The 288,358-nt window shown below is 40.7% G+C and overlaps 1 protein-coding gene and 1 long non-coding RNA gene across 4 annotated transcripts; one reads left to right on the top strand and one right to left on the bottom strand.

Annotated features, from left to right (window-relative positions):
* The first annotated feature begins 118,334 nt into the window (after positions 1–118,334).
* LOC134808120 (uncharacterized) lies at positions 118,335–122,551 on the top strand. The gene is made up of 3 exons (XR_010150424.1): positions 118,335–120,129; positions 121,619–121,820; positions 122,355–122,551. It is a non-coding gene; the product is annotated as an uncharacterized LOC134808120 (long non-coding RNA).
* Positions 122,552–161,599: 39,048 nt separating this feature from the next.
* Positions 161,600–287,146, bottom strand: B3GLCT (beta 3-glucosyltransferase). 3 transcript variants are annotated; one of them, XM_509616.9, is made up of 15 exons: positions 286,803–287,146; positions 271,910–271,959; positions 264,116–264,155; positions 257,812–257,921; positions 240,023–240,099; positions 239,155–239,266; positions 226,060–226,196; positions 217,841–217,904; positions 212,485–212,604; positions 210,337–210,406; positions 202,343–202,456; positions 200,297–200,396; positions 175,469–175,588; positions 169,257–169,401; positions 161,600–163,657 (listed from the first exon to the last, which is right to left on the bottom strand). In XM_509616.9, the coding sequence occupies exons 1-15, from the start codon at positions 287,017–287,019 to the stop codon at positions 163,490–163,492; spliced, it is 1,644 nt and encodes a 547-aa protein (XP_509616.5). In that variant the 5' UTR covers positions 287,020–287,146; the 3' UTR covers positions 161,600–163,489. The 3 variants fall into 3 exon arrangements, with proteins under 3 accessions (XP_509616.5, XP_054521145.1, XP_054521147.1); XM_054665170.2 differs by lacking the exons at positions 264,116–264,155; positions 271,910–271,959 and having other exon boundaries at positions 286,803–287,111; XM_054665172.2 differs by lacking the exons at positions 264,116–264,155; positions 271,910–271,959; positions 286,803–287,146 and adding an exon at positions 263,280–263,367.
* Between the last annotated feature and the right edge of the window lie 1,212 nt (positions 287,147–288,358).

Here is a 288,358-nt window from a genome sequence, read left to right as displayed (position 1 = left end):
ATAATAAATATTTTAGGCATCATGGGCCACAGACACTCTCTGACACTTGTACTTCTTTGTTTTTGTTTTAACAGACCTTTAAAAATGTAAAATCCATTCTTATCTCAGACTCCATACAAAAATGGACTGAGGTAGTTTCCAATCATTGACCTATCCTACCATGATTGATAAAACACTGAAGGAGAATTTGTATACAGAAAACTGAAGGTGGAAGAGATCAGGCTTCATGCTGGTGACATAAGTGTGTAGACAGTAATGACAGTCATTAGAGAAGAGATTCTCAAAGAGACTGGTTGAAGTGATATGCCTCTCCTGCCTCTCCCAACGTATGTCAGTGCCATCATGAATTTAGTTTGCTCTTCTTTTTTGGTTTCTTAGGGGGTAAAGTTAGATTACTGATTTGAGCTCTTTCTTCTTTTTAACATAGATATTTACAGCTATAAATTTCTCTCTACGCACTGTTTTTACTGCCTCTCATACGTTTTGATATGTTATGTTTCATTTTCATCAGACTCACAACATTTTCTAAGCTCCCTTGTAATATGCTTTTTGACCCATTGGTTGTATATGGCTGTGTTGTTTTATTCCCACATATTTGTAAGTTGTCCAGTTTTCCTCCTATTATTAATTTCTAGTGTTATTCCATTTTGGTTAAAGAAGATACTTTGTATGATTTCAATTCTTTTAAATCTACTGAGACATTTTATGGCCTGCTATATGGTCCATCTTAGAGCATGTTCCACGTGCACTGGAGAAGAATGTGTATTCTGCTGTTATTGAGTCAAGATTCTATATACATTTGTTAGGTCTAATTGATTTATCGTCTTCTTCTATTTTCTTGTTGATCTTCTGTATAGATGTTCTATATGTTGTTGAAGTCTCCAACTATTATTGTAGAACTGTTTACTTCTCCCTCAACTTTGTCAATGTTTGCTTCATGTATTTTGGGGCCTGTGTGTTGTTATGTGTATGTGTGTTTATAATTGTTATTTCTTCTTAAAGAATTGCCTCTTTTATCAATATATAATATCTTTTTGTGTTTCTTGTAACCATTTTGACTGAAATTCTTTTTTGTGTAATGTTAATATAGCCTCCTGTCTTAGTCTATTTGTGCTGCTATAACAGAATACCATAGGAGGTAATTTGTAAAGAACAGAAATTTATTTTCTCAAAGGTTTTGAGTCTAAGAAGTCAAAGATCAAGTCACCAGCAGGTTCAGTTGTCTGGTGATGGCTACTCTCTTCTTCTAAGATTGTGCCTTGATGCTTTATCCTTTGAAGAAGAGGAATGATGTATCCTCACATGGCAGAAGACAGAAGGGCAAGAGAGATAAACTCCCGCTATCAAGTCCTTTTATAAGGGCACCTAGTCCCATTAATGAGGGCTGACCCCTCATGACTTAATCACCTCTAAAAGGCCACACCTCCCAATACTATTTAACTGGGAATTAAGTTTCAACATAAGTTTTGGAGGGAACAAAAACATTGAAAGCATATCACCATGCCTGCTCTCCTTTGGTTACCATTTCCATGGAATATTGTTATCCTTTCACTTACATCTTTTTCTGTCTTTGGATATAAAGTGAGTCTCTTGTCAACAGCATAGAGTTGGATCATGTATTTTTTTCAACACATTCTGCCAATACATTTACATTTAATCCATTTACATTTAAAATAATTACTGATAAAAGGACTCACTTCTGCCATTTTGCTATTTGTTTTCTCTGTGTTTTATACCATTTATATTTCTTACTTCCTCCATCTCTGCCTTCTTTTGTGTTTTGTTTTGTTTCTTTATAGTGTATCTTTTCGGTTCCCTTCTCATTTCCTTTTCGTGTATATTTTTATACATATTTTCTTAGTGGATATCATGCAGATAACAATTAAAATCCCAAATTTATAGCAATTTCGTTTGAATTGACACCAACTTAGCTTAAATTGCTTTTAAATAACCTCTACTCCTATACAGCTCCATTCCCCTTGATTTTGTTATTGTGACAAATTACATTTTATGTATTATATGGCCATTAACATGGTTTTATAATTACTTGTTTACATATTTATCTTTTAAATCAAATAGGTAGTAAAAAGAGGAGTTACAAACCAAAAATACAATAATGCTAGCTTTTATATTTATCTACATTGCTACCTTCAGCAATTCATTCTGTTTTCATTTCCTTTTTTTTTTGAGACACAGTCTTGCTCTGTCACCCAGGCTGGAGTACAGTGGTGTGATCTCAGCTCATAGCAACCTCCACGTTCTGGGTTCAACCAGTTCTCCTGCCTCAGCCTCCTGAGTAGCTGGGGTTACAGGTGTGCACCCCTATGACCAGTTAATTTTTGTATTTTTAGTAGAGATGGGGTTTCACCATGTTGGCCAGGCTGGTCTTGAACTCCTAATCTCGGGTGATCTGCCTCCCTTGGCCTCCCGAAGTGCTGAGATTACAGGCGTGAGCCACACCTTGCCCAGCCTCTTTCATTTCTGACTCAAGGATCTCTTTCTGCACTTTTTGTAGGGAAGGTCTACTAATAATAAATTTCCTTAGCTTTTGTTTATTGGGAATGCCTTAATTCCTCCTTTCTTTTTTCTTTCTGTTTTTTTTTTTTTTCTTCAGAAATGGTATATTACTATATTGCCCAGGCTGGAGTGCAATGGCTATTCACAGGCATGATCACAGCACCATACGGCCTGAAACTCCTGGCTTCAAGTGATCTTCCTATCTCAGCCTCTTGAGTAGCTGGGATTACAGGCATATGCCACTGCACTCAGCTCTGCTTCATTTTTGAATGTCAGTTTTGACAGATATAGAATTCTCAGTTGACAAGATTTTTTTCTTTTGGCACTTTAAAAATGTCATCCCACTGTCTTCTGGCCTTCATGATTTTTGATGAAAAATCTGCTAGATCAATGCTCTCTTGTATGTCATGAGTTGTTTTGTCATGCATTTTTGAAGATTATCTCTTTGTCTTTGTCTTTCAACAATTTCATTATGTGTCTCTGTGTGGTTCTGTTTACAGTTATCCTTCTGGAATTTTCTGAGATTCTCAAATATGTGGTTTTATGTCTTTTATCAAATTTGGGAAGTTTTCAGCCATTATTTCTTCTCTGCCACTTTCTCTTCTCTCCTGGGATATTCATTATGAGTATATGAAAATGCTTGATGGTGTGCTACAGGCTTCTTAGGTATTATTTTTCTTAATTTTTTTTCCTTTTTGCTTCTCAGACTGGGTAGTTTAAGTTGATCTATCTTCAAATTTCCTGGTTCATTCTTCTGCCTGCTCAGCTATGCTACTGAAACACTCTAGTGGGTTTTTCACATCAGTTATTGTATTTTTCAGCTCCAGAATTCTGTTTGGTTCCTTTTTATAATATCTATTTCTTTTCTTTACTGATTTTTATTTTTTCATACATGGTTCTTCTGGATTTATTTAGCTCATTGTTGACAGTTTTCTTTAGTTTTTCTAGTATATTTAAGACAGTTGACTTAAAGTCTTTTTCTACTAAGTACAGCGTCTGTGCTTCCTCAGGGACCCACTTTCTACTGAGCAGATTTTAGCTATGGTTCTCTCTCAGATTTTCTTGTCTCTCCAGATTTCCAGGTGGCAGTTTTCCCTGTCACCTCAATCCTCTCTTGAGTCCAAGAAAAGTAACTGATTTTCAGTGTGCTTAGTTTTTCTATTGTAAGAATGAAAATGGTAACTTCTAGGTTCCTTATGGGGCTGAAGTTGGATTTTTTTCCTTTTTTTTTTGTTTCTTTGTTTTAATTTCCTTGTCTTCCTGTTATTTAAAAATACTGTGAATTTCATTTTCATTTATTAAATTATTTGGGGTGCATCCTTTTATATCACCTTTTCTAGTTGTTTCTCTAATTATTACATTATATATACACAACATGATGATATGGTTTCGCTGTGTCACCACCCAAATCTCAACTTGAATCATATCTCCCAGAATTCCCACGTGTTGTGGGAGGGACCTAGGGGTAGGTAATTGAATCATGCAGGATGGTCTTTTGCATGCTATTCTCATGTTAGTGAATAAGTCTCATGAGATCTGATGGGTTTATCAGGGGTTTCCACCTTTGCTTCTTCCTCATTTCTCTTGTCGTCACCATGTAAGAAGTGCCTTTTACCTCCCACCATGATTCTGAGGCCTCCCCCGTCATGTGGAGCTGTAAGTCTAATTAAACCTCTTTTTGTTCCCAATTTTGGGTATGTCTTTATTTTGGGCAGTATGAAAACAAACCAATAAAGATGGTATATGTAATATATAATATATATAATCTATCTTACACACACACACACACACACACACACCAAGTTTTCTAATATTTTGTATTTGATACTTTGGCATCTTATTCCTGGATGGACTGCTCCTCTTAGGACTAATAAATTCCAAGAAATAGAAAAATGACTGGTCTGTGAATGCACCTTTCATATACAAACTAACCAATCTAAAGCTCAAATTCCCAGTGATCTCCTTTATCTAGTACTTACATCTGGGCTACTATCCATCTGCCATAATCACTTCAGGGCCAGGTACCAGACAAATCACGGCACTACACCCTAAAGCCCACTGAAATTATTCAAACTAGCCAACCCTAACCCTGTTTATCCTGTCTTGCCTTGACTTTCCAACAAAGAAAACACAAGAGTCTCTTGCCCACATTTTCCCCTTGCTCCCTCTGCCTCCTGTCCAACACTGGTGCTTCCCTGTATGGCCTCCCTGTGTCATGTCATGCCTCCTGTTTCTAGGAATCTATGAGTATAAAACTTTTGCCTTCATAAAAGTCATTTTCATGTCTGTGTGTCTTGCCACACCTGATTAAAACAAATCCCAGTACCACAAAAACAGTCTACTAGTGTGACTTCACCATATAGTATGAAGTTAGAAAACCTACCTCTCTTTTACATCCCATTCCTATTTATATTCTCATTGTCTTGAGTATTTCATCTGCACACATTTAGTGACATCCAGACATTATTATAACTTTTGCTTCAACCATCAAACATAATTTAGAAAACTTAATAGGAGAAGGAAAATGTTTTGAAATTACCCTTACATTTACTCTATTATTATTTCTTTCTGATATGCCAAAAAAATGTTCTTCTATTGTTATTTCTTTCTATTTGGAGAACTCCCTTCAGCCAATATTTCAGGGTAGTTCTTTTGGCAACAAATCCTACTAGTTTTTCTTTATCTAATACTATCTTAATTTCCCCTTCATTCCCAAATGATATTTTTGCTGGATGTAGGATTTTGGGTTGGCAGCTCTTTCAGCACTTGAGAAATGTGCCACTTCCTTCTGTCTCATAATTTTTAGTAAGAAATCTGCAGTCATTCAAATTCTTTTTCTTCTATAGATAGGCAGTCATTTATTTCTTGCTGCTTTCAAGATTTTTGTCTTTAGTTTTCAGAAAATTGGCTATGTCTTGGTTTATGATTATTTGGGTTTATACTGTTTTATATTTATTCAGCTTGTTGAATCTATAGTTTATGTCTTTTGCTGAATCTGGGGAGTTTCCATTCACCATTTCCTCAGGTGCTTTTGCGGTCTTGCCCTCTTTCCCCTCTCCTTCTAGGAGTCCTATGACACAAACGTTTGAGCTTTTGTTATAATCTTACAGGAGTAAGACTCTAATCATTCTTCTTCCAGCCTACTTTATCTCTCTTGTTAAAAGTGGATAATTTCTATTGTTCTACCTTGAAGTTCACAGATTCTTTCTTGTTTCCTTCATTCTGACTTTGAGCCTGTTTATTAAGTTTTACATTTTAGTTGTATTTTTCAGTGCTTAATTTCCCATTTGGTTCTTTTTCATATGTTTTATTTCTTTAGTAAGATGTTCGATTTTTTCATTTGTTTCAAGCATGCTCATAATTGCTCATGGAAGCAATTTTTTTTATTATACTTTAAGTTCTGGGGTACATGTGCAGAACATGCAGGTTTGTTACATAGGTATACATGTGCCATGGTGGTTTGCTGCACCCATCAATCTGTCATCTACATTAGGTATTTCTCCTAATGCTATCCCTCCCCCAGCCCCCAACCCCATGACAGGCCCTGGTGTGTGATGTTCCCCTCCCTGAGTCCATGTGTTCCCATTGTTCAACTCCCACTTATGAATGAGAACATGTGGTGTTTGGTTTTCTGTTCTTGTGTTAGTTTGCTGAGAATGATGGTTTCTAGCTTCATCCATGGACCTGCAAATGACATGAACTCACCCTTTTTTCTGATTGCATAGTATTCTGTGGTGTATATGTGCCACATTTTCTTTATCCAGTCTATCATTGATGGGTATTTGGGTTGGTTCCAGGTCTTTGCTATTGTGAACAGTGCCACAATAAACATACATGTGCATGTGTCTTTATAGTAAAATGATTTATAATCCTTTGGGTATATATCCAGTGATGAGATTGCTGGATCAAATGGTGTTTCTAGTTCTAGATCCTTGAGGAATTGCCACACTGACTATGGAAGCATTTTTATAATGGCTGCTGTAAAGGTTTGTGTAAGATCATTCCAATATTTCTGTTACCTTGACTTTTATGTGTATTTTCTTTTTTATTCAAGTTTAGATTCCCTTGTTCTTTGTATGATGTACTAGTGATGCTTCTATTTAAATCTGGACATTTTGAGTATTATGTCATGAGATTTTGAATTTTTATAAGACTTCTGTTTTAGGTGATCATCTCTGACGCTATATTGGAAAGAGAAGAGGAGAAGGATAGTCCTGCTGCACTACTTCTAGGCAGAGTAGAAGTCCAGTTTCCCCACTGGGACTCTATTAACACCCAAAGGGGTGAGGGTCTCCCTCATTACTGCTGGCAAGAGGTGGGAGCTCCCACTCCCTGAAAGGTCTCTGCTGATATTACCCTGACTGGGAAAGCTGGGAGTGCCTTGTTCCTGCCCTCTACTGACACCACTTGGGTGGGGTGGGCAGGGGTGAACCTTCTCAGTCTCTACTAGGTCTCCTTTGACACTACCTCTATGTGTAGGGGAAGATAGCATCATTACTGCTAGGTAGAGATAGAACTCAGTCTCCTCACTGATGCTGTGAGTATGGGATGTCTTCATCAACATCCAATAGGAATAAAGTCCCAGTTTTCTACTTAGCTTGCTCTAACACCACCCTACAGCAGGAGCTTAGAGCACCTCGCTACAGCATGACAAGGGTGGAAGTCTAGGCTCCCCGCTCTGCCTTTTCTGGTGTAGGCGGAAGTGGGGCCACTGTTCTTTCTGTGGTTTTTGGCTGGAGTACAGCAGTTATTGCCTAAAAGGTTTTGGTAATGTGAGGCTGCTTTTTCCTTTTCCTTTGGCTTGAGAGAGCAGGCTTTTGGGGGACCTTTTCTTGTCTGCATTCATTGGTGCTTCTGAGTTGCCATCTTCTTTAGATCCAAGTCTGGGATATGTGATACAAAAAAAAAAAAAAATCCATGAAACTTACCTCTGTTTTATTCCTTTAGTCACCAAGTTTCTAGGTGTCTGCCTCTTCTCTCTACTTCTCAGAGTCTTACATTTGGTTTTATCTATAATATGGAGGGTTTTTAGCTGTACTTAAGCGGAGGAATAGGGAAAAGTACATATTCTATTTCCCCAAAGCAAAAGTAATTATCTCATTTTTTACATGTAAATCACTTACTCTTTAGAATTCATCCTTCTAAGTAGACAATATGAGTCCAACTTTAGTTTATTCCAGATGGCCACCTAGTTATACAGAATTCACTTATGAGAAGTTTGTATTTTCCTCATTGGTTCAAGATACTTTTTAATACTTACAGATTTCTATATTTGAATGTATTTCTGGACTTTCTATTCATTTTCATTGAGATGTCTATTCATGCACTGGTACCATACTTTTAAATATTGGGTAATTATAATATTTATAATGTGTTTTGAATCTTATAGACAGCCTTCTTAATTTCTTGAATCAATTTCAGTAGCTCCAGAAAAACACTATTCGCTGTCTTTGGATACATTAATTTAAGAAGATTTGAAATATTTTGATGATGAATCTTCTTTCTTTCTCTTTTATCACTTTTAATAAGTGTATTTTCTTTCCAAAATTTGCTTTCTCAACTGACATTACCTGCCTCAGCCATAATCTATTCTAGTTTTGTGTCCTGGTATCAAATATTTTGCTTTTCCATTTTGTTCACTCTGAGGACAGTGCTGACCTTACAGGTATAGCTTTAGAAGGTTGGGTCTGTTTTCTCTGTTATATAAGTGTACTTTTAAATTTAAAATTCAGAGTTTATTTTTCAAATAAATGTTTATTCTTCCCATTAAATGTAAAGAGACTTCTCTCCTTGAAAGCCTAGCTTGTGTTTTATAAATTTAGTTTGAAATCTTAGAGAAGTATTTGTCATTCAAATAGCTATTAATCAATCGAGAAATAATTTTTTGAAAGCAGAGGCTGTGTGTTATTCACTGTTTTCTCTCTACCAGGGACAGTACCCAGAAATTCCATAAATATTTTAGGAAATGAGTTGAATATTAATATATGTACAAAGTAAATGATGAATTCATATAGATAATAAACACAAGCAGAGATAAAGAAGAGAGAGGCCATTTCAAGCAGCAATTTTTGTGGTGAAATTTTACCAACAAGGTGGAATTTGAGCTCTGCTTTAAAGAATGAGTTAAAGTTATAGAGGCAAAGACGAAGAGGAAGATAACTTTATTTAGATGTAGTGTGAGTAAAGGTACAAACACAGAAATGTACTAGACATTTTGAAACCATTAGTAGTCAGAAATAGGCTTATGAAGACAAATAATTGAAAATAAAGCCATGAATTCATGTTGCAGCAAACCAGAGAGTTGTACTTTATTCTGTGTGCAATGGGGATCTACTGTAGGCTTTTAGTGTCTGCTTCTTTAATGCATAGACACTATAGGAACTTTATTCTTTGTATGTTTAAAGGTACTTTATTCTAAAAAGATTGTAACAAACATAAAAAATAAATTTCAAATTGGCAGTTACATTTGGCACCAGCTTTTATTTCATTGCTGCGCTAGTATTTAAAAAAAAATGTAGTTTTTTGGTCTTATTGGATTCTCTTATGGATAATGTCCTGTGGAAACAAAATAAACAAAAAAAGCAATGTAAAATTTAAAAAGACCACCCTCATGAATATGTATACGCAAACATATTAAAGGCTGAACAAAGTCTGTTCAATATTCTTTCCTAAAGTTAATATATTATTACTATTATTTAATCACATAGAGATTTATTTTTCTCATATAACAAGAAATCTGGAGAAAGATAGTGGAAAACCAGAATGGATTTCTACAATGCTGTCAGGGACCCAAAAGCTTTCTATCTTTCTGCTGTGCCAATATTAGTAGAAATCTTTCTGTCCTTCTATATCCATTCTCTTCTTCCACTAGTAGTATAATTTTTCAGTGGTAAGTTTAATATTTTATATATATATATTTAATTTCAGTAGCTTTAGAGTATAAGTGGTTTTTGATTACATGGATGAATTATATAGTGGTGAAGTCTGGGGTTTGATTGTACCCATCACCTGAATAGTGTACACTGTACTCAACAGGTAATTCTTCATCCCTCACCTCCCTCCCGTCCTCCTCCCTTCTGAGACCTCAATGTCCATTATACCAGTATTTCTTTGCATACCCATAGCTCACTTCCCACTTAAAAGTGAGAAGAATATGCAGTATTTGGTTTTCTGTTTCTAAGTTACCTCACTTAGAACAATGGCCTCCAGTTCCATCCAAGTTGCTGCAGAAGACATTATTTTGTTCTTTTTTATGACTGAGTAGTATTCAATGGTATACATATATATCACATTTTCCTTTTTTTTTTTTTTTTTTTTTTTGAGACAGAGTCTCACTCTGTCACCCAGGCTGGAGTGCAGTGGCGCAATCTCGGCTCACTGCAACCTCTGCCTCTGGTTTCAAGCAATTCTCCTGTCTAAGCTTCCCGAGTAGCTGGGACTACAGGTGCATGCCACAACACCTGGCTAATTTTTGTATTTTAATAGAGACAGGGTTTCACCATGTTGGCCAGGATGATCTCGAACTCCTGACCTCAGGTGATCCACCCACCTTGGCCTCCCAAAGTGCTAGGATTACAGGCGTCAGCCACCATGCCCGGCCATATATCACATTTTCTTTATCCACTCAGTGGTTGATGGGCATTTAGTATGGAACCAACATACTAAAGGTGATGTATTATTAAAGAAGTAATAACCTTTTTAATTATTTGAAAATTAACCAAGCTCTCCACTCTACTTAGAACAATTTTTGAGAGACAGCATAAATTGGTGGTTAGAATCTTGGACTATTTCTCTGACTGGGTCCAAACCCCATCTCTGCCATGTATTAGCCGTACAATCATGAATAAAGTATTTAAATTGTTTAACAGCAACTATTCATCCAAGAAAATGGCATTAGTAATTGTGTTAGTTTTATATTACTGAACAATACATAAATTATCACAAACTAGTAGCTTAATGCAATACATATTTATTATCTTACAAATTTTGTGGATCATGGGCCTGGCCAAGATTTAGCTGGGTGCCCATCTTATGGCTTCAAAAGCCTGCAGTCAAGGTGTAGGTCAGAGCTGCAGCCTTATCTGAGGCTCAACTGGGAAGTCATCTATGTTTGTTAGCAGAATTCAGTTTCTTGTAGTTGTAAAGCTAAGGACTGCGGTTTTTGTTTTGTTTTGTTTTTGCTTTTGCTGCCTATCACAAGATCACCCTCAGTTCCTTACCCAAAATAGGCAGCTCAAAACAAGGTACCTTACTTCTTCAAAGCCAGGAAAAGAGTGAGAGAAAAATCCACCAGGGTAGACACTAAAGTCTTATATGACATAATTGTGTACACAAAATTACATATATCTCATCAATTTTGTCTTAGTTCATTGGTTAGAAGCAAGTCCCAGATCCTACCTACACTCCAAGAGAAGGAATCACACAAGGCAAGAGTGGTGGGGGGCACCTACAGGAGCCTTTCTGCCACACCAGTGATAGCTACTGGGTTTTTAGGAAAGGAAAATATCATCAGTACTTCCATCTCCCTGCATGTATTCTAAGCCAGTTTCTTTTTCTTTTTGAGACGGAGTCTTACTCTGTTGCCCAGGCTGGAGTGCAGTGGCACAATCTCAGCTCATAGCAACCTCCACCTCCCGGGTTCAAGCAATTCTCTTGCCTCAGCCTCCCGAGTAGCTGGGATTACAGGCATCCGCCACCACGCCTGGCTAATTTTGTATTTTTAGTAGAGATGGGGTTTCGCCACGTTGGCCACGCTGGTCTCGAACTCCCGACCTCAGGTGAGCCACCCACCTCGGCCTTTCAAAGTGTTGGGATTACAGGCGTGAGCCACTGCGCAAGCCCAGTTTCTTATTTCCACAAGATATAATAGTTAGAAGTGCTGCGAGTAAAATATCATCTTAGTTAAGGATAAGCTTCAAGACTTAACTCTTCAGCCAAAGGGTTTTTCAATATTCCTTTACCACCCCACCGCCCCACCATCACCATAAGTAAATTTTCCCAGAAACAGAACTGGATATGAGCAGGTCATCATGGCAGTCACTAGTCACTTAAAGTGAGGCAGAGCAAGAAAATATGGATTTTGGCGTTTTTACCCATCAGGTGTTTTGATGTTTCAACCCATTAGCATTGTGGCATTTCAACCCATCAGGCTTACCCATCAGGCCTAAAGTTAATAGTGGTTGTGGCTATCTCCTCAAGAGCAAGATCAGTCATTTTTCAGGAACTTCTGCTAACATCTTCATGAATTTTGTTCCCTCATACCAACCATTGCTTTTTTGTATATCTTCCTGGGACCACTTGCAGGCAGTTCAGCTTTTGTCTTAAATTGGGTCAACTCTAAGGCCATTCTATAATCTAAACTAAAAATACATTCATTTTCATTTTCCAACTAAAATTTTGCCCATATATATAATGTGTTTAAATGACAGAATAAAGATACTACAATAATACAAGGTCAATAATTTTTGTAAAGCCTCAAGATTGCATAATACAGGTTCCTTTATATTATTTTATTTCTGGAGAAATAAAGTAAAAAAAAGTTATGTTCCTATTTTTCCTATAAGCTAAAGTTAAAGGCCCAAATTCTTTAATACAAAGAAATTAAAAGGCTGTAGGTCTTTCTTCCTCAATCCCTTATTTTGCATAGTGTTTGCCAATTGTTTAAAAATCAGTCTCCTAGATAGTTTAGAGGTTCATTGGGCTCCTTTAGCATGAGTTGTTGCTAGAAGAAATAAATGTAAGTTATTTGGGGAAAGTAGAAAATTGAAGAAATAATATTTGAAAACTTGCTAAGGTTGGTAAACTTTCCGTACCCACAAATCAATGAGTCCCAAGCAAAAGAAACTTAAAGAAAAGCACACAAAGATGCATTATAATAAAACTGCTAAAATCCATTATAAAGAGAAAATATTAAAAGTAGTTGAAGAACACATTACATTTAAAGGCACAAAGATAAGAATGATAGCAGACTTTTGAGATTAGGCAGGTCAGAAGACAATGGAATGGCATCTTCAAAGTACTGAAAGAAAAAGAAAAATCTGTCAGGCTGTAAATCTATGCCTAGCAAACATATATTTCAAAAATGAAAGAGAAAATAAAAATTTCATTAACAAGCAAAATTGAGAAAATTCATTATCAGAGGAATAAACTTCAAAAAATTAAAGAAATGTTCCAAGAAGAAAGAAAATAACCATATGGAAATTTATACTACACAAAAATTTAAAGCTGATTAGAAATAGTAAATATATCAGGTAAATTATTTTCTCATTTGCTAATCTCCTTAAAAAATAACAACTGGTTTTAAAAAATAATGACGTATTAAGGAGTACATAATATAGATAGATAGATAGATAGATACAAATGTGTGAAAACAATAGTGCAAAGACAGAAGGAAAAAGTATTTTATGCTCTACACAAAGTTGTGCAATATTATTTGAAAATAGACAATGATGGCCAGGAGCAGTGGCTCAAGCCTGTAATCCCAGCACTTTGGGAGGAGGAGGTGGGTGAATCACCTGAGGTCAGGCGGTTGAGACCAGGCTGACCAACATGGTGAAATCCCGCCTCTACTAAAAATACAAAAAAATTAGCTGGACATGGTGGCAAGCGCCTTAATCCCAGCTACTCGGGAGGCTGAGGCAGGAGAATAGCTTGAACCCAGGAGGCAGAGGTTGCAGTGAGCCAAGATCCGCGTCATTGCATGCCAGCCTGGGCAACAGAGTGAGACTCCATCTCAAAAAAAAAGAAAATAGACAATGATAAGTTAAAGCTGTTTATTGTAAACCCTAAAGCAACAGTACAAAACTAAACAAAACAAAGAGGTATAGCCAATAAGCCAATACTGGGGATAAATTGAATCATAAAAAAAAATTAACACTCAACTAACAAAAAGTAAATCAATAAAAGAGAGAGAGAGAGGAACAAACAATAATTTAAATTAAAAGAAACTAGAAAGATGATAAATTTAATCTAATTAATGATAATTAAACATAAGTTGTCTAAACCTCTCCTACCCAATATGATAACCACTAGATACATGTGATTATTGAATATCTCATAAACGATTGGTCTAAATTACTGAATTTTGAAGACTTCACACAAAAAATAATGCAAAATATCTAATCAATGATTTTATATTGATTACTTATTGAAATATTTTATATGTATTGGGTTAAATAAAATATATACTTCAAATTCAATTTACCTTGCTTTTTACTTTTTTAAAGTGAATGCTCAGAATTTTAAATGTGCATATGTGGCTCACATTATATATATTTGTGACAGCTCTGGTTTAAATATTCCAGTTCAATTGCAGCTGCCAGATGGGATGGAAAGCAATATCCAGCTATATGCTGTGTACAAAAAGCCAGCTTTGAATGTAAAGACATGGGGTAAAAGAGAAGATGTTTTTAAAGTTATGCTGTTAGGTTGGTGCAAAAGTAACTGCTGATGCAAAAGTAATTGCAGATTTTGTCATCAAAAGTAATTACTTTTTCATCAACCTAAGAGTAGACATAGCCTTAATCCAAGATGTGAACCCCAAAATTATATGTACTGTTTCTTTCCAGATATCTTTAGACCCTTCATGGTTTTAGATGTCTGAAATACAAAGTAACTTCCAAGTGTAAACATTACACTAAAGGTCAGCAAATACAATACAACACACCAAGAGTCAGGAAAGTTTTGTAGTCGGCAAACTTTATTCTTTGGTGTCTTCCCAATTCCCTGTTGCTGTCTTCACGGGAATGATATTGAGGATGCTTTTCATTTCATGAACTCTCTACTGTCAGCTTTTCTCTCTTCCTGCTCTCCTGTAATTGTGAACTAAATCCAGATAAAAGAAAGGTTTGAATTATTACCCACAGCCAATGACATATTTTACTAAGGAAATTTAAAATGTGTGTAGAAAAAATAAACTTCGGTATCAAGTGAATAAATCCAATCTTTCAATCACTAGAGGTTGAAGTACAGACTCCCTGAAAGGCCATATTTGGGAACAAGAGGGCTCCCCATGCCATTCAAACAAGGCCATAGAGTTTAACTGATGAGAAAGTTAATGCCATGTCACTGTCATCTACAAATGCTTACCACTCAGTTCATAAAAGATTATTTTACTAGATTCCGTTCTCTGGACTGGTCACAACACATCTATAGTAGCTTTTTGAAGGACATTGAAAAACAGAAGTATGTCCAGAGGAAGGCCATCAGGAATGTAGTGGGACAGAAAGTGATTTCCATCAAGGAATACGGAAAAAGTTGGGAATGGTTAGCCTGGAAAAGTCTCAGGAGGAAAATAATACTCCTCAAAAATGTAATGGATAATCACAGAAATGAGAAAAGATTTATGCTGTTGTTTCAGAAAAGGCTGATGAGAATAAGATGTTGAAGAGGCAGCTTTGAGTTGTCCATCAATGCAGTGAGGGAATGGAATGGGATCTGCCTCACCGAAGCATTCAGATAGCAGTGAATGAAGGAGAACCTGTCAGGGATGATAAAGAAGTAACGTGTGACTTGGGGAAATGTGTAACAAGATGCCTTCTAAGATTTCCTTCAACAGTTATAATGCTGTGAGTTCATGTCCTGTATGTTAATTTTGCCCCTAGAAGCAGCCACATTTTATTGAGAAAAAATGCATTTTTCACATTTATGCAAAACAAATTACTTTATTTTCAAATGTTACATGATACAGTTCTGCATCACTTAACAACGGGGATACATTCTGAGAAATATGCCATTAGGTGATTTTGTCATTGTGTAGACATCATACATAGAGTGTACTTACACAAACCTAGGTGGTATAGCCCACTATGGGCAATGGGGAATAGCCTGCTGCTCCTAGACTGCAAACCTGTTCAGGCTGTTACTGCATTGAATACTGTGAGCAACTGTAAGGCAATGGTAAATATTTGTGTATCTAAACATACTCAAACATAGAAAAGGGGCAGTGAAAATATGACATTATAATCTTATGGGACCACTATCACATATGTGGTCCATAGACCAAAACATCATTATGAGGCACATGACTGTATATAGAATGCATTTCTCCTATTTGTGTTTTAACATACTCTTCCTCTTTACAGGGTAGTCAACTGGACTTCTGCATAAGAATAAAAGATATTGTAATAAGTACTAAGACTTGTAGTCCATGCTTTCGTTGGGTGTGATCTTCAAGTTATGCAAATAGTATTATCTCAACATTTTAAAATAGAAGTAATGCTTATAATTCTAATTCTTTAATAATCTCTTTTATGAGGAGGAAATAGGTCCCTTACTCTTCTGTGAATTAGCATATGCAGGCCATTGTAATACCAACTTCACTCCTGCCAGAAATATAGAAAACATCAGAGAGATATCAAAATAATAGGAGTTAAGGCCACAGACAATTTTGACAACTTGTATCAGACAATATATTCGGTATCATATCTATTAGTGAACTGCTATATAACCTAATTATAAGATAAAGTAGACAAAATCAGGTTAAGTTATTGATTACTGATTTGACATTAATAAAGAAAATGCTGGCTATCACCATGGATGGTGGCTTTCCTCAGTAGTCTAGCAAACATTGTATATTTGACTGAATAGTGTTAGGACAGGAAGACTTTCCCTTGATTTTTTTAATACAATGTTTTCCATATAAAAATGTTTTCTTGGGCTGGGCATGGTGGCTCACATCTGTAATCCCAACACTTTGGGAGGCCAGGAAAGCGTATTACTTGAGCCAGCCTGGGCAACATGGCAAAACTCTGTCTCCACAAAAAAAAAAAAAAAAAGAAAGAAAGAAAAGAAAAATTAGCTGGGCATGGTGGTGTGCACCTGTAGTCCCAGCTACTCGGGAGGCTGAGTGGGAGGATCACCTGATCCTGGGGAGGTTGAGGCTGCAGTGAGCCATGATAGCGCCACTGCACTCCAGCCTGGGTGACAGAGCAAGAACCTGTCTCAAATTAAAATAATTAAAAATGTTTTCTTGGTTTGTGTAGACCTTGAGGTAAAAGTCTCCGAAGGAATCTAAGTGTTTAAATAAATAGTATTCATATTATTTAAAAATAGGTCTTCCAAGTATGTAGCAAGTTGTTATATTTTAATTGCTTGCATTGTTCTTGCACCCAGAAGAATAAATAAGCTTTCCTCTATCTGGCAAGAAAAACATTGTATTGAAATAAAATGCAAATACAGAGTTCTGATTTCATCATGACGTTATAATCTCATTATGTCTGTGTGAATACATATTTACTCATCTGTCAATTTCACAATCTCTAGAAGCTGTTAGTAAAACTTGCTCTCTTAGCTGTGGGCTGAGTCTTATCTTTTTAGCTGAGAGATAAGACACGTTATAAAAATCTGTGAATACATACTGTTCATGGCAGACTGCTAACAGTTCCTTAAAATTTGATCTTCCTTTCTTCCATATTAATTCAGTTTAAGCTGAGCCATGGCCACCAAGCTAGAGACTGTGTTTCCCAGCTTCCCATAAGTGAATAACTCCCATAGGGCTGGCTTCTCACGGATGAATTCTTTAAGCAGGCTGTTTTCTGATGCCTGGCAATGAAGTAAAGAGGACTCTGAGGAAATGACGTTTCTGTGTCCTTCTCTTGCTTGATAGATCTAGAGTATGTATTTAGTCTCTTTTAAACTAGTGCTGTGAGATTATATGCTCAATTTTCCTAAACAATATTTTAGATTGCAGGACATGAATGAAAGTGATATATGCTTTTCTGTGTCACTTGCTTTAAAAAAAAAAAAAAATCATTGGCCCTCCACACACCACGGGCTAACACAGGAAAAAGGCAGTGACTCAACTCCCCCACACAGATGAAATGATATCCTTGGGATGGTGAAGCAATAAAATGGAAGCAACGACCTAGGTCTCTGAGTGACCATGTGGAACAAAGTCACCCCAGTAGCAAGGATCTCTGATGAGCACTAGGGTTTAATATTTGCCAATCCTTTGCCTTTTCAAACAATAGAGTAGGCAGGAGCTTCATGTCCGCACAATGGCTACTATCAATAGAAGATAGAGAAACAGTTCTCTTGTTTGGTCAACTATCAGTACAACTCTCAGCCATGTGCTGAATGTAACCATAGTAGTTTACTTCAGCATTACCACTGAAATTAGAGCTACTCGTGTGAATGATTTAGAATGTTAAGGTGCAGTCATTCTTCATTCAGCAGACTACTTGCAGAATCCAAAGACTTAGGGGAAAACAAGTGGCTTCATTTGATATATCATTATCTCCCACAAAGGCATATATTTTTAAAAACTGCTATTCAAAAACTTATAATAAAACGAATGTTGAAGTCGGAAATCAGAATCCCTGAATAAAATATCCCATTTTTACTAGTTGGTCAACTATGGACATATCTACTCGTCTTTATGAGCTCTAAAGTCCTCATGGGAATATGCTGACCCCTATCTCTTCGCAGACTTGAAATGCTCACCTGAAATAATTTGACCACAAATATATTTCCCTAGAAGATAAAGCAACTTACTGCAGTACATACACAAAGAACAGAGTGGGGTAGGGGGCAGTTTTTCATCCATTAGGGAGGAATATTTTATCACTGACATTGTTTAGAATTGCTAATGCATTGTGATAATAAAAAGCAAACTGCCTTTTAATCGGTTTTATTATTGTTTTTAAATTCTCTGCAGTTGATTATCTCCCTACTGCCTGTACCAGGGAGTTTCACTCCCAACAATCCACCTATCCCATGCCACTGACACACCTGATTGGATTTTGCACAACTGTTTTTCAGAATAGCTCAAACCTCTGAAAAGCCAGGATTCAACTTTTAGTGGCATTTGATAAAGCAAATTAAATGAAACATCATTAATAAATACTAATAAAATAAATTATTCTCTGCAGATCCCTTTAGCAGACACTGTCAGTGGCACGCCAATATATCCCTAGCCATTTACCATTTCCATGCATACCAGGCCAATTTTCAATTGCCCTTTATTCTCCCAGCCCCAGAAGTGGTAGATGATTCCTGCTGTTACTATTTTTGCATTACCTTTTTAGTCCTCTAATATCTGTTTAATCAATTCTCCATGTTAAATTATTTTTCTTAAGATAACTGGTGCCATCTCTGTTTTCCTGAGTGGACCTTGATTGATACAGCATCAAAACTGTGAATCAAAAAAATTCAAGTCATTTAAAAGACAGACTTTTATATTCATGGTTAAAAGGAATTAGGAAAGATGTATCATTGTCTCTCACAAATGCATAACTTTTTTAAAAATTATTTTTCAAAAACTTATAAAGAATATTGAACTCAGATATCCGACTTCTTGAATAAAATATCTCAATTTTACTAGTTGGTCAACCATGGATATATCAACTAGCCCTTCTGGGCTCTGCAGTCCTCATGGGGATATAAGGACCCCTACCTCTTCACAGACTTGAGATGCTCACCTGAGATAACAGATGTTAAATTGCTTTGTAAACTATAATTTGTTTTGACACAGAAGTTTTTCATTATTTGCTAATAGTTACACCTCTGAGAATTAAGAATATTCAAGTCACAGCATGCAGAACAGTCCAGCAATGATAGATCTGAAGATTGTAAAGAATTTAAAGACCTCCACTGTTCCAAGGATTCTATCCTAGCTGAGGAAGAACCTGAGTTCCCTTCTACTTCTATCTCTGCAGTTCCGTCTGACTTAGCTGACTTGAGAAGCTGTGATGGCCAAGCTTTGCCCTCCCAGGACGCCGAGGTTGCTTTATCTCTCAGTTGTGGCCATTCCAGAGGACTCTTTAGTCATATGCAGAAACATGACATTTTAGATACCCTGTGTAGGACCATCTGGCAAAGGAAACCAAGCTGCTTCTTGACATTAGGTGTGGCATGTCTAGTTTTAAGTCCCTCACTCCCCACCCCCATGCTGTTTGTACAAGTTTTGCTTACTTATTTTTGTGCTTCAGTTTGTCCAGTGCTCTCTGCTTGAATGGCAAGATAGATTTATAGGCTTAATTCTTGGTCAGGCAGAACTCCAGATGAAAAAAACTTGCATCTTCAGTACACTTCCTAAAGGACAATCAGATAATGGATATGTTTTATGTAATTAAGAGTTCACTGTAGTGGCTTTCATTTAATATGGCTGTCTGGGAAGAACAGGGTTCCCTAGCCCTGTACAATGTAATTTAAACTTACAACATTTTTACTGTGTATAATATGGTGTCCTCTGTGCCAGTTTTGTACCTCATAGAGGCAGATTGCTTCCTATCGCTATGGTTCTTATTATCAAAATTAAGTTTACTTGTATACGGAACAACCACAAGAAATTTGATTCTGTAAAGAATCCTCTTTAGCTGTGGCCTGGCAGTTTGTAAATGGTGCTTTATTTAACAGACTACCTGTGGAGGAAATATGGTTAAAATATATATATATATAAAACTGAAATTTTAAAGAATATTTTATTTTAAAGTTTTATATTAATTTTATGTAAATAATTGATTTTTGAAGGCTCTTTAGACATAGCAAAACACTTATTTCCTTATCATTTTCTTTTTTATTTGTACAGAGGACTCTGTCAATTCACCCTCAATGAGATTTTTGCTTCTGTATGTTTACTAGAGGTGAGTGGATAGTTGCTTTGAGCCACTGAAAGCAAATCAATTCTGATTAAACACTTGACTAGAAAATAAAAGGATATGAAAATAATGTTTTTGACTGGTTTATTTTCCTCTTGTCAATGATATTTTTGGTGATTTTTCTACCATTGAAAAATGTATTATGTTAGGTTGTTAAATCCTATAACTAACCACTTTAATGTGCTTCATTTCTAAAAATAAGGACTTCTATGAGTCATACCTATGATTGCAGAAGAAAACTGCATCTTGGGATTAAAAATATAAAAAATAACCAATGGGCATTATCACATGGATGCCTCACCAGCTCAAACTCAGCATGTTTCCAAAACTCCTCGTTATTTCTCCCCCCATAAACAATCAAGATAATGCTATTTCTGTCTCCCAATCATTCACATTGCAAATTCAAAACCACCCAAGTCTCTATCATCCCTGGGAACTTTAGCTGCAGTCAGTTGCTAAACTCAATTGCTTCTCATTTTTCAACATCTGCCTCATATACTTCTCCTTCCTTCCTTTACATTTCCACAGCCCAACCCCTGCCCTGGCCTGGACCTCCTTGACTACTACAGTCAACTTCCTCAACTCCTAACTTGATTCTATGCTCCTTGGCTGGTCTCCTCTCCTCTCCTCTCCTCTCCTGTGCTCTCCTCTCCTCCCCTCCCCTGTCCTCCCCTCCCCCCTCCCTTCTTTCTTTCTTTCTCTTTCTTTCTTTCCTTTTGTTCTTTCTTTCTTTCTTTCCTTTTGTTCTTTCTTTCTTTCTTCCTTTCTTCATTTCTTTTTTCTTTCTTTCTTTCTCTCTTTCTTTCTTTTATACAGGGTCTCACTCTGTCACCCAGGCTGGAATTCAGTGGCACGATCATGACTCAGTACAACCTCCGCCTCCCAGGCTCAACTGATCCTCCCACCTCAGCCTCCCAAATAGCTGGGACTACAAGCACATGCCAACACATCTGGCTAATTTTTGTATTTTTTATAGAGATGGGGTTTCACCATGTTGCCCAGGTTGGTCTTGAACTCCTGAGCTCAAGTGATTCGCCTGCCTTGGCCTCCCAAAGTGCTAGGAATATACGCATGAGCCATGGCACCCAGCCAGTCTTTCTACTCTCTGATATAATCTATACAGTCACGGTGTTTTCTCCATATTACTGAGGTCCTCAAGAAAAAGTTGTATAATCATATGGCTAAGATTTCCTAGAGAAAATACAGACAGTACAGCCATCCTAAAACTGAGATTCTATGATCCCGTAAGTCTAAACCCACATCCTTTCACATCTCCATATAGGTATCTCTTTATTTTCCTTCTTTCTGACTCTTTCTAAGCTCTTTAAGCTCTATCCTATGGCACTATTTACTAAGAAGTGGAAGAGCTTCTGAAATGTATTCAAGCTTGCTTTGATTTCTTCTTAAAATTCTGGAGCATGAGTCTTTGTCTAAGTCTTCTCTAAAGAGGAAGATATTTAAGTTAGTCCTTTCAGTTGTGTGACATGCTAAAACTGGACTTTGCAGAACTTCTCAATGAAGATAAAACTTTCCTTAGTTTTCCCTATATTTAGGCAGGTTCATATGTTGAGGACTTAGCTGTATTTATTCCATTATATTATTATGTAGCTTTCATTCAAGGCTTTGAAATAAATTAAACTTTGCTGACACTACTTGATATGGTTTGGCTTTGTGTCCCCACCCCAATCTCATCTTGAATTGTACTCCCATAATTCCCACATGTTGTGGGAAGGACCTGGTGGGAGATAATTGAATCATGGGGGCACTTTCTCCCATACTGTTCTTGTGGTAGTGAATAAGTCTCACAAGATCTGGTAGTTTTATAAGAGGAAACCCCTTTTGCTTGACTTTCATTCTGTCTTGCTGCCACCATGTAAGAAGTGCCTTTCACCTTCTGCCATGATTGTGAGACCTCCCCAGCTACGTGGAACTGTGAGTCCATTAAACCTTTTTCTTCCCAGTCTTGGGTATGTCTTTATCAGCAGCGTGAAAACTGACTAATACAGTAAATTGGTATCAGTAGAGTGGGGCACTCTTGAAAAGATACCTGAAAATGTGGAAGCGACTTTGGAACTGGGTAACAGGCAGAAGTTGGAAAAATTTGGAGGGCTCAGAAGACAGAAAAATGTGGGAAAGTTTGGAACTCCATAGAGACTTGTTGAATGGCTTTGACAAAAATGCTGATAATGATATGGACAATGAAATCCAAGCTGAGGTGTTTCAGATAGAGATGAGGAACTTGTTGGGAACTGGAGCAAAGGTGACTATGTTTTAGCAAAGAGGCTGATGGCACTTTGCCTCTGCCCTAGAGATTTGTGGAACTTTGAAGTTGAGAGAGATGATTTAGGATATCTGGTGGAGGAAATTTCTAAGCAGCAAAGCATTCAAGAGGTGACTTGGGTGCTGTTAAAGGCATTCAGTTTTTTTTTTCTTTTCTTTTTTTTTTTTTTGAGATGCAGTCTTGCTCTGTCACCCAGGCTGGAGTGCAGTGGTGTGATCTCGGCTCACTGCAACCTCCACCTCCCAAGAAGCTGGGACTACAGGGGTGCATCACCACATCTGGCTAATTTTTGTATTTTTAGTAGAGACAGGGTTTCACCATGTTGGCCAGGTTGGTCTCGAACTCCTGACCTGAGGTGATCTGCCTGCCTCAGCCTCCCAAAGTGCTGGGATTACAGGAGCCCAGCCTGTATTCAGTTTTAATGGGAAAACAGAGCACAAAAAATTCAGAAAATTTGCAGCCTGACAATGTGATAGAAAATGAAATCCCATTTTCTGAGGAGAAATTTAAGCCACCTGCAGAAACTTGCATAAGTAACAAGAAGCCAAAAGTTAATCACCAAGACAATGGGGAAAATGTCTCCAAGGTATGTCAGGGACCTTGTGGCAGCCCCTCCCATCACAAACCCGGAGGACTAAGAAGAAATAATGGTTTTGTGGGCCAGGCCTACGGTCCCTCTGCCGTGTGCAGTCTAGGGACTTGGTGCCCTGCATCCCAGCTGCTCCAGCCATGGCAAAAGGGGGTCAAGGTACAGCTCATGCCATGGCTTCAGAGGGTGCAAGTCCCAAGCCTTGGCAGCTTCCATGTGATGTTGAGCCTGCAGAAGCACAGAAGTCAAGAATTGAGGTTTGGGAACCTCCACCTAGATTTCAGAGATGTATGGAAACACTCAGATGTCTAGGCAGAAGTTTACTGCAGGGATGGGGCGCTCATAGAAAACCTCTGCTAGGGCAGTGCGGAAGGGAAATGTGGGGTCGGCATCCCCACACAGAGTCCCCACTGGGGCGCTGCCTAATGGAGCTGTGGGAAGAGGGCACCATCCTCCAGACCCCAGAATGGTAGCCACCAACAGCTTGCACCATATGCCTGGAAAAGCTGCAGACACTCAGTGCCAGCCATAAAAGCAGCCAGGAGTGGGGGCTGTACCCTGGAAAGCCACAAGAGTGGAGCTGCCCAAGACCATGGGGACCCACCTCTTGCATCAGCATGACCTGGATGTGAGACATGGAGTCAAAGGAGATCATTCTTGAGTTCTAAAATTTGACTGCCCTGCTGGATTTTGGACTTGCCAGGGGCCTGTAGCCCCTTTGTTTTGGCCAATGTCTCCCATTTGGAATGGCTATATTTACCCAATGCCTATACCCCCTCTTGTACCTAGGAAGTAACTAACTTGCTTTTGATTTTACAGGCTCATAGGCAGAAGAGACAGGCAGAAGAGACTTGCCTTGTCTTAGATGAGACTTTGGACTTTTGAGTTAATGCTGAAATGAGTTAAGACTTTGGGGGACTATTGGGAAAGCATGATTTGGTTTTGAAATGTGAGGACATGAGATTAGTAGGGGCCAGGGGCAGAATGATGTAGTTTGGCTCTGTGTCTCCACCCAAATCTCACCTTGACTTGTACTCCCATAACTCCTATGTGTTGTGGGAGGGACCTGGTGGGAGATAATTGAATCATGGGGGCGGTTTCTCCCATAGTGTTCTCCTGGTAGTGAATAAGTCCATGAGATCTGATGGTTTTATAACGGGAAAACCCTTTTGCTTGACTTTCATTCTGTCTTACTGCTGCCAAGTAAGAAGTGCCTTTCACCTTCCACCATGATTGTGAGGCCTCTCCAGCCACATGGAACTGAGTCTATTAAACTTATTTTTCTTCCCAGTCTCGGGTATGCCTTTATCAGCAGTGTGAAAACTGATTAATACACTACTAATAATAAAGACTTTGGAATTCCCAAAGTCTGTGACCAATCACTTAATTCCCAGTGTTTTCGAAGATCACTTGAGAAACTAATGCTTTTGAGACACCACATGTTTTGTATAAAATGTAACCGCAAACAGAACTTTGGAATTTCTGCTTGCTTTTCTTTTTGTCTAGCTGGAATAAGTTAAACGACTCATCCTTATGAAAACATAAAATTTTCAAATTTTACATTTATTTTGGTGATCTCACCCCCCTTGCCCTGTAATGCTGCAGTCCTCCCGCACTGTGATGCTGAGTTTAGCCATGTGACTTGTTTTCACTAATGAGACAGTTGCAAACTCAATGCAAGCAGAAATGTATAAAGGTGCTTTCATGTGTGTCCTTGCTCTCTTGGACACATTATCCTCCTATGAGCACAAGCTTAAGCTAGCTTAGTAGGAAATGAGAGGCTGTGGAGAACAGGTAAGGTGCTCTAGCTAGCAGCCACTCAACTTTCGGAATCAGAGTCACTTAACTGACCTCAGGTTGACCACCAATGCATGAGGGAGTCCAACAAAAACTCAAAGAACCATCCAACTGAGTCCAGCCTAAACTGTTGTTTCACAGAATCATAAACTAAATATCGTCATTATATGAAACCAGTAAGTTTGGAGTGGTTTGTTATGCAGAAATTGCTAACTGGTACACCACACCAAATAAGCATTCACCTCCTTCTTTTAGGAAAGGAGAAGAAAAATCATAGTGTCAATAAAGAGATGCTGTGGTTCAAAAGAATCACAAAGGCTAACTCCTTTTGAAAGACATTTAACAAAGGAAGGTGAAAAATCTTAGAAAACATTTCAGATTTTTTCATCTATCAAGTTAAAATAATTAGTCATAAATAAAGAATAATCCACAACAATTAAAAGAACATGGAAAACACAATTTTAAAAAAGGAGTTTAAGACATGAATAACAGATTTGATACTGAAAAAAATTAACTTTGAATGAGGAAGCATCCTTCCAGAAATAGAGTAAAAGTAGAAAAAGATAGAAAAGGCAGCTCAATTTAAGATCTCCAAATGACAGATCTTAAGACTCTCAAAGGTAACAAATACGAAATTTAGAAACAACAACCCCCCAAAATAGAAGGATGCTTTCCTGATCTAAATAAATAAAACGTAAATCTAAAAATTGAGACTGTACTTCATGTTATGAGAAAAAACAATTTCAAAAAAGACATATTTTGCTAGAATTTTGGGAGATTAAAAGACTCTAAAAGCAATTAGAAGAAAATGTTCGGTCTACCACAGAGAAACACATCAAGTTGGCCCCAAAGTGTTTCTTAAAATCAGTAAATGGTAGAAGACAATACTGCAATACCCAAAGCTCCCAGTAGAAAAAAACAAACAAAAAAAACCCACGTGACTGAAGTTTATACGTGAAGACCAAAAAAAGTCACAAACAGATGTTCAATGGCAGAAAAAACAAATTTAAAGAACAATGAAAGAGCTTGAGAGTGAAAAAAAAAAAGTGACTAGAATGGATTAGCAGAGAAATTTGAAACCAGGTGGAGATACAGAGGTAGATATAGCAGTTGTTTTAAATACTCACATAATTGATTTCACATAATTTGCTTTAAATTTGAAGGGGTTACCTACATTTTAAAGTTAGTAGGGTGTTTATTATCTCAGATAATAAGGCTCAGTAAGGGTGAACGGGGAAGAAAAGGGAAGTTATTTGCTACAAAAAGTATTCAAATATATTTATATTATAAATATATACATATATATGTATATATATATATAAGAAGAAATTGGCTCATGCAATATGGAGGTGGAGAAGTCCCAAGATCCGCGGTCGGGGAGTGGGAAAGCCACGGAGCTGATGCTGTGAATTCCAGTGAGTCTGAAAGCATGAGAAGTAGGCAGAATTATCAGTTTCTGGTGTTATCTTGAGCAGCTGAATCAGCTCTGGGCTACTCGCCCCTTGACTTTTATAAAGTGAAAAAAAAAATGCCTTCTTCCTAGTACAGATTTCTACTTAAGTTGAATGCAATGCAAACTGATATTCTACAACAATTACATTTATGTACTATTGATGTAAGAAAAGACATCAACAGTACATAATTGGGCAGAAGGAGAATCCTAGTACAGATTTCTACTTAAGTTGAATGCAGTGCAAACTGATATTCTACAACAATTCTACAACAATTACATTTATGTACTATTGATGTAAGAAAAGACATCAATAGGGCATCTATTGAGCAGAAGGAGAATCCAGAAATGTAACTTGTTATATAACCTAATATAATAAAAAGCAAAGTATGATAAATTACTCAGAGGCAGATGAATTACATAAATTATTTCCTGTAATTAAAAATAGAGCTTTCCATAACACACATTAAATTCCAGGTGGATCAAGAGATATATAAAATATAAAACTATAAACAAAAATATATTTTTCAAGCAAATGCATTTTATTTTTTTAATATTAAATATATTTAAAATATATTTTTAGATCTTAATCTAACTTCAAAATGGAGAAAGAACTTTCCAAGTATAAAATCATTGAAAGAAATCCTAACAAAAACAATGGATTCATTTGATTTCATGGACATAAATAAATATCTTACATGCGCACACAAACATAAGTTTAAAAGTCAATCAAGATATTGAGAAAATATTTACCTCAAATGTGATAAGCAAAGGCTACTTTCCTTAGCATATGAATATTTACACATTAGAAATAAAAATGACAAAGAAAAATGAGCAGATGGCATTTCCAGGGCAATTCACGGGAGAAAAAAATGCAAATGGCTGGGTCAGGAGCAGGGGCTTGTAATCCCAGCACTTTGGGAGGCTGAGGCGGGTGGATCACTTGAGGTCAGGAGTTCGAGACGAGCCTGGTCAACATGGTAAAACCCCATCTCTACTAAAAATACAAAATTTAACTGGGTGTGATGGTGCACACTTGTGGTCCCAGCTACTCGGGAGGCTAAGGCAGGAGAATTGCTTGAACCTGGGAGGCGGAGGTTGCAGTGAACTGAGATCATGCCACTGCACTCCAGCCTGGGTGATAGAGTGAGACTCTGTCTAAAAAAAAAAATGCAAATGGCCAATAAGTATAAAACGTATTTGACCTCACTAATAATCAAAGACATTTAAGATAAAACAAAATATCTCAATATTTTGAGTTTAGGTTATCAAAGAATGTACCATAAGAAAATAATCATAAATAGGAATCATAATTTATGTACATATATGTTCATCAGATTGCTACCTCAGCTGAGTTATTTATACTGGCATAGTATAAGCAGTTGCATTTAACATAAATTTGAATCACAAATTATTGCTTCTAATGATTTAAAATTATTCTAGATGCATACTTCAAACAAAAATTATTTTGTCTGCAGAAGATTGCCTGTCGTGCATTTGGTCAATCACACACAGGCAATGGCATTAAATGCGGTAGAAATTGATCTCAGTCTTCCAATTTTCAAAGCTAGGAGAGGTGGCATGACCAATTCAAGAGTAGTGAAGGACTTTTACTCAGGCCTCAAATCTATTTTCAGAAGCTCCGGCTGATGACCAAGAGAAAGTAGGTATTCCAGATAAGAAAAAACTTGGAATAAGTTTAACGACATAGGAAATGCAGAAAAACCCTGATTTTTTTCAGTATACATCAAAATTATATTTTCTTTTCTACAGGAAATGAAGAAGTGATGATCACAGGCCTTGATTATGAAAAGCATCACATACATCACTCTACTGGTGGTGATAGCTATTGATGACTCAAAGCAATTTATGACATTATCTGGACTAAATAAAATAGAAGATTTAAAATAATGCATTATGTGTTGTATTTTAAAAACTTGTTTTCAGTAAAATGTTATTAAGTTAATAATGTATCTTAAAATTGAAAGCTTCCAAGGTCAAGGCAATATGATACACACACACATAGGTTCCTGGAAGCATGTACGACAAAACACTAAATATAGTTACCCCTGGATTATGGAATTATGACTACTTTGGGTTTTCTTTTTACTACTTTTTTATCTTTCTCAGTTTTCCATAATGAGCTTTATTCTTTTATAAAACCAGGATTAAGAAAAATATTTTTACAGTGATTGAATGTCCTCTTTCACCTAGTCTGAGTGTAGAAAAATTCCCCGTTGACATGTAGTGTAGTTTTGGACCCTATTTATTTTTCAAGGTTGAGTCTACCTCTAAAAGGATGGGAAACCTAAACTGTTTTTCCTACTGTCACATAGTCAACAATGAATACTTCACCTCCGGTCACCAAAATGTGTGGGGAGTTCTCCCCACCAGCAACCAATCAATTCTGCAGTGGACGCCAGCTAGGTATCCTCTAACTCAACTCACTTCTGTCACTATCTACCTGGAGATAGCATCAGATACCAAGTAGTAGGTTGTCACGTATACTCCTGACTGACCAATTATAAATTGGGAGTTCTCACGATGGACCCCCTCCTTGGGCTTGATTAATTTGCTAGAGTGGCTCACAGAACTCAGGGAAACACTTTACTTTCACGTACCATTTATTATAAAGGATACTACAAAAGATACAGACGAGCAGCTGGATGAAGAGATGCACAGGTAGTTGACGTGGAGCTTCCATGTCCTCCCTGGGCACGCAGCCCTCCAGAAACCACCTTGTGTTCAGCTCTCTGGAAGGTCCCAGAATCCAGTCCCTTTTAGGTTTTGATGGAGGCTTCATTACACAGGCATGACTGACTCTTTACTTCATTGGCCATTGGTAATCAACTTTACCTTCAGCCCTTCTCCCCTCCCTGGAGATTGGGGGCTGGAGCTTGATAAAAGAAAAACTTCAGCTGAATTAAATTTAAAGGAGTTTAATTGTGCAATGAACAATTGGTGAATCGGTTCATTTCTAGTTCAGGGCTGTTATGAATAAAGCTGCAATAAATATTTCCAAGTTAGCCTACTTGCTGCTGTTGAATTTCTAATGTTCTCAACATAACAACTGCTTTCGTTCAGCTCTAAAGGATTCTTTGTCTTCAAAAGATGTGATAAAGGTGTTCAAAATAGCTTAGCGTTGGCCTTAATTTTTAAATGTTGCTACTATAAATTTCGAAAGTAAAGCTTAGTGACTATTAACAGTGGAAAATGTATCCACAGAAAAGAGTATTATTTACTCAATAAGCATTATCAATAACAATCTGAAGGGAAGTCTTCATGGTAGATTATATTGTATATATATTTATATTTGTGTATAGTATATTATATATTTATGTATATTATATATTTATAATTAAATTAAATATATATTATATATAAAACATATTATACCATAAAGACTTCCCTTCAGATTGTTTTTTAATAATGCTTATTGAGTAAATATACACATATATAATATACATAAATATAAATGTATATTATATATACATAAATCTGCTCTTTATCTTGCTCTTTATCCATCATTGTGGGAATAAAACAAAGCATTCTGTGTATCATCTCTATAAATACACAAAGCTGTAGATAAAGGTGCAAATAGCTAATATAGTAGGTAACAGTATCAAATCGGCAACAATATGTATAATAGGAGAAAATTTGCCAGAGTTTGTAGAAGTGATTCCAGAATCAGGGAAAAACTGAAACTTAATCAGTAGTTCCCCAATTAGACCACACATTGAAATGACCTAGTAGGAGATATAACCAGAAGGAAATAGAGGAATGTGATGAAAATAATGTTTTTTAAAATTAGAAATTATTATGCCCCTCTATAATCATGGGTATTATGATTCAGTAGATTAAGGTGGGGCTAAGAATTAACAATTTTAAGATGTCTCTCTGGAAATTCTGACACATTTGTTTGGATGAGAATTTAAGACCTAATTTAGAATAAGGATTGGATGAGCTCCAAAACCTTTCTGAGCTGAAGATACTATATTCCTACTAATAGTTTAAATGCCTTCTGATATCCTTGAATTACACTGAAGCCAGATGCCTTCTTAGCAATGCCAAAAGGAATTTACTATGATATGATAATACTTCTCTCAAAAGACAAGGGAAACACCATAAAGAGCACAGGTAAAGATGGGGAGGACGAGAGGAGACGCAAGGATAGAGGAATTAAAACCAAGAAGGGATGATGACAAAATAATTCTCAGGAGTCTGGCTTCTGATTTTATAAATTCTCAAAGTTTCTAGATGCTTAAAATGTGAATGAATTTTATGTCATTATCTGAAAAATGGACTGGCATTTCTCTTGTGTTAAATGGATGTAAATGGAGTGAAGTATAGATTCTGCACCAGCAGTCTAAGCTATAAAAATATAATTGCTCCCAAGTTGAGATGCATTATCAATTTTTAGTTTAATATTGGTTCAGAATTAAAGGGCATCAATCAGCATGTTTGGCACAGGCAGAAGTGTAGAGCAATAGCGATACGTTTTTAAATACAGAGAATCAAAACATTAGTTATTATTTTTTAAATTACCCGCTATGGGATGGGTTTTGTGCTAGGTATTTTACTTACCTTGTCCCTGTTCTTTATATTAGTCCTGCAGATTAGGTGTGGAGTATGGTATCTCAATAGACAGAGACATGTACTAGAAAGAAACCTGGGAATAGGATTTTAGTCCTAGCTGTGCCACTAACTGGGTGATCTCTGTCTTGTAACTACTTAACTCTCTCAATTTAAGATCTGCAAAATGAAGAGTAACTTTGAGCTTTTTAACAGTGTATTAGTGAGGATCCCCTGTACCACACAGCTGTAACAAACAGTCCCATTAACTCAGTGCCTTACACAGTAACAGGTTTTTGGCATGCAAAGTCCACTGTAGACCTGGCTGACTTTCCAGATCAGATTTCCTCCATGTGGTGATTCAGTCAACTACGCAGCTTAGAGCCCCTGGTTTCATCATTTCACAGGAGGAGAGAACTCAACAATCTCCAAGGTTTTTCACTGCCTTAAAAATGACACCTCATGTCTTCTCAATTTGTCATTGAGCAGAACAAGTCACAGGACCCCATATGTTTGGAAAATAAAGACTCCTATATGTCTAAGAAGGAAAGAAAAAGTGGATTTTGGAAAGCCCTAGCAGGGTCTACCATAAATCGTCCCTTCTCTTTAAGTGCGTAAGTACCGATAGCCTTCAGGATACTTGGTTAAGACGGTTGGATTCAACGTTTTGCAAATGCGTAGGGAAAAATAACCTCAATAATTACCCAGGCTCTTGCTATTAATCACCTCCAATGAGGGTTTATTTTGTGGATTAGTATTATTACAACGAGCAACCTTTAGATATTATGATGAGACATTAAAAATCTTAACTGAAATAATAATAATAATAACGGCAACATATATGGGAGGTTGTGTTGTCTAGGCATTGGGACTAAGTGCTAAGTGCTTTAACGAACTAAACTACTTCAATCTCACAGTTCTATGACATACGTATTTTTCTAATCCTCATTTCACAGCTTCAAAACTAAAATAAAAGAAAACCTTTTTTTAAAGCTTAGGTTAAATTACTTATCCATATTTAAATCATTAGTAAATGCCAGAGCGTGACTTGAACTATCTATGCCTGACCTTGAAGCTCATGTTCATAACCAAGTCATATTTCACCTTGTTTTGTTAACAAATAAGGAAGCCAAAGCTCAGAGAAATGCATGGCCTGATTAGTGTCATCTTGAAGGCTGAAGTATCAACCTCATCTTGAAGGCTGTGAACTACAAAGCATGTATCCTCTGGAGTTAGAATATTTACTCTGCATTTCTTCCATGGCTCAATTGCTTATGATAAAACAAGGTGACTCAGAGAATAGCCCCAAATGCAGAAGTTTGTCTGTTACATTCACTTACATTCAACACCCTGGCCATGCCTCTTAGACCTCCAGTCTTTCCAGGATTTCTTTTCTTCAGGTTTATTTTCCTTGGCCATGTCTATTGTGTTGAAGGACATTCAGAGTCCATTCAAGGGCACATCACTTTTGACTACAGCACAGAAGAATCTTGGTGTACAAATCTCCTATTTTAAAAAAATATTTTAAAAACTCTTCTCCTGTTCAAATCATTTCTCCTTGAGAAGCAATTGTATCACCAGCCAATAAATATTGGTTGAAATAAATGAATTGAACTATTAAATCAGAATTCAGTTAAATGCATTAATAAAGAACTTCTTCTGTGTCAGGAGTGAGACATTGTTAAGAAGTTATTCTATGTACCTATTCTTCCATTATTCAAGAATAGCTGCAGTTAAACAAAAGAGATGGTGAGTGACTTAAATTACTATTTAAGCAATTTAGGATTGGATGAGCACTAAGGCCCTTTAGAGCTCATCCAATTGCCATAAGAGTTGTGCTCTAAGAAGAGACAGTCCCTTTTGTTTCTGTCCTTTAGAACATCTTTTCTTTCAATAAAATCTCATGTTTCCCTTTGCTTATCTTAAGAAACTAAAAATGTTCCTAGGGTCTCTTGAATACAGTATCAGAATAAGATTTATAAGAAAAACTAAGTTATATTTAAAACTATAAGGATATATGTTTATCTCTTTTCCTTCCTTTCTCTTTCCTCCTCCTGCTTTTACTACTCCCCTTCTTTTCTATTTATCTTTCTCCTTCCACCTTTCTTCCTGAAATCTATGCTTATCCTTGTATTAACTACTAAATGAAGTATGGGAGTTACCCATTTGTCTTGGGTGATAGATGGGGAAAATCCAACACAGTAACACAAAATATGAATATTTTATTGTATCTAGAATGTTTAATTTATTGTATCTAGAATGTTTATTGTATCTAGAATGTTTCTGAAGGGTAAAATAGCTTCCAGCAGTGACTTAAAAGCTAATTGAGATGTTAATTAACATGTTAATTTTAAACACTTGGAAAAGAAGGAAAATTAAAAATAAAATAAAATGAAAAATAAATTAAAAATAAAATTAAAAATAAAAATAGAGAAAAAATAGGAGAATAAAAAGAAAGAAAATATGAAAAGAAAAAAATCTAACCAGAAAGAGGAAACAGGATGTAAGAAGCAATGGAAAGCATGATCAATTTATGAGTAGCTATAAATAAACTCTAAGAATAATTATAAAAATGACAAATATCTGTTATAAGCAAGACAGGATTAAAATACAGAGCATCAGTAATGTGAGAAAATATCTGAGTTAAAATGGTCAGAGTTTCTTATATTGCTAAGGAGAAGCCAGAGATGTTGATTAACTGAGACTATGTCAAGTAAGTGGGAATTACTAAAAGACTAGAAGTAAAATGTGGTAGAAATTAAAAAGAACGAAGAAAACTCCATCAATTCAACAGAAGCCAAAGAGGAGGAAAAGAAGCATAATAAATAAAAAGAACAAAATAAGACTGATAAAATAAATCCATGTATCCTGACAATCACTGTTATTTAATGAAACTCCTTGTAGAAGATGGAGACTCTCCAATTAGATTATTTTCAATAAAGCAATTTGCTGTTTATAAAAATTATACTGAAAATATAATGACAAAAAAAAGGTCGAAAGCAATGGATTAAACACGGTGACTTCAATATACAAGTTTGCCTCGTTTTCCTACAGCACCACTTTTAAACAAGAGAGAACTTTTCGAAGTTGTAGACAGGAAAAAAGACGACAGCAATAAAATTTTGCTGACTGTAAGACAGATGAATAGTAATTGATCTTACAGATTGGAACATTTTGAAACCTAACACAGCACTGTTGAGAAATCCTAGTGAAGGCCAGAAGCAAAACGAGTCGTTTTGCAGAACCCCAGATACAGAGGAAGTAGAAGTGATACAGGAGTTAAAAAGAAATTATTTAGGCAGTTAGGGTAAGAGAGTCTTCGATAAGGCTTTCCTTGTGACAAAAAGCAGCCCCCAAATCATTTCTTTTCTAACAAAGAGCAGCCAGTAAAATCAGGCTGCAGACATAAATAAGCAAGCTGGAAGCTTGCATAGTTTAATGTCGGCAGCTCTCCCAAAAGGAAAAGGCTACCCGAGGGCCGGGCATATTCAACATGGAAGTTCCCCCTTCCCTTTTCTTTGACACCATATGTGCAGTAAAAAAGCAGGCAACAAGGCGCCAGCCAGGTAGAGACCCCATCTGCATAATAAAATATTAGGGTGGGAGATGGCCAGCCTCTTCAACGCTATGTAAATGGCACACCTGGCCCGACCAATCCTCTGGGACCTATGTAAATCAGACACTGCCTCTTCAAGCTCATATATAAAAACCCGTGCATTTCACCTCAGAACCAAAGACCCACTCAGCAGCCCCTTTCTCTCTGCAGGAGAGAGAACTATTCTCTTTCTTTCTTCCATTAAACCTCTGGCCTTAAACTCACTTCTTGTGTGTCTTTGTCCTCGATTTCCTTGGCATGAGATGATGAACCTCAGGTATTTACCCCAGACAAGGACACCACTTCAGAAGCACAAGTCACCTCTGAAAATGGGCACAGAAGAAGCTAAAAACAGAAAATTGATTGAAAATCTGTAACAGAAGCAGTTAAACCCCTAGATCCCTCCTCAGTCCCCCTGAACTAGGTAATTACCCTGCCCCAGCCTGGCAGAAGGCTGGAGGAGACTGCGTGGGAGGTGCACTAGTCCTAGGGACCCTTTCATACAAAAAAGGAAACCCTTAACTCCCTCACTCGCAGCCCCACTCCCAGGCAGAAAATTAAAGAGCGACTTTCCGGTGAAATTTACCAAGAAAAGAGATCTACTAATAACTGATACTTCAGGCACTGGACCCAAGCTTCCCCAAGGGAGCCTTTCAGCCCGTCACTCTCAATGAGCCCTGCCCATAACAAGGGACTTCTAATCAATGTTTTAGAGTGATAGTCTTGAAATCGAATGGGTGACTAACAGCATCAGACATTTGTAAAACACCATTAATATGGAAGACAGAGACCAAACAGAACAAATTGGAAGGAAAGAAGGAAGGAAGGAAGGGAGAAGGAAGGAACGAAGGAAGGAAGGAAGGAAGGAAGGAAGGCTGGCTCACATCCATAATCCCAACACTTTGGAAGGCTGAGGTGGGAGGATTGCTTGAGACCAAGAGTCTGAGGCCAGCCTGGACAACATAGCAAGACTCAGTGTCTATGAAAAAAAAAAAAATCAGCCAGTCCTGGTGGTGAGTGTCTGTAGTCCCAGATACTTGGGAGGCTGAGGCATGAGGATCAGCCAGGAGTTCAAAGCTATAGTGAGCTATGATCGTGTCCCTGCACTCCAGCCTGGGCAAGAGAACAAGACCCTGAGAAAGAAAAGAAAAGAGGAGAGGAGAGGAGAGGAGAGGAGGAATCTTTGAGGAAACATACAATGTAAATTTAAAAAAAAAGAAGAAACTTTGACAAGAGATCTTGGACATTACAGCTATGTAATATTTTCCTAGGGCTGCCATAACAAATTACCACAAATTGGGAGGCTTAAAGCAACCAAAATTTATTTTCTCATAGTTTTGGAAGCTAGAATTGGAATATGAAGGTGTCAGCTGGGCTATGCTCCCTCTGAGACTCTGAGCAGAACCTTCCCTACCTCTTCCTTGCTCCTGGTGGTGGCTGTCAGTCTTCAGCATTTATTAGCTTGCGGCTGCATCGATGCAATCTCTGCCTCTGCCATTACATGTTGTTCTCCCTGTTTGTCTCTGTATTCTTCCTATAAGGACACCAGTCATATTGGATTAGACCCCACCCTACTACCTCATCTTAACTCGATTCTATCTACAAAGACCCTGTTCACAAATAAAGTCACCTTCTGAGGCATTGGGGGTAAGGACTTCAACATACATTTTTAGGGGACATAATGCAACTCATAACAATGTATGACAGCAGGAAAAAGTCAGTAGAAGGTTTGAACTGTAAAGATTTCCTGGGAAGAAAATCTCCCAGAAAGTGGAACAAAAGTGGAACAAAGGGCAAAGAGATGAAAATTAGGAGAAAAAATAGAATAAATTTAGAGGACAAGTCCAGACCATCTAAAATTTAAATAGTAGGAGTTCTGAGGAGAAAAAAAAACACACACACACACACACACACGGAAGGGAATTACTAAAAGAATAATTCACTGAATGACCAACACACAAAATGAAACATAGTTGTGGACTGTTACAATATAGGTGATCAATACATAATCCTGAAGGGGGTAAAACAGGTAATATACAAGGATTGTCACAAAGAATGGCATAGGAATTCTCAATGGTGACACTGGAATCTAAAAGACAAAACAAACCTTAGAATTTTGAAGGAAACTGATTTCGAAAGTACTGTACTCAACCAATCTCTCAGGTCAGTCAGGTGTTAACATATTGTAAAGACAGCTCAGACATGGTAGGCCTCAAAGTGTCTCTCCCATAGACCATTTTCCAGCCTTTCAGCCATGTTCTGGAGGATGTAAATCAACTGCAAGAATTAAGGGGTTTCCCAGATGAGAACCCCAGGAAAGAGATGTACAAAAGTGCAGAGAATAATGTGTATATATCAGTGCAAGAGAACTGAGGGCTCAAGTACGGGTGTCTCTAAGAAAATGAATCTGAGGATTATGCTATATGTTTGGCTATTTGGGGAAACAGTTAAACTTGTGGTAGAGAGTCCAGGATCAATTCGTGATGAGATTTAGTCACCTGAGCAGAGAAAAATGAGGCAATGATTGACCCAAGCAAAAGAAAATTGTCCCATGTAAAAAGAAATATATCATAGTGCACTACTTGGTTCCACTGAGAGTATTTTTATATACTGATAATAAGGCTAACAGTTAAACTGATTTCATTTGGTCAGTCATAAGTTAATTTACTGAACACTTACAGCAACTAACACTTACATCAGATTGGCATCAGGTGCCCATCTAGGCACCAAGCATACATCAATGAGACAACTAACTTAACTAATGAGATGAATGTATTTTTACTACCAAAATTTAAAAAAAGATAGTAAAAACAAGGATTGTCACAAAGAATGGCATAGGAATTCGCAGTGGCGACATAGGAATCTAAAAGGAAATCCTATCAGCTGTTTTTAAAATATATGCTGGATCTAACCAATTTCCACAAGCTTCCCTGTTATCACTGTTAGGGGAGAAAGTCGGCTGTGGGCTCTGAGCCTTCCTGCATGCTGCTGCATGTGCCAAACTGCAAGGATTAGTCTTTCCTTAAATGTGAGCAGTTTCTATAGCTGGTAAAGGAGGCAACTAATACATGGAGGCAACCGTAGCTTGATTGCCGTGTGACTTCTTGCTCCCCAGGAGACATGGACTGACTTGTTTGCTATTTGCTACGAAGGGTTCTGGGCCTTAAACCTGGGTCCCTCTACCGCTGTGCAACCCCCTGCAGGCCGAGCATCTATCTAGGCTCTTTATGTGACTTGAGGACGAGGCAAACGGGCACAATTACGCTGCTGCTGTTTTCTGTGCCGTAAGTAACTGTCTTAAGGCTTGTTGTCTGCTTTCCAGGAGCACTCATGGAGCTGTGGCACCCTTCCTGCTTGCCATTCTCTATGAAGTTGAGGTTCTGTATACATCGCTGGTAAAAAGGTAAAAATCAGGGAGTGGCTTTGGAAAGCGGTTTGACAGTTTCTTAAAATGTTCAACATAAACTTTCCATATGACCCAGCAATTTTACTCCTAGATATCTACTTAAAACAAATGAAAACTTAAGTCCACTCAACATAAGTTGTTCGTACAGCATTATTCATAACAGCCAAATACTGAAAACAACTCAAATACCCATCAACTGATGAATGAATAAACAAAATGTAGTATATCCACACAATGGAATACTATTAAGCAATAAAAACAAAATCAACTACTAATACTTGCCACAAAATGGATTAATCTCAAAAACATGCTAGTGAAAGAAACCTGGTGCAAAAGACTGCAATACAAATCTGTATAGATAGAAAGCAGATTAGTTGTTGACTGAGGATGAGCATGAGAATGGAAATTGACTGTAAATGGAAGTTGACTATAAATGGGCACAAGGACCTTCTTGAGGTGATGGACATATTATGCAACTAGATTGTAGTGGTGGCTGAACAACTCTAAATTTACCAAAGATCACTGAATTGCACACTTACATAGGGTGAAAGTTATAATATATAAATTGTACCTCAGTAAAGCTGTTTAAAGAATATATTCCATTCATTAAAGAAGAAAAGGATACTATAAAATAGAAATCATAAAAATAAAAAATAACTCTTGAAAAGTAAACGTGATTTTGAAATATCTTTAAATGTAATAGAAGTTTGGAAGGTTAAAGTGAAGGAAATCTCCTAGAATACGAAACTGAAATACTCAAGCATGAAAGATAAGAGAACCTAATCCAGGAATTTTAAGAGAATACAGAGATCCAAGAAGAAGTAATGAAACATTTAAAAACCCTCTAAATATATTGCCATGAAATTTCAAAATGCTAAGGGGAAGGAGAAGCCCTAAAACTTCCACATTGCAAAATACAGAAAATGAGACTCAGCCAGGAATTTAATGTCTCATCAATAACACTAAATGGACACAGGAATCAGGGCATTGGACCATGGAGAATGAAATGCAATCCTAGCACTTTATTTTACGTGGCAACAAACAAAATGCAAATCGCTATTCTTATGTAAATACTATTTATTACTTTTCAACTTTTAGAGAAGGTAGTTACAAAACAGAATATAAACATCATCAGATGCCTTGATATTTCAGTTCTGAGGAAAAATGGTTTTAAACCTAGACTACTATGGCCACCCAATTTTTCAATGAGAGTTAAGACAAACAAAAGCATTTTTGGAAAAGAGCTCAGAATATACCCACCATACATTTTTTCCCTCTACGGAGAATAACAGGGGTAAAGAGAAAGGAAATCATGGGCTGTAAGAAATAATGAACTTTACTGAGGAGCTCAGTGAAAATGTTGCCAGCATGACAGTTATGCAGAATATCTAGTAAACAACTGGTTCAAATTAAAAATAAGAAGCCCGCCAGGCGCAGTGGCTCAGGCCTGTAATCCCAGCACTTTGGGAGGCCAACGCGGGCAGATCACGAGGTCAAGAGATCGAGATCATCCTGGCCAACATGGTGAAATGCTATCTCTACTAAAAATACAAAAATTAGCCAGGCATGGTGGCGTGCACCTGTAGTTCCAGATACTGGGGAGCCTGAGGCAGGGGAATCACTTGAACCTGGGAAGCAGAGGTTGCAATAAGCCAAGATCACACCATTGTGCTCCAGCCTGGCGACAGAGCGAGACTCCATCTCAAAAAATAAAATAAAATAAAAAAAAGAAGAAGCCACTGGATTCTAAGAATAAAAGGGAATAGGATGGATTCCAAGCAATATACTAAGACTACAGAACTATCTTATATTAGTAAAAAGTGGTAAAAATAAAAACAAAAACATGTTTCTACTCACAACAAGAGGGGGAGGAGTTAATTAGAACAGTTAAGAAAGCTGTAAAACTGTATAAGAAAGGCACGTCCAAATACATTGCAAAGTGAACTATGGCATGATTTCGAACAATAGAGGGAGTCTAAGAAAAGAAAATCCACTTAGGTTCCATGCTGTGAATTGTCGCCTTCAAATGACACAGGAGTTAGGGCATTGCACCCATGGAGAATGAAATGCAATCCTATTTTACTTGGCAAGAAATGAAAAGCAAATAATTTACTTACATATATTTATTTATTTATTATCAACTATGAGATAACTCATTGAATTAATCCTCAACCTTAAATGTAGTTACAAAACAGAATATAAACATCAACCTTGATGATATAAAATGAGAAGAGTGTAGAAAAGAAGTAAATAATAATATCCTCATCTAATATAATAGAAAGTCAAGATATAATAGCTTAAGTTGGTGAAGTAAGAAATAGAAGTTTAAATATGACATATAAAGTTACAAAGGCAAGCAACAAAACTAAAATAATCACTGCCAAAAATCCAAATGGAGAGATAAAAAAAAAAAACTTGGATAAGTAATGGAAGTAAATCCTCATCTTTCATAGTGGAGAGTTAGTAGAAATATGTTAAATGTATAAATAAAGAAATAGCGACATATGCATATTCTCACAAATATGTGGGAGCTAAAAAATTGACCTCATGGAGGTAGAGAGTAGAATGGAGAACCTCTCCTCTTAGTGGAAATACTTTGAAGCTTCTCCTCATTTATGTAGTTCCATAATGTACAACTTTAATTCTAGCTGAATTAGCCAGGCATGGTGGTGCACACCTGTAATCCCGGCTACTCAGGAGGCTGAGGCATGAGAATTGCTTGGACCCAGGAGGCAGAGGTTGCAGTGATCGAAGATTGGCCACTATACTCCAGCATGGGCGACAGAATGAGACCCTGTCTCAAATAAATAAATAAATAAATAAATAATTCTAGCTGAAGTTCCACTGAAATTGTCTTTGTACCAAACGGAACCATACTTCTCATTACTTCTCACTTTCATTGTTCACTTAGCACTTGCAATGAATCAATTATTTCTGGAATACAGAGAAGCCTAAATCAAGAGAGAAAAGTTTTATAGCCTAGAATGGATTGAGTATTTATTGATTATTTTTACCATTATTTACATTCAAAAATAATTTAAAGGATTTTACAATTCTGAAATGGGATTGTTAAAAAGGATAAAGAGGGAAAGGGAGTGGAAATCATTTTCTAGAAGACGCATTTCTTAAAATACCAGTAGACTATAACCCTGCTATGCTTGTTTGTGCAGTGCAAACTCTTGATAAGTCACAGGTCACACTAAGCTTTTTATAAACTATTGCTACTTGCAGACAGGATCCAGGCAGCATGCTTTACCTATACAGCCAGGAAATGCAGACAGGAAAACATCTTCACTGGTGTGCACTGACAAAGAAGCTTGGGGAAGCCTTCCATAATAAAAAAAGATGGGGCCGGGCGCGGTGGCTCACGCCTGTAATCCCAGCACTTTGGGAGGCCGAGACGGGGGGATCACGAGGTCAGGAGACCGAGACCATCCTGGCTAACGCGGTGAAACCCCGTCTCTACTAAAAATACAAAAAAATTAGTCGGGCGTGGTGGCAGATGCCTGTAGTCCCAGCTACTCGGGAGGCTGAGACAGGAGAATGGTGTGAACCTGGGAGGCGGAGCTTGCAGTGAGCCAAGATCGCTCCACTGCGCTCCAGCCTGGGCAACAGAGTGAGACTCTGTCTCAAAAAAAAAAAAAAAGAAAAAGAAAAAGAAAAAAAGATGGGTAGGATCCTCCATAGGTCTCCTTGTGTCCCATCCTTCTGAATTCCTTCCATTTGTATATAGGAAAGTTCCAAACAGGACATGAGGTATCATAACAATAAAGAGTTCTGTACAACAGAATTTCTCCTCTACAGCACTTAATGCACTGAAACCTATCTGAATGTAGTCTGTTTATGCCCTTTTTCTCAGCTGTTTCCTTGGGAGAACTGAACTGCAGTTTAGACTCTCATGGCTTTTGCTTTGCTATAAACATAACCTCCAACCCAATCTCCGCTGTACCTCTCCTCTGCAAGCCATCACTCATTGAAAAAAACAGACCTTTCTCCCAAATTCACACAACTGACACTCCTTCCCAATGTAATGGGCACTCAGTGTTAGACTTTATTCTTCTCTTGTTCTTGGTGTGTTTAGAGAGCAAATATAAAGTTCTATTTGTAGGATATTCAAAATAATATAAAAGTCGAAGTCCAAAAGAGAACTTTGTGTAGAGTTAGGGGCTTGAATTGATAGTAAAGAAATAAGAAGAGTTTATACAATGAAGTTATATTACACCATTTATTTCAACCATTTTGGAGCAAACATTCTACCCTGTTACATATCCAGTGCAGGGGAATCTACAGTTACCATATGGAAAAAATAGCCTAAATTAAAATCAAATAATTAGATGAATATCTGAGCCATTAATAGAAACCAACTAGCTCCCATTTTAATAAGCAGGATTTTTCAAGAAGGCCTCCTGCTGTAAAGTCAAGAGTGTGGAAAGTGAATATGACTGCCTTGTGATAAATGCAAATAGTTATTCCTATTGGTAGAATAGGTTAAGAAACTTAACACAAGCTTTATGCTGAAGATAGTTCACAGGGAAAAGGGAGCTGGTGGAGAGCCTTGGCTGACACCAAGCTGCCTCCGATTGCATTTCTGCTCCTCCCTTTGCCTCCTGTGCACTTAAACTTCACTTTCCTGCCATGTAACATGGGGAATAATTATTACATCTCACACAAGGTGGCTGTGAGGAAAAGATGAGTAGCATTCATTAAACATTAACTGTAGTGATGATTATTACTACTTTTTCCTCACTTAAGACATAAGATAATGAGCTCAGAAGAGATTGTTACAGCCACTTCGTTCTAACTGGGTGGCCACAGTAAATCTTATTTTGTTAGCAGTCATAGACTAGGTAAGCAAGTATTTTTAAAAATTGATGTGTTGCTGTGTGTTCCCTGCATTCATGGTATCCAAACCCAGAACACCACTAAGATATAACGATGGAAGGACTTATATGAGAGTTAGGAGTAATCTTCACTTTGTCACATTGGAAATGGCTGGTTTGCTATTTTATTATGTTATTTTACAATAATCTATTATATGACCTCAGAGTCTGAGGTATGTGCAGGAGTGTGCTGAAGCCAGCCTGTATCAAGACCCAATTGTTCAATATTCAAGAATTTTGGAAGCTGGATGCTAAATTATTGATGGCTTGAAATAAACCACAGTGGGAGTATTTACACCACAGAAATTGGCAGCTGCTACAGATTGGAGTCTTTACCAGCACACCCCTCAGTGTGTATGTCCTGGATAACAGGTGGAAGGAAGTGAGGACACTCAAAAGTAGTGGCTTGTTCTTTCCAAAGTCTGTTTCCATCCTATCCAAATAATCTTTACTCCAATTCGATGACAGTGACAGGGTATTATTTATTCTTCCTATTTTACATATTAGGAAACTAAAACAATGATGCAAAGTAACACCAGAATTAACCCAAAGTAATGCCTATCAGGGCAGAGCCAGGACTAAAACTCAAGTGATCAGAATTACCACAACACTTATTCTATTCTTGTTTTGAGATGTAGCATCATAAGATTTTATCTGTAGTAATTTGGGACTCCCAATTAATTTTAAGAGGTGCTACAACATTTTCTAAATAAAACAAAATAAAGAAGGGAAGGAAAGAACCAAGTCATCTAAATTAAATACCATCCATATATCATTTTGTTGGGAGGGTAGAGGATGAGGAGACAGTTGACAACATGGTAAAGATTTCCTGTAGAAGTAAATATTTAATTTGTCAGCATGACGTGAAGTGTGTGCTTGTTGCTTTTGGGTATGTACTATTATTTGAATATGGTTTGGGTTTGTCCCCATCAAATTCATGTTGCAATTTTATGCTCAATGTGGTGATGTTGGAGGTGGGGCCTAGTGGAAGGTGTTGGGGTCATGGAGGCAGATAACGCACAAATGGTGTGGCATGGTGCTCCCAGCAGTGAGTTCTCACTCTGGCAGGCATTCATTAGTTCTCTTGAGAACATTCCTCGAACATGGTTTGTTTTCTTTTCTTTTAGTAAAAATTTTCTTTCTTTCTAAATTATACTTGAAGTTCTGGGATACATGTGCAGAATGTGCAGGTTTGTTACATAGGTGTACACTTGCCATGGTGGTTTGCTGCACCCATCAATATCATCTACATCAGTTACATCAGGTATTTCTCCTAATGCTATCCTCCCCTAGCCCCCCACCCCACAACAGGCCGTGGTGAGTGATGTTCCCCTCCCTGTGTCCATGTGTTCTCCTTGTTCAACACCCACTTATGAGAACATGTGCTGTTTGGGTTTCTGTTCCCGTGTTAGTTTGCTGAGAATGATGTTTTCCAGTTTCATCCATGTACCTGCAAAGGACACGAACTCATGCTTTTTTATGACTGCATAGTATTCCATAGTGTATATGTGCCACATTTTCTTTATCCAGTCTACCATTGAAGGGCATTTGGGTTGGTTCCAAGTCTTTGCTATTGTGAATAGTGCCACAGTAAACATGCATGTGCATGTGTCTTTATAGTAGAATGATTTATAATCCTTTGGGTATATACCCAGTAATGGGATCACTGGGTCAAATGGTGTTTCTTGTTCTAGATCCTTGAGGAATTGCCACACTGTCTTCCACAATGGTTGAACTAATTTACACTCCCACCAACAGTGTAAAAGCGTTCTTATTTCTCCACATACTCTCCAATATCTGTTGTTTCCTCACTTTTTAATGATTGCCATTCTAACTGGAGTGAGATGGTATCTTATTGTGGTTTTGATTTGCATTTCTCTAATGACCAGTGATAATGAGCTTTTTTTCATATGTTTGTTGGCCGCATAAATGTCTTCTTTTGAGAAGTGTCTGTTCATATCCTTCACCCACTTTTTGATGGAGTTGTTTTTTTCTTGTAAATTTGTTTAAGTTCCTTGTAGATTCTGGATATTAGCCCTTTGTCAGATGGATAGACTGCAAACATTTTCTCCCATCCTCTAGCTCGCCTGTTCACTCTGACGATAGTTTCTTTTGCTGTGCCGAAGCTCTTTAGTTTAATTAGATTCGCTCTGAAAACTGGCACAAGACAAGGATGCCCTCTCTCACCACTCCTATTCAACATAGTATTGGAATTCTGACCTCAGCAATCAGGCAAGAGAAAGAAATAAAGTGTATTCAAATAGGAAGACAGAAAGTCAAATTGTCTCTGTTTGCAGATGACGTGATTGTATATTTAGAAAACCCCATCGTCTCAGTTCATAATCTCCTTAAGCTGATAAGCAACTTCAGCAAAGTCTCAGGATACAAAATCAATGTGCAAAAATCACAAGCATTCCTATACACCAATAATAAACAGAGAGCCAAATCATGAGTGAACTGCCATTCACAAATGCTTCAAAGACAATAAAATACCTAGGAATACAACTTACAAGGGACGTAGTTTGTCTAAAAGACAGGATGAGGATGCCCTTGAGTTTTCCTTCTTCACACATGTGCACTTCCCCTTGGACTTTCTCTACCGTGTAGCATGCAAGCACGTGGTGGTCACCAGAAGTTCAACAGATTCAGTGTCATGCTTCTCATAGGTCCAGGCCTACAGAATCATGGGCTAATAAACCTCTTTTCTTTATAAATTACCCAGTACTAAGTATTCTGTTATAGCAACACAAAAGGGACTAAAACATTGTGGAAAGAGGATATTAAAGAAATGGAACACGTACATTTTTCCCCGAGGAAGATTTCATTATCATTAGGAATCCTGAACAGACATGAAATGCTTAAAAATGTTTACAAAAAAATAAGCAATTTTTGTTTGGGAGCTTATATGTTGAGAGGGGGACCAAAGGAGTCTTTCTGGAGGGAGGGAATTTTGAGGTGTGTCTAGCAGGTGTCTTTTAAATCCGAATTGCTGAAGAGGAGATGCAAAGATATTGACAGCCAAAATGCTAACACAGCTAATCAATGACTTCCTTCCCCCAAATACCTCCAGCCTTCTGAATATTGTTGTATATAATGGAAACTCCTCTAGGGATAGGGCGAGGAAGCTTCAACCAGACAATGTCATTAACCCTTTTCCAGTCCGTTAAAAAGACCGAGGTTGAAAATTAATCACAAAATAGATTGAAGCATGGGATTTTTGTTTTCCTTTCCACCAATTTCCTTAGTCTATTGTGACATTCTGGTGGACAAGTCACAGTATCAGGCATGGAAATATCTGTCTGCGACAATTTTCCTGTTGTTCTCTCTGAAGCTACACGGCATATTGTTGCACCCCAACTCACGAAAACCTAACAGGCAGATATTCAGACTCTTAACTAAATTGATTGGTGTACGGTTCTTTATATCACAAAAAGAGCTCTTATAAAAGGATTTATCATTGTTTTATAAAGTCATGTTTTTAAGAGACATTTAAGTGCTGTCTGTATTTCAGGCACTGTAGACACAAAGCTGTATAAAACAGGATTCACTGCCCTCTCAGATCTCCGAGTATGCTGGAGGAGACCACGCTGTTCTGGCATAATTATAATCAAACCCATTTGTTATAATAGAAAGACATGCAAATGCTTTAGGATTAAGGTTAGGACAGTTAACTGCTGCAGGTATTGGACAAGTCTACCCCAAAAAAGGTGATACTTCAAGTGGAAATGAACAAGTTCACCAGATAAAAAGGGATAGCTTCCCTCAAGGATGACAAAACAGAACAGTAAGAGAGTGCTAAAAAAAAAAAAAATCAATGTGTTGCCATGGTTTCCTCTGCCTTCATGGTATTTCAATCTAGAAGACTACTTAGATATAATTACCAAAGGACTCATGTGTGATTAGCAGTAATTCTTAATTTATGTCACCAGACCAAGAAGTTTGTTGTTGTTACTGTTATAATTGGAGCAGGAAAATTGAAGTTTCTGGAGACAAGAGATTAAGGGTAAGCAATAGGAAACCACTGAACATTCTTAGCAAGAGAATAGTCACATGCTCTGATTTGTAGGGCTTAAAAAAAACAAAACAAGATTATTTTAGACGTGATATAGGGAGTAGATTAAAGGGTAGAATTCCTTAAATAGGATCTCTCTTGTTACATTTAAAATATAAGTTTATTTACAAAATTTCTTCCTGCACGGAGCAAACCCTTATCCACAGCTGCTTAACAAGCTGGCAGATGTGGCCTGTAGCAACAGGGACACACCTCTAATATGGGAGGTGATGTGTGATAAAGCCCAGCTTGTCTGTCATAGTGTTTTAATGCCTTGTTTCTTTATTTTTCAGAGGCACACAGCATTTTTGCTTAAAGCAACTATGCCAACTTTAAACCTGATAACCTATGATTGACTTTGCATCACCTACACTAAAAAAGTTTTCAAAGTATCAAAACAATGGCTCTAAATAATTTAGATATATAAGTTGTCTGTCATTTTTCTTCCATTTCCCCACCAAAAATCTCCACAAGTTCTTTGAAACCTACAGTGACATGCATTTTACCTCTGGACTGTCTGCAAAGTTGGGATGGGATTTAATTCATTCTTTAAGATAAACAAGGAAAGCCTGTAAGGAAATTTCTCAAAATGAGGTCTACAATACATACTCCTAGTATTTTTTTTTCCAAGGAATTTCTAAATTGAGTTTAAAGTTTGCTTCTGATGGCTAGTATCCTGCTGAGTTAATAATTTTCAAATTTAGAAGACATAAAATAATAAAACTAAGTTGAAAAAAGCCACGATAGTCCAGGTTAGTGCTTTGGAACTTCTGGCGATATGGTCAGGGATCTTGGCAGGCAGTTGGCTTTATTCTTGGGTTTTAAATAATATTAATGTGGAAATCTTTGGCCACTTATGACTCTAATTCTACTCTGATGGCATAGTGTAGGCATCGTTGGGCACTATTTTTCATTTTTTACTTTTAAAATAAGTGAGAGACTTTAGAAAACTCAATCTCAAACTTCTCAGAACAAAGGATCCAGGAAAATGAAGCTCTGCCTGCCATTTGCAAATAACCAGAAGGATCATATTGTAAGTCAGAGAGCTTGAAAAGCAGTTCACCCTGCTTCCTTTTTCTCTTACTTTCGTTGACAGACTTTGTGTTTGCCAAGCCAAGGAGGAGGAGAAAAGAGATTAATAATGGCAAATTACCTAGGATTGATTCAGACTGGTGATTGATGAAAAATTTTTCAGCCATTGGCTAAAAAAGAAAAATCTAAGTGTAAGGTTGTTTGTATTCATAATGTCATTTCCATCCGAGGTTTATTTATCACAGTCCAATGGACTTTAGGCCGTGAGTCATTCCTTTAAGACCCAAAAGCTTAGCCTTTGTTGTATAGGAACTCAAGAGTCTCTGCCCAAAATGTTAGGTAGGTGGCTTTGAAAACTGTTAGTCAGTGCCATTGAGGGTGGTGATGGGAAAGCAGTTGCCTGTTGTGCAGAACTGCTTGAATAATCTTCTTAAAACACCACTTTGATCCTTCTTATCAGGTCAAGACTAAATTCTCTAGTCATGGATCCAATTCCTTCAACACACAGCTTCACTGGCTATCTCTGAGCCTCTCTCTTACTCTCCCCTGGTGCCACCTACTCATCAATTTGTACCTTACACTTGGTTACTCCTCTTTTTTTTTTTTTTTTTTTTTGAGACAGAGTCTCATTCTGTCACCAGGCTGAAGTGCGGTGGCTGGATCTCGGCTCACTGCAACCTCTGCCTCCCCGGTTCAAGCCATTCTTTTGCCTCAGCCTCCCAAGTAGCTGGGATTACAGGCATGCGCCACCACATCCAGCTAACTTAATTTTTGTATTTTTAGTAGAGACGGGGTTTCACCATGTTGGCCAGGATGGTCTCGATCTCTTGACCTCGTGATATGCCCGCCTTGGCCTCCCAAAGTGCTGGGATTACAGGCGTGAGCCACCACGCCCAGCCTTACTCCTTTATTTTCATGGCCCATATTTTATATCTTTGCCTTTGGTGCACATGCTCAACCTAGGATACTTTCTTAAATATTCTCCCTTAAACAAAACCTTCAAATTCATTCCGGAGTTTAGAATCTCACTTTACCAGACTTACCCCACCTGTGAAAGATATTTTGGTACCCCGTGAAGGAAGGCGAGGTACTACCTGGTAATACTTTAAACCCTTTGTCATGCATTATTAGCCCTTTCATTCACAGGTTATAGGACCTTAGAACTGAAGGGATCCTAGGGATCACTTACAGAGGGATTATTGAGGCTTTTCCAATGACAGAGAGAGTAAATGATTTTCCCAATGAGACAAAACAGTGCAGTGAAAACTGATGTTTCTGTAGACAGTCTTGATGCTCAATGATATCAGGAGATGATTCACAGTCCTCAAGGGCAGTTCACTTATGTTCCTGACAGTTCAGAGTTAAATCTGAATCTCATAAACCATGTATTCCATGTAACTCTTGTGTGATATCTCCCAGTTCAGAAGGATAGACATACTTCAGAGCATCACATTGTCTACCCACTCCAAGAGCAGCGAGCAAGTGCTGCATTTTGGAAAGCTTTCTTGGTTGTTTGATGTAAATTAAGGCTTCTACTTCCACTTTCTTATAGTAACCATTTACTTTCTCAGAGCAAACCTTTACCTTTTTATATGTGAATTTGCCTGTGATTATATTATTATATATTGCTATTATTATTTTAATAATAATTTAATTATTATATTATAATTGGACTGTAAAAATCATGAGGGCAATGGCTGGGATTCCTTTATGTATCTTTGTATCCTAGTGTCTAGCACATGCTTTGAACATAGCAGGTACTCAAGAAATATTGAATGAATAAATGTATGTTTGTGTCTTTTTTTTCTAGTTTAAGTGTAAAGTCTATAGGAGAGGGACTTAGTGCTTGTTAGCTTAAAGTAGGTCACTTAATGCCAAATCAGGGTTTTTAAAGAAAATTCACTAGAAAGGGGGTCAAAAATGTAAACTCCTATAGATGCAAGCAAGGAACATGAATGAGAAAAACCAGGCTGCGTGTGAGAATTACAAGCCAGGGACTCCTGGCTGGCGATGCCCCTCCCAGGCCTTGCTTGGCCACATTAGCATGCCTCAGCTCACCTGTGTTCAGTGGTTCCTGAGCTCTTGCACTGCGCCCATGAAGAATGAGGATACGTGGGACATTGAAGGATGAGGAGGATGGAGAAGATTTTTATCGAATGATGAAAATGGCTTTCAGCAGAGACGGGAACACAGTTGCTGGGGATGCAGGGATTGTTCCCCTACCCAAAGGCTAGAAAGATCCCCCTGGTGGCCAGGTCTGGGGCCTTTTATGGACTCAGAATGGGGAGTGTGTGCTGATTGGTTTGTGAGTATGCAAATAAAGTTAAAGCAAAGGCACCACTCAAAGGTGGGCACAACAAAGTAGAAAAACTAATTAGGAACATCAGTTTTCACTGCACTGTTTTGTCTCATTGGGAAAATCCTTTACTCTCTCTGTCATTGGAAAAGCCTCAATAATCCCCCCTGTAAGTGATCCCTAGGATCCCTTCAGTTCTAAGGTCCTATAACCTGTGAATGAAAGGGCTAATAACGCATGACAAAGCATTTAAAGTATCACCAGGTAGTACCTTGCCTTCCTTCATGGGGTACCAAAATATCTTTCAGAGGTGGGGTAAGTCTGCCTTTGGTGCACGTGCTCAACCTAGGATACTTTCTTAAATCTTCTCCCTTAAACAAAACGTTCAAATTCATTCTGGAGTTTAGATTCTCACCTTACCAGACTTATGTATATGTAAAATAGGTGAAGGATGGGGACCAATTAGAGGAAAGCTTGCCAAACAGGAAGACAAGATCTCAATCTGGGTCCAAAGATTTAACTTGTAGGTTGGCTTTCAGTCTTTAAACTGTCTTCATCTTGGAGGTGGGGTTTCACTGAGGACCCACTTCTGTCTGCCTAGAATTTCTCTGCCTCCTACCTCTATTACAAGCACCATGATTAGTAAATGATACCCAGAACCAGGGAGGCAATAGAGAGTGGAGAGCAATGTGGCAAAGGAAAGAGCATAGGCCTCAACTAAATGGTCAGGATGTTACTAGGTAGAAATGGAAATCCAGTGTAACCAGGTCTGATTTTTCTAGAGAGTGAAAATCTAGCTTTTGATATAAAATATCACAATATTAAAATATTGATAATTCACTCATTTTAAAAAGAAAAACACTGTAGGCAAAACAAATCTTTCTATGGGAAGCCCAAAGGCTATAAGTTACCAGACTCCTGTTCTAAAATCCAAGGAATGTGACCAGGCAGCTCTATAAGGGTAATTGAACCCAGTCTTCCCCATCTTTCCTGCATACCATGGGACTGCCTCTGGTAGGTGGTGTCACGATCCAAATGTTGGGTCACCTGAGGGCCAGAAGGACCAAACCTTTTATTCTAATCCAGGACCTACCAAGGCCAAAAAGAGATGGCACAGATGTGCCCTGCTGGCAGGCTGTGCAATTTGAGTCAGTGAATTCTCCCCATCACTCTACCCTGAGTCTTCATTTTTCATCTGAATTAGTGCAACAACCTCCACATTGGTCTTTCTGCTCCTAGGCTGACTCCTTGCCAATCTGTCCTTCACATGGCCACTCCAGTTCTCTTTCTAAGAGGCCAAGTTGGTCATGTCACAGCCCTGCTTAAAACCCTGCAATGACTTTCCATTCTCTTTAGAAGAAAAATCAAGCTCCCTACCTGCTTTCAAAGCCTTCCAGACTCTGACAGTTGCCCAGCTCTCCTGCCCCCATTTTCTCCTGTTTGTCTTCTTATACATAAGGCCAAATCCCCTCTTGCTTCTAAGCCTTTCCACATGCTGTTCCCTCAACTTGTAATGCCACATTTTCTCTTCAATCAAGACTGACACCTCCCTGTGGTTAGGCAAAATCCTATTCAACCATCAAGTCCAACTTACATTTTACTTCCTCAAGGGGATCTTGCTGAACCCCTAAATGGGTAAGAGCACCCTCTACTTTCCTTGTGATAGTAAATTTTGTGCATTGTTGTGCAGTGTCTGCCCTCCCCACTAGTCTATAAGCTCCATGAAGAGGGGACTCACTTTATATAGCACTATCCCCCAAAACCAAGCACAATAAGGAGCATATTCTAGAATCTCAACAACACGTACTGATAGAGAAAGTGATCAAGTTAATATTTCATACCAGTTTTTCCCCCAAGCTGCCTGTTGGGTGCTATGATATCCACTTCTTTATTCAGGGCTTGTATTTGTAATCAGACATAGTTCTTAACTTTGGCTTATGTTTGATAGTCCCTAAGTACCGACTTTATCCACTAATTTCCATTGATAGCCATACTCCATATTTTTCACTTTCCAAAAGCACCATGAAATATTAGCAGTCAGTTGCAAAACAAGAAGCTAGATATATGTCTACTCACATTAAAAATCTCTAGATATTTTAGTGAGTAGAGCAAGTTTTAAAAAAATACACAGAAGAATGTTACATAGTTCTACAAGATTATTTTAAGAAATTTGTAAGCTCTAGGAAATCTTAAATTTTGAAGACACTACTCCACCTAATTTGAGACCTTTTTCCTAAATTAAATATAAATTTTTTGTTGTAAAAAATATTAGGAAAGATTTTTCTAATTTTGCTTTTGAAAAGATTTAGTTACAAGTAACTTATTTGTTTTGTAATTAGTTATAATGTTTCAGTAATTATCATTTGCACTTGGGAACATTTGTGAAGTAAGGAAAATCTAACCTACCCATTGTTTTCAAATGTAATGACTTGTTTATAAATGCTATATTTGTTAATATTAAATTTGGTAGAGTTTTAAGCATTATTTTGAAATTTTGTAACTTTCTATACTTTAGAGGCAATAAAGAATGTTAGTACTTAAATATATTCATGGCTTCTGTAAAGCGGGTAAGCATTAGTCATTATGCCAATAGTGTCCAACCAAATGGTTACATGGCTATAAATATAAATACAGACATAGATGAAAATGCATAGAAGAAATAAAAGATCTGGAATCATATACAAAGAACTGATAACACTGGTTAACTCTAGGAAGAGAGCCAGTACTGAAAGTGGAGGGCTGAGAAACACTAGCTTAATCCATAATGTCTAAGTTTTTCACAAAGACAATGTAGTCCTATATTACTTTAAAATACTTGAGTGGGAGATCTCATAGATACTAACGATTTTCAAGTAGATATGTGTGTTTATTAATGATGGAAAGATTTCTAAGCCTGTTTTTGCTAGACTGTAACATATTTAAATAGATGAAATAGTTAGTGTTGATTTTATACAAAACAAACAAGCAAACAAAAAAATCTCCAAGATAATTGTACAAAAATTTCACTGAAGTATCTGACTATTTCAGGTCTCTTAGAATAGATAATTCAATATATAACTTTTGTAATAAATCTTCCCCAATGCTAATATCTGATTTTATAGCTTCTGGGTGCTTGGAATCAAAAAAGAAATTGATTTGAAAATTCCAGTATTAAAATAATGATACTCCAGAGGAAAAAGTAAGCAGACCGTGTCTCATTAATGTTGTTACTTTGCAGCAGTTTGGTTTCATCTCAGCATTTATTCCAAGGCTTTGTTAGTTGCTATAAGGCAAAGCATTTTCTAAAGACTCTAAATCAAAAGAATTTTCTAAAGACTTTGAGATGTCATCACAGAGGAAGATATTGGAATTTCATGTAACATGACCCTCATTCTTTCAACGTATATTTTAATAATTACTTTTGAGAACATTTGCAAGCAGATATTTATCTATGAGCATAAGAAGTACAAGTCTGTTCAAATGCATCCAAGAGCATTTGTGCTTCCTTCCATTCAGAAAAGACAGTATTCTTATAAGTGTCAGAGTTTTATATAGTCTGTCGGTAAAAATAGTATTTCTCAATAATCTAGTTACCACATGATGTTCTCCTGCATTACTTAATTAATTCTAAAAAGTAATTCTTTATATTCTTTTCTTAATAGCCTTCTTTTGTCCATTAATTTTCTCTCAACAGACCCAGAAACTGAATTGACCAGGATGAGCACAAGGACCATCTTCTGTTCTATTTTTTAGCATGGAAGAATGTATTTATCTTTTTATTTCCAAGATGAGATCTAGAGAAAATGTTAATTGATTCTTTTTGGCAATACGTGAGAAGTGGTAAAAGTACCATTCTAAAAACATGAGATAGCAAACAGTGCTAAAAAGAAGAATTAGAAAACATTAAAGTCCAATTTTCCAAAATGACATATTATGAAAGGGACAAGAAACAGGAACAAAGAAATCCATCAACCTGATGAGAAAGATTTCATTAAATGTCATAATATTCAAATGAAGCAAGCAGTAAGAATTTAAGGCATCACTGAAAAAAACTAAGCATCATGGATGTAAAATGGAGTTGTGAAGAGGAAAATGGAAGATATTAAGAAAATTAACAAATTGCTGTTTTTAGTGGGTTGCAGCACTTAGATAAGGAAAAGTAACATGGAAAAGAAATCTGTTTTTAGATCTTGATTGTATGAATTTTGTAACCTGAGTCAGGTGCTATGAAGGATCAGTCAGCTAAAACTCTTAAGGGGAAAATTACCTTCTTCCCTATAGGAAGCCTTGGTCATCCAATTGGAGAATTTGGTTCTATTTTGACATTGTATTGGTATTTGGGGTAATGCCGAAAAACAGACAAATTCTGAGAACAAAATCTGAACCATTCCAGACACAGATTGTTCCGAGCCTGGGCTTGGCCCAAAGCATCTCATTGTTGCTCTGTTTGGGTTTCGCACAGCCAGGCGTTTTAAGACCTCTGACCTATTTCTCTGAACACAAACGCTTATGATTTCCAATTTCCCTCCTTTATTTTAGACTGACTGCAATGGCCATGCCTCATTTTGAGTGGGTCTTAACTTACATTTAAAACTCTTGGAGAGAAACATAAAACTGAACCTAAACATTGAAGCCACATGTGCAGACCACCCAGCACCCCTCAACCCCGTTCCCATGAGCCTGCGTCCACCCTAGCAATCCATGAGCATTCCAGTTCTTCCTGGGCAGGGAGGCAATATTCATTCAAAATTCCGGAAGGTGATTTAGCTAGGCATGGTGGCGCACACCTGTAGTCCCAGCTACTGAGGAGGCTGAGGTGCAAGGATCACTTGAGCTCAGGAAGTCCAGGCTATGGTGAGCCATGATTGTGCCACTGCACTCTTAGCCTGAAAGACAAAGCAAGACTCTGTCTCAAAAAAAGAAAAAAGAAAAATCCACAACAACATTCAAAAATGAATCTCAACACTATCTGGTTTCTGCTGAAATAAGGTGGCTGCTCATGAGAGCTGTTTTAACTCACAAGAGTTTCAGCACATACAAACAATTATTGCTATGACACCGAGGTTGAGAAAAACGAAGCTGGCTGTTAACGTTTTTCTCTAAATCCATCCCAATGATGTTAAAGGTTCCTTTTTTTTTCCTGTGCCCCCCCAGATGATCTTGACTTGATAGACATGATCCGAACAGCACTTAGCTATGTGCACAAGTCTTTTATCTCTGTTACAGCCTTCTCATTTTAATCATCAAAAGAGGCCATCAACCAACATTCTGCTTGTGGTTATAAACATGAGACAAATAAAATAAAAAGTGCTTGGCATGTCATCATCTCGCTTTTGTATTACTGAATGCACTTTAAACTATGTCTTTGTGGAGGACAGTGTGGCAATTCCTCAAAGATGTAAACCAGAAATACCATTTGACCCAGCAATCCCATTACACCCAAAGGAATATAAATCTTTCTATTATAAAGGTACATGTACAAGTATGTTTATTGCAGCACTATTCACAATAGCAAAGACATGGAATCAATCCAAATGCCCATCAATGATAGACTGGAGAAAGAAGATGTTGTACTTATACACCGTAGAATACTAGCCAGCCATAAAAAGGAGTGAGATCATGTCCTTTGCAGGGACATGGATGGAGCTGGAAGCCATCATCCTCAGCAAACTAACACAGGAAGAGAAAACCAACACCACGTGTTCTCACTTACAAGTGGAAGCCAAACAATGAGAACACATAGACACAGGGAGGGGAACATCACACCCTGGGGTCTTTCAGGGGGACGGGGTAGAGAGAGCATCAGGATTGATAGCTAATGTATGCAGGGCTTAATAACTAGGTGATGGGTTGATAGGCGCAGCAAACCACCATGGCACACGTTTACCTAAATAATAAACCTGCACATCCTGCACATGTATCCCAGAACTAAATAAAAATAAAGTAAAATAAAATGAATATCTCTTGAGCACAATGTCCACGGGCCCTTTCTGATCAGGAAGGAATCACTCTTAAGCTTTTCTCTTGTCCAATGACTTGCACAGCATCTACCCTGCTCTGGGCTCCACTCATCTTAGACTTTCCAGAAGAGTGTCTGTTTTAAATACCATGTCCTTCCATTGCCTTAAGACGTTGGATGTAAAATGTCCCCACCCTTCCCAGGATGCTCTTGGACCAAACTATCTATACATGGGTTAGGGAAATGTTTGGTGTAGGCACTATTTTCTCACAAGTCTTCATAATTAGCTTTCCTATCTATCACTATAGTGATCTAGGGCATCCCAGGATATCTGGTATCCCAGGGAATCAAGCTTTCAGCCAAGGTTTTACCCTTGAAAAAATGGGCATCACTCAACCATTTCAACAGTGAACTCAAGGATAGCCCATTACCAGAAGAATCCCATCACACTCACCCTCATCGCCAATCACAAATATTCTCAGAGTACAGAGGCTGGTATAAAATATCTTTTCACTGGGTCACTTCTCAGACATGCAGAGGCCTTCTCAGATGAGCATCCATAAGTTCCTCTCCCTTGGTTTCCTTTCTTCCTTTCTTTTTCTACTCTCTGTCCACCCCTAGAACCTCCTTTGTTGCTGGTCCTGTGTCTGAGCCCTTGGAAACCCATTCCTAGTTTCATTCAAGGAGGAGATGGTGAGTTCTTACCTTCTTTAAAGCAGAACACTTTCAAGACAAACAAATCTCTCTCGTGCATAACATGGATGCATTATTCTGCTGCAAAAATCCCTCCTGGGCAAGGTGAAGAAACATCAAAATATAGGTGGTCCAGGGGAAAGAAAAGCCCATTCTATCACAGTTCAATAACAAGAATTTAAAGAGACAAAAATTTAAGATATAAAAATATTTTGTTTTGCTAGGAGTGGTGGCTCATGCCTGTAATCCCAGCACTTTTGGAGGCCAAGGCAGGCAGATCACCTGAGGTCAGGAGTTCGAGACCAGCCTGGCCAAACATGCTGAAACCTCATCGCTACTAAAAATACAAAAATAAGCTGGGCGTGTTGGCGTGCACTTATAATCCCAGCTACTCAGGAGGTTGAGGCAGGAGAATCACTTGAACCCATGAGGCAGAGGTTGCAGTGAGCCGATATCATACCATTGTACTCCAGCCTGGGCAACAAGAGCGAAATACCATCTCAAAAAAAACAAAAAACTTAAAATATTTTGTTTCTAAGAAACTACTCTCTCTCTATATATATATACATACATACACACATATACATATACATATATTATATGTGTGTATATATACGTATGCATATATGTCATGATGCTTAAAGTTGAGACAGTGTCTATTAAGATAAGCAGAGTTAATATCATTGAGTGCTCTCTTTGTGCCAGATTCTAAGTGTTTTATTTCTATTATATTATTTAATCCTCAAAACGACCCAAAGTAGTAGATGTTATGGTTGCCATTTTGCAGCTGGAGAAACAAACTGGAAAGTTCAAGTTGCTTGATTACAGTCAGACCACGCCTTCTGATTTGGGTTCAGAAGATGATGGGCACTGTCTGCATTATAGTTCTTTGAGTGTGACAGTTAATCCTTGATTAAATCGAAAGCATCTGGAAGTCGAAAAGCTTCATACCACCTCTCCCCGCTGCTCCACTAGAACTTAGAACAATGACCCGCATACATGAGGAACTGACAAACATTTGTGAAATGCATCAAGCCACAGCAGAATTCTGCATAAGTTAAAAATTAAATTTTGCAGAAATAGTATCATATTTTTGCAGTTATATCCAAGTGTTCACACTTTGAGGTCACACATATAGTAATAAGTGAGATATAGTGATGACAGGAACATAGTTCAAAAGGGAACAAAAAACTTGAGCCAGAATCAACAAAATAAATGTCTTCCTGCACCAGAAATGGAACAGAGATGCAAAGTGGTGAGGTGGCTGAGACCAGGAGCCCAGGAGGCCCTGAGTCTGGAAGCAGGCAGTGGCTACCAAGAGATAATGTTCTGTTGGGTAAAGAGGACTAGGAGTTCTCCATCAAACACAGGGCAAGGGCCAGGCTCGCAGTTTGAAGGCAGGAGCTGAGGAGGGGCTCTCCCTAATCATGAAAAGAAACTAAAGAAGGAAAAACTAGCACGACAAATGTCCCCTAGAGAGATGGTTTTGGAGAGCAGCTCTTAGTTTCATCAGAATGCGATAGTAAACCATGTTGCCAGCTGGCCAAGTGAGAGGATCTTCCATCTCCAACATCACAGTGGAACAGGCATCTGAAACTATCATCTGAAACAACAGCTAGGGAAAATGCTCTGAATCCTCTTAATCCCAGAGGCTCAGAGGGCCAGGAGGAAGCAATTGCAAATCTGCTAGTCTGAGAGAGAGAGACAGATGCATTATGCAATCTAATACAAAAAGAGACAGCCAAGAAAATCAACCATCAAAATATGAATTTACTCCAGACTTAATTTTTAGAATTTTTTGGCAAAACCTTCAAATATGTAGGCTAAATGTGTTCAAAAAGATAAATGAGGCATAACTTCTTTTAACAAGAAAAAGACTGCATAAAACACAAACAAGGAGAAATGAAACAAGTACAAGTAGCACCAAAAAAGAACCTACTATAAATGCGGAAATGAAAGATATAATAATAAAAATTAAAATAAAGTACACTCGATAAATTAGTACAGAATTGAAGAAAGGTGAATGACTTGGCCAGTATTTAGAAGGATCAAGCCTGCTTTTCAGTTCACATCAGGAAGAAAACACCAAATAGGTCTTGCTTTCTTTTTTTCCAAAAACAGTCTACTACAAGTGAGGGGGTGCTTTGGGGCTGCTTAAGCTCCCACAACCTTCGTTCAGCAACCATCCTTGATTAAGAAAATTAAAGAATAAATGCGTCCTGTGTTCTGTGCAGTAAGTATTGGCTATTCAGTTGCTGTAAAAGTACAAGTAGCCCCTCTTTGCTATAAGAGTTTTAAACCAGTGAGAAGAAGTGACTTTCCCATTTCACTCTTCTCACACCCATTTTGGGGATCAGAGACAGGAGACAGGGGCAGAGCCTCTGGGCTGGGGGCTGCCTCCCTGAGCAAGTCACTCCTGTGTTCCAGTGGGAGCGTATGGTGTGAGGGGCCCAACCTGGACATCTCTTCAATCCCAAGATAGATAAAAACAAATCTCTCAGTGAAGGATCATTCATGCCTATTGCCAGGAGTTACAGAGGAATAAGCGTGAGATTTAAAAGAGGTTTTTATTACCTTGTCTGAAGAGAGAGCTGGTGCTGCTGGGTTTTCTGCATTCCAACCTCTGAAAGAAGGGTTGTGTGTGCGACTCTGTGAGGTGGCCCCATTCCTGAGAGAGTCTCTAGGTACATGGGAAATAAGATGCATTGGAAATGGCACTCATCTGGGACACTCTAGAGCTGTTGTCTCTGCTGAAGGAGCCACCCTCCTCCTGACTGGGAGGGCTCCTAGCTAGGGATGGTGTATCACACCTGCGACAGTTCCCCTTAAAGACGGTCTCCACTCAGACGCAGGAGGCAGGCTGAGGAACTGAGGGGCACTAGGAGACTTGGGGTTGCAGAATGGAACATGTACATTGGATTTTCTTTCAATTTATTTAGTCTTAAAAAAAAAAACAAACTATGCCATGGACAGTTTGCTTGGTATTTGAAAGCTTGATGCTCGCCATCACTGAGGATTTGAGCAAAGTGAATATTCCCTGAAGTCTTTTAATGAATAGGCATTAAAAAAAAAAAGCTATATAAGAAACAAGGGAGCCATGAAAGCAGATTGAGGCAGATGAGCCATTTTATTTGGAGGATCCTCTGAGCAGTGATTGCCTTGAATAGTTTTGCCTGTACCTTGACCTCAGCTGGTCTCACGGTGAACCGTGAGCCCCCACTTCCTCCTAGCTTCTCCATGGGGCCAAATCCAAAGTGTGTACGTTGGACCTGTAACCACCCCTGCCTATCCCTGCTGCACATCTGGCCTGCTGCTCACCACCTCTGTGGTCAAGGCTTCCTTCTGCCCTTTACAAGCTTTTACCTCTCCAGAAAATTCTACCTTCACTCTATCTTGCTTAACAGTGTCTTTTTATATTTTCCTGTGTTATTTATTTTGCTTAGTTTCCATAGAAACATAGGACTGGAGGATACTGTGGGGATTATCTACACCTACATCTTACGGATGAGAAAACTGAGGCCCAGGGAGATGGAGTTAGATTTTGTTTTGAGTGAGCCATGGGGGAAAAGAAGGATCTGTATAAAAGGACCTGGCTCCTCTCAGAGAGCTGGCTGTGTTTCTAGAACTTTGCGTCAATGAATTTCTCAGGGTAGCAGGTTATTCCTGCATCCCCAGAGCGCCCCAGAAGCCCAGCACCAGAGCTCATTCTGAGAGTATCTGCACTCCCTCTGGGATCGGCTGACCCTGCCTCTGACCCTTTTAGACTCTTGGCGTGGTCTGGACAAGCAGGCTTCTTTCCCCAGCTTCCTGGCAACCATGATGTCATCCAGAATGTTCTCTCTCCAGCCTGACCTCATTTCCATCTTGTTGCCTCTCTCTAATGCTGCCACTCTCCTTGCCATGGAATTTGCTGGCGGGCCCATCAGCGGGGTGCCTCCTTCTGCCCCTCCTAAGTGTCTTTGGTGCCCTCGTGCCCATGAGCAGGAGTCTGTTACGAGGCTGCATTTGGACCAGCCCCCCAGTGGAGTCTCGCTGTTTTGTTCCCAGCTCCACAGGGAGGGCAATGTGACCCATCCACACCTGCACACAGTGCCTGCCAAGGCATGACGTGCTGAGGAAGATGTTTGCAAATTTGAAGGCTGATGAGGATAAGGTTCTCGGAGAGTTCCTGCTGTACATCTGTGGCCTAGGGCTTCTCCTTATGGAGAATAAAGTGAGTCAAATTCAATTGGCCTTAGAATTATAGAAGGTTAGAGCTGAGTCTTAAGAGATCATCTAGATGAGAGAGAGTCCACCAGGGATCAAATTTCATGTCCACACAAATCACCATAGGTGGTTGTTTAAAATTCAGATTTCTGGGTCTTACCCAGAGAGATTAGGAATTTAGTTGGTCCACAGTAGAGGCAAGGAAAAGGACTTTTTAATAAGCATAAGTGGTTCAGATTTGGAACCCCTCGAAGGTGCAAATAAGGAAGGCAAGAGCCGGGTCCGCAGTGTCCACTGCCTGTCGGTCCCCACCCAGGTGATGAAGGCTGTGGCTCCCCAGTCTCTGCAGAGGGGAGCCTCTGATCTTGCACCTCTGCGTGACCTGGTCTTCCTTTTGTTTCTAGAACTCTCCCTTCTGTGTGTCCCACCCTGGATCCTCCAGAGGCAGGCTGTGCTCCCAGAAAGGTACCCAGAGGAAAACACAAAGGTATGAGGGAGGGCAGCACAGAAAGGAAACTGAATGAGCAGTGAATGCAGCTTCAAAACTACTTCACGATTTTGCCAAGGGAAATTGCTCAGCCCAAACATCCAGGTAATTGGGTTGAAAAACAGTCATCAAGCCATCTGCCAGCCAATTAAATGTGCGGTCAGTCACTCACCTGATGAAACACCAAACAAAAATGTCTGCTTCAGCTGTTCCTTCCTCCTCCGTCCTCATCTTCCCCACTTCTTGCTTATTTTACTTCCCGATGGATGATGTGAGAAACCAAGTCAGAAAGAGAGATTAAAACAAAAGTTGCATTGTTTATCAATGTTAAACTTGTTTAACTTATTTTGTCAGAGTTTTTCCATGTGACAATGTGCAAAGACAAATATGTAAATGTGTGACCTGGTTCCTAAAGCTCACCAGGAGTGAGGCAACAGGACAGAAACCCAGAGGGGCACCAAAGATTGGGTGCTGCATACACAGAGAGTACAAAGGGAGGGGGGCATTAACCATTTTCTAGTAGAGATGCCTTTTAAAAAGATTTCATCGGCCGGGCATGGTGGCTCACACCTGTAATCCCTGCACTTTGGGAGGCCGAGGTGGGTGGACCACCTGAGGTCAGAAGTTCAAGACCAGCATGGCCAACATGACGAAATCCCATCTCTACTAAAAATACAAAAAATTAGCCAGGCATGATGGCGGGCGCCCATAATCCCAGCTACTCAGGAGGCTGAGGCAGAAGAACCACTTGAACCCAGGAGGCAAAGGTTGTAATGAGCTGAGATCACGCCACTGCACTCCAGCCTGGGCAACAAGAGTGAATCTCTGTCTCAAAAAAAAAAAAAAAAAAAAAAAAGAGTTATTTTATCCTTTGAAGTTCCTCTTAAAGAGCCATTCGACTCTTTTGCGCCTAGTGTGCAACTTCAAATTATTTCTTCTTGCAGTTTTCTCAGTGCTTGCCAAGACCTCACAGATGAGAGGACGTTTTATACCTTCAGTGTGAGTTTTGTTCCATTCACAGACATTAATCACCAAGTGCCAAGAAGGGGCTGATATATGGCACACAACAACCAGCATAAATTACATTTTAAGGCACTCAGATAAGAGCAAAGTCAACATCTCCATGTACCACCTCAAATTCCTTTTGGAATTAGATGGTGGTATAAATCTCAAGTTATAAATAAATGAGACATTTCTGTACTGTGTTATACTAACATCATAAAAACAAACCACTCTTTTCCTCTTCTGAGTGTGCCTGAATTTGAACCAGGAGTAAAAATAGTTAAATAAACACAAAAGTTTGTTAAATGAAAGTGAATTTAAAATAAGAATTTAAAAATCATGAAATGCAAGTGGTCATCACACATTGTGGCTACTTAAGATCCCAAATCACATGGTGACAAAGATGGTCTTGGGCAAACGATCCTCTTCCTCTTCTTCCTCTGTTGGGTAATAGTTCACATGTGGATGACTTACTTAAAATGCTAAGGTTATAGGGGGATCACGACTATAAAAGTTATCTGGTTAAGAAAAAACAATGGTGGAAGTTTGATGATAAAATATGAGAAGTGACCGTTTGTGGGCCTGGAAAATCTCACACATACATGTCTTTTGTGAGCTCATTTGAGCATCACTTCTCAAGATGTGCTAGAAGGAGCTCTGAACCACCCTGCTGCTGAAGTAGAAGTGAGGCTCACAGCCATCACTCAGAAGGTGCTAAACAAACCTTGATGAAATAAAGATGTTACATAAGATAGTAACATCTGCATCTATTTATAGTTTATGGACACACAGAACACATGCCATGCACAAGGTACCTCTAGATTTTATGAAGAACTTTTGGGGAAAAATTAAGTACTTTTCATCAAACGGAAGGATTGAAAGTGATTTTATGGTGGCTTTACTGGAGAAATACTACGTTACTCATAAAAATATGGTATATTACTTATTAGAACCAATACAAAAATCATAATCACCAATATTCCAACATTCTGGGCAAAAGGTATAAAATCATAGGAATAGAAAGAAGTATATTGATATCAATAAATATAAAATGCAGCAAATTTACTGATGTATACAATCCTACATCTTTTATATGATACTATAAATGCAAATAACAATCTTGCTTTTCAGAAAATGCGGGTACCTAAAAAGCCAGTCATGCTATAAAACACGTGTAAATGGATTGTTATATTAGTGCCCTGGACGAAGTAAATATATAAGTAAAAATTGAAAGAAGCAAGTAGCAAGATACGATAAATTTGAAATTAATTTATATGGAGCTGAAGTACACATGAACAAAAAATAATAACTGATAGAAAGCTTTAAACTAAATAATAAATTTAAAAGAATTCCAATATCATGTTTATGCAGGCAGCAAAACCAAGTACTTCCCTGACTGTGAGTAAACAATAAGAAACAAGGGAAAACATCATTAATTCTAATAGACACTGCGTTGAATCTGTTGTTATTGTAGCGATTCCATTGGTTTTAACTCATAGCTTATGCTAAGGCAAATTTACACCCCAGAGGTTAGTGAAATAATCCCAAATCTGCTTCTTCTTATCAGCCGCGTGACTTGGGTTTGTTATTTCTTCCCATGGGTGCCAGGCTCCGCTGTAAGGAGCAGCAACATCACTATTATCCTGTTGTCCACCCCTCTCCACCTCCTCGAACCTTGGGGGCCTGGCTTGACAACTGGAGCAAGAACCCATTGGATAGAGGGAAAACCTTTTATATTTGGGGAAGAAGCAATATATATCATAACCCAACAAGTACAGTTCATGTGTAGAACTATAATAATGGCTGATATAGGAAAGATACGTTTTGTTAATCATTTTAATTGCCTCTTTAGCAACAAGGCTCTTAAATATTCAGTGGCCAATAAGCCAAATGTTTTAGTCAAATACCTGAAGATTATACTAACACATGGCAGCTGGTTAATTTGCTGACCAGAAGGGATGAGGACCCTGATTGGTTTTTCTATTAGGGCAGTTTTAGACCTGGGAGCTGAAAGCACTGGGGGAAGTGACTGTAAAGAGGTATAACACGTGACATCGTAGAGAGAAGGGGTGGCCCATGCGGACTAGGAGCCTGTGGTCCAGGATGTGAACAACCATGTACTGAACAGTGCTTACAAGCAAAAGGACCTAACAGCAATCATTAGAAAAGCTGCCTTCATTAGATCACTAAATGTTCTGAGAGGCAGCTATGCTCAACTCCTCAGGAATTCATTTAGCTGGTGTAGCCTCAGGCCACACTTTCTTTATGAGAAGCAGTCAAATGACTGTGATGCAAATTGATAGCAGGGAATTTCCAAAGCACAAATCACAAAAACACAAACACATTTCAGGAGCACAATTGTGTCTGTGAGCCTTCAGCACACAAGCTATTCAATCTGTATCTACATCTGAGTCTATAACTATGAACTGAGCACTAGACACTTATATTCCCAAGGGCTAATTATGATCAAATGGTCCATTTAATCTACTCTGTCTCATAAGACAAGGAAATGTACACTTTAGAAAGCTTCCCATTAAAAATAAATTACAAAATTTAAAAGGTTAACTAACCTTTAGGTATCTGGGTAAACTTGGCCATCCAGAAACTCTTATTCCCAAGCACTCTGGATTGGGGAATCCTTTAAATAAAACAACATGTAGATTGATTTGGATTATATGTAAATATTGTTTCCTTTTTAAAAATTATGTACCATGTTTCATTTTTTTAACCTATCCATACACCATGAGTGTACATTTTGATGGTCAGTTGAGTTTCTGAACTTGGCATAAATTTCATCTTCTTTTCTTATTGAAACTCTTTTCCTTGTTTTAGTCTCTTTCTTCTCTTTCTCTGTCCCTTTCCTTTCAGAAGCTGTATTCACAGTGATGACAAAATGACGATCTGCTGAATGTTCTTTATTACAATCCACAATATGCTTATTGTTTCCCTGAGAAGAAAAATAAGAGAATCCCCAGTGTGAGGGGAGACTGTCCCCAAAAAGGGTCTCAGCCATTTTCTGCTGCTCTCTGAACCCCAATCCTGGAATTTGAGCTTGAAGAGGTCATACACATCCTACCTTTCTTATTTTGTAGGTAAGGAAATTATGACCCCCAAATGTACCTTCCTCCAACATCACGCTGCTGGCTAGCAGCAGTAAGGCGTCATATCATTTTCCCTAGCTGTTGTCCAGTGCTTGTCCCATTACGTAAACATGTTTCCCTCCGCTTCCATTCTTACTGATGATAATGTCCACTTAAGGCTATCGTTTGCTTATTTTGGAAGATGGGACTAAAGTGGGTGATGGGAGGAGAGTTATATGGATATTGCCTGTCTGTTTTCTGTAATATGATGAAAGGGTGTGAACATTTCAAATAAAATAATTATACTGTTAGCAGCAGCAAATCCATATGGGTTTGCAGCAGTCTCAATTCTTGTCTCCTCAGAAGAAAGAATTCGACCGAGAGGCATAAGGCAGAGGAAAAGACCGAGGCAAGTTTTAGAGCAGGTGTGAAAGTGTATTAAAAGCTTTCAAGCAGGAAAAAAAAAAGGAAAGAAAGTATACTTGTAAGAGGGCCAAGCAGTCAACTTGAAGGACAAGTGTGTGGTTTGACCTTTGACTTGTGATCAAAAGGCCCCCTCTGCTGTCTTGCATTCCTTCTCCCCTGATTCTTCCCTTGGCTGTGGGCCGTTTGATGTGCAGTGACCTACTGGCACTTGGGAGGTGAGCAAGTGCAGTGTGTTTACGGAGTTGTACGCATGCTCACTTGAGGCATTCTTCCCGTACCAGTCAAATGTCAATGGAACATCATAGACCGGTTAAACTCCGTAATTTTACCTCTTAATGCACATGCTGGAGCCCACTGCCCAACTCCTGAGATCTTATCAGGAAACTGCTGATCACTAGTTTCAGGTTTTTTTCTATCATAGGAAAACTGCCTTTCCCTGGCACTGACTGTGACAAATTATTATTTTAGAGAGACAATTAACAACAGCCAGACCATCACCTGATGTCGCCTGACATTCCTGGGGCAGGGTGGGAGAGCCCTCTCGGGTCTTGCTCATGCCAGACTAGCTGCTTACTGTAACAAAACCTCCTCGAGGAAAAAGCCCCCAAATAAATATAAGGTATTCATAAGAACCAGAGAGGGTTTGCTTGATCACAGCATGAATTAATATCTAGATATGAAATGCAGAAATACATGCATTCAGAAATAATCTCCTTTCCTTCCAGAACACTCAGATTGACCAGGAACAGAATTTAAACATCCACAGTCTCTCTGTGGCTATGATTATGATTATGAACTTTCCCAACAGTGTCGTAGATATGTAAGCGAAATACTGAGGAATTTCTTTTTCAGAAAGTATATAAAGGCATCTATCATCGTGTTTTCTTCAGATCTGAAACAATTTGTAGACACACACAGGTTATTTTTTTTCCTATCCCGTGAGCCAGGATGCCAGGGCATATATCTGGTCAACCACATCTCAGGGGTTCTGCTTCAATTTTCCCAGGTTTTCTTCTGTGTGCCCCAGTGATCCCTGGAAGCTCCCCACCTCTTGGCAAGAATACAACATTGCCAGGAAGGTGCCAGGGCGGTTGGTTAATCATTGGTCCAAAGAACTTCCTGCAGCTTGCAGGGATCTTCCCCATCGAAACCCTCCAAGGTAGGTAACAAACTCCTGCAATTGACATGCAATGCAAGTCAGGGCCAGCCAAAATTACAACCAGGCAAGTGTCACTTCTAGCATATTCTATGCCCTTTGCCCCATGGTGACTTAGTGATTTTCAGTATTCCCACTTTTATAGAGCAAGTTTTAAGGGGTCTGTGAAGTTACTTTAGCTAAATTAGATATTATAAGTAAAAATTAGTGGTTCAACTCAAAACATGTTTGTATGAAAGAAATAACTGAGCGGTAATTTGGGCTTAGAAAGAAACTTAAGAACTATCTACATTCACACCAAAATCCACATAGAAAGGCCTGCCTAAATGCAAAAATACTTTTGGGCTTATGAAAAAACTGAGGTGGAAAAAAAAAGCTTTTCTCAGGAGAAAGACAGCATTAGTTATTTTTTAAAAGGCAATTTTGCTAAGTTGAAAATCCATTAAGTCAATGAACTATCACTTTCTGAGTTCAAAAAGTGAGACTTACTTGCTTAATTATCCTTGCACTCAGTGCCTTTAGACTAAAAATGATCATTTTTTTAACACTTAAAAAATCCACTTCCTTCTCAAAGACCTAAATCTTTGCATCTCCTCTTCATGCCATCTATATGTACTTAAAATTTTTTTATTTCCTTTTCCAAAGGCCTTAAAGAAAATAAAGATCTAACAATTAGGGTCTTAAGTTAAAATCTGATAACTTTTTTTATTCATCCAAGTTTCTGCATCCCTAACTGCAGCAAATTGAGTGTCTTCAATAACTCTGAACAGCTTTTGACAATTTGAGAGAAAGGGGTGCTGATTAGTCTACTGAGTCATTGACTTGGACTGGGCGACACTAGGAACTTGAGGAAGAGGTGACATTGATAAGTCCAGGAGGTAACATTGATAAGGCCAGGAGGCAGGGAAATACTGGGTAGATGAGGGCAGAGTTCCTGACGAGAGCTCCACCCTTAAGCCTAGAACCGTGGCCCAAAGTGAGAACTATCCCTGTTTTCCTGGCCAAATGTTGCCTTTTGGCCCATCCCATCCCCTATTCTGTACCCATGAGAACCCCAGACCCCAGACTCAGCAGTCATACACACAGAAGAGAGAAGTGTCTGAACATCAAGAGGAGAAGAAACAGCTGGATGTTGGAGACTATGGTCGGAGAGGAGTTCAGCTAGGGATTGCTGGACTCCAGGGGAAGATTATCTTCCCACTTCACCCGCTTTCCAGTTCCTCTTTCTGCTGAGAGCCACTTCCACCACTCAATAAAGTCCTCTACATTCACCACCCTTCAATTATTTCTTGTGACCTCATTCTTTCTCAATACCAGACAAGAACTAGGGTACCAAGAGGGCAGGGTATAAAAGGCTGTCCCTGCTGACCCTTCGCTGAGCTGGTTAATACCTAGCTGTCCAGACTGCACCCGGAGCAGCAATCCTGCCCACCCCCCACACGCTCTTCACTATCTAAATAAGTATCTTCCCATTTTTCAACAAATATTTGTTGATCAATTATTATATACCAGGCACTGTTTAAGCTTCCCACCTTCACAGAATGCACATTTAAATAGGGGGAAGAGAGAGAGTGTGACAATGATATCTCATTACCTCCAGAGTTCAGTGCTACAAGTAAAAAGAAAATAAGATGTTGTAAAGACAGAGTGACTCTTCACTGGGTATCAAAAGGGCTAATGAGGGAAGGCCCCTCGGGCTGTTTCAGATCCCGTGCTGGCTGCCTTTCCTCTGCTGTGCCACAGCTCAGAAGCCAGGTCTGAATTCCTGTCACAAGAAACCGAACAGCTTTTTTAAAGAATATTGTGAAATATGCAAGAATATGCAAGCGTGTACACTTAGCGTGTAAACACCGGAGAACAAAAGAAAGCTGAAAAATAAATATCTATTTTAACAAAACTGTTTGGTGAAGTTTTTAAAAATCGCTCCAAAATATAAGGGTCTTGATTTTGCCCCCTTTCACCCTAAGGGCCAGGAAGGCAGCTGAAAAGTTACCAGGGGAGGTTTGTCAGATGTTCAAAATCTCCAGAATAATGCTACCATCCCCTTCTGCCCCTGAAAGACACAGCGTCCTGGGAAGAGACAAGATGGGTGTAGCTTAAGGGGAAAGGGTGTCAGAGGGACCATTAGAGACTTGGCAGGATCCAGTTACAGCCTCACCTGGATGCCACATTTTCTCCCCCTTTGGACTTCTGAAAACTCCAGAGAGCTACAGCTCCCAAAGAAGGAAAGGGTGTTTCCTTTTGTTATTGGAGTCAGATGATGAAAATGTGTTTCTAATTTGTTCCAACCATTGCTGTGTTTCCAATCCTATGTTATGCTTGATATTGATTTTTTGTAATCCTTATTTTTTTCCTTTTTGATGCTAAGCAACTGAAAAAGGGAAACATAGTATTAATCACACAAGCTTACTGAGTTGATCCCACTGTTTATGACGTCTCCTTCCTAAGTCCCTGTAAAATCTGGGCATGGTGGCAGGAGGGAGGTTGAGGCAATGTTCAGCAACCCACGTATAGGCCCACCAAGTCACTTTCCCGTTGCAATGATCTGGATTATACAGGGCATTTCACAGACCTTCATGAGGTCCTTTGTCACATAATCCTGTCCCTCATTCAGGACAGAGTTGCTAAAAAGGAGGGATTTCTCGTTTTTAGTTTCATCATTCGTGTTAATAGATCGTATTGGCTTTTAACAGAAAAAATAAAGCAGAGTAGATTTTAAAAGTACTTCTGTCTGAAGCTTTCTTATTTATACCATTTTTGGACTTTCATGGTAATTGTTTTTGTGTCTTATTTTCTTTTTTCCTACAAACCTTAAACATTTTTACCTTAACTGAAACATCTTAAGAATACATTCAAAGTGTTTTGTTGAGCCTATGTATGTTGCTAATGCAGATTAAAATTCTGCACAAAATAATACGATTGCTTATCAGTCTGGAGAATGATGTAGGTCAACAGTTTCTGCCTCTTAATGGCCACGGAAACCATTTTTCCAAAGAGAATCTCATATGGGGTACCAATACATAAAAGGATAACATTTGGATGTTCTCACTGAAACAAGGACTGAAAGGTCAAATGTCCTCCCTCTCTTCCATCTTTCCCTGGCCCCCATCCTTTCACACTCACACACCACACAGGCCTCCCCCACACACGAGAGATACACATACACCACATGCCGACCAGCATCCTGGCTTGGAGGTACACAATTTTTGAGCCACAGCTCTCAAGGAGCCTCATTCCCTCTGGTGTCATAAGACCACGTTGTATCGGTGGCCACACCGGATATCCTGAATATGATTATCTTTTCAGCATGCCCACCACTAGACTTCTGCATATTCATCTTCAAAGACCATCCAAGAAATTTAAAAGGCAATGCATTTAACTCGTGTTTATTTCTCCTTGCCCTTTTATGAAAACTGAAATAAAGATAAATTATTGTAATAAAGTTGCTTTGGAAGAAAATTAGAGATATCACCTGGTGCTGCTCTCAGGCTTAAGTTTATCTGTTAATGTGTTAAACAAATATTCACTGAACTCCTCCTACAGGCAAGACAGTTAATTGTCTAAGCCAAACAGATTAAGGCAGCATGGTTAAATGGAAAGGATATGATCTTTCTGTGTTATCCCACAGGCCTCAGTTTCTTCATCTGTAAATTGGGGATAATGATGCCTAACTTTCAATGTGTTTGCGAAGCTCAATGGGATAAAGCATACGAAAATATCTATTCTAGCACTTGGCCCAAAGCATACTAAATTTCCCTTGGGGTGGGGTGGGTGGGGTGGGGTAACAAGTTTTCTGTGCTGGAACCACAGGGTGGAGAGTAAAGCCTGCCATCTAGTGGCCAAAGTGACAGCTGCACTTCACGTTCCTGTAGGGTTGAGTCTCAGAGGTTCCCAAATTTGGATCCGCATCAGAATCACCTGCAGAACTAGATCCCTCTCCTGGAGATTCTGATGCTAGAGGTCCAGGCCTTAGCTTGGGAATATCTAGTTTTAAGAACTCTCCCAAATGACAGTATGTCACCTGCCGATCGTAAGTTGTTTGACATCACTAACCTGAGGTTTCAGGCAGGAGAGGCTAGTAATTGAGAAAGGTTATTTTAAGCTCTTCATAACAAGGGATCTTGTGCCTGCAGGATTGCAAACACAAGAAAGCACTTTATTAAAGTGTCAATTTCCAGGCATGCAAAGCCAAGCAAACCAAGCTAAGAATGATCCTGTGGAGAAAAAGCAGTAACTTTTGCTCCTTCTATATAGTATATATACTTAAGATTGAGGTAAGCCTACAAAGAAACACCACACTTACCTTCTCCTCATAATTATTCCCTGAGAGACCTGGAAAACCCATTATAGCATTTCCACACATTTGACAAGCATTCATCCAAAAAATATTAATTTCGCACCAGGTATGTTCCAAGAGCAATGTTTGTACTTGAGAATATCAGTTGCATAAGATTGATTCAGTGCATTCTCTTACAGATCTTATGGGCTACTTAGGAGATGAGCAGGTAATAGAGCTATTGAAATAGAATCTGCAGTGTGAAGACATAGAGTGTGGAAGGTGTGGAAGCACAGGGAAAGCCATCTGTATGAGTTTCCTGTTGCTACTGCAACAGATTGCTACAAATTGTGTGGCTTAAAACAACACAAATGGATTATTTTATAGTTCTGGAGTTTAGAAGTCCAAAATGGGTTTTACAAGGCCAAATCAAGGAGTGCGCAGAGCTGTGCTCCTGTGGACACTCTATGGAAGAATATGTTTTCTTGCCTTTTCCGGCTTCTGGAGCATCCACAGTCACATCGCCTCTGATTCTGACTCTCTTGACTCCCTCTTATTGGGATCCTTGTGATCACACTGCTCATCTCCATCATCTAAGATTATTTCCTCATCTCAGTATTCTTAACTTAATCACATCTGCGACGTCCTGTGGCCACACAAGGTCATATATCCACAGGTACGGGGCATTAATGACATGGACATTTCAGGGAGCCAGTACTCTGCCTCTCACACCATCTCATCCAGACTTGGGGAATCAGGGAGGCTTCCTACAGGAAAAAAAACTTCTGAACTGAAACGTAACTGATAAAATATTATATTTCCAGAAAATGTGGGAAAAGTGAAGGAGGAGGGTCAGTCACAGTGAAAAGAAGACTTCCTAAACAGAGGAAAACGGAGATGACTCAGAGCTAAACCAAAGAAAGTGCTTTAGCCGGAAATAAACCCAAGCATTTACAGTCAATTGATTTTCAACAAAGGCACCAAGAACACACAATGGGGAGAATCTCTTCAATAAATGGAGTTGGAAAAACTGGATATCCACATGCAGAAGAATGAAAATGGGCCCTCATTTCACACCATATACAAAAATCAACTCAAGATGGATTAATGGCCTGGACGCGGTGACTCATGCCTGTAATCTCAGCACTTTGGGACGCCAAGGCAGGTGGATCACGAGGTCAGGAGATAGAGACCAGCCTAGCTAATACAGTGAAACCCCATCTCTACTACAAAAAATTAGCCGGGCGTGGTGGCACATGCCTGTAATCCCAGCTACTTGGGAGATTGAGGCAGGAGAATCGCTTGAACCTGGGAGGCGGAGGTTGCAGTGAGCCAAGATCGCACCAGTGCACTCTAGCCTGGGCGACAGAGGGAGACTCCGTCTCAAAAAATCCACAAAAAACAAAAAACAAACCAACAAAAAAAAGGTGGATTAATGACTGGAATTTAAGACCAAGACCTGAAACTATAAAACTATAAGAAGAAAACATAAGAGGAAAACAACATGACCTTTTTCTGGGCAATAATTTTTTGGATATGACCCCAAAAGCACAGGCAACAAAAGTGAAAATAGACAACAGGATTACCTCGAACTATAAAGCTTCCGCGCAGCAAAGAAAACAAGTAATACAGTGAAGAGATGTCCTATATATTGGGAGAATATATTTGCAAGTCGTATGTTTGATAAGGGGTTAATATCCAAAATATACAAGAAACTCAAATACGTCAACAGCAAGAAAATAAATAATTCGATTATAAAATGAGCAAGGACCTGAATAGACATTTCTCAAAAGAAGACATACAAATAGTCAACAGGTATATGAGAAAATGCTCAGCATCACTAATTATCAGAGAAATGAAAATTAAAACCACAATGAGATATCACCTCACACCTGTTAGGATGGCTATTATCAAAAAGATAAAGGATATCAAGTGTTGGCGAGGATATGGAGAAAAGGGAACCTTTGCACACTGTTGATGGGAACATAAATTAGTAGAGCCATCATGGAAAACAGTATAGAGGGTCCTCAAAAAACTAAAAATAGAACTACCATATGACCTAGAATCCCTCTGCTGGATATAGACCAAAAGAAAGGAAATTAGTTTATCAAAGAGCTATCTGCACTTCCATGCTTACTGCAGCACTATTCACAATAGCCAAGATACAGAATCGATTTAAATGTCTATCAATGGATGAATAGAAAAAGAAAATATGGTATATATACACAATGGAATACTATTTGGCCATAAAAAAATGATATCCTGTCATTTTCAGCAACATGGACGAGCCTAGAAAACAATATGTTAGGTGAAAAAAGCCAGTTACAGAAAGATAAATATTCCATATTCTCACCCAGATGTGAGAGCTAAAAAAAAAAAGTTGATCTCATGGAGGTAGAGAATAGAGTAATGTTTACCAAAGGCTGGGAAGGGTAATGGGGAGGAATGAAAAGAGGTTGGTTAATGGGTGCAAAAATACAGTTAGAAGAAACAAATCCTAATGTTTGATAGCACAGTAGGGAGACTATAGTTATCAACAGTTTACTGTATATTTTTAAATAGCTAGAAGAGAAGATTTGAAATGTTCTCAGCATAAAGAAATGATTCATGTTTGAAGTGATGGACATCTCAATTACCCTGATTTGATCATTATATGTTATATGTTTATACCAAAATACCACATGTGCCCCATGAATACTTACAATTATTATGTAGCAATAAAAAAGCAAGTCAGGTGGCTCATGCCTGTAATCCCAGCACTTTCAGAGGCTGAGGTGGGTGGATCACCTGAGGTCAGGAGGTCAAGACCAGCCTGGCCAACATGGTGAAACCCCATCTCTACTAAAAATATAAAAATAAGCCGGGCATGGTGGCAGGTGCCTGTAATCCCAGCTACTAGGGATGCTGAGGCAGGAGAATTGCTTGAACCCAGGAGGCAGAGGTTGCAGTGAGCTGAGATTGTGCCACTGCACTCCAGCCTGGGCTACAGAGTGAGACCCCTCTCAAAAAAAAAAAAAAATTCAAGTCACTCCAACACAGTCCTATTTTTATCTTTTTCTAAAAAAAATGAAGGCTATTAGTGAAAAAGGGATCAAATTACAATAAGGTCTTTAATAATATTATACCAGTATTAATGTCTTGTTTTTAATTATTGTACTATGGTTTTACAAGATGTTCCCATTAGGGGAAGCTGGTTGAAGAATATAAAGGAACTGTACTATTTTTACAACTTTTTTGTAGGTCTAAATTAGTTCAAAATAAAACAGATCTAAAACTTTGGGGAAAAAATTAAAAATAAAAACTTCATAATAGTATAAGTGGGGGGAAGTGTATTTAGGAAGGAGATTAGAGGGAGATGAATATTAAACAAGAAAAATTATTTTTCATATAATGAAATGTTTCCTTTGGAATAAATAATGCTTTTTTGTTTAAATAAAGTGCTTTATGGCTGTGTGGTGGGTTGGGGAGGGAGGAAATGAGAAGGCCCTAAAAAGTAACCAGAGGTCAGTTCATGGGGAACAATGTCAACAGCTGCATTATGGCCTATGGGATTTATCCTAAGGGTAGAGGGGAGCAACTAAAGAACTTTAGGAACATAATTTTACTGTGGTGTGAAGTGAAGCTTAGAAAAGGGCATGGCTGGAGGCCATTGGAGAAATCCAGATGAGAGATGACAGCTGCCTGAACTAAGGGCTTTATGGTAATGGCATAGGTTCATAGTGCAAAGCTCCTTCACCTACCAGCTGTGCGATCCTCTCCAAAGTACTTAACTTTTCTATACCGCAGCCTCCTTATCTGTAAAAGTGGGAATAATGCTAGCACTCACTGGATCTTACCCAATTGTATTGGAGGGTTGTATGAGGAAACACATTTAAAGAATTTATTACAGGGCCTGATACATAATAAAGGTCCAATAAAATTTAGCAGTTGCAATTTAATGGTAATTTCAGCAGAAAAAACTGTGGGATTTGAGATATGCTTAGGAGAAACAAGTAATAAAACTAGAGACAGGTTGTTAACAATAGGATGAGGTCAACCAGGAAGCCCAAGCTAGAGCTCTGGTGTTGGGGTGGGCAGCTGGCCCAGTGATGCTGCAGATGATGGTGGCTTAGAACACAGAAGAGCCTGGGTGTGGGTGTGTGTTGGAGGACAGGGAATGATTGCTTCTGTTTTTGACACACTGTTGGTGAGAGTGATTCTGAGATGCCTAAGAGAAGAGACCCAAGAGACATTGGTTGGATGTGTTTAGAAAGATTTGAGCTGGAGATGTCTACTTGAGAGTCATTAATGGAATCCAAGACAGTGAAAGAAATCACCCTGGAGCACATAGAGAGTGAGGAAAGGAGGACCTAGGACAGAACCCTGGAAAACATGGATGAAGAGGCCACTTTCCCTCTCATGCCATTTATCACTTTATTGTAGTTATTTGTTTAATGTCTCTGCCACATAAACCCATTAGACTGCAAGCTCCCTGAGGGCAGTCACTGTGTCTAACTTGCTCACCATGTATCTCCAAAGAGTAACATCTAGCTGGCACACACCTCACTCAATAAATATCTCCAGTTCAATGATTAAATGATAGGCACCCTTTAAAGCCACAAAAAGAATAATAAGTATAATATATAGGTCTTTGAAAGTTAGTGCATGAAGACAATTAGTCTTGAGCAATAGCAAATGGTATTAGAGAGTTTATAATGTTGGGGTGTATAAGAAGTTGGTAAGTAAAGGCAGAAGAATTACTCTAAAATGAAACATGAGGGAAGAATTGCTAGAATCTGGTTATTGGATGATGATGATGATGATGATGATGATGAGGATGATGATGATATATAAAAATGAGACTTATGGAATGATACTGTCATTAAGAATAGGACAAATGGTCACCTATATCCCTGGGTGATTCAAGCACAATCTTTAGTAGAGGTCTGTTTCTGGCTCAGTAGTCCTGGGGTGATTGCAGCCCCACACAGGCATCCTAGGCCAATATCTAAGATACTCCCTTTTGTGTATTTACACATTCATTTCACAAATATTCATTGAGCATGCCAGGACACAGAAATGCGTGAGACATCATATTGCCTGTGTCTAAGAAATTAACTTATCAGTGTGATAGAAAGAAATGTAAACAAATTAACAAGCTATAATATTGGTTTTATAATCTGGATATGGGGCACTATATCAAAAGTTCTTAATCAAACTCAATAATGACCTTTATGTTGCTAAATGAAATAGTTCTATGTCCTCATCTTACTTGCCCCATCAACACCGTCTGACACAGTTGATTACTCCCTGTTTCCGTGGTATGTTCTTTCCTCGGCTCCCTAGTTTGACTCCTGGCTTATTGCCTATTCCTCTGTAGTATTCTTCCATGACTCTTCTTCACCACCATGACCTCTCAGCATTGGAGTGCCTCAGAGCTTACTGCTTGGACCTCTTCTCTATCAATACTCACACCTTGGTAATCTCATTGAATGTCTTGGCTTTAAGTATCTCTATGCTGAAGACTCTTACATCGGGTCTGAACTTTTCTCCTGACCTGCAGGCTGTGTAACCAAACATCGAACTGCCCTCCTCATGGATGTCTACTAGGCATCTCAAAGTTGACATGTCCAAAATCCAACTCCTGAATATCTTCCCCAGCTCCTCCCACAGTCTTCTTGTCTTCATAATGGCAGCTTCATCCCTCTAGTTGCTCAGGCCAACATGCTTGGACTCATCCTCACCTCCCCTCCTTCTCTCACACTCCAGAGACAATCTATTGGCAAATCTTCAGGCCTTGTTGTCATGTGATAACCAGGAGCTCATCCCCTCACCACTTCTGAACCTGCCCATGCCATGGGCATCTGCTTGGAGAGCTGCAAGAATTCCTACCTGTTCTCCCTGCGTCTACACCTGCTCCTTACAGCCTCATCTTAATGGAGAAACCAGATGATCTTACTAAACCTTCCACTCCCTCTTCCACTCAGACCCTGCTGCTCATCTCACTCTGAGAAAGAGGCAGCGTCTTTCCAAGGCCTGATTCCTTCTTCAACCCCAGATCTTCCCCTGCTCCCTGTTCTCCTGTCACACCAGGCCCCTTGATGTTTCTCCCACACGTCAGGCCTAAAGTCATTCAATGTGTTACATCTGTGTGATTTAAAGACCCATCCCTTCAAATGCCTGAAAATTTCTGAGAATATGAAAATATCCACCTTGGAAACAGCAAATGATGTTTCCTGCCTTGAAGATGCCCCTTCCCAGCAAAGCACAGAGAGTGACCTGATTTGCCTCAGCCCTTTGGTGTTGGATGGAGGGCAGAGGGAAAGTGGAGGAAATGGCTGCCCCGTGAACGCTGCTCACACTCAGCTCCTGAAGACCTGACCTGGGCATATACTAGATGATAAGACAGTTCTTGACCTCAGCGGCTCATGAGAGAGATGCTCCACTGAAAAATCCTGCTGGGCAGGATGCAGTGCCCAGTTAAAGCAGCAAGTAGACCCACATATCAGAAAAGAAAAATGAGAACAGAGTTAGATGAGCAGATTTATCAAACCTTGTAATTGTAGAACTTATCAGTTCCAGGGCAGCTGTTTTCCCTTTGAAAGGGTTAGAGAGGGAACATTCTGCTTCTTGGAAACACATCTAAGATGATCTAAATAAGGATTAAACATATACTCCCAGCCCCAAGTAGCCTGCCAATATGAACCCCAAAATATAAATAAAGTTTGAAGGGAATGAAAAGCCTTTTTAAAAATGCTTAAAATGTGCCAGATACTGGGAGGACTATTTTACATAAATTAGCTTATTTAATCTTCACAACAACTTTCAATTGTTCCCATTATGCCTACAGGAGAGTAGGTAAATTGACTCAGGTCAGTGGTAAATGACAGGGTCAGGCCTATTGACCTCCAAAGCTTTGTGCCTCCACTACATCAGGCACTGTAGACAGGTAAAGAGGTGTGGGCACTGTCTCCCACATAGAAGAAGGCTGAGGACAATGTTGATTGCCCCGCTGAACATTTCTCTCCCAACTTGATGGACTTCTCTGTTCCTCTCTGGGCCACCCGTTCGGTAAGCGGCTGTGGATCACAGCCACTAGAGGGCAGGCATGGCATGAAAAGCCACCAGCCCTTCCCAGCTCCTTTTCTGGTCTTGCTCAGACCAGGGCAGCAGGAAGAGGCACTCCTGCGACTGCAGAACAAATGACAACAAATGGCAAAAATGATCATTTACATTTCTCAAGGCTTTCACAGTCCACAAATCCCTTCCAAGTCACATTTCATATTTGACACAGCTTTGTCAAGGTAGTTTTTTTTTAATCATCTTCATTTTACAGAAATATATAAAGTAATGAGATAAATATCAATGATTTCACTTTCAATATTTTTTCTAGACTGCAGAGGCTTGCTAGAACTGTGGATTCCTCAAGGCAAATTGGTCCATGGGACAAGCAGGCCAAAGCATAGAGGGTAGGTACTTAGAGGGACTGTCCTGTTGAGCCCCTTGCACACAAGTGCTCAAGGAATAGTAATTAACTAAACTAACTGAAGAAAACAGTCTCAAGAACCTATTGTGTCCAGGTCACAACCTTCAAGATTTTACAAATAGGGCTACTTGGGATTATTATCCCATTGTAAAAGCAAGGTGGCCAGGCGAGGTGACTTACTCCTGTAATCCCAACACTGGGAGGCTGACCCTGGTGGATCACCTGAGGTCAGGAGTTCAAGACCAGTCTGGCCAACATGGCAAAACCCCATCTCTACTAAACACACAGAAATTAGCCAGGTGTGATGGCAGACACCTGTAATCCGAACTATTAAAGAGGCTGAGACAGGAGAATCGCTTGAACCCAGGAGGCAGAGGTTGCAGTGAGCCGAGGTCACACGACTGTACTCCAGCCTGGGCGACAGAGTGAAGACTCCATCTCAAAATAATAATAATAATAATAATAATAATAATAATAATAATGATAAAAATAAAATAAAATAAAAAATAAAAGCAAGGTATCTACCCTTAAGCCACAAAGTTTTTCACTGAAAAAAGTGGGACTTAGACTAGTTTTAGAACTCTTTTCACCACATCTCACCATTACCAATAGATCTAGAACCCAGAAGAAAATCAAAGTTCAAAGAGACACAACTTGGTCCTCAAATTCTAGGAGGCTGGCTAAGTTCCACTGGCTGTCACTGAGGTGACGAGTCATCTGTGGTTTGTCCCAGCCACTCGGTTGGACCAGAGTTAGAGAAATCCATTCACCTCACCTCATTTTCAAGATTGTAGCAGGTTACAGATAACAACGCAGCACTGGATGAACACTTTGAAAGCTTCCTGTTAAAGGAAAGGTTAAGAAAAATGAACTCCGACTAGGTGGTTAAAATGACCTACCAGACTCACTAGTAAGAATTTTTATCAAGCTATGTTGATGATAGCTGAACTAAGACAATGGCAAACAATGGTTTGAAACATCTCTGGATGAAACAGTAAAGGATCAAAGTGTCTTAAAGAGCTTACTCCACTTAATAGTTCTTCATCAACCAGGTTCCAATCTTTTAACCCTGGCTTCTCTGAGGAGACCCATCAACCACATCTCCTAGCCATTCCTCAGCCCAACCCACTTACTGTGCCTTGTTCAACTGTTGGTTGCTGCCTCTTCAGTTGACATTTCCTTTGGACTATCTGTTTCATTCTCAACTCTGGCTTCACCCTGGGATCGTAGCTTGTGAATGCCCTTAACACCATACCCTGACACTTTAGCACCAATCCACCCCTCCTGCACTTCTAGTCCAGCCCCCAGAGCGCCATGCCGTATGGAACTCTGATCTCACTTTCAGTAAGGAAGTACCCACAGGAAGGGAGCCATTTTTACAGCATCCATTCAACATCATTCAGCAAATGATTCCGCTTCACCTAAGTGGTATTTATGATGCACATTCTGTGCAAGGGTTGTGCTTGGTACAGGTGAGGATATAAAGAAAGTGAAAATAAAAATCCATATCTTCATGAAGTTAGTCTATTGGAAGTGGGGACAGATTAGAGAAAGTTAATCCTAATATATAATGAAACAGGTTGAACTTCATCATAAGTTTAAAATGCTACAGGTGTCCAGAGGAGGAAGAAAAAACATTCAAGTAAAAGGATCAGGAGAATCCTTGTAAAGGAGTTGACATTTAATAAGTCTTAGAAAGGATCAAAGTGTAGGAACTTTCCAGAGAGAAATAACACCCACAAGAGCATGTGCAGGGAAAGCACTGAAAAGGTGTGTAGATTTGTGCAACGGTCCAATGTTGCTGAAGAGTGAGGAAATGGGATTCTGGAAAGGAGTGGGATGCTAGGGAGAAATCCATGTGGCTTCCTGAAATGCCAAGAAGGGGGTGAATGAAACTGATCTTCTCAAACATGGGGTACAATATGTTCTGACACACCAAGTGTTGAGCAAGGTTTAAGTTATAACTTTTCCACCAGGCCAGCTTGTGCTGGATGGAGCTGCCTGTTGCTGACAGATCCACTTCATGAACACTTGTCTGGAACACTTCTCATGTCCCCCATCACAATTCACTAAGCTCTTTCCCTCTGCTGCAAGACATCATAAAACTCCCACCTCTTCTTCCAAACCTTGACTCATTTCCTGGAATCGGGGTAGTAATTTCACCTTTACCATTAATAAATACATCACCTTTGCCATCTCTCAGAGTTCATCTCATGCTCTCTCCTACAACCCTCCCACCCTCCATTCCTGTCAGACACTTTTGTTTATCCTTTGTGTTAAACTGTGGTGATTAAATATTGGTTATGCCTATTTCCATCCCCATGATGCTGTCTGTCTTTGATGGTGGGCTCTCCTTAATGTGGCTCCCCTCCACTGTTTAGCTGGAAACAAAGGTCAGGAACAACTCCAAGGCCCAGCCTCGTAGACCATTAATTACAAAATAGGTTCTTTTTATGGTTAAAACCTAACATAGTGACAGAAATTAAAACCTCAGGTAAGAAAACTCTTTTAAGAAGTAGCTCAGGAGTGACCCAAGAGGTGGTATCCAGTGATGGATTCATTTATTCATGATTTGCTGTTATTTCCTTGACCTTTGTCAAGTGATAGCACTTTGGGCAATTTCAGAATGTGCTGAGAATTTGCCTGAGAAGGTGCTTGTCCTACAGGGACTAGACATCTCAGTGAGGCACCCACTAATGGCTTTCTCTAGGTCGATGATGCATTCAACATTCCCAGAAGAAGAATGGGGTTGCTGAAGAGACCTTCCCTTCCTACTGTGTGTCCATTTCCATAAACTGTGTTGTGAAGTTGTCTGTAATAGCCAGGAGACCTTACTGATTGAAGCTCAACTGATTTCAAAAAATCTCCACTGACTTAAAATTCAGAAGCTTTTGGAAGGGCACCATAATAGGCTGAAGTGTGTGTCCTCCCAGAAGTTTGTATGTTTAAGTCCTGACCCCCAGTACCTCAGAATGTAACTTCATTTGGAGATAGAATCTTCAGAGACATAATTAAGGTAACATGAGGTCTTTAGGATGTCTCAGGGGAGAGCTAGTGACAATCACATTGGGGAGACCAGGAGGAGCTACAAAGAGGAGTCTGAGGTTGTAGGGGAGTTTGTAAACAGTGGGAAGTATAGGGGCATAGAGCGTACTGGTTTGGGAGGGAGGATGATGAGGGGGAGTGGGACCAAGCATTGGAAGGATGATGATATTGGAGTGAGGAATAGGCAGGAGGCTGGGCTGCAAGGACAAAAAGAAAGCATAACCCAAAGGAAGCCCAACTCAGATGGGTTTGCCTTAGCATGTTAACTGAGTGATTTTGGAATAGACTTTATAGAAAAAAATACAGCGTGCAAATCCTGGAGTCTGGGGATTCACAAGAAGAAACCAGACAGGACATGTGCTGACAGCTGAATGGTTTACACCAACCAAGGTGTGTTGGATGTGTTTGGCAGATCTGGTTCTTTCAAGTTCTTGTGGCTTGAGGACAGGCCGACTTATTATGTCTGGCTTCAAGTTCATCAGGAGATCATAAGAAAATATCACCCAAACTGGGAATCCTGAAATCCTTCCTTCCTGTGTGTATCCAGTTAGCAGTTCTGAACACATGGCCATAGAGAGAAGGAATTATGTGCATATGTGTGCGCTAAAATAGTACTTAACGATGGTCTAATGCTTGACCTTACCTTGCTGTGTGCAAATAAAAGCAAACTATTTAAGGAGTAAATGAATGTCTGGTAAAAATAAAAGAAAACGCCATTAAACGTGTGTGCAGTTTAATCTGTATAGTTAATTACAGGTAAGAGAATGTACATAAGCCCTCATACGTACTCCTTACATTCCTTAAGTCTTTTGGTTGTTGCCATTTTCCTATACGCATAGTTTTCTCATAACCTCCTTAGCATTCAGATTTCTGAAACATGGTGAAAATCATGCAGTCAAGAGCAAAACTCTTAGAATCTCACCCCACTTCTACATTCTATGAGAATATTTAGAATCTCTTTTTGTTTTTCTATTCTTTTGGCACCAGAGCCAATGTGTCTTTTAATTCATACTAACACCTCCTACTAATAATCAGATCAATTAGGTGGTAGAGAAATATATATGTAAAATTGAGAAAATTTGTAGGAATATAAAAGGAGGGATACTCTAATCAAAGTTGCTTACTTAGCAAAGCCTTCCCTCCCTACAGTTGATATAAAATGAAAACAGGTACAGATCCCACTTCTATACCTGTAATATACATAACAAAGTACCACAGATTGGGTGGTTTAAACAACAAAAATTTGTCTTCTCACAGTTCTGGGGGCTAAAATCCAAGATCGATGTGTTGGCAGGATTGCTTCTTTCTGAGACCTTTCCTTGGCTTATAGATGGCCATCTTCTGCCTGTGTCTTCTCACGGTCTTCCTACTGTGTGTGCCTGGGTCCAAATTCTCTCTTCTTATAAGGCCTCCAGAAATGGTAGCTATTAATATTCCATCATTATAATTATCATTGTTATTCCCCAGGTCAGGAGGTGAGGGTTATTGTCCTGCCCCCCTTCCAAATCTCTTCTAGACCATTACTCCCCCACCTTGTGGTGACGGCCCCCACCTTTGTGGAGCATCTGCTGCCTGGCATATGGTCCCAGGCTTCAACCTGGAACGGTCAGCAAGGACCCCAGCTCACCCATACTCCATTTTGGCCCTATCCACAGCCCTGCCTCTGTTCACTTCCCTCCCTTCCTCTGCAATTTAGATTTCATGGTGCAGCATCACCATCCCACTCTTGCCCAAACCCTAAACTCTCTTATCCATCTTCCTTTTTTTTTTTTTTTTTTACCTACCCAGGCAGATCGCATCCTTGAATGATACCAGGTCTGTCTTCTCTGTGCCAACCCCTGAGTAAGGAAGCCCTGGACTCAATTTGCTCACACTTAACAGAGGATTTTTCCATCCTTTTATAAGACAGATTATTCTGAAGTTTCTTTCTGTGCTATTATACAAATCATAAGTATACACAGAGGTTCTGAGTTGATCCAAACTCTAATTATAGCAGACGCTGCTTACAGAAGACATCGACCTGGCTGCAGATTTCCTGAAGCCTAAAACGTTGGCTGCAGGTCTGTAAAATCACTGGGGAATCATTTCATCTTTCTATGCTGTTGATGAGTTTTAGCACAAGAATCAGCCTATCCCCTAACAGTTTCATAATGATTTGTGTTGGTTGGTTTTAATGTGGAGGTTTGGCCTTTGAAAATGCGAATCATTAAGAAACAGAAGTTACTTAAGTCAACACATATGCAGTAATAGAACCAGGAAGGAGCATTTGACTTTAAGCATTTCTCTGAGTTCTGGATTGTTCTTCAACCATTTACTGTCAGGCATCTCCTGAGCCTTTGGTATTGAATTGCCTGGTTGCAGACTATAAATGAAAACAATTATTTAAGAGGTTGCTGAGTGACTCTTTGGGTACAGAACTCCACCTCCCTCACCTCTAGGCTGCAACGTGGAAACCCTGCCTGAGTTTCCAGCCTGCCACCTTACCCTGCAGATTTCAGACTCAAGACTGCAACAGCAATTCCTGCCTGAATTTCCACCCTGCCAGGCTGCCTGACAGATTTCAGACTTGCCAGCCCCCACAATCATGTGAGCCAATTTCTGAAAATAAGCCTCTCTCTCTCTCTCTAAGTGTATATATACACACATATATCTCCTATTGGCTCTATTCTGGAGAACTATGATTGATACACATATCTCAAGGTTTGTTACATTTATAACTGTGCCTTCACTTTCCAGGGACCCTGGTCTGTTATTATTTTCCTTTCTTTGAAGTCACAAGCAACATAATCCATCATTCAGGGCCTAGAGTTTTATGAGCATTTGGGATTACCCAAACCCTCACATGCTTTCAAACAATAAACTCATGGAGTTGTTGGAGGATATAAGACCAGAGGAAACAGTCACAAAATAATATAAGTTTTATACAAAATCGATACAAAATTTATAAATACTTGGCACATCATGCCAAGTGTACTGTCTTTCAGTTCTGATTTTTTAAAAATTCATTCCTATAAGGAATGACTCCAATTTTGATTTTTGGGGGTCAATAACGAAACTGTAAAAAAAAGTAGGGGGATATTGTTAATCTCTTTGAGGTAGGATTACATACAGAAAGTTTTTTCTAATCTGTTTTTATGATGAACATATACAGCTCTTATAATAGAAAGATATAGGCCAGGTGTGGTGGCTCACACCTATAACCCCAGCGCTTTGGGAGACCAAAGTGGGAGGATCACTTGAGGCCAGGAGTTCAAGACCAGCCTGGGCAACAGAGCAAAACCGCATCTCTGCAAAAATTTTTTTAAAGATTAGACATGGGGCCGGACGCGGGGGCTCATGCCTGTAATCCCAGCACTTTGGGAGGCTGAGGTGGGCGGATCATGAGGTCAAGGGATCGAGACCATCCTGGCCAACATGGTGAAACCCTGTCTCTACTAAAAATACAAAAATTAGTCGGGTGTGGTAGCATGCGCCTGTAGTCCCAGCTACTTGGGAGGCTAAGGCAGGAAAATCGCTTGAACCCAGGAGGCAGAGGTTGCAGTGAGCCAAGTTCGAACCACTGCACTCCAGCCTGGCAACAGAGAGAGACTCAGTCTTAAAAAAAAAAAAAAAAGAATAGACATGGGAGTGCCCACCAAGTTCTATCTACTTGGGAGGCTGAGACGGGAGAACTGCCTGAGTGCAGGAGTTTGAGGCTGCAGTGAGGTAAGATAGAATCACTACACTCCAGCTTGTATGACAGAGCAAGACCATGTCTCAAATAATAATAATAATAATAATAATAATAGAAAAAAATAAAGAGTCTGAAAATAGAAATACTTGTTTTTATAATAAAATACTTGACTTAAAACAGAGTTGGAAAATTTGAGTAATGTGTATGAAATTAAAGAAAGGCTGAAAAACATTAAGAAGTTGATAACTCAGGGGTATAGGAATGTAAGTTGATTCCCCTAACACCACAAACAAATACAGTTGACCATTGAACAATGCAGGCATTAGGGGCACTGACCCCAGGTGCAGTGAAAGAGCCATGTATAACTTGATTCCCAAAAAATTTAACTATTAATAACCTAATGTTGCTTGGAAGCCTTGCCAACAATATAAACAACACATATTTTGTATGTTATATGCATTACTGTATTCTTATAATAAAGTAGCTAGAGAAAAGAAAATGTTGCTAAGAAAATCATAAGGAAGAGAAAATATATCTACTCTTCATTAAGTGCAAGGGGATAATCACATTGAGTAGGTGGAAGAGGAGGAGGAGGGGTTGGTCTTGCTGTCTCAGGGGTGGCAAAGGAGGAAGAAAACAACTGTGTGAGTGGACTTGCACAGTTCAAACCTGTGTTGTTCAAGGGACAGCTGTATATGTGCAGGCAATGAAAGGCCAGGAGTTACAGGTAATAAGACTGACCATCGCACAATGGGAGGAAACAAAAGATTCAACTTTTGGTAGAGCCAAGGCCGAAGGTTCTGAACACTAGTTAATGGAATAGGACATTCTATTAAAACACAAGGCTGTTAATTGGGGCCCTCGGCCCCGGAGTGAGGCTCTGTCAGCTAATTGGCCCTGGCTGGGAATGATTGAAATGCAGTGGAAAGATGAAGTTAGAAGTGGCTGAACAAGAAAAAAGGACTTGGGAAGAAAATGCTATCCAGAGAAACTCAATGATGAGACAACTAAGAAAAGTGACTCAGCTCTTGCCCTGATTTTTTTCTTTAAAAGAATAGATGTCCATAAGTTAAATTGAAATGCGTTCAAGCAGAAAACGCAATAACAAAAGATGAGAAAGACATTCAGAAATATATTTAAACTTTGAGAAACTTTATCAATCAAATGCTACCCAAGAAAAGGAACCCTTCTGGATAAAAATCCTTTCACCAAATCCTGTAAAGGCTTTATGAGTTCTTCAGTGGAAAGGCACCCTGGAAATTTAGGTTATTTTTATCACTTTTGCTGAAAAGGCCATTTCTCTACTCTTGGGCTGAATTCTTTGATGCAAGTTCTGTAGCTTTGGAGTGAATCTGAATGTAGTTTTCAGAGCAGTGAGAAAAATCATGCACTGTTGAGATCCCAAGCTTCCTCCAAGACATTTTTTGAAAAGAACTGATAAAGATGTCTAGGTTTCCTCTGAGTTCTTGTGAGATATGCCTTTCAAAGAAGCTAGTAGTTCAGAATAATACTTTCCTATGATTATATACTGTCAGATTCTAAAATGCCAGGTAGCAATGGAAGAACAAAAGAAGCAAAATATATTCATTTTTAACTCATTATGGACAAAATGCGTAGATACAGTCTCTAATTTCAGGATAAGTGGGTAGATCTGGATGTACCTGTCAAGTTATCTTGTTGATGGAGCCCCACGAACAATATCAATGCCACAGCCACAGGCCAGTAGGAAGGAAAATGATCACATCAGCCACTTCAGGCATTTGTCAAAGAGGTATCAAATGCTAGGCAGAAGAAATGGGTTAGAACAGAAACAGTGTAACAAAAGTCCTCTTGAGACCTAAGCTAGTCTATGACCTACATAATAGCACACAGTGACCAATACCATCCTAAGACAAGAAAAAGAATAGTATAGTTTTTGAGTTTGGGCATCTTGTAGATTTTTTGCTTTCGGTATTGTATTTCTTCTTTGTCACACAATTTGAACTTTAAAATGTCTCCTGTGTACTAAGAGTCATTCATTTAATAACAATAGTCAGCACATACTATGCTTTTTATATTCATAGCACCATGGTTTACAGATATTATCTCACTACAATCCTTTTAGATAGGGGACTGTTTCTGTCCCCATTTTGAGTGAGAAAACTGAGTCACAGTGAGGTTAACTTACCCAAGGTTACACAATTATTCAGTAACAGAACTAGGACTTAAGCCTGGTTAGTCCAGCTAAACGTCAAGGCCTTGACACCACTATATCACATGGCAGCTTACATTTTCACTGAGCATCCAGTAAGGATGTGGCACTTCAATAGCCTCTGTAGACGGTGTGATGCATAAGACAGAATTGTAAAATTTTTAATGACTAAAAATCAATGTTTTTCTACTTCGCAAAAGCCTACATAAGTATATGCTTAGCATCTTGCCACATAGCCTTTGATACCATCTGTACTAAAAATTCACAAAACAATGAAAACCACTCACTGGCAGAGAAGAGCTGCTAACAAAACACCTAATACTCAGGGGAGCAAACAAATGGCTCTGCGATGGTTCTCTGGGCAGGAGGCATAGCTTGCTCCAAGCCTGCCTGTCTGTAATGACAATCAGAGAGCTTCCCACGCCTCCTCGTTGAACCCACTCCATCTCTAAGAGACCAACACCAGGAAAGTGGCCTGTTCAGGCCAAGACTCACTCTGTGATGCTCTTGGATTGCCTTTTGCTATGAAGTCTAATGAGAATAACAACAATAACAACACATGTATGTTGCTTAGTGCAGTCCTATACAGCACTGATTTGCTGTAATACTCTGGTCATAGAAACATCTTTTAATTAAAAATATAGAGAAAGACTATAAATCCATTCCAGTAAGGAAGAGTGCAATTATTAGGGTGAAGCATATGAAGTTACCAATATTCAATCTTTTTGGCCTACAAAAATATTTTCTTGTATAGAGTGACTGCAGTAAATAAAGCGCTATCTGAAGCTCTCAGCCCATGAACTGACATCTCATAGGGTGCTTTGTCCCGTCAGGATGAAGTTCAACTCTCTGTGGTTGCTCTTTCTTCCATTATGGAATATTCTAGGGTTTAATGTTGACTCACAAAACAACCACAAAGGGCACACAAGCAACAGTGCCACAGGTGCTGCAGAGGACGGAAGAGGTAGAGGCTGAGGTTGAAGTGCAGCTTGGTGGCCAGTGGCCTTTTCAAGGAAATGTCAAAGAAGCACAGGGGGCAAATCAGCTGCCAAGTGGGGAGTGGTGCAAGACCTGTGATATTATGAAGAGCATCATAAGCACCATCATAGCACAGGAAAAACAAAATAAAACAGAACAGAGGCAGCTCACAACTGCAGGAGGTATGACAAAAATGAATGACTGTTGAGGTTGCCTCTTGGTAGGGATTATCCTCCAACAGCTTCATGCTTCCAGAAAGCATTCTCTATGCTAATCAGATATGCATAAAATAATAACGGTAGGCCAACACTTTCTGAGGACTGACGACCAGCAAGGCACTGTGCCAGAGGCTTTGTGCATATGTATTAGTCAGGGTTCTCCAGAGCAGCAGAACCACTAGCATATAAATACAGATTGTGTCTTATTTCAAGGACCTGGTCTATGCCATTGTGACGCTGGCAAGTCCAAAATCCATAGGCAGCCAGCAGGCTGAAGCAGAATTTGAAGCAGAATTTCTTCTTCCCCTGGAAATCTCAGTTCTGCTCTTCAGGCTTTTCAACTGATTGAATGAGGCCAACTCAGATGATAAAGATAGTGTCCTTTACTTAAAGTCAGTTGATTGTAGATGTTAACCACATCTGCAAAATACCTTCAGAGCAACACCTAGATTACTGTTTAATTAAATAACTGGGTACTATGGCAGGTAAAATTAACATCACAACATGTATGCTCATTTTTTCCTCATTAAAAATCCATAAAGTAGTATCATTTTATCCCCACTTTACAGATGAAGAAATGAAGGCTCAAGAAGGTAAAGAACTTGCTCAAGATCACACAGATTATAAGGAAGAGAGCCAAGCTTTAAAACTAGTGTGGCTTCAGAGCCCATGAATTTAACCACTGGGATTATCTGTCTCACCAAGTAGCAAGGAGTTTCTGCTAAGGATGCTCTCATTTGGGAGTTGACTAAGGAAAAGCTGGCAAACAGTACAGCCAAGAGAAGGTCAGCCTCAGCTTTTGAACATCAGAGAATCGCAAGCTCTCCATTGTTATAGGCTGCACAGCTCAGTGCCCAGCCAATATATCCAGCCTCCTTCCCAACCATGCCCCTTCCCCTTTCATCACACCATGCAACAAACACAAGTGAGTGCTCACTAAATTAGCCACTCTATAAATAAAGGGAAGGTTATAATATAGTAGGTACAGGGAGTACCAGCTTGTGTGAAAAAGAATTAGATAAAATTGGATTACATATTAAGACAAAAGTCAGAAGGATAAATAAAAAAAGTCATTATTTCTGCCACTCCAAATAAACTTCTTCCAAAGTTCCAAATTAATCAGAACAGCAGCATTAGCAGGATCTGGGAAGGCTGCCCCCTTGAAGCTGGGACAAAGTGGACATAGAAGAAGATGGGGATAGGGGACTCCAGGGAAAGACAGGTTGGCAGCTACTTAAGAGATTTTTCTTTCCTTCACTTAGTTTTCAATCTCTTTAGTTTTTCCTTCCCTCCTGCCCACAAATAGAATAAATGCTTCCACTATCTTAAAAATACCTTGCTTCTAGATAATTATAATAAACATAAATGAACTAAATGCTTTAGAAATGGCAATGTTTGATCAGAGAAAATAGGATTTTAAAACATATTCTGATTCCAAGAGATAAGTCTTGAATATAAGGACATCGAAAGATTGAAAGTAAAAGGGTAGAAAAAGATATTCCTTCCAAACCCTGAGCAAGAGATAGTGAATATCAGATAAAGAACACTTCAGGATAAGAAATATTACTAGAGATAAAGAAGGAAATTTCATAGCAATAAAAATTTCTACTTACCAAGAAGATATAAAAAAGCTCTAAATCTGTAAATGTTTAAATATACAATTCAAAATGTGTATGTTCTTCTAAGACAGCAAAAATTAACCAAAGTAAAAGGAGACATAGTTCTCAATAACGTACTGTGGGTTTTAAGACACCTCCATCAGTAACTTACAGAACAGAAACTTACATAAATAGTAAGGTAACAGATGGTTTGTCAACATGATGTAACTGACATATCAGTAAACTGAGTTGATTGAATATTGAAATGCACCATGACTATCACTAGAGATGCTCAACCAAAATAGGAACACATATGCACCCAAACACATTTACAAGAATATTTATAGCAGCATTATTTCTAATTGTCAAAAAGCTGGAAACAACACAACAGTAACTCAGCAGATTGAATAAATGAATTGTGCTTTGAAAAAAACTTTCTTCAACTCTGATTTCCCCCTCCCCACCAAGGTACCAAAACTTTTATTTTCCTATTTGCCAATTTTTAAGTAAAATTTTTTTTAAAAATTAGCTCTATTTCCTCACTTCATCACACTGCTCAATACTCAGCAATATTTTTAGTTAGTCTGCATCTTGCCACAGAAATTGTTCTGGTCAGAGCGGCAGTTACAAAATTCTGTTATTTTGTTTCTTCCTATTCTACTTGGCCTCTCTGTATCATCTGACACTGAGGATCCCTTCCTTTAATTTGAAAATCTCTTCTTTCTTAATGTCTTAATTTACCTCTCTTGGCTTTCTCTCTGCTGCTAAGACCTTAGTTTTCAGTGTCTTCCATAGCCTTTTGTTCCATCATTTCAGATACGAGGAGTCCTGGTCCCTGCTCATTCTGGGTGGTGGTATTCCGTCCCGTGGCTTTGGCACCATCTTTGTACTGAGGCAGTAGGCACAGCAATGTGATTGAAAACAGCCTTTAAAGTCAGACAGAGGACAAGCTAATTCTGCAAATCAAGGTCTCTAAACCCAACCTTTCTCCTGAGCTTTAATCCAAAGGGCACTAAAAATAAACTTGACCCAGGTCAAAACTGTGTTGAGGCCGGGCGGACGCAGTGGCTCACGCCTGTAATCCCAGCATTCTGGGAGGCTGAGGTGGGCGCATCATGAGATCAGGAGATCAAGATCATCCTGGCCAACAATGGTGAAACCCCGTCTCTACTAAAAATACAAAAATTAGCTGGGCATGGTGGTGCGTGCCTGTATCCCAGCTACTTGGGAGGCTGAGGCAGGTGAATCGCTGGAACCCGGGAGTCAGAGGTTGCAGTGAGCCGAGATCGCACCACTGCACTCCAGCCCGGCGACAGAGCGAGACTCCATCTCAAAAAAAAAAAAAACAAAAAACAAAACACACAAAAAAAACCTGTGTTGAGAGCCGATTTTACATCCCTCTACATTCGTGAATTATTGAAAGCCCATATCCTATTCTCACAATACCAGACCCAGTTCATGTACTTCTCAGATCTGGTTGGCTATGATTTTTCTGCTCAGGGCTATGGGTGACTCTCCAGGGAGATTGCTTGGCACCCAATGGCATTATTGTTGGCACAGAGAGATGTCCATCTTTGCCCACTGAGCTTCGTCCCTGCCCACTCAGGGGAGCTGCTCAGCAGTTGACCCTGCTGCAGCAAGCAGCTAGTCCTGAAGTCCCGTGTAGTTCGAGGAAGGACCAGGCTATGTGTCATGTCGCACCTCCCGCCTCACACCGCAGGGCCCTCACCTCCCACCCTTGAGCTTTCCTGTCAATGCTAAGGTGCAGATGCCAGAGGCCTCCTCAACCACCCAACCCACTGACTTTCCAAGATGGGTCTTCAAAGCTGCATGTTGCAGAGAGACAGGTATTTAATGTTTCTGGCTCATGCCCTTTCATTGACTCAATGCCAGCACTCTTGTGGCAAAAATAACCTAGAAATGTAGGTAAGTTGACAATCCAATTGTGCTGGTGGGGGCTGGATTTGGCCAATGGGCAGCAGGAGAAAGGAAGGAGCCAACAGATAGATTATTCTCTCCTCCTCCTCCCAAGAAATTGTGCTGAGACTCACGCTTCCATATGCCCTTCCTGGTGATGTCCTGCATAATTGAGCAACAAGGATGTTTTCCGGTCAAGTCTAGACAGCTTGGAAATGCAACATCCTGTACTTCTTCTTTTCCTTCACCTCATTTATCTGGTTCCTTCACTTTTGCTTCCCTGGATTGCACTCACTCAATAAAGTTTTAGCACATAACTTTTTGACTGAGGCTCTGTTTTCTGGAGAAATCAGGCTAGAGACACCATTCATCAAGAAAAGGAAAGGGAGATGAAAAGTAAAGATTAAACCTCTTGATTCCCCACTAGGTGCCAGTATTCTTGCTAAGCAACTTACGTTTGCTATCTCTTCTTCACAGAAAACTTTGCAATAGATATTATTTCCCTCAATACAGTGAGGAACTGAGACTCAGTGAGGCATTAGTAACTTACCCAGGATGACAGAGCTAAGATGCTGACTTCGGTGCATCTTGCTTCAAAGTCAGCATTCTTCCCACTATTCCTGTCTCTATTGTGGAACACAGGGGCTTAGGAATTCAGTGAAGGTTCCATGTGGTGGTAATTCATTGGTGGGGATTTTCAGAAGCTTTAGGCTGATTCAGTGAAGACCCTTTAAATATCCAAGCAGAGCATGATAATAAAGCCCTAAAATGGCAGGCTGGGCAATCAGTTAAAGTGAAGATTAAGTTACAGTTATTATTTAAAATGTAGATATCATTTTAGGTAGTCATTTCTGAATGGAATCACACTGATGATCTAACTAAATTAGATCATGAAAGTTACTATTATAAGGACAAGAGCATGAAGGGTTGGGAGACACACAGAGACTCAAGAAGAGAAATGAGGGAAAGAGCCCTCCCCACAAGCCCATCCCTATGCTGCATCCTCAGCATGAAGCCACTTGGCCCCTGGCCCTCTGCTCATCCACCCCATCCAGATCTGTCTGTTCTGCCCATGAAGATCTTTGGGAACAAAAAGTACAAAGTTTTAGCTAGAAAATCAATCTCAAAACAAAATAGAGGGGTCCTGATTGCCAGAGACTAAAATGGAAAGGATTTCTTCATACTGCACAAGATGTAACTGGCAGGGTTCTATGCTTGTGCAGAGGTTTGGGTCAGAATTGCACTTTGAAAAACTGGAAAAAGACTGAATTTGGACCCTGTTACGCATCTCAGCATCTCTCCATGTTTTGGATTATGGAATGATCTGTGTCCTCCTGTGGGAGGAGGGAAGTGTTTTTTGTGCAATTAAAAAGTCAGGCTATTTGTAGGTCTAATTATTCTCTCTTGCCTGATCAAGTGCTGAAGGATTAGCCCCTTAAAGATGGCTGTTAATCCATAAATGCATAACGACACACACGTGGGTTTGCGAATTTGTAGAGAAAGCATTAATACCTCCTGCCTGATGTAGAAATAGGCAGGTTTCATTTAAACTTGATAAGTGACCCAAAGGGGTCAAGAAACTCCACTGTACCACCGAATGGGTTAGTCCTCTGAGCATAGTTGCCACCAGAGGCTGTCATCTCAAAGAGGCCCTTTCCTTTTCTGCATTTTCCCAGCGAGCTGTTCAATTGCATTGCTGCAATGCCAAAATCTCCTCCCAAAGAATCAGCACTTATCTCTTAAAACATGGAACTCTCTCACCCCCAACCAAAACCTGTTCAAAGAGCTTAAAACAAGACTTAATATGTTCCAAATTTTAATATAAATCACCTGGGGATCTTGTTAAAAAGAACATTCTGATTCAGTAGGCCTGGGTGGGGCCTGAGATTCTGCAAGTCTAACAAGTCCCAGGATATGTCAATACTGTTGGCCCACAATAAGCATCTTGAGTAGCAAAGGCTTAGAAGACCATTTGGTTTTTCTTTAGAAATTTTTGAAGATTATTTGGTCCTTAGAAAGCTCCTTTCAAATGCCTCAGTGTTATCTAAAAGCTGTTCTGGGAACCACTGCAGAAATTTTCAACCAGATGGGGCTGAAGTTAGAAACAGTGAGGGCATGATGTTTCAGCTTTTCTCTCGGGCCACATTCTAAAACTCAGTGCTGACCTAATGGCTTGCTATCAAAATTAGACATAAAAATGGATTTTACTAACACTACTTGACTAACTGTGCTCATCCCTGAGACCACCAGGTTCATCTTATTCAGTCTCAAATTGGCTATTTTCCATCAGGTAGTTTCAATTATTGCATAGGGTAAGAAGACTTAAATGTTAAAGCACATAAACAGAAGTAGTTTAATTGTGCACTTAAATTTTACATTTGATTGAACAGAAGTAATACTTGTTATTCCATCTCTATTTCAGGATTTTCATTTTCTGCTTGGAGAATTCAGTCATTTTAATATCCAAAGAAACTATTGTGGAAAATTCAACAGGTCCAAAGTATGTTTAACTGTCTAGAACAGATGGGGGAAAGGGGTATTTTTCCAGATGCTTTAGAAATGTTTAATATGTATTTCCTCTTACTCAAAAAGCACAGCTACATATTATCTTATGCAGAGAAATGCCTTATTTGGAGAAAAATAAATATAAACATTATGGTTATGTATAAACTATGCCAATTCTTGGACTTATCCCTTATTGTTATTTTTGAAAACCACCTGCCTGGATTAAATCTTTGCCACCTGTATTTCAGGAACATCTTCTGGTTAGTGTCTCTGTCTCTAGGTGCTAGCGATTCTAAACAGATATCTATTCCAAAACATATTTGCCAAAACAGTCTCCTTAACTTAAGGAGATTAAGACCTTAAAAATCATTTACCGTATTCTCCTGCTTCCAGCCATTTGCTCAAAACAAAATTCTGGAACGTGGCATCAGCAACATGAAGAAATAGTTTCTCATGGCTATCCCTCCTCCCACAGATGCACCAAATAAACACCTATACATGGATCAGTTCCCTCCAAGAGAAAGCCAGAAACTGGTTGAAAGACTCCTGAACACCAAACAACTGAGAAAATATCCACATTGAAACAGGCATGAAGAGTGGAGATATACTCATCCACAAACCCCATCTTCAGCACAGCTCCTTACAATCAGGAATGAATCCTCAACTCCCAGCTTCTCCCTGAAGAGTGAAGGGTTCGTATCATGCATACAGCATCCGATCTTTTACAACCCTGCTGGACGGTTTGGCTCTAAAATTGTTAACAGCAGTGGATGTCCTGGTTCTTGGCGTCTTGAAGAATTGGACAAAACACACAAAGCAAGGAAGGGACGAAGGGATTTACTGAAAATGAAAGTACACTCCACAATGTGGGAGCAGGCCAAAGCATAGGGGCTCGAAGGCCCTGTTACAGAGTTTTTGTGAGTTTAAATACCCTCTACTTGGGGTACGCTCTATGTAAGTGAAGAGGATGAAGTAAAGTTACAAAGTCATTTACTCGGCGTATGCTCTATGGAGAGGATATTTCCTGTCATAGCTGAAGTATGAATCGGCCTTATGTTCCCTGCCTCCACACCCTATTTTACTGCCTCTTCTCCCCACTGAGAGATGTGATCCCCATAAATCTTTATGGGAGGCAGAAGGACCAATGTTCTTTTTTCTGTAACTGCTTCACGCTGGCTCCAAGTATAGTCCCTACCTATTGGGGATCATGGAACTCTCACCCTGCTCCAACTCGTGGAGGCAGGGTAGCTTCCTGATGGCCAGTGGTGGTGTCTTCACCTGGAACTGGCTGGAACTTTTGTTACACGATCATAAGTTTGATGGTCTCTAGGCGAAAGGAAATGAATTTGGTTAACAGACTTAATGGGAACTTCAGGGGGTGGATACCTATGCTATCAGAAATGTTTGTTATAGAGATCTGCAGGAGGAAAAACAAAACCTGGTCTGTTCTAGAATCTATGTGTTTCCTTAAAGTCTTAGCACAAGCGACTCCATTTTGATTTGGTTTGGTTTGGTTTGTTGGGGCCTAGTGCATGAGCTCAGTCCAAAACAATGGACTCTCAGGATTTTGTTTAAAAAAATTCCCTCTTTTTGGTCAAGTTCTCACTTAGGTAAGAGTGTGACCAAAACATAGGGCCTTAGCACCACTCTCAGTTACCATCATTTTGGGTTTCCCATCTCAGCACATCATTCATAGGTTACGGTGTCCTCATGGTTGCACATTTCTTTCAGCTCTTCTCATTCCAGTTGAAGAGAGACCATATGACATTCTAGAGATGGCTGCATGCAAGTATTTAAAACCCTTGAGAGAATACAGGGCACCAGGGAGACTATTATTATGACTATCAGGAGGATAATACCAAGAGTTTGGAATATGCTCCTTACCCATGGTCCCCATAAACTAAACCTCCTAAAATCAAATAGGTCAAAGAATGAGCTAGATAAAGAGCTTACCCACTTGACGAAGCATTTTCTTCGTCAGTGCCCTACCACTGAATTTCTATAATCTTCATTTGATGTATTTCTCCATAGGCCACAAATGCCAGCAGCTTCACAGACACTTCTCTGTTTAGCCAATTCTATCATAACTCTCCATAGAGAATTTAGATTCTATTGTGTAACTGTAGCCTTTATGGTAGAATTTGTTATAGAAGCTATCATGAGGGATACATTTCTAATCATTGCTTCTTTTACTTTAAACCATGGAAAATGGACCTAACAAATGATGGACTTTTAGAAGAGTGAAGGCCTTCCGTCAATGTTCTCTTTAACCCATGATATGGGTTAAGAGGAGTGAACCAGTGTTTTGTTTTTGACTAATTATGAGGCAACGCATGTAGCATTAAAGTTTCTTACCTACATTGGGCCTTCATCTTTTATCTATCAAAGTAGAAGGTTATCCATGTATAAGGCTGACTGCAAACTCCTTCACAAATAAAAGTATATCCCATAAGTGCACATAACAGATCCCTTTTCCACTTCTATTGTTCGTAGAGGCATAAGCAAGAAAAAATATTCAAAGATAAGAGTTTTGTGACAGTAGAAGTCTTAATCTGTGAACTTGGGAAAAGCTGTTCACATCAAGGATGCCATCCTCTTCTTGGGAAAAATTTCTGTGGTCAGTTTTACCCTAAGCGTTCCAATGGGTGCACAGCTCCAAGAGCATGGAGGTACCCTTCTCAGTTGTGAGATTATGAACTCAAAGTTCAAGGTCCCAAAGTTTTGTTGTAGTGTGGATGGCAAGGATAGTCTTTCTGTGATGTTTCCAGAAGATTCAAACCATAAAATTTGAATTCCTAAACTACTTTTTTTGGGCCTGCAGGAAGTAATGGAGCAAACCAGCTCCCAGCACTTTGGGAGGCCGAGGCAGGTGGATCACCTGAGGTCAGGAGTTCGAGACCAGGCTGGCCAACATGGAGAAACCCCGTTTCTACTAAATAAAAAAATTAGCCAGGCATGGTGGCAGGTGCCTGTAATCCCAGCTACTTGGGAGGCTGCAGCAGGAAACTAGCTTGAACCCAGGAGGCAGAGTTTGCAGTGGGCCGAGATCACACCACTGCACTCTAGCCTGGGCAATGGAGCGAGACTCTGTCTCAAAAAAATAAAAATAAAAAAAAGTTTTAAAAAAAGCTTTCTTTACCTAGTGAAAATACATTGTAGCATAATAATCTACTGTTACAACATCAGTCCTCTGGCATAGGAAAGCTTTTATACAACCAGAAAACATGCCTTGAAAATAACAATTGAATGAAATCCCTTTATAAACGTTTAAATGGCCGACCAGGTGACCAAATGTACCTGAAGCTTTAATTATTTTCTCAGGAATATGGGATCAAGCATTGGTTATAAGCTATTTTAAACAATTTAAGTATTAGCTGGTTTAACATGAAATTAATATTAATTAATGATATTTAATTAATTTTTTGTTTTACTTGTGTCAGTAACTTTATACAATTTTAGAATCTATATTAGTATTATTCACAAAAATACAACCTAAAGAAGATTAAACATCATTTTGGCAATCCCATGTATGTAAACATGTCAAATAATCCTGCTTACCTCTTTTCTGGATGTTTTCAGGCATCAGGAAAGACAATTTTAAAACTGAAGTTTGATTTTGGGGTTCCACATTACCGTAAATTATTTATTTGCCAAAATGATAACTCAGAAGTTTTAAAGAAGCAAAAACCTTTTATATCCTTTTACAAAAAAACTCCATGTTCTACTGTTCTTACACATCTTGCATGTAAAACTGTTTCTAGTAGTCTTAACTGCATGTTACAATAGCGACTCCTAGCAATTTTAACTTTAATGTAAAACCTGGTAAGTTATATTCTGATAAGGTTTGACTATTTCCAGCACAGCTAGGGGCGTGGCCAACTCCACATGTCCCCAGGCCTTACCTAGCTGGAAAACAGGCAAGTTAAACAATTTTCAAAAGCCAAAGAAGCAGCTTATGGCGTTAAAGCATTTAGCAAACCTGACAGTTGAACATAATTTAGACCATGTTTACATTTTGAAGACAATTGTTTTACTAACAATCTTTAAAACCGTCTTTATTTCCCAAAGATTACTCAAGTCACATAAACTAAATAAAAGGCATTACGTTTTTCACTTTTCTGACAAAATATTTGATTTAAGTTCTTCTTATTATTAAACCAATTAACTTAAAACGTCACAAAGGAGATTAACCAGTTTGCATAGAGAGAAAGAGGCCCAAGACTGACTGGTAAGAAATTCTTACCCTTATGCCTGCGTGCCAGGTGTCTGGGTTCTCTCTCCCTGAGCGACCCTGGCGACCCTGCTTGAATGTATGCAAACGAACACATGAATTAAGAATATTCATGAATAGTTTACAAATATTGGAGAAGTTAGGCAGAGAGAGAAATATGACTCAAATTCTATTTGTGAGAGTATACTTAACACAAAGTACCAGGAAGGCTAAAATCCAAGGTTAGTTTAAGGATAAAAAGCTGGCGTGTTCCATTAATTCTTGCAGGCCTGACAAAAGTAGTTTAGGAATTCCAGATAAATGGAATGGAAGATGACTTGCTAGAAGTGCATAGGAAGCAAAACAACTATTCACATAACGAAATAAAAACCAAACTAAAATAATAAAATCATGATTTTATATACATGGATACACAAGCAAAACCAGAGGAGAATAAAGAGCAAAGGAATGAAAACTAGAAGCAAAAACAAATAAACAGGAAACCAACCCTAAATTTTCATACTCAATTTTCCCTAGCCAACAGTGTTACCTAGGGCCCCAGAAAACCCACATAATGAATATTTTATTCCTGATACTCAATTCAACATCCCCAAGTTCACCAACGCCATCATACATCCTGTGCAATTAAGTAATTCACTTAAGGCACACGACCAATAACCACACTATCCACGTACGGCAGTAAACATAGTGTGAAGTAATGCAAGCATATATGTGACATTTGGTTCCACGATAAATCCAGCTTCATGCTTAACTATGTTAAAAAAAGAATTGTCAAATTGCCCATGCATTTTTACAATACTTCTTACTTTAATGAAGACTAAAAGCTTTAACTATGAAAATGTTAATTAGCCAAATGCTTCCAATTCTTTATCAGGTTTTAAGGAATATTCTATAGTTTAAACTTTTCCACATCTTTCACCCCTACTTAATGGTTCCTTACTATATTGTTTCATAAATAACTTTTTCTTTCTTTTCTTTTCTTTTTTTTTTTTTTTTTTAATTGAGAGAGAGTCTTGCTCTGTCACCCAGGTTAGAGTGCAGTGGCACAATCTAGGCTCACTGCAACCTCTGCCTCCTGGGTTCAAGCGATTCTCCCACCTCAGCCTTCTGAGTAGCTGGGATTACAGGCACGTGCCACCACGCCCAGTTAATTTTTGTATTTTTAGTAGAGACGGGGTTTCTCAATGTTGGCTAGGCTGTCTCGAACTCCTGACCTCAAGTGATCTGCCCACCTCGGCTTCCCAAAGTACTTGGATTACAGGCATGAGCCAACATGCCCAACCCATAAATAACCTTTTCAAGTCTGTAATTTGAACTAACTTTTAGATAACATCTGAATTAGACATCTATAGACAAGAATTATTTTGCATTGCTATGAGTTATCTAACATTTACAGAGTCTGAAAATAGCTTCAAGATATTGAAAGGTGCAGAACTCCCACAGACTCAGAATCAAATTACCCCTTGAGAGATATGCTCTAGTTTTCCACTGAAACATAATTTTTTCCTATAGTCTGGGGAAGTTAGGAAATAGATGAGGCTGCATATGTTGAAGGGTATCAGATTGCAGAGACCTTAATGCCAGTGGGATGTGGTTTTAACCTATACATACTAGCATCAGAATGATCAAAGTGGCTTGACATTACCTTGAGGAGACAGTATTCATGAAAGGAGTAATGAAGAGCCCCTGGAAAGCTGGAGGCATTTTGGAAGCTTAGCATTGATAAAGATTTGAGGGTAAAAAGGTCTGAACTAAAATTGAGGTAGTGAGACTCACAAGAAAGGATAATTATAAATATAATTATGTAAGAAGAATCAATATTGGTTGAGGGAAACAGAAACAAAAGGTAACCATAGTTTTAAACATCATTTGAAGTTATTTCCTTTGAATTCAACAAACAATGAGTATCTGAAGTATACTAAGATTGTGCAAGGTGCTGGAATTACAACAATGAGAAAGATTTTTTTTAAAAAAATTCAAATTATACTTCTACAGAAAACCATCAGACCATAAAGAAAGACTCCAAGAAAGAAAGAAAAAGAAAGAACAAAGAATCTATAAAACAATTGATAAAGTAACAGTAGTAAGTCCTTAGTTATCAGTAATAACTTTGGATGTAAATGGATTAAATTTTCCAATCAAAAGACATAGAGTGGCAGAAAGGATTTTTTAAAAAACCTAATTATCTGCTGCCTACAAGAGGCTCCTTTCACCTTTAAGTAAACACACAGATTGTAAGTGAAAGGATGGAAAAACACATTCTGTGCAAATGGAAATCAAAAGAGAGCAAAGGTAGGTATACTTACATCAGACAATATAGACTGTAAATAAAAAACTATACAAAGAGACAATGAAGGTGATTATATAACAAAAAGAAGTCAATTAATCAAGAGGATGTAACAATTATAAATACATATGCACTCCATATGAAAGCACCTAAATATATAAAGCAAATATCGAAGGATCCGAAAGGAGAGACAGAATGTAATGCAATAATAATATGGGAGTTTAGTAACCCACTTTTGACATGGACAGATTTTTCAGCAGAAAATAAGTAAGAAAATATTGGACTTTAACTATACTTTAGAGCAAAAGAACCTCATGACATATACAGAATATTTCATCTAATAGCAACAGATTACATATTCTTCTGAAGTGTACATGGAATATTCTCTTGGATAGAGCATATGTTAGGCCAAAAAATAAGTCTTAACAAAATTAAAGAGATTAAAATTATATCAAGTATTTTTTCCCAATCATGGTGGAATAAAACTGGAAATCAACAACAGAAGAAACTTCTGAAAATGTGCAAATAAATGGAAATTAAGCAATATACTTCTTAACAACCAATGTGTTAAGAAAGAGATTAAAAGGGAAATTTTAAAATACCTTGAGACAGACAAACAAAAATGAAAACCAGGCATACCAAAACTTATGGGATGCAGCACAAGCAGTTCAAAGAGAAAATTTTATTCCAATAAGAACCTTCATCAAAAAAGACAAAGATATCAATAATAACTTAATGTTATACCTCAAGGAACTAGATAAAGAATAATAAACTAAGCTCAAATTTAGCAGAAGGAAGGAAATAACAAAGATAGGAGCAGAAGTAAATGTTAAAGAGAGACTATAAAAACAATAGAAAAGACAAACAAAATTGATAAGCCATTAATTACACTGAATAAGAAAAAAAGAGAAAAGATTCAAATAAGTAAAATCAGAAATGTAAGAGGAAACATGGTACAACTGATACCACAAAAGTACAAGGGTTATAAAACGATAAAATAAAGAATTATATGCCAACAAATTAGATAGCCTAGAAGAAATGGATAAATTCCTAGAAATATAATTGACCAAAACTGAGTTATGAAGGAATAGAAAATCCAAACATACCAATAGTAAGTAAGAAAATTGAATCAGTAATAAAATGTCTTCCATCAAAGAAATACCCAGGACCAGAAGTCTTCACAGGTGAATTCTACCAAACACTTAAGGAACTAGTACCAATTCTTCTCAAACTCTTCCAAACAATCAAAGATGGGGAAACTTTCAAACTCATTTTATGAGGACAGAAATTACCCTAATACCAAAGCCAGACAAAGACACTACAAGAAAATAAAATTACAGGCCAATATCCCTGATTAGTATAGATGCTAAAATCCTCAACAAAGTACTAGCAACCCAAATTCAACAGCATTTATAGGATCATTCACCAAGGCCAAGAAGGATTTACCCCAAGAATGCAAGGATGGTTCAACATATGCAAATTAATAAATGTGATTTACTATATTAACAGAATAAAAGACAAAAAACATATATATGATCATCTCAATAAATGAAGAAAAACATAAGACAAAATTCAACATCCTTTCATGATTGAAAAAAATACCCAAAAAAAATTAGCCAGGTGTGGTGGCGGGCGCCTGTAGTCCCAGCTACTCGGGAGGCTGAGGCAGGAGAATGGCATGAACCTGGGAGGAAGAGGTTGCAGTGAGCCGAGATCACGCCACTGCCCTCCAGCCTGGGCGACAGAGCAAGACTCCGTCTCAAAAAAAAAAAAAAAAAAAAAAAAATTACTGACAGGCGGCCGGGCGCAGTGGCTCACGCCTGTAATCTCAGCACCTTGGGAGGCCAAGGCAGGTGGATCACGAGGTCAGGAGATTGAGACTATCCTGGCTAAGGCAGTGAAACCCCGTCTCTACTAAAAATATAAAAAATTAGCCAGGAGTGGTGGTGGGCACCTGTGGTCCCAGCTACTAGGGAGGCTGAGGCAGGAGAATGGCGTAAACCCAGGAGGCAGAGATTGCAGTGAGCCGAGATTGTGCCACTGCACTCCAGCCTGGGCATCAGAGCGAGACTCAGTCTCAAAAAAAAAAAAAAAAGAAAAGAAAAGAAAAAAAGAAAAAAAAATTATTGACAGGCTCAGGGAAAATGCTGGCTTCAGCCCTGGATGGCTACAATCCCTCTTTAATGAATTCCAGTCTTCTTTATGAAATTGGTTAGCCCCTTTATTAAGCCCTCTCTTGCTTATGTGTCTGTATTAACATTTGGACCCTCAATATTCAATACTATGACTCAAATTGTTTCTTCTCGCCTAGAAGCAATCAAATTCCAAATAGTGCTGTAAACTGAACCACACATGGACACACCATTAGTGTGAGGACCCTTAGATGGACCCCAGGAGGAGCCCTAGCTGTTGTTTCCCACTGAATACCCCTTTTCAGCAGGAAGTAGCCGTGAAGAGTCATCGCCCAAAACCCCCTAGCAGCAGTTAGTGTGGCATCTCCACAAGGGGAAATGTTGTAAGAGTTATTAAGAAATTATTTTAGGCAGATAGAGAGGAAAAGGAGTCCTTGGGAAGTTTTCATTTTTTAAAGCATCTCCCGAAAAGTTTCTTGTAAAGCTCTGGCCCTTAGAGCCAGGCCGGAAACTTTGATATGCAAATGCAAGCCATTAGAAAATGAGTCCATCCAATATGGCGATTCTGCTGGGCCTTCTTGCCCTTTCCCCACATGTTCCTGGCAACATGGCTGCCCCCACATATCCCCACGTGTGTAGAACATCTATGGCACCGTGCCTTTGCATATTAAAAGGCTAGGGTGGGAGGGCCAGGTTTTTTGCAGGCTACGTGAATGACATACTTGGACAAACCAATTCCCTGACCCCTATCCAAATCAGACATCACCTCTTCCAGCCTCTGCATATACACCTGGCTGGTGTCCACCACACTTGAGGACCTCCTCTTTCAGCTTTGGAGCCCCCCTCCCCCTGTCTCTGTACAGGGGAGCTTCTTGCTTGTGTCTTCTCCCTTCCTTCTTGCCTATTAAACTCTCCACTCCTTAAAACAAACAAACAAAAATCATAATTATTTGTATACCTAGAAAGAGTTTCAAACTGCATGAAACAGAAGTTAATGGAATTGCAAAGAGAGGCAATTCTCAACGTACTGCCTTTGGGGGTAGCCCGCTCTGCAGGAGTAGAAAAAAAAAAAAAAAGAGGCCAGGCACAGTGGCTCATGCTGGTAATCCCAGCACTTTGGGACGCCGAGGCGGGTGGATCACCTGAGGTCGGGAGTTTGAGACCAGTCAGACCAACATGGAGAAACCTCGTCTCTACTAAAAATACAAAATTAGCCAGGCATGGTGGCGCATGCCTGTAATCCCAGCTACTTGGAAGGCTGAGGCAGGAGAATCGCTTGAACCCAGGAGGCGGAGGTTGCGGTGAGCCGAGATCATGCCATTGCACTCTAGCCTGGGCAACAAGGGCAGAACTCCGTTTCAAAAAAAAAGAATTGCAAAGAGAAATAGACAAATCCAAAATTACAGTCAGAGATTGCTGCACCCCTTTATTAAAATTTGGTATAACATGCAGATAAAAATTCTAAATAGAATTTCAGCAAAAAGAATTCAATAATATATTAAAAGAAAAATACAATGAGGCCATGTAGGAGTTAGTCTAGAAATGCAGAGTTGGTTTAACATGAGAAAATCAATGTGATTGATCATATTAACAAACTAAACAAGAAAAAAAACATTATAATCTCAATGGATAGAGTAAAAGCATCTGACAAAATCCAACATTCATTCCTGATTTTTAAAAACCAATTTCTCAATAATTAGGAATAAAATGAGTCCTCTTCAATCTGCTGAAGGGCACCTACTAAAACCTATAGCAAACATACATAATGGTAGATTAAGTGCTTTCTCCTATGACCAAGAACAAGACAGTTATGTCTGCTCTCACTCCTGCTATTCCACGTTGAACTGTAGGTTCTTAGCCAGTGCAATCAACCAAGAAATAAACTCTATCCAGATTAAAAGGAAGAAGTAAAACTGTTTTTATTTGCAGATGACATGGTTGTCTACATAGAAAATCTGATGGTATTTTACTCCCCCTCAAAAAAAATAAAACTACTAGAAGTAGTGAGTTTAGCAAGGTTGCAGAATACAAGATTATATGCAAAAATCAATTGTATTTTTATATATTAACAATAACCCGAAGTTGAAGTTTACAAACAATACTATTTACAATAGCTTCCAAAAATATGACATACTTAGGAAACAAATCTGACAAAAATATGCAAGACTTGCACACTGAAAACTATCAAACATAGATGAGATAAATTAAAGAAGATCTAAATCAAGGGTGTCCAATCTTTGGCTTCCTTGGGCCACATTAGAAGAAGAAGACTTTTCTTGGGCCACACATAAAATACACTAACACTACCAATAGCTGATGAGCTGAAAAAAATCGCAAAAAAAACTCATAATGTTTTAAGAAAGTTTATGAATTTGTGATGGGCCACATTCAAAGCCATTCTGGGCTGCATGCAGCCTGCAGAACACAGGTTGGACAAGCTTGATCTAAATAGATAGGTATGCCATATTCGTGGCTCTAAAGACTCAATGTTAAGATGCCAATTCCCTCCAAGTTGATCTATATATTTAGTGAGATCCTACTCAAAATTCCAGCTGGCATTTTTTGTGTATAGAAATTGACAAGCCAATTCTAAACTTTATATGAAAATGCAAAGGATCTAAATTAGCCAAACAACTTGAAAAAGAAAAACATAGTTGGAGAACCAATTCTACCTGATTTTAAGTTTCATTATAAAGCCAAAGTAATCAAGACAGTGTGGAAATGGCATGAAGATACACAAATAGATCAATGGAACAGAATAGAGATTCTAGAAATAGATTCACGTATATGGACAATTAATTTTTTTACAAAGGTACAAAGGCAATTCCATGGGGGGAAAAAAGGTTTTTTCAATAAATGGTACTGGAACAATTGGATATTCTATGCCAAAAAAAATTGAAAAGAGAGAGAAATTTCAATCCATATTTCACACTATATACAAAAATTAACTCAAAATGGATCATAGATTTAAAGATAAAATAAAAAACAACTTCTGGAAGAAAACACAAGAAGACTACGTCTTTTTATAATTCCTCTGAATTCAGTCAGTGGAATGAAATCACCAGAGAAATAATCTAATTATTGGCAGTGTTGAATTATTAACAAGGGCAGAGGAACCAGTTCTCCCTTTTTGGCTTCACCATTAAGTCAGTTATGAGCACTCTCAACCCTTTACCTGGTGGAATTCCCTTATGTCTGTTTGCACCTCCAGTTGCTATTAATAAGAAACAGAGAGGCAGGAGAAGGGAGGGGATACATCAAACACTTTTTTTAGTTGACCCGTAATAATCGTACATATTTATGGGATACATAGTGATGTTTCAATACATATAATGTAGAGTGATCAGATCAGGGTACTTAGTATATCCACCTTTGCAAACGTTCATCATGTCTTTGTGCTGAGAACGTTCAAAATCCTATTTCTTGCGTTTTGAAGCTGTATACTATTGTTAACTATAGTCATCCTACAGTGGCATAGAGCACTAGATATTCTTCCTGTCTAGCTGCAATTTTGTATCCTTTAACAAATTTCTCTCCATCCCCCACTTCCCCAACTATGTAGATAAGCACTGGCACATGTTGCCAGGGCATAAACAATGGAACCTCAACCCATTTCCCTGCCTTTTAGTTGTTATTCTTTGGTGGTTGCTTGTTTTGTATTATGGAAGCCAGAGGATGGAAGAGATATGCATGTTCCTCTTAGGCAGTGTTCTATGTAAATGAATTTGAGTGCCAGTTTTGACAATTTTCAGATCCTTATGATATGGAAGTGCTGGGAAGGGAAGGGCGTGGTCCCTTTAAATGATACAGAACGGGGCGGGGAAGTGCTGGGTACGGGAGGGCGTGGTCCCTGGCTAGGGCTCCACTCCCAGGTCTGTGCCCACGGAGCTAGATGAGGACAGGCATTTTTGTTTTCCTGCCCAAATGTTGCATTTCCTAACACCACTCTGGCCTGCCATGCCCCCATCCTGTGCCTATAAAAACCCCAGACCCTAACAAGCAGACACACAAGCACTTGTACCCCTGAACTTAAAAGTTAAAAAAAAATTATATCACGTAGGTATTACTGTCTTCATTTTTAAAGGTTTGGTAACTTACCCAATGTCACAGTGCCAGAATACGGCAGAGCTAGTATTTGAACCAAAGAGCACACAGTCTGGCTACAGAGTCTGGTTCTAACCACTAGGCATTGCTGCCTTATAACTGATATTAAAGGTAAAGTTTTAACAAGGAAAGAATCCATGTAACTCGCTAACAATGGCAACCAACTTGTATTTAAAAAGTAGTTTGTGGCCGGGCACAGTAGCTCATGCCTGTAATCCCAGCACTTTGGGAGGCCAAGGCAGGCGTATCACTTAAGCCCAGGAGTTTGAGACCAGCCTGGGCAACATGGTGAAACCCCATCTCAACAAAAAATACAAAAAAAAAAAAAATTTAGCCAGCAGTAGTAGTGCATGCCTGTGGTCCCAGCCACTCAGGAGGCTGAGGTGGGAGAATTGCTTGAGCCTGGGAGGTGGAGGTTGCAGTGAGCCGAGATCGTGCCACTGCACTCCAGTCTGGGCAACAGAGTGAGATCCTGTCTCAAAAACGAAAACAAAAACAAAACCTGTTTGTATTACCCAAAATTAAGTAATGCATGTGTTTACATTTTTATTTTTCCTCAACCTCCTTGGCTCAAGCAATCTCCTACTGAGTAGCTGGGACTACAGGCACACACCACCACAATTGACTAATTTTAAAATTTTTATCGTCTGTAGAGAAGGAGTCTTGCTATGTTGCCCAGGCTGGTCTCAAACTCCTGGCTCAAACAATCCTCCTGCCTCACCCCCACAAAGTATGGGGATTACAGGTATGAAACACTGCATCAGGCCTGAAGTTTTTAAACTGCTAGTTTCTACCACACAGTAGGCATAAAACATGTGTTGACTGGCTGACTGGTCACACAGTTAAGTCTCAAGAAGCTATACTGACAAAATGTAGAAATAAATTAAGTAGTAACAAATCGTTTATATTTGGCTTTTGAATATCTAATATGCTACAGCAGGATGGAGAAGACTCTTTTCTGCAATTCCTTTTCCTAAATGTACTTTCCTTAGGGCGTTTACTAAGTTATGCCTCAGAAGTCCTGTAAGATATCAGTAAATTTCTTCAAACTTTCAACAAAAATATTATTTTCTATACATCTGAAGTCATTTTACTATCAGCCATCATGAGTCTGTAATTCATCTTTATTCAGCAAGATCTTTGAAACCAAAGCAGGTCTCCACCAGGTTCTATAGACTTTATCATCCAGCTCAGCAATGGCAAATGGATCTCATCTAGAGTGTTCACTCTGGGCAATCTTCCCTGAGAGCATTGGAAAGAAAAGAGGTCTGAGGCTGACCCTTGGCTTAATCATATAGTGCATCATCTCTAGGAGACCTGGGGATGCACTGCCACAGAGTAACACTCATTCTATCCCTATGGCCCAGCTCTTGGCTCCATACTATTTGTTCAATTTTCAAAGCCAGTGATTGTGAGGGATTCAAATGTCATTGTCAGAGGATCCTCAAATAACTAGAAAGACATCTTCAGTTCATTAAATTGAAGTCCAGTGAAGCTAAGAGCCAGCAATATTGATTTCTGTTGTCATTCTTAAAAGTCAGCCAGGAATTCTGCTCCCTTTATTTTCTGAACTTCAAGCGACTAGCCTCTCAAATAAAAGATTCCGGAAAAAGGTCATTAGAGATCACTTTACCCTCAAAGTCGACAGGCTAGAGATGACACAGGTCAAATCAAGACTGGCAATGGGACCTGAGAACCTAGTGATTTGGCATTTTAAAGTAAGGATCCTGGTGTTTTATGAGCCGTGATTTATCTATCTATGAAATAACACCAATTTCTCAGGATGAGTCACTGGAAATAAGGTGATACATTTATAGAATAAAGATGAGGAAGTTGCTTAACATCACTAACAATCAGGGAAATGCAAATCAAAACCATAATGAGGTATCACCTTACATCTGTTAGGATAACCATTATCAAAAAAATCAAAACATAATGAGTGTTGGCAAGGTTGTGAAGAAAAGTGAACCCTGGTACACTGTTGGTGAAAATGTAGATTGGTATAACCATTATGGAAAACAGTATGGAAGTTCCTTAAAAAAGCTAAAAATGAAACTTCCATATTAGCCAGCAATCCCACTACTGGGTATATATTCAAAGAAAATAAAATCACTAACTCAAAGAGACATCTGCATGCTCATGTTTATTGAAGCTTTATTCACAGTAGCCAAGATACAGAAGCTACCTAAATGTCAATAGATGAATGAATAAACAAAATGTGATACATACAAACACCACACACTGTGGAATATTATTCAGCCTTAAAAAAGAGGGAAATCCTGCCATTTGTGACAATATGGATGAACCTGGAGAACATTATGCTAAATGAAATAAACCAGACACAGAAGACAAAATCTGTGTGATCTCCCTTATATGTGGAATATTAAAAAGTTGAACTCATGGAAGCAGAGAGTAGAATGGTGGTTATCAAGGTCTGGGGTGGAGGAAAATGGGGAGATGTTGGTTAAAGGGTACAGATTCCTGAGTTACAAGTAAATTCCGGAGACCTAATGTACAGCATGGAGACTATACTTAATAGTAATGTATTGCATACTTAAAATTTTCCGAGAGAGTAGAACCACACACACACAAAAATAGTAACTAGGTGCAATGGTCTGAATGTTTATGTCTCTCAAAATTTTTATGTTGAAACTGATTTCCTAATGCAATAGTATTAAGAAGTGGGGACTTTCAGAGGTGCTTAGTTAAAGGGATTAGTGCCCTTACAAAAGAGGGCAAGAGGCCGGGCACGGTGGCTCACGCCTGTAATCCCAGCACTTTGGGAGGCCGAGGTGGGAGTATCACCTGAGGTCAGGAGTTCAAGACCAACCTGACCAACATGGAGAAACCTCATCTCTACTAAAAATACAAAATTAGCCGGGCGTGGTGGCGCATGCCTGTAATCCCAGCTACTCGGGAGGCTGAGGCAGGAGATTGCTTGAACCTGGAGGTGGAGTTTGCAGTAAGCCGAGACAAAAGAGGGCAAGAGAGCTTGTTTGTCCCTTCTACTGCGTAAGGATGCAGCAAGAAGACGCCATCTATGAAGCAGACTGTAAGCCCTTACCAGACACTGAGTCTGCTGGTGCCCAGATCTTGGACATCCCAGCCTCCAGAACCCCAATCAATAAATTTCTGTTGTTTATAAATTTCCCAGTCTAAGGTCTTTTTTTACAGCAGCCTGAATGAACTAAGACACTAGGTGAGATGATGGATATGTTAGCTTGATTGTGGTAATCGTTTCACAAAGTACACATATAATCAAAACATCATATTGTACACCTTAAATATATACAATTTTTGTCAATCATACCTCGAGAAAGCTGAGAAAAAAGAATAAAAGGAAATATTTGAAAATTATTAGAATTCTTTTTCCAACATTAACTTAGACAAAGTCAGGGGTTTTTGTTTGTTTTTCGTGTACTTTTTTTTTCTTTTAAGACAGGGTCTCACTCTGTCACCCAGGCTGGAGTGCAGTGGCATGATCACACCTCACTGCAGCCTTGACCTCCTAGGCTCAGGTGATCCTCCCACCTAAGCCTCCCAAGCAGCTGAGACTACAGGCACATCACCACACCCTGCTAATTTTTGTATTTTTTGCAGAGACGGGTTTTGCCCAGGCTGGTCTTGAACCCCTGGGCTCAAGCAATTTGCCCACCTCAGCCTCCCAAAGTGCCAGGATTACAGGTATGAGCCACCACGCCCAGCCCAAAGTCAGTTTTAAATGAAGCAAATGACAATACTAAAAAGTATATTAATAATAATAATACATTTGAAATGTGGAAGTCACTCAGTTTTCTTCTACCAAGTAGTCTGCTTCCAAGGAAACTAAGGGGACCCTTTCTGGGTGAAGAAAAGGAGAAATCTAAGGAAGCCTCATGGAAGACTGAAGGAACAAAGATTGGTGCAGCCCTGCTGTGTACAGAAAAGGCTCAAAGCCAGAAGAGCAGTGATTATCTCAACTCAGCACTTTCTCCAACTCATGTCTAATCTTCCTGATAGGGCTGTCGACTGTACAAAGGCACAAGAAATACAGCCAACTATTTTCACCTTGGAGGTCTCTGACAGCACAAAATACTCTCCTGATGCTGGCGGTCTTTCTCCCATCATTGCGGCAGGTTTGGTCAAGGCAAAGAATTGAGGCATGTAATTGACTGACCAGCCTGAGACATCCATGGACACCCATGGCAGAAAAAGGAATTACACGGTGTGTGAAAATATTTCTACCATTTCAATTTTAGAACATTAGAAATAGACTTAAAATTGAAAGTAGCTTAATTGCGAAAAACTATTAGTTTTTTCATAAACTGCATAAATGAATCTGGATCCTTTATCCATCCAAAATGTGGACACATTGTTTCATTTCACAAGGTGGCTTATTTTCAAAGCCTCTGACAATCAGCTATAAAAAGAACGGTATTCAGTAGGGGCGAAAAGGCTCCTACTAATCACTGCTCTGTGAGCTTCTCTTGAATGTGCTCTCCAGTCATAGTGTTTCCTGGACAGACTTCCTTTATAGCAGCTGCCCAGCGATCCATTAAAATGACAAGTGAAGGCCCACATGGTGGGCTGAGTGCACTTAATGCAATACTGACAGGAGAGATGACAAAAAAGTTTCCACCAGGCAATTGCAAAAATGCCTCTATACCTGGGAACAGAGGGAACTTTCAAGTTGGAGTGCAGAGTAATCTCTGACACTCCGGGGATTGGAAATGGATCTGTGAAGCAATGGCACCAAATGAATCAAAGGGATTTTAAATTGGTATTAGAAACCTAAGAATACAAAGTTTGTGAGAGGATTTGCTACAATAATGCTCTAATGATTACCTCCTGTGGATGGGTTAACATTTAACTATCATCTTTATGAAGCTCTTTGGACATCATTCAGTAGATGACGCTATCCACCCTTGTCTCTTTAATTATAATCAAAATTAGATTTAAAAAAATTTTAACTTTTATTTTAGAGATGGGGGTACCTGTGCAAGTTTGTCACATGGGTACCTGTGCACCCAGGTAGTGGGCATAGTTCCCAACAGGTCGTTTTTCAACCCACACTTCTCTTCCTCCCTCCTTCCGTCTAGTAGTCCACAGTGTATATTATTCCCATAAAACTAGATTATTTATACTAGCTTACAGTTCAGATGGTAGACAAAGAACTGTGGGTTACTTTCTTGGGATTTTTTTTTTTTTTTTGGAGCCAAGTTTGAAAAAAATAAATGTGGAAACTCTGCTTTTTTAGCAGCCTTTTAAGGGACTCCATTCTAGTTAGTGTGAACAACAGTAAGGTGGATTGAGAGGTAAATACTGCATGCTTTGTATCTGTTTCAGAAACAATTTAAAAATACATGAAATGAAAATAAAAGTAGGAAGCAACAGTTCCGTGTATTTTTAAATTTTTTATTTTGAAATGATGTTAGAGTCACTTGTCCAATTTCTTCCCCTTCCCCTACTGTAGCCAGGTGTTCTTAGTAGACATTTCTTGAGTTGGTTCCAAATCTCTGAATTATTTTTTTGTGGCTTGGCTTTTAATTTGTTTTTATTTAAAACAGACTTGGATCTATTTTGAGATTCAATTATGAAACTCTAATTTCTAGAATAAAATTTTCAAACTATCGTTAAATAATCCTTTTACTAAAAGAGCTTTTCCAAAGGCAAAATGGTGCTTCTATCTGCCTCAGCTGTATGGAGTTCCAGTTTAAATTGATATAAGAAAGTATTCATTTGCATTTTTTTCAAGGGCACTATATATTGTTTACTTCTATGGAAAAATACAAACAATTAAAAAGTCACTTCAATAGTCAAGCAAAACTGACAAGCACAATATTGTTGTAAATTCTCGATATTACAACTTGAATCATATCAAATATACTACTCAGAGTCAATTTTCTATGGGTTGAATAGTAATATTTTATGTGGAACAATGTAATATATGATTGGAATCATCTGTTTCCTGAAAGTTTGGTAAAACTTCTCTGTGAAACCATATAGGTCACACTCACACACACACACACACACACACGTACACACACAGGAAGTTCATGTAAAAACCGGCAGAGACTGAACAAGGTCTGTCATCTAGTTAATGGTTTTGTACCAGTGTGAATTTCCTGAGTATTTTTTGTGGGGGGTGGTTTGGGGTTTGTTTTTGGTTTGTTTGTTTGTTTGTTTGAGACAGAGTTTTGCTCTTGCTGCCCAGCCAGACTGGAGTGCAATGGTGCGATCTCGGCTCACTGCAACCTCCACCTCCCGGGTTCAAGCGATTCTTCTGCCATGATCTTGGCTCACTGCAACCTCCGCCTCCTGGGTTCAGGTGATTCTCCTCCCTCAGCCTCCTGAGTAGGGAGGGATCACAGGCGCACACCACCACACCCGGCTAATTTTGTATTTTTAGTAGAGATGGCATTTCACCATGTTGGTCAGTCTAGTTTCGGACTCCTGACCTCAGGTGATCCACCGACCTCAGGTGATCCACCCGCCTCAGCCTCCCAAAGTGCTGGGATTACAGGCATGAGCCACCACACCCAGCCAGAATTTCCTGGTTTTGATATCATGCTACAGTTATGTAACATGTCACCCTGAGGGAAAGATATGTGTGGTGAGTTCACAGATTTCTATGTGCTCTAAAATTATTGTGACTCTAAAGTTAAGAACTTCTGTTAAACAAAAGCTGTCATAAAGTGAAAAGACAAGTGAGAAAAGCAAGAAAATATTTACAACAAATTTAACTGATAAGTGGTCATTATGGAGAATTCTTTACAAAAATCTTAAAACCTCGTACAAATGAATAAAAAAGATAAACCAATGAGGGAGGCAAATGGGAAAAAGATTTAAACAAGTACTTATTTCAAACTGAAGAGAAAACACTAATGGACCTTAGATACTTGACCTCATTAGAAATCAGGTAAATGCAACTTAAAATCAGGTAAGTGCAACTTCAGATCACTCTGAAATATGGTTTAACCCCAGGGAATAATGGAATCCAGTAGGACCTGAAACAATTTCAATGGCATTAGTACTCTTCTAGTTGCCTTTGTACCTTTGTGCATTTTTCTTCATGACTTGCATATATTAGTTTGTATATGTCAAATATTGTATAATGCAAAGAGAAAAGAGAAGCTTTCTCTTTGGCTTCTACAAATCTCCTTTTCTGTGGAGCATGTGTGTCTGAATAGCAAGCATTTGTTCCTGTCAAGACAGATCAGAGCTATGCCTGGGCTGACACTAGAGGCTCAGGTCTCAACCACCCTCCAGGTGGCCACGCTGAGCAAGCCACCCCTCTCCACCTTCATTTGTTTGTGTGGTGAAGAAACGTCCTGTTTGTTAACAGCCTCCCACACACCCGTCATGGTGTGGGTCATAATGCTGTCTCTCTCATAGTTTCCTCTTCCTCTACCCCACAGATCCAATGCTAGCATTTCAGTTCCTAATTTCCTCTTTGGGATGCCAGCCCCTTCCTATATTTCCTTGGCAGTTCCTATTCCCAAGTTTACCACCTTTGAGCTACCAAGCAACTGCCAGCTCCATCTCTATTCCCTTTCCTCAATTCTTGTCCCCAACTCTGAGACCTTTCTTCACACCTGAAACAGAATTCTCTTTTGGAACTATCTGCCCCTTTCCCTTTGTTTCTTTTCTTTTACTAAGTCTTCTTCTTCCTCTTACTTTTCTCCATGAAACCCTTCCTGGCTAACCCAGAAGAAAATTTAGATTCTCTTTACCTTAATTTTTCAACCATCCCAAGGATATATTAAAAATACTAGTTGTGGCTGGGTGCGGTGGCTCATGCCTGTAATCCCAGCACTTTGGGAGGCCGAGGTGAGCGGATCACGAGGTCAGGAGTTTGAGACCAACCTGGCCAACATGGCAAAACCCCATCTCTACTAAAAATACAAAATTAGCCAGGCACGGTAGTGGACGCCTGTAGTCCCAGCTACTCTACTTGGGAGGCTGAGGCAGGAGAATTGCTTGAACTCGGGAGGTGGAGGTTGCAGTGAGCCGAGATTTCGCCACTGCACTCCAGCCTGGGTGACACAGCGAGACTCTGTCTCAAAAAAAACAAAAAACAAAAAACAAAAAACAACTTGTTTTCAGGCCAGGAGCGATGGCTCATGCCTGTAATCCCAGCACTTTGGGAGGCCAAGGGGGGCGGATGACTAGAGGTCAGGAGTTCAAGACCAGTCTGGCCAACATGGTGAAACCCCATCTCTACTAAAAAAAAAAAAAAAAAAATTAGCAGGGCATGATGGCAAGTGCCTGTAATCCCAGCTACTGGGGAGGCTGAGGCAGAAGAATCACTTGAACCCTGGAGGTGCAGGTTGCACTGAGCCGAGATCGTGCCACTGCACTCCAGCCTGGGTGACACAGTGAGACTTCACCTCAAAAACAATAAACAAAAAAATCTAGTTTTCAATTTAAAAAAAAATAGGAGATAGAGTCTGCAAATATTGTCATGCCACTCTGCAGAAGGGAGGGCAGATTTTAAATTGAGTATCTGCTCCCTAAATCTTGGACAGGTAGCTGCTGGCATCCAACCCGGCCCCTTCACGATAACCACCTGCCTCTGGTTCAATAGCAATAGCACCAAGTCCCACATGAGAGGAAGGGAGACCCCTCCACTGAAGCAGGGTGGGGGGGTCCCTCAATAATGATCCATTCCAGTGGGTCCTGCCCCTCATCTACATCTTGTCTTCACTGCCTCACCCGGAGCACCCTTCTTTCTCCAACCCTCTCTTGCCTCACCTCTCTCTAGCTTTTTGGTTTAGCAATGTGTGGTGTCCAGTTCATCTACTTCTCTAGCTTCATCTGGCCTTAACTCAATGTGTGACTTATTCCCTCCCTTCTAGCAAGATTTCTGTTGATGATTGTTTCAGAGGGTGGCCTCCCCATCCAACCACTGGGACTCCCTCTTCTTCCCTCTCTGTATCTCTCCCACAGGCTGGCCTGACAGCCTGGGACCTGGCCCAGGGTCGGCAGGCCAACAACTACTGTATGTGCACCAAGAATGTCTCTTTTTTTGACATCTTACTCTTTTATGATCTAAAGATACCAAGTGGGCTCTTCGGGAACCTGGTGAGACATTTCCCAAGTCTGAGCTGAGACCCATTCTTCTCCAGTCAGAACACAGTCCCTATTGTCTGAAGTAAGAACTGGCGGCTACTACTTTCTACATTCCTAACTATGGGCCAGCTTCCCAATACCATAATCATCATCATCACAACAACTACTACTGGCTTGTAGGGACATCCTATGTGTTTGACACTACTTTTAAAGCATCTTGCAAATATCATCTTTTAAGTTTACACAACCCAATGAGAAGACACTAACATTATCTCTAGATGAGAAAACTGAGGTTAAAAGAGGTTGTTCTGCTAGTAATTGGTGAGGCATGGATTCCAGTCCTGACAAACTACCAGATGCCCCCAAATCCTGAACTAAATACACAAAGAGAAAACTGAATCATGCCTGATTTACCAGAAAATTCTCAGTGTGTACAAAGCACACAAGGAAAGTCAGGTGTCCCTAAGTGGATGCCATCAAATTCTAGTATCTACTAGTCAAAGATATTGGTCACTGTTTATATGTCCTAGGAAACAGTCTTTATTTTTATTGAGGGATGTCAGAGAAATATGCATTTTTTAAAAATTTACTTAAATTAAAAAGATATTCTTGGCTCCCGTTATGCTAACAATTTTTGGGGACTATATATATATATATACACACACACACACACACACACACACACACAGACATAAGCCATAAAGGACAGTCATCATAATCACTCCCTTGTATGGCTCTTCCTCTGTATGACTTCATCAGACTCACTAATGTAGCTGGAGGAAAACACAGTCACATTGATTGTCTTACTTTAAATTCATGATCTTGAAAGTCTAGTGGGCCCTGATGGCTGCCCAACAATGGTATTATACTTCCGTAGTTCATGCACTCTCTTATTCTTCTAGACAATATAGTCTATTTTTATTATTCACAGTAGCTATCTCCCATAAGATTGTCAGGAATGCTGAATTAACAAACACTAAACCATCGCTCTTAGGGGAAATACAGAGTCAGGTCTCTGCAAGCTTCTGGCCACAACATTTTCATCAACCAATAAGCATAATCTTATTTTATGTATGTTTCTGTTTAAGGACACCTTATTTAATATATATTATTGATTCATTAACATTTAATTCACAGACAAAAGCACTAAAACGCACTTCTGAATGGAGCTTCTCTAGCATACGTATTTTCTGCATAAGGCACATCACAGCCTTTCTTGCACTCAGCAATCCTGGGCAGCACTTGAGCACTATACTTGGACAGGGGGCATTTTAAACAGCAAAGTCACCAACAAAAAGCACAAAAAATGCTAAAAACGTGACACTAAAGAGACCACAAAGATGACACTTGCTTATAGTATAAGAGCTGAGATGGGAAGGCAGACTGTGGCCTTGTTCAACCTCAGCTGGGAACATGCACCTGGGATGACTGAAAATAATCCATAGTTTGTTATACACGTGGAAAAGGACATTGTATCCAGGCCAGAGCGGAGAAACCTTAGAAGTCATGACCTCTGACCCAGAGGTCAGCCTCCCTGCTGCAGACAAACGGCCTCTTAACTGTCACAGAACTTTGGGAAAGCTCTTAACTGCCACTGACACAGTGTCCAGCCACATCTCTTGATGAACCTGAAGTAGAAGGAGCTCCACAGGGATGTTTGAAACCAATGATATTCAGATATTTCTGCTGGTCTGAGTGTCCCAGAAAGAAACCAGACTGAAGGGGAAAAGTAGAGCAGTTCCAGGAGAAAATCCTTATGAATAAAGAAGTTTATCCAAGGGCACAGCAGAGCAGCAAAGCATGTCGGCCAGGCAGCAGGGTTGGGCGGCTCCCTGGGAGGCTGGGTAGAGCTTGTCTGGCTTCCCCCGCCTCAGTGCAGTATGCTCCAGAAAGGAGAGGGCTGGGGTGTAAAGGAACCGTAGCATGTACACTCCAGTGCCAACAGAGGGGTGATCCAAGGGAGCTGGTGGCAGCCGGGGAGTGGCCTCTGTGAGGGGAATGGAGCAGGAGAATGGAGGAAGGGGGTCTGTCAGGCACATGACGGAAGTGGCCATGCCTCCCTCCAGGTGCTTCTGGGAGCAAAGTGATCTAGTAGAAGGGGGCATTCAGATCTCAAATGAAAACGCATCTAGAAATCCCAAGGAATGTTTTGGAAGGGGGATCATGAGGGGGTAAAATAGAATTTTTGCTGGGAAAAGAAGCAGGAGGAGGGAGAATTACAAGGTCACTGTAAATGTGAAGTGTGTGTATTTTCTAACAAATGAAACTTGCTGGAAACTAAAAGCTTTGTGTAACGCGTGCTGCTATGAGCCTGGAATTTTTCCATGCTATGAAATAGATGGTAAGCCTTAGCCAGAGCGGGGAGGGAAACATCCCAGTTAGGTTTCAATCCTCTTCCTCGTGTCCCATGGAGCAGATTGTCACTGGGAGTCCTCTTCTTGCAGTGGTGTCCTTATTTCTGAGACCTGGACTTTGCCTAGGCGGGTGCTGGAGGAACAGTCTCGGAGTGCAATGTTGTCGTTGGATTCATAGGAAGCTCTACCTCTCTCCACTCGGGCTGGTGAAGTTTGCAGTGGCCACTAAAGACCTCTCAGGCCAGCCCAAGCCTGCTGCGCCTGTTTCTGTGTTCTCTTTGGCAATTGCATTCTCTTTCGGACCCAGCTTCCTCCTACATGTTGTGGTCATCAGAGAGGTGTTTTTTAAACTAATCTCAACAGCTAAATACAAACTCAGAAAGACTCTGTTGGACAAAAAAAAAAAAAAAAGGGCAGGAAGTGGGGGATGAGGTTTACATTTTAACATAAAAAGCTCCTGCTTGAAATTAGAGGCGAACTTTCCCCTTTTAGTCTAAAATATGTATACCTATCCATTCCTCATACAACGAGTGACAATGAGCGTCTCTCCAGCCTCCCATCCCATACATACTCTTGCCGTAGTCACCAATGACAAATATATTTGGTCAATTTTGTGCCTGTGATTAAAGCAAACCTCTATAGAGCAGGCCCTCAGGCCAGCCCCGAGACTCCACTGACCACCTCTAGTCATTTTGTTTCCTAACCTGCCCCTCCCAGTGTCCTGAGGCCCAACCTGTTGCCAACCATGACCTGGCTGAGTTTCTTGCTGGCCCCCATTTTGTCCTTTTCAGAAGGCCAGCAGGACCCAGCTAACAGAGCTAGTGCTTACAGGGAGAAGGGCCTCAAAGGTGGGGTAGACAGGATGTTGAACTCCAAAGTCGGTTAAAGTTAAGAGGGAAAAGTACCACTGCAATCTACAGAGGCAGGTTCAGAATTTGGAAATTCAGGTTTCCTGGAGAATCCCTCGGGCGGAAGTTCACACCTCTGGCAAAGGCCTCATGACACTATGGAAAGCTCACAGGTTTCGGTTCTTATTCTGCGGTGATCTGTCAGGTGAGTTTGGAGTGGCCACTGACATTCTAACCTCAGAATTTTATCTAGATTTCCAGGAAGTTGCGAGAAAGCTGCAGAGGGTAAACCCTGAGAACTTTGTGGCTCTAATGATTAGAAGTAGGGGCAAAAGAGACCAAGAGGAGGCACTGAGGTGTCAGCCTCAGGCAGTGTTAGCTCTGCACTCTGCTGTATGATACCTGCCAGTTCTGCATGGCCCTTCCAAGCTCCTGACACTGATGTTTCTGTGTCTCCTGACTTCTGTAGCTCATTAGGTCACTTGCTCCGAAGACATTCAGGACCCCCAAAAAGACAGCCCAGTGAAGGGCACTTCTTATCTGTTTTCATTACCATCGTATTTCCTAGCATGTTGAACAGCATTGAATAGAGATCTTCTCAGCTATGAAAAGGACACTGATGTCTAACACCACAGCAGCCTCATTTTGTCATGTTTTCCTTTCTTTTGATTACTTTAAATTATTTTTAATTTTTTTATTAAAAATGCCTATCTTATAAGTTGTGTGACATTTCCCCACTTAAAAGCTTAGATGAAGCCCCATTTTCAACAAGTTAAATCCTTGGCATGAATTTTTTTGATTTTTTGTGATCTGGTCCAAGCTTTCTAATGTCACCTCCTGTCTCTTCCTCCCTCTCTGTTATGCTAATAATTCAGAGCTTATCAGTGAGGTCTGATGCTAAACAAAACACTCTCATATCTCTGATTTTGCTTATATTGCTGTTTCTTCTGTCTTCTGGGGAACATCTCCTCTGCCTGTAAAACATTCTTCTGCCATAATTTCTTGTAAATCACTTTATTACCCCACCTGCTTCATTTCTCCTTCAAAGGCACCTGGCCTCCCTACACCTCACTGCATACTCCCCCAAATCAACTTCATTTATTGTGGTTGTATACAGCCTTTTATTATTTAACTTTTCATATGTGTCTTATCGTTTCAACTGTTGTAAGTTTTTTAGGGCAAGAGGGATGGTTCTTAGATTACTTTTATACCCCTCATGTTACCTGACACAGTATTACCCATACAGCTCTATAGTAAATATTCAATTAAAATCTAGTAGGAATAGACACCAGATGCAGTGGCTCACTCCTGTAATCTCAGCACCTTAGGAAGAAGGGGTCAGGGGATCGCTTGAGGCAAGGTTAGAGACCAGCCTGGACAACACAGTGAGGCCCCTTCTTTACAAAAAATTTAAAAATTAGCCGGGTGTGGTGGCACACACCTGTAGTTCCAGCTACTTGGGAGGCTGAAGCAGAAGGATTGTTTGAGCCCAAGAGTCCAAGGCTGCGGTGAGCTAGGATCACACCACTGCACTCCAGCCTGGGAGACAGAGCAAGTCCCTGTCTTTGTATACATATATGAATAGAAGGCATACCAACCAACTCCTTTGAAAACATACCCACCTTAAGTTTTCTTTCTAAACCTGCCACATCTATCTCTAACCAGGCACTTTTCCATCTTTTAACTACCTTCAGTGTTCAAAGTCAGTTGACCAACATCAACTGTGTTGTGCATGACTAACTCTTAGGAAGGAGGTAACTGAAGCCAGTTTTGCAGACATGAACCAACGGCCAGTAGAAGTGTTCTGGACATTGTGCATGAGTCCGTCCCACTGAGGTGGACTGAAAAGCCATGAAAAGAAAAAAACCAAGTGGCCTAAAGATACACCTTTAGCGAGTGAGTACAACAATTAGAACCTCTCTAGCCATTCTTATTTTAGGTAGACAAATTGTGTTTATTAAAGTTTAAAAATGGAGTTTTGGAGAAAACAGAATAGGTAGCTCAATACAGCTTTGGTTTTTGTGGATGTCTCTTCGGTGCCAAATTATGTCCTAAAAGTCTGTCTTCTCAAAAGAAATCCAACCAAGTTTCCTCTTCAGTGATTTCCCTTAGGAATCAAGAGAGTAGAACGATATATTGTGGGTAATTGAATAATTGAAAGCAGAATGATTTTTAAAGTATGAAGAAAGCTACTGTAGCATTTTAGATCATTCTTACCAATGATTCCTAGGATATATATCATAAATATTTACATAATATAGGTAGTAGTGTACATCAGAACCCAAACACAGTGTATACTGTCAGTGCAACTTGAAACTTAAAAAAAAAAAAGCCTTAAAATGAATGCTATACTCCTCTTGACTGAAGAAAGCCTTCGATCCCAAACTTTTACATTGTCTTGGGGTGACCTTTTCTCATGTTCTCTCTCAGCATTCCTCAGTCTTTCAAAACATGGCTAGAAAACACAAGCCTTCCTAGTTACGGTAAGTTCATCCTACTGAGAAATCCAACTTTTTTCAAAGCGAAAATAAGCCATGAATTCAACCATTCAGCCAGACTTGGAGATTATGAAGATTCCTGGCTCTTGGGCTCCTACTTACTTGCCAGAAATATCAAAAGACATCAGGGTTTGTTATCCTTAACATACAACCTATTTGATTCAAAGACACTTTGAGAAGTAGTCATGCACACAATGATCATATCCTAAATCCTATCTATGTTCTGGACAGACGCTGGACAGCATTGCAGCAAGAGCCTATGACAGAGTCTTTTTCCATCCTGAAGTCAGGATCCACTGGATAAAGTTTATCAAGAGGACTTCGTCTTCTTAGTATGTGATTTCCAGAAATGTGGACATTGAAGGAGAGCACATATCCTCTTAACATTTTCAACTGTGATGCTCTTCTAATTGCACCCACATCTCCCTGTCCCTTGCCACTCCAATCTATTCTCCACAATGCAGATCAAAGTATCTCTGCAAAATGCAAATCTGATTATGTCTCTTCCCTATTGAAAATGGCTTTAAAGTCCCCCGTTGCTCTTAGGATGAAGTCCAAATTCCTTATTTTGGCTTACAAGCCAAAATCCAGCCCTGGATCCAGTCCTGGCTTACCTCTCTAATTGTTTTTTAACTTTACCACCTACCACCTACCACCAGCACACATCTCCTCTGCTTTCCAACTATATCGAAAAGCACTTAATTCCGTTTGCTCTCTTGTCTCTGTCTTCGGCATTTTGTTCCCTCCTCTCCTGCTCCCCACGTACTCTTAATGTAGACTTTATTTCATAAACACATATGCTCCTGTTTGCACAAACTCATGTAAGAATACGTGTTTCAGGTGGTATAAAGAATAAGATTTAACTGCTACTATTATACACTACAAATTCTGTAGTGATACTACACACCAGCATGTAACTTGGAAATCTAAATACTGTCAAATTTTTGTCTTGATGACCACCTTCTTCCCCCTCACCAAGTGAGTTGGAATGTTTGATGTTAGATAATAAATTCTATTTCAAATCAAAGGCAACTCTATTATGGTAGAGTGCTCTGGCCTCCTCTCTGGATGCCTTTCATTGTTCACTAATGAGATAAAATGTGGTTGCCCCATATCTGTCTTTGTTTGTTTTGGCTTGGTCTTGACTATGTAAAAGATCATACAGTAACATTAACAAGATATTTAATTCACTAAAGAGGTCTTTAACTTCCTTATTTGCTAAATTAATAGGAAGATAATATAGGGAAACAACAAAATACAATTCACCAACCCAATTTTTAATAGACTTGACAGTCTCTGTGGGCCCTTGGAAAAAGCATCATGGTACTTTCTGTAGTTACACAGAAAAATCATTTTGCATTTGGATACATTATCTCACTACCTCTAAGCTTAAGCTTTCAACTACTGAAATGCAGACTCACATGTAGTAAGAATCCAAATATTTTGTGGGTTATTGGTTATTGCCAACATATCTGGTAAATGATCTGAATTCCATTTTAAGCTGTCTTAATGCCAAAAAAGTATATCCTTAAATAACTCAACTTTAACCCAGTAGGTTTTTACTAAGAATTTACTGTAGCTTAAGGCTTTTGTTCCTCAAAAAAGCCCTCATTTAGATTGATGTCTCTGAGTAATTATTAGGTGTGCCCAGGATATACTGGAGTGAATGCTCAAACATTGACCTTGATGCTAGGACTCCCCTGGGTGGCTTCCCTGAGCCTCCTGATGCTTTGGGCAGGGTTGGCACCCCTGCCTGGTTCTTGTCCCTCAGAGGCTTACATGGCTGTATGCAGACAACTGGTGTGTCACCTGTCTCACTATGCCTTTGTAAAAGTGCTACCTGGATGGGTCATGAGAATGAGGGATTTGCCATATTAAATTCTTAAGATTACTTCCTACAGAATTCCCAAAATCAAAGATTTATACCATCAGGGTCACTATCCAGCCAGAAGTGACCCAGAATCTCCTGTTTCAAGTCACCCAGGAGGTCCTGAAGTTGAATTAAACCAACATGTTTGTGAAGTGACTGCTGGGGATTGTGCACAGGGCAAGGGGCCAGGGTGGTCTTGATAGATTCACAGCCCAGCCCTGCCCTGTCTGGACAATCTTACTCCAAATGGCAGGACCTCGGCCTTGCACTCCCAACCCTGCCCTGGCATTCACAGAGGCACTACATTAATACTGAATCAACAAATGAAGTGGGAAGCTTTTCGAACTAAAGGAGCTTGTTATCCTAAAGAACAAAGCCAGCCATTTTTTAAATACTTGAGAACAAAGTCTAAACAAGATGCAACCAAACTTGAGAATTCATACACTCAAGGATAGATCCAATAGTATGTCTGACAAGGATTTCATTTTCTATCTGAAACATAAGCAATCTACCAAAAGACAAGCTGCCATGCCTCTCTGCAAGCATGCTGCTAGGGGCCAGGGGAAAGACCCTAGAGGTGTTGCGATAAAAAGGTACCTCAGAAGGGTGTATGAACCCTTTAAATTAGTCCTAGATGGCCCTTGCTAAATTGCATCTAGCAACTGGTAGGGGCCACTCTCTGTTGCCTCCCTAACACAAGCAGGTGAAGCTGTGGGGCCAGGTCCTCCTCAAACAAGGGAGATAAAGGGAGTCCCAGGAATTGGGGACCTGGCCTAAGAAGGTGACAACTAAGAGGTTGACCTTTTCCTGACCCCCTCACGGTAATGCTAAAAGGAGGGCATAGGTCGGAGAGGAGAACTGGAAGGCCCACTAGAGTCGAGGAGGTCCATCCTCCTCCCCTCAATCCCCAGAATCACCCAGGGCTCCTAAATGGCAATGATGATCTGAATCACCAAAGCCAGGAAAAGGAACCCTGGAACCCGTTAGCCCTGCTGCTCCATTTGGGACACTGGCCCTGGACCCAGCAACCCATGTCTTGGGAATAGTCTGCCCTCCAATGGTTTACATTTGCAGAGGTCAACAGGTGCCTCTTAAGAATTCTGGGGTTTGTGAGCCTGCAAGGTGGCTATTACAGCCTCTGCCTTTTTCTTGAGTCGCCTTTCCCTCTCTTGGGCCTCCTGATTCCTATTGTACAAGACCAAGGTGGCCACTTTCAGGAGGAACTACCTGATTCTATGGCCTCTTTCTGCAGCTTCCTCCTGATACGAGGGGCTGCCTGATCTAGGACCAGCTGTCCCTCTATTGAATCAGGAGATAGAGGGGTGTGTTTACCAAGACTCCTGTTAGCCTTTCCAGGAAGATACTGGAACTCCCATCCAATCCCTGATCTACCATGGATAGCCCAGTGCAATTGAGAGGCCCAGTCCCAGTCCCTCACAAGCCTTCTAATATACACACCTGAGAGTTTTTCCTTCCATTGTCCCACTTCATCACTGGGGTCCCATTAGGGTCCTCCAATGGTACTGCTATTCTTCCAACTGGATAATGTTCCGCCCCTTCCCTGGCCCTAGACAAGATGTAAATAAAACTCATCCCCAACATTCTTTCCCACTTGCTGAGAAGGGCCTACTTTTCAGGGTTTGATTCAAAAAGGAACATGACCATCCTTCCAGAAGAGTTTAAATACTTGGGTTAAGTTCTAGAAAGCCTCTATATACCTATCAGGGCTGTCTGAAAACCTGCCAAGATTCCCCTTAATTTGCCTTAAGTCCTGAAGAGAAAAGGTGACCTGGACCTTAATGGGGCCATATTCACCAGGCATCTGTTGTAGGGGCAGTTGAGACTGGGACCTGCCTAAAACCAGGATTCCTAGGCTGGGGTAAACTTGAAAGATAACCTGGATAGGGAGGAGCAGAGAAGATTGATTCCCCTGCTGGAGGTAGCTCTGGAGTTTGCTTCCCTACTTCCCTGGGATTGCCCTTGTAACCTCTCCTGAGATGGCCACTAAGAGGGCTGAATCAATCCTACAATGTCAGCAAAGGTCTGGGTTAGGGTTACACTGCAAGGCAAAGAAGGCCTGCACATGGGGGACCTTAGACCATTTGCCCTCGTGTTTACAGAAAAGCTTCCTTCCTGAGGCAATGCTTCTTTTCTGTGCCTCAAGGTGCTTGGCACTAAGTTGGCAACCAAGTAAACTACAAGGACATTTTTACCATGAGTTTACTTACAGATACCAAGGCACACTTCACTTTGTGTTACTCAATCTTCTACTTTATACTTTCAATGACTAAGCTAAATGCTCATTCTAGGCAGTAACATCCTTGGTTTTCAACAAACATCCTTAACATTTAACACTGTATAGAAAAGAGATAGGAACCACAACAGCCACCAAAGAAAGCAAGAAATAAACAACAATAGGAAAGACTGGAGGTCCTAGTGCCGACGGGCAGTTGGGGACTGGAGTTAGTTCAGAGGCCTTTGGATAATATTGAGGTGTGGTCTTGGCCAGATACCCTCAGTTGCCCCAGGACCTCCTTCCAGTCCCAAGCAATGGGTAGACCTCCAGGAAGGGAAATTGGGTTGGAACAAAGCCAACATTCCCAACACCCAAGGGTGATGGGGGATTGACAACGTCCTCCCCAGCAAGCCTGTCCTCTGTGTCTTACGTCCTGCAACTGCTCTAGTCACTTTAACTGGCTGACAGAGGCCTGGTATTTTTCCTTCATTTTGACTATTGTGGAGTTTAGAGGCTCCAAAAAACAGGACAGAATCGTTTTTACCCTTCTACAGATCCTGAACAAGCCCCCAAAATGTTCACAGGATCTCTGGGGTGTCAATTTTTCTGGCCGGAAACCTCTGTGGCTGTGGTGTCTTTCCCCGAATTCTCGTCCTGCTTCCAGGAACACAGACAAGTGAAGGGCAAAGAAGAGGAACTGTTTTACTTAGTGTTAGAACAGCTCAGAGGAGTGGGTAGCTCCTCTCTGTTAGCAGGTTGTCCAGTGTTGGGTTCTCATCAGAGAGGAGGCCCTAGAAAGAATGGCTCATCTCCACAGGCAAGTCATTTGGAGGTCTCTGCAGGTCTCTGAAACTCTAAGCAGACAGAGTAGCTCCCCTCTGCTGGCAAGTCATCTCTGCAGCTGGTTGTCCCATCTCTCTGCCCTCTTCTGCTTCTGGTCGTCTTCTGCCCTGCTCTGGCTGAGCCTATGGCTTTTATGGACCTCAGAGGGGAGGAAGTGCATGCCAGTTGATCCATGGGTGGCCATGGAAGAGGCAACATGAGTCCCCGCTCCAGTCAGCAGGACTGGCAGCCAGGCCCCCAACCTTCAGGCTCTCTCTGGCCTGAAGGGGGGGCCTTACTGGGCACCCACTCACTTCTGGCCAGAAATCAATCTGCCTCCTGCTGTCATTCATGGCCCTAGGGCTCCACCCCAATCACCCTTTCAGATATCTGAGCAGGCACCCAGAGTAGAGAGGCCAGGCAGTGGGAGCAGACACCCCCAAGCCTGCAGGGATGGTGGGGTTGAGGGGGGTTCCTTCCTGGGGCCCCCGAGGGTGCAGGCTGCGGAGATGCCCAGGTCCTGTGCCTGGGAGGACAGCCACAGCTGCACCCGGGAGCTCCCACCCCGCCAACTTAGAAGAGGCAGGGCTACCACTTGTCCCAGTCTCCTGCCTGCTTCATGGAGTGGGAGGTCCAGGTCTGCATCTGTGGCAGGAAGGCAGATCCCGCCTGTTCCCAAGCTCCCCCAGGAGCACAGGGAGGCACCAATCCACAGCCGCAGTTTGGGCAGCTGTACCTGCTCCGCAGAGCAGGAGGCCTGGGTCTGCACCTGTGGTTTAGGCGGCTGCAGTGGCACAGAGAGCTCCCCTCCAAACTCAGAAGGGGCAGGACCCCCCAACCCCGGCTCTATGGAATATGCAGCTCCAGCTGCACCTCCCTGCTGCAGCCGGAATGATGGTAGCAGTCACTGCCATCAGAGGCATCAGGAGAAAAAGAAGCAACGGAATTTGGTCTCTGAAGGGGTTAGGAAAGACAGATAGTCAGGAGACATAGAAATAAAAAGCGGTTGCCCCCCGACTCCCCTGGGTGCCTGTTCCTCTCAGCACACACAGCTATCCCTTAGCCCTGGAGGGAGGCCGCGGCCTGTGGGGCACTGATGCACTTCTGTGTGGGAGGTGGAAATGGGAGGGCAGGTAGGCTCGTCTGTTAGCGCCTCTGCCATCCTCCAGTGCTCAGCATCCTGTGCTACAGGGATTGCTGCTCACTGCCAGAGAAGGCTTTTTCCAAAAGCCAAGCCAGCTCTAGTCTATTTGGAGGCTGTGTGAGAGGAGGGGGTCAGGGCAGGCAGGGGAGGGGCAGAGAGGGAAGTAAACGGAGGGGTGGGACCTACAAGAGACTCGTTGGATAACAGTAATGTTGTCCTTTCCTTGAAAATTCACACAAGTGCTGTCTTTACAAGTATTTGCTAAACTGCCTAGATTTATGCATTTTTCTGTATATTTTGTTTTACATTAAAAACTGTTCAAATGAAAACAAAGAGAGCACAAGAGCATGAGTTAAGCAAGCCCCTTCTGTGCCTCTTAGTAACTGTAGGACTTTATTTTATAAGAATAAAAGCTGTTGAATGTTGCCTGTGTCCCTGTACTAAATGTGCACTATCCAACATTCCTGTGAGTTAGACATATAGTGCCCTTTCTACAGAAGACACTGCCTTTAGCAAGGTGAAGAGGTCTGCCCCATATCACATAGCCCTTGAGAGGCAGAGCCAGGTTTGGACATCAGGTCCTCTTAGGTCTACCCAGAGACTGCCCTCCTGCAGCAATGTGGAGCATGCCCTCCAAGGCCTGCTTGTGACTGGCAGGGGCACTCACAAATAAAACCACACTGTCAGGCTATCCCTAGAGATGAGTCCAGAGAAAGGTCCCTTCATGAGATTGGAATTAGGAGATTTGGTCTTGACAGAGAACTTGAAAGTCTGCATTGGCAGTTTACTTGAAAATCTGCACAGGCAAGACATGCCTAATTAAATGTGATGGTTTTAATTGCTTCTAAGAGTGTACTTTAGGTTGACGCAATGTTTCTGCCAGGTTGTATAAAGGAAAATGCCTGTTAGGTTTGCTGCTTGAAATACATTATAGCTGGAGGAGTTTAAAGTGCTTCAAGTGGTTATTTTTGTTAAGGGGTGTATCAAAATATGGATACATAATTGACTCCCTCTGTGGTTCCTGGTGTGGCCTCTGGCTCTGAGACATATCAGCCAATACCCTGAAGTCTGTGTACAATAGTACCTCTGCCCCTAAGGAGCAGTAATGTGTACAGTCCCTGGATCCTGATGACCCTGAAGAGCCTTGGCTGATGGAACTCAGCTTCTCCCAGTCTGGAAAAATGACTCAGCGCATGGAGACTGAAGACAATCTGAAGCATTTCTCCAATTGCTGTCTTCTCCTGCACAAGCAAGGGTTATAAAACCATGCATGGATTGAGGTTCAGGACGTGGGGGCCTTGAGTGACTATAAATGGCTCTATTTATTGAGCCAAGTCCACAGTTTCTGTGGAAATGTATTTCACTGTGACCCACCTGGTTCCTGAAAGTCCCTGTGCTTATAACCCCAGTACTATAATGGCATCCTCATATTTCCCCCAAAAGAGGGGTGCTTAGGCCTGAATATAAGTGGCAGAGGGAGGGTCAAGGAGACATTCGAGCCACTAACATGTAAATTTTCCGACAGTATTCAGTTAAATATTGTTAAGATTGTGTTGCTGAACACCAGGGGTTCAGCCTAGGCCCAGTGGCTTGTCACACAGAATGCCAATCACTGAGACGATGAGTACTGCCAGGGAAGGAAGGCTTTATTGCAGGGGATGTCAGCCAGAGAGACAGGAGGCAAGTCTCAAATCCATCTCCCAGCTCAACTAAAGTTGAGCATACTTTTATTAATGGTTTTAGAACAGCATCTTAAGCCACATTGAGCTAGGATGATCAATAATATAGATAACCCAAATTTTAAGATAATGGAGAATATGGAAGGGATCCCCTGTGGGAATCCAAGAGAACAATCTTAAGCCTACCCACAAGTCTTCCTGATTCATCACATCCCAATCAAATGGAGTGCTGTTCAGGTCTCCATCAAGGGAAAAGAGGCACTTGCCTTCTTCTAGGAAACAGGGGGACTTCGTAGTCCCTAAAAGGTTTTTCATATAAGGCATGCTCAGTACACTGTTCTTTTAGGGGTCTTCAGATGTTCAAATGTGCAGGTAGCGACATGCAAAAAGCTATGAAGTGGTTGGATTAAGGGGTCGCTATGGTCTAGAGCAGATTGGGGGTTTTGGTTTTGTTTTGTTTTGTTTTGTTCGACACAGTTTTATTGTTGCCCAGGCTGGAGCGCAGTGGCACAATCTTGGCTCACTGCAACCTCGCTTCCTGGGTTCAAGTGATTCTCCTGCTGCAGCCTCCCAAGTAGCCGGAGTTACAGGTGTATGCCACCACAGCTGGCTAATTTTTGTATTTTTAGTAGAGACAGGGTTTCGCCACATTGGCCAGACTGGTCTTGAACTCCTGACCTCAGGTGATCCACCCGCCTTGGCCTCCCAAAATGCTGGGATTACAGGCATGAGCCACCACACCCAGCCATATTGGGGTTTTGAGTGACATATATAACAGTGGCAATAATCGGCCAATGAAGCAAGAGTTTGTGAAATATAAATTAATGAGTCATCCATCCAGGAGCAGGAAGGATCTGGAGAACAATAACAACCTGAAAAGCACATGTTTCCTTTATGATTTCTTATGTAGGTTTCTTTGGCTGAGCTTTGAATATTAACTTAAGGCTGTGGGAGGGTTCACGAGACCATGACTATTTCCCCTGGAGGGATCCCAGAGGGACTGATTGGTGAATCCATGGCTTAACACTGGCTAACCTGACAGATAAGTTGAGTGGTCAGCAGCACCTCAAAAGGGCTGACCCATTGTGGTTGCAGCTGGTCTTCTGCCTGGCAGGATTTCTAGGTCTTCAGCAAGACTTGGTTCCTGGTTTCAAAGAGTAGAGAGGCATGTCCGTAAGGAAGTGGAGTCTGTTGGAAACAAACTCAGACGGACTAGTCAATATACTTAGTGTATTTCCTAACTGTTTTATATGTGACTTAGCTTCTGTTTCAAGGGAGGAAAAATCCTCAAGTGACAGGGAGTCTGGGAGTCAGGGAAATGGTCTCCCATATAATATTTCAAAGGAGCTAAGAGCCAATCCACTTCTGGCAGGGCTATCCATATCCTCAGCAGGGCAAGGGGAAAGTTCTTTTCCCAGGGAAGATTTGTCTCTTGGCAAATTTTAGAGGCGTCTTTAATGTCCTATTCATTAGAGTTCTTAGGAGTCCATATCAAGGAATTATTTTCTCTATTAGAGCTTTTACAACTTCAGTAGATTTCTCAGGCCTGCTGGCATAAGCCTCAACCCAGCCTGTGTAAAGGTATCAACCAAAACCAACAAATATCAAAAACAATCCAGGGGCCAGGGGCATTATGGTGAAATCTGATTATGAGACTTATCTAGGATTAGTACTTCTCCATTGAGTTCCTTGTTTAAAAGGAGCTTTCATGCCTTTCAGGAGCTTTGGGTTATTTTTCACGCAGATAGGGCAACTTTGGACTATGGTTTGTATTGTTCATTGCAAGTCAGGCCCAAAAATATAAGACTGTATCCAGTGTAGAGTAGCCTTGCACCCATAATGGGTGTTTTGATGGATTTTCTCAAGAATCAGTCTAATCAAAGTTTTTGGAAGGGGAATTTTTATTTCTTTAAGCCACTGATGGTTGGCATGTTTAGAAAACCCCCATTCCTCATCTCTCTTAAGATCAGCCTCCAAATACCTTGGGTAATGGGTCTCCAAACAGAGTGGGAACAAGAGCCATCCAGGTAGCGGGTTCCCTGACCGCCTTTTTCGCCTAGCTAGGCTAGCCTTCATATTTCCTTGTGCAACATGAGTGCCTGCCTTCTGGTGTCCTTGACAGTGAACGATTGTTATTTCTCTGGGCATTTTTCTGTTTCTAATAATACAAACATTTGAGGACCATGTTTTATTTGTTATTGAAAATGAGGGAGGCCCCTTTCCTTTGAAATTACCCCATGAAAATGGGCCATTAGAAAAGCATATTTGGGTGAAACATTGAATTGTTTTCCCTTACCCAGATATAGAGCTCTGGCTAAATAAAGCTCAGCCCTTTGGGTGCACGTCCCTTGGGGGAGGGCCTGGCACTTTGATTACCTGCTGAGCAGTAACTCAGCATACCTGGCCCCTCTGACTCCTTGTTCCACAAAATTTTTTCCATCAGCGAAGAACTCTTCATCAGGTTCTGTCACTGGCAAGTCTGTGAGGTCTAGTCTGCTAGAGTAAACTTGATCAATTATTTGAATGCAATCATGAACAGGAAGCTGGAGTTTCCCTGGTAGCAGGGTAGAAAGGATTCAGAGTAGAAACAGCCTTAAGAGTTACATTTGGTAGCCAAAAATCATAGGAGAAATGATTAACATTATTAATCAGGGAAATGCAAATTAAAACCACTATGAGATACCCCAGGCAGAATGGCCATTATTAAAAAGTCAAAAAACAATAGCTACTGATGTGGATGTAGTGAAAAGGGTATGCTTATACACTGCTAGTGGGAATGCAAAGTAGTACAATCTCTATGGAAAACATGGAGATTTCTCAAAGACCTAAAAGTAGATCTACCATTTGATCCAGTAATCGCACTTCTGGGTATCCACCCAAAGGAAAAAGAATCATCATACCAAAAAGGCACATATATGTTTATTGCAGCACAATTCACAATTGCAAAGATATGGAATCAACCTACGTTCCCATTAACCAATGAGTGGATAAAGAAAATGTAGCACATACATACCATAGAATGCTACTCAACCAAAAGAAAGAATGAAATAGCATCTTTTGCAGCAACTTGGATAGAACCAGATTCCATTATCCTAAGTGAAATAACTCAGGAATGAAAAACAAAAACCGCATGTTCTCACTCGTAAGTGGGAGGTACGCTATGGGTACACAAAGGCAGAGTGGTATAATGGACACTGGAGACTCAGAAGGGGGGATGGTGAGAAAGGAAGTGAGGAATAAAAAATTGCCTATTGGGTAAAATGTACACTATTCAGGTGACAGGTACACTAAAAGCCCAGACTTCACTGCTGTATAATTCATCCGTGTAACCAAAAACCACTTGTACTCCTAAAGCTATTGAAATAAAAAAAAAAAAGAGTTACATTTGAGTTATAGTAGCTTGTTCCAGCATCAATAAGAAAATTGACCAATTTATCACTCAATTTAATGGCTATCCTAGGCTCCTGGCAGGTAACATTAAGAAAGGTGGAAAAAGCCTTAGAGTCCCAACATTTCAGGTCATCTCCATTGAATCCAGCCATTTGCAAGGCTAGGTCTTGGCCCCTTTCTATTCAACTTAGGACAATCTTTGTTCTAGTGTCTCTCTTTTCTGCAATCAGCACACTGGTTTTTCCTAAGGTGTGTGTGGGCGGTGGCTTTTGCCCTTTTTGAGGAGGCCATTCCAGACCCTCAGCTAAGTCTGCGGCTGAGAACTTAGCCTGCAGTTTCATCTCCTGCAATTTTTGTTTCTCCTTTTGTTGTTCCTAGTCTACTCTAGACTCAGAAAGACCTTGTATGCCACACCAACCAAGTGAGATATTGGCAATGTTAGGGTGCCCTCTGATTTTTGCAATTTCTGTTGAATGTCAGGCATACTCTGCCCTATAAAAGTCATATTAATTAACCTGGAATTCTCAAGACTGCAGCTACATCTGTATATTTCCAATAAGCCTCCAAAATCCTTTCCCAAAATGCTAATGAGTTCTCCTCCACTTCTTGTCTAATTTCTTGAATCTTGTTTATGCTTTTGGTTTTTAGGGACACCCTTCCTGAGCCCCATCAAAATACAATGCCAAAACTGTTGGATTTTATCTTCCTCCCTGTCATTCAGATTCCACTTGGGGTTATAAAGGGGCATTGCCAGATTGGTGCTGGCCCTTACCTTGTTATTAGGATCTTCTGTGTGTGACTGATCAGCCTCCTCCTGAGCCTTTTCTAGCATTAGACAATGGTTTTTGGATGCCGACAAAATGCTAAGGAGACTCTGAACATCAGCCCAGGTGAGATAACGATAGACTCAAAAAGTTCAGTTGTATGTTTCGGGTCATCCCTATAAGCCGGTGTATTAGTCCATTCTTACATTACTATAAAGAAATACTTGAGACTGGGCAATTTATTCAAAAAGAGGTTTAACTGGCTCACAGCTCTGTAGGCTGTATAGGAAGCATGGCGCCATCTGCTCCTAGGGATGCCTTGGGAAACTTATAATCATGGAGGAAGGTAAAGTGGGAGCAGTCAGTTTACATGATGAAAGCAGGAGCAAGTGGGTGGGGTTAGGGGGGTTGCACTACACACTTGTGAACAACCAGGTCTCACAAAAAGTCACTATCATGAGAACAACACCAAGGGAATGGTGCTAAGCCATTCATGATGAGGATTATGATAATAGTACTTACCTCATAGAGTTGTTGTGAGGGTCAAGTGGGTTAATTAGTGTAGTACCTTTAAAAGGTGTCTGGCATAGCACATGCACTCAGTGAATGTTAGCTAGCAGCAGTGGTGGGAGGCCTAGGAGCAGGAGAAGGAAGAGGAAGAGTAGCCATCCTCTTCAGAGATCCCAGCCTGGTGCTCAGGGAAAGCCAACTATGCCCTTGGCTGAAGTTCTTCTCTCTGTTCTGTGTTCTATTTGCTTTCAGTGGTTTTCAGTGTTATCATCACGTTTTTAAATCCATAAGCAACTGCAGGGACTTCTTGAGAGAAATAGTTATGAGCTCTCTGGGGTCATGGGATAATATAACTCCTTATCTCTTCCTCATAGAAGCACTTGAGTTCCCTATTTGCCTTCCCCATGTGAACAGAGCAAACATCAGGCTGGAAGAGGAAAACCTAGCCTCTGGATTCCACTTGATTTCATTTTCATTATGTTCCCTTCCACCCAGATCCACGCCAGAGGTTTTTCATTACTAAATAGAAAATGAAAAGAGAGAAAAACAAACTCAGCTTTTTCACTGGATCCTAAAATGTTTTCTTCAGAGGCAGGGCAGGCTACACCATTCCAGTTCAGTGGCATCACTAACCATTGGAGGTCAAAAGTGGAAAAGACATTTCTCCCAAGATATCAATGTACAAGTTTTTCAAGTAAAGTGGAGGAACTCAAGGCATAGCCTCCTCATTTAACATGTTGGTGTAGACATCCGGAAGCAGCAAAGGACAGGGTGCTGGGCAACGCTGACCTGCTCTGGCTTCTAGGCACTGTCTGAGCCTTCCCTCCTCTCAGGCCGTCAGGCTGGGGCACCAGCAGTAAAACTCAGTACGACTCAAAGCACTTGGCAAAGAGAGATGATGATAACAGAGAGCAGAGGGAAAAGATTATCTTCTTGCATTTTGAGTTTCAAAAGCCTACTACTTTATGGGAACAGTAAAGCCTCTGGCTCAAAAGATTTGAGAGGAAACCTGGTGGGTTGGAGCCCAACACCCTACTCCCCAGCTGCCCCCAGGGATAACAGAAGATGCTTCCTGGGGGAACTGAGAGGAAGAGGTATGAGGGCTGGTTCATGGGTCTCTGGAAGAGACCCCACTCTCCATGTCATGCCCTGCAAGGTCTGTGGGGACCCCAAGAAGAAGAGACCTGGGTCTGTGATTTATTTTCCAGGGAAACCCCTAGAGAAGCAGCTAGACTCAAAAAATATATAGGTGGTTAAAGGGGGTAACAAAAGACGGGGTCTTAGATGGCCGCCAAAAACTTCTATACAGCTCAGACTAGCTTGAAAATCAGAAGTTGCCTCCTATGTGCCAGAGACATGGTATATCAATGGAACTGAAAGGGAGGGGGCAAGAGAGTGGGACCCAGGGGCATCCCTGCAGCACCCTATATAGTCCAGCAACTGTGGGCCCAATGCAACAATGGAGACCACAGTGGATGCTGTACAGACAAGTGACAGAGAATCAGTGGGCTCCCTGAAGCCATGGGATATTATAACCCCTTCTCTCTTTCTCATAGAAGCACTTGAGTAACCTATTTGCCTTCCCCAGGTAGACAGAACAAACATCAGGCCAGAAGAGGAAAACCTGGCCTCCGGAAGCCACTGGATCTCATTTTCCATTTTCCTCCTGAGCCTTTTCTAACCCTTGTATTAGTCTGTTTTCACACTGCTGATAAAGACATACCTGAGACTGGGTAATTTATAAAGAAAAAGAGGTTTAATGGACTCACAGTTCCAAGGGACTGGGGAAGCCTCACAATCATGGCAGAAGGCAAAAGGCACGTCTTACATGGTGGCAGGCAAGAGAGAGCACGTGCAGGGGACCTCCCCTTTACAAAACCATCACATCTCCTGACACTTATTCACTATCCCAAGGACAGCATGGGAAACCCCCACACCATGATTCAATTACCTCTCACCAGGTCTCTCCCACAACACATGGAGATTATTACAATTCAAGATGAGATTTGGGTGGGGAAAAAGAACCAAACCATATCATTCTGCCCCAGCCCCTCCCAAATCTCATGTCCTTGCATTTCAAAACCAATCATCCCTTCCAACAGTCCCCCAAAGTCTTAACTCATTTCAGCATTAATTCAAAAGTCCACAGCCCAAAGTCTCATCTGGGACAAGGCAAGTCCCTTCTACCTATGAGCCTGTAAAATCAAAACCAAGTTAGTTACTTCCTAGATACAATGGCCATACAGGCATTGGGTAGATACACCTGTTACAAATGGAAGAAATTGGCCAAAATGAAAGGGTGCTACAGGACCCATGCAAGTCCAAAATCCAGCAGGGCAATCAAAGCTCCAACATAATCTCCTTTGACTCCATGTCTCATATCCAGGTCACACTGATGCAAGAGGTGGGCTCTCATGGCCTTGGGCAGCTCTGCCCCTGTGGCTTTGCAAGGTACAGCCCCCTTCCCAGCAGCTCTCATGGGCTGGCATTGAATGTGGCTTTTCTAGGTGTGCCATGCAAGTTGTTGGTGGATCTACCATTCTGGGGTCTGGAGGACAGTGGTTCCCTTCTCACAGCTCCTCTAGGTAGTGCCCTAGTGGGGTCTCTGTGTGGAGGTTCCAACCCCACATTTCCCTTCCACACTCTTCTAGTGGAGGTTCTCCATGAGGGCCCCACCCCTACAGCAGACTTCTGCTTGGACATCAAGGCATTTCCATACATCTTCTAAAATCTAGGCAAAGGTTCCCAAACCTCAATTCTTGACTTCTGTGCACCCATAGGCCCAATACCATGGGTAAGCCACTGAGACTTGGGGCAGCAGCCTGAGCTGTATGTTGGCCCCTTTAGCCATGGCTGGAGTAGCTGGGACACAGGGCACCAAGTCTCTAGGCTGCACCCAGCAGAGGGGCCTTGGCCCAGGATACCATTTTTGCCTCCTAGGCCTCTAGGCCTGTGATGAGAGGGGCTGCTGTGAAGGTCTCTGACATGCCCCGAAGACATTTTCCCCATTGTCTTGGTGATTAGCATTTGGCTTCCCATTACTTATGCAAATTTCTGCAGCCAGCTTGAAAATGCATTTTTCTTTTCTTTTGCATTGTCAGCCTGCAAATTTTTCAAACTTTCATACTCTGCTTCCTCTTAAATGCTCTGCTGCTTAGAAATTTCTTTCAGCAGATACCCTAAATCATCTCTCTCAATTTCAAAGTTCCACAAATCTCAGGGCAGGGGCAAAATGCCACCATTCTCTTTGCATAACAAAAGTGACTTTACTCCAGTTCCCAACAAGTTCCTCATCTCCATTTGAGACCACCTCAGCCTGGATTTCATTGTCTATATTACCATCAGCATTTTGGTGAAAGCCATTCAACAAGTCTCTAGGAAGTTCCAAACTTTCCCACATTTTCCTGTCTTCTTCTGAGCCCTCCAAACTGTTCCAATCTCTGCCTGTTACCCAGTTCCAAATTCGTTTTCACATTTTCAGGTATCTTTACAGCAGTGCCTCACTCTACTGGTACCAATTTACTATATTAGTCCATTTTAATGCTGCTGATAAAGACACACCTGAGACTGGACCCTAGCCAAGGCCCTGGGCTAATAAAAGAATGAGACTCCCTAATTTGTCTGAGATTCATTTCCCATCACCCTATTAGACTGACAGCTTGAAAAACAAATTGAGGTTTATATTTGACAGAGATATTTCTGCAATCTGTGTCCTGAAATACAGATGCATCCTACAAGTATGCATAATATTGTACAAACCATTGAGCCTGGGTTATCACAACTGAAGACATCTCTTCAAATGGCAGATTAGTAAACTTATGAAAAATGAGTAAAATTTGTTGTGGGTTGATTATTTGGAGGGTTTATTCCATGTTTGGCAGGACACTACCCACACTGTCGCCATAGGTAAGGGTAGGCTAAAGAGGAACCTTACAACCCATAACCCCCACCCTGTTCCCATGCAGTGTAGAGAAAGTTGACTAATGTTCCCAGATTCCCAAGGAGACTTTAGAATTCTGAGAGCAAAAGTGGCCCAGAAATGGCCTTAGACTTGGAAGAGAAAGTTACAGAGGACAATGGCAGGGACTTTCGTCAGCAGGGGAGGGGAGTACCATATCCTGGTGGATTCCCAGTATTAGACACCTGATGCTCAGGACCCCGGCCACATTGTAGAAGATACTATCGGGACAGAGAGTGATACCCATAGACTGAGCAGGATGAAGCCCCGCAAAGAGTGCCCACTGGAAAGCAGCTATCCCTTTTCCAATGCTGGAAAATACATCCTCCCCAACCTGCTGCACTCATATCACCACCAGGAAGAAAGGCAGGTGAAAATAAAGAGGAAAGAAACTGTGAAAAACAGCATTTATCCTACAATGATAAGCTTTGAACTTGACAGTGATTGAGAAAATAACATTTGAGTGTGGCTGAAAAAAAATCCCTGGATTAGATTGGCAATGCCAGAATGGGAAAGATTGAATTATATTTTTTCTCAAGAGCAAAGTTGAGTTCAGTATTTGAAAATAATGTCACGTTTGCTTAAGCTCCTGTTCAGGATGGTCTAATATAGACCTGTAATACTGGGCAAGAGAAGTACAAGAAGAGTAGTATCGTGGGAGTGTTCTAGGGAAAAGAGCAGAAAGCAGCAGGTTACTATGAGCAGGGGAGTCCCATATTACAAAGAGATGTAATTCTAAAGAGGGGTTTTTATAGGGGGGCAACACGGCATTTAGGCTAGAACTTCACATTAGGTTTATTAAATTAACAAATAGAAAATAATATTCTTAAAGTAGGTTAACATGAAAAAACCGTAGTTATTACAAAATCTGGTTAAATTGCAATAGATATAATTATCTCATTTTTCCGTCAAAAAACTGGGTAAGACCCAGAAAAATAAAACATCTTACCTAGGTGAAATGGGAAAAGTTACCTTGTCCCCCTTGCAGGGTGCACGATGCGGGTGTGGTTCACTTCTTCAGTGCCCCACTGCTCAAATCTCTAGGGGAGCATACAGATGGGCAGGCTGTGGAGCCATTTTTGTCTCCTTAGGAGCTGGACAGCACTCAGTGCTAACCTTATTTTGGTTTCTGGACCTTCATAAACTTCTGGTCCCTTTTCATCCCACCGCATTGGTCATTCGGAGTATAGGCGAGCATTTTGTGCTTCAGTCACACATGGACTCCAAATGCGTTAATCACACTCTCCTCAGAAGGGCCCACGCGAGGAAGCTGGGGCGCACAGGAAAAAAGCAGCGAGAGTCTGGCTGAAGTCAACCCCGCTCCCGTCCCAGGAGCTCAGTGCCCAGCGAAAGGGTCGATGGAGGAGCTTCTTTGCTCCCCTAGTGCCTCTGACGGTCTGCTGGCTGCTAAGCTGTTGGGGAGCCACTCTGCCGCCGAGACCCAGGGCAACGCTATCAGTGGCGATGAGGCATGGCCTGGGAACAGAGTGGCCAGCTCGCGCAGCCCTGGCGCACCCCCTCACACCCAGAAGAGTCGAGGGCGCCGCCTGGCTGTGCACCTTTGGCGCTGCTCCACTGCCTGGATTCCCTTTACCCTGGGGCCCCAGCACCCCGAGACCAACGCAGACATGCCCTGCAATCGCTCCGACTTTGGCCAGCACATGACTCCGTTAGCGGTCCCTGGGGAGTTGTGGGTCCCCTGCATATTTAACCCTCTGCGCAGACCACCCCTTAGGGAGGGGCAGCGCAGCCCGGCAAAATCCCCATTGGTACCAAGGAAATGCAGACCCCCACTGGGACAAAGGAAAGGCAGACGCGACGCCAATTGCTGAAAGAGGCACCACCACAGCCCCGGAGGTGGAGATGGGGTCATCTCTCACCGCAGACCCCCTTACCAGTGCAAAGCAGTCATTCTTCCCGTGGGGGCCTGCTGAGCATGCACTGATTAAGGATTCCACCAACTGAGGTTGGGTTACAGGAGCAGACTGCTCTCCTGCAGCTGACAGTTTATAAATACAGACTTTCTGGGCCAAAAGGAAAAGGAACTATTTCTTCTGCAGGCTTAGCCACAAGTAAAATTATGGTCAGAAGAGGGTCTTGCAATGTCTGATCTCTCATCTTTTGTCAACAAAATAGGAATACCCAGCTCCCAGAACATCCGCTTTGCCAACAGTCATGCTCAGTAAGTCTTTTATGAGTGAATTAAAGGAATGAATGAAACAAATGAAAAAGTGAGCAAGAAGCACCAAGCTCTCAGGGCCTGTGGGCTAGTGGTAGAGACATAATGGAATACAAAGCAATAGCATAATGTCCAACAGGGACTCTGCACTACTTTTAATCCTTTTTCTGCATCATCTTTTCTCCATGCCTCTTACATCCCCACTTCATTCATTCAACAAGTATTTACTGGGCAGCACCAGTACACACACCAGCAGTGAACAGCTTACATTCTGATAGAAAGGGGCTGAAAACACAGGTTTTATGGCTGCAGATAATTTTAAAGAAAATGAATGTTATTAAGGCCATAGCATAGGGTGATGTGACAGTGATGGAGATTGGGGGACAACTTCAGATAAGACCGTCATGGAAGGCTTCACTGATGGAGCAATATGACAGCTTCACTGATGATGGCTTCACTGATGAAGCCGTCTGCTGACTACTGAAATGGAAATGCGCCTTTCTGCAGATGGTATCATCAAGAAGAATGACTTTCACACTGGAAAATCCCAGCAGAGGTAGTAAAGAGGACATGCAACTATGCAAGTAATAAAAGAGTCTCTAGCAGCTAATGATTTTAAATCCTGCTCAGAATAGCTAAAAGCATGAAGGAATTTAGAGACATAACCCTGGAAATTGAGTAATCTTTTTGGAATTATGGAGGATAAAAGGGGAGCTAAACACAAACATGCTGATTATTCACCACAAGGGAGGAAAATGAAGATTTGGGTCCAGGTTGCTGAGTTTAATGTGAATTCTCAGCAAAATGCAAGATTTTCAAAAAGCTGGTTCACATGTCCTCAAGGATCTTCTTGTCTGCTCAGCAGATTGTCCACCTGACCCTGAGCTGTGAGTGTTCAGAGCATAGAATGTCTTTGTCCAAACCTGAGTTCTTACACCCCCCACTCATCTGTCCTTCATTTTCATTTAATGTACTCACATTCATTCACTTATTCATTCATTTCAGAAATACTTAGTGAACACTAAATGGCAGTCAGGATGCTACATGCTAGGGATACAAAAAAGAAGTATAAAATGCAGCAGTGTTGCCTGCAGCAACTTCAAGAATTAGGCGGTAGGAATTCCACCCCAGGACTGCCGCTCAGCTGGCTATGTGCATATGGACAAATTCCTTAGCTTCTCCGCAGGCGGCTGCTTCCTCATCTGTCAAATAGGGATGACAGCACAGACTTGACACCAAAGTATGTATGAAAGGAAGGAAGGACAGAGAGAAGATGGGAAGAGGGAAGGAGCTAGGAGGTGAGGAGGGCCACAGGGAGGAAGAATTGGCACTTACCTCATTTGTGAGGACTGGCTGAAATAGAAACACCTCACACAGCACCTGGCACATGGTAATATTTATAAATACTGCCCCTCACTTCAAAGAGCTCACCATCAAGTGAGGAGATAGGAACACAGTTCAGATAATGGCTAGCATTTATTGCGTGCTTATCATGTGCCAGTTACTGTTCTAAACTGTACACATTTGGACTCACTTCACCCTCAGCACTTGGTGAGTTTGGGTCTCTTACTATTATCCTGACTCCATAAATGAGAACTGCAGGCATAGGAGGGTAAAGTAACTTGCCCGAGGTCACATAAGGAGTGAGTGGGCAGCAGAGCTGTGATTCAAGCCCAGACACTTTGGCTCCAATCACTGCACCCCGCTGCCTCCCACAAGTATAAGCAAGTGTGAATACTGCCATGGGCACATGCTATTATGGGGGACTTGCAGCCCAGTAAGGAAGTGGTGTGGCCAAGGAATTCTCCTGGGGTAGGGGGACTTCTGCATTTGAGAATTTCAGTATGCCCATGAGGAGGGAGTCAGAGGAAGAGGGGGCAAAGGGCAGCAGAAAGAAGACAAGAGGAGCACAGAACTGGAAGGCACAGAGGAGCAGACCCATGTTGAAGCAGGGACGGGTGATGAAGGTCATGCTGGTCATGCAGCCACATACACCATGTGAGGGGCTTGGACTTTATCCTCTAAGCAATGAGAGTCACAGGAAGCAGCGTGATCAGAATTGCACTTTAGAAAGATTACTCTGGGGGCTGAATGGTTGTGAAAAAAAGAGGGTCATGGACTAGGGAGAGCCAGTTGGAGGGTTGCTGCCAGGGTGCCTCTAGGATCGTGGCCAAAGGTATGGACTGGTTCATGACATATTTAGAAGATATAATTAGAAGAAGGCAGTTCTTATCAAATGAAAAGGCTGAACAAGAAAGAGGGGATGAGGACATTTCCCATCCCTTTGGAAACTGGAAGGACGATGATAGCAGCTCCTGGACTATGGAAATGTAGGAAGAAACACTGATAGAAAGCTCTCAGGAGCAAGTGGCTGCCTGCATCCCAAAGTCAGGGAGTTCTCCACCTCCCTTTGAAAATATTTCTTTTAGAACAAAAAACTTTAAACATATAGGAAAGTAGGGGGAATAGTACAATAAATACCCATCACCTAGAGGCTGAAAGAATGAGGGTCATGATCAACTCAGTATACCACCAGAGGCTATATGAGTAAACAGCAAACTGTTCTCATGAAAGCAGGATGTTGGCAAACTGATAGATTGCATCTGCCGCCCAGAAGGAATGCTGAGGGCAGTTACGCCCCAGGCGTAGTGTTTGTTATGATTATCTACAGGCACTACTGAAGCCTGTTAGCAATAATGTGAACCTGTGATCAAGCAGCTAATCAACTGTGAGCTCCTCCTCCCTGCTATTGCTACCCAATAAATATGAAGGGCTGTGGAAGCTCAAGGCCCTTGCTCACTAGAAGCAAGGAGCCCCCAGCCCCTTCTTTAGAACAGTTTCTTTTGTTTTTGTTTTCATTTCTGTGTTTGCCCCCCTTCATTCAGTCCCGTAGTAACCGTCACAACTCTTCAACAATGTTTCCCACATCTGCTTCACATCTACATAATATATATTTTTATTGTTATGCAACATTTCTTTTTAGTTTTTATTGTTGTCAAATCATTTTACATAAGCTACATTACATTTACCCTTAAACACTTTGGTACATATCATCAAAAAATATTCAGCTAAGCAATTACAATAACATTGTCGCACCTTGAAAAAATTAATAACTATCTAGTATCATCTAAGTCCATATTAAAAGTCCCCTAACAGTCTCAGAATTATTTTATAGTACTTTTTTTTTTTTTTGAGATGGAGTCTCATTCTGTCGCTAGGCTGGAGTGCAGTAGTGCGACCTTGGCTCACTGCAACCTCCGCCTCCTGGGTTCAAGTGATTCCCCGGCCTCAGCCTCCCAAGTAGCTGGGACTATAGGCGCATGCCACCACACCCAGCTAATTTTTGTATTTTTAGTAGAGACAGGGTTTCACCATGTTGGCCAGGATGGTCTCGATCTCTTGACCTTGTGATCCATCCGCCTCGGCCTCCCAAAGTGCTGGAATTATAGGCATGAGCCACCACGCCTGGCCAGTACTTTTTTTCAAAACAGGATTCCATTAATGACCCCATATTGCTTTTGTTACACTTCTTTAGTCTCTCTAAATCTCCAGCCACCTTTGTCACATGATTCTCCTGAGTATTTGATATTGACTCATTAAAGAAACCAAGTCAGGTTGCCGGGTAGAATAACTCACAGTCTGGATTTGTCTGATTGTTTTCATCCCATGTCACTTCTAACTTGTTCCTCTCTTCCTCACATTTCCGGTAAACTGGAAGTTCTAAAGTCTTGACAGGATTCAAGTTAGACATTTTGATAAGCACGTGTCATTGGTTACACCATGGCATTCATACAGCATCTGATGCCAAGGTTTTGGTTTCAAAACACCAACCTGCTATTACGCTACTAAATGCATCCTGACAGATTCCAGGTTTGGGATGGGGAATGAAGTAGGTGGGCCTTGTTCTAGAAAGCACAGAAGTACCCATGTAACTAACAGGTCATGTCAAAAGAACCCAAGAGCCAGCTTAAGGGTAACCTCTGAGCATCAAAATGAATGACTGGAATTGATCAAAACACAGTAAATAAAAATCTATAATACACCATAATCAATAGTCAAAAAAAAATCCTCTGATACTCTGAGAAGCAGGAATGGCCCAGGTACTGTTGAGGCCGTTTGCTCTCAATAGCACCTCAATCTGATCTAGGATTCTGTGTCTTGAATTCAGAATACTCTGATCTTGACTTAAACTTGGACCAAGAACACAGCTACCCCTCGTGTGTGTCTGGAACAATCTGGTTTAGGTATCCACAATGATTCCCTGCTGTCAGGAAACTAGTCTCCACTAATATTAAATGATTGTATGGTAGTTAAAACACCAGGCAACTTGACAGTTTCTATAAATCCCAATGTTACTTGTCAATACTGTAAGGTCCTTGAATCGGTTTGAAGCCCGAGAGCGCGCCAACAGACAACATGAGGTGGTGTGGAGCAACATGCTGTTTTAATGAGCACCTGGGTGCAGGTGGGCTGAGGCCTAAAATGGCGCCAGCCCCAAGTGAGGACGGGACGGGGTTTTATAGACCTCTGTAAACAGAAAGTGTCCTAGTCTGATGTGACTGCTACGTAGTACCCAGACGGCTTCTTCCTCGATCTTCAGGGCTAGGTGTCTTCCAGCCAGGGTAGGTGTCTTCTGGCTGGCTCTCTTCCTGCTTCTGCTATCTTGCTGGAGTACGCTGCTGACACAAGTGGATTTATGCCTTGGGACTGGGCCTGAGGAAGGAGGAGTTACTTATCCCTTCAAGCTTTCAGGGCCCAGGGAGAATCTTTCAAAGATGTTCTCAATGAAGAATTTATTCATCATTTTTGGAATTAACCCTAAAAAAAACTCAAGTTGCTAAGAGACGTAATTTTTTGTTAACTGCAGAAATTTTTAATGTTGCATTTTGCTGATGCAGCACTTCCTCAGGATTAACTGGGCTGCCCTCTCATAGTCAACCTGCACAAGAGCCACCACCCAATCTTTGTAGCCGTCACTCAACATTGAGAACATCCTGAATAGCCAGACTTGTCAATTATCCAAGGGAAACCAAGAAGCAACACTGGCATATGATAAATAGACCTTTATGCTATTGGGAGAGAAAAAAAACACCTTTCTCTGTATTTTCAATTTCAGAGGAAAGAGGTAAAGCCATGATTCTCCTGGGCATTTAATCAAAAAACCTATATTTAATCGACAACTAATATGCAAGCTCCAGGGCCTCTATCAAATTTCTTAAGAGTAGCATGAAGCTCCTGATGTCTTCCTGCCTTCTCATCAGTCACATTAATGGTCTCCACTGGAAACACAGCTCCTGACTATAGACTAAGCTGTGACCCAGTTAGTTGCCAGGGTACCATTAGAGCAGGAGAAACTCTCTTTCCCAGGGCTTCTCTTTCACCTTAAAGAGAATATTCTTTAAAAGACGACTTCATGGTTTAGACAGTGTAACAAGTGGTTTAAGGCACCCTTACCTATAGCTTCCTTTTTTTTTTTTTATTATACTTTAAGTTTTAGGGTACATGTGCACACCGTGCAGGTTTGTTACATATGTATACATGTGCCATGTTGGTGTGCTACACCCATTAACTCGTCATTTAACATTAGGTATATCTCCTAATGCTATCCCTCCCTCCTCCCCCCACCCCACAACAGGCCCCGGTGTGTGATGTTACCCTCCTTGTGTCCATGTGTTCTCATTGTTCAGTTCCCACCTATGAGTGAGAACATGTGGTGTTTGGTTTTTTGTCCTTGCGATAGTTTGCTGAGAATGATGGTCTCCAGCTTCATCCTTGTCCCTATAAAGGACATGAACTTATCATTTTTTATGGCTGCATAGTATTCCATGGTGTATATGTGCCACATTTTCTTAATCCAGTCTATCATTGTTGGACATTTGGGTTGGTTCCAAGTCTTTGCTATTGTGAATAGTGCCACAATAAACATACGTGTGCATGTGTCTTTACAGCAGCATGTTTTATAATCCTTTGGGTATATACCCAGTAATGGGATGGCTGGGTCAAATGGTATTTCTAGTTCTAGATCCCTGAGTAATCGCCACACTGTCTTCCACAATGGTTGAACTAGTTTACAGTCCCACCAACAGTGTGAAAGTGTTTCTATTTCTCCACATCTTTACCAGCACCTGTTGTTTCCTGACTTTTTAATGATTGCCATTCTAACTGGCGTGAGATGGTATCTCATTGTGGTTTTGATTTGCACTTCTCTGATGGCCAGTGATGATGAACGTTTTTTCATGTGTCTGTTGGCTGCATAAATGTCTTCTTTTGAGAAGTGTCTGTTCATATCCTTCACCCACTTGTTGATGGGGTTGTTTGTTTTTTTCTTGTAAATTTGTTTGAGTTCATTATAGATTCTGGATATTATCCCTTTGTCAGATGAGTAGATTGCAAAAATTTTCTCCCATTCTGTAAGTTGCCTGCTCACTCTGATGGTAGTTTCTTTTGCTGTGCAGAAGCTCTTTAGTTTAATTAGATCCCATTTGTCAATTTTGGCTTTTGTTGCCATTGCTTTTGGTGTTTTAGACATGAAGTCCTTGTCCATGCCTATGACCTGAATGGTATTGCCTAGGTTTTCTTCTAGGGTTTTTATGGTTTTAGGTCTAACATTTAAGTCTTTAATCCATCTTGAATTAATTTTTGTATAAGGTATAAGGAAGGGATCCAGTTTCAGCTTTCTACATATGGCTAGCCAGTTTTCCCAGCACCATTTATTAAATAGGGAATCCTTTCTCCATTTCTTGTTTTTGTCAGGTTTGTCAAAGAGCAGATGGTTGTAGATATGCAGTATTATTTCTGAGGGCTCTATTCTGTAGCCTTGTAGTACAGTTTGAAGTCAGGTAGTGTGATGCCTCCAGCTTTGTTCTTTTGGCTTAGGATTGACTTGGCAATGTGGGCTCTTTTTTGGTTCCATATGAACTTTAAAGTAGTTTTTTTCCAATTCTGTGAAGAAAGTCATTGGTAGCTTGATGGGGATGGCATTGAATCTATAAATTACCTTGGGCAGTATGGCCATTTTCACAATATTGATTCTTCCTATCCATGAGCATGGAATGTTCTTCCATTTGTTTGTATCCTCTTTTATTTCATTGAGCAGTGGTTTGTAGTTCTCCTTGAAGAGGTCCTTCACGTCCCTTGTAAGTTGGATTCCTAGGTATTTTATTCTCTTTGAAGCAATTGTGAATGGGAGTTCACTCATGATTTGGCTCTCTGTTTGTCTGTTATTGGTGTATAAGAATGCTTGTGATTTTTGCACATTGATTTTATATCCTGAGACTTTGCTGAAGTTGCCTATCAGCTTAAGGAGATTTTGGGCTGAGACGATGGGGTTTTCTAGATATACAATCACGTCATCTGCAAACAGGGACAATTTGACTTCCTCTTTTCCTAATTGAATACACTTTATTTCCTTCTCCTGCCTGATTGCCCTGGCCAGAACTTCCAACACTATGTTGAATAGGAGTGGTGAGAGAGGGCATCCCTGTCTTGTGCCAGTTTTCAAAGGGAATGCTTCCAATTTTTGCCCATTCAGTATGATATTGGCTGTGTGTTTGTCATAGATAGCTCTCATTATTTTGAGGTACATCCCATCAATACCTAATTTATTGTTTTTAGCATGAAGGGTTGTTGAATTTTGTCTAAGGCCTTTTCTGCATCTATTGAGATTATCATATGGTTTTTGTCATTGGTTCTGTTTATATGCTGGATTACATTTATTGATTTGCATATGTTGAACCAGCCTTGCATCCCAGGGATGAAGCCCACTTGATCATGGTGGATAAGCTTTTTGATGTGCTGCTGGATTTGGTTTGCCAGTATTTTATTGAGGATTTTTGCATTGATGTTCATCAGGGATATTGGTCTAAAATTCTCTTTTTTTGATGTGTCTCTGCCAGGCTTTGGTATCAGGATGATGCTGGCCTCATAAAATGAGTTAGGGAGGATTCCCTCTTTTTCTATTGATTGGAATCGTTTCAGAAGGAATGGTACCAGCTCCTTCTTTTACCTCTGGTAGAATTTGGCTATGAATCCATCTGGTCCTGGACTTTTTTTGGTTAGTAAGCTATTAATTATTGCCTCAATTTCAGAGCCTGTTATTGGTCTATTCAGAGATTCAACTCCTTCCCGGTTTAGTCTTGGGAGGGTGTATGTGTCCAGGAATTTATCCATTTCTTCTAGATTTTCTAGTTTATTTGCATAGAGGTGTTTGTAGTATTCTCTGATGATAGTTTCTATTTCTGTGGGATCGGTGGTGATATCCCCTTTATCATTTTTTATTGCATCGATTTGATTCTTCTCTCTTTTCTTCTTTATTAGTCTTGCTAGTGGTCTATCAATTTTGTTGATCTTTTCAAAAAACCAGCTCCTGGATTCATTGATTTTTTGAAGGGTTTTTTGTGTCTCTATTTCCTTCAGTTCCGTTCTGATCTTAGTTATTTCTTGCCTTCTGCTAGATTTTGAATGTGTTTGCTCTTGCTTCTCTAGTTCTTTTAATTGTGATGTTAGGGTGTCAATTTTAGATCTTTCCTGCTTTCTCTTGTGGGCATTTAGTGCTATAAATTTCCCTCTACACACTGCTTTAATGTGTCCCAGAGATTCTGGTATGTTGTGTCTTTGTTCTCATTGGTTTCAAAGAACATCTTTATTTCTGCCTTCATTTCGTTATGTACCCAGTAGTCATTCAGGAGCAGGTTGTTCAGTTTCCATGTAGAGGGGTTTTGAGTGAGTTTCTTAATGCTGAGTTCTAGTTTGATTGCACTGTGGTCTCAGAGACAGTTTGTTATAATTTCTGTTCTTTTATATTTGCTGAGGAATGCTTTACTTCCAACTATGTGGTCAATTTTGGAATAGCTATGGTGTGATGCTGAGAAGAATGTATATTCTGTTGATTTGGGGTGGAGAGTTCTGTAGATGTCTATTAGGTCTGCTTGGTGCAGAGCTGAGTTCAATTCCTGAGTATCCTTGTTAACTTTCTGTCTCGTTGATCTGTCTAATGTTGACAGTGGGGTGTTAAATTCTCCCATTATTATTGTGTGGGAGTCTAAGTCTCTTTGTAGGTCACTCAGGACTTGCTTTATGAATCTGGGTGCTCCTGTATTGGGTGCATATATGTTTAGGATAGTTAGCTCTTCTTGTTGAATTGATCCCTTTACCATTATGTAATGGACTTCTTTGTCTCTTTTGATCTTTGTTGGTTTAAAGTCTGTTTTATCAGAGACTAGGATTGCAACCCCTGCCTTTTTTTGTTTTCCATTTCCTTGGTAGATCTTCCTTTCTCCCTTTATTTTGAGCCTATGTGTGTCTCTGCACATGAGATGGGTTTCCTGAATACAGCACACTGATGGGTCTTGACTCTTTATCCAATTTGCCAGTCTGTGTCTTTTAATTGGAGCATTTAGCCCATTTACATTTAAGATTAATATTGTTATGTGTGAATGTGATCCTGCCGTTATGATGTTAGCTGGTTATTTTGCTCGTTAGTTGATGCAGTTTCTTCCTAGCCTCGATGGTCTTTAAAATTTGTCATGTTTTTGCAGTGGCTGGTACCAGTTGTTCCTTTCCATGTTTAGTGCTTCCTTCAGGAGCTCTTTTAGGGCAGGCCTGGTGGTGACAAAATCCCTCAGCATTTGCTTGTCTGTAAAGTATTTTATTTCTCCTTCATTTATGAAGCTTAGTTTGGCTGGATATGAAATTCTGGGTTGAAAATTCTTTTCTTTAAGAATGTTGAATATTGGCCCCCACTCTCTTCTAGCTTGAAGAGTTTCTTTGTGGCATTCTCTGTATTTCCTGAATTTGAATGTTGGCCTGCCTTGCTAGATTGGGGAAGTTCTCCTGGATAATATCCTGCAGAGTGTTTTCCAACTTGGTTCCATTCTCCCCATCACTTTCAGGTACACCAATCAGATGTAGATTTGGTCTTTTCACATAGTCCTATATTTCTTGGAGGCTTTGTTCATTTCTTTTTATTCTTTTTTCTCTAAACTTCTCTTCTTGCTTCATTTCATTCATTTGCTCTTCCATCACTGATACCCTTTCTTCCAGTTGATCGAATTGACTACTGAGGCTTGTGCATTTGTCACATAGTTCTCGTGCTGTGGTTTTCAGCTCCATCGGGTTCTTTAAGGACTTCTCTGCATTGGTTATTCTACTTAGCCATTCTTCTAATTCTTTTTCAAGGTTTTTAACTTCTTTGCCATGGGTTCGAACTTCCTCCTTCAGCTCAGAGTAGTTTGATCGTCTGAAACCTTCTTCTCTCAACTCGTCAAAGTCATTCTCCGTCCAGTTTTGTTACGTTGCTGGTGAGGAGCTGCATTCCTTTGGAGGAGGAGAGGTGCTCTGATTTTTAGAGTTTCCAGTTTTTCTGCTCTGTTTTTTCCCCATTTTGTGGTTTTATCTGCCTTTGGTCTTTGATGATGGTGACATACAGATGGGGTTTTGGTGTGGATGTCCTTTCTGTTTTCTGTTTTCCTTCTAACAGTAAGGGCCCTCAGCTGCAGGTCTGTTGGAGTTTGCTGGAGGTCCACTCCAGACCCTGTTTGCCTGGGTATCAGCAGTGGTGGCTGCAGAAAAGCAGATATTGGTGAACAGGAAATGTTGCTGCCTGATCGTTCCTCTGGAAGTTTTGTCTCAGAGGAGTACCCGGCCATATGAGGTGTCAGTCTGCCCCTACTGGGGGGTGCCTCCCAGTTAGGCTACTCGGGGGTCAGGGACCCACTTGAGGAGGCAGTCTGTCCGTTCACAGATCTCCAGCTGTGTGCTGGGAGAACCACTACTCTCTTCAAAGCTGTCAGACAGGGACATTTAAGTCTGCAGAGGTTTCTGCTGCGTTTTGTTTGGCTATTCCCTGCCCCCAGAGGTGGAGTCCACAGAGGCAGGCACGCCTCCTTGAGCTGCGGTGGGCTCCACCCAGTTCGAGCTTCCCAGCTGCTTTGTTTATCTACTCAAGCCTCAGCAATGGCAGGCGCCCCTCTCCCAGCCTCGCTGCCGCCTTGCAGTTTAATCTCAGACTGCTGTGCTAGCAATGAACAAGGCTCCATGGGCGTAGGACCCTCCGAGCCAGGCACGGGATATAATCTCCTGGTGTGCCGTTTGCTAAGACCATTGGAAAAGTGCAGTATTATGGTGGGAGTGACTCGATTTTCCAGGTGCCGTCTGTCACCCCTTTCTTTGACTAGAAAAGGGAATTACCTGACCTGCTTCCTGGGTGAGGTAATGCCTCTCCCTGCTTCAGCTCATGCTCAGTGCCCTCACCCCCTGTCCTGTACCCACTGTCCGACACTCCCCAGTGAGATGAACCCAGTACCTCAGTTGGAAATGCAGAAATCACCCGTCTTCTGCATCGCTCACGCTGGGAGCTGTAGACTGGAGCTGCTCCTATTCAGCCATCTTGGATCCACCCCCAAAATATCAATTTTAACACTTCTCGAGCCCCACATTGTGTGCCACAAATGTTGCAGGACTTTCCCTTAGTTTAGATAAAGACAGGGTCCTTGTCTGTCCCATGGCTATAAAAATTCAGGCTCACAGATGGTTTGAAGGGTGAGTAAAGCAGGGTTTTATTGGGTGAAAAGTAAGAAAAGGAGGAAACAGACTTTCACTAGGCCAGAGTCCCTCTAGCTTCCTTACTTGCCATTGTGAAGGCTATAATCTGACACTCCTTTAATAAGCTCCCTATACTCCTTTTCTTTTTGAGACAAGCAGCCTTGGCAAGAAGTATAATTCAAAAAATGGACTGCCCAGAATAAAATTCCCAGCCCAAATTGAGAGGTGACAGCGTGCTGGCAGTCCTCAGAGCCCTTGCTTGCTCTTGGCACCTCCCCTGCCTGGGCTCCCACTTTGGTGGCATTTGAGGAGCCCTTCAGCCCCCCACTGCACTGTGGGAGCCCCTTTCTGGGCTGGCCAAGGCCGGAGCCCACTCCCTCAGCTTGCAGGGAGGTGTGGAGGGAGAGGCACGAGCAGGAACCGGGCCTGCGTGCGGCACTTGCAGGCCAGCTGGAGTTCCGGGTGGGCATGGGCTTGGCGGGCCCCGCACTCGGAGCAGCCAGCCAGCCCTGCTGGCCCCGGGCAATGGGGGACTTAGTACCCGGGCCAGTGGCTGCGGAGGGTATACTGAGTCCCCCAGCAGTGCTGGCCCACCAGCGCTGCACTCGATTTCTCGCCGGGCCTTAGCTGCCTTCCCGTGGGGCAGGGCTCAGGACCTGCAGCCTGCCATGCCTGAGCCTCCCACCCACTCCATGGGCTCCTGTGTGGCCCGAGCCTCCTCAACGAGCACCACCCCCTGCTCCACAGTGCCCAGTCCCATTGACCACCCCAAGGGCTGAGGAATGCGAGCGCATGGCGCAGGACTGGCAGGTAGCTCCACCTGCAGCCCCAGTGTGGGATCCACTAGGTGAAGCCAGCTGGGCTCTTGAGTCTGGTGGGGACGTGGAGAGTCTTTATATCTAGCTCAGGGATTGTAAATACACCAATCAGCACCCTGTGTTTAGCTCAGGGATTGTAAATACACCAATCAGCACCCTGTGTTTAGCTCAAGGTTTGTGAGTGCACCAATCGACACTCTGTATCTAGCTACTCTGGTGAGGATGTGGAGAGTCTTTATATCTAGCTCAGGGATTGTAAATACACCAGTCAGCACCCTGTGTTTAGCTCAAGGTTTGTGAGTGCACCAATCGACACTCTGTATCTAGCTGCTCTTGTGGGGCCTTGGAGGACCTTTATGTCTAGCTCAGGGATTGTAAATATACCAATCGGCACTCTGTATCTAGCTCAAGGTTTGTAAACACACCAATCAGCACCCTGTGTTTAGCTCAAGGTTTGTGAGTGCACCAATCGACACTCTGTATCTAGCTGCTCTGGTGGGGCCTTGGAGAACCTTTATGTCTAGCTTAAGGATTGTAAATACACCAATCAGCACCCTGTGTTTAGCTCAAGGTTTATGAGTGCACCAATCGACACTCTGTATCTAGCTGCTCTGGTGGGGCCTTGGAGAACCTTTATGTCTAGCTTAAGGATTGTAAATACACCAATCAGCACCCTGTGTTTAGCTCAAGGTTTATGAGTGCACCAATCGACACTCTGTATCTAGCTGCTCTGGTGGGGCCTTGGAGAACCTGTGTGTGGAAACTCTGTATCTAACTAATCTGATGGGGACGTGGAGAACCTTTGTATCTAGCTCAGGGATTGTAAACGCACCAATCAGCACCCTGTTAAAACAGGCCACTTGGCTCTACCAATCAGCAGGATGTGGGTGGGGCCAGATAAGAGAATAAAAGCAGGCTGCCCGAGCCAGCATTGGCAACCCGCTCGGGTCCCCTTCCACACTGTGGAAGCTTTGTTCTTTCGCTCTTTGCAATAAATCTTGCTACTGCTCACTCTTTGGGTCCACGCTGCTTTTATGAGCTGTAACACTCACCACGAACATCTGCAGCTTCACTCCTGAGGCCAGCGAGACCATGAGCCCACCAGAAGGAAGAAACTCCAAACACATCTGAACATCAGAAGGGACAGACTCCAGACGCGCCACCTTAAGAGCTGTAACACTCACTGCGAGGGTCCGCGGCTTCATTCTTGAAGTCAGTGAGACCAAGAACCCACCAATTCTGGACACAAAATCACAGGCAGAGCTATGATCACACCCATTTTATAAAACTTTTCAGTCCATATTTCATGTTTATTGGCTCATCGCCTTCTAAAATCTGATGCTTTTAGTTTGGAAACTAGTTTCTGGAGTTCCATCTCTTATGTGCAGTCAATTCTCTCCAAACCATTGTGAAGGCATCCCTCTTTGCTGAGGTTGCAGCAGCAGCAGATTCACTTGGCTGTCTCCATTGGGTGGTGGCTTTGGCTTCTCAAAAAGAAGGTCAGAGAAAGGTTCCTAGAACACAAACTCCATGGAAGCATGGATCACAGAGATTCAAATAATTTCCTTTGAAAAGACTTCAGTGAATTCCCTCTTCAAATCTTTTTTAGGACAAGACTGGGAGTGTGAACATTTCTGTCAGCTTCAACTTCTTCTTCCCCCAACACTGTTAAGTTCTACCAAATATTTTAAGTTCCAAGATACATGTGCAGGAGGTGCAGGTTTGTTACATAGGTAAAGATGTGCCATGGTGGTTTGCCACACCTATCAACCCATCACCTAGGTATTAAGCCCAACGTACATTAGCTATTTTTTTCTGATGCTCTCCCTCCCTTAACCACCCACCTCTGACAGGCCTGTGTGTGTTGTTCCCTTCCCTGTTTGTTGGCCGCATGTATAGCTTCTTTTGAGAAGTGTCTGTTCATGTCCTTTGCTCGCTTTTTAATGTTTTTTTTTTGTAAATGTATTTAAGTTCCTTGTAGACTCTGGATATAAGACCTTTGTCAGATGGATAGATTGCAAAGATTTTCTCCCGTTTTGTAGGTTGTCTGTTCACTGTGGTGATAGTTACTTTTGCTGTTCAGAAGCTCTTTAGTTTAACTAGATTCAATTGTCAATTTTTGCTTTTGTTGCAGTCACTTTTCACTTTTTCATCATGAAATCTTTGCCCATGCCTATGTCCTGAATGGTATTGCCTAGATTTTCTTCTAGGGTTTTTATAGTTTTGGGTTTTACATGTAAGTCTTTACTCCATTTTGAGTTAAGTTTTGTATGTGGTGTAAGGAAGGGGTCCAGTTTCACATAAAAAAGGAGTCCAGTTTCAATTTTCTGCATGCAGCTAGCCAGTTCTCCAGCACCATTTATTAAGTAGGGAATCCTTTCCCCATTGCTTGTTTTTGTCAGGTTTGTCAAAGATCAGATAGTTGTACATGTGCCATCTTATTTCTGAGTTCTCTATTCTGTTTCATTGGTCTGTGTCTGTTTTTGTACAGTACCATGCTGTTTTGGTTACTGTAGCCTTGTAATATAGTTTGAAGTCAGGTAATGTGATGCCTCCAGCTTTGTTCTTTTTGCTTAGGATTGTTTTGGCCATATGGGCTCTTTGTTTTGGTTCCATGTGAATTTTAAAGTAGTTTTTTCTAATTCTGTGAAGAATGTCAATCGTAATGGGAATAGCACTGAATCTAAATAAATTACTTTTGGTAATATGGCCATTTTCATGATATTGATTCTTCCTATCCATGAGCATGGAATGTTTTTCCATTTGTTTGTGTCCTCTCTGATTTCCTTGAGCAGTGGTTTGTAGTTCTCCTTGAAGAGGTCCTTCACTTCCCTTGTTAGCTGTATTTCTAGGAATTTTATTCTCTTTGTAGCAATTATGAATGGGAGTTCATTTATGATTTGGCTCTCTGCTTGTCTATTGTTGGTGTATAGAAATGCTTGTGAATTTTGCACACTGATTTTGTATCCTGAGACTTTCCTGAAGTTGCTTATCAGCGTAAGAAGCTTTTGGGCTGAGATGATGTGGTTTTCTAGATATAGGATCACGTCATTTGCAAAAAAAGACAGTTTGATTTCCTCTCTTCCTATTTGAATACCTTTATTTCTTTCTCTTGCCTGATTGCCCTTGTTAGAACTTCCAATGCTATGTTGAATAGGAGTGAACGTCCATTTCTTTACCTTCATCAATTACTCTTTCTTTAATCTCTTGCAACCTCTTTGGGGTAACCTCCCATGGCCACTCCCCCATCACCTGATTCATTGCTTCAAGAAGAAGCTCTCCTGCCAAATGCAGAAAGGCTGCCAGGGCATGGATTCACCCCATAACCCCCAACATCCCAATATTAAGAATGATGCCACTGGGACCCAACCTGAAGTGCCACTTCCACCAGGCTTTGCTTTTTTATGGACAATTTCCATCTTCACATCATGTTTTCACCTGTGTTTTTTTCCTCAGAAAACTGAAACTCCTCAACCTCCACTGTCCTGCCAGGGCAGTTCAGAGCAACCTTGCCCACAGCCACAAGGGCACCTCACCCCATCTGACTTGGAGGGCACTCAGGCAAATGTGGGGGCCCAAGTCCACACTCAGCTCTGGCCCTCACATCCCCTAGTCTGTGAGGTGCTGCCACAGCAACTGCTCAGTCTGACCCCAAAACACCTACTGTTATTTGATTCTAATTGCCACCCCTCATGTTCTTCCACAGGTGGTGTTGTCTCCCAATTACATAAGAATACTGAATAAGATTTCTGAACTTTCACAATAGAATGGCAATCCTATCCCTGCCTCTTCTAGTATCCAGAACACATAAATGTATATTTAGCCATATGAAGTAGCCAACACACCAAATCCTTTTGGAGAATTGTAGTTTTTTGCTATCCACTGCCAGCAAAGGCTCCACTAAGAGTTGACAGTGAACGCCCCTTAGGCAGCTTTTTTTCTTTACCCCACCACCAGGAATTCCTATTTTTTCAACTTCTATCAACTATTTCTACCTATTCTTGAATTTCCTATAAAAAGAATCATATGCTTTCTTTTGTGTCTGCCTCCTTTTGTTCAATATACCTGTGAGAATCATTAACATTGTAATGTCTACCAATAGTTTTCTCCTTTTAATTGCTGTGAAGTAATTATCCATCATTGTATGGATATATAATAATTTATCCATCTCTTCTTGGTAGAAATTTTTTTTCAATTTGGGGCTGTTATAATAAAGCAAATATGAACTCTTTTGAACATTTCATTTTGTGGAACTGTGCACTCAGGAGAGGAATTACTGAGACATAGTGTAGACCCGAGGTCATCAAACTTTTTCTGTAAAAGGCAGATAGGAAATATGTAGACTGTGCAAGCCATACGTTCTCCATTGTAATGAGTCAACTCTGCCATAGACAATATGCAAACAAATGGGCATGCCTGTGTAATACAATTTTGTTGACCAAAGCAGGTGGTGGCCTGGATTTAGCCCATGGGCAGCAGTTGGCTGAACCCTGGCATAGATGTTTGGTTTGCTTTAGTAGAAAATGCTGAGAATAATTTTGCAGTGTGGCTATTTAGTACTCTTAAGCAATACTTTATATGAATTCAATACATGCTTCACATTTTTGTCAACACTCAAAAGTATCAAGTCTCTTTAGTTTTGCCATTGTTGTAACCGCATAGCATGTCTCACAGTGGGTTTATGTGTGATCTCATTAATGATGTTGAACACTCAAAATACATGTATTGGCCATTTGTATTTCCTCTCTTGTGAGGTGCTTGTTCAAGTATTTTGGACATTTTTGACTGCGTTGTGTCCTCGGATTTGTAGGAGTTGTATTGGCTATGAACCTGTATTATCTACTGCTGCATAGCAATATTACTGCAAACTTAGGGGTATAAACAAACATACATTTGTTATTTGACAGTTTCTGTGGGTCAAGAGTCTCAGCATGGCTTAGCTGGGTCCTCTGCTTTAGGATCTCTCACACAGCTGCAATAGATATGTTGGCCAGGGCTGTGGTCTCATCTTTTGCTTAAATGAGGAAGGATCTTCTTCCAAACTCATGTGGTGGCAGTGTTCAGTCCCTTGTGGTATACCGCTTTCCAGTCTGCTTCTTGCTGCCTGTTGCCTACAGGTTACCCTTAGTTTCTCACCATGTAGGCTTTCCCAACATGACTGCTTGTTTCCTCAAAGCCAACAAGGAAGAGTATCTCCTCATGAGATGAATATTACAGGCTTATGGAACAGATTCACATACACATAATCACATACATCCCAATTTTGCCATATCCAATTAGTTAAAATCAAGTCACATAGGTCCCATGAAAACTCAAGGGGAGAGGATTACACAAGGGTATGAATACCAGGAGTCAGGGGTCATGGGGACTATTTTAGAGTTGTCTGCCACAGAGTCCTTGTCAGATATATCATACATATCTTCTCCAGTCTGTAACTTGCCTTTTCCTTTGATAGAAAAAAAAATGTTTTATTTAAAATAAAATCAAATGTATCCACTTTTTAATTTTGTAGATAGCGTTTTGTTGTTGTTGTTTTGTAGAGTCACGGTCTCATTACATTGCCTAAGCTGGTCTCGAACTCCTAGCCTCAAGAAATTCTCCTGCCTCAGCCTTCCAAAATGTTGAGACTGCAGACGTGAGCCACCACACTGGCCCTAGATAGTGGCTTTTTATTACCTGTTTAATAATTTATTGCTTACCTAAGATCATGAAGATATTTTAGTCTGGTTTTCCTCTAGACTAGTGTTTCTCAACCTTGGCAATACTAAAATTTGAGGCTAGATAATTCCTTGTTAATTCTTCTCCTGTGCATTGTAGGGTGTTTAACAGCATCTCTGGCCTACCCGTCAGATGCCAGTAGCACCCCCTTCCAGTTGTGACATTCAAAAATCTTGCCAAATGTCTCCCAGGGCTAAAAGGCCCCCAGTTGAAAAGTACTGTTCTTAGATGCTTTATAGCTTAATCTTTGAATATAATGTCTGTAATCTGAGTTAGTAGTTGCTTCATATTGTTCCATATATCTAATTTCTCTACATTTATTGAAAAGATCATTTCCCTCATGAACTGCATGTATCACCTTTGTCTTACATTAAGTAATCATATTATATATGGATTCTGTTCAATTTACCTAACTTCAATCGTCATGCCAGTAAAACACTTTAGTAGTTTTTTGGTAGGTCTTGAAATCTGTTCTTGTAAATCTTCGAATTTTGTCATCATAATTGGCTTGGCTATTCTCGGTCCTTTGCATTTCCTTCTATATTTTGAACCAATTTGTCAATTTTTACACACAAAGTCTCAGATTTTTACTGGAAATAAATCTATAGATCAATTTGAGATAATTGTAGTCATAACAATATTGAACATTTCAGTACATAAAATGATAAACCTTAGTTCCTTTTTAATATCTCTCAAGATTTTCTGGTTTTCAGTGCAGAGATCTTGCAACTATTTATTTCTAGATATTTCTAGATGTTTGCTAATGCTTTCTGGCTTTACTGAGGTATACTTGACATATAAAAAGTGTATATACTTAGTGTACATGATTGTATATATGTATACATTGTAAAATGATTGCCACAATCAAGCCAATTAGCATATCCATCCATTCCTGCATGGTTTTTTTTTTTTTTTTTTTTTTGGCAGTGGTGGTAACATTTAAGATCGATTTCCTTAGTATTTAATATTTGTAAACCATTATAAATAACATTGTTTCCCTAATTTTATTTTCAAATTGTTTGTTGCTAGTATGTAGAAATACAATTATTTTTTATATCAGTCCTGTATCTAGTGATTTTACTAAATTCATTATAAAATACTTTGGATTCTGTTTGTATGCAATCAAGTCATCTGTAAATATCTTTTTACTTCTATTTACTCTTTATATAATTTTCTTTTCTTTCCCCTGACTGGGATCTCCTAAACGATGTTGAATAGAAGTAGTGATGGTAAACATTCTAGTCTTTCCTCCAAATTTAGGGGGAGAAATAATTCAATATGAAAGCATTAGGTATTTATGATACTTTTTTCTGTAGATACTCTTTATTATATTGACGAATTTACCTAGCTTCTGAGAATTACAAGGTTGGCTGCTGAATTCTGTCAAATGCTTTTTTTCCTCCTTTTTTGCGCAGCTATTAAAATGGTTATACAATTTTTCTCCTTTATTCTATTAATGTGGTGAATTACTTGATTTTTGAATGTTACAGTAGCCTTGCATCCCTGGAATAATCCCATTTGGTCATGAGTTACTATCCTTTTTATGTATCCTCTTTTTACATATTGCTGATCATTTTGTTTAGGATCACTGTCTTTTATGCTCATGAAAGTTGTTAGTCTGTGATTTTCTTTTGTCAAGTTTTGGTGTCAGAGAAACTTGGGTCTCATAAATTCAGCTGGGAAATGTTTCCTTTTTCATTATGCTCTGAAAGAGTTTATGTTCCATAAACATAGTATTTCATCTTTGGATGCCTGGAGAATATCACCGATGAAACCATCTGGGCCTAGAGTTTTCTTTGTAAGAAAGTGTTCAACTTTTCATTACATAATAAAGTTTTTATTTAGTCCATACAAATTACATCTCTGATTATGAATGGAAGATGTTAATTACATTAATTTTTGAGGATATATACAACGAGAGGTCTTCAATAAACCCAGAAATGCAGATAGCACTGATATTTACATACCCATACATAGCATCATTTGTGATTCAGCATGCTATTATTGTTTTCTGCTCCTAGGCATTCTAGAAAGGTTATTTTCATGTCTGGATTTCTGATTTAGTTGCAAGATGTAAAAATCCTACGTAGTCAGACAACCTGCTTTGGCTATATCATCAGAAATGGCTTAAAAGCAAAAATGACATTCCAGTTATTCCACACACAAATCCCTGATGTTAACATCCCTAGCCTAAAAATAGCCATTTGGAAGGAAAGCCCTATTTCAAAGCAAAGGAAATGTGAGTAAGACAATATCTGGTCCTGGAAATGTCAGACTCAAAATTGAGTTCTTTAGATGGGAATCGATTCTAAAATAACATCTCTGATTTGTTATATAACAAAACACAATGGCTTTATAAACTTTATATAAACATTATCAATTTCTGATGGTTTTCTCTTAAAAGGGTAGCTCTGAAGTAATTATTCTCTCTTTAAACTGTATTTACTGAGCCGCTGACTTTTTTCTGATTTCATTCATTCCTTTTCCCCATTTCCCCTCCCCATTCCCAGTCTAGACTAATGAACACAATATTTGAGAAATCAAAAACTTAGGCAAAGATCTTTTATTTGTGGTTAGGCTTACACCATTCCAAAAAGTAAACATAATTAACAAAACACTTAAAAGTACCAGAGGAGGTGCCCCGGTATCAGCAGAAGGCACTGATCAGACCACAGAAGAAAGCTTGACAAGGATCTTCATATACGGATGCCAGCTTCAATCATGTCAAATGAACATGTTGTTCTCTCAGTGGTAACAGTTAGTAGGCCGGAGCAGAACTGGAGACCCTTTTCCACTGGTGTAGGCAGCCAGGGCTCTCCAGGAGTACTATTATAGATGACATGAAGGTGACTACCACGGTAGCAATGACAACAATCCCAGTTACAATGACTGAACAAAGCTAAGGCCATCAGTATAGGCTTGAAGCGATCTAGAAATCCTTCTGGAGCCTCTCATCAGCTGATCATCCCTGATACATCCCTTGGATGGCCACAGAATCCATTTTCACAAAACTGAATCCAATGCATTGTGTTATCACTGCAACATGCGAGGTCTGGTAGTTGCTAATTTGGAAAAATGGTAAATACTAATACTATCGGAAAAATGGTAAATACTAATACTATTGCAAATAGTCAATCTATGCTACAAGAAAAACATATTAACACACACAGGTACTTTTGGTGGTATGGCTTTAAATTCTGTGCTGGGCTATAAAAAGCATTATAAGCAAAGTTAATGAGTAACAGTTTTTATTAAAAAGCAAAAAAAGAAGTAATTTACCAAAATTAGTTTAAGACATATTAAATTTTATGCAAATACCTTTACAAAAACTGAATTATATAATTAGAGTGCTTTTTATACATTAATACTGAATATGTTACATTACTATATATTAAAGATATAATTTGAAAACTAGAGCTGTTTCAAAATACTGTGTTCAAATGTCATTCTTTGGGAACCCAGAGAAATTGCCTGATCACCATGCTGTCCTTCCACAAGGGGTTTCTCTTCTGAGTCAGGAGAGAGTCATTAAGTAACATTCAAAAAAAAAAAAAAAAAAAAAAAAACAAGAGTACAACATAAGGTCCAAATTTAATTCACTTCCTGAGACTCACATAGAGCTTGCTGACTTGAACAAAACATGTCAACATCGTTTTAAAATATTGAGGACACTATTTTCTGGCAGCATCTACTACTTTCATGTTACAAGTAAGCCATAAAGATAGGGCTTCAGGGAGAAATAAAACACAGATGAACTTCCAAAGCAATACGAAGCTCTGGCAGAAGACCTCATTCTCTTTTCATGAGGCACAAACAGCAAAAGAATAGACAAAACATAACCACCATGATTACAGACTTCAGGGGATTTCATATCTAGGGTTTCATGATGTTTTGTGTACAGTATTATTCCTTAATACGGTATTATTCCTACTGAGTTCCCAGGAAATAATTTTCATCATCAATAATATGGTTTAAAAGTTCATACCATTCACAATATCCATGTCAAAAGACTTTCAGTCTTCTTTTTATATATACAAATAGAACTGTAGACAGTCACATCTCTCCAGGCTCATGCCCAACTGAAACTTCCATTATAATGAAGAGACAGAACAGGAAAGGGACTTCTGGTACCATTTATTTCCCTGTGACAATAAAAAAAAACTGCTTTATCACAGCTTGGAGAATACACAGTCATCACTAAGTGTTAAAACAACTGCATAAGTCAAAAGCAAGTGATTTTTCCCAGAAAAAAAAATGTTTCTCCTGTGACCCCTTTTCTTCCTCTGTCAAAAAATACCATACATAAAATCTCCCCCTAAAGTCAGGAAGCATCCAATGCCATGTGGCAGACACAAGTGTTGTGAGCACAGCACAGTGGGATGAGGCCACAGTCTCCAGTTCATTCCCTGCGCAGGCTATGCTCACAGGTCACCCTGATTTATAACTCCTCTCGAAAACCTTTCTGTGTCTCCTGCCTGGCTTTGTCTTCGTCACTGGGTGCCAACCATGTGAAATACACCTTCACTGGATCGATGTTCCAGTGTTTGTGGAACGATATGGGAACTTGATGAGAAAGGTAGTCCTTAGGGTAATCCACCGGCCGAGCCTGCAGGAAAAATAGAGAGTTAGGCTTCCTTGTTGATTGAATATAATTTTGCTGCAGAAGAGCATTTGAATTTATAAAGTGGACTGCTTTACTTCACTACCTAACATTGGCTATAGGAATCTAAAAGCAAAAAGGAAACTATTTTCTGATATCTTTCTTCTAACTCCAGGTGCTTTGCTTTTGTGTCTCCAATTACCTTAATATCCCAAATGCACTGCTTTTTGCTTCTATGTTCCATAGTCTTGCCTCTGGGAGATTCCTAAACAATAGTAATAAATACAAAAAGCTTTCTTTGGTAAGCCATTTAAGTTACTATTATCACTTCTGCACAAAGACAGAAAAACTGTTATGTTCCAGGTACTTCTAAGGAAACTGGCCATAAGTGTGTTGTAGGGGGCTGGGACAAGGATTTCTCAGATTTCCCTTGGCCTCTCTACTGCTCTAATGTGTAATTAGGTGATGTCATTCGAAGAAAGAAAACAAGGAGCTCACTCGGGAGGAGGATAATGTAACTCATGCTCTCTTCCTGACCAAATATCTAGTCTAGTTCCAGAGGTGTAAATGAGAATTGCAAGTAACGCGAAATAGTTTGTGAAAGGACCTAAAAAGTTTTTATATTATCTACATTGCAAAATTTTTTAGAAGTTAGAAAATAAAACTTAAGCAGAACTAGATACAGGTTAGAATAAGATTGAAGAAGTAGCCTATAGGGTTAGAAGGAAACTGAAATCAGATACTATTTTGTTTTCTCTAAGCAAAGTATCCAGTTTCTCTCGGTAATCTTTTTTTTTTTTTTTTTTTGAAATGGGGTTTCACTCTGCTGCCCAGGCTGGAGTGCAGTGGGGCAATCTCAGCTTACTGCAACCTCTGCCTCCCGGGTTCAAGCGATTCTCCTGCCTCAGCCTCCCAAGTAGCTGGGATTACAGGCATGCACTACCATGCCTGGCTAATTTTTGTATTTAGTGGAGACGGGGTTTCACCATGTTAGCCAGCCTGGTCTCGAACTCCTGACCTCAGGTGATCCACCTACCTTGGCCTCCCAAAGTGCTGAGGTTGCAGGCGTGAGCCACTTTGCCCAGCCAGTAATCATCTTAAATTTGTTTATTAATTTATATGGGCCACTGTTTTATAAAGTAACTCATTAGGTCATCAATACTAAAATTGTCTTGACTACTAAAACTAGATGTGATGCATTTTAAAAACAAGTCTTTTGTAGGCTACTTTTTTATTACAGTCTGCCTAAATCTTTGATATGAATACTTAAACTCCCTTAAATGGTTTACAGAATACCTTTGTTAAATTTTGCCTTATTGAATCCTAGAAACAGCCTTATAAAATGGACAGAATGTTATGGTTCACTTCCAATTTACTGCTGAGAAAACCAGAGCTCCCAGAAGTAACATGACTAGCAAACATTGGAATAGAGACCAGAGAGAGGTGCTCAGCCCAGGGCCAGTGCTCTGCCAGGACACCGGCTGCCTCTGCTCAAGCCGTCTTACCGCCGGTTGGGCACACTCAGCAGCACCTGGCCTAACCTAGCTTCACCAGTACAGATATACTGCTCAGATGAGTGTTCCAACAATAATATCTGCGAAGAAAAGTTCAAAATAATCTAAGGGGAGAACTTTCACAATTGCTATTTTTAAGAAATTATAACTGCTCAGGGAGTTAAAAATCTAAAAGGAATTTTAAAAGGAAAAAACAGTGAGACAGACAAAAAATACACACTGGAATACAGTCTAACAGAGTTGGGAAAGTTTTGAATATTAGCTGAAGGAATTCATTTATTATATGATGTTTCTTTGCAAGGCCCTCTGAGAGTTTACTGGCAAGGAAGAAAACCAAGGAGAAACATCCTCTCAATTCCGTTAGAAGATAATTCCACAATGATCCCAGAAGAAAGAAATACAGTAGTTCCCCCTTATCCATGGTTTCACTTTCTGAAGTGTCAGTGTCCCACAGTCAATTTTAGTCTGAAAATATTAAATGGAAAATTCCAGAAATACACAATTCCTAAGTTTTAAGTTGCGGGCCCTGCTGAGTATCAGGATGAAATCTGGGGTGTCCCACTCCATCCCGCACTGGGCATGAATCCTCCCTTTGTTCAGCATCTTCATGCCGTCTACACTCCCTGCCCCTGAGTCGCTAGAAGCCGCCTCATTATCCAGTCAACTGCAGCAGTATCACAGTGCTTGTGTTCAAGGAACCCTTATTTTACTTAAGAATAGCCTGAAGCAAGAGTAGTGATGCTGGCATATGGTTATAATTGCTCTATTTTATTATTAGTTATTGTTGTTAATCTCTTACTCTGCCTACTTTCTAAAGTAAACTTGATCATAGGTATGTAAAATACAAGAAAAAACATAGTATACGTAGGGTTCAGTATATCCAAGGTTTCAAACATCCACTGGGGGGATCTTGGAATGTATCCCCTGTGGTTAAGGAAGGACTACTGTAAAAGCAATGGAAAGAAATCCTTGCTGGTTTTTCACCTTTAAAAATGAACTGTTGAAGATAGAAATGCATCTAACAGGAAAAAAAATAAACCATAACATTTTCCCCTCTATTAATGCAGATTCTAGAAGTGATTTACTGCATCTCAGGGAGGCTATACATGCATTAAAAGAGCTGGCTTATTAAACATTACAATTCACTGGTCATTTTTGACAAATGAGGTAATGGAAAAGCATTAGACAAAACCAGAAAAGTGAAATACATCCAAAATGGTATCTTTAATACCAAGAACTCTATGCAGCCTCTAATAATCGTATCTCTGTGCCCAAAATGTCAAGAGGAAATCCCAAACAGGCAGGATGAGGGGTGGTGAAGAACTTGAGGAACAGACACAGAGTGTGGTAGGCATCTGCATACAGGAAGAGAGAGGGGCTGAAACTGCCTAAGAAAGACCTATAGCCAGGTGTGGTGGCTCAGGCCTGTAATCCCAGCACTTTGGGAGGCCGAGGCAGGTGGATCACAAGGTCAGGAGATCGAGACCACCCTGGCTAACATATGAAATCCCGTCTCTACTAAAAGTACAAAAAATTAGCCGGGCGGGTGGCACACACCTATAGTCCCAGCTACTTGGGAGGCTGAGGCAGGAGAATCGCTTGAACCCAGGAAGCAGAGGTTGCAGTGAGCCAAGATCATGCCACTGCATTCCAGCCTGGGTGACAGAGCAAGACTTCATCTCAACAAAAAAAAAAAAAAAAAAAAAAAAGGGAAAGACCTCCTACATTGGGCAAAATTAGAACCTTTCATCTGTAAATACTGGAGCACACTAAACAGGGCAGCAAATGGAGATTAAAATCACATTTCCTTAGACAAGTGCCTTTCTATAACTGTATTGAAAAATGATTTCCATCCCATACAGTTTACCCACCATAATGGTGGTCTAAAACTTTTTGGGAAATTTCCAGAGTTGAGCAACCACCAATCATTGCACACTGCCATGTCCATTAGTGGCACATAATTTTGGAAGAACAGAAAACCATATGCTCTAGGTGCTGTGCTTTCAACAAAGGGAAATACTAGATTTTCCCTGGAGTCCCCTTCTAAATCTGCGAATTCACAATAACTTTCTCTAAAAACAGAAGAAATGTGACGGCCCAGGCAATTTTGCATATGAGACTGCTTCCAAATGCCCACTCCGTCTCTAGCTCATCAGGATTCTTAAATTTTATCTCTTTGCCTCATATTTCTTTGTGAAGATGAACAAACACAGTTTGGATCAGTGTTTAAACACTATAAATGGAAAGCACTATCCAAATCGTTACCAAACTCTCTAAAAGAGGCTTAAGAATTGGAAGATACAGCATTATCTGTTGGGGAGGATAGGTTTTAAACATATTTTATGATTTTGGAAAAGTTTAAAATGTATGTGAATTAGAGAAATCAAGGGTTCTAAAGTGGGGGGAAACAACAACCTTATTTTTAAAAAAATTATCTTCAAAGGACTTTTGCCTATAGATGATTTTCCTTCTTTTCTCCTTATCATTTTATTATCTAATTTATTCTTCCCTAAATGAAAAGGGCTGCTACAAAAATCTAAGACCTGTCTCACTAACCTTGATAAATTATTTCCCTTATACACTAACAGTTTTAATTACCCCTTTTATTGCGTGACTGAAACACCATGAGACAGAGCAAGAGAGGGAACCACAGAGAATAACGCTTTCTTTCCTAAGTCATCCTAACACAACACACAGGCTTAAAGTGGGTAAGACCTCTCAAAGTCCTAAAGGACAAGTAAGTATCTTCTAACTGACACCAGGAAGGAGGTTTCTCATACATTTCCTTATATTAAAGGTCTCTTTTTATCCTCTCTTATTGTCTCAAGGATACAGAAATGGATTCTGCCTTTCCTGATGATGCAAACACTTTCTTAGTCTTATTCGAGTTGTTTTCTATAGTATACTATTTCTGTCATGCTAAGTTTTCTATATTGCTATGATAATGTTTGCTACTGGTTACCAAATAAATAAAGCATGGGCCAGGTGCAGTGGCTCACATCTGTAATCCTGGCACTTTGGGAAGTCGAGGTGGGAGGATCGCTTGAGTCCAGGAGTTTGAAACCAGTCTGGGCAACATAGTAAGACCCCCATCTCTATAAAAAACTTTAAAAATTAGCCAGGCATGGCAGTGTGCACCTGTAGTCCCAGATACTTGGGAGACTAAGGCAAGAGGATCATTTGAACCCACGAGATCAAGTCTGCAGTGAGCCACGTTGCAGTGAGCAAGACCCTATCTCAAAATAAATAAATAAATAAAAATAAACAAATAAGGCATAAAAACAGTATTTTCAATATAAGAGAAGGCATCTAAAATACTTATGCATACACATTTCAAGTTTCAAAAACTTTAAATTTCTTGAAGGAGGATATTAGATGGGTATGGATCTATGGTTATTTTTAGTTTGTGAACAACTGCTATTATTCTTAAAAGAAAATTCACTGACTTGGTTCTTAAAAGATACTAAACATAATGCAGGAGGATTTCCTTCTCCAACCCCCAAACTGCAATATGGGGAGGCTATAAGCACTACCCGTCCCTGGTAAACATAAGCTCATCTCTTCTTTTCCATAACCCTCAGAATATATGCTTATTGAGATACCCATTTGCAATTTAATAGATTTTAGCCATTCATTTTAATGGCAAGTGAAGGAGAAAAAGCTCAGTGAAAAGACAGATAGTGTAAAAACTGAGGATGGTGTAGAATTACATAGACTCAGTGGCCAGTAGGACAATATTAGGTCAGTCCTATATATTTCTAGGCAGTATCCAATAATTTTTAAATGCTACCAATCCTTTTAACTAAAAAGATAAACCAAAAAACAGCTTTTCCCTGGTCCTACATGGCGAGGATCCTGGTCAAACGCCACTTGGTTTTCGAGACGTTTTTGCCTCCCATCTTCATGACGTACATGAGACAGTGTGTACATCAAACAGGGTAACAGTCCTGGTTAAGGACATTCCCCTGGAGCCTGTCAACACAGTTCTTAGTCTGTTTCCCGAATATGTGAAGAGAAAGAAGTCAAATCCTTAAGCGAGAAGAACCTGTCCCTCACCTGCCATGAGGGAAGAATAAAAACCATTTCCTCACCTGATGGAAGAGAGGGCTGTGTGTCACAGGGATTCCCAAGCCACTAAAGCACATTCCCAGGACCATATCATCGGGAGCATCATTGCTGTAGCACCGACATTTACTGGCGAGAAGTCTCCTGACGGCTTCTCTACTGAAGACCATTCTAGTGGGAGCCAGAGCAGAGAAAGGGGTTAGAGAGAAGCTCCACAGACACCGCTGCTGCACAAATGGGCCCCGGGAAACAGGACTCTACTCCTGCAGACTGAGAGGCAATAGTAGCTTTCTCTAGTTACTGAGCTCTAGGTAAAACCCTACCTGTTCTCTTTTAGTCTTCTGGCCCTTTCCAACACTTTTGTACCAAGTTCCCAAAATAATTTCTCTTCGTTTTAAAATACAGATTGGTTTCTTGTTTTCATTCTGATCCTAAGGTAGAAATGAATCTTTTCATACCATAAAAAGCTCAATAACTGAAAGGGCTGAAGGAAACAATATGGTTCATAAGTTCAGTCTCAATCATCAAAGACTTTCTTTAAGGCAAAACTATTTAAAATTCATCCATATAGTCCCACTGCCACATATAGGGCCTTGCCCACAGCACTCAATAGAAGTTTGATGCATCAAACAAGTGAGAACAAAGTCGCCTTTACAAAGACCTTCTTCCTGGGGGAGGAAACATTCTATGAATCAGTCTAGGAGGAAGGAAAAAAGGACAAAGAGCTTGAATCCCTGAATCAAAAATACTGATTCCACATGCTGGGCTCAATTCAGCACAGTTTTACCTAATGCTAATGGCCAACCCCCTCCTCCGTCCCCTGCAACAGTGCAGAACTCCCTCCCTGCCCTTGACTAGACAAGAGAATTTCTTTACTTAAGATGTTGTAACAAAATAGGAAGGTATAAAAAGAAAGTTCCTGTCAACTACAGAGAAAGGAAAACTGCAAGTCTGAAAACCCACCATAAATTGCCTTTCTCTTAGAAAGCCTGCTGTCCACAGTGAAACCTCCCCGGCCACATTTTTTGTGGCTGAGTGGAACTCCTACACCCAATCGGCCACGTTGGGCTCAAGCTACTGACTCCGGGAAAAGAGCACACATGAGAAGATGTGTTGACAGTAAATAGTAAAAACGCTTTTTTTCTTTTGTCAGCATCTAGTAAAATGAGAAAAAATGAGAAAGACTTTCTTTTTTTGATCCGCTCTCTGAAAAACTAACTTTATAGGAAGATGAAACGTGAGCATGAAATTTTAATATGTAATTATTTTATACTTTTGCCTACTCACACAGTCTTACATTAATTATTTGCATAAACTAAGTGAATATGAGCCGTTAATAACACTTGTTTATTAGCATGCTGATGAGTTCTTTCCAAATAAGGTTGCTCCCCAAAATGGAAAACTACCAGTCATATCATGGTGGGAAAGAACACTTGTCTGCTCTGGCCACCAACTATTAAACATTAAAAAGATGTTGAAAGGCTACAGGATTATTTTATTTCCTTCAATATACAATATACAAATGTTTAAAATAAGAAAAACTGAAATGGGAGTCTGGGACTTGCCCAAGAACACAGTGCAGATCAAGAAGATGTAGGAAGGGAACATGCATGAGAAACATGCCTGCCCTTCCTGGCCTTCAGCCAATAAATAGTTCATGGCAGTCTCTCTGGGTAACACTGCCTGCGGCCTCTTCCGAGGACATTGCCCAACATCTTATTCTGGTGTAGTCATTTGCTCCCAAGGCTGCCAAAAAGGCTGATGATAGATAGCCTAAGCACAGCTTCCTACCTAAATGCACATATGTAAATAAGTATTTTCAAAAAGAAATGGTCAAAACATCACATGTTCTCACCTATAAGTAGGAGCTAAGTTATGAGGATGCAAAGGCATAAGAATGATACAATGAACTTTGGGAACTCGGAAGAGGGGTGGGGATGAGGGATAAAAGACTACACACTGGACACAGCGTACACTACTTGGGTGACAGGTGCACCAAAATATCAGAAATCACCACTAAAGAACTCATTCATATAACCAAACACCCCCTGCCCCTCAAAAGCCTGTTGAAATAATAAAACAAAATGGTCATTCAATTTCTTTTCTCCAAGTACCAAAACTTTCATGGAGTAAGCAACAAAGTGAAAAACAGACACTTGGATTCAAATAGTACAAAGGTCTCATGCTCCAAACAACGCAAAATACCTACACAGAAACCACAGGAACCTACATGTCTGACTCAGCTCTGTCAAAACATCCTTACCTAAGACGGATGGTTTAAGGTAGTGGTTTTCAATACTTACTTGACTGTGACCCGCCATCAGAAAACAAAGAAATTAATTTCACATTGCAACCATTTATATGTTTCATGTGTGAGTGTGCATGGGTATGTATAAAGCTGAAACAAAAATGTCACAAACAATACTTACCCTTATGACATGGAATGCACTCTGATATTTTCCATTTTATTCTATTCCACTCAATAGTTCATTAATTTAAAATGCTAGTCATGGTCCATGAATTGGTTTTACAAGCCACTGATTCTGACTTGCTGTTAAAAGGCATATTGGTTCTCAAGCTAGAGCATCAGAAAATTCTACTGTAATACTAGAGAAACTATTCAACATTATGTCTTACAGCTTTTATCAAAGGTTGATGTAAGAGACAATCTCATGACGAATGTTCCTGCATCTTTGTAAAAGCGCTATTAAAGACAGAACATCACATTGGTCAATGTTAGCTATATAAAGATCAGTGCCTTGTGTTCATGGATTTGTTTATTCATTTATTCACTGTACCTTGAAAAACATGAGTCCCTATGCTAAGAAGCGAGGAAATAACGAGAAATGAAACACACAGGTGTTGCCTTCAAATAATGCATAATTTAAGTGGAAAATAGAAAAGTAAATAGGCAATTAAATGATAATGGTTTGCATAATATGCTGTGAAAGTACATTAGAAATGCATTAAACCCAGATTTGAGAGGCTAGATTGGGCTAAAGGCATTCAAGAGTAAATGGTGATAGCTATGGTGAGTACAAAAGAACAAGGAGGAACTAGACAGGCAGAAAGTTGGGGAAACAATGGTATGCAGAGACCAGCGAATGTCGTATCTTGGGAGGAGAGGAAAAAAATAGTGCTTCAGAGAAACTGAAACAAGTTCAGCAAGAGTTCTTTAAGATAAGGGTGTAGATGGATGAGGCTAGAAAGGTAAAACAGCATCTGCCAAGATCATGAGAGGTCTTATAAGCCTTGGAGTGCAGACTTGATCCTAAAGGCAATGGGAGAAGTTCTACTGCCAGTTAGGATATCAGAGGATGCAAAAGACTTTCATGCCATGGTAACACTCAAATAAAAATATTCAAATAACAAGAAAATCATATGTAATTATGAAACTGAAGAGAAGTCAATGACACGAAGCCTAGATGAATGAATTTCTAGAGAGAAAAAGCCTTGCTAGGGGAGTAGCAAGACAGCCATGGCAGCTTTCAGCGGCAAACCGGGCCTGGTAAGTGGGTAGAAGACAAAACTTTTCTTGGGCCTTCAGGCCCAAAGCAGTGGCCTCAGCAACACCCAGGGAGGCTGTTAATCAGGCAAACTAGGGAAGATTAAATTGAGGACTCATCCCAGATCAACTTGACTCTTGTTAAAATCTGAATGATCATCTCTTTGTCTTAGATGTCAAAAGTAGAAAAAGGTTCACACTCTTGGAGAAAAGACAATGAGAAGCCACTGAGGGCCTCTGAGCAGAGGGGAGAGAGGACCAGATCTGCTTTTAGAAAGGTCCCTTTGACTACAGTGTGGACAACAGCATGGAGTGGAGTTTAACACCAAAAAGTAGGGGGAACAGGAGGCTGTGGCAGGAACTCATATAGGATATGACAGTGACCTGGCTGAGATTACTGGAGGTAGAGAGAAGTATTGATGGAAGAGAGATTTAGGAAATAAAATGGACAGGACTGGGTGATTCAGTTGATTGCAGGGAGTGGGGAAAGAAGGAAAGAAAGGGTGAGAGCTGACTCACAGACTCCTGGGGTAAGAACTCATATAAGCCAATGTTTTCCCTGAGAGGGGGACATTGGAAGAACAAATCAGGGGTTACGGTCAGAAATGACAAGGTGTTGAGTGTGATGTGTCTGTCAATCAGTCAAGTGGAGATGCCCTTTGAATCTATGAATCCAGCGGCCAGCAGAGTTCTAGGCTGGAGAAAGAGTTCTGGGTACATTCAGCATCAAGCCATAAGATCACCCAGGGACAATACAGGGTGAGAAGTAGGACTAGAAAAGATGCCTGAGTAACACAAGACATTAAAGGGATAGACAGAAACAACTGAGAAGGAATGACCAGAAAGAAGGATGAACAAGGATAGGATGGCGCTCTGGAAAGCAAGAGAAAGGGGTGTTTCAGGTCAACAGTCACGGGTGTTAAAGGCTGTCAGTGAAATAGGATAAAAATTGGAAATTATTAATTTGATTTAGCTACAGCAAGGTTGCTGGAAACCTTGGTGAGGTAGTTTAGGAGGCTGGGAGTTTATGACTCTTAGAAGGCTGAGCATGGAGCTGAGAAAATGGAGATAGAGTAGTGAACTCAAGATGTTCCGCAGGGTAGGAAGGAGAAGGCATGGTGGTGGTGAGAAGTTTTAAGACAGAAAAACTAGAGGTGGTGGGAAGTACCCAGGAGCAGGGTAGACGCTGAGCACAGAAGTTAAAGGTGCCACCTTGGTGGTCTAGCACGGCCTGCCAGGGGCAAGGGAAGGGGGAGCAGTGACAATTATGCAATGTATTTGCAAATCTGGCACTGGCCTGTGAGGTCCTGTGGGGAAAGGACTGTGCAGCTTTCATCTGTGCATTCCCCATGCCTGGCCCACACAAGGCCAGTTGAACGAATAAACAACCAACTGGGATGATGAAAGGCAATGCTAGATAGGTAAGGTAAAGTGAAGTTTCAGAAGGCCTTGAGTGCCAGTCTTGGAAACAACAGCTAAATCCAATATGCAATGAAGACAACAAAATGGTTTTCTTGCAGAAATCACATAACAAGTCACTTCTGTGTTAAAAATATTATATGAACACCATCATGCTATAAAGTATATAAACCCATATACAAATAACAGGGCCACTTTCAAAGTGGAACATCCTGGCTCAGTGGGTGCCATGTTCTGATCCTTAATTGGCCCTAACTCTTCACCCAGAAAGCCCGATGCATTACAGTAAGGCTGCAAATAGCTTGAACCTTTTTTGATAAGGTGGTCAACACTCCTTGGGCTTACTCTAGTGTCTTTTCGAAGGCCTCCCTGGACTCCCCCTCCTGTTGTTAATGACCTCAGGTAGATGCCAGCCATTGTCTAACAAAGATCAGCACACATGCTCAGGTTTGGTTAGCACCACAAAAGAGCCACCACCATAACCGTGTTATCTTCACCACTGAATCGACTAAACAAAATCAGGATGCCTGTAGTACGAATGTTGAGATCCTGCAGGTTCCTGTAGGAATTGTTCCAATCTAGGGAACTGCAAAGTAGGAATTTAAGGTCCTAGCCCTCCAGAAGTGTATAATCCATTAGATTATAAACTAGAATGCTGCCTGGAACACAGAAGACATGCAACAAGTATCTACTGAGTGAATTTAAATGACTACCATTGATAAGATTTTGCCTACACGCACCAACAGTAAGACTACAGAAGTAATAGGGAAAACTGCTTAATTGATTTACCCATATAAATCAAGTTAAAATCTTTCTTCGTAAGAGATTAGGCAGATGCTTCATTTAAAACATTGATTTTTAACTGTTATTTAAAACCTATAAATCCTACATAAATATTATTTAATTGCCTAAGTAAGCTTCTATACTACACTTTCTCCAAAGGCGATTTATTAAGCATTACATAATTTAATAGTCTAATGGCTTATTCTCTGAGATTAAAATCTATAACCAATTTTTTTTTCCATTTAAATAGATAATCAAAACTAGTTGGCTGTCTAGAAGCAACCATTGTTAGGGACATTCTAGCAAGTATGACATACTTTTTTATATCATTTCTTCAAGGGCTAAAATATTCTTTACTGTGTGTTCTTTTAATATTTAGCAAATATAATGTTCACTTTCCTATTATAGTAACAACCACCATTCACAGAGTACTCACGTATCAGTATAGATCCCAGTGCCAGAGACCTACCTCTCGTGTGGAAAGGGAAGTTTATGTTTAAAGTAGTTGAAGAAAGCTGTGATCATAGTTACCCTCCTCCTCCCGTGATGTAGCTGTAGCCACCAGTGCCCAGGCCGTAGCCGTAGCGCTCTCCCAGAAACACAGGCTCGCCGGAGTCATAACAGCTAAGCAAGTGCTGGAGCCTGGAGATACTGAGATGCCAAAGGGAACACAAATTATGATTACTTGATTCAAACGTGGTTACAGAATAGTTTATGGTTCTTACATCCCACTCTGTATACTGTGTAATACTAAACTGAAATAGTTAAGAGAAGAAATTTGAGTGACTTATAGAATAAGTAAAAATTTTAAACAACAACAAAAAAAGAAAAGAATGCATGAACACTGTACATTACTGGAAACAAGAGAAACTGAGACACGAGGGGCTTGTTCCTCAGTTTTTACAAGCCCCTGCCATAATATGGCTGCCTGATTTGTGTGGTGAGAGTGGCAGGTTACTGAAGTGAAGTTGGCCAGTGTGCTCTAGATCTTATTTCTACCAGTCCTGTTTTCAAGTGAGTGTGAACTAATCCTCACATCTTTTCAGATGAACTTGGTATTTAACAAAAAAATTCCTGATGGCCTAAAAAGGAGCCACTGAGATGCAAATGCACGTTGGTTCCCTGGCTGGCAGGTGGGGAAGAGAATTTGGGCAGTGAGGCTATCCTAGAAATCCTCAGATAATGAGGCACAACCATGCTTATGTTTCCCTCAATAAGGCCACCCAAGTCTGAGAACTTTTTGTGTCTAATTGCTTATACTTTTGAATACCTTTTGGCCCCGATCTGCCTTTAACACACATTACCAACAATAGCTTACAAAGGGCAGTGTATTAGTCTGGGTTCTCTAAAGTAAGACTATCCGTGAGTTAGTCATAAAAATGCCTGCAACTGCAGCTGCTGTTTGGATGAAAACAATGAATTTATAGGAAGATAAAATCAAAAAATAACTTTTTTAAGTAGACACAAAGGGTAGTGCTAAGAAAGCCTATTTTTTCTATGTTTTAAGAACTTACACCACTTAGAAACATCCCGTCCGCCTATAAGCCTGCAAAATCAAAAGCAAGTTAGTTACTTCTAAGATACAATGGGGATACAGGGGGTAAATATTCCTGTTCCAAATGTGAGAAAATGGCCAAAACAAAGGGGCCACAGGCCCCATGCAAGTGCAAAACCTGGCCAGGCAATCATTAAATATTAAACCTCCAAATGCGGTGAGTCAAGATCATGCCATTGCACTCCAGCCTGGGTGACAAGAGCGAAACTCCGTCTCAAAAAAAAAATTATATATATATATATATATATATATATATATATATATATGTATATAAAATCCTCCAAAATCTCCTTGATTCCATGTCTCACATCCAGGACATGCTGATGCAAGAGGTGGGCTCCCTAGGCCTTGGGCAGCCCCACCCCTGTGGCTCTGCAGGGGACAGCCCCTGTGGCTGCTTTCACAGGCTGGTATTAAGTGCTTGTGGCTTTTCCAAGGTGCACAGAGGAAGCCGTCACTGGATTTACCATTCTGGGGTCTGGAAGATGGTGGCCCTCTTCTGAGTGCTCCACTAGGCAGTGTCCCAGTGGGGACTCTGTGTGGGGGCTCCAACCCCACATTTCCCTTCTGCATTGCCATAGCAGAAGTTCTTCATGAGGGCCCCATCCCTGCAGCAGACTTCTGCCTGGACATCCAGGTATTTCCATACATTCTCTGAAATCTAGGCAGAGGTTCCCAAACCTCAACTCTTGTCTTCTGTGTACCTGCAGGCCCAACACTACATGGAAGCTGCTAAAGCTTGGGGCTTGCACCCTCTGAAGCAAAAGGCAAGCTGTACCTTGGCCCCTTTTAGCCATGGCTGGAGCATCTGGGACACAGGGCACCAAGTCCCGAGGCTGCATAGAGCAGTGGGGCCCTGGGCCAAGCCCATGAAACCGTTTTTCCTCCTAGGCCTCTGGGCCTGTGATGAAAGGGGCAGCTGTGAAGATCTCTGACATGCCCTGGAGACATTTTCCCTATTGTCTTGGTATGAACATTCAGTTCCTTGTTACTTATGCAAATTTCTGTAGCTGGCTTGAATTTCTCCCCAGAAAATGGGGTTTTCTTTTTCACCTCATGGTCAGGCTGCAAATTTTCCAAACCTTTATGCTCTGCTTCCCTTTTAATAAGTTCCAATTTCAAACCATCTCTTTGTGAATGAATATGACTGAATGCTTTCAGAATAAGCCAGGTCACCTCATGAATGCGTTGCTGCTTAGAAATTTCTTCCACCAGATACCCTAAATCACCTCTCTCAAGTTCAAGGCTCCACAGATCTCTAGGGCAGGGGCAAAATTCCACCAGTCTCTTTGCTAAAGCACAGCAAGAGTGAACTTTGCTCCAGTTCCCAATAAGTTCCTCATCTCCATCTGAAACCACCTCAGCCTGGACTTCATTGGTCAAAACTATTCAACAAGTTTCTAGGCAGTTCCAAACTTTCATTCATCTTCCTGTCTTCTTCTGAGCTCTCCAAACTGTTCCAACCTCTGCCTGTTACCCAGTTCCAAAGTCACTTCCACATATTTGAGTATCTTTTCAGCAACACCCCACTCCTGGTACCAATGTAATGCATTAGTCCATTTTTATGCTGCTGATAAAGACATACTCAAGACTGGGAAGCAAACGAGATTTAATTTAACTTACAGTTCCACCTTGTGGCTGGGGAGGTCTCACAATTATGGCAGAGGGCAAAAGGCATTTCTTACATGGTGGCAGCAAAAGACAATGAGAAAGAAGCAAAAGCGGAAACCCCTGATAAACCCATCAGATCTCATGAGCCTTATTCACTATCATGAGAACAGCATGGGAAAGACCGGCCCTCAGGATTCAATTACCTCCCACTGGGTCCCTCCCACAACATGTGGGAATTCTGGCAGATACAATTCGAGTTGAGATTTAGGTGGGGACACAGCCAAACCATATCATTCCATCCCTGGCCCCTCTCAAATATCATGTCCTCACATTTCAAAACCAATCATGCTTTCCCAACAGTCCCCAAAAATCTTAATTCATTTCCACATTAATTCAAAAGTCCATAGTCCAGTGTCTCATCTGAGACAAGACAAATCCCTTCCACCTATGAGCCTGTAAAATCAAAAGCAAGTTAGTTCTTCCTAGATACAATGGGGGTATAGGCATTGGGTAAATACAGCCATTCTGAATAGGAGAAATTGGCCAAAATGAAAAGGCCACAGGCCCCATGCAAGTCCAAAATCCAGTGGTACAGTCAAATCTTAAAGTTCCAAAAGGATCTCGTTTGATTCCATGTCTCACATCCAGGTAACACTGATGCAAGAGGTGGGTTCCCATGGTCTTTGGCAGCCCTTCTCCTGTGGCTTTGCAGAGTACAGCCTCCCTCCTGGCTGCTTTCACGGGCTGACATTGAGTGTCTGCGGCTCTTCCAGATGCATGGTGCAAGCTGTCAGTAGATCTACCATTCTGTGGTCTGGAGGACAGTGGCCCTCTTTTCACAGCTCCACTAGGTGGTGCCCCAGTAGGGACTCTGTTTGGGGGCTCCGACCTCATATTTCCCTTCCCCACTAGCAGAGGTTCTCCATGAGGGCCACTATCCTGCAGCAAACTTGCCTGGGCATCCAGGCATTTCCATACATCTTCTGAAATCTAGGCAGAGGTTCTCAAACCTCAATTCTTAACTTCTGTGTACCCGCAGGCTCAACACCACATGGAAGCTGCCAAGGCTTGGGGCTTCCACTCTCTGAAGTCACAGCCCAAGCTGTACTTTGGCCTCTTTTAGACATGGCTGGAGTGGCTGGGACGCACAGCATCAAGTCCCTAGACTGCACACAGCATGGGGACCCTGAGTCCAGCCCACGAAACAAACCACTTTTTCCTCCTGGGCCTCTGGGCCTGTGATGCAGAGGTAGGGGAGCAGGGGAAGGAGCTGCTGCGAAGGTCTCTGACATGACCTGGAGACATTTCCCCCACCTTGGGAATTAACATTCGGCTACTTGCTACTTACAGAAATTTCTGCAGCCGGCTTGAATTTCTCCCCAGAAAATGGGTTTTTCTTTCCTATCGCACAGTCAGGGTACACATTTTCTAAACTTTTATGCTCTGCTTCCCTTATAAAACTGAATGCCTTTAACTGGATCCAAGTCAGCTCTTGAATGCTTTTTTGCTTAGAAATTTCTTCCACCAGATACCCTAAATCATCTCTCTCGAGTTGAAAGTTTCACAAATCTCTAGGGCAGGGGCAAAATGCCACAAGTCTCTTTGTTAAAACACAGCAAGAATCACCTTTACTCCAGTTCCCAACAAGTTCCTCATTTCCATCTGACATCACCTCAACCTGTAGTTTATTGTCCATGACTATTAACATTTTGGGCAAAGCCATTCAACAAGTCTCTAGGCTAAAGTTCCAAACTTTCCCACATTTTCCTCTCTTCTTCTGAGCCCTGTCTCTAAATTATTTGCCAAGATATCTTTTCTCACAGAGGAATAGTAACATTAACAGTTCTGGTGTCTCATTTTTTGGTGGGAGGGATGGGTAAGAACAAAACAAAGTACATGAAAAGATCACCTTTCCCATCCCCACTCATGAGTCTTATAAAAATACCCTAGCTAATAAAGCTAAAGCTGAAAGTGAAGAAAACGAATTTAATATATGAAAAGAAACTCTGACCAGTGACAAGTGTTGGTGCTCAAAGAGTTCACAAGACTTCCAATCAGGTTTATATCTGTCTGAAGGTTAAGGCCTCTGACAATGCTGATGGTTTCTGAGTGACTAGAAAATGTTCTTTGAACACTATCCTGTTTTCGGCACACAAGGTGACTCTAGGACTGCCTCGTAATGAGACTGGTGTAAAAATCTGATCTGCTGTTCTCTACAAGGAGTTTGCTATTAACCTCTGCTATTTTATCATTGGTTTTGTTTAGTTGCCAATGATTTTCTAACTTTTAATTCTTGTAGATAGAGCTGCTTATATTTTTCCAACTCAGTTTTATTAGTCTTATGGAAAGTTTTCATTTTAGAGAGTTCAGATTTCAGATCTTTCTCAGCTCCCTGCGACTTATTATTGAAGCAACTTTATTCTCTCTTAACTAAGTTCCCTCAAGATGCTGCTTGTGTCTGCAAAGACAGATTTTCTTTTAACTTTTCTACTATATCTTGTTTACTCTTTCTTTGGTCTCTTTCTTGTACTAAATTTGTTTCCACATTCTTATTGTACTAAATTTGTTTCCATATAAGTTTTGGGGCTTTCTATTTTTACTCTGTAGTCAAGATAATCCCTCTTTTACAGACTTCTGCTTTCCAATGTATTTACTTACTTTATCTTATTCATTCTAATACATTTGTTTGATTTACTTCATTTAACACTGTGTTTGGCTTACACATAGAGTATCCTGGACATAAGTAACTTTATCTCAGAAAAAGACTCCATCTTACATTTCATTAGGCACTTTGCCAACAGGGGCCAGATGTTTTACTTGATCAATAAAGGCTCTATTCAATCAAATGAGGACATAACCAAGCACATTCCTCCATTTTCAGTCCTCACCAGAGGACTCTGTGGCCATAGAAAGAGCAAGACTTCAGCAGTTCAAATGGCCATCTTAATTGACAGTCTTGCTGTCACTTGTGATAAGCACCCAGCATTTGCCACTGAAGGCTCTGCCCACATCAAAGTCTTTTCCTTGCAAGACTGAGGGACTGCCTGCCCCAGACCAGGATATTCTTTTTTTCAATGTCTCTCTCCCTGGAGTGGTTCATTAACCCTTTTTCCTATCCCCTTTTCCTCGATGTTAAATGTTACTTTGTTATGGGAAGTGTAATCTATAAAATTATATATTAAGTATACTATTATGGTTTGCATTATTGACTGACTTGTGGAGTGGCTTGAACCTGTGTGCCTATGGCTCTACTGACTGAAAAGGAAGTACTGAGAATCGATTCCTTGGGAACTCCATGTAGCTCACGGCTTTTGTGGCTGAAATAGCATCAGTAAAAATCTGACATTGTAGAAAGACATAAAGACATGTGGACCTGGTTATCCCCAACCTGGTGCCATGCATGAGGGTTTAGGTTGCTTTGTACAGATTCTAAAACCAAGGTCTTTTCTCTGAGAGCATCTCTTGTATGATGGAGATCAATTTCTAGGCTACTGAATTTACTTTCAGCTTTACAAAGTGGTTGAGAAAGAATATGCTTATCTTTTAGGTTAGTTGCATCAAAATTAACTGTGTCCTACAAACAAAACTACTCATCTCTTGCTCTCAGGAAAGCAAGTTCTAGGTCTCTTATTGATGTGTGACAGATCATAATCATGGAAAGCAGCAGCCAGTCTAGCATGGTACAATTCAACGCTGTATCCAGGATTTCCTTGCTGTGTTTACATTCTCCAGTTTAAAATTGAGCATTATATTCTTGCTGTCAGACTACTGAGCTGTCCACTGTCCTGGTGTGATATTACGATTATATATTGATATGGTTTGGCTGTGTAAAAATGGACTAATATATATATATTGGTTTTCATCCAGAGTTCCTGGCTCTTAACTCCCATAGCCCTTGTTACTCCTTTATTATAATGCTGGGTTGCTTTATTAGGCCTCAGGAGCAGATGTAAGGAAACAATCTCTCTCTCTGACCTTCTCCTGTTGACACAAGATTCTTTCAGTGCTGCCTCACCAGCCAGAAATCTCCACAGTTGGCCAGCGGCACCTCTGGCCGGGGCCTCGCTCAGCTCTGGGCTTGCCACTAGACTTGCTCTGCCCACTAAGCCTGGCAGGCAACGCTTAGCTCATATTACTGGCCCAGGTTCCACACCTGCTGTGGCTCTGTGCTCAGCCCATAGCTGGGCTGAGCATGCTGTGACTGGCTTCTGCCTTGGGTGCCAGCATCTGGACAAGGGGTGGGGGATGCAGCAGATCCTGAAAACTTGGTGATGCCAGCAACTGCGGAGCCCCAAGGGGTGTTACCCTTTTGCTCAGGGAGTCCTAAGCTCTGAGCCCGCAGGAAGAATCACAGCTTGTTCCTGTTATAGCTCATTCATTCCTACCATCTGCATGCTTCGGTGAATGGGGGCATGTCCCAGCTCATTTGGTCCTGCTGCCCCACTCCAGCCCGTGGCTCCTGGGCTGGCCCAGCCCCACCGCTGCCAGTTCCCATCATGTGGGGCAGCTACCCAGCACCAGCAAAGGGTGGGAGGATTACAGTGTTACAGCTCCGGCTCAGGGAATCCTGAGGTCTAGGCCCCTAGAAGGGTTGCCGCTCTAGTGAACAGGAGTGTGTCACCACCCTCAGCTCAGTGAGCCAGCCAGGAAAGTGTTATAACCCTTTTCACTCCCACTGTTCAGCGGGTCCCAGGTTCTTGTCCCACATCCAAGAAGAATGAGGTTACGCAGACACTGGAGAGTGAGCCAGGTGGAGGAGGGTTTTATTCAATGAAAGAACAGCTCTCAACATGAGAGGGGACCCAAAGTGGGTAGCCCTCTGTGTGAGAGGGTGCCCTAACTAAGGCAGGTAGTCCCAATATGTGGCTGAGTCTGGGGTTTTTATGGGCTCAGGATCGGGGAGTGTGTGCTGACTGGTCCATAGGCAGGCCTGGGAAAAGCACCATTTGATTAGCTAAAAGGCATCGGGGAAGTTCTCACTCCTGGCCGTGGACTCTACCCTGAGCTGATAGCCTGGCTTGAAGGTTGGGTTTCACTGGGGACCTGGCCGTTTCTGCCTAGGAATTTGTGTGCCTCTTGCCTCTATCAGTGTCCTTGTACCTGCCCAAGGTAGGAATTTAATCTCATTGTGGGTCAAAAGACTCTAATTCCAGAAAATGTCCTGCCCCACAACCTAGAGGAAGAAATACTACACAGAGAGGCCAAGAAATGAATAAGGAGGTCTTTCTGGGTTTAGAACATGGGCTTTTTGTTCAATCACATTTTTAAATGGTTGTCAATCATGCCTATATAATGAAGCCTCCATAAAACCCCAAAAGGACAGGGTTTGAACAGTTCCTGGATAGCTAAACATGTGCAGATTCCTGGGGGTCAAGCACCCAAGGGGGGCAAGGAAGCTCCACACTCCTTCCCCCATACCTTGCCCTACACATCTCTTCATCTGCATCCTTGATAATATCCTTTACAATAAACCAGTAAACCTAAGTGTTTCCGTGAGTTCTGTGAGCTGCTCCAGCAAATTAAAGGAACCCAAAGAAGGGGCTGTGGGAACCCCAACTTAAAGTCAGTCAGTCAGAAGATCTGGAGGTCTGGACTTATGACTGGTGTCTGGGGAAGCAGTCTTGGGGACTGAGCCTGCTGTGGGATCTAAGGCTATCTCCAGGCAGATGGTGTCAGAACTGAATTGGAGGACAACCAGCAGGAAGAGGACTGCTTGTTTGCTGGGGGGAAGAAATTCCCACATATTTCAGGGTCACAGAAGTCTTCCTCATTGATTGTTGTGGTATAAGAACACAGAAAAAAATGTTCTGAGAGTTTTTCAGGAACAACTGATGTTAGTGAAGTGGGATTAGCTAGAATGGCTCAGGTTCAGAGAAACATTTGGTTTGAGAAGAGAAAGGATAAAAGCCCGGGGGATGAGAAACCCTTGAATCCTGGGTGGCCAAACAATCACCTATGATATGAAGTCACAGTGCTCTGCTGAGTTACTAAAGGTAAAAGTTACCAATGGAATTTAGAGATGGAGAATTTGTTCACCGGCTGCATAAGAAAATGCAAACTAATCAGAAAAAAGCAAACTATTCAATCCCTTGATTATTGTTATCTATACTAGCTAAAATAAAATTAAAAGAGAGTGCTGGGTTAGACCGTGACACTACATACACCAAACTTAGATTTCAGTGAGTCTAAGCTTCAGCCACTAGCCTCAGAACCATGGCACAAGGGCAAAATTATGCAGGAACAACAGAAAGTACCTCTGAGACCTGGGGTGACCTATGGGAGAAGGGAAGAACCAAATAATTATTGAAACTAGAGGGTATGGTGTAAAGGAACTATTCCATTTTGTAGATCTGTATCATCCACCTCTTGAGGAACCTTTATAAAAATGGATTATGAGAATAACTAATTTAGGGGCAGTATCTTTGGTTTTGAATGCTGCAGAATGGAAGAGCATGTTTGGTTTGATGCAGGACCCACAACTCAATGCTGAACAATTGCACATGGGTGTACATAATCCAGACACACAGGAGGTTATTCCTGAGGGAACAGCAAGCCTGATGGACTGAATAAAAGCCACTGTAAGATCTATTTACCCTGAGAAGGGGGACTGCCAGACTCCACCTATAAATGCCAAGTAGAACACCCCAAATTATGCAGCTGATACGTTTCATCTTTAAGCCATGTGGGACTAGCTTTATGATAACTGGGATATTCACCCACTGAATATGACCGTTATCCAGGCCATGGTACATGTTGTTGTTAAAGGGGCCCATTTTGCATGGGCACCTCATATAACCTTACTGCTGCAAAACCAAGACAGTTCCAGAAGGCTTATCAAATTTGTGGTCTAAGCTTTACCTTGAGGTCTTACAGATGCTAACAAAGACATTAGGTTAATTAACAAGAAAATGATGAAGGGGAGAGGGGAGAGTCAAAGGACTCATCCTGGGAGGTGGAAATTTTTAAATGCTTTGTAAGAAATAAGATGAATAAAGAAAACATTGATAGGAATGAAAGTAAGAGGAAAAAGAAAGGGGAGAGCCATGGGACTCACCCCAGGAGGGTGGACATATTTAGGTGGTTATTAAAAAATGGAATGAATAAAGTAGAAATTGATGGGGTTAAAACAAAGGTCTTAATACAACATTATTAAAGACTGAGTGGAGGAAAGGGACCCCTGGCTGATCTCTCAACATTTAAGGGCCCAAACCAGTTTGCTGCATTTCCCCCAGTTTGGAGAACTTTTAAAGACAAGAAGATAAAGATTAAAATGAGAAACCCCATCTATAATTACCTGTTAGACTGGTTAATCAAGGTAACAATTAAGAGAGAGGCCAGGGTCTCCTGGTGGGACTCCAGGCTGGGGACCCAAAGCCTTTTGCAGAAGAAAGGGTAAAATGATCTGGGGATGAAAAGGGGAAATTCCTGGGACTAGAACATAAAAGTGTAACGGTTGTTAGGATTATGAAAGCTGCCATATTTGAACATACTTCATGTGAAATGGTTTTCTCTCTTTTACCTGACTGCATTATGGTAAGAGACATTTTATCTGACTGGGAAATGTTCCCCCTATCCAGTACTGTAAAACAGAAGATATGTAAATCCTTTGAGCAGTATTAATGGAACATGCTAAAATTGGAACCAGTTAAGATTGCCCAGGCCCACATAGTGCAGAACAGAAACTGAAGAGCTGGTGGGGACAACTTCCCCATTTGATAGCCCTCTGCAGAGTACCTCCTGGGGCTTATGGCAAAGGTTTGTGAGTGCCTCCCAGCAATGACTACTAGGACTTTGAACTAGAGAATTTCCACTTGAAGGGCATTTACTTCCTTGCTACAGGACATTAACTGAGGCTACCCCTATGACTAAAGACATAAAGTGATCTTGATGAAACCCCCTTTGCAAAGATTATGACAATGAGAGAAATTTAGCTTGGCTGACTCCATCTTGCTTCTAGTCTCACAGGCTGGCTGTCTTCACTCATTCCTGGGCATAGGTCAAGCTAATCATGGCAGGAATTTATAGTTTAACTTGGAAGGAAGGATGCTAACAGTCTCTCCCTAAAACTAATCTCCTCCTTGCTCAGGGACCAAAAACTAATGAAAGACCACAAGATTAGGATCAGGGGAGGGGCCTGAACTTTGCTAAAGTGTATTTTTTATCATCCCTTACTGCTCAAGAATCATGTGGACAGAGGTCACAAGATTTGACACTTCCCCAATTGCTCCTATAGATAACGTTACTATTGTAGAACCTAAGATTGGTCTTTTGAGATGTTTTTCAGATTTTTGCCTTCTGGTAACCAACTGAACCCACTCAGACCCATGACTCATGACTCAACCAGTCCTGTGGTCCCCAACCAAAGCCAGATTCATTGTACAAGGACCGTTTTCCACATCCCTAGGACTTCATTCCCAACCCATCAGCAGTAACCATTCCCTAGCCCCCTGCCCACCCAATTATCCAAAAAACCCTAGTCTCTGAGTTCTCAGTGAGACTACTTTAAGTAATAACTCCAGTCCTTCCACTTGGCCAGTCTTGCATTAATTAAACTCTTTCTTTACTGCAATATTACAGTCTCAATGAACTGGTTTTATCTGTGCAGCAGGCAGGAAGAACACATCGGGCAATTACATTTATATCTGAAATGCCCATGCTGTTTTGGGTGATGTCAGAGGAACACTCTAATAAGGGAGGCAATGCCCATTCCATTATCAAACAGAATTTATACACAATCGTGCTACCTGGGGAATGCAAGGAGGAGATCCTCACAAACAGAGGGCCTCTTTTCCCCTAAAACTGACTCTGGAACTATGTGAGGAGCCACTGGATTCTACACTACCCTGTAAGCAGCTCTTGACTGACCAACCAAGAGCTACTTGGTTTGAGGATGGCAATTCAATACCAGGGTAAATGAATACCATCCTGTTTGGAAGTCTGCTTTTTTGACCAAAGGAGGTAAAAACAAATAATCTCAGTGGGCTGTATTGGATGCATTTTCCTAACAGTAATGGAAGAATTGAACAGTGGTAGAAACACTTGTGTTTAGGATTTTACTAACTCATAGGCAGTGACCAATTGCCTGCCCATACAGTTAGGCAAGAGGGCAATGGATACTTGGCCTATTAAAAGGATGCCCATATGAAGCATGGCCCCATGGACATTTGAGGGGTGCATTAAAGTAGAACAAGTCAATGTCAATCAGAAGAGCCCCTTTCCAGGTTTGGAAGGTGAATGGAATTGACAAGCAGGTATCCCTGTGGACTTCCTTGAGGTGGTCACCTGGATCCATGAAATTAGTGGATATGGGGGTACGGCAGCAGGCAGAGATGGGCTGAATCTAGACATGTTCCTTTTGCATCCTCTCGGGCACAAAATGCCAATAAGAACTGTTCTCTCCACCAGAAAAAAAGACAGAGACTGATAATGGCTATGGGGCAGATTCCCTGGTGCAAAGGTCCTAAACAAAGCTGGCAATACAGAGACTGGTGCTAGTGGCCCTATGGGGCTACAAATGGGTCTTGACAGGAATAGACAATGACTCTGGCATGGCTTTTGCTTACTCAGTGGAACATGCAAATACTCTGAGTACCATTAAAAAAACAACTAAACAGAAGATATTGCATGGATTTGTATGGCCAATCGTCATTTCTTCAGACCAAGGAACACACTGTACAGCCTATAATGTCCAACAATGGGCACAGAGATAGTCTCCTCAGAGTCATAGTTTGATAGATGAATAGAACAGGTAATTAAAACACTGGAAACATAAAAGGCTGGCTTACATGCCTTCAAGAGTGCGTGCTCATACTCAACATGAGTGGGACTAAAGGAGTCTGCCCACTAGATGTTCCTGTTTTTCTAAGGCTGGTCTGGAGAAGAAGGGGTGAAGAGGATGCTCGGATGACTATGCAAATCTTGCCAAGGCAGGAGTACATTGGAATAACGATCATTTTTTCTTTCTTCCCTAAATCAGCTCACTGAAACCTTTTCTTTCCCTCCTACTTGACGTAGTGGTCGTAGGACCAGGCCTGCAACTGCCAGTGCTGGAAGCAGTGCTGATTTCTAAGCAAAAAACCATAACTATGTTTTTAAAGCTTATGTCAAAATTCCTTAGGGCCTGATGTGACTGTGTTGCTCCTTCACCCCACTTAGCAAAGCTGGGGCTAAGAGTGAATGCAGCTATATTGCCTGGTGGTAAAAATAACCCACTAGCTTTGCACCTACATAACTTTACCCTATCTGCATGGGAGTGGGCTGAGGAGAGGGTACCTGCTAGACTAGCATTGTTGCCTGCAGTCTAAAGCAGAACGGTAGTGATTCTGATGTCTCTTCCAAAGGTGGAAACATTTGGGTATTAACGGAGAGAAAGATAAATAGTAGTTGAGGGTAAAGGAATGAATAATGGGTTATAAATTGAGGGAAATCCAACATTACATTAACACCTTGAAAGACCCTTAGAGAAACAGATGACATTGTCTCTCAGCTCAATTATAACAGATATCTAAAAAGGTAAAGCTATTTGTTTGCCAAGACCGCTCCAGCTTTGGAACCTGACAAGATTGAAGGGAAGCCTGCAAACCTGAGTGGACTCACTCTGGGAAACATTAATACAATATAGTGGACTAGACTAGTTATTAATGATGGAATGAGACTCTAATGTGGCAATATCTTTTGAGTTGTATGTTCTTTTGATGTAAGGTATCTGAAGACTGAGGGTAGGCTGTGATATTATGAAATATATATTTGGTTTTCATCACCCATTTGCTGACATACCAATCCTAAAATCTTTGGAACGTCCAAATTGCTATCTTTTTGTAGGCTAATGTATACCGACAGCTTCAAGATGGGACTGGTCACCAGAAAGACAAAGGCATGATTAGAGAGTTGGGACTTTCAGTCCCACCCCCCAATCTCCTGGGAGGGGAAAGCAGCTGAAAGTCAAGTTGATCATCAGTGGCCAATGGTTTAATCAATCGTGGCTATATAATGAAGCCTTCATAAACCCCAAGAGAGCAGGCTTCAGAGAGCTTTAGAATATCTGAACATGTGGAGTTCCTGGAGGGCATGGAAGCTCCACACCCCTTCTCTCATACCTCACCCTACACATCTCTTCATCTGTATCTTTGTAATATCCTTTATAATAAACTGGTAAATGTGAGAAAGTATTTCCCTGAGTTCTGAGAGCCACTCTAGCAAATTAAATAAACCCACAGAGGAGGTTGTAAGAACCCCGACGTGAAGCTCATCAGTCAGAAGTTCTGGACACCTGGACTTAATGACTGGTGTCTGGTGTATGGGGTGGTAGGGCAGTCTTGGGGACTGAGCCCTCAAACTGTGGGAATTGGCACTATCTCCAGGTAGACAGTGTTAAAATTGAATTAAAGGACACCCATTTGGTGTCCACTGCAGAACTGATTGATTGCTTGGTGGGTAGGAGAACTCTCCCTGCTCCACACTTTTGGTCACGGAAGTTGTCTTCTGTGTTGATGATTATTGCAGTGTGAGAACAGAGGGGAAAATAGCTCAGTTTTTTCCTAACCAACTGATCATTAGGGAAATGCAAATCAAAATTCACACCCACTAGAATAGCGACTATCAAAAAAAAAAAAACCAAAAAACCCAGAAAATAATGGGGTTGACAAGGATGTGGAGAAACTGGAAACCTTGTGCACTTCTGGTAGGAATGTAAAATGGAACAACCTCTATGGGAAAACAGTGTGATGGTTCCATTATAAATAGAATTACCATATGATCTAGTCATTCAATTTCTGGGTGCATACCCACAACCCCATGTTGATGGAGTGTCCATCAACAGATGAATGGATAAGCAAAATATGGTCTATCCATACTGTATCCAAGGAATGTTATTCAGCCTTAAATAGGAAGGAAATTCTGCAATATGCTACAACACGGATAAATTTCGAGGACATTATGCTAAGTAAAATAAGCAAGTCACAAAAAAAAACAAGTACTGTATGATTCCATTTATATGAGGTACTGAGAGTTGTCAAAATCATAGAGGCAGAAAATAGAATGATGGTTGCCAGGGGATGGGGTTAGGGGAGTATAGACAGTTATTTTTTAATGGATATAGAGGTTCAGTTTTACAAGATGAAAAGAGTTATGCAGATGGCTGCACGACATTATGCATGTATTTAATACTACTAAACTATATACTTAAAAATGGTTATGATGGTAAATTTGATGTTGTGTGTACTTTACCACAATTTTAAAAAAAGGAAAAAGAAACATACTGTGGAGGAACCAGATGGTAATAAAAAAAAGTTACATAATTTTACAGTATTTCTCCATCATCTCTATTGAAAAATAGACCCTTCTTTTTCTTAGTATTTGATAATCTATACTAAGAGAAGACTAGTAGCTGTTATGAAATGAATGTTTGTGTTCCCCCCAAATTTTATCATATGTTGAAATCTAATCCCCAATATGAAGCTATTTAGAGGTGGGACCTTTTGGGAGGGTGAAGAGATCATGAGGGTGGAGACCTCATAAATGGGATTCATGCCCTTCTGAGAAGAGGCCACAGAGCTAGCTTGCTCTCTTTCCACCATTTGAAGATACAAGAAGTCAGCAGCCTGCAACCCAAGAGAGCCCTCACTAGAACCCAACCATGCTGGCACCCTGATCTCAGGCTTCTAGCCCTCCAGAACTATGAGAAATAATTATCAAACAAAACAAAACAAAACAGGAGATGGCTGGCAAGATGGCCAAATAGGAACAGCTCCGGTCTGCAGCTCCCAGTGAGATCAATGCAGAAGGCAGGTGATTTCTGCATTTCCAACTGAGGTACCTGGTGCATCTCATTGGGACTGGTTGGACAGTGGGTGGAGCCCACAGAGGGCAAGCAGAAACAGTGGGTGCGTCGCCTTACCTGGGAAGCACAAGGGGTCGGGGAACTCCCTCACCTAGCCAAGAGAAGTCAAGAGGGACTGTGCTATGAGGAATGGTGCATTCCAGCCCAGATCCTACACTTTTCCCACGGTCTTCACAACCTGCAGACCAGGATATTCCCTCAGGTACCTATACCACCAGGTCCCTGGGTTTCACACACAAAACTGGGCAGCCAATTGGGCAGACATCGAGATAGCTGCAGGAGTTTTTTTTATACCCCAGTGGTGCCTGGAATGCCAGTGAGACAGAACTGTTCACTCCCCTGGAAAGGGGGCTAAAGCAAGGGAGCCAAGTAGTCTAGCTCAGCGAATCCCACCCCCACGGAGCCCAGCAAGCTAAGATCCACTGGCTGGAAATCCTCGCTGCCAGCATAGCAGTCTGAAGTCCCCCTGGGATGCTCGAGCTTGGTGGGGGGAGGGGTGTCTGCCATTACTGAGGCTTGAGTAGGCAGTTTTCCCCTCAGAGTATAAACAAAGCTGTCTAGAAGTTCTAACTGGGTGGAGGCCACCACAGCTAGGCAAAGCTGCTGTAGCCAGACTGCCTCTCTAGATTCCTCCTCTCTGGGCAGGGGATCTCTAAATGAAAGGCAGATGCCCAGTCAGGGGCTTATACATAAAACTCCCATCTCCCTGGGACAGAGCACCTGGGGGAAGGGGTGGCAGTGGGCACAGCTTCAGCAGACTTAAATGTTCATGCCTGCCAGCTCTGAAGAGAGCAGTGGATCTCCCAGCACAGCACTGGAGCTCTGCTAAGGGACAGACTCCCTCCTCAAGTGGGTCCCTGAACCCTGTGCCTCCTGACTGGGAGACACCTCCCAGGAGGGGCCGACAGACACCTCATACAGCAGAGCTCCAGCTGACATCTGGCGCGTGCCTGTCTGGGACAAAGCTTCCAAAGGAAGGAAAAGGCAGCAATCTTTGCTGTTCTGCAGCCTCCACTGGTAATACCCAGGCAGATGGGGTCTGGAGTGAACGTCCAGCAAACTCGAGCAGACCTACAGTAGAGAGGCCTGACTGTTAGAAGGATAAGTAACAAACAGAAAGGAATAGCATCAGCATCAAAAAAAAAAAGGACGTCCACACAAAATCCCATTCAAAGGTCACCAACATCAAAGACCAAAGGTGGATAAATCCACGAAGATGAGGAAAAACCAGTGCAAAATGGCTAAAAATTCCAAAAAAAAAAAAAAAAACCAGAATGCCTCTTCTCCCAAGGATAACAACTCTTCACCAGCAAGGGAACAAAACTGGACAGAGAATGAGTATGACGAACTGACAGAAATAGACTTCAGAAGGTGGGTAATAACAAACTCCTCCGAGTTAAAGGAGCATATTCTAATCCAATGCAAGGAAGCTAAGAACCTGAAAAAAGGTTACACGAATTGCTAACTAGAATAACCAGTTTAGAGAAGAACATAAATAACCTGATGGAGCTGAAAAACACAGCATGAGAACTTTGTGAAGCACACACAAGTATCAACAGCCTAATCGATCAAGTGGAAGAAAGGATAGCAAGGATTGAAGACCAACTTACTGAAATAAAGTGTGAAGACAAGATTAGAGAAAAAAGAATGAAAAATGAACAAAGCCTCCAAGAAATATGGGACTATGTGAAAAGACCAAATCTACGTTTGATTGCTGTACCTGAAAGTGATGGGGAGAATGGAACCAAGTTGGAAAACACTCTTCAGGATATTATCCAAGAGAACTTCCCCAACCTAGCAAGACAAGCTAACATTCAAACTCAGGAAATACAGAGAACACCACAAAGATACTCATCAGGAAGAGCAACCCTAAGACACATAATCGTCAGATTCACCAAGGTTGAAATGAAGGAAAAAATGTTAAAGGCAGCCAGAGAGAAAGGTCGGGTCACCCACAAAGGGAAGTCCAGCAGACTAACAGCGGATCTCCCAGCAGAAACCCTACAAGCCACAAGAAGAGAATGGGTGCCAGTATTCAACATTCTTAAAGAAAAGAATTTTCAACCCAGAATCTCATATCCAGCCAAACTAAACTTCATAAGCGAAAGAGAAATAAAATCCTTTACAAACAAGCAAATGCTGAGAGATTTTGCCACCACAAGGCCTTCTTTACAAGAGCTCCTGAAGGAAGCACTAAATATGGAAAGGAAAAAGCGGTACCAGCCACTGCAAAAACATATCAAATTGTAAAGACCTTCGACACTATGAAGAAACCGCATCAACTAACTGGCAAAATAACCAGCTAGCATCATAATGACAGAATCAAATTCACACATAACAATATTAACCTTAAATGTAAATGGGCTAAATGCTCCATTTAAAAGACACAGACTGGCAAATTGGATAAAAGAATCAAGACTCATTGGAGTGCTGTATTCAGGAGACTCATCTCATGTGCAAAGACACCCATAGGCTCAAAATAAAGGAATGGAGGAAGATTTACCAAGAAAATGGAAAGCAAAAAAAAAAAAAAGAGCAAGGGTTGCAATCCTACTATCTGATAAAACAGATCTTTAAACCAACAAAGATCAAAAAAGACAAAGAAGGGCATTACATAATGGTAAAGGGATCGATGCAAAAAGAAGAGCTAACTATCCTAAATATATATGCACCCAATACAGGAGCACCCAGATTCATAAAGCAAGTTCTTAAAGACCTACAAAGAGACTTAGACTCCCACACAATAATAGTGGGAGGCTTTAACACCCCACTGTCAATATTAGACAGATCAACAAGACAGAAAATTAACAAGGATATTCAGGACTTGAACTCAGCTCTGGACCAAGCGGACTTAATAGACATCTACAGAACTCTCCACCCCAAATCAACAGAATATACATTCTTCACAGCACCACATCACACTTATTCTAAAACTGACCACATAATTGGAAGTACAACACTCCTCAGCAAATGTAAAAGAACGGAAATCATAACAGTCTCTCAGACTACAGTGAAATCAAATTAGAACTTAGGATTAAGAAACTCACTCAAAACCACAAAACTACATGGAAACTGAACAATGTGCTCCTGAATGACTATGGGTAAGTAACGAAATTTAGGCAGAAATAAGTTCTTTGAAACCAATGAGAACAAACACACAATGTACCAGAACCTCTGGGACACAGCTAAAGCAGTGTTTAGAGGGAAATTTATAGCACTAAATGCCCACAGGAGAGGGTGAGAAAGATCTAAAATTAACATCCTAACATCACAATTAAAAGAACTAGAGAAGAAAGAGCAGACAAAGTCAAAAGCTAGCAGAAGACAAGAAATAACTAAGATCAGAGCAGAACTGAAGGAGACAGAGACACAAAAAAACTCTAAAAAATCAATGAATCCAGGAGCTGGTTTTTTGAAAAGATTAACAAAATTGACTGCTAGCTAGACTAATAAAGAAAAAAAGAGAGAAGAGTAAAATAGCAACTATAAAAAATGATAATGGGGATATAACCACTGATCCCACAGAAATACAAACTACCATCAGATAATACTATAAACACCTCTACGCAAATAAACTAGAAAATCTAGAAGAAATGGATAAATTCCTGGACACATACACCCTCCCAAGACTAAACCAGGAAGAGGTAAAATCCCTGAATAGACCAATAATAAGTTCTGAAATTGAGGCAATAATTAATAGCCTACCAACCAAACAAAGCCCAGAACCAGACAGATTCACAGCCGAATTCCACCAGAGATACAAAAAGGAGCTGGTACCACTCCTTCTGAAACTATTCCAAACAATAAAAAGAGGGATTCCTCCCTAACTCATTTTATGAGGCCAGCATCATTCTGATACTAAAACCTAGCAGAGACACAAGAAAAAAAATTTCAGGCCAATATCCCTGATGAACATTGATGTGAAAATCCTCAGTAAAATACTGGCAAACCAAATCCAGCAGCACATCAAAAACCTTATCCACCATGATCAAGTCAGCTTCATACCTGGGATGTAGGACGGGTTCAACACATGCAAAACAATAAATGTAATCCATCACATAAACAGAACCAATGACAAAAACCACATGATTATCTCAATAGATGCAAAAAGGCCTTCGATAAAATTCAACACCCCTTCATGCTAAAAACACTCAATAAACTAGGTATTGATGAAATGTATCTCAAAATAATAAGAGCTATTTATGACAAACCCACAGCCAGTATCATACTGAATGGGCAAAAGCTGGAAGCATTCCCTTTGAAAACTGGCACAAGACAAGGATGACCTCTCTCACCACTCCTATTCAACACAGTATTGGAAGTTCTGTCCAGGGCAATAAGGAAGAGAAAGAAATAATGGATATTCAAACAGGAAGAGAGGAAGTCAAATTGTCTCTGTTTGCAGATGACATGATCATATATTTAGAAAATCCCATCATCTCAGCCCAAAATCTCCTTAAGCTGATAAGCAACTTCAGTGAAGTCTCAGGATACAAAATCAATGTGCGAAAATCATAAGCATTCCTATACACCAATAATAGAGAAGCAAATCATGAGTGAACTGCCATTCACAATTGCTACAATGAGAATAAAATACCTAGGAATCCAACTTACAAGGGATCTGAAGGACCTCTTCAAGGAGAACTACAAACCACTGCTCAGGAAATGAGAGGACACAAACAAATGAAAAAACATTCCATGCTCATGGATAGGAAGAATCAGTATTGTAAAAATGGCCATACTGCCCAAAGTAATTTACAGATTCAATGCAATCCCCATCAAGCTACCATTGACTTTCTTCACAGAATTAGAAAAAACTATTTTAAATTTCATATGGAACAAAAAAAGAGCCCGTGTAGCCAAGACAATCCAAAGCAAAAAGAACAAAGGTGGAGGCATCAGGCTACCTGACTTCAAACTATACTACAAGGCCACAGTAACCAAAACAGCATGGTACTGGTACCAAAACAGATACACAGACCAATGGAATAGAACAGAGGCCTCAGAAATAATGCCACACATCTACAACCATCAGATCTTTGACAAACCTGACAAAAACAAGCAATGGGGAAAGGATTCTCTATTTAATAAGTGGTGTTGAGAAAATTGGCTAGCCATATGCAGAAAACCTTTCTTACACCTTATACAAAAATTAAAATGGATTAAAGAGTTACATGTAAGACCTAAAACCATAAAGAGTCTAGAAGAACACCTAGGCAATACCATTCAGGACACAGGCATGGGCAAAGACTTCGTGACTAAAACATCAAAGGCAATGGCAACAAAAGCCAAAATTGACAAACAGGATCTAATTAAACTAAAGAGCTACTGCACAGCAAAAGAAACTATCATCAGAGCGAACAGGCAACCTACAGAATGGGAGAAAATTTTTGCAATCTATCCATCTGACAAAGAGCTAATATCCAGAATCTACAAAGAACTTAAACAAATTTACAAGAAAAATACAAACAACCCCATCAAAAAGTGGACGAAGGATATGAACAGACGCTTCTCAAAAGAAGACATTTATGTGGCCAAAAAACATATGAAAAAAAGCTCATCACTGGTCATTACAGAAATGCAAATCAAAACCACAATGAGATACCATCTCACACCAGTTAGAATGGCAATCATTAAAAGTCAGGAAACAACAGATGCTGGAGAGGATGTGGAAAAATAGGAACACTTTTACACTGCTGGTGGGAGTGTAAATTAGTTCAACCATTGTGGAAGACAGTGTGGCAATTCCTCAAGGATCTAGAACTAGAAATACCATTTGACCCAGCAATGCCATTATTGGGTATATAACCAAAGGATTATAAGTCATTCCACTATAAAGACACATGCACACATGTTTATTGCAGCACTATTCACAATAGCAAAGACTTGGAACCAACCCAAATGCCCATCGATGACAGACTGGATAAAGAAAATGTGGCACATATACACCATAGAATACTACGCAGCCATAAAAAAGGATAAGTTCATGTTCTGCAGGGACATGGATGAATCTGGAAACCATCATTCTCAGCAAACTAATACAGGAACAGAAAACCAAACACCACATGTTCTCAGTCATAAGTGGGAGTTGAACAATGAGAACACCTGGACACAGGGAGGGGAACATCACACACCAGGGCCTGTTGGAAGGTGGGGGGCTAGGAGAGGGGTAGCATTAGGAGAAATACCTAATGTAGATGACAGGTTGATGAGTGCAGCAAACCACCATGGCACGTGTATACCTATGTAACAAACCTGCACATTTTGCACATGTACCCCAGAACTTAAAGTATAATTAAAAAAAAATACTACCAGTGTTATTGGAAAATGTCAGATAAAACAATAAAAAAAATCCATTCTAGCAATCTGTATCTTTTAAGTGAAGCATTTAATCCAGTTATATTCAAGGTTAATCTTGATATGTGAGGCTTTGTCCCTACCTAGTGGTGACAAATTTCCTCAGCATTTCCTTGTCTGGGAAAGATTATTTCCCCTTTATCTATAAGGCTTATTCTGGCAGGATATAAAATTCTTGGCTCACAGGTTTTTTTTTTTTCTTTTAGCACGATGGCTAAAGTGCCATCTCATTCTCTTTGGCCTATAAGGTTTCTGCTGAAAAGTCCACTATTAGTCCTTTATACATGACTTGATTCTTTTGCTCTTGCTAATTTTAATGATTCTTTCTTTCACTTGAATTTAAACATTCTGAATATAATATGCCATGTGAAGTCCTAATATGCCATGTGAAGTCCTTTTTTCAATGTATTTACATGAAGATCACTGGATCTCCTGTATCTAAATATCTAACTCTTTTGCTAGATTTGGGACATTTTCATCAATTATTTCCTTCAGTGGGATTTCTAAAGTTTTTGATCTCTCTTCCCCCTCAAAAATATTGATAATTTATAAGTTTGGTCATTTTGTGTAGTCCTAGACATCTTGAGGGCTGTTTTCATTCTTTATCATTTTTTCCTTATTTTTGTGTGGCTGAATTATTTCGAAAGATCTGTCATCAAGTTTTGAAATTCCTCCTTCTGCTTGGTCTAGTCTATTACCAAAGCTTTCAAATGTATTTTGTATTTCCTTCAATGAATTTTCAGTTCCAGAATCTGTTTGGTTTTTTAAATTAAAGATATCTATCTCCTTGGTATATCTCTCATTCAATCTTGAATTCATTTTCTTAGTTTTGTACTGGTTTTCAGATTTCTCTTGTACCTCAATGAGGTTCTTTAAAATCAATATTTTGAATTCTTTATCTGTTATTTCAGGAATTCTTACTGATTGGTATCTGTTCCCAGAAAATTGTTGTGGTCCTTTACTGGTATCATATTTTCTTGCTTTTTCATGTTTCCTGTTTCCTTCCATTGATATCTGCATATCTGGTATTGTTGTTCCAATTTTTAAAAATTGCTTTTGTAGGGGAGAATATTTTTCCTGAAGATGTATATATGTTGTTGGTTAAGTAAGACACCTTGGCTTTTATTTTTGGTGCTGTTGTAGTGTGGTCTTTGTGTGACTTTTTCAGTAGTACACAAGGTCCGTGGTATGTGTAATTTCCTCAGTGGCTTAGGGTATGGTTATTAGCCGAAGCTGTGAAATTTTGCTGGGGACTTGGATGCCAACTGAGTCAGTCTTTGGGCCCCAGTGGTGGCAGAAGAAGGGTGAATATGCCTGTTTTTAGGCCCCAGAGCAGCTTATGCTGGCTGTGGTGTTAGAAAGTTCTGAATGGCTGATTCTTGGGCCTGCAGGTGAACTGCTTGCTTAGAAGCTAGTAATGAGAGCAGTGGGCTAGGTGTGTGGACAAGTTGTCAGCCCCCTGAGCAGCTGGTATGATGTGAATGATGGCAGCAGTGGTGGTGGAGCAACCCACTGAGACCCAAGAGGTCCATGTTGGTGTTGCGGGTAGCTACAATGGGTTGAGCATGCTAGTCCTCAATTCCACAGCTGCCTAGAGTGGGGCAGTGGGTACTGTCCTAAGTGTCCATTATGGCATTCCTGGAGGTGGCTGTTCTCTGCTTTTGTGCTTATGGTGTGCCTGGGGTTCCTTGAGACTCTTGGATCTATGGGTTTATGGTTTTCATTAAATTTGAAAAATATTTCTTTAAATAATTATGTGCCCCTTCTCTTTGGAGATTTCAATTGCATATATTCAAGGCCACCTGAAATTGTCCCACAGCTCAGTGATGGTGTTAATTTTCTAAAATTATTTTTTATCTTTGTGTTTCAGTTTGGACAGTTATTATTGCAATGTCTTCAAGTTCACTGATACTTTCTTCTTAAATGAATTTGCTATTAAACCCATCCAGTGGGTTTTTCACCTCAATCAAGAATGTAGTTTTCATCTCTAGAGGTATGATTTAAACTTATTTAAGACTAAGAGACATTCCATGTCTTTTTGAACATATGGAATAGAGATATAATAACTATTTAATAGTAACAGCTTAATAACTTCTAATTCTAACCTTGTATAAATTCTGAAACCATTTCAATAAGCTAATTTTTTTTCACTTCTGTATTTTCCTGCTGCTTTATATGCCTGGCAACTTTTGATTGGATGGCAGACATTATGAATTTTACTTTATTAGATGTTGGTTATTTTTGTATTTCTGTAAGTCTTCTTGAGTTTTGTTCTCAGACACAGGCTACTACTTGGAAACAGTTTCATTTTCTTGTATTTTCTTGCTTTTCAGATATGTTAGGCAGGACTAGAAAAGTGCTTAGTCTAGGGTTAACTATCCCCCCTATTGAGGCAAGACCCTTTTACAGGCTGTTCTCAATACCGTGTGAACAGGGGTTTTCCAGCCCAGGCATGTGTGAGTGTCAGGCACAATCCCCTCTAACCTGGTTGGGTCTTTCCCCAGCATCGGGTAGTTTCCTCACACATATGCACTGATCAATACTCTACTGAATACATAAAGGGGCTCTTCACCTACCTCCAGTGTTCCCTTTCTGTATAGCTCTCTCCTCTCTGGTACTCTGTCCTGCAAACTGTAATAGCCTTGGTCTCCTGAGACTCTCAGCTCCATCTTTTCCGCCCACAGAGTCTGTCAGGTTCCATCTGGTGCTCCCTCCCTAAGGAGTAACTTGGAATTCTCTTAAGGCAGTCAGCTCTGGCAGTCATAGAACTCACCTCATTTGCTTCATGTTTCTTTTGGATCATTTTCCTTTGCACCTAATATTCAGTGTGTTAAAAACCTTTGTTTTACATATTTTGTTCTTTAAGAGGATTGGTTCAGATAGAAGGGTAAACCCCGTCCCCGTTACTTCATCTTGGCCAGAAAAAGTACCCATCTAGTTTTCTGACTATGAATAGATGTAGAATTTAAAGCCATTTAGGATGAGAATGACTCCTTACCTTATTAATGTATCATCATCCACAATGACTAACCATGCTGTTTTGTCCTGGCTACGATTCAGAAATCTTTCCAAAATGGCAAATGTCTTTCCACAATGACCTAGAAAAGGCAAGAAAAAAACTTACAATGTATTATTTCTTATAAAATATATAGAATTTGTTCATTTCTTTTTAGTTTTGAAGTGTTGTAAGAGCTTACATGCCAAAATGCAGCTTAAAAGTTCAAAATTTTAAAAAATAGCCTTCTCTAATTTTCATAGACACATTGAACCAGTGGGAACTTTAGAGATAATGAAATTCAAGCCATTCATTTCACACACAAGGAAATGGAGACCTAGAGAGATGAGTGGAATTACACAGTCACACAGATAATCTGAGGCAGAGATAGAATTAGTAACTTCAGTCCAGGCAAGAAAGTTTTAAGACTCACAGCAATGAGCAATGGCATCCTTTCTTAGATACACTTATTCTGAAGGAGCTGTTAGAACCCCAGGCACCACTGCCACAGGGAAGCAGCAGTGCAAAGGCGGAAGCTTATACCTTCATTTACTTATTTTGTAAATATTTACTACCACTAAGTTTCTAACATGCCAGATACTGTGGCAGGTACTAAGCACTAAAGATATAGTGCTGAGTAAGACAGAGTAACAGTCCTTCAGATACCAATAGATAAATTACAATGCTTTAATGGTAAATGCTGGACAAAAATAAAACACTTGGGAAGAGTAGTCAAATTGATAAACAGGAATATGCCCCTCATTTTAATTATTTGGTGACACAGTGGAGCACAAATATTAACTTATATTAATGACTATTAAACCACTCAATTTGACCTTTATTTTCTTTACTCTTGATCTCTGTGTATTTTTAACCATTACAATACGTGTTTCAAAGCCACCTCAAATCCCTTTTAGAACAAATATAAATATAGACAATAAGACCAGACTAGTAATGAAGACATCAAATAAGGTATAAGTAAATACATGATTATTAAACCCAATCTAAAATCGTTTTTCCAAATCAAACAGCAACAGACAGACTCAGTAATACACTTAACCTTGTTAGAAGAATTGGTAACTACAGAGATGACATATCTGATTCTGCATTGTACTATATTAATGAAATAATTATGAGTGACACTAACATAAAATAATATAAATTACTGTATAGAACATAATCAGTTTGCTACTTTTTTTTTTTTTAACTCATAAAAGGGCATGGGGAACAAAAAAACTAAAGAAAAAAGGGTGGCAGGAACACTGGATAAAACTTAAGATGAATAAAGAATATCTGAAGATGAGGTGGCCAAATTTACACTTCCATTTTTTGACACAATTTTTTAAAATTTTTATAGATTTAAGAGGTACAAGTGCAGTTTTGTAACATCGACATATTGTACAGTGGTGAAGTCTGGGCTTTTGGTGAAGCCATCACCCGAAGAGTGTCTATCGTACTCAGTGGGTAATTTCTCATCCCTCACCCCTCTTCTACTCTCCCACCTTTTGGAGTCTCCAATGTCTACCATTCCACTCTGTATGTCCTAAAAAGTGTTTTTAATTAGAAAGCCTGCAATTTGAAGAGAAAAGCAGGTTTATTTCCAACAATTTACTAATTAAAAGCTTAACATATAGAATAGAGTTTATTCTACATATAACTAGTGTAGAATGTGATTCGGTGGTACTCACGGGTAATATAATATGTGAACTAGACTATAAGACTGACAAGGAGAGAAGCTTTATGTGGGAATATAATAAACACCCCATCATGGTCACAAAGAATTATGAAGGTATGAAAAATCTATTGTTAAATTCTGCTGTAACTATCGTGTGCTCAATTATAGGATATAAGCTACTAAAAACTTGTAACACTTCGTACTATAAAGCCCTTAGTTTGAAAGAACCAATCTGTATCTGAGAGAAGGGAAAAAACTAATATGAGGCAAAAATTATAGCACTTATAAAATATTTCATTTTTATCCTAACCTAATTTACTGTATTTACAGAATGGTAATGTTTAATAAGGAGAGTAGTAAGAATTATGACTCACCTCTATCTGTATTAGGAATTCCCAAATCCACAGTAGGAATGGAATTTTCAGTATAGTCACTATAGTATTCAATGAGACTTGCCTGGCTCTCCCAAGTCTGCTTAACAATAGGTACTGAAAAAATTACAGAGGTGACATTCACTGGCACAGTTACACAAGGAAGCTTAAAAATTCAAAATGGCAGTATAATCATCTACAAAGGAAGAGAAACATTACTGGTTGTTCTTCAGGTGTTCCAAGAGTTGCTTGCTTCCAACCCTGAGAAATGCCAACGTTGTTGACTAAAACCCTCTTCTTGAAGCATTTTCAACATTCTCTAGAGTAAAGCATTTCTCATTCCTGGTGATAAATGCACTTACTTCCATATAATGATAAATTTTCTGGTTTGATTATGCTATTGTGTTTACATTAATGTTAACTAATTTTTCTTTTACCACGGAGCATGGTAAGAGAAAATCCATCCCTCTTACCATGGAGCATGAGAAGACCTTTGCAAACTATGCATGTCCCCACCCAAAGATTCTAACAGAACTACCCAACCCTACAAAGGGCATGACCTTGCCAAATGAGAATCACTGCATATGATGACTGATATTACGATGTTGTACTTTTGAAAAATGTGGAAGTAATAACATTCAAAACTACTGCAGGCTTTAAAACTCTATCATTAGCAGCTAAATTGTTTTAACACAATAAACACAACAGAAAGCTGTCCTGGTTTTCTGTATTTTGGCTTTGGAGGCTCAAAGATAGCTCTGTCTGCATACCTGACATATAGACTTACCACTACTTGATATTAATTCACCTGACCAAGTAATTCTTTTCTTCTATACTTAAAAAACAAATTACTGCCAATGCATCTCTGAATTTTAAAAAGTGGTTTCTTGTTTTTTCAATAGAAAAAACATTTAGATTTTATATCCTGTCAAAACTCTGATGAACCAAATCTTCACTTAACTTTTGAGAAACTTTATCAGATCATGTATCTTTCCCCTGTTCCCAACTCTAATAGAAATATATACAAAAACTGATGTTCCAATGTAAAATTTAAATGTTTAGCTAATAAGTAAGCAAATTCTGAGTCCAGCTCAGACAGCCCTTATATAGAAAATACAAAAGTGCATCATTTTATAATCTCTTTCACTGGCTTTTTTTTTTTAAAAAAAAAACTGAGTTCTGCACATCTGCTAAAATTACCAAATTACCAGTTAAATATTAATTTCATATATTAAAATATAATTTTTCTGCAACCATAAAAAAGCAGATAGTTCTAAAGGTTTCTACATGTCAAAATGGTCAAAGATGTACTAAATAATAGATAGGGCTACTGGCGGACAAAAAAAGGAAAAAAGAAATGTTAAAAAATTTCACTCTGTTCTACTTCCAAATTTCAGCACAACAAAAATGTTAACCTTGGCACTGCTGTGGCAGTTTGCTTTGCATACAATAAGCAAGAGAACTTACCCCAGAAAGGGCTTCCTGCAGCTTGCAGCCACTAAAAGTTCACACTGTTGGGTAAAATATCCTCCATTGCATAATGCTGGAAGAAGCTGTGAGGAAAGGTCAAGAACTTTCCTCAGTCCCCAGCAAGGGTCCTGCAGGCTGTGCAAATTTTGCTTTCAATTTCCTCAGCCTTTAGGCTTTCAGTCCTTTTTCGCTCTAATAGGTTTATTAAAGAACACGGGTATTTCTTCTCAATTAACTGAGTTAAATAAAATTAAAATCAAAATCAAGGGTGAGTTAGCACTTTTGCTTTCTCTTTTACTTTGAAACAGGTAAAATAGAAATTACATTAAAGGTAAGAATTATTGTGTGTATGACTCATTTCCCAACACCTGGCACAGTGCCTAGGACATAGTGGGCACTCAATAAACAGTTGAATGAGGACTGAATTTTGTAGGCATTTCAATAAAAGGCCTAGGATTATTTGTGGAAGCTTGTTAAAGGAAGGTTTTATTCATAAAGGCAATTCAGCCTTTGATTAATCATTTTAAAACAAGCCAACCATTTAGATATACTAAGATATTATGATTCTATAATACCTAAAGCATTCAACAGTTTGTACATCTCTCCCCTTGTCAATATAACCTCCATGCATCTGTCATTTTTTTTTGAGATAGAGTCTCGCTCTCTCGCTCTGTTGCCCAGGCTGGAGTGCAGTGGTGTGATCTCAGCTCACTGCAAGCTCTGCCTCCTGGGTTCACACCATGCTCCTGCCTCAGCCTCCTGAGTAGCTGGGACTACAGGCGCCCGCCACCACGCCCGGCTAATTTTTTTTGTATTTTTTAGTAGAGACAGGGTTTCACCGTGTTAGCCAGGATGGTCTTGATCTCCTGACCTCGTGATCCGCCCGCCTCGGCCTCCCAAAGTGCTGGGATTACAGGCATGAGCCACCGCGCTCGGCCCTGTCTGTCATCTCTCTTAGCCATAAAGGATTTAAAGTCTTCCAAAAAAACAGCTTAAGGCTTTATTTTCAACCAGGGTTGATTCTAAATTAGTTAAACTTTTAGAATAATGGTCTATTTTATTAGCATCATTTAAATTCTAAAATGAATTCATTCTATTATTTACAAAATATTTTATATTGTATTGAGGCACTGTATTCCTAAAGATACTAAACTTTGAGAAAATACTTTAATAAGTTACCTGATACATTATCTCCTTTTCAATAAAGAAGCATACTTCCTATAATAATAGTGAATGCCTCTTTCAAGAAAGTTTGTCATGAGATAACTTAAACTTGGAGCAAAGTAAAAAAAATTTTACTATAAAAATGCCAGCTGCACAGATGGCATAAATCTTTCTTAGAGCTTTCTAGACTCTAAGCAGAAGATGTGTCTCACTATGAGGACAGAACATGCATTTTTACCCCCAGGGAGGTGACTTGTAAAACTGTCTCAGATTATAAATGAAAATGAACTTGACACTTGAACATTTTATTAAAACTACCACACCATCAAATGTGAATAGTTTTTATTTTAAGGAATCCACTATTTTCAGCTTGCAGATGGCCCTTTTGTCTCAGTGTGCAAGTCAGTGGTCACAAAATAAGACCCTGATTGCACTTCTCTTCTCAGGAGCAGATTAGGGACACACACATGAATGTGTCCTAATTCCTCATTTTAAAGACTGAGGTGTACCTAAGCCTGAAAAGCATCCCTCCTGGATGGCCTAACACAACACTGTAGGGCAATCTGGAACATCAGCTATTCAACAGCCAGGGAAAGGCAACACCTGACTCCTCTCCTCTCTTCATTCATTGATCTAATCACCTCATTTGATTAGAGTCTGGCCTTCTATCTGGCTGTATTTTAATTCAAGCCTCACCTTTTAAGTAAGCAGACTGTACCACAGTACATGTAAGCCTCTTTAGTCAAAGAGAACACCAGCCACCAAACACCCCTTTCAATCAGTTTGTTCAGATTTGCCTCTAGACAAGACCACAGCAGTAAAGACAGCAAACAGGTTTTTGTTTTTGTTTTTTTTTAATCTGAAAGGAATATAGTGCTAATTTTTAAGAGCTTAGGAAGCTGTGGAAAGGAACTAAAGGCTGAGCAAACGGCAATTTAACCTCTTTAATTAGAGGGAGACTGCAGGAGAGCATTCCACAACCCACCATTTGATGAACAAAACCAGTGGCTGCCACGAGGTACATGAGACATGTACACAAACTGCATGGAAAAATGATGCAAAGAAAATTCTTAAGGTTTTCTGACAGCTCAGGTCACACAGAGGGAAACACAGAACCCAAGAGGAAGCAATCAAGTTGAATATTAAAACACCAGAGATCATTTCCTTGCTTAAATATAATTTTACATGCTATGCCCAATTCATCACCTTATGTAACAGTTCTCAAGTTTCTTTAAAATCCTACTAAATGCTTGCCTCTCAGAGGGTGCTGCTGTTTCAATGATGTCAATATGTATTACTTCCTTGAGCCAAAAGACAGAGTATATTTTTGCTTGTTGTGTTCTAAGAATGCTATGTTTCACTTAAGTCAGAATCCAGACAAAAGCAATTACATAAATGTGTTATTGTTAAGCCAAGAAAGTACAATATTTAAAATATTTCTTTTCATTGTGAAACTTGGTTTTATTATCAATTCTTCCATGAGAGTGTAAAAAATAAATGCAATCTATATTTTCCCTTGCTGTGACTAGGGCCTTGAACAGAACATGTTCCATCTCTCCTTCTCATCCCAGAAGGTAACCAACATACAATGAAGCAGGAGTGGGGGCCATCACCACCCAGTGCCAGGGGACACTGTGCCCACAATTAACAGTACAGCCCACTCTCAACTTGGCAAACACAAGTACAGTTTCTCTAGATTTTTTTCCTTCATCATTTGGCCTTTGTTACTGAAGTATTTCTACCACAGAGTGTTGCGGGAAGTCAGGGACCCCAAACGGAGGGACCGGCTGAAGCCATGGCAGGAGAACATAAATTGTGAAGATTTCATGGACGTTTATTAGTTCCCCAAATTAAAACTTTTATAATTTCTTACGCCTGTCTTTACTGCAATCTCTGAACATAAATTGTAAAGATTTCATGGACACTTATCACTTCCCCAATCAATACTCTTGTGATTTCCTATGCCTGTCTTTACTTTAATCTCTTAATCCCGTCATCTTCATAAGCTGAGGATGAAATGTCACCTCAGGACCCTGTGATGATTGCGTTAACTGCACAAATTGTTTAAACAATATGAAATCTGGGCACCTTGAAAAAAGAACAGGATAACAGCGATATTCAGGGAACAAGGGAGATAACCTTAAAGTCTGTCTGCCTGTAGGCTGGGCAGAACAGAGCCATATTTCACTTCTCTCAAAAGCAAATAGGAGAAATATTGCTGAATTCTTTTTCTTAGCAAGGAACATCCCTGAGAAAGAGAATGCGTTCCCAAGGGACGGTCTCTGAAATGGCCGCTTTGGAAATGTCTGTCTTTTATGGTCGTTGATAAGGGATGAAATAAGCCCCAGTCTCCTGTAGCGCTCCCAGGTTTATTAGTATGAGGAAATTCCTGCGTAATAAATTTTGGTCAGACTGGCTGTCTGCTCTCAAACCCTGTCCCCTGATAAGATATTATCAATGACAATGTGTGCCTGAAACTTCATTAGCAATTTTAATTTCGCCCTGGTCCTGTGATCTCGCCCTGCCTCCATTTGCCTTGTGCTATTTTATTACCTTGTGAAGCAAGTGATCTCTGTGACCCACACCCTATTCGTACACTCCCTCCCCTTTTGAAAATCACTAATAAAAACTTGCTGGTTTTACGGCTCAGGGGGCATCACAGAACCTGCCAACATGTGATGTCTCCCCCGGACACCCAGCTTTAAAATTTCTCTCTTTTGTACTCCTTCCCTTTATTTCTCAGACTGGCCAACACTTAGGGAAAATAGAAAAGGACTCATGTTGAATATTGGGGGCTGGTTTCCCCCAATAATAGAGTGCACAGGGAAAAGAAAATGAAAAAAAAATCCAACACCCCAGACCATGTATTCTGCTTGACTATAGTAGTGATATGCTTAGATAGGAGTGGCAGTCTAAATTCTCAGCTCGATTTGTATTTTAGATCCTGTGTGGGTTTCAATTCCTTGCCATCCTCATTGCTACTAAAAATGGAAAGCCTACTTTCACAGCTTCTGGCCAAGTCAAAACTGACCTTGAGCATAGCAGGACATCAACATGAATATCAAAGACTATTTATCAAGTATGGAGTTTGTAATACATCCAAGGAGATTACAGTACAGCTGTGCTGTGGTAGAAAAAAATGTGGGACTTAGGAGCCAGAAAACCCAAGTCTTTGGCTCTGCTACTCAATAGGATACAAGAAACTGAGCCAGTTGTGTATCATTCCATACTCAGCTTTTTCCACAACAAGTGAATAACAATAATTATCATATCACGAGGAAGTGTCAACATGAAACTAGGTAATAGAACATATGTGAAAAACACACCAGAAAATGTAAGAAATATTAGCAGTTAGAAGCAGTTAGTGTGATGTTATCCTTGTAACTGGTATTACTGGATAACTCTTTGGGCCAACTGATGGCTGGACTAGGCTTCTAAAATGAGGGGCAGAGCCCAGTGATGGCTTGGCAGGCTACATGAAGTCATGCAAAATGGACTTCAAAGTCACTGAAATCCTGTTGCCTTAGACTATCTTTTCAAACAAACATATCCAAGTTGAAAAACGGCTTACCACAGAAACCCAAATATGAAAACTTCATGATACATTTTAGGCCTCATGCTTTAATGATCCCAGATTCAAATTAACAGCAGTAAATCAATGCATCTGGCTTTGGAAGGTTTGTTTCTAATGCTCCTAATAGGCTTTTAAGATTTTGTAATTTTTAAAGACTTTTGACTCAAAATTCAAACAGAAAAGGATTTCATGAATATCTAAAAAGAGTATCTCAAACTTATGCAAAATAAGAAAGCAGTAAACTAGATTATTCAAAATTACTAAATCAAAATTAACAAACTATTTTTTTTTCATTTCTGTAGAATATAAAAAATACAACAGGGAGTGTCCCTAATTTTACTGCTTCACTGTGACCTGAAAAATGTGTTTCAAAGAAAAAGTACCAGCAACACCATCCTTAACATTAATATTGTGAAAACAATCACTACTACAAGTGTAGCTTCAAGATCAATTAAATCAATTCAAACAGTTCCTGCTTGCTGTAAAAGAAACAAAACAAAAAGCAGTATAGTTCATTTCCCCAACACCTATTTAAAGAAGGTATTTGTCAAAATAATTCCACAAAACCCTTCCATATTATGAAAAAAGTAAAAGGATATTAAATTTAGGTTAAATTTATGATAAATAAAAATTTTATTTTAACTGCTATACTGATTCTTCACAGTATCTTAGGACTCGTTGCATAACAAATGTATTCATATAGACTGATTTAATAGGATTTGGAATTTAGTGTGGCCATTTTAGGCAAATATGGAGGTTTATAGTTAATGTATTTTTAAGATATAATTGATCATAGCTGGATTTTAATTGATGTTGATGTCTTAGACAATACTATAATCTCAAATTATAATATTATTTTATTTGGAAAACATCTTCCCCTGTAAAATATAATTTGTATGTATCATATTATCACATAAAATATATAAATGAACTTCTTCAGTAGTTCCAATCCCATGAAAATGACAGTTGGTTTAGAAATCTCTCCTACATAAATATCACATCCTTGGTGAAATCGACAGTCTTTTCATGGGGAAAAAAATTAAAATACGCACTAAAATTAGAAAATGCAAAAGACTGCCTAATTTTCAATTTCAGAAAAGTGTTGCTTGAAATAAGGTGCAAAAAGAGAGAAATTATGTCTATTTATATTTAGGATGGGCTTTTTTTTTTTACATTATCATCACAACTTAGCAGAATTCTGTAATGACATCAAAAACCTGAATAAAAACAACATTAATCTGCATGCCAGGATTTCCTTAAGAAGAGATTCACTGTTTGTACAGCGGCTTTTTCTTCTTCTCCAATATTATCTACTCATGAGCAAATACATCTCTTAACTAACAAGTTCCAAGGTAAGCATTTGAAATAAATTGAAAAAGAAGAAAAAGTCTTTTTTCTTTGTTGGCATGCTGTTACCTTGAAATCCCCTGACATTCTTCATCCCGTTTAGAGACTGCGCACAGACCTAATACATTGTTTGACAAAATGGATTGTTTTTCACACAGTCTCCAAGACTGCCACACTGAGCTTTTCCATTTCCAATTTAAAATACTGCCATAAACAGTATCGGCTATGACCACTCATGTTTCAATACAAAATTTTCTTTCCTAATTGATCTTGGTGATTGAAATGGTGCAACGAGGAGTATTGATTAAATAACTGCTTTCACTTCAACATCCGAATTGTCATTATCCCTTTTCTGAATTTATACTCAAGAATTCATTTGTACTTTTTTTTAGAAGGTAGTCTGGATTTTAGCGTTCAATAAAATGAATAACCCAAAACATACTTCTGTCACCATGAAATTTCTTGCATGTTTTTACTGCAACAAAAATATCCTTCTTCTTCACTGGCTTTCTCTAAAAAAAAAGAAAAGAAAAAATATATGCATATGTGAGTCAGCGTTAACTTCACACCCACATTAGATCTCACATGCTCTAGAGTTCAAATTAACCAATGTCAAGGATATCAAACATATTTCCGGGATAAAGTTTTAGGGGAGAAATGGAAACATAGGTCAGCTGACAACATAGCCTTTCTGTCAGCCAGCCCTGGACCTGCCTGCTCCACTGTGCACGGACTGTGCATCCCCTTAACAAGTTTCCAGAATTTCAGTCTGCTTGTTTAGAAAAAAAAATAATAACCACTGCAAGGCTGCTATTATTACTATAATTTATTAAGCACATAGTAACTGACCAATAAATGTTAGTTACCTCTCATTTCCTTTCTCCAGCTGGTGAAGATTTTGACAAAAAGAGAGAAATAGGGGGGATTTTTTAGTGTAAATTAAGAGACGTTGCCCTTTTCTGGGCCTGGCCTTACTTTAATGTTGAAAACATTTTTACGGCCTCTTTACTGGCGACCCAAGTCTAGGCTAAGGATGTTTTCTCCTCTGCCAAAGGTAGGATTCCTTCAAACACCTGGTGGAGATGGGGTGGGGGCAGTCCTGGAGCCCAGGCTGATCACACAGATGAAAGGGGGCACAAAGAGGGATTTGTCAACAAGACACACCCAAGCCCTTCATGACCCCTTTATTACCTGCCTTAGGCCTGCAATCATAGTTAATCATGACTCCTGTATAATTTGGGGCTGGTTTATAGTGACATCTAACTACAGCTTTGTCATGTCACTCAAGGCACTAGGAGAGCACTGAAAGAGCAAGCAAGCATTCTGCCTAGAAAGACTGGTCTCCCCCTCTGGAACTGCAAACAATTACAGATTCTCTCTCAATGCTGCACTGTGTTTTGGGGTGTGTGTGTGTGTGCGTGTGTGTGTGTGTGTCTATGTATTTATCTCTTCAAATGGCACACACAGACTTGTGTGTGACTGACTTGAGAATAACGACAATATCTGAGGTTGGTGAACACATTTTTTCTTATGAGAAAAGCTGTTAACAACCTTGTGAGTGTCAGGGTCTCCAGGCTCGTACTGGGGCTGGACCTTGGGTCTGCCAAAACAAGTGAATTCATTCTGAAAGTTCTGGATGGCTGTCATTGAGATGAAAGGCAGAGCCACCTGCTGAAAGAGTAAAGGGTGCGGGCTTGTGGAGAAGGCTTGGGTGTCACAGAAAGCACTGGAAATTGCCTTTCCAGGAAATGGAATAGAAATTCTAATCAATGCATGCTACATCATCAACAAAAGAAATGAGTCTGGGCACACTAACCCTAAAGTGCTATGGTGGGCAGTCCCTCACAAAGGCTCTGCAGTAAAGGTGAGCCCTTGCTTCCCTCCCTACTAGCTGTGTAGCCATAAGCAAGCACTTGGCTTCTCTGTGCCTCTCTCTTCTCATTTGTAAGATGGAGTTACAATAGTACTAAACCTTGTATGATTGTTATTACTAGAGTCATGATATATAGTTCTTACTTGGCACAGGGAAAATGTTGATTTTCTTTTTAGTATGTAAAGTGCTAGTGCAGCACTACTCACAATAGCAAAGACACGGAATCAATGTAGGTGCCCATTAATGGTGGACTGAATAAAGAAAATGTGGTACAGATATACCAAGGAATACTATGCAGCCATAAGAAAGAATGAAATAATGTACTTGCAGCAACATGGATGCAGCTGGGGGCCATTATCCTACGTGAATTAATGCAGAAACAGAAAACCAAATACTGCATGTTCTCACTTATAAGTGGGAGCTAAACACTGGGTACACACAAACATAAAAATAGGAACAACAGACACTGGGGACTCTAAAAAGGGGAGGAAGGAAGAAGAGCAAGGTTTGAAAACTTCCTATTGGGTACCATGTTCACTATTTGGGTGACAGAATCAGCAGAAGCCCAAACCTTAGCATCACACAATATACCCTTATAACCAACTTGCACATGAATGCCCTGAATTTAAAATTCATTTTAAAGTGCTAGGATGACATTATGCACAGCATCTAAATTTTTCCTTTGATATGCAAAGAAGTTCTTCTTCTGTTACTTACACAAAGCGGTAGAAAAGAATGGAATGTGGTAGCACAGTAGAAGTCCACGTCATTGGTACAAAACTCAGGCACTGGGGTCAGGGGAGGTCCTCCGCCTTTGTCCCAGATGTAGAGGGCAATCTGCCACAAGACAGGAGACAGGCAGTGATGAAAGAACTCAGTCAACACAAGTATAAGAAGGGACAAAATATCTCAAGGGAAAGCAGAACACACCTTCCATAGAGAGTAGGTTGAACCATATCAATTTGTCAGTATTCAACAGGACTTCCTAAACTTAAAAAAATGACAATTCCATGTGAATAAATGTAATCTATTACTAACAATAAGCAATTAACTATGAATCAATATTCTGACCTCCAAAAAATTCCAAAGTATGCGGTTTTAGGAAAGAACACATTCTACAACATCACAGAGAGAGATGTAAGAAAATATTATTATGGCTCGTTTCCTTAGTATGGTAATCACATACCCCAAATACTCAACTTGCTTAAAACATCTACAAATGTTGGGTAAAATGCCCTTAAATATTTACAGGTATTGCTAAGTTGGCACAACAACGTGGAATCTGCGAGAACAAAAATGGGAAAGTGAGATCTTGGGGAAAAAAAGGCACCAAAGGTAGTTTTCCCTAGTAGGTATCAGCTGACCTCTGGCAAGGCTGAGTTTCTGATAGGAGTGAAGAGACTGAAGTCTATGACCCACCCAAGGTGGGGTGTGACCAACAGCAATCCCCCTACATAAAGCTAGGACCATGGGTCTAAATGGAGGGAAAAGAATAATCTCTAAATCTCCTCTTAGATTTTGCAACCAGAAGCCAGGCCTCCCTAATTTGTGCCACCTATGAGGTCCCAAAACATCTCAAACTGATCATTTAAATTATCTCATCAGTATAACCCACTAGCAACAGGCAGAAGCTAATGTAAATCCTTACTAAGGAACCACAACTTTAATATACGGCTCAGAGGATTTTTCCAAAGGAACAAGGGTGCTTACAGAACAATCACTCAGAGAAAAAAAAATCACACACAAAAAAGAAATAAGATAACGAACAAGAGCCAGCAGACATAATTTATTTAATCAGACTCAAAAAAACTTCAGCTATCAGAATTATCAAACAGATTATAAAATTACTATGCTTAATATATTTTTATAAAGAAAAGAAAAACTTTAAAACGTGAGAAAAAATTATTTTGAAAAGATTACACAAAACAAGCACATTTGAAAAATAACTGAGGCTGGGCGTGGTGGCTCATGCCTATAATCCCAGCACTTTGGGAGGCCGAGGCAGGCAGATCGCCAGGTCAGGAGTTCGAGACCAGCCTGTCCAATATGGTGAAACCCCATCTTTACTTAAAAATACAAAAATTAGCTGGTCGTGGTGGCACGCGCCTGTAGTCCCAGCTACTCAGGAGGCTGAAGCAGAAGAATTGCTTGAACCCGGGAGATGGAGGTTGCAGTGAGCCAAGATCATGCCACTGCATTCCAGCCTGGGTGACAGAGTGAGAGAGACTCTGTCTCAAAAGAAAAACAAAGAAAGAAAAAAGAAAAATAATTGAATAAAACTTGTGATGACAGAAAATGACTGGCAACCTAGAATCATCTACATGATGTAAGTAAGTATGCTTCAAAAACAAAGTTGAAATAAATATTGTTAAAGAAAAAATATTGAGAGAATTTACCACCTCACTAAAAGAAATTCTAAAGGATATACACTTCAGGAGGAATAAAAAGGATTCAATTGGAAGGCCTAAGAAGCAAGACGGAATAAGCAAAAACAATGGCAAATATATGATGAGTTAATAAAAATGTTAACTGCATAAAATAATGACAATATCTAAGTTTCCAGAGTAAAAAGAAAAAGGGACAAAAATATTGAACAACAAGTGCATATAAGTTGGGAGTGGGATAATCAGAGTTAAATTATCCTAAGGCCCTCAAATTTTCTGGCTATTGATTAATAAATCATTGTTAGGTTAAGAATGCATGTTAAATATTTAAAATAATCAATAAAGTACAGACAGATTTAACTTCTAAAATAGCAGAAAAGAAAAAATATGGACTAATAAATAAATGAATAAGAAGACAAGGAACTTTAAAATAGAAAAATAGAGGGGCCAGGCATGGTGGCTCACTCCTGTAATCCCAGCACTTTGGGAGGCCAAGGTGGGCAGATCACAAGGTCAGGAATTCAAGACCAGCCTGGCCAAGATGGTGAAACCCCATCTCTACTAAAAATACAAAAAAAATTAGCTGGGCGTGGTGGCGGGCACCTGTAATCCCAGCTACTCAGGGGGGGCTAAGGCAGCGAACTGCTTGAACCCAGGAGGTGGAGGTTGCAGTAAGCCGAGATGGTGCCACTGCACTCCAGCCTGGGTGACACAGCAAGACTCTGTCTCAAAAAAAAAAAAAAAAAAAAAAAGAAAAAAAGAAAATAAGGAGAGGGGCACAAAATAAAGTGACAGAAGTCAAATATATCAGTAATTACAATCAACATAAAGGTAAATCTGCTATCTGGTTTAAAGATAAAGATTTTCAAACTGGAGGGTGGGGGGAAAAGGCATGTCCTCTTTAAAAGAGACACATCTAAAAAAGATAAGGACACAAAAGGATTGAAAGAAAAAGATAAAAAATGATTATGAGGCAAACAACCAAAAAATGCTAACATTAAAATATTCATGTCAACAAAATAAACATTAAGACAAACAGCATCACTAAAGATAAAGACAAATTCACTAAGAGGATGTAACAATTCTAAGTTTGTATGCATCTAATTAACATAGCCTTAGAGTATAAAAAGTAAGAGTTGGCAGTTCCATAGGAGAAATCCACCATTATTATGGACGATTTCTACATTCCTCCCTTAGTAAATGATAAGCAGACAAAACAAAAGTAAAATGAAGGATTGAAGCAATGAAGTAAAGAAGAAAATATCTGAAAAGCATCATTAATACTTTCTTCAATCTAATAGATATGAAAACTGAACATGAGCTAGGCCATAAAGTAAGCCTAAAAGTACCTCAAATGACTGTTGTATAGACTACAATAATACTGTTAGAAATCAATAACAGAAACACCACCACACACACAAATATACTGGGTCATGATGAAAATTTTTTTTTTTAAAGTGGGTCATAGTCAAAAAAAAGTTTAAAAGCTTCTGCCTTGGAGTAACTCTTGCAGATGATCACCATGATACACATTAAAAATATTCATAGAAGCAATGGTTGTAATAGCAAAAAACCAGTAGCCACTCAGAAGCCCATTAACAAGAGAACGGATAAATAAATTATTAAGGTCATATGGGAGACTACTATAGAAAGTAAAAATAAGTTAATTAGAGCTGCATGAATCAACATGGATGAGTCTCAAATTAGAACCGTATTTGTGATAGAGGTGGGAGACAGCCAAATGCCTAGGCAGATAGGGAAGGGCCCCCAGAGAATCTCTGATCCACCCCACAAGTGTTTATTTACACCAAATGTTTTGTTCGAATAAGGGAACCTGCACAGGGGGTTTGCCTAGGCATGCCTGCAGTGGACTGGAGGCCCACATGCATGGAGGCCCACATGCACTGGAAGAATGGGGTGGAGCCACCAGGAATTCACGCCTTATGCAGGGGAGGAGAGTCCTCTTCAACTCGTGTGTAGGGGCCCTGGTATTCATTTTATGAGGTGGAAACCTGCTGACAGGGCCCCCTCTCTTTGCTGACAGCTTTCCTTTCACTTAAATACATTCCATCCTCCTCACCCTTCAATGTGTCTGTGTGCCTAATTCTTCCTGGTTGTGAGACAAGAATCCAGATTAGCTGAACTAAGGAGCAAAAAATCCTGCAGCATTTGTATACAGTTTTGTTTATATAAAGCCCAAAAGGATGCAAAATTACATGTTATTCAGAAATACATTCATACATAATAAAATATGAAGAAAAGGGAGAGGGAGAGAATTCAAGAGAGAGTTTAGTGTCGGGAGATGGAAGGAGGCCTCTCCTCAAGAAGCACATAGGTAGCCTCAAGGTAACTCATAGTTGTCTCCTTCTTAAACCAGGCAAGCTACTTAAGTATTTTGTTCATTAATCTTTATACCTTTCATATATGTTAGAAATATTATTTTGTATATATTCAATGTTTAGTAGATTTCCAAACCTAAGTATCTAGAGCTGACTTTTCATTAATCCTATCTAGGCAGAACTTGGTTTTCAACAAGCCATTTTTTTCATCTTTGTGGAAGAGAAGAATTACGTTTTTCGAAGTTTATTTCCACTCAAATATTCTGCATTACCATTTAAAGACAGCTGAGAAGTCAGAAAGTCTTGTGTGTGCCTTCTTGTCCCTGGAAGGCCATCAGCACTGCTGGACTGAATTACATGTCAAGATTTACCTTAATGTCCTAACATACAGATTCCTGCAGAGAATGAGAGGCAAGACTGTTTTGTGCAGTCAGGCATGCCCACAAGTGAAATGCAAAAAGGGCCTTCTTAATGATGATTCGAGAATAATTAATGATGGGACAACTGCCACCTGCCTCTAGAATAACTGGTCACAGATGTCCAGTAAATGTGAAGAAACCAGGAGTGTTAGGGCTCCAGGCTGCCTGCTTGGGACCAATAGGCTCAATTCTGCTCCAGACAGCCAAGCACAGACACACAACAAAGGCATATGTCTTAGTCTGTTCAGGCTCCAACAATAAAATACCATAGACTGAGTGGAGTCTAAATAACAAATTTATTTCTCACAGTTCTAGGGGCTAGGAAGTCTAAGATCAAGGGACTGGCAGATTAAGTGGTGAGGGCCTGCTTCCTGGTTCATGGATGGCACCTTCTAGCTGTATCCTCACATGGCAGAAAGAGCAAGGAAGCCCCCTGGGGCCTCTTTTATAAAAGTGCTAATCCCATTGATGAGGGCTCCACTCTCATGCCCCTATCACCTCTCACAGGTCTACCTCCAAAGACCATTTCACTGGGGCTCAGGTTTCAAGGTATGAATTAGGGGTGGGGGGACATGATCATTCAATCTATACTGGCATATGTACAACCGAAGCATCAAGTAAGAGCAGAGGTACTTTTAATGACATTTTTGCATTTTTTTAGAAATCTACCTCTGGACCCATCCATCTAGCTTAAAAGTAAAGAATCATGAATCACAAGATGCAACCTTTTTCACTGTTCTGTCTTCACCTACATAACTGAAATGAGCTTAAAATAAAAGCATCTAATTCACTGGAGTGCTATGAAATTATCTCTGTGGGGAGTAGATGTGGGTGGGGAAAACGCAAGATTAGGGAATGCAAAATACCTTTTACATCAAAGGACATGAATTCTTGATTAGTAAGATTTTTAATCAAACAAAACATGACATACCTCATGTTTTAAATCTATTGTAAAGTCGGATTTCAAGGATTCACTCTTTAGTCTCTTGGTAAGCCTAGAAAATAGAGACAATTTGATTTTTTTTAACCAAAAGAAGTGTCAAGCAAGACTAACACATTCTTGAGACTTTCTAGTGTTTGAAAACAGATAAACATACAGATTTAAAGATAAAAATAACAGTTTAATTTCCTTGAGGGAAAGGACTGTGAAAACGCAACGGCTGGCTGACCAATAAATGAATGCAAGCCTGGTCGCAAAAGTAGCATTCATTATTCCAACATCTGCCAAATAACGTACAATACAATACAATGCCTTGGGGAAAAAAGTCATGAGCTTTGTTGACTCCTGATCATCTTTACACTAAATAATGACAGAGAAAGAAAAAAGAAAGGGGGAAATAAATTGTGCTTGAGAAACAGACAACCGCCACTTTTTGTTTCTTACTTTAATGAATCTTGCTGGGTTTTATGGGGGGAAAGCATGTGGTTTTGTTTTATTTCAAGTCACTGTCTTGTTTGAACATTTTCAATGGCTCCTTTCCCATACAGAATAAAGCCCCAAACTCCTGAGCCAGTCTTGAGGGCCCTACCATTCCCCTGACCATCTCTAGCATCACAGCACCCACTTGCTACACCCAGAGCACACACCTCCCCCTTGTTCTCTCCCGCTGGACATCTGCCTAGAGTGCCTGTACCCAACCTTTACCGAGCAAACTTGTAAACACCAAACTCATGGGTACCTTCTCTGTAAAACTTTTCCAGATTTGCCCATCAGAGTAAATGGAAACTTCCTTGACCACCAGAGTACAAAGCACAGACCTATCAGCTTTACCACATTCATTAAAATCTGGAGCATACATAACTCTCTCTGTGCTATACTTTCTCCTCTGTCTTGCCAGCACTGCCCACCACACCTGACCACAGTGAGCACTCAGTGAACTCCCTGAATGAATTAGACAACATATTATTTGATTCAAAGCTAACGAGGGAGGAATACTTACCCAAATCACCAAAATACCATATTTTTTTAATTTATTTATAGAGCTCAAGACTAGACTATTAGTTTAAATTACAAACCTCCTAATACATAGTTTCACTACAAAGAAATAATAGTGATTTTAAAAAGAGTAGGCTAGGCACAGTAGTTCATGTCTATAATCACAGCACTTTGGGAGGCAAAGGCAGGAGGACTGCTTGAGGCTAGGAATTAGAGCCCATCCTGGGCAACATAGTTTAACATAAAAGTTAAAACAAATTAAAAAAAATTTTTTAAGTTAGTCAAGCATGGTGCACTTGTATCCTAGCTACTCAGAAGGCTGAGGTGGGAGGATCGCTTGAGCCTAGTAGTTGAAGGCTGCAGTCAACTATGATCACACTCCAGCCTGAGCAATGGAGACCCTGTCTCGAAAAGAAAAAAAAAAAAGAAAGAAACAAAAATTTTAAAAGAAAAAGGAAAAATAGTAGTAAGTTTCCATTTTTTTCTACTGTTTTTAATTACATCTGTCTGATTGGGCCATGAAAGATTTCTATAAAAATTCACTTCTGATTAGAAGAAGACAGAAAGCAGACACAGGATAAATGTGCTTCATTACAAAGCATTTGTCTCACAGCTGATACTAACACAGCTTGGTAGCAGGTAGCACCAAAAGAAGCCCCATATAATATCTGTCACATTCCCACTCAATACTTGCCCACAGATCTGTGAGTATAAGTGGGGTGGACTGAGAGACTATATCCTCAGATACACTCCAAATATATACTTAAGAGAAAAAATGTCTGCCCTGGCAAGTGAGATCTTGTTCAATTTGAATTCTGCTCAGTTGGAGCATGTTTTCATAAATAAACTGTATCAAGGTAACTTTGGGATTTGGACTCATGCCACATGCCTTCAAAATCTAATCAGACCACAAAGAGTAAGTATCCATTTCATTCAGGCTCCAAAGACAGAAAAGTCATACCCGGGCTTATTGCCACAGGCAAGGAACACCAAGTTGTGATTAGAATACAAGAGGCATGTGACCTCCACTGTTAGATGGCCATGTTTCATAGGCCCCTTCATAACAGTCAGTAAACACCTTAGTACTGTTACCTTAAACATGCTCTCCATCTTTTTGGCTTTTCAAGTTTCTTTCTCATTCAATCCTTGAAAATTCTTTTTCTTTGAGGGAAACCTCAGAAGGGGAAAAAGTGAAAACCACTGAGAATTTCTGAGAGTGGCTCATGCCTGTAATCCCAGCACTTTGGGAGGCTGAGGTGCGGGGATCACCTGAGGTCAGGAGTTCAAGATCAGCCTGGCCAACAAGGTGAAACCCCGTCTCTACTAAAAATACAAAAATTAGTCAAGCATGGTGGTGCATGCCTGTAATCCCAGCTACTCAGGAGGCTGAGGCAGGAGAATTGCTTGAACCCTGGAAGTAGAGGTTGCAGTGAGCCGAGATCATGCCACTGCACTCCATCCTGGGCAACAGAACAAGACTCCATCTCAAAAAATAAAAATAAAAAAGAATTTCTGAGACAGAGAAGGACTGATGAGAGGACAAATGAATATATACACGGCTATCTTTCAGTGGCAATCTCTTGCAGCCCACAGAGTGTACCACAACCAAGTCATATTTACCTCAATATCACAGACTTCTAGTGGAAGAGTTAGCCTCACGTGCCACCTCAGGCCTATGTCAGTCACCCAGTCACCTTGCAAACAAGTTCAAGTTCTAAGAGTGTGCAGGGCGATCAACTAACTTAAAAGGCAATACCTAATAGTGGTAACTGGATTTCAGTTTTCTATACACCAAGCAAGATAACAGGTTTTTCCAATGCTAGTTTCAGTAACCAACAGTACCAAAAAACCAATGAATGCCAGAAATTCCAGTTACTTACATGAAATGTTTCCTCATTAAATATTCAGTTCCTGGAAAACATGAAGTTTGGTACTTAGCCTTCCTAATTTTTAGAATTATTGGGCCGGGTGTGGTGGCTCATGCCTGTAATCCCAGTACTTTGGGAGGCTGAGGTGGGCGGATCACAAGGTTGGGAGGCCAAGGCGGGCAGAACATGAGGTCAGGAGATCGAGGCCATCCTGGCTAACACGGTGAAACCCCGTCTCTACTAAAAACACAAAAATATTAGGCGGGTGTGGTGGTGGGCACCTGCAGTCCCAGCTACTCGGGAGGCTGAGGCAGGAGAATGGCGTGAACCCGGGGGTGGAACTTGCAGTGAGCGAGACTGCGCCACTGTACTCCAGCCTGGGTGACAGAGTGAGACTCCATCTCAAAAAAAAAAAAAAAAAAAGAAGTTAAGTCATGCCCCCAATAGCACAGTTCTAATGACACAACCACCTAGGCTACAGATGTGCAAATGACTGAGGGTCCTTTCAACTCAATACCTAGCTGACTTTTTCAATTCTACTTCCAAGCTGACTTTTTCAATCCCACTTCCTATCTAACTTTTTCAGTCCCACTTCCTAGCTAACTTTTTCAGTCCCACTTGTGAATCAGTCAACAGAGCTACCTGCTGAAGGAAATCTCGATAAGGTTTGCTGGTGGAAAAACAATGGAGAAAACCAGAAACAGTGTCCTGGAATGACATATATTTGAAGAAATCATCTTAATGGAAGTTAATGAAAATTTCTCCAAAAATGAAAGTATTGTTTTAATTGATCAAATGGATGGACTGCCAGGAAATATTAGGCAGTGTGAATTCAAAACTGATGTGGAATTGTTAGGCCAAATAAAATTTTGGTTGGAAACAGTCTAAGAAAGTGTGTCTCATGAACTATCTTTAGGTAACCAGTTGTCCTGGGGACTAGGACAGAAGAAACACCTAAGTAACTGTAAGTTGTTACGCTACCTACAATGTGGGCCGTAAAGTCAAGGAAAGGACACAAAGGGAATCAACATTCCTGGACTGGCCTTCTTGGTTGTCTACATAATACAGAGTTTCCCCTTCATTCTTCCTAAACAAATTCTGGTTTTGATTAATATTGAGCCCAACAATTATACAGGCTCCAGAGTCAGAGATTGATTACTCTGGGCCAGCCAGAATAATCAATGAAATTCCCTGGCAACTGTTAATACTCTGGGGATTAGAACTGAAAATTCTAATAATTCTAATAATCAATGAAATTCCTGCGCAACTGTTAATAGTCTGGAGATTAGAACACACACGCAGTTGGCCCAACCAGACTGAGGACAAGCACTTACCATTCATGGTTGGGAACAGGCTATCTACTATTGGATGCAAACAGGAAATATGTAGCCCTTATTGTCTTGAAACCACAAGAGGAACCAGATTTAGGATAAATGGATTCTGTGTACTATAGGCTAGAGGGACAGAGAAAGTGTGGGTCCTCAATGATATTGATAAACTGCTAGATCAACCAACCACAGACCTCACCCCAATTACAGCAAAAGTATTTCCTTAATCCAGTTTGAGTTGCTTCCTATTACTTGCATCCAAAATCATGCTAATTGATATAGCTAATAATAATAGGAAGAAATAAAGTCAGCACATTAGCTTTGAATTGTGAAAACAACAACTAGGAAGATCCAATGTTGCAGTTGATGGGGCTAATGAATACTTTATCCTTCCTTTAGTCCTGAGTATAATACCAGTTTCTTGAAGAATAAATAAGAATCCCCACTAGAAAGCCATTTTAAAATATATCTTGACCACAAGATAGTTGCTATGCTAGATGGGTTATATCATTTGCTTGATTACTTGTTGGCATCGGGGGAAAGGAAATATGATCTAAGGTAAGTAGAATTTTAAACATGGCATTATGGTAGAGTCTGCATATTTATTTTGCTTTTTCTTCCTGGCAGAGGAAAGGGAGAGGAGGTAGGGAGAAGACCATGGATATCAATGAACTATACACATTCTACGGTTTGTTGGTCACTGTTGAGCGTTGTGACGAGCAGATGACACACCATGCAGAAGGCTATCTGGTGCCTCACTCCTTTATCATACTGGAGTCACGGGGAAGTGCTGGGAATTTCCTGAGCTTTGTGGAAAAGATTAACCTCTTGGCTTTAATTCCCTTAGTCATAGTTCCCTATTACTATGGTCTGAATGTTTGTGTCCCCTCTCAAATTCATAGGCTGAAGTCCTACCCCTCAAGGCAATGTTATTAGGAGGCAGGGTCTTTGGGAGGTGATGAGGCCATGGGAAGGGAACTCTCATGAATGGGACTGCACCCTTATAAAAAAGACCCCTCGTCCCTTCTCCCAGATGAGGGGACACAGCAAGAAGGAAAGGAACCAGAAAACTGGCACTCACCAGACACTGAATCTGCCAGTGCCTTGATCTTGGACTTCCAGCCTCCAGAACTATAAGAAATAAACTGCTGTCGTTTATAAGCTACCTAGTTTATGGCATTTTTTTATAGCAGCCCAAACAGACTAAGATGCCTACACACCCTGCTGCAGTGACAAGGCCCTCAGTTCTCGCTCCTAAATATGGTTAAACTTGACTAGAAAGGGAGATGTGAAACCTCTATGGAAGCTGGGCACTGGCTACCTTCCCTTGTCAACAGATGTGTTCAATGATCTCACAAATACAACGGGGAAGGGAATCATGGACCTGTGGTCTCCTGTGGGACTACCTTGCAAAATGCCAGATAATCCAGAACATAAAGTCGCCCCTTAATAAAGCTAACATCTCAGCTAGTGCACAACCTGCAACCCTGGTTCACGAACCCCTGGAAGCTAGTCATGTGGTGAGCATGAGACAGTAATGAGGTGAGCACTAGCCAGAGCCAACAAAGCCTGCCAGTGCTCTGGGTGCTGCTACACTTGATGAGCAGTGAAGCAGAGGACAGAGGTTTCCTAGAACAGGTTATACTTAATGCCAGCATGTCAGTCATAAGAATTAGGTTGAACTGCCCTATATAGGGATGCCAGGAGTCAAAAATGTGTTCAAACAGGATCACTTCCATCAACCTGCACCTGGTTCAGACAGTAAGTCAAAGGAAGCAAGAATAAATAGTTACTTCTAACACCTAATTCAACAAAAACGGAATTGAATTCAGCATCAAGAGGTCTCCAAGAAAGTCTTGCTAAAGGAAGACAGGAAATTGTGATGGGAAGAAGGAAGGTAAAACTCTAGACTATAAGGATTTGCCTTCAGGATGAGAGGCCTCCTGGATCAGAAGGCAGTGATGAAGAAAAGAGCTATACTGGCTTCAAGGAAATGATTACACCCCCGCTTGCCATATAGCTCTACCTGGGCCCACTGGTTTCCTCTTTAGCCCTGGAGGAAGAAGAACCTGCTGCACTTACAGCACTTTACAGGGCAGGCAAGAGCTGTGTTTGTTCCTCTCTCAAGGGACTTCATAGCACATGGGAAATGGGAGAGAAACAGGCTTATACAGAGGTTATAAGTCCCAAGTCAGAAAAATCACAGCCACGTGGGACTTCGCCCATGGAGAAGTCAGACCAAATCTTTCCATACTATAAAACTAAGTAGAGACCAAATGAGGAAGGCTAGAGGAAGCCTCCTGTGGCCAAGGATGAGAAGAATACTTGAGGAAGGGAAAAGGAACAGTGGCTCAGCCTACAAAGTGCAGGTCACAGCTTCTATTCATTAAGAGTCCACACTCAACAAAGGTGGCTAAACTGGCCCCAAACATAAGGCTGCTGGACACTGCAGGAAAAGTATGTCCTGGGAGCTCCTGGTCCTCAAGCTGTAGCAAACCAAAGTGTATTTAATTTGAGAAGAAACACGACCCAAGGCTGCTGAAGGGCAGAACATATTCCCCTCTCCCCTGCAGAGCACAGAATTAAGCAGACCAGTAGACGGTGAGAAGGGAATGACCACTACTTCTTCTTGTCTTCACTCCTCTTCCTCCCTGACCCTTCTAAGAATGAAGGGAGGGAAACTGTGCAGATGCTCTTAGGCATGCTTGGCAGGGGCCAGGAGATGGGCATTCTTGCCCGGCAGGCCCAGGACTGAGTGCGTGAGTCGAAGATCTTAACTGGAAACAAACAAAAATAATCCACTCTGGCTAGTTAAAGCATAACCTACATTTATTAAAGCATATAGATGGCTCATGGAATTACTGGAAAGTCAGAGTAAACAGACTGTAAGCTGAGATTCCAAGAACCCCCAGATTTGTACCACAGAAATCAGCAGCGTAGGAGCTTCAGACTCTGCCATCATCAGGAAGCCGCTGTCAACTGCAAACGACTCTTCCTTAGCTACGAGTCTCAATTCAAATGGTCCCCCATGCTTTGTCTCCTTCCCCACACAATTCAGTTCCCAAAAATAATTGTACATAACACATCTACCTGATGGAACCTACAACATACGGCTGCTTCCTAGTAGCAAGGAAAGCTAGGAAACACAGGGGGTTTTGTTGTTGTTGTTTGGATTCTACCCTGGAAAGGAGGGTATCACACTGTAGAGAACTTTGAAATGTGAAAGGAGTAGTCAAGAAGTTTTGTCCAGCTGTGAATGACAAGGTATGTAATATCCTGTATATCTACAATGGGCTAATAAGATTTTCAAGACCCCAAATCCTAGAGACAGGACACTTAATGATAGAAACTCTTTCATCTCTGAAGATATAAAAGCCACAAGTGCTTTATCAACTTTCCATTCCCTAAAGAACAAAAACATAATGATTAATCTGAAGGGCTTGTCAACAACCATACTTCTCCTGAATTACAATTTAACTATCTTCACTTTCCACATCTAACAGAGCACCATTGTGAATATACACACAAATAGCTAGGTATGACGACCTATAGTACCTTCCACTAGCTGTCCCTCCTGACTGGCCAGTGTTTAAGTATGCATACCCATGCACCTAATGAGTCATCAACTCTCAACCCCAGCAAGTTACTGCTTCATTTTCTTACTGGTGATCAAAGTTACACCTATAGCTAAGTAGATCCCTTAACAATAGTAATGATGCTCCCATGTGCATGGTTCTCAGAGCAATTCTGTGTTCTCCCTTAGTCTCACAACTTGTTATCTTTGGATGAGTAAGAAGAAATACAGAGAGGTTGAATGATTTGTCTGAAGGGTCTAGTAAATGACAGCGCTGAAGCAGAAACCCTCAAGCATCTGGCTCCTTTTCCAGGTCTTACCACACACTGCCTCTGGCTGAAAAACTCATTTGAGATCCTGAGATCCATCAGTTACAGTACTCAATGAAATTAAAGTTGATGCACACCCCTCCCGCCCCCCGAAAAAAGTCCAATAAATTCTTACTTGTTTACAAGTGGAATACTTAAGGCCCAGCCTGCAGCAAAGTCTGGATACTTAAAAACTGTAGGATTCTCGGAAAAGGCATAATGGTGAATTATTGTAGCTTCTTCATCATGTAATGCTTTTCCCAAAAACCATTCCTGTTAAATAAAGATATAACATGTCACTTTAAAAACAATCATTTCATGTAAGACCAATAGAAGGTGGTACTATTGGTTTTAGATAATTAAATATTTTGGGTGATAAAGAGTTATTAGCACAGATTAAATATTTCTAGAGAATGTAAACAAAAATATAATTAACACTAGTATGATAATGAATATAACATAAGCTTTGTATACAAAAAAGCAGTTCAAGATCTGATCATCAAGATGAACAAAATGTTAGTCATCATTATACCATAAATGTATAAAAGTTGTATTTTATAGAATATTCCATATAAAAAGACTATTAGGGCAAAGAAAATAGTATGCCCTTATACCCTACTGAGGTTTTCAAAGAATAATTTGAAAAATTCCTTTCAGAATCAGGGATTATTTATTTATTTACTCATTCATTCAAATGATTTTTATTGAGAATCTACCACACACCAGGCAGGAACATAGCTTACCCTAGAGTGGAGAAATGGAAATTAAGAAAGTAAATAAAATAACTTCAGGTAGTGACTGAAATGTGCTAGGATGAAAATAAATCAGGGTGACTAGGAGCTGCCCTGAAAAGAGAGTGAAATCTATTATGATGTAACAAACTGAGATGAAATAATATCAAGGAGCTGGACCTAGGCAAAAATCTGTTAGTCATATAATGAAGACTAGCATTTTGTTCATCCTCAGTAGCAAACTGAGATGAAATAATATCAAAGAGCCAGCTCTATGCAAAAATCTGAGGAAGAGCCGTCAAAGGACTTAATGCAAAGTCCCTGAGGTGGGAAAAAGTTTGATACAGTCAATGAAAAAAGAAATCCAGTGGCTGGAGCTACTGGGTGTGGGAATAAGGTACAAAAGAGACAGGCAAAAGGCTGACCAGGGTGAGTTTTATGTGCCAGGGGAAAGGAGCACAGACTTTATTCTAAGTGTAATGAAAGACGTCCACTTCTGACCACAATAGAATAATCTGGATTGCGTCTACTCTCCTGTCGAGAACAAGTTTAAAAGCTGGAGAAATTACACAAAGCAAATGATTGAAGCCATCAGAAAACAAACCTGCACGTTGTACACATGTACCCTAAAACTTAAAGTATAGTAATAATAAAATTAAAAAAAAAAGAAAACAACAAAGGCAGAAAGGACATAAAGGACTAAGATCTCAGAATTAGAAAGCCCATCCATGGGAGCCCCTTCTTTCCTCAAGGAGTTGGCTGATTCCTGGAGCTGCAGATAGCACACAGCCAAAAGCAGCAGCTGGGGGCTTTTGCAGCCTCGCTGGACTGAAAGGCGGAGTCTAGAGCTGGAGACCTTGAAAGAGAAGAGATGTAAGGGGGTCCCAAGATGCTGCATGCAAGTTTCCCTCAATGACCTAAGCTGCACAAAAACCAAGGGGGAAAAAAAAGAACCAAGGAGAAAGCAGCAGTGGAGAGGCTAAAAAGCTGAGCAAAGCCTTTAGCAGTACTGTAGTGCCGGGAGATCAAAGTTGGAGTTCAGACTGCCAGGACAAAATGGCTCTGGAGTAAGGGCAGTCTACGAATAGACGTACCCAAACAACATCTACAACCCAGAAGATTAAATCCTTCTATAGGAAGTCCTATCATCCACAGCCTTCTTAATTTTTCACATAAAACATCTGAGATTTAGCCAAACTCACCCAGCAGAGCAAGAAACAAGACCAAACCAGAAACAAGAAAAGTGAAAAATAGAAGGAGATGCACAGATAAAACAGATTTTGCAGTTATCAAATAAGACTTTTAAACAGCTATGGTTAATGTGTTCTTTAAGGATAAAAAGATTTTTTAAATTGCACCAAAGAACTACAATTTATAAACAAGAGCCAAATGAAAAATCCAAAACTTAATGCAAGAACTGAAGTTAGTAATTCAAAAAAATATTAAACACAATAGCAGAGAAGACTAACAGTCTGGAAAGCAAGTCCGGTAAAAAATATCCAGACTGATATAAGAAAAAAAAAGGGAAGAAAAGAGCTATGGCAATATGAGACAAAAGGAAAAGGGCTAAAATGCATGACATTAGAAACTAAGGAGAGACAGAATGAAACTGAAGGAATACTTGAAGAATACAGGCTTAGAATTTTCCAAAACTAACAAAAGTCATCAAGTTGTAGACTCAGGAAGCTCTATAAACTCCGGTGAGAACAAATACAAAGAAAATCACACATAGGCACATAATGGTAACACTGTTGAAAATGAAAAATAGAGAATATCCTAAAAGCAGCTGGCAGCAGGGGAAGTCATGGAGGGAGACAGTATACATGTTTTTTTCAAATAAACAGAAACAAGATATACAGTTGAGTTTTCAACAGAAATGATGAGAGGGGAAAGACAATGGTGGAGCATTTGTACAGTAATGGAAGAAAATTGCTCCCAACTCAGAATGCTATACCCAGCAAAAATATCTTAGGTGGAATGGGAAACCACTGAAACAGGAGGCTCTAATAATGGTCAAGGCAGGAGATGAGGATAGCCTGAAACAGCATAGTAGTATTAAATATGGAGAGAAGATGGACAGGAGATATATTTTGGAAGTAGAACCAGCTGGTCATGCCAACATGAAGTTGAAGAAAAAAAGATGAACCAATCTCAAGTCTTAGGTTTTTAATATGAGCAACCGGATAGACAGTTACAGTGATGATGCATTTCTGGATGAGGAAGATTGAAGATGGAAGAGGTTTAGAAAGACATTGAGAGTTCAGTTTTGAACATGTCGAGTTTTAGGTTCCTATTAGATAAGCAACAGTATGAAGTAGGCAGCTTAACATAAGAGAGTACATGGCTGACTCCCTCAGTTCCTTCACTCTGTTCAAATGTGACCTGATGAATGAGGTATTCCTTGAACACCCTATATAGACAGGTAAGCCCATTCCTAATGCATCCCTTACTCCCTTATTCTGCTTTGTTCTTCTCCATGGCACTTGTTACCATCCGACACATTATATATTTGCATTTTTCTCTATTGCTTATCTCCCCTGAAACAAGAACATCACCTCCTTGTGGGCAGGGATGTTGTCCATTTTGTTCACTGCTATATCTCCAGTACACCTAACGTGTAATAGATGCACAGTAACTTTTTGTCAAATGAATGTAGCAAGTCCAGGAAAGATTTAAAAAGCAACTCTCCTCTACTGAAGAAACTAGAGCATACAATATGAATCAAGTACCCTAAGTTCTAAAAGTTTTGTATATTTTCTCTTACCCAACCAAGACCACCTCACTCTCTATTATTTATCAGAATATAAAATCAAGAAGACACCATACATGAGTACTCTTAGGTATTTCTTAAGAGCCTTATTCTGCTTGTGGTTGTATTGCAAATACCTCCCACAGTCCTACTTTTCCTCAATTCAGCAACAGGTCATAACTGAACATATGTGACAGCTGTTAATTTTTACATCTAATATTAAAAATGTATTTAGATTCACAGATCCATATGATGACTTTCTTCTTGATACTTTGCCTATGGGTATATTAAATCATTACTGGGTAAGAAGAATACCCTGTAACAACCAAGACAAATGACCTCAGCTTGAGATGAAAAATTCAACACCTTAAAAAAAAATCTATAATGAAGCTCTTTATCAAGTGACTAAACCTTAACCAATATGAAAATCACTGTATTTTACATACCAAGCCAATATAGCTTGTATAAAGAAAATAAACATCTCAGTGTATTTTGAAAACTGTCTTACAAATCTTTCACTATTAAAACCTTTCACGATTAAAACCTCTGGTTGCAAATACAGTTTTATGGAAAACATGTTGTTATGTTTTATCTCCTAATTGCAGTATTCAGCTATTATATAGTATATGATTGTTTTTCAATATTTTTGTGTGGGTTATGCTGTAAACTACTTTTAAAAAAATTATTATAGAATCTATGCATAGAGCCACTCCCCTAATCTTTCTTAATGACTTTTTTAATGATTTCATTAAAAGGACAATTATAATCAAGAAAAACCTTAAAAGAATAACTCAGTGTTCCACTAGCATCTTAGAATTATTGCTTTTTTTTTTTTTAAAGTTCTGGGGTACATGTACAGAAAGCACAGTTTTGTTACATAGATATACATGCGCCATGGTGGTTTGCTGCACCCATCAACCTGTCATCTACATTAGGTATTTCTCCTAATGCTATCCCTCCCTAAGCCCCCCACCGCCCACAAGGCTCTGGTGTGTGATGTTCCCCTCCCTGTGTCCATGTGTTCTCATTGATTAACTCCCACTTATGAGTGAGAACATGTGGTGTTTGGTTTTCTGTTCTTGTGTTAGTTTGCTGAAAATGATGGTTTCCAGCTTCATCCATGTCCCTGCCAAGGACATGAACTCGTCCTTTTTTATGGCTGCATAGTATTCCATGGTGTATATGTGCCACATTTTCTTTATCCAGTCTATCACTGATGAGCATTTGGATTGGTTCCAAGTCTTTGCTATTGTGAACAGTGCCGCAATAAACATATGTGTGCATGTATCTTTATAGTAGAATGATTTATAATCCTTTGGGTATATACCCAGTAATGGGATTGCTGGGTCAAATCGTATTTCTAGATCCTTGAGGAATCGCCACACTGTTTTCCACAATGGTTGAACTAATTTACACTCCCACCAACAGTGTAAAAGCATTCCCACTTCTCCACATCCTCTCCAGCATCTGTTGTTTCCTGACTTTTTAATGATCGCCATTCTAACTGGCATGAGATGGTACCTCATTGTAATTTTGATTTGCATTTCTCTAAACCAGTGATGATGAACTTTTTTTTCATATGTTTTTTGGCTGCATAAATGTCTTGAGAAGTGTCTGTTCACATCCTCTGGCTACTTTTTGATGGCATTTTTTCTCGTAAATTTGTTTAAGTTCTTTGTAGATTCTGGATATTAGCCCTTTGTCAGATGGATAGATTGCAAAAATTTTCTCCCATTCTGTAGGTTGCCTGTTTGGTCTGATGACAGTTTCTTTTGCTGTGCAGAAGCTCTTTAGTTTAATCAGATGCCATTTGTCAATTTTGGTTTTTGTTGCCATTGCTTTTGGTGTTTTCGTCATGAAGTCTTTGCCCATGCCTATGTCCTGAATGGTATTGCCTAGGTTTTCTTCTGGGGTTTTTATGGTTTTAGGTCTCACATCTAAGTCTTTAATCCATTTTAATTTTTTTATAAGGTGTAAGAAAGGGATCCAGTTTCAGCTTTCTGCATATGCCTAGCCAGTTTTCAAAACACCATTTATTAAATAGGGAATCCTTTCCCTATTGCTTTCATCAGGTTTGTCAAAGATCAGATGGTTGTAGATGTGTGGTGTTACTTCTGAAGCCTCTGTTCTGTTCCATTGGTCTATATATCTGGTTTTGGTACCAGTACCATGCTGTTTTTGTTACTGTAGCCTTATAGTATAGTTTGAAGTCAGATAGCATGATGCCTCCAGCTTTGTTCTTTTTGCTTAGCATTGTCTTGGCTATGTGGACTCTTTTTTCATTCCACATGAAATTTAAAGTAGTTTTTTCCAATTCTGTGAAGAAAGTCAATGGTAGCTTGATGAGGATAGCATTGAATCTATAAATTACCTTGGTCAGTATGGCCATTTTCACAATACTGATTCTTCCTATCCATGAGCATGGAATGTTTTTCCATTTGTTTGTGTCCTCTCTTATTTCCTTAAGCAGTGGTTTGTAGTTCTGCTTGAAGAGGCCCTTCACATCCCTTGTAAGTTGTATTCCTATGTATTTTATTCTCTTTGTAGCAACTGTGAATGGGAGTTCATTCATGATTTGGCTCTCTGTCTGTTATTGGTGTATAGGAACGCTTGTGATTTTTGCACTTGATTTTGTATCCTCAGACTTTGCTGAAGTTGCTTACCAGCTTAAGGAGCTTTTGAGATGATGGGGTTTTCTTTTTCTTTTTTTTTTTTTTTGAGACAGCGTCTTGCACTGTCACCAGGGCGGGAGTGCAGTGGTGCCATCTCAGCTCACTGCAACCTCCGCCTCCCGGCTTCAAGCTATTCTCCTGCCTCAGCCTCCCGAGTAGCTGGGATTACGGGCGCCCACCACTATGCCCAGCTAATTTTTTGTATTTTTAGTAGAGACAGGGTTTTACTGGTCTCAAACTCCTGACCTTGTGATCCACCCGCCTCGGCCTCCCAAAGTGCTGGGATTACAGGTGTGAGTCCCTGCACCTCGCCACTATGGGGTTTTCTAAATATACAATCATGTCATCTGCAAACAGAGACAATTTGACTTCCTCTTTTCCTAATTGAATACCCTTTATTTCTTTCTCTTGCCTGATTGCCCTGGCCAGAACTTCCAATACCATGTTGAATAAGAGTGGTGAGGAAGAGCATCCTTGTCTTGTGCCAGTTTTCAAAGCGAATGCTTCCAGTTTTTGCCCATTCAGTATGATATTGGCTGTGGGTTTGTCATAAATAGTTCTTATTATTTTGAGATAGTTCCATCAATGCCAAGTTTATTGAGAGTTTTTAGCATGAAGGGCTGTTGAATTTTGTCAAAGGCCTTTTCTGCATCTATGGAGATAATCATGTGGTTCTGTATATGTGATGGATTACATTTATTGATTTGCATATGTTGAGCCAGCCTTGCATCCCAGGGATGAAGCCAACTTGATCGTGGTGGATAAGCTTTTTGATGTGCTGCCGGATTCGGTTTGCCAGCATTGAGGATCTTCGCATTGATGTTCATCAGGGATACTGGCCTGAAATTTTCTTTTTTTATTGTTGTGTCTCTGCCAGGTTTTGGTATCAGGATGATGCTGGCCTCATAAAATGAGTTAGGGAGGATTCCCTCTTTTTCTATTGTTTGGAGTAGTTTCAGAAGGAATGGTACCAGCTCCTCTTCGTAACTCTGGTAGAATTCAGCTGTGAATCTGTCTGGTCCTGGACTTTTTTTGTTTGGTAGGCTATTAATTACTGCCTCAATTACAGAACTTGCTATTGGTCTATTCAGGGATTCGACTTCTTCTTGGTTTAGTCTTGCATGTGTCCAGGAATTTATCCATTTCTTCTAGATTTTCTAGTTTATTTGCATAGAGTTGTTTATAGTATTCTCTGATAGTAGTTTGTATTTCTGTGGGATTGGTGGTGATATCCCCTTTATCATTTTTTATTGCATCTATTTGATTCTTCTCTCTTTTCTTCTTTATTAGTCTGGCTAGCAGTCTATCAATTTTGTTGATCTTTTCAAAAAACCAGCTCCTGGATTCATTGATTTTTTTTGAAGGGTTTTTTTGTGTCTCTATCTCCTTCAGTTCTGCTCTGATCTTAGTTATTTCTTGTCTTCTGTTAGCTTTTGAATTTGTTTGCTCTTGCTTCTCTAGTTTTTTTTTTTTTTTTCTTTGAGATGGAGTCTCACTCTGTCACCCAGGCTGGAGTGCAGTGGCACAATCTCGGCCAACTGCTGCAAGCTCCACCTCCCGGGTTCATGTCATTCTCCTGCCTCAGCCTCCCGAGTAGCTGGGACTACAGGCACCCGCCACCACGCTCAGCTAATTTTTTTTTGCACTTTTAGTAGAGACGGGGTTTCACCATGCTAGCCAGGATGGTCTCAATCTCCTGACCTTGGCCTCCCAAAGTGCTAGGATTACAGGCATGAGCCACCGCGCCCGGTCTTCTCAAGTTCTTTTAATTGTGATGTTAGAGTGTCGATTTTCGATCTTTCCTGCCTTCTCTTATGGGCATTTAGTGCTACAGATTTCCCTCTACACACTTCTTTAAATGTGTCCCAGAGAGTCTGGTATGTTGTGCGTTTGTTCTCATTGGTTTCAAAGGACATCTTTATTTCTGCTTTCGTTTCGTTATTTACCCAGTAGTCATTCAGGAGCAGGTTGTTCAGTTTCCACGTAGTTGTGCGGTTTTGAGTGAGTTTCTTAGTCCTGAGTTCTAATTTGATTGCACTGTTGTCTGAGAGACTGTTATGATTTCCGTTCTTTTGCATTTGCTGAGGAGTGTTTTACTTCCAATTATGTGGTCAATTTTAGAATAAGAGTGATGTGTTGCTGAGAAGAATGTATATTCTGTTGATTTGGAGTGGAGAGTTCTGTAGAGGTCTGCTAGGTCTGCTTGGTCCAGAGCTGAGTTCAGGTCCTGGATATCCTTGTTAATTTTCTGTCTTGTTGATCTGTCTAATACTGACAGTGGGGTGTTAAAGTCTCCATTATTGTGTGGGAGTCTAAGTCTCTGTGTAGGTCTCTAAGAGCTTGCTTTATGAATCTGGGTGCTCCTGTATTGAGTGCATATATTTAGGACAGTTAGCTTTTCTTGTTGTGTTGATCCCTTTACCATTATGCAATGCCCTTCTTTGTCTCTTTCGATCTTTCTTAGTTTAAAGTCTGTTTTATCAGAGACTAGGATTGCAACCCCCGCTTTTTTTTGGCCTTCCATTTGCTTGGTAAATCTTCCTCCATCCCTTTTTGAGCCTATGTGTGTCTTTGCACATGAGATGGGTCTCCCAAACACAGCACACTGATGGGTCTTAACTCTTTATCCAATTTGCCAGTCTGTGTCTTTTAATTGGAGCATTTAGCCCATTTACATTTAAGGTTAATATTGTTATGTGTAAATCTGATCCTGCCATTTTGATGCTAGCTGGTTATTTTGCCCCTTAGTTGATGCAGTTTCTTCATAGCATCAATGGTCTTTACAATTTGGTATGTTTTTGCAGTGGCTGGTACTGGTTGTTCCTTTCCATGCTTACTGCTTCCTTCAGGAGCTCTCGCAGGGCAGGCCTGGTGGTGACAAAATCTCTCAGCATTTCTTTGTCTGTAAAGGATTTTATTTCTCCTTCCCTTATGAAGCTTAGTTTGGCTGGATATGAAAATTCTGGGTTGAAAATTCCTTTCTTTAAGAATGTTGCATATTGGCACACACTCTCTTCTGGCTTCTAGGGTTTCTGCTGAGAGATCCACTGTTAGTCTGATGGGCTTCCTTTTGTGGGTAACCGGACTTTCCCGCTGGCTGCCCTTAACATTTTTTCCTTCATTTCAACCTTGGTGAATCTGACGACTATGTGTCTTGGGGTTGCTCTTCTCAAGGAGTATCTTTGTAGTGTTCTCCATATTTCTGAGTTTGAATGTTGACCTGCTTTGCTACGTTGGGGAAATTCTCCCGGATAATATCCTGAAGAGTGTTTTCCAACTTGGTTCCATTCTCCCCATCACTTTCAGGTACAGCAATCAAATGTAGATTTGGTCTTTTCACATAGTCCCATATTTCTTGGAGGCTTTATTCATTTCTTTTCACTCTTTTTTCTCTAATCTTGTCTTCTTGCTTTATTTCATTATCTTCAATCTCTGATATCCTTTCTTCCACTTGATCGATTCGGCTATTGGTACTTGGGTATGCTTCACAAAGTGCTTGTGCTGTGTTTTTCAGCTCCATCAGGTCATTTACGTTCTTCTCTAAACTGGTTATTCTAGTTAGCAATTCCTATAACCTTTTTTCAAGGTTCTTAGCTTCCTTGCATTGGGTTAGAACATGCTCCTTTAGCTTGAAGGAGTTTGTTATTACCCACCTTCGGAAGCCTACTTCTGTCAATTCGTCAAACTCATTCTCCATCCAGTTTTGTTCCCTTGCTGGTGAGGAGTTGTGATCCTTTGAAGGAGAAGAGGTGTTCTGGTTTTTGGGATTTTCAGCCGTTTTGTGCTGGTTTCTCCCCAATCTTCATGGATTTATCTACGTTTGGTCTTTGAAGTCGGTGACCTTCGGAGGGGGTCTCTGAGTGGACGTCCTTTTTGTTGATGTTGATACTATTCCTTTCTGTTTATTAGTTTTCCTTCTAACAGTCTGGCCCCCTGCTACAGGTCTGCTGGAGTTTGCTGGAGATCCGTTCCAGATCCTGTTTGCCTGGGTATCCCCGGTGGAGGGTGCAGAACCACAAAGATTGCTGCCTGTTCCCTCCTCTGGAAGCTTCATCCCAGAGGAGCACCTGCCAGATGCCAGTCAGAGCTCTCCTGTATGAGGTGTCTGTCGGCCCCTACTGGGAGGTGTCTCCCAGTCAGGCTACACGGAGGTTCAGGGACCCACTTCAGGAGGGAGGCTGTCCCTTATCAGAGCTCAAACACTGTGCTGAGAGATCCGCTGCTCTCTTCAGAGCTGCCAGGTAGGGACATTTAAGTCTGCTGAAGTGGCGCCCATAACTGCCCCTTCCCCCAGGTTCTCTGTCCCAGGGAGGTGGAGGTTTTATCTATAAGTCTCTGACTGGGGCTGCTGCCTTTTTTCAGAGATGCCCTGCCCAGAGAGGAGGGAATCTTAACAGGCAGTCTGGCGGCAGAGGCCTTGCTGGGCTGTGGTGGGCTCCACCCAGTTTGAACTTCCTGGTGGCTTTGTTTACACTGTGAGGGTAAAATTGCCTACTCAAGCCTCAGCAATGGCGGACGCCCCTCAGAATTACTTTTTACAAGCACCTGTGTTTTATCTCTATTAAAAATAAATTTAGGCCAGGTGTGGTGGCTCCATGCCTGTAATCCCAGCACTTTTGGAGGCTGAGGCAGGCAGATCACTTGAGACCAGGAGTTCAAGACCAGACTGGCCAACAGGGCAAAATCCCATCTTTACTAAAAATTCAAAAATTACTCAGGTTTGCTGGTGCAAGACTGTAATCCCAGCTACTTGGGAGGCTGAGGCACAAGAATTGATTGAACCTGGGAGGTGGAGGTTGCAGTGAGCCAAGACTGCACCACTGCACTCCGGCCTGGGTGACAGAACGAGACTCTGTCTCAAAAAATAAAATAAAACAAAATAAAGTCAACACACCTCATAAAATACACATATATTAAAAGCATACTGTGGTTACAAAGGAAAGACTTCAAACAACATACAAAAATTTATAGAAATCACCGAGGAAGGCAATTTAATAAAGATTAATAAAAGTTAAAGTTTTACATTTAAAATATTTTGACAGTATACATTTGCATTAGTAAGAATGACTGAAAGATGATGAAGGAAATAAATCAGAATCAAACAAAATACCTTATACCCTCACACATTACATAATTATTTTAATGTACTCAAAGTTTATTTGTGTAAATATCAAAGCCAGGTTTGCTTTATACTTTTTTCCCTTCAAATGGTAGAGGACAAAAAAATCACACTGGTTTGAGCTAACTTCAACATTATATAATCTTTATCATTTCTTACTGTTAGTCTCAAAAGAAATAAAGCATCCTGGATGTTTTTTTTTTACACATGGCAGAGTTCTGAAAAGAAGGAGAAAACATCTCCTTTTACCTCTGTTCTGTACTTGCTTTTCATGAACTTGCTTTGAACTTTTAAATTTATCATCCCAATTTTCATTAAAAAGCAAAGTGAGTCACCATCTCCTGTACAGAATTAGAGCTATGGATAATGGAAAAATAACCTCCAGGTGAAATGAACACTAGGAGGAGGTGAAAACTCCTACATCCTAAAAAAGATTTGGGAGTTTTTCCCAAGCCAAAAGGAAACATAAAAGCCTAACAAATGGTTTGCGTAAAACATGGCAGAAAGTGCACAGATGCTGGTTAGTGTCATCTGAAAAGACTGGATGAGACAGGTTCATAATTCTTCTCTTTGAAAGAATTATTTTTTTAACCCAATGACCTTCTCATCCAATTATATCTAAAGCTTCCCAGAAATTAAAAGCATGAAGAAAAATCATAATGGATCTTTCCAGCATTTAAAGATCATCAAAAGCAGTGGTTTCTATTATAGTAACAGGCTTTCCAGGGTTGGAGAAATTAATCTAACGATCACTGTTGCCCAGTGTTTGACATCTACATCAACAAACCGAGCAGAACCCAGAAGCTTGCCTTTTATTCCCCATGAGCTCATTACATCTGATTCATCTCAGGAGCGAGCATCCGAAGGTGGGTGGGACAGGTTTCCACTGGGACCAGAAAGGGCCCATCTCTGCTTATCTCAAGTTTAAAGAATTCCAAAAAGTGATCAGGTTGTAACCTGGGCTTCCTTCCTCTGAAAGAGAACTGAATGAGCTCGATTTACTCTTGACACATTTCCAAGGCAGCTCTCTAAACCTAACGAGCCTTTGAACATAGCCCAGCAGCAAAACTGATTATTACAGGGTTATAAAGTCATTTGCAAATATTCACTGACCACCTACTAAGTGTTAAACACTCTGCTAAGGGCTAGGGATTTCAAGGCAAACAAAATCCAGTTGCTCTATCAAATCTGCACGAAATAAAAACAAGATCTGAAAATGTAAAAGCAGTAGTGGACTTCACTGAGTTCCTCTAGTTCAAGATACATCCCTTCCCACCCCCATTCTTTCTCAAATCGTGTTCCCTCTGCCTGGCGTAGACCCTCTTTCTCTCTTGCTAACTCCTACTCATCCTACAGAACTCAGATTAAATGTCACTTCCTGTCCTGACCCTCCCAGGTTAGATTCCATACCCCTGTTATATGCTTCTAACAGCACCCTAGTCTTCCTTATTAGAGATGTTTTTCTTCTAACCATAACTGCTTCTCTAATGGTCTGTTCTCCCTGCTATTCTGTGCCACCCACATGGTCAGAATCGCTGTCTGTTTTGTTCTAGCCTCCGCCATCCACAGTGCTCAGTATACAGCTGGCACTCAAAAAAAATTTTCTATCTAAAATAATATATGGTCACTGTCTAATAAGCAGAAATAGCCAACTTAAGTTTATTGCTAAGAAAAGCAGTTTACGAACTTCAAGTTATAGTTTCCAACTCTCTGAAATTGCTAACACATATATTAACAGATTTTTTTCATTTAAAATGGCTCATTATAAGCTCTGTCCCTCTATAAGCTACAAACTTCAAAGAGCATTACTTAACATATCTCAGATATTCAACAATGTTTCATTCTTTTTAATTTTAAACTAAGTGGTTTTTTATTAGATTCAAAAGCTTCTTAATCAAAATTAAATCTCCTTTGAAACACTGTCCCCCAAAATAAGAACTGGAATTGAAGTTATATTCACCTTAGAGGGGTCATATCTTCTGAGGGTTTCCAAGAGTTTTGGAATCTGTATTCTTGTCTCTTCTTCACAGAAGAAAATCCAAGATGAATTTCTGCTATATGTTACAGAAAAGCTGACCAAAAGAAACAAGTTTCAGTAATCACTTCTGTAAAATAAGTTAATAATAAGGTTTAAAACTGATCAGTAGGAAGTGAATGAAGGGTACACAGAATGGCATATCTAATTTTTTTCTCTATATTTTTCTTCAGCTTATAGAAAAGCCAGATGCTAATGGTTTAAAAAACAGCTGGAGTTCTTAAAGTTAATTCTCTCCATAATAACACTAGTTCAGGGGATAAATAATTTCCAAATATCAACTTGAAGCATTTTATTCTTTAAGAAAAAGCATATATAGGGCAGGGTGTGGTGGCTCACGCCTGTTATCCCAGCACTTTGGGAGGCCAAGGCAGACGGATCACAAGGTCAACAGATCAAGGCCATCCTGGTCAACATGGTAAAATCTCATCTATACTAAAAATAAAAAATTAACTGGGAGTGGTGGTGCACGCCTGTAGTCACAGCTACTCGGGAGGCTGAGGCAGGAGAATTGCTTGAACCCATGAGGCAGAGCTTGCAGGAGCCAAGTCACCACTGCACTCCAGCCTAGCGACAGAGCGAGACTCTGTCTCCAAAAAAAAAGAAAAAGCTATTCATGATTAAGAACCAATCATCAAGAAATTTGGTTAAGGTAGTAATCATAAAAAGTAAAACTCAAATTTACTTCACTTACTGACTGAGGAAAACCACACCCTCTTAATAAAAAGACTAAGGGCGTAAAAGTGTTCAGGTAGGAATGTCAGTAATTCACACGTGAGTTAAACAAACGTACTGCGGTAACAACGGAAGTATGGTCCATGCACCTTCTTGTTTAGCCAGCTGATGAAGGAGGAGGACACTGGGGAGCTCCTGAGAAAACAACGATCAAAGAAGATAAGTATGAATTGACTACTCCGAAAAAAAGTAAAAAAAAAGAAAAGAAAAAAGAAAAAAAGAAAAGGCTTGGCTTAAAATGCAGCTGTTTCTAGAGACCTGACATGGTACTCTTCAAACCACTTCTTTTTCCTCATTTTCTCCAGGAGCTACTGGAAATGAAGTATTTTGGCTGAATCCATGCAACCTCTACACTCTGCACCACCCACACACCCAAACAGAGCTCAAGACCTACAAGGAGGGTCTTCCGTGACTCCGAGCCAACCTGAAATCTGTGAAGGTGACTTGAAGGGAAGAGCCTGGGGGAAGTAGTCAGGGATAACTCAGAGGCACAGAAGCAGTTTTTTATTTTATATACAACATATGGAACATGTGAAAATGAAAACCCTTTGGCTAAACTAGAGGATACAATATTTGATCTACCTCATGTGCAAAAATTACTTTTTAAAGTTCTCTAAACACATTAAAATACCCTGATAACAAAAAGTTTTGGTCTAGAAATATAATCCTTAATTACTCAGGCAATAATAGGAATAGCATAATAATGGAATTGACAAATTTATAAGCATAGGAGGAACTAAAATTCAGAAATAAGGCACAACTGTGCTTACATAAATTATGTATACATATATAAAGAGAGATTAATATTTTTAAGGCTACGAGTGTTAGCTTTGAAGCAAAACACTATTCGCTATATTTCAAGTTGTTACAAAAGCCAAAAGTCAAAAATTTCATATCTCATATGCTTAAACCTCCTCCCCCAACAAACTTTATTATATCCTGTGTTTTATACTAGCTATAAAACTATATTCCTAGTAACCATTACAGACAAAAGAATTCAAGAACAAGTACCTAAGTATCTGAAATATTACTGCACTGATGTGGATTTCACAGCCGTCTTAAAGTTCATAGATATTTATTATTTAAGAAGAGAATAGTCTTTAATGTAAATCTTTGGAATTAAATTTCAAGTAAATCTCATTTATTTTATATAATATTCATTTCAACTTCCATGTAGAAATATGAAATGCAAAAAACAGTAATCACAGGTTAAATCAGACAAACAATGTGGTATGTTAGAAAGAGCAAACCTTAAGGCTGAATTAGCATTTACCGAATATAAATAATTCAGGGCCTTCCTACTGTTACTTCTGAATTATGCAGTAATTTTCATTGTCTTTTTAAAATTCCAGCAAATATATATATTCATGAAGGATAACATAAGAGCAGAAAATCATGTGTAAAGAAACTAATGACGTTAGTATTTGCATAAAACTTTGGAATAATTATGGGTAAATGCAAATGTGAGCTAGACAAGAAAAGAAATATAGCAAATACTTTTTAAAGTTTTACATAAAAGTAGCTAATGAGTTATTATGTATCAATTAAAATTATGATGAAAACTTTATAACAACGGAAATATCTTTATGTTTAATAGAAAAAAACCAGACATGATTCCAAGAATAAAACAAAATCCTAGATGAACAGAGACTAGAGGAACCAGAAAGTGAAAATATTTGTGTCAAGATGATAGAACAATGAGATATATGCTTTAAAAATCCTTCAATTAAAACATAGCTAAGTTTTTTAAACACTGAAGGAAAATGAATGCACCTCAAAAATTTACTTCCAAACAAGTATTATACTTCCTAGTTATAGGATATATATAATGTAATATCAACAGCTATTAACTGAGAAAAGGCTTCCTTTGATACCTTGACAGTAACCTCAGCAGAAAGGCTACAAAGACACTTTCCTGGGAGAGATTAGAAGACAAGCTTATTAATAATTCTGCCACAACATAAAATGTGGGAGGCAAAGGTTTAGGTGGTGCAAACAAGGAATCACATCCTAGATTGAAATAAACTCTATGGATTATCAGTAGATTAAAGTAATTCATAGCTCCATTATATTTGTTTAGTAAATCATATACTAGATTTCATATTTGCTTCAGTTTGTGAATACAAGATCAGTCAAATTTTCTGTCTCTCTGTATCTCCATATAACAACATTTCAAAAGCTAGCATGCCTTGTTAATAACACTCTCCAAAGGTGAGTACTCAAAAATACAAAGTAGGTGCTACTTTGGCACTCAGAAACCTGCTCTTGATTAACTCTTGATTAAGCCAAAGTCATCTTAATTATAAATAAATTTTAATCTACTAATCCCCAAAAATGCCCAAGAGCTTTTATTCTTGTCATATACATATATATACACACATATATACACATATATATATATATGAATGCACACAGAGACCCAAACAGATGTAATATTACACTTAGATGTAGTAGCACCTTAAAGGTAATTATCAAAAAGGGTGCAATAAAATTTTCTATCAAATGATCTTATCTCAGTTCCTACCACTTAGGATTATAATAATTTATGTTCCATCTATCACCATCACAAGATTTAGATCTCCTTAAAGGTAGTGTCACTAAATGATACCATTTTTAGATTCAAAGCAAGTTTTTATTTTTATTTTTGGAGACAGAGTTTCGCTCTTGTCACCCAGGCTGTAGTGCAATGGCACAATCTCGGCTCACTGCAACCTCTGCCTCCCAGGTTCAAGTGATTCTCTTGCCTCAGCCTCCCGAGTAGCTGGGATTACAGGGGTGCACCACCACGCCTGGCTAATTTTTGTGTTATTAGTAGAGACAGGGTTTCACCATGTTGGCCAGGCTGGTCTCCAACTCCTGATTTCAGGTGATCCACCCGCCTCGGCCTCCCAAAGTGCTGGGATTACAGGCATGAGCCACCGTGCCTAGTCTCAAAGCAAGTTTTTAAATAAGTAACTGGCTGAATAACTAAGAAATAGTTTTCAAATTAAAATTCAAGGGGAAAATAAGAAAATGTTATTCAACATTACCAAGGGCTGTCTGGAATAAAGACATAGTAAAGGCATTCATGCATGCAACAACTGTCGTCAATCTAAATGATGCCTAATCATGCTACTATTCCAAACCTAAAAGGTAATTCAAAATTATCTCGATAATGAGATAATGCCGTAACAGGCAGGCATAAAGGAGCTAAAAATACAAATGATCAAATATGGATAAATGACAGAAAAGGGAAAGAAAATGAAAAGGTCGCTTGCAGTAATTTAAACTTTCATGTCAACTCTATTTATCTCTTTGAATTAAAGTCTGTCTTTATCAGCATCCACTGGTATTATAATCACTTTGAAGACAGAAAGCCTACTGAACTTTCAGTCGGTACTTCCTTGGAACATATTTGTTATCTAGGCATGAATTCATATTTAAAACAGCTAATAATTATTGAGAGCAAACAAATTTAAAACCAACATTCTAATTCATTAGTTGGTTCTTATACATATTCATCATCCTCATTTGGGAAAGGGGTTTGATTCCAATATCACAGCTGAGTATTCTCACAATATTTTTAGAATGGAGAAGGGCCATTATTCTTGACATGGAGGGGAAATCATTAAAAATTTATATGTAGAAATATTAATAGTATGAATGAAAAAGCTAACATTTGAACATGGATTAAAATAGATGAATATATAAAATATCATAAATAACCTTAATTATTCAGCAGATTTGGTTTTGAACCATTTTAGTTTTTCTGCATGTCTGGAAATAATTCAACAATTAAACTACATGCTGCTGGTCTTTCCCTTGTCAACAGACTATTTGCCAGTATTTGTCATTTGTCCTTAATTTAACCTCTAAACCTAGAAGTACATGGGTTTATGGTCTCATTCAGTTTTATTATTCAGACTACGTGCTAAACTAGAAAGTAAGATCAGCATTAGGCAAAGGTTCTAAAAAACTGAACTTTTAAGACTGATTCCATTTCAACTGTATGTCTAAATTCCAACTATTACATCATTCTGAGGCACTGAACTGAGCTTTTAGAACAACAAATAAATTATGGTGAAAATTAACATCTGTTTATTGTTACAATTTCTTCTGTAAGAGGTAGGTATGTCTTATGAGGATAACAGAGATCTGTAATATGCTATTTGCAACATGTATCAGACAGATTTACTAGCCTTTAGAAATCCAGTATTCATTTATGGCCCCCAGCAGATTATATGTGATGTTATAATAACATACCTTCTAGGAATCTGAGTCTATATTACAAAAAAAAGAAAAGATTTCTCTAGATACCTGTCTTAATCATTAAATGTTCTTTCCTAATAAGATAAAATATTACCTCATTATTTAGAAATTTTTATTTTTATGAACAATTTACTTTGAAAAGCATTACTCTGTCCATTTTATAGCTCATATAAATCTATTTTAACTAATAATTCATTCACTCACAAAAGGCTGTAAAGCTCAGTATTTAAGGATCTGATTTTTGGAGCCAAATTCCTTCCTCTGAATCCTGGCTCTATTTCTTCTGAGCCATGCAACTCGAGTGAGTTTCTTATCCTAGTTGTGGCTCTGCCACCTCATTCTCTCATGTGAGATGACAACAGCAAAGGGGAGCAAGTGAGTTAATACATGCCAGGCACTTGGCATGTGGTAAGCATGTGATGACTATTAACAATATCATCAATTTTGCAATAATTTTTAGCAACTACTATGTACCAGGTACTGTTCTAGGAATACAGTAAACAGCTGTGATAAGACAGGCAGAGTCCCTGCCCTATTGGATCTCATGTTCTCATGAGGGAGAGAGGCAACAAGCAAATAAATCTACAATATAATGTCAGGGATAGAAGCCATAAGAACAGAGCCATACGAAGAGACAGACAGAACAGGACACTGTTTACCTATCAACACGGCTCTGCTGCACGAGGGATCATGGCCCCATCTGCAAGTCAGGAGGCAGCAAGGCAGAGAGAATAGGCTTTGGATCCCCTCAGAACTGAGGTATAGGACTGACTCCACTATTTTCTTAATCTCTCTAAGCCTCAGTTTCCTCTCCGCAAAACGGCAAGAATAACAGCAACTAATTCATAGAGTTAAATGAGCTGATGCTTGAAAACAGCATAGCATAGTGTACCAATATGAGCACTAAATTAAATAACGATGATGATGAGCACTCAAAAAAAGCTACAATAACTACTGTCGTTTCCAACTCTCTCTACTCCAAACCCTGGGCCCATAAACTAGATGTCTCACTAATCCCTCAAACTCCACCTTTCCAAAAATGAACTCATCACCTTAGCTGAGAGTAGCTCATCCTCTTTTCTTCATCCATTCCCTAATATCCAGTGACACCCACGATGTATTGCCGCCTTCAATGACAGTCCTCAAGCTGCCCAAGATGGGAGTCTACCAAACTTATACTACATTTCTTCAAGGCTTAGTTCAAATGCCATAAAAAAGCCTTTACTGGCATGTCCAGATGGGGTCACAGCTTTCCTTGCCTATGTTCTCAGGGGGCCATGTTTGTACTGATTCATACAGCAACTCAACCAGTGGAATAACCTGCTCCCCCCACTAGAATGAGCCTCCTGGAGGGCAGGTGCCATTTCCGCAATAGGCACTGGGCATGGCACAGTCTACAGTGACCTACACCCTGGAGAGGCCATCCCTGCTGGGCATCACACACCACTGGCACCATGTTCATGGAGCCCCCACCTCCTCTGCACACTTGCATGTGCTGGCTTTGCACTTGGCCTCCACTGTCACCACTAGACACCCAGAGGAGGGAGGTCTAAAGCTACCTGCTTCTTGGGGCCTCCAGCTCCATACTCATCCAACATGCCATGCTGGAAGGGAGGCCCACCCTCCCCTGAGCCTGGGAAGCCCGAGCACCTGGCCTCCGTCTGCCTTAATGGGCTGAGCCCCAGTTCCCTCCAGACACAGGGTGTAGACTTCTCCAGGAAGCAAAGGGGTTCAAACGCTGGGCAACCAAAGAGAGACAAAGGGTCATGACACAGCCTTCCAAATGGTGTGAAGATTTCATTACTGTTGAGCAACTTGGCCTTGAATCTCAATGTTCTATTTCCTGTGATGCATGAAGTTCTATATAAAGACACATGTATAAAAGATGTTTCTAAGAATGCCAGTTGTATATGTGAAAAAGGACAGTATTATTTAAGTGAGAGAATGTGTATAAAAAAAAAATTCTATTTTCTCCTGGAGCATCCTATCCAGGCCGTTGCCCAAAGTAAGTATTCAATCAATATTTGTTGAATGAATGGGTCAATAAATTTGCATTCAACAGCAATGCAATAAAGTCTCGAATTTAATAAATAAAAATACAATTAATGCCTATCAATTTCTAAAAATAAAATTAACTTTTAGTAAACTATTAAGCATCCAACTCCTTTCACTTCAAAAGAAAAGTTTAATGATATACAGCATCAAAAAGCTGAGGCAATAAATCACACTCATGACTCTCAAAGTTAACCTTTTAATGAAGTAACTCACAGAGTCTCCCTGTGAATAAAAAAAAATTCTGAAATTAGAAAATGCCAGGCCATCTTTCTCAAGCTTCTTTACACTAATCTATGAAAGGCTTTGCTAGCTCTCCTGGCTTAACAAATGAAAATCAGGTGTTTTTAATAAAAAAAAAAAAAGAAAAAAGAAAAAAAAAACTAACGAGGCAAGGGCCTAACTCTTTTCAAGAAAAATAGTGATTTCCAAAACTTTCTGCAAACAGCAGAAAAAAAAATAATTTGTAAGGTTGAGATTATGCCAAGTTTTAAATAAAGGGTTTATAGTCTCACCACAAAAGGCTACAAAATTAGAAGTGTCAGTTCTCTTCAAAAGCTACATAGTTCAGGTGGAGAGAGTATAGAGGTCTCTAAGCAGCTAGGTTAGCTCCATTTGGTCTAAAGCAGAAAATGTAATCCAACCTCTGACCCCCCAACCTCTGCCCCCAATAATGAAACCCTTTTAAGCATCCTGACTTCTGATTTTTTTTTAGAGGGGGGGGGCAGTATTTGCAGGTTGCCTTGCCTGGAACCATAATGTATCTCTGGTTCTGCCTATTTCTCAGCTTCTGCCTTAATTCTAAACACTGTCCTACCCCTCTCCCCAAATATTCCTTCTACAGTGGCTTACTTCTCTGCTCCCCATCCAAAGTGATTCCCTGGGCAAGCAAGACCCTGGCCTTGTGCTGAGGTTAAAGTTCCTACTTTAGTGTCTTTAAATGGTGCCTGGATTCTTGCTTTACTAGAACCTACTGAAAGCAATGCAATTATGCTTTATCTTCTCTCCTTCACTGTTTCCAATTTAATCTTACGTAAAGTTCCTCTGGAGAACAACAATGGTTTTAGACAGGTGTTAATATGCTTTTGAAACTACAGGAAAGATTGTTTCAGCATGGGATCCCCTTGGTGGCTAGACCCCAGGTTCCAGAAGGAAAAAAAAAAAAGACTCAGGTGACAGCTTTGCCATCACAACATAAATTCAAGATACTTAACAGTATCATCTCTAGAACCTGAGCTGTTTGCTCTTTTGTTTCATGTAACTAACAAAATATTTAATATAAGAATTTTTACACAAATATCCACTCCAGAAGGAATTTTAAGTCAAAAAAACAGATGTCAAATCATAATTGACACAGATGCAGTGCACATAATAGGCATCTGAACAAAACAAACTCAAGCAGGTGATTTATTAGATCATTGCACAAACTCTCCTTACGGGTTTCTGTCTGTCTCACCTCCACTTTGCTTTTTGTTCGCATACCTCTTTAAATAGTCTCGATCACTTCACATTACCCTTCCATCTGTGATACAGGGAGGAAAAAAACAGGGAAAAAATAGCTCTTCTTCAAACTCTGTATTCCTCTATGTGCAGATCTGCATTTAGGAAGCCGTAGTCATCAGCCACATCCCCACTCTCACCGACCCTCCTTTCCATTCACTGCAATCTACAAAGATCACATTCCACTCCCAACACACACTTTACCCATCCCACAAACTGTTCCCTTACAAATTCCAGTTCCTACTTGGCATCCCAAAAGTAGACCTTCTGGCAATTCATGTCTTCATCTTCCAGAACTATGTTCTAAACCTATGTCCTCCAGCTCATTTTCCTTGTCTTTCCTGAGTGATTTCACAAAAGTCTTCCCTCATTCTCCTCTCAGGCTTCACATGCACAATTAGCACAGCGTCAACTCAAACTTTTTACATATTGCTACACAGCTTCAAACACGTTATCGTCATTCTCAAGGCCCCCAGGTGTTGTCTACAGATGTCTTTTTGCATTCAAAAATGACTAATATAACCATAGATGCTCAATTAATATTTGTTGAGTCAATTTTTTTTTCTTTTGAGATGGGGTCTTGCTATGTTGCCCAAGGTGGTCTCAAACTCTTAGGTTCAAGCAATCCTCCTGCCTCAGCCTCCTGAGTAGGTGGGACTACAGGTGCGCCTGGCCTATTGAGTGGATTCTTTAAAACACTGATTCTGTACTTACAAATTTCTGCTTAATGATATACTCACTTATATTATGAAATAGTTACCATCTACTTTATAAAAACGAGAATACGCATTCTACTAAATTCCTTTCCAATCCTTTGTGACAGAGCAACTTAGAATGATACTCTGCACATAGAATAGAACCTGATGAAGTCAGCTGAGTTATAGATTGGAAAGAACATATAATTATCAACCTCAGCACCATTATAACTGCATGATAAGCTTCAAAACTGGAGATGGAAATGACTACTTACAATGACCCTTGTTGCAGAAAACAAGGGAAACAGTTTAACTCTTCTACTAACAACTCCGCACACAGTATTAAATGTCAGATAAAAAGTTAGTTTACGCTCTTTCTTTTTAGATTCATGCTGTAATGATGAAAAATGTTTGCGTTTTTAATAAGGCTGCATTTTAGCACCTTGAGGCAAAACAGGCATAGGTAATGACTTGCCTAAGAGAATAGCTGGAAACAGATGCATAATCACAGAAGTCATTACATTTTTGCACCTTAATTTTTTGGCAGACTTTGTAGTCAAGTGCAACCTGACAGAGTAATGACTAAACAGCAGTTCTAGACATCTGGTATTGTGGGAGGAATATATATTTTGAGCTATCAGATAAATATTCAAATGATAAAACTTACTGCTGACTTCTGCCTCACCAAGCAACTTTTACGAATGTTCATGGTGGGCAAATTGATGAAGAAACCAAAATTGCAACCTTCATGCTTCACAGTTGGGGTCCCAGGTGACATGAGGGTCCCAGACATCCCGTCCCTTACAGGCACGGTGCATACCTGCCACACCAAGCTGCTGAGACACCCCTTTGAGGAGCCAGCCTGCTCCCACCACAGCACTGGGACGCCAACAACTTCTGCCTCTTAGTTTTTCCCTTTCTCAGCTCCCACAGCTGACGGAGTCACCAGTTCTTTCTTGAGCATGTCCATTTCTTAAAACAGCCTCCAGTAGACGGGGCACGGTGGCTCACACCTGTAATCCCAGCATTTTGGGAGGCCAAGGCGGGTGGGTCACCTGAGGTCAGGAGTTCGAGAGAAGCCTGGCCAACATGGTGAAACCCTGTCTCAACTAAAAATACAAAAAATCAGCCAGGCGTGGTAGCAGGCACCTGTAACTCCAGCTGCTCTGGAGACTGAGGCAGGAGAATCGCTTGAACCCAGAAGGCAGAGGTTGCAGTGAGCTGAGATCGCACCACTGCACTCCAGCCTGGGAAACAGAAGCAAAACTCCATCTAAAAAAAAAAAAAAAAACAGCCTCCAGCTAAGTTTTAACTAAGGAGCCCTCCTGCCTCTTTAAAGTGACTTTGCCTCCCTATGCTTTGTGAATTTCAGCATTTAATTCTCAGAAGTTGATCTTATTTCTCTATTTTCATTTAGTTTCAGGTGAAGTTATCTCATCATTGCCCCCTAAGTATTGTCTACAGACCCTACGTTAGCTGTCAGCCATTCTTGTTCTTGGATCTCTCTTTTTTTTTTTTTTGAGATGGAGTCTCGCTCTGTTGCCCAGGCCGGAGTGCAGTGGTGCGATCTCGGGTCACTGCGACCTCCGCCTCCTAGGTCCAGGCAACTCTCCTGCCTCTGCCTCCAGAGTAGCTGGGATTACAGGAGCTGGCCACCACGACCGGCTAATTTTTGTATTTTTGTATAGACAGGGTTTCACCATGTTGGCCAGGCTGGTCTTGAACTCCAGACCTCAGGTGATCCGCCCACCTTGGCCTCCCAAGGTGCTGGGATTACAGGTGTGAACCACCATACTTGGCCCCATTCATGGATCTCTAAAGTGCTATTCATGGAATAAAGTAAACTTTTAATCATACATGTGGCATAAAAAACTCTGTAAAAGAAAAAATGATCCAGAATCAAGTATAATTGCAAACCCGAAAATCTTTCTGGACAGTTCAACTTCCAAAAGACTTGTTAACCCAAAAATGAAATTACCTAAGCTGTAACAGCTCACTCTGGATCTTGTGAGCAAATTAAAGTTTGGTCATAACTACTTGGGTGCTCTTAGCTGGCTTCATCCAAACAAAGAATTTCAGAACAATAACCGACCTTCGTATAATTAAAGGGAAGCTTCCTTATTGCTTTAGTCTAGGCTCTACTTACTATCACAGAAATTAAATGCTGGGGGTGATGGGGGTGCATTGCCTAACAATATTGGTTAATTACATGCCTTTAAACGTAAAACCAATGTTGCCACCTAGTGGCAATCTAAGTCCCCTACTCAACAGGTTGTCTAAACAGAAAACTGCAAATAAAGGACAATAAAAATTAAGTATAAGCATGATAAAACTAAATAGATGCATAGAATAAAGCACTAAAAAGTCAAATACTTTAAAGAAATGTAGCTATTTCCTAAGCTTCAAAAGCTAAGGACAATGAATCAATGGAAATACAGGTTCTAATGCTGTGTGTGTTTGGCAATCCACTACGTGCTATGCGGGATGCAAAAAGGAATAGGGAACAGGTCCCACCTCCCTCTGGAGCCTGAAGGCAGAACAGATACACTGAAGGACAAAGTACACCTTGGGGGTGCATACGTGAAATGCCAAATGAGCATCCAAGGAAATAGGTGTCTACAGATGAAAATGTCCATCACAGTGGACTGAGGTTACCTGCAACAACACAGAGTCTGTCATAAATCCTGAAGGCATTAGTAAGTGACAGAAGCCAGTCACAAAAGGACAAATACCTATGACTCCACTCTTCGAGAAATCTAGAAAAATCAAATTCACAGAAACAGCAAGTAGAATGGTGGTAGCCAGGGGCTGGGGGAGGGAGGAATGGGGAGTTGTTCAATGCGTACAGTTTTTAGTTTCACAAGATAAAAAAGCTCTGGAGATCTGTTACACAACATGATTCCACTTGACACTGCTGAGTTGTACACTTAAGACGTGCATTTTAGGTGTTTTTTATTACAATTAAAAAATAATAACAGTGGTGGTGCCAGCAACAACAAAGCACACTGAGTGGGATGCATCCTGAGGTCAGTGCGCAGGCCACGGTCCCAATTAGTCAGGCAGTCTGAGACCAGTCTCTCTGAGGCCTCTCCAGAGAATGTCGCATTACTGATGGCAATTTGACGGGCCAGTCCTCAGGTAGCCAGCATCCCACACTGCCCCTCCTCTCTGTATCCCTTCGTATGGCCCTTCAGTCTGCTCTGACTCTGCCCAGCCCCTAGACACTGGTCTTCCCGCAGGGCCCATGGCTTCCCCTGGAAGCAGCACCTTCAAGCTTCCAGCCACTACCTATGTATGTTGCTGACTCTCAAATCTACCATCTTCTGGCCAAATCTTTCTCCTGAGCGTAAAACAAATATCCAGCCTCCAGCTACTCACACCCTCACTTCAGATATGACACCCAAAGTCATCATCACCCTCTAAACCTGAGAACCTGTCCTCAATCTCACTCAGCAGCCCCACCTCATCTGAGTCCCAGCTGGAAGCGTCCCTGCCATTCTCTCCAGCCTGGGTCCATCTCCCACCATTCTGGCCCTGCAGCACCCCTACGCCACCCCCAGCCAGATCCATGGCCCTGTCCCCAGCCCAGGGCTTCTCAAACTGCTGTGGTGGAGGGCACACAGCAGTCTGCAACCTGCCCTGTGCAGCATGGCCCAAGACTAGTCCCACGACCTTAGAATGAGGTTCCTTGCCCAGTCCTGGCTCTCTTAATGCCATTCTCCCTAAGGCCACCAGGGGATGGTTTTAAAACACAAACTCTACCGGGTCTACTCCCTAACGGCACTCCCTGGTAGTAATCCTCAACCAAGGGGCACTTTTAACTGTAATAGTGACCAGGGTCACTGCTACATGTATTGCCAGAGACGAGAGACGCTAAACACCTGTATACCAAAGAGATACACCTCAGAATACCAGGAGGGCCCTCAGAGAAGCCCCCAGAGAAGCCTGGTTCCCCAGAGGACATACAATTCTGCGTGACCATGATCCATCCTGACTTCCCAGGCCTGTGGCCCACACTGCCACCCCCCATCCACTGGCCCCAGGACAGCATCAGAGCCCACACACCTGTGCTTCCACCTCTCACCTGGCCACCTTACCTGCTGTCCTCCTTACCCTGAAAGCCCTCCCCTCCCACCTCAGCCTCAACCTAGCTAGTGCCTAATAGGTAGGCTCAGTTCCAGGCTCAGCACTTTCAGAAATCCCTCCTTCAGCATCACATCCCCTCCTCAGCTCCCCTGCCCCACTTCACCATGGTAAGGGCCCTCCTTTGTGTCCCAAGTACCCTTCTATCACTGCTCTTCCACCTTGCTTGAAAACTGCCTGCTTGGCCAGGCACAGTGGCTCATGCCTGTAATCCCAGCACTTTGGGAGGCCGAGGCAGGAAGATTACGAGGTCAGGAGATCAAGACCATCCTGGCTAACATGGTGAAACCCCGTCTCTACTAAAAATACAAAAAAAAATTAGCCAGGTGTGGTGGCGGGTGCCTGTAGTCCCAGCTACTCGGGAGGCTGAGGCAGGAGAATGGCATGAACCCGGGAGGCGGAGCTTGCAGTGAGCTGAGATGACGCCACTGCACTCCAGCCTGGGTGACAGAGTGAGACTCCATCTCAAAAACAAAGGAAAAGAAAAAAAAAAAAAAAAGAAAAACTGCCTGCTGATGGCCCTTCTCCTCTCTGGGACTGTGCATTCTTCAAGTACCAAGACTATGTCTTGTTGATCTTTGTATCCCCAGTACTTTGCCCGTAGTATGTCTTCAAATACCAAAAGAATGAATGAGAGGTTCATAGATAAATTCTGTAGACTAAGTGAGTCCTTGATATGAAAACAAAATCCTGACTTTGGCAGAGACATCGATTTGTCCCTCTGTATCCATGATCCCTTTCCCTTCTAAAGATTAGAACCCCTTGAGTTCTAGCTGAATCCAGGGCCACCCAACTAGACATTACACTTCCCAGCCCAAGTGTACCCACATGATATATCCTGGACATAGGTACATAAAGGGACACAACATATACAACTGCAAGGTACAAAATCCTTAAAAGGAAGCAGCTTGGCCTACACACACTGGAATGCAGAATGTAGGTCAGCTTCAACCAAGCAGGACAAGACACTTCATCCAAGTAACAGGACAGAGGAACCTGGAGCAGAGCTGCCTCCCCAGGCCCCCACCAACTAGACTGTTGGGTGGGGAGAAGTACATCTTCCATTTTTTTTTTAATTTTGTTTCAATACTGAAGGATTTCCATCTTCTTTAAGTCACTGTTACGTTGTCTGTGTTAGTCAAGTGAATCTTCTGGTTCTTTTTCATATTATCTCCAAAAGATTTAATTATTCATAACATCATATTTTTCTAGAACCAACTCATACCTAATTTTTTTTCTACTCTTCTTCCTAAACTCTGTGGTTTCACTGAGAGAAGTAAATAGCTACTATATTTAATAAGAGGGAGGTTGGCCATTATCCATTTAAGAGTTAACAGGAATAAAATACATAAGTTACTTAAATTTTCATTTTCGTTTGATAAATTTCTTAGAGTCAATTCAATTGCCATATGCTGAATACCTACTATGTTCAAGGTGCTATGGAAGGATCAAAAGAAGTGTCTGCCTTCAAAGAACTTGTGATTTAATACAGCATGTGTGTGCATGCATGCGTACGTACGGCCGAAGGTCCATACTGTATGTAGGAGAAATACAAGGAAACTTCTATTACAATAGAGAAGAAAGTAACTCTGGGAAAGAAAAGATCATGAATTTCAAGGATTCAGTGCTTGGTTCTGAAGAATCAACTCATAAGACATAGTCTATTCTCTGCTTTCAAAATTTGTAAAAGAGACAGGTAACAAATAATACACAATGAAAAGTATACAATAGAAGTTTGTCCAAGATACAAAAGTGGAACCAAAAAGGAAGTAGCTTAGCACGGCGGCTCAAGATGGTGCACGGAAAACCTTTATGGGGATACATGAGCTTGACAAGAAGACAGGATCTACAATATACAAAGCCACAGGGGCATAGCATGTGATATGGTCTGAATCTGTGTCCCCACCCAAATCTCATGTGGAATTGTAATCCCCAATGTTGGAAGTAGGGCCTGGAGGGAGGTGACTGGATCATGGGGGCAGTTTCTCATGGTTTAACATCATCCCCCTTGGTACTGTCGTGAGGAGAGTGAGTTATTGAGAGATGTGATTGCTTAAAAGTGTGTAGCACCTCCCCTCTCTCTCTAACCCTCCTGCTCCAGCCACATAAGATGTGCCTGCTTCCTCTTCACCTTCTGCCATGATTGAAAGTTTCCTGAGGCCTCCCCAGAAGCTGTCATGCTTCCTGTACAGCCTATGGAACCATAAGCCAAGTAAACTTCTTTTCTTTATAAATGACCCAGTCTCAGATATTTCTTTATAGCGATGCAAAGATGGACTAATATGGCAAGTGATCCTAGAACCATATACTAGTTTGAAGTTACTGGCAAATAAAGCACAAGGGGATGAGCGGTGGAAGATGAAGCTGGGATCTAGAGACAGGAACTTCAGTTAATAAGCTCTGGTGCAACTGTCTTGGCACAAGGTAACAAGCAATGGAGGTTCCTTCTGCTCTGCTGAATCCACACCTGCTCAGCTGCCTACCATCTTGCCTCAATCCTGACAGACACCAAAGAGAAGTTATAACACATTCTCCATTCCTAAATACAACTGCCAAGTTCAGCTTACACAGGAACCTGTAACCATCCTCCCCAGAGCCTAGAGTCAGTTTTAAGCATCCAGTGCTCTTGTACCTGGGCCCTATCCTTTGCGGAGCCCCAGGGCCTCTCAAAGAAGCAGGCATACCCAGCCCCCAGCAACACCCTGCCAACTCTCATTTTTCTTAAGGGGAAGAGGAGAAGAAGGAATACTTTATAATTTCTATTGCTTCCCACCAAAACGTACCCACATGCCTTATCCCTGCTGTAAACCAAGTCCCAGGAACACTGCCCTGCTCGAAGGTGCTCTAAAAACTACTCTTCCCAGAAGAACAGAAGGGGAAAGGCAGGTAGAGAGCCAGCAATGAATATCCATTTGCACAGAAACAAAATTGGCCAAAAATAAAATAAGAGTGGATGAACAGTAGAGGAAGTATAGGGGCATATGCAATCAACTAGACTTGGATGGCAAGGGGCGTCGCTATTCGTATCCATGGAAAGGACCACTGGTATGGATTAAATGGGGAAGATACATAATCTAAAAAACACAAATCTGTATCTGCAAAACGAAAGGTATTGCTGGGAGCAGGGGCACATGCGGGTGACATAGGGAAAAGTGTGCTCTTAATTCATATGAGTAAGGGATGCCTAACTGTGGTTCTGATGTCATCACTGATCACAAAATTTGGGGTAACTGGCAAGGTCTGACTGAGCAAAATCCAGTTAGAGCTTCCCTGGATCCACCTGAGGGATGGATTACCTGGGCTCCTGGCTCCTCCTCCTCCCTGCAGCAGCCTGCACGTGGCCACCCCACTAGCGCCTCCAGCAGAGCAGATGGAAGAAGCCAGCCAGTCAAGGTTGCTGCATGTCTGCCTCTCTAATAAAATCCAGGAAGATTTAGTAGGAGAAAACCTCCAAAAGTTAGGTTTCCAAAAAAAAGAAAAAAAAAATTTTTTTTTCTTTGAGACAGAATCTTGCTCTGTCACCAGGCTGGAGGGCAGTGGCGCGATCTCAGTTCACTGCAACCTCTGTCTCCTGGGTTCAAGTGATTCTCCTGCCTCAGTCTCCTGAGCAGCTGGGACTACAGGCGCACACCACCACGCCCAGCTAATTTTTATATTTTTAGTAGAGACAGGGTTTCACCATATTGGCCAGGATGGTCTCGATCTCTCAACCTCATGATCCACCCACCTCGGCCTCCCAAAGTGCTGGGATTATAGGCGTGAGCCACTGCACCCAGCCAAAAAAGAAAAATTTTTAACTTATCAAGCTGCTCCTATCTCTGACTACTGAAAAACAATCTATAGCATGTGTTACTTTCCTCTCCCTTGAGAAAGTACGATGTTTCAAGCAGAGCAACCCAGAGAACCTGGCCTTGCAGGGACGCAAGACAGTTTGATACAGTTTATATATAAAGCATTTAAATATTAAGCACAATAAACCTTATTCCCAGCAGTTCCTTGCCTTGAATACTGTTAAGGCTGTTTATGTTTCCACGGACATTTCTGACCCTTTATTTTCCAATACCCATGAAGAGAAAGAAAACAATCTGTCACGCACATATGTCTCTTGTCAAAGAGTTCTTTCCTGGGAGAACAAAGGGATAGCATTTATCTACAGGCAAGCACTTCGGTCTTGAAGGACATCACAACGTGGTGCAGAGGTCTTGATGGACTTACTTAGCTAAAGAAGGAAAGCACCCATAGGGCAGCACAAGGTAGATCCTCCCTCACTCCAAACCTCCAGCATTATTCAGAGCAGCTTTATATTCTGTTCATGCCTATTTTAAATGTTATTAAAATGTACCTATATGCGTAGATTTTTCTCTCCATAATCCTTCTGGAATATTACATTATAAATCAACTCAAAAGTTAAATTAATGACATCCAATTAAAAAAGCAGATTAAGAGACTCATACAGGAAGCACTGCACTAAGATTAATGAAAATGTTATTCCAACATGAAAATTGCCTTAGAACTTGTTACCAAAATTTTGAACATTAATTATCTCTATTTTAAGCCTTGCCTTTAGAAAGTTATTTCTTCTACTTGCTTTTATCATACTTCGTGACAAATCTACAGTTGCCCCACACAATTATATAGTTCTCTTAAATTTATATATATATTTATATATATATATACACACACACAAAAAAAATTCAGAATATGATAATTTGTGCATTAGGAGTTAACCAAAACGTTTTTTTTTCTTTTTTTTTTTTTGAGACAGAGTCCCACTCTGTCACCCAGGCTGGAGTGCAGTAGTGTGATCTTGGCTCACTGCAACCTCTGCCTCCTGGGTTCAAGCGATTCTTCTGCCTCAGCCTCCTGAGTAGCTGGGATTACAGGCATGCATCACCAGGCCCTGCTAATTTTCGTATTTTTAGTAGAGATGGGGTTTTGCCATGTTGGCCAGGCTGGTCTCCAATGCCTGACGTCAAGGGATCCGCCCACCTTGGCCTCCCACAGTGCTGGGATTACAGGCGTGAGCCACCACGCCCAGCTGACCGAAACATTTTCAACAACAAATACTCAATATTAAATAAGCAAAATGAGTCAGAGGAATTATTCTCGTCTAAATAAAAACTGATTCTCCACAGATCCAGTGTTTTGGAAAACATCAAGGTAATCAAGAAATACATAACTGGCAGACCCCCCAGCCATCGCTACGTACCTGTGTAAGATCTGCAGCCTGCTTTAAGATGCTTTTTTTTAACTGCTCTGCTCTCTTTGCATGAAAAGAATTACTTTGACTCTGGATGACGAATACAATTCCTTTTAAGTCTAGAACAAAAAAAATAGTTTTCAGGTATTTCTTTTTACACAATTATTAAAATAAACTTGAAAACAAGTGAAAAAATAGCTACAAAGCAAACCTTCAGGCAGTAAACTCTTAATGGGAAAAAATCAATTCGTATATAATTCTAGAGACAAAATTTTCTCTCTTTTTAAACTGTTTCCCAAGCTTCCTTCCTAGAAGTTAGCAAGTAAATAAGCTGACTGTACCAGACCCAGTCTATGGCACCAAACTGAGAATGTGCTCCCGCATATGTCAGAAAGAATGGCTGAAAATGTGTGAAAATATCTAGAACACTAATCTTCCCAGTAGCTGAAAATCTAACTTTCACAAGTAGCTTTTTAACAATTCCCACATAATCCTACACTGTGCTGCTACCTGTTATGAGTTGAAACATGTCCTCTAAAATTCATATTTTTTAAGTCCTAACCCCCAATACCTCAGAATGTGACTTCATTTAGAATTGGGTCTTCACAGAGGTAATCAAGTTAAAGCGAGGTCATCAGGGTGAACTTTAATCCAATATAACCAGTCTCCTTAGAAATTTGGACACATAAATGACACATAGAGAAGGAAGATGATATGAGGAGACACACAGAGAAGATAGCCATCTACAAGCCAAAGACAGAGGCCTGGAACAGATCCTTCCTTCCCAGCTCTCAGAAGGAACCAACCCTGCCCACACCTTGATGTCAGACTTCTAACCTCCAGAACTGTGAGACAATACATTTCTGTTGCTTGTACTAAGCCACGTTTTGTGGTACTTTGTTATGTAGTCCTAGCTCACTACTACACTACTTCAAGAATGTTCTGAATGGTCCTTTAAGGTGACACTCAACAGTAACTGCCCATCTCCCATGAGTTCACAAGGGTTTGCAAATAAGTAACTCAATAATCCCTACCCTACCTCATAAGGCACCTAGCCAGGATTAGGTGTTATCTCCAGGAAACCGGCCACAGCAATTCCTCAGCAACAGGGCTTTAGCGTGAAGTCCTGCATAAAGCCCATCTATAACACCCCATGCTGGCAGTATTCACCAGCCTGCTAGAGATGCACCTGAAGGCAGCCAGCTTTTTACAGCGGCAAGCAGGAAGGAAACCCGAGTATGTCCTGCCCACAAAGACCATCAGAGGGCTTGCCAATGGCAGTAGCAAGGCTGCCTCCCAGAGAAACACGTTAGGCCTCCCCAGGTTCTGGGCCTATAACAAAGAAATGGATAAAACAGTGATTGTGTCAGCACCCTGCCACCAGACAGGAATGTTGGCAGAGGAAGGTGCCACATAAATTCTAGCCTTCAGCCAGATTGTCAGCAAAGCCATGTGGGGACCTTTCCCCCACCATGAATCTTTCTCTTTAACACCTCAGCTCAGAGAACCTAATTTGATTTTAATTTTATTCCATTATATTTGATTGTTCTTATGCTCTATTCTATAGGTCCATTCATTTATTCACTTGCTCAAATATTCACACAACAGATAGCTCCACAGTGAGCCATCTAGATCCTAAAAATAATCTAAAATGCTCTTTGGTTAAAACTAAATAAAATATGTAAAAGGAAATGCTGAACAGCCTACTGAATATGACCTAATTCCTTTTCTTTAGGAGTTCATATAAATAGGAACATTCCATATACCTGTCTCTATTTTAAACCAGCTTCTTGGCTTTATATGTTGGACACATGGGTAAGACTTAAATGGGTGTCTTCAGTTTCAACTGAATTCTTATCTTGGATCTACTACATCTGAAACATTAATATAAACTCACACATCTAAAGAGGAGTTATAAGGATTTCTTTTTGTTAAGAATGGAGTAAATAAGCCTCAGAGAATAATTTTTTTAAAATTTAATAAAGAAGATGCACATTCCCAATGACCCAGAAATTCCACTCTTATTAATCATCCTTGAGAAACTCAGATGTGTGCACAAGGATATATGACAAAAGTGTTTACAGTGGCACTGTGTAAAAGAAAAAAATGGGAAGCAACAAAAATATCCACTAACAAGATACATTAACTTGAATACTATGCAGCAATAAAAATTAACCAGTATTACATGTATCAATCCAGATGGATAAATCCCATAGTCATAATGCTGAAAAAAGCAAGTTGCAAAAGAATAACTATATAATAGTTTGCAACAATATAAACATAAATATATTAAAATGTATATATACCAAACATATACACACATAGCATGTGAAGGTATAAAAGATTACATGAGTATGATAAATACCAAATCAGGATAATGGTTAAAAGGTTTCAGCAGTGTTAATGGTATTTAATTTCTTAATCTAGGTGATATTTTATTTCTTAATCTAATGAACATATAATACATGAATGTTCATTATATTATTCTCTTTATAACTTCTTATATGTTCAAATTATTTCCTAATACATTTTTTAAAGAGTAGATTTCTCTATCAAAAGGTTAATCCTAGCTGGGCATGGTGGCATGCACCTGAAGTCTCAGCTACTTGGGAAGCTGAAGTGGGAGGATTGCTTGGGCCCAGGAGTTTGAGGTCAGCCTGAGCAACACAGCAAGACTACATCTCTAAAAAAAATAAAAATAAAAATAAAAGCTTAATCCTGTGCTCACCGCTCATCACAGTAACCAACTCCTGCCACTCCTACCAGCTCAGCAAAGCTCCCACTGTCTTCTCATTGAAGACAACAGCATTTCCGTACAGGGAAGAGGATTTGCAAGATTAAAGAGCAAATTCTTCCCATACCTGGGTCATGTCCTGTGAGTTGAATCTGTCCTCTTTTTAACATAGCCACTAAGAAATCATGCTGGCCTCTCCCTTTTTCCTATACTTCAATCATGCACGCTTCATTCATTCATTCAGCAAACATCTTCTGAGTACCTACTAAGTGTAGGGCTCTGTGATACAAGAATGAGTGAGCCCAGTCGCAGCCCTGGAGTGTCTGAGCCTCATTCATAGGCAGGCCATTATAACACAAAGCAGTAAGTGGAAAGCCAGAGCTAACTGAGCACAGGGCACTGGAGCCCAGACAATCGGGGGCGAGTGCAAGGAGAGCTTCCAGGAGGAGGTTATTTCCTGAGTTTCCTTTAAAAAGCAGCAGACACACACACAGAGGGTAGCAGATCAGTGGGATCACCACAGAGCCCACAGCCTGTGGTATCTCTGCAGTCTCCCTGAGTGAACGACCATGTCTGTCAGGCATTTCTGAGAAAAGGAGCATGGCGGGGTACAGTAGGTGATAAAGTTAGAAACGGAGGCAGATCCGTTAAGACAAATCATGAGGGATTTATATACCATGCTGAGAGGCTTGGGCTCTAGATTAATCACTTTCAAATGGGGGAAGGGCCTCATGAGCCAAGTGGGGTCCCAGGCAGTGGGGACTTCCCAAAGGAGGGAAGGAGGACACTGTCCCGAAGATGGGGGAAAAAAGGGGTGGGAAGACCCTCCCCACAGAGGGAGCAGTGAAAGTTTGGGACAGAATCAAATTTAGGGCAGGAAAATACTAACGGTTAGGTATAGCCAAGGAACAGGACGCATGGGGGTATTATCGAGGACAAGGCTAAAGGGGAGGGGAGCTCCTGCAACCCTGATCATAATGAATGCCGGAAGATCACTGACATGCTAGTCAGCCCCAACCCATTCCAGAAAAGAACCAGGTTAGTATAGTTAGTACAGTTCGGTGCTGAAAACAGCTTATGTGTTTAAATTCCTGCTGTTCTTTATACCAGTACCAAGAAATATTTTCTGACATACAGCCTAAGCCGTCCCTTCACTGAATCACATTCTGGCTGAGTCCAGATCCCAGAGCTTATCTTGGTAGCTGTCTTCTCTGTGTATGCCATCCAACCACCTGACTCTTAAGCTCCTGCTGCCCAGTCCACAGAGCTAAATAAGACAATTCCACGATTTCCTTATCATCTTGGTTGCACTTCTTTAAACTCACTGCAATCTGCCTTCAGCAAACACTGTCACAACTCAAGATGGATCATCATTGTTTCTCCCCCAGGAATGGGCAATAAATGGGCCGCACACTAAGTGCCTGACAATAATAATCAGAGTGACAGGCTAAAAGGGGAAGATAAAGAAATTAGCCAAGGATACCTAAAGGGCCAATGCAATGCCAAAGCCAATGGTGAGTGGCAGACAGTGCTCAGGAAAGGTAGCAGGACAGAGAGATAGTTAGAAAATGGATGCTGAAGAGCAATGATTCTTCTATGAAAGCAGAAGAAACCAAATGCTCTCTATGTCTTCAGTTGCTGAGCACCTACCATGGGCCAAGCACTGTACTGTAAAGTGCTCATCTTCCTGGTCAGAAATTATCTAGAAAAATGGGTTTCATCATGCTGGTGCTTTTCTGATGAAAAACCAATACGATGTACTTCTGATATAAGCTGTAACAAGCAGCCTTATGATTTAAAGCTGAGGAAAAAATATGCATGCATACACACACACCCACAAACACACACACACAAAGCGGGCCACTCCAATTATGTTTACTTGGTGAGAATAATCATATACTAGTGAATCTATCAATTAGGCAGCAAGCTGAAGGAGAAACAGCATCCCGTGCATGGAGGCTATCTCCCAGCTCTGACTGTGAGCCATGCTCTCGGTGCCCTGAATCTACTGTTGTCACTGCAACTGCCCAGGATCTTTAGTAGCCTCCTGGTCTTGTAGGCTCACACAAAGATTGTGACAACGAAGTCCCCTGGGTCTTTTTCAGATGAACTGATACCAACTTAGGTATCACTCGACTTGCCATGTGCAATTGCAAGAATATAAATTTACTTGTCCAAGGTAACTTCCCCTTTGTAGTTTCAAGCCCATGTTCCAGACTTGCATCATTAATTCATTTAATAAACAGAGACTCATCTGCTCCCATAAACTACAAATAAATGCTCAAAGCCACAGAGTTGGTAGCAGGGAAGAAAATCTCCACATGGAAAGGCGTGGCTAAACCATACAGGGTGTTATAATACAAAGAAAAAGCAACAAATTGACGTGGTTCCTTAAATACAGCTGCTCGCAGACCCCAAAACACTCCCCTGTGGGCCCTAGATATGCGTGCCCAAGACAGGTCATCCTCCCACTTCCACCCAGGGGTGGGGGTCTCTCCTGAACTTCTGCACCCCTCAGAACCCAGGCCCAGGAAGGGAAGGCCTAGAAAGGAACACTTTCCTTTATCCTTTTCCCTCTTATCTAGAGCTCGCCTTCCAGGTCTCCATGGAAAATAGTGGAGAGGAAGCAAGAAGAGAATATTGTTCCCTTCTTGTTTCCTGGAACCCAGGCTTATCCATCATGAAACTGGAGGTGAGCCAACCCCCTGTGTCTGAAGGGAGACTTCTCCCATGGACCGCATACCCCCTGACACCATAGGCTTCCTGTGAGGTTCCACTGCTACTGGTGTCCAGGTCCTGGCTGATTGTGTTCCAGACTTGGGTCATTCCTCCTACCCTGGGAGGAAAGACATTGACAAAATTCACACCCTTCAAGGACAAACTCACCCCTACACACAGAGGTGTGGCCTTACACACTGGGCATGCTTCCCATTAATTTTTTTTTAAAGTCTAACTCCTGGTCACATTTCTGAAGATACTTACAAACTATGGCGGAGAGGGTGTTTCAAAAGGAGTACAAATAAGGAATGGGCAATGATAGAAGTATGATGCCTTACAAAGGAAGGGGTAACGGCTTCCAGGCCAGGATGCTCGGGACAAGTTTGGCAGACGTGACCGGTGAGCTGACTCCTGAAAGGCATGGAGGTGTCTGCAGGTCAGCAAGTGGACAGCCTGCTCCCGGACGGCCTGCGCTAATGTCACAGCTTGTTCTGTTCTCCCACATCATGTGGGTCCTTAATAACAGGGACCATGTCTCCTTCCCCTCTGCATTCCCCCAGAGAGCCCACCAGGCATGGTGCTTTATCCTTACTGGAAGCTCAATGAATGATGCCAGAGGGAATTAAATCCAACATATCTCACTGAGTAAACATAAATCCACCACATGCCAACATGCCCATCTGAGAGGTGTTCGCCCCACATCTTCAGGAGAGCAAACGTTAGGCTGGGCCAAAGACAGAATATTTGAACAACAATATTTACCCCATAAATAAAATCAGAAAAAAATCACTTCATGGAAATATAATTCATACAAAATATACCTAAGTACACACTCTTAGGTAAAAAAAAATCATTACTTACCTATGTCATTTTTCCTTGATATACCACTTTTCTCCAAATCCTGTATTTTAAATGAAAGAGAAAAAGATGAATCTCAGTACATAACAAAGTCAGCAGTACACTGAGTAAACATGCACGGTGCATGGTATGTATCAGCACATGGGAGGAAGATTTGAAAAAGGGAGCTTGGAAACGCGTCCCTAAAGAAATGAGACCGAAACCTAAGGGACCACGGAGCAATGATGTACTTCTGTATCATGACAGACTTCTTAGTTGGGGCTGTGCCCTTCTCATGTGATCTTGGGCAAGTCGATTGAGCTGAAGCTCTTTCCTATTGTGTAAGATGCAGTGAATGTTTAACTGGTTCATGATATTCTCAGGAGGGTCCATTTTTAAAGCCCAGTAAACCATAAAGCATTAGCAACATATCAGAGGAGTCTCGAACCTGGCAGGGTGCTCCTCATGAAGATAAGTTCTACTAATTATTGCACTTTATCATCTTTTGGGTGCAGTCATGCTGTCTTCAAGAATGTTACCACAATGTTCTCTCCAACCTGAGGAGTAGTCCTAGGGGCCTGCACAGGGCCTCAGAGGCCAGCCTATGGTGGTCACCAGAATTCAGGAGCACAGAGGCCGGGTGTGGTGGCTCATACCTGTAACCCCAGCACTTTGGGAGGTCGAGGCAGGTGGATCACAAGGTCAGGAGTTCAAGACCAGCCTGGCCAATACGGAAAACCCCATCCCTACTAAAAATACAAAAGTTAGCCGGGCATGATGGCAGGCGCCTGTAGTCCCAGCTAATCAGGAGGCTAAGGCAGGAGAATCGCTTGAACCCAGGAGGCGGAGGTTGCAGTGAGCCGAGATCGTGCCACTGCATTCCAGCCTGGGCAACAGAGCAAGACTCCATATCAAAAAAAAAAAAAAAAAAAAAAAAAAATCAGGAGCACAGAAGGGGCACCTTAAGAGCTGGAGAGCTCCAGACACAGAAATCTGGATGTGGGCACAGAAATACCTGACCTCGACTCTGTGTAAATCAACGGAGGAACTCTCAAAAGATTTATCTGGCAAAGTGCAAAGTGTCAGCAGCTAAATGTGCCATTTTCATTGTCTTCTCTGCAGACTAAGAAGGAATTTTCTCCCTAATTGCCCTTTCTTGCTTTCAACAGTCATATGCTATAATTATGACAATGGGACGGTGGCAAATATCCTTCAATTTTCTTCACAGACTGCAACAAGAAATGTGGTCGTGAGCCCTTACCAACAAAATTGGGAGCGGCTTAAAAGCCAAGAGACGTATCCACAGAGATGCATCCTCTAAGAATACCAAAGGGACCATGACAACACTCGGGGAAGAGAGAGCTAAACACAGGGGAGCGACTACCTTTAGTGGCATATTCTGAAATTATCTTTGTCTCGAGACTAGAAATGCCACTGAGTAGAGGAGAACCTATAGTTATATGCTGATTTGTTAACTCTCAGGATGGATCAAGTGACACCTAACTTAATCCTGATGAAACAGGTAGATCTGGAAGAAATTACTAAAAAAGACTGGAAAGCTCAATCCAGTTCCCTGAATGCGCTGAACCAAAGCCAGGTTATCACCGTAAGTCAGCATGTGCAGACTTACTCTAAATGCCACTCTTGACCAGGAAGACAACCTGCCCTCAGGGAAGGGGCCAGCCTCAGCTCCAGAGGAGCCATTTGTCTCCACTGGCAACCCACCACCTGCCCCAGGCCAAGCTGCCTTCTGGATGCCACAGCTTTGGCTGCCAGCTGAGGCTCCTGGAAAAATAGAATTGTTAGATCTAAAAACAGCATTGGAGATGATTCAACCCAATACTCCCCTTTTGCAAATGAGATAACAGAGGCTCGGAAAAGATAAATCATTTTCCCAAGGTCCAGCAGTCATTCTGGCCACAGAACCAGAATTACAAACCAGGTCTCCTAACTCTGTCCCAATGCTCTTCCTCACACCGCCATGATAATGCCTGTCCAGCCTTCCTCGGGAAGCATGCTTTAAAAAATACACATCATTAGATGTGAATAGATTTTGAGAGTGAGCTAAAAAATAATATAGAAAGCAAAAGTCACCTTCATCAACAAGTTAAAAGATGAAAAATATCCAGAATGCTACAGTTCTAGACTAAGCAAATGAAGCTGAAAAACCAACTGGACTTTCCATCAGATAGCTACCTTTGTGAAATCAAAGAATAGCAATGAAAATGATACATCTTTCTCTTTGCTATTAAACACAGCAGCTCTGTTGACTGACACAATAGCTAGGAAATGATTAGCCATTTCAAGGGGTTCAATTTGTAAACTGTAAAAATCAAATATGCAAGAAACAGTTGAATAAGGTGAATTGAGATGGAACCAAAATGGTCTTGACTAATTTCCCCTGTGAGAAAGAAAATTAGACTAAATTAACAGAACAATTAAAATTCTGTCTCCAGCTTCCCTTGTGAAAAGACTTAGTTCTTCCTAAGATGAAGGAAACACATGGTTTGTTTTATTATTTCTGCTGCCACATGTTTCTTACGCTATCAATATCAATCAAAGTGTGCTCACTGTCAAGGTCTTGTAAGTCAACTGAATTGCTATTCAGATATGAAAGAGATTTGCCATTCATCTCTACCCCACAGACAGCTCCTATGCTAGCCAGGAAAAGGCACATTAAAGTCACCCTTTGACACAGGTTTTATTTTTTAAGTCACAAAAGATTTGAACAACACTTGCAATCCATACATGTAATGCTTAGTTTATAAGTCCTTCATTAAAAGAAGATATGACACCCTCGAAAGAATTTTATATGGAATCTTTTAAAGGGAAGAGAAGTAAAATGGAATCTTCCACCCAGTCACAACTACCCACCACTGCCCTAGAGATTCTGAATAAAATAATGAGATGTGTTCATGATTACACTCAGTCGGCCCTGGGCTCTAATTCTGCCTGCACCACCAACTAGCTCAGGCCTGTTTCAACTGGAATAGGAATAATAATGACAAGACCCACTTCACAGGATTGTGTTGTAGGTTGAACAAGATAGTAAAATGCTGAGCACAGGGTCTGCACAAAGCAAATGCTCAATAATATTGGCACCTACCCTTTTTTCATCATTATCATCAACTACTTCATATGAAGTCAACTACCTCCATAAAACAAATGTAACAGACAAAAGCAGTTCCTCTTTACTTTGATTTGTTCAGGTAGGAAAGATGGCTTATGCAACCTCTTAAAAGGCTGCTTATAGGATTTGTTGTTGTCTTATCAGGTAAACGTTTAAACAGGACCTCGCATTGTTCTAAGCTATAAACAGGCACACTTAATCTTCAAAACAGCCCTGTGAGGTAGGTCCTACTACCCCATCTTACAGATGAGGAGGCTGAGCACAGCGAGGTTCACTAAGCCCCACAACTGGCTAGTGGTGGAGAAGAGATGAACTTCCAACACTTTGGTTCTCGTGACCAGTGTTAACCTTATGCCTGTCATTCAGAGCTCAAAGTCACAAGGACTTTGAGTGCTACCACAGGATTAGGTAGCACTTTAAATGTGTCACAAATGATCCTCATTATTGCCAAATACACACATCATAATGCACAGGGCTGTGTAATATAAAACAGTAAAGTGAGAAATATTCAAGGATTCAGAAAATTTGGATTCTAACTTTACTTTTTAATAATCATGTGTTTAGGTGATGAATCGCATTTATTGATTTGCTTACGATGATTAGCTTTTGATGTGCTGCTGAATTTGGTTTGCTAGCGTTTTTGTTGAAGATTTTTACATCTATGTTCATCAGGGATATTGGCCTGACATTTTCTTTTTTTGTTGTGTCTCTGCCAGGTTTTGGTATCAGAATGATACGGGCCTCACAGAATGAGTTAGGGAGCAGTCCCTCTTCCTCAATTTTTTGGAAGAGTTTCACTAGGACTGGAACCAGCGCTTTACACATCTGGTAGAATTTGGCTATGAATCTATCTGTCCAGGGCTTTTTCAAAAACCACATGATCACCTGAATAGAAGCAAAAAAAAAAAAAAAGGCTTCTGATAAAATTCAGCATCCTTTCATGTTAAAAACTATCAACAAATTAGGCATCAAAGGTACACACCTCAAAATAATAAAAGCCGTCTATGACAAACCCATAGCTGACATCATACAGAATGGGTAAAAGCTGGAAGCTTTCCCCTTGAAAACAGGAACAAGACAAGGATGCCCACTCTCACCACTCCTATTCAATATAGTATTCGAAGTCTAGCCAGAGCAAACAGAGAAGATAAAGAAATAAAGGCATCCAAACAGGAAAAGAGGAAGTCAAAGTGTCTCTCTTCACAGACAGTAAGATACTATACCTAGAAAAGATCTAATAATCTTCAGAAAAGTTTCAGGATACAAAATCAATGTGCAAAAATCAGTAGCATTTCCATACACAAATAACATCCACGCCGACAGCAAATTAAGAAAGCAATCCCATTCACAAAAAGGCCCGGCGTGGTGGCTCACATCTGTAATCCCAGCACTTTGGGAGGCTGAGGCAGGTGGATCACTTGCGGTCAGGAGTTTGAGACCAGCCTGAGCAACATAGTGAAACCCCGTCTCTACTAAAAATACAGAAATTAGTCAGATGCGGTGGCAGGCGCCTATAATCCCAGCTACTCGGGAGGCTGAGGCAGGAGAATCGCTTGAATCCAGGAGGCGGAGGTTGTAGTGAGCTGAGATCACGCCACTGCATGCCAGCCTGGGTGATAAGAGTGAGACTCCATCTCAAAAAAAAAAAAAAAGTAGCCACAAAAAGAATAAAACACCTAGGAATACAGCTAACCAGGGAAGTAAAAGATCTCTGTGAGCATTACAAAACACTGCTGAAAAAAATCAGAGACAACAAAACAAATGGAAAAACATTCCTTGTTCATGAATAGGAAGAATAAATATTGTTAAAATGGCCATATTGCCCAAAGCAATTTACAGATTCAATGTTATTTCTATCAAATTACCAATGACATTTTTCATAGAATTAGAAAAAAAATTCTAAAATTCATTTGGAAACAAAAAGAGCCCAAGTAGCCAAAGCAATCCTAAGCCAAAGAAACAAAGCTGGAGGCATCATATTACCTGACTTCAAACTATACTTCAAGGCTACAGTAACCAAACAGCATGGTACTGCTACAGAAACAGACACATAGACCAATGGAACAGGTTAGAGAACCCAGAAATAAAGCCACACACCTACAACCATCTGATCTTTGACAAAAACAAGCAATGGGGAAAGGACTCACTATTCAATAAATGGTGCTGGGATAATTGGCTAGCCATATACAGAAGACTGACACTGGACCCCTTCCTTACGCCACACACAAAAATCAACTCAAGATGAATTAAAGACTTACATGTAAAACCTAAAACTATAAAAGCCCTACAAGAAAACATAGGAAATACCATCTTGGCATTGGTCTGTGCAAAGACTTCATAAAGACTACAAAAGCAACTGCAAAACAACAAAATTTGACCAGTGGGCCTAATTAAATGAAAGAGCTTCTCCACAGCAAAAGAAATTATCAACAGAGTAAACAGATAACCTACAGAATGGGAGAAAATATTTGCAAACTATGCACCTGACAAAGGGCTAATATCCAGAATCTATAAGGAATGTAAGCTAATCAACAAGCAAAAAACAACCCCATTTAAAAAATGGGTAAAGAACGTGAACAGACACTTCTCAAAAGAAGACATACATGCAGCCGACAAGCATATGAAAAAAATGCTCAACATCACTAATCATTAGGGAAATGTAAATCAAAACCACAATGAAATACCATCTCGCACTAGTCAGAATGGCTATTACTATTAAAAAGTCAAAAAATAACAGATGCTGGCAAGGTTGCAGAGAAAAGGGAACACTTACATATGGCTGGTGAGAATGTAAATTAGTTCAGCCACTGCAGAAAGAGATTTTTCACACAACATAAAATAGAACTACCATTCAACTCAGCAATTTCATTACTGGGTATATACCCAAAGGAATATAAATTGTTCTGCCATAAAGACACATGCACACATATGTTCATCACAGCACTATTCACAATAGCAAAGACATGGAATCAACCTAGATGCCCATCAGCAGTAGACTGGATAAAGAAAATGTGGTATGGATACACCATGGAATACTACACAGCCATAAAAAAGAATGAGAACATGGCCTTTGCAGCAACATGGATGGAGCTGGAGGCCGTTAGCCTAACCCAATTAATGCAGAAACAGAAAATGAAAACCCACAAGTTCTCGCTTATAAGTGGGAGCTAAACACAGTGTACACATGGACACAAATAAGGGAACAATAGACACTGGGGTCTATTTGAGAGTGGCGGGTGGGAGGAGAGCAAGGATTGAAAAACTACCTATTGGGTACTATGCTTCTTACCTAGGTGACAAAATAATCTACCCATCAAACCCCTATGACATGCAATCTACCCATGTAACAAACCTGCACATGTACCCCTTGACCTAAAACACAAGTTGAAAAGAAAAAAAAAAAAAATCATGTGACCTTGGTCAAATCACATAACTTCCCTGACGCTAAGTTTTCTCTGTTGTAAATGGGTATATTTGCTTTAACAAATAACAGGATCATTAAGAAGATTAAATTAAATGTGTGAAATGCTTTATTAATCATAAAAGGTCTTAAAATCATAAGAAATTAGTATTATCATTTCCCCTGTGTAAGAATCTCATAGTACAGTTAAAACAGATAATAAACACCCTGTTGATAAAAGAAACATTCTATTAAAAAAATGCTTTTACACCAATTGTGGGGTAAAAATAGTCAACTGAGCTTTAATATGACAAAAACAACTGATATTTTAAACTACTGTTTCTCTTTTTTACATGCTAAACTGATCTAGTGCAAAGCCCAACTAGTAAACATTTAGAGACATTCCCTGACTACAACCAATGATTTAAAAGCAGCAGCTCTGAGATTGGGATAAGTACTGCCTGCTCTCTGCGAGTCTCCTGGCCTAGCTTTCTGGTTCTGACTCTCTGGTAGCATAGTCACCTTTGGGTCTCCTGCCCAGGCCCCAGCATGCCCTCTCACACATTGCCACCTTCAAGGAGAGACTAATCAGGTTTCTGTGACACCTGTGACATAGTAAAATCCTTTCGCAGACTGAGAAAATTAAACCCAAGGTTAAGATATTTGGTAAGACTGGGCTGGGTGCGGTGGCTCATGCCTGTAATCCCAGCACTTTGGGAGGCTGAGGTGGGTAGATCACTTGAGGTCAGGAATTTGAGATCAGCCTGGGCAACATGATGAAACCCCGTCTCTACTAAAAATGCAAAAATTAGCCGGGCATGGTGGCGCATGCCTGTATTCCCAGCTACTGGGGAGGCTGAGACAGGAGAATCGCTTGAACCCAGGAGGCAGAGGTTGCAGTGATCTGAGATCATGCCACTGCACTCCAGCCTGGGCGACAGAGTGAAACTCCGTCGCAAAAAAGAAATAAAAAAAGGTATTTGGTAAGACTGGGGAAAACTATGGTATCCAAGCAAGACTATTAAAATGTCCAACTCTATGTCAAAACACCTTTTTTCTCAAAATAACTTTAAAACCAAGTGGATCAGCCTTAAATATTAAAGGATTTTTAAAAAGCAAGTCTATCTATAGGTAGCGTTAGGGATTCAAAATCCATGTTGACCACATTATATGAATTCATGTGACAATAAAAATAACAATTGAAGAATGAAATGATTACTATTCCTATTAGAGAAAATACAAACGAATCTTAGAAGGGAGGAAAAGATTTGATCATTGGGATTAGTACCTGAGACTGCTTGACCTCTTCCTTTGTATCTTCAGAAGCCAAACCAAAAACTGGAAAAAAAAAAAAAAAAGAAATATTTCTACCTTAGAATTAGCAATTCAGGTTAATTCTCACATCCAACAGTTTTGCTTATAATAAAAAAAGATACTTTAACAAGACATATTTTGCTCATTTTTAAGCAGCTGCATTGCTGCAAACTTGTATTACTGGCTTTCTTCATCTCAGACCTAAAATTATTCATCAACACGAAGCCAACACGCTTAGGCTACCAAGCAAAAGAAACAGTACATCAGACAAATTCAAATCTGTGTATGCCATTTGTGTCTATAGACATAAACTATAAAATAGATGTGTACAAAATACTATTTCTTAGAAACCTTAAGTCTGGTGCCTTTTTAAGCAAAGGGGAATTCCTGAGAATTCAGGAGGAAGAAGTACAAATTCTCACCCTCAAAATCACTGCCAGAGCCTGGCAGGCAACAGAGCTAAATTTGGAGCAAGCTTTTTCCTAAGGGCTGCAAGGTTAGAAGTGTGATGCAGATACTGCTACCAGCAAGCACAGAACCCTACTAAACCCTAACAGAACCCTACTAAGGCAATGGGGCCGGGAGAGTGAGGGGAATTCAAATCATTCTCCATTTAGAATGAATGAATGTTTGGAGTCAGAGCCATCACAGACGAAGATATCCCTAGAGCCACATTTAGGCTCTGCATTAAAAATAATAACAACAACATGACAGTAACACTCTGAAAATATAAAGCAAAATGACAAGCCAAACAGGAAGCTTAACGGAACAAAAAATAGTACCCTTCATTTTACAGTACATTTCTCCCCAACAGCTAAGAGGAAAGCATTGCAGAGTTCACTTTCTCCAATTAGCACTCCCAGGAGTAAAAGGCAATGCCATAGGGCAGTGATGTACTAAAAGGGTGGGAGAAGTGACACCATGGAACAATAATGTACAAGGAGTGTCAGCAGAGGGGCTCCCTGGGTGGCAGAGGAGACCTTAATCAGAAGCAGGAGACGACTTCATCCATTTGGATCCCTTCTAATCCCTCCCCATCCCCACCCCCAGACATCCATTGCCTCAAATCCTGCATTAACATTTGCTCAAAAGAAAGAAATCTAAAACATCTTCACACTAAGAAGCAAATGACTAACATGGTTTCATCGTTTCCATTTCCAGAATGACATTTCAAAAGGCAGGGTGAAACTGAAATGTAAGCCATGTGAACCTCTATGTGAACAATTTAGATAACAGTAGACATTATACAAGGCCTCCCCAAGACCACCTCATGTAAAATAATAAATCCCCAATTCCACACCCTCCTTATCCACCTCACTCTGCTTTACTCTTCTCCAGAGCACTTATCACCAACTGACATATATATTTGTTTATCACTTATCTTACATGTCAGCTGATTATAAGCTCCACAAGGGCAGGAATATAGTTATAGTGGGTTTTGACGGGGGGGTGGGGTGGGGGGTGTTGTTTTGTTTTTGTTTTTTGAGATGGGGTCTCACTCTGTTGCCCAGGCTAGACTGCAATGGCACAATCTCAGCTCACTGCAACCTTCATTCCTGGGCTCATGATCCTCCCACCTCAGCCTCCCGAGTAGCTGGGACTACAGGCATGTGCCACCATGCCCAGCTAATTTTTGTGTTTTTTGTGGAGACAAGGTTTCAACATGTTACTCAGGCTGGCCTCAAATTCCTGGGCTCAGGCAAGCCGCCCACCTGGGCACCCCAAAGTGCTAGGATTACAGGCCTGAGCCACCACCCCACCAGGAATACAGTTTTATCTACCATTTGTCTCCACAAATGTCTACCAAAAGCACAGCTAGCACATAGAAGGAACTCAATAAATATTTACTTAATAAATGAATGAGTGAAAGTCTTCACTATGGGGGACCCTAGAGTCACATCACACAAGGACCGCCTGCTCTCTATACCGGGCAGCACCAACCCAGTAGAACAAAGACGTTTAGTGCCCCTCACCTTTAATTTCACCAGGATCTAATGCATTTTCTCACTTTACACACACATACACACACACGCGCGTGCGCGCACACACACACACACAAAGCCCAATCATTTCTTCAAGTTCTAAGAAGAAAGGAGAGATTTAACTGCAAAGTCATTTAAATTCTGCTTCTGGGTACTTAATTTTTTGGCTTTATTTTATTTACCTCTAAGCTAATATGCACATTTAAAACCCTGAAGATGATATCAAAAACAGAATTACTTAAGGAATATCACACAGAGAGGTTGCAACATGTTAACATATCTTAGCACCACAGAATTCCAGAAAATAGAATATTCTGAGAACTTGCAAGATATAAAAACTGTGGTCAAACTAACTCATGACTTTGATTCAAAAATCCATCTCCCACTGAGCGTGGTGGCTCACATCTGTGTAATCCCAGCACTTCGGGAGGCCAAGGCAGGAGGACCCCTTGAAGCCAGGAGCTTGAAACCAGCCTGGGCAATATAGGGAGGCCCTGTCTCTACAAAATTAGCCAGACATGCGGCCGGGCCCAGTGGCCCACGCCTGTAATCCCAGCACTTTGGGAGGCCGAGGTGGGCGGATCACGAGGTCAGGAATTTGAGACCAGCTTGGCCAAAACAGTGAAACCCCATCTCTACTAAAAATACAAAAATTAGCCAGGCATGGTGGCAGATGTCTATAGTCCCAGCTACTCGGGAGGCTGAGGCAGGAGAATCGCTTGAACCCAGGAGACAGGGCTTGCAGTGAGCCAAGATCATGCCACTGCACTCCAGCCTGGGCGACAGAGCAAGACTCCGTCTTAAAAAAAAAAAAAAAAAAAAAAAAAAAAGCCAGTTATGCTAGAGCATGCCTGTCATCCCAGCTAGTTAGGAAGACAAGGTGGGAGGATCCTTTGAGCCCAGGAGTCCAAGTTTGCAGTGAGCTATAATCGTGCCACTGTACTCCAGCCTGGACAAGAGCGAGACTCTGTCTCAAAAAAAAAAAAAAAAAATTCCATCTACCCCTCCCAAATTAATTCCAAATTTCAAACAGGACAGTCAAATATCTCTGGGGTTACAATTTCCTCTTTAATCAAATAAGATAATTTTCTTAATGTAACAGGTCTAGTAGCATCATCTAATAACAGTGTTTGCTTTTACCTCACTTTTTTGCGAGGCCAGACAGCTATATGACAACAAAGTGCATGTGAACACAAAAGTCCCTAGCCCTTAGAATGTAGAATATAGTGCAGGGAAGGTATCTTTATTTGGTACTGGTTCTGAAAATTACTAATGTATCACCTTTTGTGAGTAAGCAGCTAATATTTGATGATGTAACTGTTTAAAGTAGGAATTACATACAGGAAAGATATTGCCAATACGTCAAATAAATTCCATAAATTCTGCTTGTCGTAATCAACACACCATTCCTTTAGCCAGACAAAGCTTAACTGAGCTAAGTTAAACTAGATTCTAGCTCTGTCCAAAAATATAGACCTAGAGTTAAAATATCCCTTTAAAAAAAAAAAACCCAAACCAAAAAAGTCTGTCATTTCTCATCACTCTGCTGTGAAATTTAAAATACCTTTTTCCCATGATAGATACAAATTATAATATTTAAAACAATGACATACAAAATGCATCAGAGTTACTTTCAGTTGTAGGAGCAAATCATAAAACAAGATAATCCTTAGAAAAAATTCCAGTTGTTTTTTGTTATGTTTTGAGACAGGTCTCACTCTGTTGCCCAGAGTGGAGTGCAGTGGCACTATCTCAACTCAACGCAACCTCCACCTGCCAGGTTCAAGCGATTCTCTCCTACCTTAGCCTCCGAGTAGCTGTGGTTACAGGCGCGTGCCACCATGCCCAGCTAATTTTTGTATTTTTAGTAGAGATGGGGTTTTGCCATGTTGGCCAGGCTAGTCTCAAACTCCTGACCTCAGGTGATCCACCCACCTCGGCCTCCCAAAGTGCTGAGATTACAGGCATGAACCACCATGCCCAGCTGCCAGTTGGTTTTATCTTTACATTTGTGTAATCTAAATAAATCAAAAGAAATCATCAAGGAACCAAACGTGGCCGGACGTGGTGGCACGTGCCTGTAATTCTAGCACTTCGGGAGGCTGAGGCAGGAGGATCGCTTGAGGTCAAAAGGGCAAGATGGTGGGACCCCATCTCTCCAAAAAAAAAAAAAGAAAAAATTAATGCTTAGCCAGGCTTGCTAGTGCACACCTGTAGTCCCAGCTACTTGGGAGGCTGAGGTGGGAGGACTCCTTGTATCCAAAAGTTCCAGGCCGCAGTAAACTATGATCACGCCACTTCACTCCAGCCTGGGTGACAGAGACCCTGCCTCTTAAAAAAATAAAAATAAAAATAAAAAGGAACCAAATATATTGTGAAGGCACTGAATATGCTATACCACTAATAAATCCAATCTTAAAATAACTAACCATTTACAGAATTCTTATCCATAAAAATCCTGGTTTCATGGAAATGAAAGAGAGATGGTGCAAAGAGATGAGCAAAGTGAGAAAAATTAGCAAGGGAGGTAAGAAATTGCCTGTCACCTTCAACAATGCTAATGAGTGCATACTGCAATTTGAGTCTGGGCTGGTGACTGACAAAGAAAAGGAGGAGTGAGGGAAAGATCCCTCCAACCTGGCCCCAACCAAAGGGGTACACAGGAGTGGCTACCTGAGGCTCAATGTTTGCTGTTTGCTTCATATTAATTTCCAGATTCAGTAGGGAAAATATTGTTGAAAATTTGGCCTTAGTGCTTTAATGTGCAGTTGGAGAAATATTCCAGGGTAAATCATGCTTTTACATGCCAAACTGCTGTTTAAAAGTAATTTCCCCTTTTCCATTTTCAACATGAATTCTGGTAAACTGCAACAGGGAACTATATTTAAAGTGCAAATCAGGGCAGGCAATAGAAATCAGACCTTTTTCATGATAACTTTAAATAATTCAAGCCAACAAATGTGTTAGCACATCTAGACGGAGAGATAAATCAAGATTTTACAACTAACCTGGGACTAAGATTTATAGGCCAGCCTAAGCCCCGGAGTGCAAGAAAACTGGCGAGTAATTAATTGCAACACATTTAAGCAGCACTAATCAACTCTCTTTCCCTGTTCCTGTGAGGGAGCAAGGGACCCCCATTCCCACGCAGGAAAGATGATTGTGCCTTCTACCTCCTAACTTGATTTTGTCCCAATTCTCTTAATTTGTTTTCCCAAACTTTCCCAGGAACATCTATCATAGAAACCAAACGGAACACTAAAAACAAGAAAACCACTAAGCTGCCAAATAACTCCACCTCAGAGGGCGCTGGCAGGAACCAATGAGATAATGCCTAAACCTTTTGGCATCAGCTCAGAATATATAAAAAAGCTCAGCCAATAGCTGTGGCCATACTGGTGACCACAATGATAATGACTGGCAGTCTGGGAAGTGTCTAGGTGGTTGCCTGCCCTGAACAAAAGCCAGGAGAGCATAAAACCCGGTACCTGTGGCTCTGCCACCCAGGCCAAAGCTCACAGAGAGCCGTCTTGGAAGCACACATGGCTCAGGCGCTCCTTCCAGGCTATGCAGGCTGCCACTTCTTTTCTAACACGCTGGGGGAGGAAGCCTTTGGGGCTTCACTTTCTTTCCTGTGACCTACTTACAAAGCATGTCACCCAGCCGGCTCCAGCCTCCAGCAGCTGCCTCTCCGTGGAGCTTTCCAGGATTAATTCCAGGTCCTCCAGGGGGCCTTAAGCTCCAGGATGCATGGCGCATAGCCAACTTACTTGTTTCCAAGTACCCACTTTGAAGATAATCCATGGTAGCAGAGGGACAGAAACAAACACCCCTGCAGCCCAGCGACAGAGGTAAAGTCTGCCTTTTCTCCACCCTACTGGGACAAATCCACTGTCCCCTGTCCCCACAGTAGCAGACAAGCTGGGTAGCAGCTCCATCTACCATGGGACAGCACCTCCAACCATGGGATGGAAGGCCCTGTCACTCCATACGTTTTTTAAGGGGCATCGGATTTTATTCTCTCCCTCTTGGGTTTTATACAGGGCAGGCCAATGGCAGGGTCAACACACTTGGTGGCAGAAATACCTCAGAAGAGGGAGTGACCCAGGCAGGGTCCCTTGAGGGGAGGGGGTGACCCGGCCGGGCAGGGACCCCTCTGAGGAGGGGGTGACCCAGGCAGGAACCCCTGTGGGGACGGGTGGCTGGGGCTAGAAATGAGGCTGAAGGTACCAGGGGCCATATCATGGGAGGGGGCGGTATTGGGGAGTCAGGTTTTTCCTGAGCCAGGAACAGTTGTTTGAGGTTTTAAGGAGGGAATGCCCTGTTGAGATGCGTGCCCAAGACAGCTTTCTGGAGGCAGTGTGTGGGACGGCTGTGGGAGGACAAGAAAGGACACAAACATGCCAGTGGGAAGGCCACTGGAGTCAAGCAAAGAGCGATAAGGGCCTCAATTAAGGTGGCAGTGAGCAGGGGAGGGGTGGGGCCACTAAAGAAGCAGAAGCTGCAGGCTCTGAGACAGAGCACCCGGGTGGGTGGTGAGACGGGAAGGGAGGGCCTGGGGCTTCTTAGAATAAAGGAGGGTAGCACGTGTGAGGGAAGGCAACTTGGTACCCAGCGTCCTGAGGATACGCAAGTGCAGACAGGCAGGAGAGCCGGGTGCAGGGGTGAGCCCAGCACGGGGGTGTGCGTGCGATAGCGGCTGCAGCACTAGAGTCTCCACAGCGCACCAGAACGGAAGCCAAGGCTCGTGAGGCCAAGGACGGCTCAGGGGAACTGCAACATTTAAGGACAAAACTGCCAAGGAGACAAAAGGAATGGCCAGATGGGGAGGAGAAGCAGGAGAGAAGGCAGCTGTTTAATGAATCCTTTCAAAGAACTCTCTCCTTAAAGCTGCACTGTACAACAGAAAGATGTGGCAGTAGAGGAGACCCGGGCCGGGGCCCTGCCTGAGAAGTCATACAGCATAAGGTCAAAGTACAGAGTACTTTGTACTGTGTACAGAGTACAGGGTGCAGGTACTTTGTACAGAGTACAAAGTACAAAGACAAAGTATACTCAAACCTCCTAGGTTCAAATCCGGGCGCTGCCACTTAATAGTTAAGCAACCTCTCTGAGCCTCTGTTTCCCTCCCTGTAGAGGGAAGAAATGGAACAAGAATTAAGTGAGTTCATGTATGTTCAGGTTCAAAACAGTACCTGGCCTATGGTAAAACCTATTGAGCCTTTTGCTCAAGTGCCAAACAGTAAACTCTTAGGAAAAGAGATCTGCTGCTGGGAAAGATGCCAGGACAATTCAGCCAGTGGAGAGAAGTAGTGAGGAAGGAGGCCAAGCCTCCCACCACACTGAGGCAGCAAGCATGCAGACACAATATTCCTGCTTTGAGCCTACTATCGACTCAGATATGATCTAGCTCCATCTGAAACTCCTCTCCTGTTTTATCACAGAAGTCATGGGAAACACTGGAATATTAGCTTTTCTTCACTTGACAACAAAGTTTGATGAGACCAACATATTCTATGGGCCAGAGAGTAAATATATTTTACAGGAAGCACAGTAGATAGTGAAAAAAAAAAAGAGAAAAATAGAAAATAACTATATATATTCAAGAGGGAAAAGATCATTTCATACTTTGATTTGCATCTTGTTTAAAAACCATCACTCAGGATATGCAAACCAGAAAATTGCAACTCAAAACAGTTTTGGGGGTGAGATTTAAAACCCCACCCTCACTAGCATGTTCCATATCCTAAGTCATAGGAAGGGTCAGAAAAATCCCTGGTCACATAGCCTACTACAGAACACATCAAAGAGGAACACAGCAAACATTCAAACAAACAAAAAAAATTAGCAGTTTACGCGATTCCTTTAAATTGCAAGTGTACTATTGAACAGTTAACTGTCAGGCTTAACTTATAAAAATATAATTTATGATTAACTTTTGGGCATCTTATTAATTACAAGAAGTAGGTCTTTAAAAGTACGCCCTTAGTGTGCAGATGGGTAGGTGGATGGATAAACAGACATACAGATAAAGTAAGTACCCCTTTCAGTACCACTCAATCCATGGTACACACAATCTGAGAGGCTCTAAGCCTTTAGAAACTTATTTGTATATTGCCCAAAAACCTTTGCTTTAACAACTCACGGCTCTAACTTTTGATACTCATGCTCCACGGACTATGGTCTCCTCAGCAGCATTTAAAAATTTGCCAAATGATCCTGGAGCCTGAGACAGACTTCATAGTTTTAGTTCTGGTGTTTCCAGTTCCTTTCCCAAGTACACAAAAGACCTGACTGAGGAGTAGGCCTCAATGCCACACTTTGCTCTCTCCAGAACAACTCCTTACTTTAAGGCAAAACAACCACCGATCATCTTTTGTTTTTTTTTGTTTTCTGAGATGGAGTCTCGCACTGTCGCCCGGGCTGGAGTGCAATGGCATGATCTTGGCTCACTGCAACCTCCGATTCTCCTGCCTCAGCCTCTTGAGTAGCTGGGATTACAAGCACCCGCCACCATGCCCAGCTAACTTTTTTTTTTTTTTTTTGCATTTTTAGTAGAGACAGGGTTTCACTATGTTGACCAGGCTGGTCTCGAACCCCTGACCTCGTGATCCGCCCACCTCAGCCTCCCAAAGTGCTGGGATTACAGGCGTGAGCCACTGCGCCCGGGCTTGATCATCTTTATATTCCACAGATGTTCACAGAAATCACCCAGTAAGAGTCCTAGTTTATATCCGGGCCTATGGTGGCCCAGGCAGGGTTCTCACACCTGGCTTCACGGAAAACTTACCTGGAAGTCTCATTTCAGATCTTCTGAATCAGAAAATCTGGAGCTGGAACGCAGGAATCTGCATTTTAACAAATAGGGGCTTCTTTAAGACACACAGATGATTCTCATGTGTGCTGAAGTCTGACACACACTGGGAAGGGCAACTAGACAGGAACTCAAGGGAACTGAGTGGGGCTATTTTCACAATGGGCTGAGGCCATTAACGTGATGTGTAAAGAGCCTTGAGTTTCTTACGGGAAGCAATGATGCAAACTAAAATATATCATCTTTTCAGCTACATAAAATATTCTTTTAGGAGTGACAATAAGTCATATCCCTAGGAGGAAATGGCACTGCTATACTTAAGATACATTCAACTCTTATTTGATGATACTTATACTTGTTTTGGTTTTTATTTTTGTTTTGTCTAAACCCTCAGCTTTACAACATGCAGATATATGTAGATAAAGACTGCTTTCCTCTCCAACTTCTACCAAATCTTTGGTATATACACATTTTGAGTAAATGCTTAAATGAATTTATTCTGTTAATCAAGACTCTCTTCCTTAAAAACAAACAAACATAAAACAGCCAAGTGCAGTGGAACATTCCTGTAGTCCCAGTTGCTTGGGAGGCTAAGGCAGACAGATGACTTGAGGCCAGGAGTTCAGGTCCAGCCTGGGCAACATAGCCAGACCCGCCAACTTTTTTTTTCTTTTAGACGGAGTCTCGCTCTGTCACCCAGGCTGAAGTGCAGTGGTGCAATCTTTGCTCACTACAACCTCGGCCTCCTGGGTTCAAGCGATTGTCCTGCCTCAGCCTCCTAAGTAGCTGGGACTACAAACACACGCCACCATGCGCGGGTAATTTTTTTGTATTTTTAGTAGAGACGGGGTTTCACCTTGTTGGCCAGGCTGGTCCTGAACTCCTGACCTCAAATGATCTGCCTGCGTCGGCCTCCTAAAGTGCTGAAATTACAGGTGTGAGCCACCATGCCCGACCAGACACCCAACTCTTAAAAAAAAAAAAAAACAAACCTACTCAAATTGCCACCTAATATAATGACCCCCCAAAATACCTTCCAGCCAGACCTGTCCTCTACAGACCCAAATATCTAACTGCTCACCTGACATGGTACCTGGCCATCTCACATGCATTTTGAACTCAACTTGTCCAAAACTGAACTTACTCAGCTTCACCTCCCCCTAAAATTAAAAGTCAAAGTACATTTCAAAAAATTGTGTAAGTACTTAATGCCATAGAACTATACACTTAAAATTCATTACACTTAATAAACCGTATGTTATGTACATTGAACCACATAAAACTGTTTTTAAAAACCTGGTCCTCCTCCTTCAGTGCCCAAGTTAGTAAACAGCACTACTACCCATGGTTGATGTGACTGAAATGTATGACTCATCCTTTCCCCCACCCTTTCTCCCAGCACACTGAACCCAATCAGTCCCAGAGTCTGAGAGATTATTAATCATCTCTCACAACCGGTGTCCAGCAGCCTCCTCACAGTTCCCCATATCCACAATGGCCCCCTCCAACTCCTGCTCCATCAGACAGCCAGAGTGAGTTTCAGGAAACGGCAGCCATATCACATACTGCCCCACTACAGCCCTTCAAACACTTCCCTCTGCTCTAAGGATGACCCCAAAATATGTCCCCTGATCTGCAAGGCCCTGCCCAACCTGGCCCCTAATGATCTTGCCAGCCCTTCAGTCCTCCGTCCTTTCTCCACTTGGCTCCTTCACCACCAAGCTCTGCCCCCCACTTACCTGATTTCTGCTTCCCTTTCGGGTCTGAGCTCTAACGTCACATCCTCTAGGAAGCCTTCCTTGACCCTTACCCCATAGTTTCTCAAGCTTGCCACTGTTGGCATTTTGGATCCGATAATTAATTGTTCGATGGTGGGGTGGAACTGTCCTGTGCCTTTGTAGGATGTTCAGCAGCACCCCTGACTCTAGATGTCAGTAGCACCCTCTGCCAAACCAGCCCCTGGGATAACCAAAAAGTATCCAGACAGCAACAAATGTTCCCTGGGGTGCAAGATGGCTCCCTGTTGAGATCCATCTCCCCAGTCTAGGCAAAAGCCATCTGTCTCCCTGCAGCATGTTCTCACAGCATCCTGAACATCTCTTCCACAGCATTTAGCACAGACACAATTCATTCTGTAGTCATTACTGTTTAATATCACCTTGCCTTTCGGGCTGCAAGCTCCCCAAGGGTAGAGACAGACTAGATCTGTCTTGTTCCTGCAATATCACGATGCCTGACACACAGTAGGTACCCACATTACTCTGAATAACTGAGAGGCTTTGGGCAGTTTTTCCTTTTAATACTATTTTTAAATTGACATTCTTCTAGTAGTTCAAGTCAACGCCTACGTTAAATCAGGTTTCTTTGGGAGTTGCTTAGTGACTAGAACTTTGAAATCATGGTAGTAAGGAAGAACTTCCTCAATAGGTCTGATGAACCCTTGAAACTCACAACTTTTCCTTTATCATGGAAAAGATGAGATTAACCTGTGGGGACTCCCATATATTGTTCTTAAGAAGTAATCTGTGCAAAGCCAAAGATGGATCACACATAATGCTACAAGAGAAAAAACAGAACATTTGCAAATTTTCTCTAAGTAGTACCTTTATGCCTAAAAATTATGCTTGCTTGCTTGCTTCATAATGAGTCTAGTAAAACACACAAAAAAGACCTGGCTCCAAAAGAGCCAATTATAAGGAAGTGCTCAAATACCGAGCCCACAATGTTTGTCCCCCAGGAAGTTACCAAAGGGGTCAGAACACCTCCTTCGAATTCACACTGCTATTTGAAACAGATGCTCTCCCTCCCTCCCACTGGCTTAGCTGTCGGCTACTGGCAAACTCCCCTGGGTCAAGTCCATGACCTGGGGGGCCATGCCAACTCGGGGGTCCTGGACTACCTGGATGACAAAGAATCCATCCAGAAGATTAAAATCTGTGCCAGTAATATCTGCATACTGCTTAAGAAATAAAGAGAAGGTTTTAAGAATCAAAAAACACAAAACAACCTGGAATTAGGTCTGATTCTTGGTGTCCTAAAATTTCTGACTCATTGCAATGAAAGGAATCTGGGCAAGACCTGGCTCAGAATGAAAAACCATCCCCAATTTTGGCAGGTGCTAAGAAATACAAAGTTGGCTCACACAGGGAAGAGACAGACAGGGATGTGAAAAATAAAAGCTAATACCTATTATTTTATCAATATCATTGGTTCGAATAAGCTTCTTCTATCAATTAGGATTAGGTTTGGCAATAGGATTAGGTTTGGCTGCATATAATCTCATGCAATACAAGTCTGCAAACAGGAAATGCAGAGCTGACATGATGCTCCACATCCATCTGGCATCCAGGCTTCTTCTATCTTTCTCTTCTACCATCCTTACTACTGGCTTCCATCTTCAAGGTCACCTCATGGTCACAAGATGGCCACCATGGCTCCATCCCTCAGATCCACTTAATAGGCAATGGGAAGGAGGATAACACAGAGCAAAAAGGCCTGCATCCCAGCTGAGTCGGCCACCTTGAATGAGCTTTACCAGGAGCCCCACCAAACAATCTCTAAAGATATCTCTGTAGAGCACTAGCTGCCCCTATATGCAAAGGCCACTGAGAAATGTCTCACAGTGCTGCTGCCACCGCTGCCGCCACCACCCCACCATCATTCCTCCACCCTTCCCCCCAACCCAGATTATATTAGTTTTGTTAGGAAAACAAGGGCTAAAGGGTTACTTCGCAGGTGGCTGTCAATCTCTGCTACAACGGGATCAGTATGTTAAAACTGTAAGAGGTGGCAAAGTGCTAGTATTCTATCCAGTCCATTCGCCCTGTTCCTATGAGAAAACTGAAGCTCAAAGCCACTAAAAGCCACACAGCTAACAAATGGTAACCTGGAGGCCTGACTCAATCTTCTCATTCTGAAACTGGTGCCAGACTTTAGAACCAAAGTTGCAGTGAACCGTGTCTGTATATGCATGTGGGTTTAAAAGAAATTTTCTATATTGACTTTTCTCTAAAAACATAAACAAATATGCTCTAGTTTGTGGGGAAACTAAACTACATAGTCAGGCCAATCTTATATGGGAATATTTAAGGTATTTATAAACTATCAAGGTTGTTCACATGTGACAGAACGCCTGTCACATTCTGTTTCAGCAAGATTCCAAGAACATCGTAAGTGGGGACATCTTTATACGTGTCGGTGCCCTTCCCCTAAATCGAAGCAGAGCTCCATAAAAGGTATTCATGATTCACCTCAGACCTCGAAGAATACAGCCTCCTGTCTGTGCCAACCCATGAAGGCCAGTTCCCAAAGCCCAAATGTCTCACAGGGACCTTTTAATGCATTTTATGTCTTATTTATTGTGCTTATCTGACAACTTCACAAGGCTAATAGACATCTCTAAAAATGTGTTGACATCTTAGTGCATTCTGAATGTCCTTCAGTGTATTATCAAATTTGGACAGTGCAAATATTCCCCTGCGGGTAATAAAAAATAGACACAGCAATACAAATGTGCATTTCAGCCCATATGTTGTATATATTATATACAAATATTATACCCCCAGTACAGCATTATAAAGTGCAGTGCTATAAATAGAATGCCAATTTCAGCTACCACCCACCCATTTGGTTAGTTGCAAAACATCCAGGCAACAAGCCAACTGATGCAGCCAGGAGTCACCCAGTCGCTTTCCCAAACCTCCAACCTCCCTTTCTCCCAGGGCTGCCACCCAGCAATGCCTTTCTTCCACTGAAGCCGATTCCAGCCAAATTCAGTCGCTCCCCAAGACCAACTACAGCCTTCTCTGCCCGAGGTGCCCTAATATTTTTAATTACACTGCTGCCTAATTAATCATGCATGTAAACAATTACCAACTAATCTTGCTCTTTTCCCACACTTACTGAACGCCTATAGAAATACCAGAAGTACACAAATGCAGCAAATTAATCCTTATTCGGAGAGCTTAAATACAAATAAAAACAGGCTGTCAAGGTTCCGGTGGGCTAACAAGAACAGTGCGCAATAACGCTACGTCTTTTCCTAAACTGCACCGTTCTGCCATTACTAAAAAATCTGAAATCATTGCCTTTTCACACCAGCAAGTCTGGGTTAGATGACAAAAACTCTGTCTGAAAAAAAATAATTTTTCGCTCAAGCTTTCAAAGTTGAACAAATCTCATCATGAAAGTCAATTACAAGGCTGCCTTTTTTTTTTTTTTAACTTTTATCACATCGTTTTAAGATAAAGGGGGGAAATGCCCTTGCGAGGAGAAAGGAAATAAAAAAGAATGGGCATTACAGCAGCAGGAGACCGGGCAAGCACTGCTCGCAGACGTGTCCCCTGATGTCCCCAGCGGAGACCCGAGACAGGAGCAAGCCTCCCCGCCGCGCCAGCTCCCGCGGAGGCCCAGCGGGCGCCCCTGTCCTCCTCTGGGTCGGAATCCGGGAAGGGCTGGCGCCGAGCTGACCGCTTATCCTCAGGGGCCAGGGCACGTCCCGAAGGCCCTGCGGAGGGGCGCGCGGACACCGGGACCGCCGTCCTCGCCCCCGGGGGTCGAACAGGAGCCGCGGGGCCTCGAGGGCCGCCTCGCCGGCTCCCGTCCAGCCTCCCGCCCGGCGCGGGGCGCGCAGGACGGCGGAGCGCGGGCGGAAGGCAGGGGGGCGGGACCGCCGCCGCCGCCACTCGCGCTGTTGCAAAGTTTCTTCGGTGGCACAGTTCCTGCGCGCTTCCTGTGGGGGCGGGTGCTGCGCCCTCGCCGCCCCGTCGCCCGCCGGTTTGGGGCGGCAGAGGCTGGGAGACGCGAGTCTGGGGCCGGGGCGGCAGCGGGGACCCAAGACCGAAAGGGGCCGAGCGGGCACGCCTCGGGTCCCGGGCCCGGGTCCCACCTGGGCGCCGCGAGAGGGCGCTGCTGACGGCGCGGCGCGGCGGGGACCGGACGGCGGGACGCGCGCGCCGGCGGGGCAGGGCTGGGCCGCCCTGCGCCTTCCTCCCCGCGCCGACCGGGGCACGGGCGACTGTGTCCGCGAACCCCACGCCTCGCCCTTGCGCGCCTGGCCGCCCGCTACTTACCCAGGGAGCAGGTGAGGAGCGCGAGCAGCGCCGGCGGCGCGAGCAGCCACCAGCAGGCGGGCGGCCGCATCCTGGCGGCGGAGGCTGAGCGCCCTACCTGGGCGCGGAGAAGGGAGACGCGCGGGGAGCGGAGCTGCGCCGCTGCCGCCGCCGCCCTGCCGCCGCGGCTGACCCTTCTCTGCCGGTTCCCCTCCTCCCTCCGTCGCCGCCGCGCCATCGCCGGCCGCGCCCTCTGGCGGCCGGGAGCGGGAGCACCCCTGTGCGCGCTTCCAGCGTCTGCCGGGCTGGCGGCTGCGGCTGGTGTCCGGCCCGACGGGCTGCGGTAGAGGTGGCCGCGGCTCTGCCCTTACGGCGCCCTCCTTCGAGGCGTCTGACCTCTGCCCCCTCCAGCCACCAGCCTCCACCCCTCCTCTTCCTTTCTCCTCTGCGTCCCTCCTGACCTAGGCCGCGTCCCCTGCCTTCATGCCCTCCCACCTTACCGCGTCACCCCCATCAGTAGTTCTACCTGTGAAGTGGAAGCGAGCAGTAATCACTTTGCCTCCCTGCTAATGTATTATCTGCTGTGGAAAAAAAATGTAATCAATAGTTCAACTCTTAATATTGTTGGCACCAATGCTCTACTTTGATGAAGGTGTTTTTAATCAGCTCAACTAATTTACTTAATATCCCCTTTAAATGGAATTTGGCCAATAGCCTAGGTCTGGGATTTGGCTTTTAAACAAGTTTGTGTAAATGTAATTTTCTATAAATGTAATTTTAAGTGTTCACCATAATGGAAGAGAGTGGGTGTAATTTTATTCAAAATATAAAAATTAATTAAACTGGAATACAGAGAAGTGGAGCAATGTGGGAGTGCCTCCTGTTCCCGCAGGACTGCCAAGGGCTTTCCTCCCCAGCCCGGTAGAGTGGTGGCCCTGATAGGGGACTGGCCCTGTTGTGTTGTGTGGTGCACTGAAGGGGAAAGCATTACAAGTAAGAACTAGAGACTCCCTTCAGTGGTTCTGAACTCCTTCGTGCCTCCCTCAAGCCTTGGCTCACTTCTGTTTCCAAGGAAGTGCACAGGACCAAGTGCTTTTCCCAGCCCTAGTTTAGCCCATGACCTCTTGAAGGCAGTTTCTATGTTTTCCTTCATATTTACTCATTTGTTGGATACCTACTATGTGACTGCAACTCTGCTAAGCACCCTAGGAATGCCAGTATCTTTCACATGGACATACAACATTCACCTACTTGCTAAACATTTAAGGAGGAGGAGGCCCTGGGAGTACAAGTAGGATGGCCCTGGGAATACAAGTAGGATGTCCTGGAGACAGAGAAGCAGGTGCTGAATAAACATTTGTAGGCTTGAGCCCTCTTAACTTGAATGCATTTAGGGGACTTAGGCTCTAATGCATTAGGACAGTATTGTCTGCAATTGTGCAATACCTGCTGCAATTGTTTTGAAAAGGAGGCCTGGAGACAAAGAATTTTCTCTCTGTGTGGTTTATATTGACTTCTTAAAACTGGGAACTAAATATTTCACGTGTGATCCATTTAGTGTGAGTGCAAATAGTTCC

This window comes from Pan troglodytes, chromosome 14, assembly GCF_028858775.2.
Source record: "Pan troglodytes isolate AG18354 chromosome 14, NHGRI_mPanTro3-v2.0_pri, whole genome shotgun sequence".
NCBI classification, from domain to species: domain Eukaryota; kingdom Metazoa; phylum Chordata; class Mammalia; order Primates; family Hominidae; genus Pan; species Pan troglodytes.
Note: the sequence above shows the minus strand (reverse complement) of the source record. Positions and strands in the feature narration are given on the sequence as shown.

Bases quoted from the DNA above. Each gene is read 5' to 3' on its own strand.
- B3GLCT (XM_509616.9), bottom strand. From the start codon at position 287,019: ATGGCGCGGCGGCGACGGAGGGAGGAGGGGAACCGGCAGAGAAGGGTC. The intron at 239,267-240,022 runs GTACGTTTGTTT...TCTTTTGGTCAG, and splicing joins ATACTTCCGTTGTTACCGCA to CTTTTCTGTAACATATAGCA. The intron at 210,407-212,484 runs GTAAGTAACAGA...CTTTTTTTTTAG, and splicing joins ATTCTTTTCTACCGCTTTGT to AGAAAGCCAGTGAAGAAGAA.